This window comes from Chlamydotis macqueenii, chromosome 9 (assembly GCF_036417535.1).
Source record: "Chlamydotis macqueenii isolate bChlMac1 chromosome 9, bChlMac1.mat, whole genome shotgun sequence".
NCBI lineage: Eukaryota > Metazoa > Chordata > Aves > Otidiformes > Otididae > Chlamydotis > Chlamydotis macqueenii.
In genome coordinates, this window is record NC_141564.1 from 12,189,343 (window position 1) to 12,477,700 (window position 288,358).

A 288,358-nucleotide genomic window follows, 5' to 3' on the forward strand; every position below is an offset into this window, starting at 1 on the left:
TTAAGTGCTATTGAGAGACAAAGAAGACATTTTTTATTGAAATGTGCTTGCCAGAAATGCGGTGTGACTTAGATAATTTTTTTTCTGCAAACTCTCCTGAAATTGCTTTTATTTAGAAAAAGGGCAACGTGAAAATTGCACAAAACTTCTAAAAGAAATTGTCACTTAAAAGTATCTGATCTTTAAAAATGAATGCCAGTGCACTCAAAATCAAGGAAGTATTTTGCTGCAGCTGATGTTTCTTCAGCTATAGAAGGAAGTTTCATTGGTTTTGTGCTGTAATGGTGTCACCACTCACTGATATCTGTACTGGAAGCAGAGCACGGGGTGGTATATAAAGTAAAAGTTGTAGAAATGTTGCAAAAAAATAACACTGGAAAACTGTGGTATTTCATTATTCTGGGCTTCAGTCTGCTTGTCAGTCAGACTGAAGTAACAAAATATTTTGCTCAACTAACAATTTGATCATTTATCTTAACTCTAAGAACAGTTCATTATTATTTGTAGTTGTGCAGTCATTACAACTATAGAGTAAGTTAATAAAAATGACTGAGTGCTGAGTATTAATTTTTGGCTAACAAGTGGTAATGCTTGCTTCTGTGCTTCAGGGATTGTTTCTTCTTTAATGTAATTAGCATTTTTATGCTGAAGGAGGCATGTTCTTACTTAAGCCATAAATTATTAAGCAGCACTAAATAAAAAATCTGAAGTACTCATGTATGCATTTCTGTGTGTTTCTTCAGGCAATTAATTTTTAATTTAACAATGTCTTATATTGGCAGTAACTTCTAGCACAGTAAGGCTATTTTATCCATTTTATTGTCATTTAGTAAATCAACTCTAGGCTACATACACAAGCAAGTACTCTTCGAGCCAGGGTGTTGAATTGAATTATTTTCTATCTCTGTTTACTTTCCAGAAAATAAGCATAAAATGGTGTGATAAACCTGACTCAGAATAAATAATGTTAAAATGAGGAAGCAGAATGTATTGAAAGATTATTTAATAGAGTTCCTGAGCATCACTCTCGGAGCCAATATTATTTAATGTTCTCAGTAATAACTTTGGCACAAACAGCGTAATATTCTGTTGAAATTGACTAAAGATTCAAAGTTAGGTGGCATCGTCAACCCAGGAGATGGATTGCATTGCTGGGGAGAAAGTGTGGAATGATGTTGAGGGTGGGATTTTTTTGACACCTCCCCTGAAAGGGAGATTAAATTCCACAGTACAAAACATAAAATAATGCACTTGGGGAACAAACCAAAGACATTCCCCATTAGTCTAACTGCCCGTCCCTTCCCTTTGGGGGAAGAAGAAACAGTTTGAAGTCGATCTGGGTATGACTGTGAATTGCCAATGTGATGCAACTGAGGGAAAAAGAGAAATGTAGTTGCAGATTGAATCATTCAAGATTCTTCCAGTAGAACTAATGGAGTGTTAGACCTCCATGCAAAGCCATGTTACTCTATGGGGGCTTACAGACACTGTACTCTGTAGGGAGTTATATACTCTTGAATAAGAAGCATGAATTATTAGAGATGAGGACTGAATTTGACACTAATTTTTAACAATTTATATCACAGTGTTTGCAATTTCTTTTTTGCATATTAGATATGTTAGATGCTAATGGAGCACTATAATTTAATAATTAAATCCTTAGAATTCATACTTAGATGTGAGAAATAGAAATAAAAGTGACCTGGAGTGCTTTGAATAGTTTTTGGCATTTTCTTTGATTATTTTCCTTTCTGAAAATCACTTAGCATTTCATGATTTCAGAATATATAAAATGAGAAGTATAAAATCATAAATCATGTCACTTCTGAAAATTTGTACTTAAAAACAATTAGTCTATTCTTTATGTGTATTGGATGATAAATATACTTCATTCCTTTGCCTTTGAAAATAACTTACTAATATTAGTGTTAACATAGATAAATTTTGTTACATATATTTCTATAACATTATGTAATACATTTCCTTTTATTTAAAAAAGACTAGAAGTACTTATTTGAAATGCAAATATGTATTTTCTTATTATCTCAGAAAGCAGTGAAGCTATTCACTCTAAATATAAACAATTTTCAATATATAGTATTTTTAGGTATAAAAAACTGGAGTATTAAGCAGTGGAATAGTCACAAGTAGGGATTTACAGACATTAACATCCGCTATGCTATTTGAATGCTATGGAAATATACTGCAGAGTGCAAATAGAAATAATTGCACTTTAGTGGAAGAGATCCAGATAGAGTCTCTTAATACATACCAGTTCTGTGGTTTGTACAAAAGTTGTGTGCTGAGAAGTCCTTAAACATCATAACTTCTATATCAGTGAAAGTAGCTGCAGCCCACATTGACCTTATTCACCGTTCCTCAAGCCTTGTCATAGATAGCTTTCAGGGATGATTGAATTTTTTTTAGCTTGGTTTGGCAGTCGTGAAATGTAGGATTTAGAGAGCATGATGCATGTCCAGCAGAAGGGTGGACAAGGAGAAAGGTGAAAGTCTTCTAGAGACCAGACACATGTCCAGGCATATTCTACCTCAAAAAAAGGAAGGGGAGACTTGCTATGGCTTAGGATCTGTCCCACAACAAAGCCCCTTTCATGTCACTTAAGGCAGAAACCGTAATGTCCAGGTCTTTCCTGACGCTCTTGTGTAGTGCCACGCTATTTCTCTCTCTGTATAGGGATTAAATAGAGATTTTGTTTCTCTTTGTTTTTAATGCTCTTTTATTCATGATAGGCCCACCATGGATAGACATGTGACTTAATCTCCTAAATAGCAAACTGGAGCACTACTGGCATATAATTTTTTTTTTTTTTAACTATTGACCTATCTGACAAATATTTACATATTTATAAATGTACTGCTTTAATACATAGAATTTTTTCAAAGATTTTTACTCTCTAAGACCTTTGGGCATGTGTTTCTACTCTTGCATTTCCAGCTTGCTAAAGTGGAAATGTTTTAGTTTAAACCACATCATTTTGTAAATATTATGTGATCAGTGGATGGAAGGATGTGTTGTGTTCCCTTTGGACTTGCTGGAGATCTAGTCTATAAACTCAGTGAAAACTAGGATTTAATTAGCATTACCCTAAAGATGATATTTCCATGTGATCAGCTACATAATGTTCTGAAAATGCCTGCCTTTCCTCATCAGCGACAAACAGGACATCCATACTGGTTCAGTGAACCAATTAATTAATTTTCCTAGTTTACCATACAATGGGTAAAATCATAGGAAATGGTTTAAATATATCTTGCCTTGTTGTACTTAGAGATTTGGTACAAAAACTTCTGTTGGTGGAATGGAATTGGGAGTTGACTCCAAATGTGTTTGTATTATTGTTACTATTTTGTTAAAGGGACTCTGGATAAACCATTATGCAATAAATGCCAAATGTTTGTCATGGTCTATGAGAGATTATTTAATGAGATCATAGGGGATAAATACTACTGATTGAAGGAACATGGCTTTATCATTCCTAATACAGAAAAAAATTTAGGAAGTTAATTTTTTCCTAACTATCTTAGTTGGCTTAAGGGCCTACTTTCCTTGCAAACATTGGCATGCTGAATACTAGTATCTCAGATTTCATCTATTACCAGTCCTGTAATCTGTGAGTTCAGGAAAGCTTACTTAAAATAAAAATATAAACTGTTTTTAAATGTTTGTTGAGAAGCTTTGATTCTATGAAATATATAAAATATTTTAAATGGCTCTTAAATTATTACATTCTTGACAATCCTGTATAGTGTTCAGTACTCGATAAAATATGCTATTTCTCTATGGCTCAAAAGTTTTTAATGATTTCTAGCAAATGAAAAGCCTCAATTGTAGTTTGAAATATATATATTTTTTAAAAAATACAGTTGGCTTTTAATCTAGAGGTAAAAGGATCAGCAAAACTGATAGGCATTTATTTTATTAGTATTTTTCAATATTGTCAATTCTATGTCCAGTATTATCAAGCTGAAGAACTAAATCATAAGAATACTGTTTTACCTCTGTCTTGTTCCTCTCAATGACTGTTTACAAAATATTAATAAAAAAGCAATATTATGAGTAGGACATCATAAAGAACTGAAGTTTTTTGTTACCTCAGAAACATGCAGCAAATTAGCTTAATTCCAAATACAATATGTGCTTAGTGAGGCCAATATGTAGTGAAAGAGTGTTTTCCAACATCTGCAAAGCTTCTTTCTGCCAACTACGATCCAACTCTAAACCACAACTCTTTAGCAGAAATCTGAAAATACTCTTGAAGCATATGGTTGTTGAAGTATGAGAGCATGGGCCATCTGGTCATCTTATGTTTGTTTGGCATGCTTGGATTGGTTTGTCAAGGGTCTTGGAACTGGTTCCAAAGGATTATTAAGCAAGACAAAACCAGAAGATTTCTGTAGAGCAGTGAAGTGAAAGGTCTTGGGCCCCTGTTGTGGATGGAGTGATGCACTTTACTCGTAAGGGAGAAGCAACAATATATTTTATTAATATAAAATAGTGAGTTGACAAAGTTTGATAGTAAATGTGACAATGATTTAACAAGATTTGATGGCAAGATACACTGGATTATTGATCATCTAAGGAACCTGAAGGTGCACAAGTCCATGGGTCCTGATGAGATCCATCCGCGGGTCCTGAGGGAACTGGCAGATGAAGTTGCCAAGCCACTGGCCATCATATTTGAGAAGTCGTGGTGGTCTGGTGAGGTCCCCGATGACTGGAAGAGAGGGAACATAACCCCAATTTTTAAAAAGGGGGAATAAGGAAGACCCAGGTAACTACAGGCTGGTCAGCCTCACCTCTGTGCCTGGCAAGGTCATGGAGCAGATTCTCTTGGAAACCATGCTAAGGCACATGGAGAGCAAGGAGGTGGTTGGTGACAGCCAACATGGCTTCACCAAGGGCAGATCGTGCCTGACCAATTTGGTGGCCTTCTATGACAGGGTGACGGCATCGGTGGACAAGGGACGAGCAACTGACATCATCTACCTGGACTTGTGCAAAGCTTTTGACACTGTCCCGCACGACATCCTTCTCTCTAAACTAGAGAGACATGGGTTTGATGGACGGACCACTCGGTGGATAAGGAGTTGGCTGGATGGCCGCACTCAGAGAGTGGTGGTCAACGGCTTGATGTCCAGGTGGAGACCGGTCACGAGTGGCGTCCCTCAGGGGTCCGTGCTGAGGGAACAGGCCCATCCCTGTTCAACATCTTTGTCGGCGACATGGACAGTGGGATAGAGTGCACCCTCAGCAAGTACTGTGTCCAGTTCTGGAGCCCCCAGCACAAGAAGGACATGGACCAGTTGGAGAAGGTCCAGAGGAGGGCCACGAAGATGATAAAAGGGCTGGAGCACCTCTCTTATGAGGACAGGCTGAGAGAGTTGGGGCTGTTCAGCCTGCAGAAGAGGAGGCTCCGGGGAGACCTGATAGCGGTCTTCCAGTACCTCAAGGGGGCCTACAAGAAAGATGGGGAAAGGCTGTTTAGTAGGGCCTGTTGAGATAGGACAAGAGGTAATGGTTTTAAAATACAGGGGGGTAGATTTAGATTAGAAATTAGGAAAAAAATTTTTACGATGCGGGTTATAGAACACTGGAACAGGTTGCCCAGAAAGGTGGTGGAGGCCCCATCTCTGGAAGCGTTCAAGGGCAGGCTGGATGAGGCTCTGAGCAACCTGACCTAGTCAGGGATGTCCCTGCTCCTTGCAGGGGGGTTGGACTAGATGACCTTTGAAGGTCCCTTCCAACCCTAACCATTCTATGATTCTATGATTTACTGTATAGGGGACAGGTTCAGACAAAACTATCAGGGAAGTTCAGAAAGGACACCCTTGCTTTCTAAACTCCTTCTCAGAGAGGAGTCTAGGTGCATCTGGATCCAATCCTAGTCCCAGACTTGGCCAACGGTTTATGTCTGAAGGATTATATGTGCATAATCAATCCTTTATATCACTTAGCTAAGATTTCAAAGTTTCAGTGCTCTTCTTCCCAATTCACTTACCGAGTATCTGACATGATAAGGATTCTCTCAGCCTCAAGGAATAATCTTGAGAGATGTCCCTACCCAAGGGGATATCCCGATGTGCAGCTTGCTGCTGTGCAGTAGAGCTCAAAGGGCTCTTGGATTGCTCACTATTTATGGAGTAAGGTAATTGACACATGGTCATATTTACATAATAATTGCAGATGTTATCTTTTTAGTAATTTGTTTTAAGTTGGACGTTGACCAGCACTGTGTTTAGATGGGTGCATCGCCATAAATTAGCCCTTGGTTATTGTGTTGTCTGTCTCCTCCAAATCCACGTTGAGCCAGATGCAGCCATCACAACCAGGTGCAGCCATCACTACAGCACTGGTGGTTGTTGCTTTAGCAGGGTTATGGGAGAAAGGTCAGGTTGAGGTACGGGTGTAAAGCACACTGTCATAGCCCTTTTTGGTGTATCTTTAGTATTAAGCTGTAATGTAAAAAATATATGTACCAAATATGGTTACTGTCTCCTGCTGTATAGATTCAGAACCATATCCTCCTTTTTGTTTCCTCTAATGTTCCTCAAACAGGCCTAACCTGCAGGATGTGCCTATGGACATGTGTTGATGTTCCTGGTTGTGGTAGTCATGCTCACATAGCTGTAGCCTTCCTGGCACAGACATAGGCAGAAAACTACAGCATGGATTCTGAGTGAGACAGCATGCATGCCTGTTGCATCACCTCCAACCCTACCTCCAAATTTTGTGGCCTGTTTTACGTAACCATGAAGTTTTCCCCTACTGTGGGTGCCCAGTGACAATTTCATTTCTGCAGCAGTGGTACTCAACTTTTTTATGGTGGAAGCATTTAAAAAGTGAAGAAACAAATATCTATTTGTCTGCCTCAGGTACATGAAATTCTGTCTCTTGGCATTTAACGGGAGATTTAAAATCTCCAACATTTTTTTTTTTTAACTGTAATGAGAGGAAGTTTAGGCTTACCGTTGTCTTTCTTTCTTTTTGTTCCTTAGTTTTTCTTGTATGGAAGGGAGGGGAGTTTGGTATTTTAGATACTGTACAATAGATCTCTTACAGAAAAATGTTTTTCTTCCCATGCTTTACTGAAAGTTTTAGTGCTGTAACAAATTGTACACGGTATTACCTCTCATTGAAGTCTTAGTGGAGAAAGCTATCTTAAAAGGGAACATGTAACTGTCAAGATCCGTGCAATCATCCACATTTTCTGGTATTTACTAAACTGGAAAGTTGATCAACAAGCAGAAAATTGCTTAGAACATTAATGAGAACGGTAGAAATATGCTGCATTTGCATGGAAATTTTAAAATACTTTCCAGTCAAAGATCTGTCACCAGTACACAAGCAGTGATGTATAATTAATCAAATTAATCAGGAAAACACTATGCATATTGATCTGTGTCAGTAATACAATTGTGCTTTTTAAAAACTGGCTAACAGGAAATATGGTGCTAAAAATTGTATACATCATCATTGAGTACTGTTATTGAGTATTTTATATAAAATCTTGTGTGTGTGCCTTTTTCTTGCATAATTGGTTCCCTTTCTGACAAGAATATGTTCTACCAAATCGGGGAGCTGAAGGGGTCAGAGAAATTTTCAGGCCATTCTTTCTCTGACTGATATTTGAGAACCAAGTAGACCCTGTGGTGGCTCTTGTGAACATAATTACATATGTATCTGAAAACTAATAGACATAGTTCTATGCACATTTGATGATTTCTTGAAAAAAAAGACTGAACAACTTTTAAAACTGAATTATTTTAATATCCGCGTGATCCGAAGGAACAAAGGAAGACAGACATTTAAGAATGTTAGATTATTTTATTTTTATTATTTTAGACAATCCTCATATTGTAGTGCATTCTCAACATAAAGCCATTCACTGATGTTTTTCGCATAAAAAAAGCACAAGATTTTCATTCCTTTCTAGCTTTTTTCAAATCGCATTACCCACAGCGTAATGAGTGGTGGGGGAGAAGCCAATGGCTGTTTCCTTGATTTGTAAGGAAAGAATGTGAGTTGTTATGAGAGTCTCTTGGGAAAGGTTTACTGCATTCAACTGTTAAATAGAATCACTTCAGAAGTGTTGAGCTTTTAAAAAGTTTTTTAATTCTCACAATTTCAAGTTGTATTTCATTGTTTAGTTTCATACTATATGTTTTTTTGCTTTTTATTTTATTTTAGAAGAGGAATATGGTATATTGTAGTGGAAATAATAATTAATTTTTATTTCTGTTTCTACTGCTGATGTAACTAATACAGTTTCTGATAAGCCACTATTTAGAAGTTCTTGCATTACATTAGCTGATTACAAGTAAGGACTGCTGATTTTTTGGTACTGTTGATGTTAAAACAAGACTTTGATATACTGCGTTTTCTGAGGAAATGATTTTTTTGCAGGAAATTCAACTGAATGTAAGTATAAGAACACATTTCTAATTCCTGAAAATACGTATTTAATTGAATTCTGAATTTAATTTTTTCTGTAGTATTTAAAATACTTATTTTAAATCTCATTGATTTCAAATTAAAAATGCAACACTGCTGCTTCTTTATGGTATCACAATTTAGTGTAGTGAGCCTGAGATTCGTGGGTGCTACAACATTTTTATTCATCAAGTTAGTAGCAACAAATATAAGGTAAGATATATTTTTTTTAATGTTATGTTAGAACTAATGCTTCATAACAACTAGCTGTCACAGTGTGGGAACATCTTAAATTCCCAGCCTAACAGCTAGTATATGAAAACTAATTTATAATCTAACTAAAAAAAAAATAGGAGATCTTTGATTGGGCAAAGATGTCTGAAGTGAATAGCCTTTCCTGTGATTACAACCAGTCCTTGAAAATGACTTGACAAACTGTGAAGACCTTTTAAATCATGTTGGAAGTGAACAGAATAGTTTGTTGGGCATGAAGTCCTAGTTATATTTGTGAAAGTTCAGTTCTGCAAGATTTCTTCTCTTCAGTCCTGCTAAAGGCCATACTTGCTAATACGTGGCTAAAGCAAAGAGAGATAAAATTGCATACAAATTATTTTCTTTCCTCTTTCATCTCATCTTATTGTCTGTGCCTTTTTCATAAGTGAACGCTAACCACAACAGCAAACACTGAGGAATGCAAATTACAATGGTGCTTTATGTGATGCCCTATCCCCATTCTCTGTGTTCAGATCTAAACTGCTAAACCTTTAGAGGTTTATATTTAAAGCATTTCCTCAAACAATACAAACATCATAATATTTTATTGTATATTTAACTGCTTTTCAAAGGAATACATAAGAATTATTGAAATGAGATTATAATAGCAAAAACCTGTGTGTTTAAATACTACTTTCTTGGCTCTTCCTTTTGGGTTTTCACTGAATATAGATATTTTTTTCTTTTTCTATAATTTCAGTTTATAACTACAATTTATCCCCTGGAGTTGTGTGGTGCTGATCGGTCAAGTGTCTTAGCCCCCAAGCATGTTGTCAGCATTAACCTTGCACCTATGATAACTTAAGAAAGTCCTGTTTGTAGGTCTGCTTTCTGTCATGATGCTGTACTGCCGTAGGCTAACAGCTGCACTTAGCTAAGGCACGGACCTGAAATCCTCTTTACTGAGTCCAGAGGGGTAAAACAAACCCCTCTTTTGGGGGATTTAATTTGCCCATCTATTCCCCCATGAAAATTCCTGGTAGCTTGTATTTCCTTGCTTCAAGGAAGACAATCTCCACTTGTCCATGCGGAAAAATCAGTTCTCTCCTTCCCCTCTGACTTGACGGTTTCTCAGGGCTGTGGCTCCTCTGTTATCCCGTGCTGTATTAGCCATCCACGGATGAGCAACCTCCTAACTTTTTGCTGTTGCTGATGTCCGTACAGGGTAGCCAGCTGCCTACCCCGCTACTTTTGCTCTCTTCTATATATCTAATAAAAAAATTAATTAAAGGATGCTTCTAGAAGCAGTAGAAATGTAACTACTTTTAGAAGACAACCTTACTGCCTTTGATAATGTTTCTCCCTCTCTTGGCAGTGAGCTTTAATATTGATAGTACTAGCTAATTTATGGCTCACCCTTCTGGCTAAAAATGGTTTAAGCTCAAGGCTAATGGGCAGTGATAATGCCCAAGTTCTGCTGAAATGTGAAGCTGCTACTTACATACCTTGAGGTGTAGTGCCACCACCTAACGACACTGGAATGAGAGGGCAACTAGTTTCCTTGAAAAGCTTTGAAGCATCCTAGAAATTGGAAGTGTTGCATATATAATATTCTATTTGCTCTTGTTTTCTTGTACCTTTCTATGTAGTAATTAAAAGTTTGAGGGAGCAGGGAGTTGCCAGAGTAATGAGTACAGATTATTTGATTCTTGTTCATGCTCAAGGTCTGCTCTCATATTGCAGGTGGTTTCTCATTTAGTTATCCACGCCACAAAGTATTATTATTTTTTTTTTCTTTAAAAAGGAGGAACTAAATTGCAGAAAATAACCATTTAAGTTCCATTAGTGACATTAGATGAGGTGCACTATGCTGCCTGTGATTACTTTTTAAAATATAAATGTCTTAAAAGCAGGAACATCTATAACCAGAAAATTAAGACTGAAGATGGGTATTATTTGAAGTGGTTTAAGTGTTTAAAAAGAAAAAAAAACCCAAACCATAGAGTAAATAGATAAATTGTTACTGCGTGGCCAACTCCCTCAGTGGGCAAAATCTTCCCTATTTTAAATGTTAGGCCACAGGAATGTCTTAAAATATACGGGAGAAGAAAAACAAAGGCCATGGAAAATATGTACTTTTCTCCTTCATTTTATAATGTATCTTGAAAGATACTGGAACTCAGCTCTTATAGCACAGCATCATATTATAAATAGATTGCAGTACAATTCTTTTTAAAAGAAGCTTCATATGCTTGAAAATCAATAGGTTGTTTGGAAAGATACTATTACTAAGAAACAGAAAATAAGTTAATTCACTTTACAGTAGCTTTTACCTGTACGTAACTGATTTAAGGACACTATCATTTTTCCAAGGCCTGTAAGTTGTATGTAGCAACAGGAAACTAAACACAAATGTAGTAAAAACGGGGTTTTTTAAAATTTTTTTTTCAATTTTTAGCTTGACAGATGTAAGACAATAGCAGCAAATTATTTGAATAGTAACAGCTCTGTTACTTTAATTCTGAGACAAGCAGAAAGTATGTTTTATAGAACTGTATACAAGGAGGTAAAAATTTAGCTATCAACATTGTTTTTATTATCAACATTTTTATATATATATTTTTTTTTTCTTTAGACTGACCCATAAAAGTACTGTTTTGAGTACCAGATCTTCATTTTAAATGGCTTAAAAAATTTTCCTATTCATCTATATAATACCATAAGTTTTATTCAGGAGTTTTTGGAATGATACTTAGTGCTTGCCTCCTAATCACGTGACTTGAGTCACTTCTTTTGTTTGAAATGTGTTATAATTTGAAAAAATATTATCCACTGGTTCTGTCAGCAACATTTAGAAATATGAAACTTAAAAGTAATCATTGAGAGCAAAATATTTCTCCTAACTAGTCTAATCCATGAAATGCAGAAGCTTCATGCAGATGTCCAGCTCTGTAAAACTGAGAACATCTCGAATTTCCCAAGTAATATATGCAATGGGTTTGATGATGTCTTTACTTTGATGAGGGTTATTTATTTATTTATTAATCCTTTTTCTTCTGTACAGTTCTGTTTTGAGTAGGTTTTGTAATATTTTAAGTGACAGGGAAAAGGAAGAGTTAGGTAAAGAAAATAGAGGAGAAATACTTAGGGAGAGACACTGTTCCATTTTCTATAGGCTGGTTACTGTAGAAAAAAATTTTCCTGGTAAATCAAAATCTGTAATTCAAGCTTGTAGTCTGACATCCAAGCATGGACTCTGAGAGAGGGAGAGGGAGAAGTTATGGCACAGATATTGCCTGGTTAATAGGTTGTAGGTTATCACTTGTTCAGTGACAAAAAAAACCCCATTGTTCTTAGCTTTAGATTCACCTAGACAGTTATCTATGAGAAACAAAAGTGGGTGAGAGATGTAATTAAATGTCCAAGTATCTTGGGAACAGCTGATGTGTCCTGAAACCTCAGCATGATTTGTTGCTGCTTCTTGCTTGTCAAGCTTATGAACTGAAAGCCAAGAAACCAATACGTGTCAATTGTTCAGTGAGGTGTGATATTGTAAACATTGTTATCTCTGCAGAGACTTAATAATATTAAAAGGATGTTTGATGCCTCTGGCATATAAATATAGAAATTAGAGATTATAAGGGTTGTCTTTACAAAGATTTCATCTGTGGTTGGGAGTTGTTTTTTTTTTTGTTTGATTGTGAGGTTTCTTTGGTCTAAATCGGCACTTCTCTTGGGAAATTAAAAAGATTAGTAAAGTTCCTTGAGAGAGAGAAGTGCTTCTGCATAGAAAGTACTTTAATCATTACAGTGACCTCCTTCCGTTGTGGGAGACTTAAGTTCAAGTCCCTTCTCACATAACTTAGACCTGGGATTTGCATATGGGGCCTTGAACTGCCTTTTCTAACTTCTGTCATTTTTCCACATATTGTTCCACTTGGAAATTCCTGGGTTTGAATGAAATCTTCAAAAGCTTTCATAAAAATAGTTCTTGTTTTCTGCTCGGCTTAATATTAAGAACTCCTTGGGTTGAGTGATGTGCATGTAAAATTCACCTATGTACTGAAATACACTTCCTCTGCAAACAAGCTCCTGTTGAGGAACAATAGCCAAAAATGGATTTTCTCTTTTGTAGCTAAGCTTCTCTGCATGATTCAAGCTGAGATGTTTGAATTTTGTTGCACATGACGTAATTAGTTTTCATGGTTTGTTGTATTGCTTTTTGATGCAAGTCTTAAAATAGATTTTATGACATAATATAGTAAAAGTTTGTGTATAGAATAGTAAAAGTTTTGCATTTAGAATATATTATTTTCTAAATGAGGTGCATTCAGAATATCATCACAATTATTTTCCCTGATATTGCTAAATCTAATAGAAAAGCCACATGAGAGAGACACTTAACATGATCTCTATCAGTTTGCTTCCCTGTTACAAAAATTAGTTATTAATAAGTATATAATAACCAAAACCAGTGTTAAAGTAATATATTGGAAAATTGTATTTAGAAACACATTCACTCAAAAATGAGTAGAAAATCATTAAAGTTTCACAGAAGACTTCTGTTCATCATCAAACAGAAATTACTTTTCTGACTATAATGATTAAACTATTACGAATTACAACTTTATATATGGTTTCTATTATGTGCAAAATTCACTGTGCACTCTTAAGAAAGATAAAGCATTGACCTGATAAGTGGATTGGGCACTACAGTTCCTCACTCACATGTGTGCTGAACCTACAACAGAATTTCCAAACTGAATAGGGAGGAGTACTGTCTGTCATCAGCCACTTAACATTCTCATGGAATGGTGTGTTAGTGTTGCAAACTGAGTCTGAGTCTAAGACTGGGTACGTTGTGTACTGCTGCATCTTGTGGGAAACAAAAATTTGGTTATCTAAACTCCACAAGGCTTTGGAGTTTTCTGGGGAGTTTTCTTTGGTTTTAGTTTTGCTTTGTATTTTTTTTTTTTTTGTCATTGATTTGTGTAGGTCAGTCATGATGTTATAACAAACTTAGGAGAAAGGCATTTGGTGCATAGTAAGACACTCCCTTGGGACTCTTTTGGATCAGAGCAGCGTAAATAAAAGGCAAGCTTCCTACAAACAAGATAGAAAAAATTGAGTCTATGGTTATTAGATTAATTATACACTGTGCATTTAAGGTGAATAGAGTTGTGTAAGAAGATAGATGTTAGGCTGGAATTGTAAAAAAATGATTGAAAAAAATTGGACAGTTCCTCTTTTTGATAGGGCAGAATGTACATGTTTATAATTGTTTGGTCTGAAAAAATATGCCTTTTTTTGGGCTAATAGACCTCTGTTTCTATTCTGGTTTTATTTATGCTGATAGCTCTCCTTTTCAGGGCTGTAGCAGTTTTCATACTGAGGTTTTCTCATTTGTGTTTGGAAGGTGCATCAGACTCCTGGATGGCTTTTTAAGTTGGCAAGTTGCAAATCAGGATCTAAAGCAGGACTAGTCCATCCATTCTGGATTTAATTTCAAATGTTGTTAGATTTGTGTTAGATTACTGACTTATAGAGAGAATTTGGAAAAGGATATGCCTGTCTTCATGGGAGGGGGGACCTAAAACAAAACATGCTCATGGAGTATGTGTGTGTGCATGTGTGCATAAAGCCTATTCAGTTGTTAGCACATGCCTCATTTCGGAAAATGAGATACAAAAGACTCTTCGTAATACTATCTTCCTGCTTGTGTCAGTTTAGGCACTGCTTGGGAAAGAAAGAAAGGAAGATGATGGCCCTAAGTAGGCTATCATCATCTACTCAGCTTTTGAGGCACCAAAAACTGCTATTGGAAATGTTTATTTGCTTCCAAGAATTCATCAGCAGAACTTCATTTGCTGCATATATCTACACACACTGCATGAAATCAGAATATGACCTTGAGAAATTGTTTTGGAGACCTGCAGAATAAACGTTGATTCTAATTTGCTTGCCTTGTTTGTTTCCAAGAAGTGCGCATCAACTAACAGGTTAGCAAGTATATGCCTAAAACTGGATTTTTGTTTTTCAGTTGCTGAATATTACCCAGCTTATGCTGCTGTAATTATGCATTCAATTACTTACATTTTTATTTCTGTTTCTTGTACCATAACTTTTTATTGTGCTGCCTGTTATAATTTACTACTTCTCATAGAACAATTTAAAAATACATTGCATGTCTTATAAATCAAGATTTGGTGAAGACATATTTTTGTTTGAATTCTCAACTGTGTTTTGGACAGGACTTTATGAATTAAATAGTAAATAGAGTGAACATGGATAACTTTACACAGTTAATTTCCTGTTGTCTTAATACATTACAGGATTATTTTAATAATACTTGAATGCACTCAAGACAAACCAATGAATACATACTAAAAGTGAATAAAACATTTGCTAGAATTAAAGGGAGATAAGGACAATCTTCCTTGGAAAAAATGTTGTTGCTACTGATGGAGGATATCTACATATATTAGGAGATGGTCTGTTAGCTGATTTCATCTTTCACAATCTATGAATGACTGTGGAAAAATTCTGTATGCATAAAACTGGAACTTGATCTATATTCAAGCAAACTCCCCAGTTAATCTACCATATTAATTATGCTGCTGTTATTCCACAGCAGTTCCACTGAAGTGCGTAAAGCTTGCAGATTTACTAAGGTACAGCAGAGCATACATTTTATCTATATAATATTTTTCACAAAAATAAACTCTCTCCAGGTCCAGAAAATCCATGTGAGTTTTGTTAACCTTGAACCAACTGTGAATAAAAGCAAGTGCTATTGTTTCTGGTACTTCTGTCCATAAACAGAAACAATGCTACATAATCTAGCTTTTTTATTATTATTTTGCGATGTTTATTATATTTGCCTCCAGAGAAATTTATTGTATGTGAGTCATAAATTGCAATTTATATATTTAGTATAGCTTGTAGGATAAAGCTGAAGAAAACCAGCATAGGGGAGGGGAGAGTGGAAGGCTCTTGTATTGGTGTGTCCAACTTGCAGACAGGAGACAATGACACTGTTACACCTCCTGTGACATTGAGTTGGGTACCTGCGCAGTGTTTCAGGCTCCGTAAAATCTTGTTGCTGAAGAGCACTTCCACCAAGAAGGACGGATCTTCCAATCTCTAATTCTGCTACTAGATATGTTGCTTCCAGAGCGTACAGCAGAGTCAGAGAGGAGATCCTGGTAAGAGCAAGGTTTCCTTTGGTGAAGGAAAGTGGGATTCATTTACATGTTCCCCATTTTACATACTTTTGGTAGCCATTAACACTATGCAAATTGGTAGGCAGGTGTAAAGTCTGAATTTGTTCATCTCTTCATTCAGTAGGATTTGGAAACGCAAGTGTATAAATCTTGAATTGATGGCTAGGTGCTTGGTAGCCTGAGTGTAAAGAATATCGTGTTTGCTTTCTGAGTAGAATAGTTTACATCCAGGCTAGCTGCTGTCTTTAACACATGTTTTCATCTGTGCCACTCTGCAGCACAAAACATCCTTTCAGTTACTAACACTTTTCCCCTAGTGTTATGGATGACTGATTGTGCTCACTATATGTGGAAAAGTGCAGACCATCTTGAGTAAAGATTGAGAGTCTACATTTGTGCACATAAAGTGGAGCTTTTTTAGCCAGCAGCCAGTGCTATTCCTGGAATTAAAAGAGTAGTGTTTGAAGAGGTTTAATTCTGCCGACTTCAGATGCTATCTAATTTGAATTAAATCAATAAACTGAATATTAAATCGCTTTAATAAAGATGATGAGTCTGGTTAAAGCTGCGGTCACTCTGGGTCACACCAGAACAGATTACATTTAGCTTCCATTAAATAAAAACTGGATTTAAAATTTTTAGCAATTACTGTGGGAGGGAGTATCTAGCCATGGATGGATAAATAAGGGAAATATGATTTTGCATGTACTATTCTGGAGTGAAATTGAGTGATGTTGAATTAGTATTGAACTCAAGGACACATTTTTTATTGAAGGTTTCTGGAGGATTATTTTGGAAACAAGGAAGGGAGGAAATTTCCTCCTGGGGGAATTGTGAGCTAGAAGTGAAGAGAAGCATGTACAAACTAAAGACGGAAACCAGGTTTTTGCACACTACATAATTATCTTTACTAAATCCTTACAACAAATTACTCTGGGTTTTATGATTCTCCTGGGATCTAACCTATAGATAATGCAGCTTTTTGCAATAGATAAATTGAAAGGCTAGTAGTAACTTAAACATTAAAATATTAAAGAAAACAATTCCTCTGTTGTACCTATTTTTATTTTACACTTGATTAATAATTTAAACCTTTTAATTTAGTTTTACGTTTCAATGTGCAATAGAATTTAAAGAGGAAAAATGTTGAACCCTCTCTCAAGGAAAATCTGTCATTTTTGGCCAAATGACAGGGGTTTTGGTCCTATGTTAAGTCTAGGAATTAGCTGGAATTTACAACAGATGCGAAGGCTGGTAGTTTGATCATTTGGGAAATAATTAATTGACATTTGTATGACTATATTTCAACTAAATCAAAACTGCTCTTTCAGGCTGTCTGGTCTGCAAACTTGGCATGACGTTGATGCATCATGTTGTATTTGTTTCCCTTTGGAAACTTTTTTTTTTTTTGCAATTAACAAGCTTTTGAAATCACTTTTCTCCCAGAAATAGTGGAGCTTCAGTGAGCATGGTCTACAGTCATGTGGGGAAAGTAAATGTAGAACTTCTGTTTCCTAAGTGGAAAGAGTTTTCAAAAGAAAACTTCACAAAGTTTCCAACAGTTTCTAACTTTTGGATAGACAAAGATATTTGAATTATCTACTTGTTAGAACTGATGCTTATTTATATAAAATGCATGTTTATGTGAAGTAATCGCAGAATTCTTATTGATTCTTTGAATGGCTAAATATTATACTCCGTTGGAGTGTAGGTGGTCAGTAATGCTGCTTGCTTTGTGAAATGTCTGGGGTTGATTGTCATGTATATCAAATCTTTTAGTGATTACAAAAAAGACTGAGACAACAAAGAAAGGAAAGGGAGTCTTTCTGCACAGCAGCAGTTGTGCCATAAGTCTCCTAGAAGGCCTTGCTAAGCATTTTTTTTTCTCCTTTTAAATGGACGATGACATTCTTCTGAGACTGAAATTAAGACCAGATGGGCATTCTCATCAGCTCTTTTCTAGAGTAAAGAAATATGTAGTCCATGCAATTATTGAATTACACTTTTCTTCCTTATTTTTAGGCAGTTTCAATGGGTTGAAAGCTCTATTAATCTCTAGCTTACATACTTCTTCCTTTTCCCATGGATGAAATCTGACAATTATTATTTATTTTAAATTTGATTTCCTTAGCTTTGTGTGTGTGGTTTTGGTTTTTGGGGTTTTTGTTTTGTTTTGGTTTTGGTTTTTTAATGTTGAAAGAACCATGGATCTGTTGTACAGCTTGTAAAATCTCCTGGGGTGCTCCACGCACCACTCAGCTCACAGAAGGCATCCCTATGACATGAAAGTGCCACTGAAGGCTTCAGAGAAGCGTTTTGCTTAACAGCAGCTTTCTTCCAGATGTGTAGCACACAAGTCTCAATGTGCTGCTTGTTATGACCATGTCAGGAGTAGATGAAGAGTGGTAGAATTGGATGGGTGTAAAACTTCTTGATTATAGAACAAGAGCCAGTGAGTAAGAGAATTTAATACAATCTCCCATCTTCTGGCCTGTTTTTCTTCTCAGTCATCGAAAACCCACCCTCCTACACTGGTTTAGTATGTTGAGGCAATTATTAACAGTGCACTTAGAGGGAATATCTCAAACTTCTGACCACTAAATGTTTTTATTAGAAAATAATAACACAGCATTTTTCATAGACAGCATGGGTCAAGTTTAGTTTTCATTTTCCTTTCTAGTGCTTATTTCTTTTTAATTCCCAAAATGTTTTATTACCAAGAACTGTGACTTTTCTTCATATGTCACCTGCGTGTTCTATCAAAGAACCTACCAGTCTTTTCTGAAGCTCGTCTTGCCTTGGAGTTAGACTAATATGAACAATGAAAGTGGACAAATGTTTCTTCAAACTCAAATCATAATTCTGATAGTGATAGCCCTTGTTTTGACAGCTGAAAAATTAACCTAAAGCAGGAGAGATCTGAGAGATTCACGCTGCCTAACAGTGGCTGAGCTGACTTGGGCTACTGGGATGTAGCTGGCGTGGAATTGATGTGCTGGAGCTTGGCAGGTTGTAAACAAAATTGTATTTTTGGTGTTTAAGAGTTGATAGCTATTAAGAATACTTGGATTCTCTTTAAACGCAGGATTATAGGAGTATTTTAAGGTTTGTTTGTTTTTTTTTTTTTTTTTATACAGTGTATACTTGGCCTATCTGGAGAGAGGTGAGTGAGTTCTGTAGTAGTGTAACCGAAAGTATCAGATAACAGACTTGTGCAGTATTATGGGTTTGATATAGAAGCTTGATCCCAGTCTCAAGTTTTATCCCAGGCTCAGTTTGTTTTCTGATATGTTCAGACTGCAAAGTAAGTAAGAGCTCCAGCTAAGCAAAACACTTGCAGTGAGCTAACATCATCTTTCTTCTGGCCTGAGGTTTTGGGACCGCAGCTTTTGTGAGCCTCAAACTGTGTTCTCTAAAAGCACAGAAATTTCAGCTAAAGTTTTTCAGCAAACTTCTTAAATCACCTCTTTGCCTGCAGAGCTCTGTTTATCCTCTGGTGCTCTCTGACTGCAGTTCTGTGGCTGGGTGGGCTGCAACTTCTGAGCTTTCAAAGAGCACTGGGTAACTGTCTGGAGACATTGCTTGATATAGTCTAAAAACCTCCTTCTAAAACATTTTGTAGGGAGGTGGAATCAGGAGGTGGACCAATATTTCAGAGATGCCATCTGGGATACAAACACAGCCCACAATAGCAAATCTTGTACATATTGATTCCAACTGAAAAGACTGAAATATCAACAGCCCAACACTGTGCAGCTAGGAACCATCAGTTAAAAACAAGTGCAAAAGGTTCTGCTTGTGAGCTGAAATCAGAGCACTGGATAACTGTCTGCTTTAAATTTTCCAGTAAGATTTTAGATTTCTTCAGTGCAGTATATTCTCGGCGCTAGTGAGCAAAACTCATTTTTATTTGTGGTTTACTGAATCATGAAGCAAGAAGTATTTGTCTTTGTGTTTTATTTAGTGGCAAAAGTGTTGGGGGTTTTTTGGGGGTTTTTTTTGGGTGGTTTTTTTTTTGTTTGGTTTTTTTTTGTCCTTGGAGTAGTTTGTAAGAATATTGATGTGGAATGAGAGATATGTGAAAGACAGTATGTTCAAAATAATTGTGCTCACTTGAAGAACTTAAATTATTATAATCAGCTGGCAGGCAAAATTTAATTTGGGAGATAACCGTATATAATTAAAATACAGTACTAGTGGGGATTAACCTCTTCATATATCATTACTTGTATAGGATTTAGTAAATTAGCAGGTAAAAATGTAGTGCTGTGCCTTTCCCTCTGAAATGAAAATTGGACCTACTTTTTTGTTTAAAAAAGTATTTTCCTTGCATCCTAAAAAAAGCTAGTCATGAAAGAAAATGAAAAACAGCTTTGATCCAAAGAAGATTTTTTTTAAAATTTAGCAAATTCTTATAAATACTGAAATCTTTATTAATACTTGCAAAAGAAAGAAAATACCTGTTTGAACAGAAGTGGCTTTTGCTTTTGTTTAAAATGAGAAAATACTAGAATGTTATATCAGGAAAAAAGTCTAAAGAAAAGAGATAGTTAAAAGTTTTTAATCAGTTGTCAAAGAAAAGCTCTACGTTATTTGGTTAGTAGCTTCAATAAATTTTGGATGGAAAACACAGGCATTTGAACAAGATACATTTTGAATGCAGCATCACATACAGATCGTGTCACTTTTGCTAGAAATATGGCTGTAATTTTTGTAAGTGGCATAGTTTACTTGCAGGAGGGGAAAAAAAGCAAGTTCATTAAGAAGGGCCATCTTGTCACAGATGACATTAATTAGCTCTGACACAGTTTCCAGAAGAGCAGTAAGAAAGGGTAGCTCACAAAATTAGAGCATGCACTGGACTTAATTATTTCCTTTCTGGTGTTTGGTGTTGTCAGTTCCTCAAATTAGAGCAGATCCCTGGCTTGTGCTGAGTCCTGCCTCTTTCCTTTCAGCCAGCAGCCACCAGTGCCTTAGCGTCCTCCCCCGGCACATTTACTTGAGAACTGCCTCTGTGTATTGGGCTCTTCCAATGCAGAGATTTGAAGGAAAGAATTTAGTTGATTGTTCGTCTTAGTGTCTGATCCGTGTCAAGTGTGTGGGAAGTCTTTGTTAAGGTGGGGGGTGGGGGGGGCATGTTTCAAAGTAGGGCAGAGTAACCACAACCTCTGTTGTAACGGGCACTATGAAGCTGATTGGGGTGGGCTGAGTAGGGTGAGGACATCTGGCATGTGTTGGGGCAGTGTGGCCTGTGCTGCTCCTACGTTTGTCCTGGGAAACTGATGTTTGAAACAGCACTTATTTTAACAAACTACTTGTGTATGTAGTAATAAGAAATCCCCAAATATATTTGAAATGACAAATTTCTTACCCTTCCACTACAGTGTCTTTCTGTGCTCATTATTGCTATAGGTCACAGTATCCTTAATGTTTTGTTAATTAAATTTGAAATTTATAACAATAATTACAAAACTGTGTTTTGAATAGCCACTAACAACAGAATATGTCTGCACAAATCTCTAGACCTGTCAACATCAGGTTCCTTTAATGTGACCTCAGTCTTTGGCAGTTGTTTCTAGACAAGAACAGTGGAATGGGATTCTGAGTATCTGAGCTCTGCTCTAGACCCTGCCACTGGCAATAAGTTACCTTGGATAGACCATTTTAGGCATTATATAAATGCAAAGTTTTTCAGCAGCATCAACAAAAACTTAGAGGAGCTTTTAAAAGGCTAAGTTGAGACTAAACAAAGTTGGAAGAACCAAGTGAAAAGATAAAGCAGCAAATATAAAGCAAGGTGACAGCTTTTTTTTTTTTTTTTTTTTTAATGAGCAACAGGGATTTATTTCTCTTTGATACAGTACTTGAACAAGTTGTTAGGGGAAGGAGAATTTCACATTAGCTTTACCTTATTACTGTATTCTAAAAAAAAAAAGAAGTTTGAACAGGACACTAACATCAGATCACATTTGGAACATGCTTCCTGATAATTTTGTAGGTGAAGATGATAATCTGTAACAAAGGCAAATAAAAAATCCTTGAAATTTGGTATATGAATTTAAGGCTTTGCCAGTTATTAAAGAAACCAAAAGCAAACTTTGTGACTCAAGCAGCATCTAGGTAAAGGACAGATAAGTCATGAAATAAATAATCCAGACTTTGAAGTTCTAAGATTTCCATTTCCCCTCTAAACATCTCGCATGTCTTAAGAAAGATGTGCTCTGCTGTGGTCTTTGGGAAGATAATGCAGCTGAATGTTCATATCTGGTGGGGGAAAGGTGTGTCTGAACTGTCATTTATAAGCAGCTTCATGAAGATGACAAATCTTTGAATCTTAAGCTTTGTTTGTCTCTGTCCTGTCTGTAAACTCTGATCATGAGGTTGTTCCAGCCTGCATAGGAGTTTATGGAAGTTGATAACAAAGTGTATTAGTAACGGGAAAGTTGGAAATGCAAAGTATTTTAGAATATTTTTCTATATATAATCAAGTTGTGATACACTGATTACTCTATTGAAGAATGTTTGCTTTTATTGTTGTTTTCTTTCTATTGTTCCTCCTGTAATTTCTTAAAGCTGCTTAAATCTCCCTTAGAGCTATAAACACGTAAAAATCTGGCTGCAAACTGGTGCAGTTCAGTAAGAACTAGGCTGTGCCTGGTAGTTCCCTTGTGATGTGGGGTTCTTTATATGTTGTTATCTTGTGGTACAGGCTATGTCTTCCTTGCCTTATAATAACAAAAGCAGCTGATCAATGGTTAATAATTAAACCTTTAATATAATTCCTTGCAAATTAGGTCTAACTTTATTGAAATTTTATGTGGAAGTTTATAGTGATTTGATGTATTCCAATGATCTGGAATAAATGTTTTTCTAAAATTACTTCTCTAAGTTATATTAGTGAAAAAAAAAAGTGCTATTTAAAAGACTTTTGGTTTATATAGCTATATGCTTGTAATTATGAAAGAAATATTTATCACATCCACAGAATAACATTTACCAACTTATCTAGATGACGTTTTTAAAAAATGCATCCTTACAATACAAAAATTACCTGCATTAGTCTAATAGTATTTAAAATTAGCCAATACATTAGAGACTGTTTAAGTAGGTAGGTGCAGTTTAATGTCAAACTTTTGACTGGAGCATTTAAATTTAAATGCAATCCATGAAGCGATAAATACATCGCTAATTAGCATTAATGTAACATGATTACAAAATAAACATTTGATTAGTACATTTAAATTTCAGTGTAATAAACTGCTGAACTAATTAGTAAATAAAGTGCTGTTAAAGCCAACCTTTAGATGAGACATTTGCGTTGTGTGGAGGGAAGATGTTTATAGTTAAAGCACAAAACAAACCCCTGTCCTTACAAGTGGATAGGGAAGTTGAATAGTTTAGTAAATAAACAAACCCTTTGAAAATAACTCTTCAGCCCTCACTTGCATTTTCTTTTGATGAAAGTTTAGTAACAGACTCAGAGGACACATGGCGTCATAAATGTTGCAGACAAATGTTGAAGTCAAAGAGCATGAGCAGCTGCCCCAGATCCCTACCTGTCACCTGAGTGATCAGAGAGAGAGATAAACATAAAATTCCTACCTGATTAATTAGCTGATCATCTGAGTCTGCTGTTCAGTGTGGTTTTGGGGAAACCTTTTGCTATGAACAAAAAGGAGACTTAGTGAAAAGTACTAGCTCAACACCAACATTGAAGTCCATGATGGTGATTCTTCCAGTGGTAAGTCTTTGAGAGACTTAGCAATTTGAAGTCTGAAGAACAACAGTGAGCCTGCTGGCTTAGAAAAGTGATGTTAAAGCATGGACTTGAAGTCTCAAAAGGCACACGTTATCCTTGGAAAATCAACGTGGATGTAGCACTGTTCTAAGTTTTGCCTAGATGTGTTGCAGCCAATGAGTTACATGTTTTTTATTTTCCATTTCAGATACGGCCTCTTGTTAGGTTTGCAGTTTCATATGGGAGCTGTCTGAGATTACACAGCAGGACAGTCCCAGCTCTGTAAGAAATATCCAAATACTGATTATCTAGTGAAAGGAAAATGAAAAATTGATGCCAGAGAAAGAATGAGTATTAGTGCAAACACTTTCTCTGGGTACTGAGTGAAAAATAAGCCATGTTACCGAATCCAGTGCCTTTGACTTAATACCCAAGTCACCAAAGGACACATATAAAATGTTTGTCATAAACTTTTTAATTTTAATCTAGTTTTTCTCCAAGATTCAGGCTTTAGGTCATAGGTTTGGAGAATGGTAAAGTTTTCTTTCTATTTGAAAGTTCTCTTAAGACAATACAGAGACATTTTATGTGAAGACCCTGAACTAGTCTTGCTTTGCTATTGCAGATAGAAGTAGTTGCTTTAAAAATAATCACAATTATTATTACTGTGTTCTGTACAAGAACATAGTATTTTCTGAGCACTTAACATACTTTGTTCTAAAGCATAAGCTTCACAGAGCAACTCCAGGACTGAGCAGACAAAGCCATTTTGCACTTCTTCAGCCCTACACTGAGTGTCTGCTCAAAACGCTTCAGGAACAGCCCATATATCTTTCAGTACACAAAAAGCTTTATTGGAAAGCTCTCTTACTATTTGTAAAGCTTGCTTTATTTATTTTGGCATAAAAGGCATTCAGAAACTGTAAAAGAAACATTTGCTGTACTCATTGTTTTCTCACTAGATCTGAGAACAGAATGCATTTCACTTCCTTGTTATGAGGCAAAGTTCTCTGAGCCTTTTATTTTTGCAATAAGATTTTAATCATTTAACTACACCAACTAATTTAATAGAAGGAGAGAGCAATTCTTCCAAACAGTTTATCTGGGTTCCCAGTGTCATTTGCTGTATAAAGTGTAGCTGTAAATAAATTAAAGCTCTTCTCAATGGAAAGCCAGTCCCAGGGGACATCATCTTTGTTGCTATGAAATATGGTCTGTTCTATAGTCACTTAAAAGCTGTAGCAGGGAATATATAATTAGTCGTTATCAAGGATGTTGTCAGCAGGATTGTTTTTCAGTCTAGGAACTTCTGGGATAGCTGTGCTTATTTACATAGCATAGGAGTAAAACTTGTGGATATAAGGTTTTACATGTTATTTCTAATAGGGTTTATAATAGCTGCATAGATTCCCATGTGTTTTGAAAATGAAGACTCTCATAAGAAGAAAAATATTAATCTTTGAATAGTAATTTTCACTTTTCATATATTTGGAATTGATGGTACTTCAAATGTACATTAAGTGGAGCTTACAGCCTGTGGCTAATACAATCGGCAGTGTCCAACAGTTCACTTCTACTCTGTGAAATGCTCTTCTGTAGGTGCAATTTTCCTACTCGTTCTTCAGACCAGTGCTAAGCATCCTGTGAGTGAATCACACTGTACTACTGCCCTCTTCCTTATCCAGTCCTATTTTCAGTAAAATAATTCAAATATTTCTTTTCCTTCATCTGTAATTCCCCCACAATTTGGAAACATCACAATTATTAATTCAGTGGCACTGTTAAGTAAACTGACTCGGTGGAAATGGCATACCTGTTCCAGTAACATGTTACTGGAACACTTGTATCCTATCTACTCTTTGGTTATTGAGTTGGACTTCTCTCATGACAGTGAGATTTTGGATGGGCACGTGGCCTTCTGTGGTTTTCGAGAATAGTTCTCTATGTGTGCAGTGGAGACTTCGTTTTTCTGAGATTTCAAGGCTATAGTAGACCACAAAGGTATCACCGCCATCCTATCTGCTACTAGATCAGAATGGAGATGGTGGGGAAATAAACAGAGTTCCTAGTAATGTTTGTAAAGCCTCTCTCCAGGAAAGGTTTTGGTGTTTGCATGCTATTGCATCTGAAAAGCTGAAAAATTTAATTTAATAATTATTCTGATGTGCTCAAGATTCCTTGGCAGGTAAAAATCTAATTCTTGTGGATTGGGTAGAAGCAAAATCTAAAATATGTGCCTTTCCAGAACTGTGTTTTCTTTTCCTAGTTTTTATGTTGGAGACACAAAATCAACACTAAGTGTTGCTATGAATACCACTCTCCCTTGCCCTCCTCATGGTGGTAATTTCTGAACTATTCTTTAACTTTCCAGTATGGTAAACTATCTAGAGCTTGTAATTTCAGCTGTAAAAACAAAGATAACATAGAGAGGAAATATTTGAAGAACAAAATGGGATCCTTGCAATAGGTACAAACATAATAGCTATTGCACCCATTGGTTAAAACCAAAGTATTTAAAAATCAGCCCCCTTTTATGGGATTAATAAAGCTGATGTTGAGTGACTCACAGTACAGATGACTTCTGAAATGCTGGCATTTGCTTGTGATCAAAGACTGATTTAGTCACCTTTGCTGCAGTCATAGAGAGTTTTAGCATTATGACAGTAATAGAGGCCGGATCATGTGTGGATTAATAAGAAAAACTCCTTATTTCAAAGTTCTTAAAGGAAACAGAGGAAAAACAATTGGGGCCTTCTAGTGCAGGCAACAATTTTAATTTCATTTTTCATTACATGGCAATAATCATAAGCTTTAATATTGTTAAGGAAAATAAATGTTTTTTGTACAAGATCAGATTCTAATTCCCATTAGTAAGGTTTGCAGTGGCTGCAAATACAGCTCTTGAGAGGAACCATTTCAGCTGAATTCTCATTTTAAAATGTAAATGTTCTAAATTGCAAAAACATATTTAAGCGCAGTGTAAGGAAAGCAGGAGAGCAAAAAAAAATGATGTAAATTCAATGTATATAGTGAAGTTGATTTATGTTCACAGTTTGGGATTTCTTGTTCTTCTAACTTAGCAAAAAGCATTCATGTGCTTGTTACTGAATGTGTTCAGTATTGAATTATCATTTCTTTGGGCACACTTACAATATACATTTTTAAAACAACTTTTTAAGTTCAAGAAAATGTATTTGCATGGTACTTAAAAATATGTAGCTATGCTCATGATTAATCCTAAGGCTATATTTTACAGAAGGGATCCATATGCTTTGAGCATTCAGTAGCCTGTAGTTTTATTAAAAAAAAAAATAAAATGAAGTAACACACCTCACAACAATTACAACAAGCCTATCAGAAATCAAATGTAGCATTTTATTAATAAGTTTCTATTTATGGTGTTCAACTAGAAAACAGAAGTTATTGATAATTTAAGCAGGTGGAATAATGTGAAATACTGTAGGTTATCACAAAAGTCTATGTGCTGTTAATGAAATTAAGCAAAGTAATTAAATCACATAGATTAATGAAAAATATTTTATAAAATTATTTTATAAGTAAGGAATTTTCATTGGTATCACTGTATCAGTTTTTTTGACATGTCTTTTCTTAAAATATGTTGGTAAATATAGGTGTGAGAATATACATGCAAAAAAAGGAAAGCTTGCATGCAAAATTCTGACAGGAACCATCTTTTATCAACAACAGTAGAACACAACTAATGACAAAGAGTCTTAGTATTTTAAGCACGTAAAATGAAGTTTACCATGTTCAAGCATCATTGTGACTTAAAATGTTACTAGTAAAAGTTCAATTTAATTTGAAATGGTTCTTTGCTTGATACCTTCATTGATGAGAAAGTCACTCCACCTCACTGAAGCCAATGAAAAAAGATCCTGATTTCAGCAAGGCCAGGTTTCCTCCCTTTGTACATACGGTGTGTAACGTTCAGACTCTCTTCATGTAATACAACTTTTGCAAGTAGAAGTTCTACATTTTTAAAACTGAAGCAGTGATAATGTATTAAATGTGTTCCTTGTGACAAAAAAAAAAGTGTTGGATGACTGATGTTCAAGGGTGTGCACTTGGATCACATCCTATGACTTATCATTTTTTATATGACTCTAATTTATCTATTGCTAATCTAACCGTGGCAACTAATTTTGCAGATATTTAATTTATGTGTACCTTATACCCCTGCTATATTAGAACAGAGGTGTTTCATTAACATTTCCTGCTCGGTGCAGCCAGTCTAGACAACTCAAGCAGGTTTCCATAGGGTGAACTCTTACACTTTTAAAATATTACAGTCGTTAATTTGCATAGTAAGTCCTGGGTTGATATTTTAGGTTGCTTTTCCTTTGTCAGTTTTTGAACAGTTTGAGGCCAGTGGATACTGGCAAGTTAAATTAAAAACAAACTTTGGTTGTCTGTTGGGCCCTCTATGAGGGAGCATTACTTTGCCTGGTATATCTGCAGTGGTACTTGGTGAAAGTAGTTTTGATCCTGCACACAGGAAGATTATTCTTTCTGTACTTACTAGTATTTTGATGTTCTTCTGAACATTATCTTTGGTTAATGAAGTAAGAATCACTGGGCAAATTTAGAGACCACATTTAAATACTGAAGAGGTCCCTCTTATGGTTAGCATTGAGGTAGTGAAGAAGGTCCTGGGCATCAGAGGTTCATGTGAACAGGGTAGAGGGAACATGCAAGAAATAAGAGGATTAACACATTTCTTCACAGTGTTTCTCCATATAACTGTGGATGGGCAATTTCTAGAACACGTATAGCTGGAGAAGGACACTGTGACTCAGTTGTGTGGTTTCATAAATCAAGCCAACAGGTGCTTGAGATGATGGCAGCAAGTTTGTGCTGCTTTTAGCAACATGTCTGCCTTTGTGTTGAACATTTATAAAATGTTCCTCCATCAATATTTGAATTATTCACATCAAGTAATTGTCTCCAGAGTAGCCACAAGAGAAGTACATGCCTAAGCTAGAAATGGAGTCTAAGCTGCAGCTTAGATGTTGATTTTATTTTATTTTATTTTTTTTACCACCTCTGCTGTTTTGCTGATGGTATCCAAAGGCTGCATTTGACATTCCTGCAGCTCAAATGAAAATAACTGCAGCAGCTGATTTATTTAGCATTCAGTAAACTGCAACCAATTATGCTTAGAATCTGAGTGGTTATTTAGGTACTAATTAGAAGCCTCTTAGATTATAACATTTGCATGTATTAGTGCAGGTAAAATGGCTGCAGCTTCAGCTCTGTGTTGTTGCCATTAGTTTTGCCTGAGACAGTTTGAAATAATTAGATTAAAATTCAGTAGTTAAGAAAAAACAAATACAAACTAGTGGTCAAAGTTTCAAGTTATTTATGACAGAACCGCACATAGTAAAACTTGAATAGTCTTCAGCACTTACTAGCTGAGCTGAAGTTTCACTATTTTACACTTTTATTACTAAATGGATCATGATAACAATTCTTCCGTAAGAGGAGGTTTGTAACTAGAGTAATGAGTTGAATTATTTAGTTGTTATTTTTGTACTCTGGTCTGCTTTTAAAAATTTTTCCTCAAAGCTCTTCTGAAGCCTCCATTAGAGCTATTTACATGTTATAATTTATATCTTGCTATTGAAGTAAGTAACTTATATTTGGCAATACTCAGATTTATGTATCACTTGAATGGAGTATTGATTCTTGTATCTCTTTATTTTTATAGCCTAGTTTTTTAGGACATGACAATGGATGCAACACAATTTTCTGTAGTTAAATGCAGACTAAATAGAATTTCATATTGGGAATTGTTCTTGGATTTTAAGAAATAGATGAATAGTAGTACATTTTTTGCATATTAAATAGCCAGCAAATTGAATCAAGATAGATAAAAATCCAAGTTATTATTTTCAGCTATATACCCATAGATAAATTAATGCTGCTGCCTTTGTTGTATAATAGTTTGAATTATTTATAAATTTGTTAGGGTTGCATAAATTTTCATAATTTGAGGATTTATGTTCATATTCTAGTGTTCTCAAAAGTAGTGTCTCTTAAATTGGCTAATGTTTCTCAAAGTGAAAATGTGTCTATATTCTTAAGCTAGAGCTTCTGCTATTTAAGAAGAATATTAGTTGAGGGAAAATAAAATTAATTTTGGCATAACTAAAAGTAAAAAGGAATATAAGGATGAGTAAATTTAGGGAAGAAAAAAGTCATGTTATTTTTTCTTTGCAAATCAAAGTTTGCAAACATGCAGTCTCTGCATGTTTATCAAATAATGCATCTTATTTTTGCTCTTGCTGTGGACCTGACACCTGTAGCACTGACAAAGTGGTGTACGGGCTTATTAAATATAAATTCAGATAAAAGCTAGATGGTGGTACAGCATATCAAACAAAATAGATAGGATTGAAGGCAAAGCATGGCCCCTTTGAAAATATGTAAGAATAAGCTGGTCATATCCTCGGATACTTTCAAACCAAACTCCTTCCCTTTTTTTGCTTAGATATCCTACATTTCTTTTTATTGTGTATCAGTCTTTTTGTTGATTATTTTTTGGCCTACCTGTCATGTCTTGATTTGACTTACATGGAAAGCTAGTGGCAACACTTTTAATGACAACATGTTTTTAAGACAAACTTGTTAATTATATCTCTTCAAGAGATGCCACTTCATTAAGAAGCTGATTTTTCTTTTTTTCCTATCGAGGTGAATGATGTGGCCTCAGAGGAGGTCCCTGGCAAACACAGGTTGTTTCCAAGACCAATCTATACTAGTTGGTAAGGTCCAAAGCTGAAATTCAAATGGTCTTTCACTCTTGTTTTCCTTCGCATTTAAAATAAAAAAGCAAGCTCCCTGTTCTTCCTTTGATTGGACTGGAGATCTTGACTGGTTGTTCTGTACCAGTTTGTCACATAGAATACCTATTTGTGTTGGTTCTGCACAGGGACTGAGAGTGAAATATTCAGCAGAGCTCTGCAGTTCCGTGGAAAGGGGAGTTTTCTCCTGGGAACAGAATTAGAGAAGGAAATCACAGCCAGGAGTACTGAGAACTTGATGTTTATGGAAATTCTACATACTAAGAAAACTAGTACTTAGTAACACAATATACCCACTTGGCTAATGGGTGGAGTTTTATAAAATAAAGGTATCATTGAAGGAGGAGTGTGTGCATGGAGGTGTTATGAACTGTCTGCTCGCACGCTGGTTTTGGGTCTGAGCTTGCTTCCGTTGGAGGATCCTCTCCAGTGTCGTTTGCTTTAGTTGAACAGACTGTATTAACACTGACACTCCTGAAGGCTACTCAGTTTTCCTCCAAGAAAAGATTAAAAGGAGAAAAATATAGTCTAGTCAAAGAAAAATATGAAAGAAAGAACACGTTGTATTAAAGATTGAGTACCACTTATGACCAATACTTATTAACTTGAGATTTTCTTAGTTTTTTTTTTTAATAATTTTTATTGATCCGTAAATTAATGTTATCACTAGCCTTTATATAACTGGTAGGATTGATAAAGTTTTAACGTGGGTTTTATATGATCCAAGTTTGGAGCAGCATGAGAAAGCTCATGTATGTGTAATCTTTGCTATATTTTCCATAGTATTACAACTTAATTCTTCTGGATGCCTGGGTCACTCTGCAATATTTCCAAGTACAGCTTTACCCAGTATGTTTTTTAATGACATACAAAAAAGTGAATAGAATTTTAAAAAGCAAGAAAGAAAGCCTTTAACAGTATATTATTAAGGTATGATTTTATTTGTGATGACCTTGATTTTGGAAGTAGATACTTCACGACATAGCTTTCTAGTCTGCTAAGTGATGCCTATATTTTCACAACAATGCTTTAATTTGGAACTCTTTTCGAAGGCGCTCTCTTGCTGTGCATTCTTCTTCTGCCTAAACAGTCTTACCTTGAGACAGTTATTGGCAGCAGTGCAAATTATCTGGCTCCTGTAATGATCCATTAGAAGAAGAGTATGAGAAACCAGTATAAATTAGCAATAAAAAATGCTAAAGCTATATATCACTGGCAACAATTTAGGAATAATATCTCTGCCTGAAGCAAATTCTGGTGATTCACTGGTAATTTGCTAGAAGCCTTTTAACTTGGTTCTCATTTGTAAAGTTAATGGTAGGTTATTTTGCTTTGTGATTGAAAGACCTGAAATCTTAGTTATTATTTAAGACTATTGATTTCTCCGAATGGAAATTTATCCATATATTAAAGATCTTCCTGTCATAAATCATAGAGGCAATAGTAAGAATATTGTTTCCACATGTTTTAAAATACTGCTCTTGTGCAGAAACTATATTTGCTTGGGCATGATGTTCACCTGCTGATTGTCACATTAAGAATGTTGTCAGTTTAGGCAGCTGCTTTTATGACAAAGGTAAGAGCCAGCATTTTTTTGCAGTGAAGAATAAGGGATCTGCTCTGATTCCAAGGGCTGCTGCAATTTCTGCAGTCGGGGCTAACAAAGGAGGCTGTTGCCTGAAACAGCAGGCTCCATGGGGCAGCAAAATGTGTACTCTGATGTTTTTTTCCTGTGCCCCAGCTATGGGGATCCAGCTTTCTAACTTCTGTGCTGCTGTTGAAGGGGACCTGAGAGTAGGAGGGAGATGGCTATAGCTGGGGGAGGGCTTCTCTCTACAGCCGCTGCCTCTTTTACTCTTCACTGGCCACCACAGAACCCAAAGGTCTAGGGCTGCTTTGGGGCTAATTACATCAGGATGGGGTTGTATCCTTCATTCCCATAGTCTGGCTGGAGCAATACAGTCCTAGCCCCATGCTTTAGCTTATACTCATCAAGAGCCTTGAGGTCACTCTGTGCTGTTCATGCTCCATGTCTTTGTGGAGGGTACAGAGGGGTACTGGTATCTATATAACTGGGCATCCCTTAGCACTGGGAGAACTGGCAGTCAGATATTTCCCCCTCCCCCCGCAATTCTAACAGGCATAATAATATTTAAAATTAAAATACTGTACTGCTTGTATGGGGAACATTCTGGATCTTCACACAACTCAAGTCTTATCAGAGGGACCATGGGATGTACGTTTTAACATAACTATAAATAATTATTTCATAGAAAGACAAAAAATTTAACAGGCAGGGAATAGTTTTTACATAAATATGTTAAATCTTTAGTATTAATCTAATGAGATCATGTTGAATACAACATAACAAGGATCTCTCTGTTTAATTTTAGGTAGGAATTTATGGCTTTGTACTGGGTTTTTTAATGCACTTCCACAAAGATATATCCTGTGTGTGGCTTCTTACATTTTGCTGCTGTTTGGTTGTGTGACGATGGAAATACACACAGATCGAGATGCCACTGTAAGGGTGGTGAGATTAAATCTTGGTCCACTGGAGGGGCTAGAGGGGAACAGAGGCTTCCTAAACAACAGCACAGTGACACTGGGTTGTGCCAGTGAGCTCTCTGCGAGAACTGTACAACTGGCTGGCTCCTGAATTTGCTTCTTTCCAAAGGCCACAGAAATAAAAAAATAAAACTGTTAGAGGCAAAATGCAAAGTTCAGTTTTCAAAGGTCAAATCTGCTATGCCAGCTGCTTTGTTTAATTCTGCCCATTACTCACAGAATAAAAGGAGTCATAGTTGATTACAGTGTGGTAGCATAATAAAGTTTATTTGTGGTACAAAAGAAGGCTCATAATACTTAACATTTGAAAAATGTATCTTCATGGCATTTGTCCTTTTCGTTGCCTATTTGAATTGCCTATGCTAGAGTTGTAGGGATGCACTTCCTTTTAGAGGTCACAAAAGTAGCCTCTACATGTGTTTTTCTTAAATAGTATTAAAGGCACATTGGGAATTGTATCAACTTCGTACTGAAATTCACGCTGAATTCTTTTTCCACAGGAAGTCAATAAGCTTATTTCTATGTGTGCAGCGTAATTCACCTAGAAGTACCTTGGTGAACTGAAGCATTTATGTAGTAGAAAAGAAACATTTTAGTAATGAGGCATGTTAAAGGAAATAGTATTTTGGGCTCCATTCCAGGTTATACACTGCTATATACTCAGAATAGTACCTAGCAGAATTTTTCCTCCTCTTACACTATGATAACTGACAGCGGAATTTGTCTCACTGGCATCCAGTTGAGTTGATGGAAAGGTGCCAACTGCTATGAGTTACACTTGTGTATCTTTACTCTTTATTTCCATATTTTGATTCTTGCCAGTAGAGTTAATATGCAGATACATTTGTTAATACTTTGGAGGAAATCCTGGCTTCAGCAAGGCTAAGACTTTACTCCTAAATGCGAGATGACATATAAGGAGGAAGATAGTTTGCCTTTGTTTTAAATGTTTTTGCTTTAATAGCTGTTTTTTATATTGCTCTAATTTCAGCCCATCCCTGTCAACATTATGAATGTGGAAAGTTTGTGCAACAGAACATATCGGTATTCAGACCTTATCTATCTTGGGATTAGAAAAATACTTTTTAGTGTTGATAGATCCTGAGATGCTATAATCTTAGTTGCTGTGAAAAATAAAGTCCTATGTAAGTACTAAAGCTGAATATTTAGATTACTATTAATATTAGGAATTGAGCATTAATTTATGTTCTCTGTCTTGGAGGATACTGCATATACTTTTGACACCTCAGTTCCTATAATGTATTTAGTCTGTGTGGCACAGGTTTCTGACAGATGTTTTGCTGAAGAAGGAAAAACAGTGGTGGGTTATTTGTTTTTAGGCTTTTTTAAAGGAAAAACATACAAATCTTTTTAGATAATTTGTATCTTACGTCAGCTACAATGAGCAACCTATGCTCATTTTATCATGGAAGATATAATTAGGAAACTAATTTGAAATGCAGCTAACAATGCAGCAATTTTTTCATCACTGTTAATTTTCAGATTGCAAAAAGGTCACATGGGTTTCTTTTTCATGTTTCCATCAGATGCATAGCATTCTCTTTACAGGCAAATTTCCTGGCATGTTTTCCATTCCAATTTGTCTTTTTGCAGCCCATTATTTAAAAACTTCTGCAAATACATAATCTCACTTTTTTTTTTCTTAGATAGGAAACATAGCCAATGGGTAGTCAGTTTAAATATGCAGATTTATGAGACAGTGCTGTCAGTGTCTATTGTTTCTTTTAAGTAAATCTTCCATTGTCAGATGATGTTTCTATAGCATAAAGGCAAAGTGTCACTTTCCCTCTAGATATCTAAGTTCATTTTCAGGAAACTTTACCAAATATAGGAAAGAGTTAAAATCTCTGAAGTAAATTTATAATAGCTTACCTTCATTTGTTGTAATATTTTTTTTTCTCTCAGTGAAAGTGGCTTCTTTGAGCATTTCACAGATGGTATCAGAAAAAAAATAGTGATTGTAAGGATCTGATCTGAGACTCCGAGGACGTGGTTTTTAATCCTGTTCATCATCTGTTTGCCATAGGCAAGTTACTTCACCTCCAGTTATGTCACCTGAGACTTTTAGGTCTGATTGCGATATAGATAATGTAGTAATAACGCCTGTACTGTTTTAATAGCAATAATGAAATACAGGTGATCTCTCAGCTCCCTCATCCATTGTGCATGTGACTGGTTCTGTGACAATGTTATGTTTCTACTTCTAAGTTTCACTGCTAATCTGAATCAAGAGCATATACCTCTAAATCAGTAGAAGATCCACTACTCTTTACAATTCTTAGTTCAATGGATTTTTGTTGGGAGTGGTTTTTTTTGGGTGGTGGGGTTGTTTTTGTTTGTTAGTTTTTTGTTTGGTTGGTTTTGTGTGGGGTTTTTTTTTGGGTTTTTTTTTGGTTTTTTTTTTTTTTGTCCTTGAATTTTCATAGCAGACTATAGCCTTATGGAGTTGCAGCTGGCCCCACTCCAGCACCCTGAAAGCTTTAATTGTGCATTTGGAGGGTCTGTATTCCTAAACAGATTATTTCAGCAGATGTCAGTGAAATAAATCTTTCTGAAATAAAAAGACAGTATTCATTTTGTTTCCTTCTTAAGTGAACTTATTTGTGAAAGGTAATGGAAAGAGAGCTAGAACTGGAGACTGAAATTTTTTGTATTTTAGACTGGATAAAATGTGTAGCAGCTGGATCAGACTGTTAGTCTTCTCCTCCAAGATGAACCTGGAGCATCTTGCAAGGCAGGGACGGGTATGCAGCTGATCCTCTTACCTGAGACTTGGCCTCTGCCCTGCTGAGCAAAGATACAAATCAGTAGCAGGAGAGCTGGAGCTTTCGTAACAGGGCATTATAGAGATACTGATATAAAGCCTGAACAGCTCGTGGCAACAACTTCTGTTCTCTACCTAGCTGACTTAAATTCAGACTGGCATCTGGTGCAAGGGTCTGTGCTCCAGTCAAACAGATGGTGTTGGGTGTTGCTTATACGTTACCCTGTAGCACACACGCTTGTAGCTGGGTGAAGAAATGTGTACATAAAATAATGCTGAATGACCTCTTGCCTGTCTCTGAACTGTGAAGCAGACTCAGGTACCCCTTTTGCTTCCTGTACAATTATAATAAAAATAAAACCTTCCCTACTCTCTGTGGCCATGTAGATGACTGTATTCACTGCCTATATTGTGAATAGTCTTTGTTTTCATCATTAAAAGATTAGCAAAATCTCATAAATAATTTATAAATTTTTTTTTTACAAAATTTGCATTAAAATATAAGGGTTTTTTTCAGTCAGTATTTGTCCCTGTGGGAGAATGGGGCGAAAACCCAGCAGTTTTAAGTTTTATAATGCTCAGGGATTTATTTCCAACCCTTTTGACCTCAGCCTCTATATCCTACCCTCTATTTGTATCCTCAGGTGAAGTGAGCACCTGGTAAAAGTCCCCTAATTTCTCCTCTTGCTAGAAAAGCCCTAACATTTTACTGTAGATCGATGCAGCTTTTGGGATACTCACATCTCCTCAGTGTGAATCCAAGTTTCTCGGAACATGAGAATCTAGAGGACTGTCAAAGGGAAGCAGTCCCCTCTTAATGGAAAAATATTGGGACTCCCAGTAAAAATACCAGTCTGAGAGTCTATAATGACTTATGCATGTGATAAAACTTAACCATATGAAATATCCTGCTGTATCCTCTTAAGAGTAACCCTTTGCATAATTAAAACTTAGAACATTTTCTTTTTTTTTTTCTCTTCTCTGAGAGGATAATTTAAGTTGTCTCACTGATTAAACTACTAATTTTGTCTTGTAAGAGCAACTGGTGATTGAGATGAAAAAAAAGACAGTTAGAAAATTATTATTGATCTCATTTTTCATATTAGAGGTTTCCAGGCTCTCTCAGTGCAGCCACACACAACTAGTATTCACTTAACTGCAGAGGATAAAGAGGCAGAGAGAGAGAGAGAGAGGGAGAACTTCATGGTGTTTCTAACACTGACGAAGAAAGATTCTCTTACATCTGCTTTAGCAGGTTCTTAGGTTTCCCTGGCCAATCCTCCTTTCTACTTTTGCCACCACCAATCTGTCTCCATGAATTGTGTTAAGGGTTGCACAGCTGTTGGTGTGGCTGAGCACCATCTGAGCCATTGGACCCTTTGCATATGGGCTCCAGAGCAAGGGGCTGAAGCAGGAAGCTCCTTTTAAGAACAAAGAGATAAACTGACTATTGTTTATGAAAACCCAACTCAGCAAACAGGTGATGTGAACTGCGACAAGAGTGCGGTACTTTCTCCAGCACTGGGGTGACTTTTTTTATTATTTCTCTTCAAAATATTGCTATAATGTAGCTGCTGAATTAGGTCTCTATATTTAATAAAATATTTTGCTAGAATTTTTTTACTACAGCGAACATATTTTAAATGGTCAACTGTCTTTCTATAAAGTAGTTTTTGTACAGATATTGACAAAGATTTGTAAGTAAAGAAAATCCTTAGAAGTAGTGTTGCATTTCATAAGATTTGAGGGAATGTTTCTTTTTGAGTGCAGCTACTTTTCCGTGCCTGCCTCCCAATTTGCACAAATAATTGACAGCTCATTAACAACTCAGTAGGAGCTCTGAAAACCAACTGAGAAAAACAACTCCAGTGCCACCGGGAAACAACGTAGCTGCTCGTCAGTTTCGCTGATAGTCTCCAACCAGATTTAAAATGAGGTTAGAAAACAACCTAAGTAATAAATTATCCAGGAAGGGAAGATGATGCTTGCATAGACGACAACTGTAAAATTTCCCCGGGCTGTGTGGGGTTTGCAGTGCGTGAATGCCCAGTGCTTCCCCTCTGCGCTTGCTCGCGGGGCCCTGTGCTGGGAGAGGGCCTGTGGTCCTTCCGCAGCTGCACTTCTGCTCTGGCCCCGCTGAGGCAGGGGGAAGACACCTCTCTGTGCTAAACATTTGCTATGCCTTCTCTTGGATTTTACTCCAAATTTTGCCAAATTAGTTAACACTATTGTTTTTACCTGGGTATTGGAGCTGCATGATAAAGACTTTTTGTGTGTGTGTGGTTTGGTTTGTTTTTTGTTTTTTGTTTTTTTAATTGAGTACTGGACTTGGGGAAGACTTCTTGTATGTATTGAAAAGTGATGTCCCATACTGGTGTTAAAACCAGTATCAGTAGAGCCCGCAGCCAGCTCTGTTCCCAAGTCCACTGGCTTCTCTTCTTATGTAACAGTTCCTTTTGGGGGGGGGGGGAAGAAAAAAAAAAAAATCCTTCATTCCTCTGAGAAATAGCCCAGATCTCCATCTCAGACCCTGCAACATCTGCCCCCATCCCCACACCAGCACACACTGCAGCTCTTGGCACCCAGAACAGCAATAACTTGTGCCAGTTTTGCATGAGGAGAAAGGGAATTGCATCCTGCTTTTTCCTTCCTCTTTGTCTTACATGTGCAGTTCTGTTTGGTGATGTTACATGCGTATCGGAGATTTAGGTTTGTTGCTAGAAAAATGAGAAACTATTTTGTCCGGAAAGAAAAAGTATTGGGGTAACTTTCTGAAAACAAATTATGATCTTTGCCTAAAGAACCAAATAAGTATTTCATATGTGGCCTCATGGCAACATTCCCACAATTGTTTGATCTGATCAATAGACGGATAAAATTCAAAAACATCAAGAGAAAATTCAACACAGTGCTTTCTAATCTGGTAAAAAGCCTCTGGAGCCTGTAGCTCCAGAGTACACTGGTGAGGCAAATGCATGGACAGAAATTTTAAATTGGAGAAAGGTATTCCTTTTTCTTTCAGTTTTCAAAATGTTCTAGCAATTAAATGCTGTTCTTGAAGTAATTTATTTCCTTGGGAATCAAATTGAGATTGCAGCAGCATGTGTTTTTAGCCATGGTAAATGGATAAAACTGTAGTTAATGATTTTATCAATATTTTATGGCCTTGTTCTTTAATGTGTAATTGGTGATCCACAAGGCACTAAGTAAAGCCATTCCCATAAGTAAATATTTTGATAAATCCAAAAGGCAATGGGCTATGCAGAATGAAAAGAAATACTACTTGGAAACATAACCATTTGACAGCATTTCTTCTCTTGGAGTATTAGTATTGCTCGCTTTTGTGTGGTATTTCTAATAATGAAAAGAAATTCAGAGGAAACAGAAGTAGCTGGGAAAAGGCTGCTTTGCATGTTAAAGTGTTTTTTGAGAGAAAGGCATAGGTAGAATGCTTTTTCTAGAATACAGCAATGTGATTCAGGAAGTGATTAAAACAATATAACACTACTGCAGTAATGTCACATAAGTTTTAAACTAGTGTCGAGGGCTTTAAACTAGTGTTGCTGGGGGAGGGGGAGCACAGTTCAGCCCACTGCGGTCAGCATGGCACCAGTGCCAGCACCGAGGGTCCAGAAGCTGAGGAGGGATCACAGATAAGTGCAAATAAACCTAAACTGCGGTGCAATAGCACCCCTGTAGCTCCAGCCAGCAAGTCAGCTTTGTCGGGGGCCCAGCTGAAGTGTCTCTATACCAATGCACGCAGCATGGGGAATAAACAGGAAGAGCTGGAGATGCTTGCACACGAGCAGGGCTACGACCTCGTTGGCATCACGGAGACGTGGTGGGATGACACATACGACTGGAGCGTCAACATGGAGGGGTATAGGCTTTTTAGAAAAGACAGGAAGGGGAGACGAGGAGGGGGTGTCGCTCTCTACGTCAGCAACCGGCTGGAGTGTGTGGAGCTCCGCCTGGGAATGGAGGAGGAGCTGACAGAGAGCTTATGGGTCAAGATTAGAGGATGGGGATGGACAGGGGACGTCACGGTAGGGGTCTGTTACAGGCCGCCTGGCCAGGAGGATAGAGCGGACGAAGTGCTCTATAGGCAGATAGGAGCAGCCTCACGGTCACAGGCCCTGGTCCTCATGGGGAACTTCAACCACCCTGACATCTGTTGGAGAGACAACACGGCAGGGCACAGGCAGTCCAGGAGGTTCCTGGAATGTGTGGATGACAACTTCCTCCTGCAGGCGATAGAGGAGCCGACAAGGAGGGGTGCCATGCTCGACCTTGTGCTCACCAACAGGGAGGGGCTGGTCGGGGATGTGAAACTAAAGGACAGCCTTGGCTGCAGCGACCATGACACGGTGGAGTTCAAGATCCACGGGGCAGCAAGGAAAATACACAGCAAGCTCTCTGCCCTAGACTTCAGGAAGGCGGACTTCGGCCTCTTCAGGGACCTGATGGGCCAAGTGCCATGGGAGGCGGCCCTGGAGGGAAGAGGGGCCCAGGAAAGTTGGTCCATATTCAAGCAGCACCTCCTCCAAGCTCAGCAGAAGTGCATCCCGATGAAAAACAAGTCGGGCAAAAAGGCCAGGAGGCCGGCGTGGATGAGCAAGGAGCTCCTGGACCAACTGAAAGTGAAAAAGGAAGCCTATAGAGGGTGGAAGTGGGGACAGGTAGCCTGGGAGGACTACAAAGAGGCTGCGCGAGTGGCCAGGGATAAGGTAAGGAAGGCCAAAGCCCTGGCAGAACTGAATCTGGCCAGGGATATAAAATGTAACAGGAAGAGCTTTTATAGGTACGTAGGGGACAAAAGAAAGTCCAGGGTAAATGTAGGCCCCCTCCAGAAGGGAACTGGTGTCCTGGTTACCCAGGACATGGAGAAGGCTGAGGTTCTCAATGACTTTTTTGCCTCAGTCTTCACCGACAAGAGTTCCTGTCCCACCGCCCAAGCTGTAGAAGGTGCAAGCAGGGACTGCGAGAATGAAGAACTGCCCATTGTACTCGAAGAGCAGGTTCGGGATCATCTGAGGAACCTGAAGGTGCACAAGTCCATGGGTCCTGATGAGATCCATCCGCGGGTCCTGAGGGAACTGGCGGATGAAGTTGCCAAGCCACTGGCTATCGTATTTGAGAAGTCGTGGCGGTCTGGTGAGGTCCCCGATGACTGGAAGAGGGGGAACATAACCCCAATTTTTAAAAAGGGGAATAAGGAAGACCCAGGTAACTACAGGCCGGTCAGCCTCACCTCTGTGCCTGGCAAGGTCATGGAGCAGATTCTCCTGGAAACCATGCTAAGGCACATGGAGAGCAAGGAGGTGGTTGGTGACAGCCAACATGGCTTCACCAAGGGCAGATCGTGCCTGACCAATGTGGTGGCCTTCTATGACGGGGTGACGGCATCGGTGGACAAGGGACGAGCAACTGACATCATCTACCTGGACTTGTGCAAAGCTTTTGACACTGTCCCACACGACATCCTTCTCTCTAAACTAAAGAGACATGGGTTTGATGGACGGACCACTCGGTGGATAAGGAGTTGGCTGGATGGCCGCACTCAGAGAGTGGTGGTCAATGGCTCGATGTCCAGGTGGAGACCGGTCACGAGTGGCGTCCCTCAGGGGTCCGTGCTGGGCCCGGCCCTGTTCAACATCTTTGTCAGCGACATGGACAGTGGGATAGAGTGCACCCTCAGCAAGTTCGCCGACGACACCAAGTTGTGTGGTGCCGTCGACACGCTGGAAGGGAGGGATGCCATCCAGAGGGACCTTGACAGGCTGGAGAGGTGGGCCCGTGCCAACCTCATGAAGTTCAACCAGGCCAAGTGCAAGGTCCTGCACCTGGGTCATGGCAATCCCAGGCACAAATACAGGCTGGGCGGGGAATGGATTGAGAGCAGCCCTGAGGAGAAGGACTTGGGAGTGCTGGTGGATGAGAAGCTTAACATGAGCAGGCAATGCGCCCTTGCGGCCCAGAAGGCCAACCGCATCCCGGGCTGCATCAAGAGAAGCGTGGCCAGCAGGTCGAGGGAGGTGATTCTCCCCCTCTACTCTGCCCTGGTGAGACCCCACCTGGAGTACTGTGTCCAGTTCTGGAGCCCCCAGCACAAGAAGGACATGGACCAGTTGGAGAAGGTCCAGAGGAGGGCCACGAAGATGATAAAAGGGCTGGAGCACCTCTCTTATGAGGACAGGCTGAGAGAGTTGGGGCTGTTCAGCCTGCAGAGGAGGAGGCTCTGAGGAGACCTGATAGCGGTCTTCCAGTACCTCAAGGGGGCCTAAAAGAAAGATGGGGAAAGGCTGTTTAGTAGGGCCTGTTGCGATAGGACGAGAGGTAATGGTTTTAAAATAGAGGGGGGTAGATTTAGATTAGAAATTAGGAAAAAATTTTTTACGATGTGGGTTATAGAACACTGGAACAGGTTGCCCAGAAAGGTGGTGGAGGCCCCATCTCTGGAAGCGTTCAAGGCCAGGCTGGATGAGGCTCTGAGCAACCTGACCTAGTCAGGGATGTCCCTGCTCCTTGCAGGGGGGTTGGACTAGATGACCTTTGAAGGTCCCTTCCAACCCTAACCATTCTATGATTCTATGATTCTAAGTTGGGTAGTGTTCCAGTATACATGTCTCTGTTGCGACTGGTGGTGGAGTATACAACCCCCTGCACAAACATCCTCCGAAATTACCAACATTGTTTACTACCTGATGATAACAGGATAATATACCGAAAGTCAAATGCATGTCATGCTGATCTTGGAAAAGAAGGTAGGTGCAGCCCACAGACCAACTTCGTTCCCTGCAGTAGAGATGCTCTCTTAAGGCTAGTGTTGCAGATAAAGCTCTGGCATAGACTCCCAGTGTTGCCTCTCTCTATTTTGATGAGTGAGTAAACAAAGAATTTGCTGTCAGTAAAGTAGTCTTGAATTTCTTATTTGCAGATTTTTTTTCTAAGTAAAACCCAAACAGATCTTTACACAATTCTGGGTTTTTTTTTTTTTGCAGGGAAGTCAGGGCCTGTTTTGGTTTCTTCACTTTGTATTCTACACTCTTGTCTCTGCTGTTCACTGGGCAAATAGCAGTTTCTTTGTTATTTTTGGTTTTCAGTCTTGCATTATTCACGAACTTCTGTTTTGAATCCCAAAAGACAGAAAAACTTCATCATGCATTCAAATCCACACATATATTATAAGAATATCCACTGGTGATGAGCGTCATTGGCAGCTTTCACAAGCTAATATTAATTATGTACATAACTAAAAAGCACCATGACTGGGAATCATCATTTCTAATAAAAACACTGACTTCTAGTCATGGATCATTTTATCCCTCCTTGGGGCTATAAATCACTCATGTCTCTAAGATATATGCTTTTTCTTTTTTTCCTTTTTTTCTTTATAGAAAGCTGCTGCTGGGAACGTGCTTGTGGGGTGAAGGGAAGAGATGTCTTGCTTTGCCTTTTTGTCTGAACATCTTGGTTGTCTGCAGTGAGCTGTCAGGGCAGGTTATATGCCTAGGGGCTAGCACAGAAGAGTAAATGTTGATACTGAGTACAAGGAACAAGGCAAAGTCGAGCGGAGATTCTGTGCAGTTGCTGTGCTCCACTGTCTCATAGTAAAACTTTTACTTAGGGGAGAGTTATATCTTTAGTATTCAAGGCTGTGTGATATCCCTTTTTTTTCTGCTCTTAGGTCTGCAGGACAGAAAAAGGCTTGCTTTTTTTGGTGCATAAAATTTCCAAAGCAAGAGGTTCTGTTAGTATTTCCCAAAGGTGGCCTGGTGCAGGATTAACCACCTAGTGACTGAGAGCTTGCTGTACTGTGCGGCATTTCCAGTCAGCAAAACTTTTCCCTTGTTCTTGTGATCCTGAACTTTATAATGTATTTTATTTCATAAGGTGACCTCATTGAATTAATCAGTTGTGGAGGAAACTTTGACAATGTGTAGTGAGAGAAACAGAAATTCTAATTTCCCTCCAGAATATCAATCAATCCTTTTTCTGTATATTTCTTATCTATTATTTATTTCCTTGCTTTCCTATGAATTTTTAGGTTTGCCGTATGGAAAAGTTTCTAAGTATTCTTAATCTTGTCAAAATATGGGAATAGTAAGAATCCTGTTTACTTTTTATTTACAAAACCTTTGGGTAAATGTTTCAGAAATGCTCTTGTGTGCAAATTAAAATCAAAAGCAATACTAGGGGCCAGTGGTGTGCAAAGTGATGTAGATGCTGGTCACAAATGCTGTATGGATCTTAACTAAGAACATCTGAGGCCTGATTCAGGACTGACACTCAACCCATGTAGTATGGAGATGGTGATCCTCTTCACTACACATTAGTAAATTAGTAAATGAAAATTGTTGGGCAGCTGAGGGAACGGGACCTGGAATACCATGTAACCTGTCCTGGATTCTACCTGGTTGGATTTGTGATACCTATATTTCCTTTTGTACTGACCAAATCAAAATATTTAATTTAAACCAAAATGATATTTAATGCAACTTCCTTAAAACATTTTCTTTATGATAGGTTGAGCTGATACATAAATCCTTCTTTGTTTCAGCCACCAAGCCGAAAACTTGCCACCTTATTTTGGGTATTCTTTTTTCCTACTTCTCACTGATAGCAAGGTCACTTCTGTCTACTTTTGTGTTTGCCATCTCTTGTAGTCTCCTTGGCATTTGAATCTGGTAATACTTTGGAATTAGGAGATGTATATGAACAGAAGAAGCCAGGTAAAGAAAATGTGTCAAGATTACATCTCCTGCTTGAAAGCGGTTGTCAATATTACGGTGTGTTTGAGAGGAGTTGAGATTTCCTGTGGAAGCAGCTGCTACATTTATACAGAATTTCTGAAATACTGAAGAAATGTCAACTTGTCCTGCAGGCTATTTTTTTGAAGACATTACTTAATTCTTCCAGTAGTACACACAAAATTGAGAGATATGTAGATCCCAGTGCAAAGACTGGCAGATGACAGCGAAACCATATAGATTTACCTGCTTACATCTGAAAAGAGCGTGGCCACGTTTGTGTGGTTCAGCACCTCCAACACAAAGATTTTGGGGTTACTTATAGACTTCTTATACTCTGTTCAAAAAGTAGGCATTTGAGAGCTACTAGTCAGATTTCAAAATAGCTTCTTGTTAATGTAGAGATAATGGATCTCATGGTTTGTTTGTTTTTAAAAATATATTTGTTTTCCTTTTTTACTTCCCTTTTCTCAGAGTTTAGTGCCTGTTTGGGGTATGTCAGTGCAAAGAAAACAGCAACAGATGAAACATGGTGTTTTTAAAACAATGATTTTGCTGTGAGTGACAAACACTTTGAACAGCAGTGTGTAAAGACAGAGTAAAACTTTTCTAAGTTTATTTTCTAAAAATCAGAGGTAACAAGTCACTCTTCTTAGTTGCCTTTTCAAGGCTGGAAGTTTCCATTTACTGTCTGAAACTTTTTCTTAAAATAATTTTGAGATTTCCAAGTCCTCTTATGCAATATTTACTGATATGTTGTATGATTAGAGAAGCTGACTATTAACTTGGCATTCGCTAGGTGTGAAGATGCTACATCAGGTCCACAGTTTTGTTTTAGCTTCCAGAAAGGTTAACACACTTATATATTAATATAAATATGCCTTGCATTGCAGCATTTTTTTCAAGCTGTCGGCACACATTAATTGACTTTGATCCAAGCAATTGAAAGAGTGGTGTAATGAACATTTCATTCCACAAATATATTCCCTATTACAAGCCAAGCTGAGAGTTTATGAAAATGTTCTCCGTTTAAACATCAGGCCTTTGAAATAAATTGAGGCAGTTTTAATTATTATTAAAAAAATAAATGTAAAAACTTTCTGAGTTTATAAGCCTTAGGGTGGCTTAATTAAAACCAAAGAGAAATTAAAATTATCAGCATTTAGGGCAACAGGAAAAGAAATGATAGGTAGGAACTTTCAGGCTATAATAAGAAAAGAAATAGCTTTAAGTCACTTGGTAATTGTAGAGTAAAACTCTCATGTGCTGGCTCAAGTTATTAACTGACCCAAATATTTCTGAAGCATTTAGGTCTTAACCTAAAATAAAGCCTTTAAGTATGGATAGTTCTACAATAAAGTAACTTTACATCAGTTAGTTATCATGTTAATGAAAATAAACTACTGATAATTTACCATAAGCTCTTATCACTGTTGTCCTTAAAATTGTAGATTAAACTACTTTTAGATTACAAACCAATTCCATAATTCAAATTCAGACTATTTTCAGTCTTACTGACTGGTGCAAATCTGTTTTCTATCAGTCTGTAACATTCCTGGCAACAAGCAGGACCCACTTCAGTACGAGCTGTTGTAACTATTGTCCATGTCAGTCCATTAGCTCAGGAAGATCACTTCAGTTTCCAGAGCCCTGAGAATCAAAGGCTTTTCACTGATGTGGGATGGTTTGTGTATAATCACTTCTGATGCTAGATGCCTCATGTGATTCTGCAAAAATTAATGCATCTTCTTAAATCAGGAGTTCACAGTGCTGTTTGTATTTTTTTTTTAACTTGTTTTTGCAAACATTTGTGTAGGGGGTGTTCTGCAGCACAGTGGCTCTACATCAGGAGTTGGAGTGGTGTCAAAGGGAGCCAAACACTCCAGGGGGGACAGAGGCTTTTGATGAAGTTTTTTGAGGACATAATTGATGTCTTTTGCTGCTGAGGCATTTGCCTTCCTGGAGTCCTTGTAGTGTCACAGTCTGTGTGTACATTTGCCTGGTTTTAGATGCCAAAGTTGAAGCTATCATTAGACTATACTTCTTTTATTGACAACAAGGTCCATGCTAAACTTCTGCAATATCTACCTAGACTTGAACATTATGATCCATTATTTTGTCATGTCTTTTACACTATTTTTGAGATTGGATCAAAGCTTAATTAGTTAATTATTATGCTGATACTTAGAGGCTAGTAAAAACTAGATTTTAGTTACTAAGTTGTATTATTAGCATCAGGTAAGAAGAAAAGAACAAAACTTTCTTTGGTTTAACTATGTCATCTTGATTCTTATGATCAGAATACAAATTTGGTACAGCTGCATGTACTAAAAGAAAAGACAAACAGCGGTAGGAAATCCAGGCACATCATATTATGGCATCAAGATATTATTCAGAGTTGATAATCCCAAGGCTTTTAAAAACATGATATCAGATGACAGACTGCAGTTCATTATTGGATCTGTTGTTTGAGTTAACACCTTCGTAATAAGTCATTTCTGTAATAAATCTGTGGCCAATAGAAAATAATTGTCTGCTGCAGCTGACAAGTCAGTATACAATACTTACTTAATATTGCATGATGAAATTTTTCTAATGTAATTGTTATCAGTTGGAACTCTCTGAGAACTTAATTACATGTTTCCACCTACCTTTTCTCTTTCTATCTACCTTAAGAAACGATGATTTGATCTCTTACTTTTCACAATAAGGAAGACTTATCTCAAATGTCTAGATAATGTGATAAAAATTCTCTTCCTTCTTATTGTTACAAAACTAAAAGTGGCAATGTAGAGAGAACTACTCCTGAAAGCTTCACATGCAATTTGCTTTGCCTTTTCAGACTATGCTGTGTTAATTAGATGTAACAAAAGATAATCTGTTGCATATATTTATCCTAAGTTTAAAATTATGTTGCATGAGAGATGAACGAACACTGCTGTCTGTTTTTACACTAAACCATGAGAAAAAATTCAACTTGAAGTTATTCAGGGACAAGGTCAGAGTAGAATGAAAAATCAGATTTTTCTTCTCTTACAAACTTATTTTCTGCGGTTGTCTCGTGATAATGGTGCAGTGATATCCAGCAAAATTTCTCTGGGTGGTGTTTGTGGTAGGTCAGAGATAGGTGACTATAGGTGATAACACACAGTTTTAGATTCAAGCAAACCTTTTTAGGGAGTGGAGATGGGCAAGAAACTGCAAGAAGCAAGTCTGGCCATTGGGATAACGATGCTCAGGGGCTCTGTACCACACAGACTGCCCTGACATAGTACCTGTAGAATGGGACTAAGCATTCAAAATCTTCCTAAAAAAGAATGTCTTCCAGAGCAGTCTTGATCTGGGATGAGTGCAAAAGTGTTTTTCAGCCACTTCTTTCTTCTGGGTTGTGAATTTTGTGCTTCTCTGGGTACTGCCTGCAATCACAGGCTGCAGGTCCCTGAGGAACTGTGCCATGCTCTGCTCCTTTCTGGCTTTTAATTTCTCAGAGACCAGTTGGGGTTTATTATTGTTATTTTCTCTAATCTATATTTATTCTTGCATGGTTGTTGCCATTGTTTGGTTGGTTGGTTTTGTTTTTCTTTTTTAGCTTCTTAAATGGTTTTATAGACCAGGAACAGAAGTGCTTTATTTATCCACAGGAAAAAAAAAATATTACAATAGTATTTTTACCTGCACTCTCCCTCAGTAATACCTCATTTCTAAGCTGGGGAAAAAAGGCAGTTTAGATGCTGTTACCATTTTGTTGAGCCTTCACTAAGGGTGCAGACTGTGGTCTGGATTTTCTTGCTTGTCATGTGTACTCAGTGGTAACCCACAGGTTTTTTATTACCCCCAGGCATTCCAGGCTTATTTAGACAACTGCACAGCTGTGTATTTTCTTGGGGATTACTATTTAAGCCCTATTCTGAGCATTAGTTAGATTATAAACTATAAATTCAGAGGTGGCAGGTTTATGTATTTTTCATAAGGGATATGATGTGGTTGGTAGGTACCGGGAGTTTCACAGGAATTAATCTACTGCACAATAGCAGGGCTGATTGTTTGAATCATCCCTGTACATTCAGTTTAGATTCAGGCCTGTTACAGTACCATGCTTACTGCTTTAAATGCTCAGTATTTGTAGCCTTCACGTATGAAATATTCACATATTTTGAGGACTGTTTAAAAAATATGTATATTTGAAATGCAAGTGCTTTTGCATGAATGAACTTGCCTGTCTGTATCTGGATTAGCAAACGCTTCAATTCTGGTATGTATAAGTTTGTATCTCACGTGGTATGCTTTCTGTTGTTACCTCTAAAGAGCAATTTGATCAAAATGCACGTGTGTCCAAACCTAAAAAGAATATCTGTCCTGTTGGTTAATTTACATAAAGCTATAACCAACATGTTCAGCAAAACACTTGAAATGGAGCCTCTCTGGTTTCAGGAAACCTGTCTGTTCTGTGCAGTTCTAACAATTGAAATACTGAATAATATACTATAATTTTAATTTTTAGAACAAAAAATGAATACTGCAGAAGTGTGGTAAAATTACTGAAGCTTGGTTTTTTTTTCTCTTAATAACAAAAGATCTTTTTCCTTTCAAAAAAGAATTTTATTTTCAGAAATGTAAAGTGAGCACTAAACTTGTGTTTAACTAACAAAGAATATTAATACAGTGACAGCAAAAATCCTAAAAACGTTTGTGTTAATGCCAAGAGAGAACATATTGCTACCTTAGTCAACCAGGCCCTGTAGTTTTGAGTTGCCCCAATGTTTGTACATTGTCCTGTCACAGTGGTATTAACATTGCCAAGTCCTGTAGGGCAGAGTGATAATATCGCATTTTACAGCCAAGGAAAGGCTTTTAATGGTAGTCCACTGTCATGGTTAGAGATTTTCAGATATGCCAGTGTTGGGAGCTTGATGTGGACCTGTGCACGAGCATGGTGCAAGAGAGGGAGGAGAGACCAGTTTGCATGGATAATGCAGCCCAGCTGCAATAGTGCAGTGCTGGAGGAGCAGTATTCAATCCTGGCCATGGGCACTGGCATAGCCATGCTGCCATCCTCTGGTGCAGTGCTGCAGTGGGCACCTCTGGGTGGTGGTGATACACCAGAGATAAATCTCCAGTCAAACAAGACCTGTGCTTTTTCCTCTCTCTGATTCAGAAAATGCTCAGGTTTTGTTGTCTCAGGTGTACGCTTGCATCTCTGGGGTGCTTCAGTGAGCTGGCATGTGAACAAATTCACTGAGATCCCCTGTCAGCTGAGTAAATAACAATAGAAATATTGTTTAAATAGTTCATTTCATATCTTGTGAAATTTGTCAAATTTTGATCTCCATCTTTTGGGTCTTTATCTCATCCCCTGTATGAATGGGATAAAGGAAGAATGGTCTGATGAGTCCTCACATAATCTTTCCATTTGATAACAGAAAGAAAAAGCATCTCAAAGGAAACTTTTTCTCTTAAAGAGAATCACTTGTGTTTTGCATAAGCCTTTGAATGTTCCAGCTTGTTTAATCATGTGAATGCAAGTCTCAGCTGCTGAGCTTTTGTTGTCTGCCCATAGCTGGTGCCTTGCTTACTTAATTGCTGTGAACATCTTCAGTTTGATGACAAGATATGTAATGAGGCATCCGGCTATCTGTGCATCTGTGTACACAGAAGACTCGAGAAGGGAACAAACAATACTACATCTTAATATATGACTTATAATTAGTCTAGTTATATATGTTTATCTGAGTATTTTCAAAATTTTTTTCTTAGTATCATATACTCATTCTCCTTTTTATCTGAATTTAAAATACATCTCCACCTTGCACAGGGTATATTAAATACTAATGCATTGTGTAAACTGAGATATGTGAAAATGTCATGATAATAACAATTTTTACTTGACAAACTCTCAATTGTCACACTTCTTTCTTCAATGTAGGGTACCTCTTCCTTGTATCTCTTAAAAATGCAGTCTTCACATATCTTGCTATTTGGTAAGAAGTTATGCTGTTAACAACAAACTAGCAATTAGTATTTTCTTGAAGTTTCATACCCTGAGAGAGGGGGGAGAGAGGGTTTGTAGTTTTTCTGCCTAAAATTACTGTATATAGCAAAGTGTCCAGTGAAATAGTATCACCACACATTTTATAAAAGATTCTTTTGTGAAAATGTGTTTTAAAACACTTTGCATAGAAGAGTCTGAGTATTTCCATCTCCAAATTCTTCTTGCTCTGGAATGATAGATGGAAGAGAAACATGTAGTGAGAAGATCTTAATTCTTTTCCTCCTTAGGCTTGACAAGTCATGTCAGAGATGTGCCATATGTAGTTTTAAGCTAACAATTTTAATCTATTTGATGAGAATGAAGTGCCTACTTATCTTTGAGAGTATTAGCTTTAATATCTTTGAATATTGGCTCCTGTTTTGTAAAGTGGTGACAATGAATTCCCTCCCTCCCTCCTCAAGAGCATAAATGCTTGACGAAAGCTGTTACTGTCTGCTAGGGCAGAACCTGACTGGACATCATTGCAGGCTTCTGTGCACTTTCATATTGCAAAAAATAATAATGATTTTAACTTAAATTATTGGTGGTTTTTTTTTCTGTTTCGCATGCACTAGTTACACCTTTATAAAAGGAAAATACACTTTTTTTTAGTCTACTGACAAAAAGTAATTAAATGAGTGTTAGATGCTAATTTTCCTCCTTTCATTTATTGCAGGATCAAAAATTATCTTTCTAAAAACCAATTTCAAAATAGTCGTCATTTTTATTCCTATCACTTGTTACCTAGAGTCTGTCAGTTTTACATTCCAGAAATAGTTTATTTCTTTTATCTTTTCTTTTTTAGTGTTGTGTCCTTGTGAAGAAATAAAATATCTTGCATAATATAAAGCTCTGTGCAATATGAACTAGAATTTATTAGCTTACAACAAAACTCTCTTTCTTCTGGGTTGGGTTACTGCAGCTGCTATAACTCTTAAAGGCAAAATTATAAAAAAAAAAGGAAGAAAACAGAAGACCTTAATCAGTCTTATCACTACCAGAGTAGTAAAAGAGTTTAATCGCCTTGGTTGGCTGCATCACTAATAAGTACAGTTTCATTAGAAGTTCCATGGGCTGTTTAATTACAACTGGAACCTTGCATCTCTCCCTCTTCTAAAAGACTGAATTTCCTTGGTGAAAAACATATGGCAGACCCAAGGCTGCTTTGTTTGGAAAACCTCAGGACGTCAGAGAGCCCAAATCACGTCTCTGCCACTCTGATCTGGTAAACATTTTGTACTGCGTATGGCAAAAAAAAATTATCTGCCTGTTTTGATGGGCAGGAGGTTTTACTGCACAGTTTGAAATAAGAGTTCCAGATTTGGAAAACAGTTTTTGATTAAGGGAGGAATTAATGCCTTCCTTAAAAGTTAGGGTTGTTTTTTTTTTTTTTTTTTCTTGCCTTGCACTTATCTTGAGAATGTCAGAATTCCGCAGGTCTACAGACTTAAAATAATTCTTGGCTTTTGTCTTCCAACTCTGTTTGGATAAAGGAGAAAAAAAGATTTTAAAAAGGTATAACTTATCAAACTGAATAGATATATAGCCCCAAAATAAAACTGAAAATAAAAGTTAATACATTAGAAAGGAGATCTGAGCATACAGGGAATATGAGAGCAGAACAATTCAATCATTCAGAAACCAGTTTATCATTAGAGAGAGATAAGGAGACTAATTAAAATTTGAATCCTTTTTGATCCTATCTTAAAATACTTATTTTCTCCCCCAAGTAAGGTTATCTTACTTTTTTTTTTCTTCCCTATGACTAAGTGGACTTATAAAATTGGTGTGGGACTTATTTAAAATTATAACATTAGATACAGGGTGCTTGGCATAGCTGCATTTACCAGGAAAACAGTGATATAAGCAAGATTTCAACAATCTGATTGTCACAAAATCTTTAAGCAAATAAAGTTTGTACTGCTGTTACTCCAGTTGTTTTTCCCTGTTTACTTGCCTGCCATCATCAGCAAGTATTTAAATCTGCTTTGAGTAGTAGCGTCCGAAACTGAGAAATTTAGCGAACATGGTTTTGTGCATTATCAGGAATTTTGGCAAAGAGGATTGAGAACCTTAAAACTGTCTCTGTTTAACTGCTGTATGCAGTGGCCTTCTATCTGTTATAGTCCTCTTCCCACCCTAGCAAAACCTGCATGCTACCGAAAGACTTAGGACATGGATATACCACAAGTCTGGCATGCCAGGGCATGTGTTAAATATGTCCATTGCCATTAAAAACTCATATTCTCCTGTTTGTCCACAGCCTGCTCCTCCCTGTGCAGCCCAGGATATGAGTCAGGTCTCGGATGCTGGCGATGACCGTAGCCATGAGGCCACCACAGGCTGCGCTTCTCTGTGTTGCAATACAGATGTCTTTGAGTCTGTTACATTTTTCTCAACAGCTAGCTGTAACCCCTGAGGGCTACTTCACTCATCTGTGTACTAAGATTCAAATTCATAAGCCTTTGAAGTCGATAGATCATTTTCTTTTATGTTATGTTAAAAGGGCTGTGTGGAACACCCAGTGATAATATATTGAAAAGACAATTAACAATGAGGTTAATGACAGTGATACATCTGAGCTGTGATTCAACCTGGTAAAATAATTAGTACTTTCAGAAATACACAGGATCTTTTTTTTTTTTAACACAATAATTCAATACATAATTGTCCAGTTCTGAACCCGCCAGGACACAGAACTGGTGGAACAACTGTAGAAGGGGCCACAAAGATGATCAGAGGGCTGGAGCACCTCTCTTATGAGGACAGGCTGACAGAGTTGGGGCTGTTCAGCCCGGAGAAGAGAAGGCTCCAGGGAGACCTTATAGTGGCCTTCCAGTACCTAAAGGGGGCTGATAAGAAAGACAAGGAGAAACTCTTCAGCAGGGCCTGCTGTGATAGGACAAGGAGTAATGGTTTTGAAATAGAAAGAAGCAGATTAAGACTGGACATAAGGAAAAAATTTTTATAATGAGGATGCTGGAACACTGGCACAGGTTGCCCAGAGAGGTGGTGGATGCCCCATCCCTGGAAATGTTCAAGGCCAGGCTGGATGAGGCTCTGAGCAACCTGATCTAGTCGGGAATGTCCCCGCTCCTTGCAGGGAGGTTCCACTAGGTGGCCTTTCAAGGTCCCTTCCAACCCTAACTGTTCTGTGATTCTACGATAACTGTTTTATTGGAGTCTTGTGAGCCTCTATCATTAAGGCTAAGATTTTGCTATTTTAAAGTTTTATATATGAATTCCCCACTCAGAACTACACAACACTGCCAGTGGTGCTTTCATTTCTATGATTCATAAGGAACACAGCTACAGCGATGCTTCAGATTGATTCCAGGAGGATATTTGTATTTCCTTTTGTTCCATGTATCATAAGCAACACAACAGAAGACATAACTGTTAATGCTGCTTTTACAGCTATTTGAACATCATCTTAACACTGTACTCCTCAGCTCAATTGTTGCCAAAACAGGAAAAATCTGTTGCTGCTTTGGTGGTTGAGGCATCATGGCAAAGAGTGTTCAGTGGAATTAGTGCTCATGAACAGATTTTTTTTTTCTTTCTGTCACTGCAAGACATATTTGTAGCTGTAACTGAGGATGTTCTTAGTAACCATTTCTATTGTCAGTATCTCTTATACCCTTTCATTGAAATTAAATCTGCACCTCTAGGCTCTAAGAGAATTTTGGTGAATTTGTCTTTGTTTAGTGAGAAGTGTAAATTATATTTGAGAAACAATACAACTAGTGTCCAATTTGTGGTATGAATGTGGTCTGAACTCTATTCTGGTGAGGAAAGACATTTAGAAGCAAAGGCAGCTGGCACTCAGTAGAAAGTTCTATGAGAAATGAAGATATTATCCATATATCATACCAAAAAAAGTGCAGGAAGTTAATTTTCCAAGCAAAAATGCGTTTAGGTATATAACACTTCAGTATGATGAATAATATTAGATTCATCCAAGCATGACTTTTCATTTAAGGAATGTTACATGTTCACTGTGAGTGTAACTTCGAGTTGTTGTGACATTAATAGTGACATGTTTAATAGATAAGAGGTGCATCATTTGTGACAGTTTCATTGTAGCTGAACTTTTGAAGAATTCACTTCTCCTTTCTTACACATGTTCAACCTCCCAGGCTGTACAGTCTGTGTTTCTCAAGATGTTTTGTGTTAGATCACCCGACGAAGTGCATTAAAACATGAGTTATCTCAGATACAAGAGACAGCCTAGAGATTAAAGTGCAAGACTATATATATATTTTTTTTTTTTTTTCCTCCCCTAAGAAGTCTTGTCTCCTGATTACACCATGCAATAGAATACTCATTTCTCAGCTCATGCGGTAGATGCAAGTGATAAACTAATAGCCCAGCAGTAATTTACTGCATTGAACACTATCTCCCTATTAAATGTGAAGGATTTGTTTTCTGTTATCTTCTGTAGAAACAGGATGCTGATCCTTGTGTTGTCTTGGATTGTAAACTTTAAAAACATAGCCATACTTTTTTTGTTGTTGTTGACATTGAGGTGAGTTGCAGTGTCCAAAAGTCAATTACTATTTTTTTCTTTTGGGTCACAGCCTGCATATAATAAATACATTGTCTGGTACTTCTGAGGTTTTTATTTCAATGCATGGAGGACTGTCATGTACTCCTTAGGATGTGAGTCACTTTCAGTGTAAACACTCCCAAGTAAAGAAGGTATCACCTCTGTATTTAGATACCTTGAGAATTTGTTTTTAAGTGTGATCATTCTGCTCTGAAACAGATTCTGTTTGAAGTTTTACCCTTTCTGCTCTCACAGAAATGCTAATACTTCACTTTATTGTCTTTCAGATAACAAAGGTAGGATGGTATCTGTGGATTCTGTATTTTCAGCCCCCCAAAAAAATCAGTGAATTTGCGCTATCTAGCATAAGGCTTTAGAGAACAGGCTTTGTGTTTTGGAACACGTTTCCCCATCTTTCCTGGGTTTGTCTGTGCAGCGTTTTCTACACAAACATTTCACCTTGTGAGGCTATGCTTCCAGTTTGCAGAAATGCCATGATTCTGTTGCAACTTGTTTCCTCTCTCTCTGCACCCATGGGGAAAAAGAGAAACCCCACAAGCATGGCTCATATTCAAACGAGCAACTTGAACTCCATAAAGAGGTCCTAAATTCTCATGTCTACTGCTGCCTTGACGTGTTTTGATGACCTCTGCAGCAGAGGAAAGGAGGCTGGATAGCATACGTAGCACTACAAGGAAGTTTGTGTAGAACTTCCCCAATTTCTGCATTAAGCATAGAGGGACAAACATTGTCTCTTCCTGATGTTCCCATTTATTCTGTTCTATATCTGCTGCAATCACGGTGCAATCACAACAGAATGGTTATCCAACATATCCCTTTCAAAGGCTTTTACAGTTCTCCCTCTGCTACATTTGGCCATAACCAAAGCAGTGCTTTTTTTTCAGGTTGATATCATGATTGGGAATACTCCTGGCTTAAAATGATGCTAATGCAGACACTAGGGATCTTCCTGTGTGAACGAAAGCTTCCAAATGTCTCTCCTACAAGTTCTTCATTGTACCATTTGAAAGGACTATGTGATTACATTTTCACATCACAGTATTTCTTATTATATCTTCTTTATCATCTTGATATACTTACAAAGATACTTTTTCTTTAAGCAAGTTGCTGGCAGGTCTGTTCAATTAACCACCAGGAATGTTTTTTATTTAAAAAACCCAGTTATTTCTGGAGTGAAGGGAGTATGTGGTTGAAGTGAATCCTCCTTATTATTCAAACGTATTGATAATTTTTTTCTCAGCATATGTGTAATGCACAGGCTGTTCTTTTCAAGTGCTGTATACAATACCTGTCATGCTCGCTTGCTTAACCTCAAGACAGAAAGAAATGACAAAAGCTGTGCTGTTGAGTAAGAATAATCTCAGTTGCATAATTTCTCCTCTAATGTCTCTTTTATGATAGTGTGAAGGGGTTTGCTGATTTTTTTTTTTGGTTTTGTTTTTGTTTGGGGTTTTTTTTATTTTTGCATTTTACTTTAAGTCCAGAAGATTCCCAGGCCTTATCAAACACTTGTATCATGTAGCTGTTATGTTATAAAGCTTAATCTGACTTGATTGACAGTTGGACAATCATAGCAGGGAGACATATCCTTTGTTTGGGAGAACGTGCTTATTTTTTCTCAATGTTTTCTTTCTGTAAAACTTTAAGTGTTTTGTTGTTGCTGGTGGAGGTTTTTTTTTATACAGGAGTTCTGTAGCACCAAAGCAGTGATACAGTATGGATGTTCCAGGACATCCTGTCCTCACTGGTGGTGGCTCTACCTGAGCTGAGGAGCAGGTGGGTCTGCCTGTGAGCACTGCATTCTGTTCTGATTGAAACCCTGCTTGAAATGACCGTGGGCTGCTGCCCAGCTTGAGTTTTCTCTCCAAGGAGACCCTAGTGTGGTGTCAATACCTCCTTGTGAGCACAGACAGCGAGAGAGGAAAAAAACCAAGTCTTGTGCTGTAGAGCTTTCGGTGTTATAGAAAGGATTTGGGCACAGAATGCCCTCAGGCTGTTCCCTGAGTCTGGTAAAATAGACTCAAACGTCTACTTGAGTTTATGATTTTTATCTCTTTGTAGGGTCAGAATCAAGGTGAGCTAGACCTTAGACTGCTTGTAGTGAAAAGGAAAGGTGCAGATTTCAGGCAAAGGTAGCAGAAGGTAACAAACTACTCCAGGACCATATTGCCTGTGTGGTTCCATAGAAACCTGGAAGAAAAGAATGAATGTGTTTCTCTGAGAGCCATAGAAAACAATACCCTCAGGTGATAGAAACTGGTTTCCCATCAAAAAAGCTTGTGAGAATGAGTCAAGCACTGTTTGACAGGAAGATTACTTTACTTTTTTAAGGCAGTTCTGTGCAGAAGCAGATGGCTCAGTGCACTCCTGAAGTTTGCCTTGTGCAAGTGAGAAGGCCTAAATATGGCCTGAACTGTTGCTACCATTAAGCTTCACAGATAATCCTTCCTACCTCTTGCAAACACTTCTGTCAAAGTTAGCTCAGCATCTTTCCTTCAGTGTACATGAGGACACTACTGAACTGTACTGAGAAGCAGAGCATTTTACATAACGCAGAACACAGCAATTTTGTTTGTTTTCCTATTAAAGTGACTCTATATGACAATGTGCAAAGTACATGCAGATGGCAAGAACGGTTATGTTATCAAGTTTGTTTCCTCTGCAGATGCCTACAGAAAAATAATTCTAGCTCCTCATCTATGAGTATAAATAAACGATGAAACAAAATAGCTTTTCCCTCAACCAGTCGAATAGACTACTTCAAAGTTTTTTTCCTCATGGTACTGTTATACGTGGTTAAATGGGGCAAGGAGTCTTCTGAGGATCACTGTATTTCTCAGTCATATACTTTTCAAATTGCATCATCTATTTGCCCCCCAATTTTTTTTTATACTAATTGGATGTTCTATTACCTTCATTGTTAGAAAATTATTCACATAGCCTGTAATCCATTGGAGATACCCAAAATAAGATGATTAATGAAGGGAGGCTTTATTTCACTGCACATCTGTGTCTAACTGTGGGTTCTTAGGACACTTGGCCTTGCTGGAACCAGCTAGCAAACCTTGTTTGTTTGCAGTTTTCCAGATGTTCTGGGGTTTGCACAGCTGAGAATGCTTGGTCTGTACTGAAAGAAACTGAAAAGCCCAGAAGCAAGAAGCCTTCCAAGTTAGTTAAAAAAAAAAAAAAAAAAAAAACAAACCACAACAAAAAAAACCCTTAACCCCTTCCCATCAAATGTAAGAGGTTCAGCTGTGATCTGAGTTTTCTTTCTAGAGAAAACTTTCTTTTTTACACCCCTTTAAATAGTTAAAGAAATTTCACTTTCGTGATGGTGTAAGTACAGTCATATTGGAGAATTTTCAAAAAGAGAAAGCAGATACAGGTCTAGAACAGAGTTAAAACTATGGAACATTTTAGTTGCAGAAAGAAAAAGAAGAGAAAAAGTTCAAACAAGTATGTAAGTGGTATCTGTGAATTCTTTATTCTGAATCTTTTTTCTTCTTGAAAATAAAGCATTATTTCTTGCATTTTTGAATGTTTCAGGAGTCAGTACTGTTGTGTAGGTTTTGTTCTGAGAGAATTGCGTTTTATTAGTGTTGTTTTCACATTCATGGTGTCACAGCTGGAAAATTGTGGAAAAAAAATGAAAGTATAGAATAAAAAAATAAAGTAGTACAAAAGATCTACAAGAAAATGAAACCTTTTTTCCATTTTTGTGGTGTTGCAATAAATAATACATAAACTAAACTTCTGAATTTTCATCTGTACTGCTCTCATTGCTTTTACCTCCAACATATAAAATGTTCATTTTCTTTATATTCAAGCTGATACTTACCAGGGTTGGTTTTTTGTGTGGCAGAGAAACATTTCTTTTACATTCTTTTCATACAGACTAGCACTGAAGAATTAATGGCTAATTTTTATTTCTTTTGAGATACTGAATGGGAGAGATGAAAATGTTCATCTTCTGTGATGAGATTCGAGTGGGTTTCTGTAAATATCTGCAGGTATTTTCCCCAAGTAATTAACAAACCAAAAATATTTAATTTACTTAAGACATGATGAAGGTGAAATCTCTTTGCCTGATATAGATATTTTAAAAATATCAAATGCATTATGAATGAATCAGAAAACTGTTTCTTAAGAAATAACACTCATACAATTTTTAAAATAATTCAGTTAATCCAGGAGCTTCCACTGAATTCCTTACTGCTATATTGCTGGCACCACTTCAGCACATTTTATTTTTGACATTTGTCTTTGACCTTTTATGCCAGTTTAAATGCTTGAGATAAGATCTTTCCAGTCAGCTGATGCAATAAAAAAAATAAAGATATGGCATGTTGTCACCTTGTCAAGCACTGGAGCCAGTTCTCAGAGGTCAAGTCATTAGTTTCTGGCTTCAGGTGGAAAACTCTCCCTCTGGTTGTTGGCTGCCAGTGGAGGAGCAAGAGATCTCTGAGGTGTGAGGGGAGGTATGTGACACACGTGTACTGCTGCTCTGGCAACAGAGGAAGAATATGGATAACTTTGTGCACTGGGGAAACTTCCTTGACAAAGTTTTTGGTTTTGTCTTTTTTTTTTTTTAGCAAGTTTTATACTAGATTTCATGATTGCTTTCCAGTTTAATCCTCAAGTGGGCTGTGTGGTAGGGCATCCTGTGCTGCTGGACAGTGTAATCTCTCTGCAGAGAGAACCCTATAATGAACCTTCTTGCTATGAGCAGTGGACTTAAGTCCTTTAGAGCGAAAGAGGATTTAGGTATGATATAGCATGTGCTGTTCAAATGCACACATAAAGTGTGTTATAGATACCTGTCTGTGCCATAGACACTGACCGACAGTAATGCAAAAAGCAGCATCAGAGGTTATGTGTTTTGATTCTGACATCTCTTAGCCCTCAACAGTAATATTAAATACTTTTTTTTTGTTGTTCTTCCAGAACTTTTAACTGCTGCAAAATTTAAATTCTGATTTTGCACTTGTTCTGATAGTTATACATACCTGAAATATATTTAAGTAGTGTAAATCAAGTGAATCTCATTGGAGAAAATCTATCTCTGAAATATGAATCCTACAAGTTGAAAACTGCAAGATAGAGAATCCAAGATGGCTGGTACAAAGCAGACCTTTTATTTTCTCATACACAGATACTTTTCAGAAGCAGGAGTTCCAATAATAGTTAAAACCACCAGTGGTAATAACTTGAAAAGCTTTTCATGGTAATGCATTTCTTGGCAATTACACATCATGCCCTGTACATCAGTAAGGCTGTGTTAGTTCAATCTCCTAGAGGGAGAAAATTGCTGTTCAAACAGCCATCAGCGAGTATAAATAAGGAATATCAGTGTTCAGTCTTTAATAGGAATTAAATAAAGATTTTTGAGTTTGGGGCAAAGTGGAATTGTGAGACTGCTTCCAGGGATTGTGTTTTCATTTATAACAAGTCGCTCACAGGAAGAGGTACTAAATTTAGTTGAACAAGGGCCATTTCTTCCGAATACACAAATATGCACCCAAACCTGGTGTATCACTCCACTGCAGTAGGGACCAGTGTATATTTTCCATCATTTTTCATGAAAGTATAAGCTGACCACTTGCTACTAAGGACTGTTTTAAATACCACTTTTGATCTACTGAGTAACCCTGCACTCTGTAACACTTGAGTGGGTTTTTGCAATTGCTTTGGATTTAGCTAATTTGTTTTTCGTTGAATCATAGAATGGTTTGGGTTGGAAGGGAGCTTTAAAGGTCTCGATTCAAGTGCTAAGTCGTTTATGAAGTGAAACTCCTAGATTTGCCCCACCCTAGGCTACTTTTCTGCCTATGTGAAAAGCTACATGGCTTTTTATAGAGATCATAAAAATATTCTGTCCAGTTCTGTCTTGAGATCACTACTGATATGTTCTACTCACTTTGTATCATCCGTATTTTCATATCCTATCACATGGAAAGATGAGGTTGAGTTATATTGATATTCGTAAGCAGTCAAATTGTTCTTAGCCCTAAATACAGCAACTTTGATTATACTGTAAGAGGTTTTAAGTGGACAAATCCTGTATTCTGTGTTTTTGATGGAATTTTTCTTTTTCATTTCCTAGGCATTAAGGTGAAATCCCATACTACTGATACAATTAGAAGCCTCCTGAGGCCCATTCCAGCCTGTGTTAATCTAAGTGATTTCTAAGGCCTATGTGTATAAACAAACATCCATAATTTTACTGATGTCATTGAAATTGTCCTAAGCGGAAAAAAAAAAATTAAAAAAAGCCTCACATGCCAAAAAAACCAACCCTGATGTGTTTAAATGGCCATTCCATTTAGTATGAGTTTTGAGTTTTCTGTTTAAAAGAAATGTAGAATGTAGCTACAGATTTTTATTTTTATTTTATTTTATTTTTTTAAGCAACAAATCAAGCTGATAATGTTTTTCTAGATTCTTCACTTGCTTGTCAGGTTAGACTCCTAGGTTTCATAAAGAACCCACAATTTAACAGGATTTTATTTCATTATTTTCTGCAACTGATGCTAAAGGATAGAGAATTGTAGATATATTATTTCAGAGGTATTCCTGTACTTTTCTGTTGTGATTTATTGGTATTTAGACATTTGATATATTCTAATATTCAAGGACTATTTTTGCCTAGCTTTAGTAAAGAGAAAGGGAATTACAGCAGAGTAATTTTGACAAATAGAATTTAAAATGCAAATTAATAAACAGCAAAATAATTGAATTTACTACAAGCTGTATATTGTAGAGGAAAACAAATTCATCCAAGGTTAAGTAAAAAAAAAAAAATCTACTGTAATGCAAAATACTTATTTCTTGTTCAAATTAGAAAATTAATCTTAATGAGGAATCAAAACTTCCAAAAGATCTATAGATGTAAATGGGTAAAATAAGATAATATGAAGTAGAAATGGTTGAAGAACTGCTTGTTATATGAACTTGTGGTAATATGCATGAAATCAACGTTTTGCCCTGTAAGACAATTCTTCTGTAATAGGATAAGTGGACTTCTAAAATTATCTTGTTCAATCTCTTGGTCAAAGTGGCTATTTCTCTTGGAAAAATAAACAGTTTGGTATATGTTCAGAAATGGAACAGTTGAAAATACTTGGAAGAACTCTATACCTGTGGATATATCCTTCCTAAAGAAGGTTTCATTTAAACTATTTTCTAGTTCATATTTTCTTCGTCAGCAGAATCCTCTGAAATGCACCTTGTCTCTCTGGACTATTCTGCTATAATTCACCGCCTCTTGCTTGTTTGCCTAGAATGAGATGGGTTTTACACGTTTGTTTCCAAGCATGGGCAGTCAGTGCAGCTGCACCAGGCTCCCAGCTGGCTGGGTAACTGTTCTTCAGTGACCTTGGTTGGAGCTGCCCTGAGGAGTGGTGCAGATGGGCAATTGTGGCCCGGCCTTCTTTTGGGGATGGGTAAAGGGAGTCCCTAGTTACGGTATGACCTACAATATTGAGAATTGCTTTCTCAGTTGAGACACAGTGACGCTTCTATGTAGATGTATGAGGAGAGAGTGCCAGCTGTCTAGGGCAATAAGAGATTTCCAAAATAATTTGATGTGGCATCATTTTAGAGGCTAAGGACCTTCTGCCATAAGTGATACTTTTTCTGTGCAATCCTAGATATGCAGTTTGATAAATAGATGAAAATAAAGAACTTTGAGAGCATTAGTCAGCTTGGGACTTAGAAACAACAACACATAAGAGGGAGGAAGGAGACTTAGGATATTTACTATAATGGCTGAGCCTCTCTTAAGGTAACTGTTATTAGTGTATTTTAGTTGCTAGTCTTAATTGCTTGAAAATATCTTGGTGTCATGTACTGAGTATTGCACTGTATTTAATCTCTCCCTTGCTTCATTTTTCTCTTTAAAAGATATCTGTTTTTATAAAATAGTGTAATTTGCAAGTTGCTACTGAGGTGGGAGGTATAGTCAAGTGGTGAAGGTATTGTTTATGTATTAACTGTGTAATAGTGTGACATCTTGGTATGATGTATATTTGACTTAAATCTATGTTTAAATATATATTAAATAGCTTGTGTAAGTCTAAGTAAAATACAGCTAGAAAAAAACCTTTTTTTTTTCTTAAAGAAAAACAAATTAAAACCTCCGGTTGAAATTATGAATATTTGAATTGATGAATCTCTTAAATTTTTTTCCCTATTCACTGTTATATTTTTTTTTTTGGGCAGGGGACACGCAGAGAATACTGCAAAGCAATGATAATTACTTGAGATTAAAAACTAAATCAGAGAATTGAAACAAAGGCTGACTTACCAGATCGAACCCACCAACCTTGATTGTAGAAAACAATGTAGTCCTCTGTCTTTGTCTTACAGCTCACTTTTCTTTCAAGCAGATTAGACAATTCCTTCTTGTGGCCTTTGAATTCTAATCACAGTCTTCCATTTCTCTCTTTTCATGTGCTTTTTCTGAGAAAAATGACTATGAATGATCTGACTTACCCCAGCCCTTGGCTTGTCTTCTGTTCCCCTCTCACAACGCTGCCTTTTTATCTCTTGACATTGGATGTAGAAGTTTCTTTTCTCCACTGTGTTTGATCTTATCTTCACCAATACCCCAGTGACCTTCACTTAATTAATCTCCAGATCTCTCTTGTGCCCCTGACTTTCCCGCCCTTAATGTTCTCCCAAAGATCTTTGCTTTTGTTTTGCCACCCACAGTGAAATGAGACTGCTGGGCAGTAAAACTTTGTGGCCCATGGGTACCCAAAATTCATCTTCTCTTATCACTAAGCTCATCCGACGTGCCCATTACCACTGTTGTTTGGAGACAGTGAAGTCAGCTCCTGCCTCTTGTTATCGTCAGCCCTTCAAAAGAGAATATCTGATTACAGAGCTTCATGAAGATTTGATTGGTTTTCTGACTGCTTTTCTCTTTTTACATATGGTCTGTGGTAGACTTGTCACAGAGCAGAAGGTCCGCTACTGTCCTTACCTGAGTTGTTGGCAGACCTACTCTTTTACGTGTTTGTCTCCATCTGTCCAAATGCAATCAGGCAATCAGTTCACATTCAGGATAAAAAAAAAAAAAAAAAAAAAAAAAGAGTTCTTATTCTTTGCCTTCAGATTTTCATTATTTTATTTTTCAGTTGTTAAGAAAAACTGTCTTCTATTGGCCATTTAGGCCACATTATGTATATCACCCTTCCTCTTCTCTGACTTTCTCCAACACTGCACCTGTTCCTTCCATGTGTTGTATCTATCTATTGCATTCATCCTTTGAATGTGAAAAATACTAAATGCTTCGCTTGTATTCACTTTCAGCAGCACTTTCAGCTACAAAGATCTTTCTCCTCGTTTGTTCCAGCCAGTCCTTTCAGCCCTTCTCTGTAGAAATATTTCCTTCTAATAAACAAGCTGCATCTCCACAGTGTAGCTACATGCACTCTCAGTTCCTTTTGCAATATCAATCCACGTTTCCAATTAGACCAGGATATTAGCCTTCATTCCTTGTTAAAACTATCAAATACACATTTTTCCTTTTGTCATGTTTCCTTAGGCTCTTGAAATATTAATATGCGAAAATACCTCATTAACTCCTTTCAGATACTAGTGTAAAACCACTTTTTTTTTTTTTCACTGTCTTGATTAAAATAACTTTGACAGTGTTAAATGTGGAATTGTGCTAAGGTGGCTTCTTGTCACTAGTTTTTGTCTTTGCTTTTGCCTTTTTCATTTAGTTTCTCTTAAACTTAGTCTGAAAGTGTTCAGGACCAGACCTCCCTTTTTTGTTAACTGATTCACAGCAGTTGTTTCCTTTGTGGTTTTGCACTTGGAAAGCACATACTTGCTAGGAGAGAATTTTTTCCAGTCATCTCACAAGATCACCATTGTGTGTGTGTGTGTATGCTTTCCCCCACTCCCTCGGCTCTTTCCTCGTATGGGAGAGCTTAGCTTTCACATGTGCACTTCTCATTAAGGCCTTGACTGTTCCCATGAGAAGTTCAGAATCTTTCTATTTTTGCTAGATTAAAAATCTAGACAGATGCAATTAGAAAGCAGATGATAATAAAATGTTTGATGTCAAAGCCTTTGAAATTGTTTTAATTCCAGCCGTCCTTAAATTCAGTTTATTCCTTTTTTCTAAAGTGCTTTTTCTTGAAATAAGGATACTTTCTTGTCACTGTAAGGCAGATATGCAGACGTTGAACATAATGTGTTTATCTTTCTCTGAGTTTCACTAGGCTGTCAGTTTTTTTTTTAAAAAAAATCAAATTTGAAGTCCATAATTTCTCAGAGGTCTTTAATTTTGTTTTTAACAGAGTCTACTCAATTTCTAATTTCCATTATTATTTCCCTCTGGTGATGCCTCCACAGACCTACAAAAGCAGAAAATTAGAGTTGGGTTGAACATGGGAGATCTCCAGGGTCTTCGGAAAAATAAGCATGACTTTTTCCAACATCCACAAACAAACAGTAACACTAACATTGTTTAGGTATACTTAGGTATAGCTTCAAAATATTTGTGTGTGAAAGAAAATAGCTAAAAAAAAAAACCCAATATAAGCAGTTTAGATTAATCACAGTTCAGTTTTAATATCTGTGTGCTGTAAAATAAAATGTGCCAATTTTCTGCCATTTTTTAACTGTCATTTCTGGTGTGTTTTTTAAGAAGCTAGGACTGTGTATGATACCCTAGAAAGAAATTTATGGGGAATCTCTGAATAACTGCCTTGCTCTAGCTCATCTGAAGTGAATTTTTCTTTCTTCATGAGGGAAAATGTGCTGCTTGACCTTCAGTCAATAGGATTTGTAACCTTGGAATTGTGAAGAGTTCATTTCAGCACAAAGTTATATTGAAACACAGCCCATAAGATGAAGTTTCAGAATGTTGTTTTACCACAATGGTTTAAGAATCTACAGTATCTGTGCATTAATGTTATGAGGGAAAGAGAACACCCTAGTGAAATGATAACAAGAAATGCATTATTGCCTGGATCCAAAACTTCCACCTTCAGAAAGCTAATTTGGTTGCTCATTGGTCTTAAGACCCTCAATTCTGATGCTTCCCCAAAAGGATTTGTGAGGTACAGCCATGAGTGCGTAGATCCTAGCTGTGCTGAACACATAGGTACACCTAAGGCTCATTGTGCAACAGTTTGGACCCTATGCCTCCATTTTCATAAGTGTGCACTTTCAGCTATTGGATAAAAGAGGGAGAAGAATAATATCTGTATATCAGGCTTGTTTAAATATGGTTCCAGACTGTGGAAGGACGCTGTATTTTTGTGGCTTGAGCTTGGGCCAGAAATCAATGAAAGCATCAGAATTTCCTCCTAACGCTGTGGTAACTTCTCATTCAGAAGAGCTTCCTGTTCAATACATTGGTTTGTCGGAGATCTTATTGCTTAGCTTTATCCACCTCTGCTAACCTGGTACTATGCAATTCCCCCTGCTAATGTTCCCTGAGGTATTAACTGGCTTTCCTTTCAGGTAGGACACCTGGTAAATTCCACCCCATAGCTTACAGCTTATGCTTAGCTTAGACTTGATTCTATTTCAGAAAAGTTTCTGTGCCTCAAAGGTGTTTTTTCCCCTGCATGATGTCTGTTAGCCTAATGAAGATATAACCTCTGCCCCAAAATTTTCCCTTATATATATAAATATATATATATATTTCCCGTATATATGCTTAGAGTATCGTGACTATGGCAACATTCCTGCTAACTGTGCAGAGTTGCTGTGTTATGGAGTGTGTGGTTAAAAGGTGTGACTTCACCATAAAGCAAAGCATATATGAGTGCAGTACTTTAGCTGTAGCAGAGACTGTTATAAAAGACACAGTTTCAAGTCAGCCGCGAACAACCCAGTTCAGTGCTTTGCAGAACAGGTTTTCTACACTAACTCAACAATTTGGCCACATAGAAAGTCAGTGAAGGCCTTGCAGTGCCATATGAAGGAAAAGCTCTCCGAATATGCATATACAAATGCAGAGCTTGGAATGAAAGGGAAGACTGAGCAGCCCATGACCTAAATTACTTAAATATTTGTAAACAAATAATTCAGGTAGCGATAATTTTCTAAAAGCTTTGAGACCTGCAAGACCTCTCAGAATATCTCATGATCTAGACAAGAAGTGCTTATAGAAGTGCAATGTAAGTATGTGCATCTTGCCCAAGTTGTCTTAAATACGCTTGCCAAAAATAGACTGATGTTATCCACCTCTTGATTATGAAACTTACTTTTTATATACATATTGGGAATATATATTTGCATATGTGTTATATGATCCATAGAACAACATCTCAAGTACTGAGTATCTGAAATACTCATTTATATTTTTTTATTCCTGGTTTAAAATGCTGCTTCATTTCACCTTTCTCTCAAGATGTGACATTAATTCATTCTATAAAGGCCTGTCATATTGGTTTAATTTTAAATGGAGTGTATATAATTTCTTTCAAGGGGAAAAAAAAATTGTTACTTGTGAAAATTATCTTTAATGTAATTTGGCTAAACTGCAGATTGGATGAATGAACATATACATTAAAATTTAGTCTAAGTGTAAGATTTAATTTTGGATGATTTCATTGATCTAAGAGGATTTTATGTCTAATTTGACTTCTCTGGTGTTTTGACGTTGTTACCTGAGCTCTTAAAAAATATAAAAAATAGGCTGGACTTCTGATACCTCTTATAATTAAATTTCAGTGACATCCTCAATGTGCGGAGACTTAATACTGGCCCAAAACATGACTGCCTGAGGCCATGTCTTCACCAAATCAGTCTGTAGCCTTTTTCCCCTTTTTTTTTTTTTTTTTTTTTGGGGGGGGGCGCTCGGAGGACACAGCAGCAGCAAACAGACCTTTGCCCTCAAAGAATTTGGCATCAGGAGCTCTGGCTGCTGCCTAATGCTGCCTGAGCCATGCTAGCACCAGAGGCAGTCAAGTGTTTTGCCTTTCCTATTTGCACATTCCTATTTATATAGATTTGACCAGGGCTGAAATCTAAAAAACCAACATCTGTTATCACTTTCTGGTTTTGATTTTGAGCTCTACTTTTGAGAACAAAGTTTTGGATTATTTGGAGTTTTTTTGAAATATCTACATGCTTAGATGGAAACATACATCAAAACATTGGAGAAATATTTTTCTCTAATATTTTATGAGGTCATTAGTTTGCTTGTTTGTTTATTTTTGGTTTTTAAGATCTTGAGAGGCACAGTGGCCTAATTCAGAAAGATCAGGAAGAAGCAGTCACCAACCCAGAACCTCCTTTACCTTGCTCTTGCCATTGGGTGTATTACAGTGTGTCAGCATAAATGAGCAAAAGGGAAATCTTCACACCTTTTATGTTGGGATCGTAGCTGTGCTTTGGAATGTATTCCAAATTTCATGACCAGCCAACCTGAAATATTCCATGTGCACAAAATATATGAAATACTTGTGTAAAACCCTGTATTTTACTGGTCAGTTATCCATGAGCTTTCCTTACCTGGTGGGATTCGCTCTGTTACTGCCTATGTTGGAAAAAAGCAAAATCGTTGTCTTCATTAGTCTCATTAGCAAATGCTAAGCACTTGCCTAAAGGAAAAGGGAGCTTTTGAAAGGCACCCAAAAGAAAACAGAACGGCCACAACAGAGTTCAAACGAGCTAGCATGCTTTTAAAGCCACATGCTGGTGATACTGGTTGGTAGCACATATGGGATAGTAGCATAGCTATGGAGACTTTAAAGAGAACAGTATGTTTTCTAGTATGTTTATAATCAGTTCTGTAAGAAACAGCATGTTGTCTTGTCATAGTGTGGAGCAAGATTTCAGCTGCTTTTTAGGTAGATGCTGCTTTTTTTACACACAATGCCAGCAGAGTGAAATATGTCCTTTTCCAAAGGCTCAGATGAAATTCTGAAGTTTGTGTGAGAATCCTTTAACTGGCCAGTTAGTGACAGTTCAATCCAGAACCTCTTGCACTTTGACTGTTCAGGTATGAAATTTCTGGAATAGATGAAACTTTATTTTAAGTGTAGTCTAGCATTTTTCTCGTGCGGAATCTGTGGCAATGTAACAAGATGTGCTTGTATTTGAATAACAACTAGTCTAAAAAGCTTTTTCTTGAAATAAGGGCCAACTTTTCAATTAAGTTTTTCTTATATAGCTGTATTGGTTTTGGTTGGTTATTTTTTCTTTTAATGTAGTTGTACCTAGTCACGGCTGTATGAGTTCTGAGAAATGAGTGGTCAGGTATCTTGGTTTCTGGTGTGGTCTTACTCAGTAAAAGACATAATGGCTATTGTATAACTGTAAAAATCTAAATCCCTGGGCTGATTCTCAGAAAACTTTCAGGTATAGACCTATATAGATCTTTTCTTCATGAGGAGGAAATATAGTGTGATTTCTTTTTTCTCATTCCTAGAAGTCAGATAAAGTATGTTGAAATTGACTTGTACGTTATGCTTATGTTGTGATATATATGGCGGAAAAAGGGGGAAGAGTCATCTATCTCATTGCAAAATAATTTCTCTCTTGAGTGTATTTAGGAAAGAAAAAATAATTTCATTATATTACTTTTATTTTGCCTTTATTGGTTTAAGTCCTGAAGGTATGACCTCCATATTTATTCAAATACTGAGTACTCTTTATTGATTCGCAGATGTTATTCTGCTCTACTGCAATATTATTGCAGATGAAATGGAGAGGTGAAATTTTAATTCAGTGTTTCTCGATGCTGTGGGTTTGGATTTGCACATATATTTCAATGTGAATTTGTGGTTCAAATTTATTCCTTAATATGGTATTGAAATTATTATTTTAAAAGTGATAGGTGCAATGGGGTCTTTTTTGCTACCAACCTGATGGATATGAGATGTAATAGTTTAAGAGTAGAACCTAGTTATTTTCTTATGTATAGCCATACATTGAAAATCTTTTTAAAAATAGGTATGTTTTTTTTTTTTTTTCCAAAACACTGAAGGACATTAAACTAATGTTTGTGAGAGTTTTGGCTAAACAGATCAGTTTACTGAACTGAAGTTAAATCAACATCTGTCCACACAGAGGATTGCATTTATACTGATTTTAAAAATGATATCATGTAAACAGGTGATGGATTCAAATGCATGCATAAAATATAAATTCCTTGTTTGTTTATTCTTGTGTTACAAATCATGTTATGAATATGACACATTTACTGTTACTTAGGCAAAGCCTAATGGGAATTTTTTTGAAAAATTCTTTTTTTTTTTTTTTTTTTTTTCCGTGGTGGGTAGGTACACAAGAGATGGTACTGCCTTTTTTTTTTTTTTTTTTACAGTGTTGATACCTTTTAATGTGGCATCAGAGAGTGAATTTTAAATTAGATGTTTTCTTTGCCATCTACCCATGTATTTAGTGTATTATTTTTGAAAGAGAAAGTAAAATAAGGAACTATACAAAACAAAACAAGAATGTGAAAGTAATCAACTTAATTTTATTTTTTGAGAGTGTATCTATCTGTGATGATCATGTACATGGTTTTTAATGTAGAATAAGCTTAGGACTTTTTATTATTTCAGAGTAATAATGTTGCTTCTTGTAGCAAAATAAGTATATAAATTAATCAACTAACATAAGATAGGGTTACCCCATCACCCACGTATTATCGGCTATGGGTTGTTCTAAAATTAATTTTAAACAGGCTCTGTCACATGGTTTGTAAATTCAATGGTAAAATTATTGAGAACTGGGGAATTACTGAAGAAACAGTTTTAAAGAGAAGTGACTATCTCTTGCCCTTTTATTGACACTTAAAGTAGAAGAATCTTTTTGTGGTATTGATCTTCACTGGCTACTAAAAAAAAAAATGCCAAAGCCTTTATCTTATGGTTCAACTGCTGTGAGACACACTGTCTTCTTCTTTAGCCTCATATGTTGGAAGGGAGTTATGTATTGTGAAAAATGGCACTTGATGCAAAAAACTATTTGCTTGTTTTTTCATCTGGAGTATCAAGGTATCTAAGCTGGAACTGATGAGAAACTATTCTGATTAAGCAGATACTTTGCCAGGAAAACATTCATTAGTGAAACAAGCTTTCCTCAGGAGCGTATTTGTTTTGAAAATTTTTAGTGTCTCATCTCCATAGTGGAGTTAAGTTTTAATTCAAGGTGATGTCTGTCTTCATTAAACTTATGTTGAGAAGTAGTATCTGATGCTGCAAAATCTTTCAGTGCACCTCTTAGGTTAACTTATCAGGCTCATGAATATGGTCAAGTTGTGCTTTGCCATTGGGTGAATTAGATTTTTATCCAGCACAAATCCGAACTCCATAGGTAACATTCACGGATATGGTGAACGTTGATTCAGCACATGCTCCTTTCCTTATCTACCTACATGTGGCAAAGCAACTCCAATGGGACTTATTCAAACCTGGAAAACCAAAGGCATGAGTGTTACCACTCTTGTTTCAGATATTGAGTAATGGCAGCACAGGATTTCTTTTCAGGCATTAGGCATTTGATGTTTTAAGCCCAGAGTAGGTATTTTCCTGTGTAGAATTTGTAAGTGTGTTGGTTTCATGCAAATGCAGAGGGGGAAGATTTTTTTAAATATATAACAATGTTTTTCAACATGGGAAAATAATTTCCCATTCAACGTTATGTTCAGCTCCTGGTAGGACTGTGTGTGTTTGAGATTCTATTACAAAAGGTTTTTTTTATTTTTGGGGTTTTTTTTTTTTTTTTTTTGGTTTTGTGGGGTTTTTTTGGGTTTTTTTTGGTTTTTTTTTTGGTTTTTTGGTTTTTTTTTTTTTTTACATTGTGACCTTCAGTTTCTGAGAGATATATATATAAAAGAATATATAAATAAGTTATAGGTTTTGGTGCATCCATTTCTACATAAAGAACTTACATTGTTATATTTTGTGAATCAACATCAATGTAGAAGTTAGCCCTTTAAGATTGTCTGCTAATAGTACAAAGAAAAATTAATTTGGGTGAAATACTAGGTTGCTCTGCCAAATCTCATTTAAACACAATTAGGTTTTCTTTGTACTTCCATAAAATATCATAAACTTTTATATCTTCAAAGTTACGATCTTGCCCTCTCTACAGAGTTAATTAAACTTGTTGAATGGTATGCTCAATAACATGAGCATAAAAAAGAATAAGCAGCAATACCTGTCTAGTACTAACTCATCTTGAAATAAGTGGACATGTTTATAGCTTTATTTAGCAGACCTACTGTAATAAAAACACACATTTCAGATACCAGTAAAACTGGATAGTTGGTGGAATTTGAAAGAGGAGTAACAGAATTTAAAATTTGTCTAGCAGCAGCAGCTAGTGTAAATCTTTGATACATACATAAGTGTTGTAATCTTGTGGCTGACATTTGAATCCTTCTCTTATTCAGAACTAGATTTATCTTATTTGCAGCTGAATATATAAGTCCTATAACATTAACTTAGTATTATTAGCTAATATGATTCTTTGTCCATCTTCTTTCAAATAAGGAAGGACATCTAAAGATACTTTTCTCATAGCATGTAGAGAAACTGATGATGTCTCTAAAGAATACCTTCCATTGTCAACTGCCCAAATGCTTTGCTGGAGATGTGTCCTTATTCATGTCAAAAAGTTCATTAATAGTATTTAGTAGACAGCAATTCAATGGAGGCTGTTCCACACTGATCATAGTGAGACCTTTTCAGCAGCATGAAAAAGGAGGCAGCTTGTTTTGGACTGTGAGAACACTTGGGCAACTTAAATGTTGCCCGAAAGTTTGTCTCAATAAACAATCTCCACGGCAACTTCAGGAATCATCTAGACATGCAGAATGAAGCTGCATAGTTTCACATTGTCAAGGATATAGTTAACACATTACTGCATTTGCACTTCATCTTAAGCAAGTCTGCTCTTATAGTCCCAAACCCATACTTTTGATATCTTGGTGAAAAATGTTATTTATCAGACTTCTGAGGTTGCTTTCTTTAGGTCTCTGTATTGCTTTTGAAGACTCCAAATGGAAATATTGCCTCAGTCTGATTGTTTCTCATAAGACTTGTTGAAATAACACACAAAACTGTCTGGATGCCACAAGAAAACATCAACAGACTACAAGTTTTCTTTTCTGTGGCTGCTGTTACTCCTAGTACGTAAAATTGCACTGCTGAACTTTAAAAATAAGAATGGAGCTTAGTGAACAAGGGTATGCAAATATGGGTGTCTTCTCAAAGTACTTTGTTGAGTGACTCAGTTAAATCTATGAAATCATAAGCCTCTAAACTTTCCATTAAGACTGCTGAAGAAAATGCAAGCATATGCAAAGCCAATGCATTTTTACAAGAAATTTGTGATCATACAGGCTAACCATGTAATTACAAGTCATAAAAATGATTAATAGAATCAGAAAACTAGCTATTAAGAGATACCAGGTAAATTAAAACCAAAAAACCCTGAAACTTTTCCTTTGCAACTACTTTTGTTAAATCATAAGAAAATGATAAATTATTTTTATTTTTAGAAAGATGAAAAGCTTTTAATATATCTGAATTGTCATGTCAGGTCCAGTGCTTTCAGCAAGGCCCACTGCCTGCTACTGATGCAGAGTCTGGATGTGTTGGTGCTAAACGTTGGAGTTCTGCCTACAAAAAAGATGCCAAATTTAAAGTAATCTTTCAAGTTCAGTGACGAAGCTGATTTTACTTTGGATAAAATTAACATTTAAAAGAGAATAGTGATAGATTCTCAAATGAGTAAGTTCTGCCAAATGAATTACTTGTGTATTGGATGCCTGTATTTCAACAGGTATCATTATTATTTTAGATGAAGCAAACTATTAAGACAAATGTCAAAGAAACCCTTTAATGATGATGTATTAACATATATATTTTTCTTTAAAAATGTAAAAAATATAAACTAATGTAAATGACATTGGGAAAATGAAATGTCAACAGCAATCTGTAATTTGCTAGTGTGAAATCCAAGTACAGAAGCTACTTTCATGTACCATTGCAAATATCAGAAAGCATGCCACATTTTCAACACAGCAAACTGAATGAAAAATAATTCATACTGAGGATGCAACACCCTTCTCTCTTCTCCCCCCTGTATTTTGCTAGATTAGCGGTTCAAATGGAAAAATGCTTTTGGTGGCTTAAGGACCCCTGGAGATAGTACAGGAATCCAGAATTTGTGCTACAAGCTTTTTATCCTTTTTATCCCTTACATATTTTTCTCTCTGCATATAATAAACCATGCAATAATGCTTTAACCTATAAAACATCAAAACCTTTTGGGCTCTACTGTGTTCAGTTAACTGGGATTTACTTAATTCGGTAATGTGTCTGTCTTTTTTAAATGGTTATGTTTTCTTTCTCATCCTCAGTTAAAGCTAGATTTTTTTTGTACCTCTAAGAAGATTTGAAACAGGTTATGTCTGTTTCATGTCACATTATAACAAGTGGTCCTTTATCCTTATTACTAAATTACATATTCAAATAATATAGAGACAAAATTTTAATAGCCTATAATGTTTATATTTGCTTACATTTATTCCATTGTTAAAAATAATGAAAACAATATATTACACAAATGAAGTATCAGTGAAACAGAAGAGTATTCACTGTATTTAAATATTCCAGTGCACTATCCAGGACAGTGAATTCATTAAGCTGTATATTATGGCATACATAATATTATAAAACTAGAACTCCATTTCATAAACCTTAAAAATATCTTGGCCCATATAATTTTTAATTGATCAGTATGATCAAATAGGTCAAATTGAAGAAAGCCTAGACTTCAATGTTTTGGTTTAGCCGTGATATTGGATATAGACTACTAAATGTGAATTTCTCCTTGTTGAGATTATGAAGTACCTAGGATTGCTTCTCCAGATTTATTCACTGTCTGACTACTGAGCAAGTAAGGTTTTTTCTTTATTGTTCCTTCAGGAAGTCAGGAACCTCTTCTAATTTCTATTTCCTGAGTACCTTACTGTTTTGGTAGCCTATTTGTTGTATTGGAGTGTTTATGCAAATCCTAAAGCAAGTATCTGTCCTGTTTGTGATATTGTAAGTAAATTTAAGTTACCTAGAACTGAATTTACTTAGTTTTCTATTTGAACTGTTTTTAGAATATACCACTTTACTATAGTGCTGCAGTGTTACTTACTTTAGTGCCTTTTCTTGTAAAAGACTTATTCTTGCAAATTCTATAATCTGAAGTGTAGGTTTTCACGCTGGATCTGCACTGATACTGGAAATCTGTCAAAACAGTAAAGGTATTGGAAGACCTAGAATTAATCTCTGTTAAAATCTGATTTCGTCAGACAGTAGTAAAAATGCCAAAGTTCGTTGGATAGTGCTGTGCTGTGTTTATGTGCATTGTACTTGAATTATCCTTTGGACGTGGGTTGTTGTGGATAAGGTTAGCAGTACAAATGAGTCTCTTGTGTGACTGTAACAGGATGGTAAAAAGTGACCGTATTCTATGGAGAATATATATTAATATGTAATTGTTTTCACTTGGAATTTAATTAGTCTCAGATTATCCTTCTTGCTTTGTAGATATCATTTTGATTAGATAGAAGATTGATTTTGCATGGAATACTTCCTGGGTCCTAACAAAGTTATGCTCCAAGCACTATTGTCTGAAGTTTCAGGGAAAGTAGCATTCAGTTTTCCCATACTAATTGCAATGTCACATTCAAATGCTTAAATAAAATATAGCATTACTCATTTTCTGAGTATAATCGCAATGTCTTCAATTGTGTGTGAAGTAGAAAGGAATGGTCACAGCATTTAACTTTCCTCCATATTGGCTAAAAGTAATATACACAAATCATGGAAGAACAAAATTTTACTTGCCTTAAAAATGAACAAATGTAAACTTCCGCAGGATTCATTGTAAATCAAAGCAATAGAAACACAAGTGCATTGTACCTCATTCTTCTCCAAAATCACCTTATGACATCACAGGGAACTGTAGCACAGAGTGCATCCTGCAGCCATATCAGTAATCCCAGCTTTCCAACCTCAAATTGTGTTCACTTATAGCAGTTTTTTGAAAATAATTTTAAGCTCTTTTTTTTCCTCATTATAGTATTATAATGAGTATATTTCTTATTTCAGAATTGTTTTTTTTTTATTTTCTGACTTTCGTCTCACCTAATCAACAGAATTAACAAACCAAGCTGACAAACACAGTACAGACAGTAAAATGCAATTTTTTAAAATCAAATCAAATAGATAAATAACTCAATAGAAAAATAAGTTTTTGGTATGAATTAGGACTGGTTGTATCCTTACATCTTATTAGCTAAACTATCATATTTTATATTCACATGTGCACTCACAAAAGTAGAGATTAAGTAAGGTTGCAGATAGATGGGGATATTTTTTATTGACTCTACAAAAATTAGTAGAGTCCTCTAGTTCTCACCTATTTCTGTTCTATAGTTTCTGTCTGTCTGAAAATTTACTGTAAAGTAAATATCCAGGCTGTGAGAGACATGGAACTAGAGAAAAGAATTCACATTTTTGGAGAACTAGAGAATCTGAGTAAGTTTGTGCTGTGGTTTAATCCCAGATCACAACTAAGCATCACCTAGCCATCTGCTGAGTCCCTCTACTGGTGGGATGGGGAGAGAATTGGAAGGGTAAAAGTGAGAAAACTCCTGCGTTGAGATAAAGATAGTTTAATAGGTAAACCAAAAACTGCGCATGGAAGCAAGGCAAAACAAGGAATTAATTAATGACTACCCATTGGCAGACAGCTGTTCAGCCATTACCAGGAAAGCAGGGCTCCATAACATGTTATGGTTACTTGAGAAGAGAAAACAACATCACTCCAAAATTGCCCTCCTTCTTCCTCCAGCTTTATATGCTGAGTGTGATATCATATCCCTTTGGGCAGTTAGGGTCAGCTCCCAGCTCTGTCCCCTCCCAAATTCTTGCGCACCCCCAGCCTACTCGCTGGTGGGGTGGTGTGAGAACCAGAAAAGGCCTTGACTCTGTGTAAGCACTGCTTAGCAATAACTAAAACATCTTTGAATGTTTCCAGCTTTTTCCAGCACAAATCCAAAACATAGCCCCATACCAGCTACTGTGGTGAAAATTAACTCTGTCCCAGCCGAAACCAGTGCATTCAGAAAGTTACTCCTGATTAAGACTAGGGGATAACCACTGAGCCTGAGGATTGAGAGCTTTTGCACAGTAAAAGCAATTCTATTTCTGTAATGAATAAATAATTTAATGTCCTTCCTGCTACTTGTCTTTATGCAGGATAAGGTGTGTAACCCCAACTCTACTCACTTAGTCTTGCCTACAGCCTTTCACTCTCTTCTTGAGTTCTGTGTAGTGACAAAAAAGTGCAGATGCCAGATAGATAATACCATCCAGGTTATGGATACCAGATGTGTAATACCTGTATTATGCTATTGAATAAAGTTGCCATTGGAGATGTAAACAGATAAAAGAAATCTGAGTGCTTCTAAAAGGAACCAGTTTACAAAAACAGCCAGCATCTTGGAAATCTTCCACAAAAGATCCTGACTACTAAACTAGAATGATGTAATAGTCTCTGTTGCTTACAAGAGCTCTCACAATAGAAAAAACTAGAAAAATCAATGCACATTTCAGTATAGTCAAAGCTTTGAAATGTTTCATTTCACTGAACAGTGGTAGATTTTTATTTAAAGAAAGCAAGTGATTTCTCATGCCAGGACTAAATAAGTCTTGTTTGGTTGGTTTTATTTCACCAAAAAAAAAAAGAAAAAAAAAAAAGATTAAAAACCTTGAACTGGATAGTTTAATGCAGGTGCAGTGGTAGAAAGGAGCCACGAATCCGGGCTAGTGTTGTGTATGAGCACAGAATAGGTTTCACAGCTTCCAAGTGACTGAAGAGAGGGTAGACTCACAGGTAAATAATGATAATAAAATGTCAATGAATACCATAATAACTCTTAGTAAGGTTGTAAATGTAAAGTGTACAAATACTGCAGCGCATGTCAGCATGTTTCTACAACCTTAATGTGTATCAGCCAGGAGAGGATGTTGCAAATGGAAAGGTGGATGAAAAAGCAAATGATAAAGATTTGGTTTGGCATTTATTTAACTTTAATTTATTCATTATGGTTCTATTGCATCTTCTATTTGCATTCTTACTTATTAAAAAGAAGTTTTATATGTAAGCTCTCAAACAAAGCAGTTGCTTCCCCCGTGGAATCTCTGCTATGGACTACACACATTCATATTGTACATATCAATTTTATCCACTCGTAATCGAACTCTGTCAAAGTGTGTGCACTTGCAGGCTCGTGAGGCCAGAAGGATTGTCATTTTATTGTCTAAGGGGAAAAAAAAAAAAGGAAGAAACAAGAGACCTAGACCCCTCTGCAGAGTGAAATTTTCTGTTAAAACAAAAAAAACCTTTTTACTGTATTTTTTCCCTGTCACCCAACTAAGCACCTCTATGTTCATTAGAATATTTTTTTTTTTCTCAGAGCGGCAAGAAATGATGAGTCACTGCAAAGTTACCAAGCCATTGACCTTGGGTTTGTCAATGAGTGTCCCCATATTTGGGCTATTCTGTTCTGAGGGCTGCAGTCTGCAGTTCTGACATTTCCTGCATGGTGCAAGTAGTTATAGAAGGTCTGGAGGAATATCTGGTAGGGAGGAAATATGGCATTGAAATCTGAAAGGATTAAAAAATGTCGACTTTCATCTATGATGAGATGAACTATGCCAGAGACACTCTCAGAAATCTTGGAAATTCTGAAGGCTGTGGCCAATGTGTACAGGAAGATGTTAGAAAGAAATTCAGGGACCAGGATCAGCGAACTTGGAGAACTGAAATGGTTTAAGAGGAAAATAGCTGAGAACAATAAAAATTTTGCCAATAAATCTCAAACCTTCCTGACCACTTTATTCTCTCATTGGACATTTTATTGTGAAGCAGTTTTGAAGGTCAAATCTATAGTGATAATGCACCTACTGCAAGAGGCAAAGCACTATGATGCTTGTTTGTTTATTGGTAAGGAAAGCTTGTACATATAAATTGTAACCTCTGTCACTCAAGTGACGGAGTTTTACATCTTGTAAGTGCTCCATGGTCATGGTACATGAAAATATTGGGCACATGTGCCAAACAGTGTAAAAATACAAGAGAGATTTTTCAGTGCAGTTGCAGTATCGATGTGGGATTAAGGGAACAGGAGTAAGGATTTATGGAGCAGAGCTATAGATGGAAAGAGTTCTTTGCAGGCACCTTCTCGTGAAAAAGACACATTCATTTCAGCATTGAGGAGCTTTCTCCACTCAGGGAATAAGGAAGATATGTCCAGCAATGTTAGAGCAAAACACTGGGCAATAGTGGAGGCACTTTCATTATTATTAAAAAAAAAAAAAAAAAATTAACATAGGATTCTGAAGAAGCGTGGGTGCCACCAGGTGGATGGGCCAGCCTCCTCTGCAGAGCTCAGAGTCCAAACAGATACAACAGACTTTCCATCTGGGAGAAGGAACATTTGTTGTTCCTGCTTCACATGTAGGGAACTGAAGCACAGAGCGCTCTGATTTAGGAGATTAGCTGTGTTTGGGACGTGATTAAACACTGAAATCAGTGAACTCTGATTTCTCTGTTGTTTTTTTTTTCTTTGTACTAGATGGCAGATGAAAAATCCCATTCAAGTATCACAGCTAGAGAAGTGAGATAAAGAAATAGTTTTGGAAATGACTTGGTATAAGTCTCTGATGGCATGGGCAAGTTACAGAAATGGATGCTGATTTGAAAGACAGTTATGCAAATGCTTAAAAAATAAACACATTTTAAATTCCTTTACTCTTTCAACACTGGCATCAGGTCAGTTGTGAATTTGTGCAGCTCACAAAAGAAAATTAAGTTGTTATTTTAAAACTGAAGGCATGATATCCAGCATGCTGTCTCAGAGCTTTGACTATATGGTCACATTTCCTGTTTTTCTTCTGTAAATACTACAGTATTTGAATATAATATGTTATCTTAAAACCAAGAAACTATAAATTCTTCTAATATAAATTACATGATTGATTTATGTATTTCATATTACTTAAATACCTGTTATTCGAAGTGAAAACATGGCTATGTTTTTACAAAAGGTTTTGTGTAGTGTTTGAATGATGCAAATCATGATACTTCAGTGATCATATTCTTCATAGCAAAGTCCAAAATTGTTTTCAATACACGATTCATTAGAATATTACTAAAAGGAGGGAGAAATAGGCTTGCAAAATCAAACTTTAATTAGAGCATCTACGTCAATGTTAGGCATTTAAATAAATGTTCTTTGCCTGCAGGTGAATTATTACAGCTTGCAATGTATGGAACTTCGATTTTTTTTTTTTTTTTTTGATAACTGGTTAAGAGAAAAGCAAATATCCAAAATCACATGAGGTGCTTTTTTTTTGTAATAGGACAGTTTCTCCGTAATCCAAGACATTACATTCATTTTTTCCCAGCTGTTATTCAGCCAAAACAGAAAATCCATCCCACATTCTGTGTATGGAATATTAAACACTGTGTGAGAATGAGTGTCTCGTACGTGAGAAGAATGACCACTGTGGGTAGATGATTCTGAAATTTCACAAAGCAATTCATCAGACCGAGCTATGAGAAAATGTATTTTGGCATATATTGAAATAAACAGGAGTAGGAGCTAAATATTAAATACATTTAATGAAATGGTTTTCCTTCTTTTTTATGCATGATTTTTTTTCCCTGCTACTCAAACAGTTAGGTTTGAAGCTTCACTATTTTTAGTTTATTGCTCACTGTACCATCTCTTCTCTTTAAATTTGGCCAAGTTGTTTAATCCCTCAGGGGTCATGAAGATGAATTAATTAACACTGGTTATGCAGGTTGAAATATCAGTATAAAAGACACTGTAAAACTGAAGTTATACATATTACTATAAAATTACATAGGCTGTAACATGAAACTTTTATTGGACAGTATATTGTCCCACGAACTTCTCATTTTAGCTGTCACTAAGGAGTTGTTTTCAGTAGGTCATTATACACCAACATGTGTGAGCTCTGAGGAAAGCATAAAAGCACATCTTTGCAATTCAAATGAAGAGTAACCTATTTATAATTTCATTATTATTTTATTACTGTATGACTTCTGCTATTTGTAAATGTCAAATACAAAAAAAAAAGAGTGCTTCAATTTAACCTTCCCTGTCATAAAATAAAAGCTTTATTTCCACTGTCTTTAAGGAAGTACTTCATGTCTCAGAGTAAAATATATTAGACTTAGTTCAATAGAGAATAATTTTGATGTGAATGGAGATAGGGAAGGATGGTATTTTTCTTTTAAAGCTAATTTCATACACACAGAGCATACAAGCAGACAATATTTCCAACTGAGCTTAATCAGTCACTTCAAACATCCAATGGATCTTATTCTCCAGCTGTTCATTTTCTCCTATTCTCTTTTCATAGTCAGCAATTCATGCAATATAGACTGTGTAAAACTCTAGAGAACGAAAGCAGATTTCCGTATCTCAATCTATTATATACCCCCCATCATCATTATATATATATTTTTTTCTTTTGGTGGATCATTAAAACAATTAAAAAATTGAGGCAGTTCTTCCCATAGAGCCGTGAGTAACTCTGGAGACTTACTTGAACTCAATACAAATTCAGAATTAATTGAATTGACTAGATCATGGAAATGTGAAGGGTCTGTAGTAGGGAGACCATCCTTGATAACACAGGCTTAAAGAATGGTGCTGACTCCACTCTGCTAGCTGAGGTCAAACAGTGTCGTAGCAGTTTTTTAATGTTTACTCAACCCATTATTTAACTATTTAAGTCACCATTGAATTAAAACCATTGTATTTGGCATTCTTTTCCAGAGTAGTCATTCTGAGAAAATGAAATACTAGGAAAAAAAATAAAGCACATAACATTTCTTTAAGAAAACAATCTCTTGGGTTTTTTTTTCAGCTCAGCTATGCACTGAAACCTTGACGATTTTATCAGTTTGGTAGAAATCAGCAGAGGGCAACACATGCCATCCTCTCTAGGTGTTGATGTGAGATGCAAGCTGGAATTAGCGGATCGGAAAGTGATGTAGTAAAAGAGTATTTGCCTCCTATCTAGGTTACTGTGTGGAAATATTTCACTTGTTAAGATAGTTCTATTGCCAACAGGGTTTTCCAGACTTTTCAGGCCTGAATTCAGCAGCAGTACTTGCAGGGAATTAGTGCCTCCTCCTGACAGCTCCTGTTAGTTAGGGAAGGGGATCCCACATTGCTCCTTGCAGCTGTGACTGCACTCAGTTAGAAAGAGTTTTATCCGTTCCTGCAGTCTGCTTTTCCATTTCCTAAATAATATTTTATTCTTTTCACAAGTATGTTTAAACATTTCCGTAGGGAAAAACAGTCCCGTTAAGGGTATATTTGGCCCTAGATACATTAAGCAAGAGTTCAGGTGAGGATATTTGGTAGTTTTAAAAGGGCTTCTCACGATTTCAGCTGGTTCTTGTTATTTCTGACTACACTTGATAAAAACTGTTTACTGAAGATCTTCTCAAACTAGAGAGAAATGTTTTCTATCAGAGTGTGCTAACTGGATGAAACTGAACTGTTTTGAGGGATCATGTTGATTTTAATATTTTTTTTTCATGAAGCATTACTGAAACATATTAGATAACTTTTTCATTGTCAGTTCGAGCATTTCATTGTATAACTGGAGGAAAAGAAAAAAAAAAAGAGGGGTTTTCAGCTTGTCAAAATAAAGCTTATTGTCAAGGCCACTTGTGTATACCCAGAAAAAAGTTGCTTGTAATTTTATTTTTTGTAAAAAGTTTCAGCCTATTCTTCCACTTGGGGAGGAGCGGAAGTCAAAATAAGGAAATTTAGCATCAAATTGGAATACTGAATTTTTATCAATGTGTTGACTGCATTTATCCCATCAGGTATTTCAGCATTTCATTGCCAGATGAGTAGAATCCACTTCACTGAACTATTCCAAAGTTACTACAAATAGCTCGCTTCTGGTCAGGTAATCTGAGCAGCTGATAACCTCAAGCTTTTCCGTAGACTCCTAAATGTGTTGTAAGCCTAAATTTACTGTAGTGAGAACTTATCTGTGAAAGAGTAATTTTTTTTTTTTTTTTGTATTTCCACGAAGGTGTCACTCACAAGACATTTGTTGGAGAAATATTTCACAGTTGATAATGAAATTTTAAGAAGGCTTACCTGGACATAAAACATTATCTACTAGGAAAGTATGTCTAAAACCTGATTAAGTAGTTTTGGGGTGTTTTTTTGGTTTTACTTTTTTCTTGGAGTACTTGTTGTTAATAAGATAAAAAATGCAGAGGAAAGTAGCTTTTAGAGGGGGGTTGAATCTTGAAATAATAGACATTAATTGGTTAATTTTTTTTCTCCCAGTATACAGTGCTAAGCTCCATATAACTTAAAATGGATTTTTGTATTTTCTACTTTTTATGTACTTCAGTATACTACAGGGTTGCCATGATAGTTGTGTAAAAGTCAATTGCAGGCTATTTAGTATTCATCAGCATTGCCCAGTCTGCCAGCTCAACTCCTAACTGAAAATGAAAGCTAGAATTGTCCTGTGTAATCAATTATGTTTTCAAGATTTATTTTTGGATGCGAGTTATACTGCACAGGGGGTTGGAGGTAATAATATAATCTGACTTCAATAATCTTAAATAGGGAGCAAAGTTGTCAGTGTTTAATTCTCTTAAAGGCAGCAGTCTGCTGGAATAACAGAAACAGTTCTTTTGCTAGTTCTGGAGCCATGACATACTTTTGATTTTACGTTTTTTGCGTGCTGCGTTTCTCTAACTGATGCTTGCTTACAGCTGCAACAGGAGCAGTAAATAACCATCTGACTAGAAATGGCTTATTGTTTTGAGCAGCCAGGCTCCGGCAGGTACTAAGGACCGGCTCAGTCATTTGTATTGAGCTGAACCAGCAGTCCTGGAAGAATCACCACAAGGCTGTTTATTAGTTACTTTCCTAACTAGTTCTGAATGCTAAACATGAATTTCTAGTAAGCTGTTAATGTACTGACATTTGTTTTAATCTACTACCATAACAAGTAATGCAAATTGTATATGAAGTATATGAACTTCCTATGTTAAGAAGTTGTTCTAAAACATCATAGAACATATCTGAATGTGGCACGTGGTTTCATTTCAGTATAATCTGATCTCAGTGTAATGACCCTCTTGGCTGTACTAGTGTGAGGGGCCTTGATATAAGCAAGAGTTACGTCGTGTGTTTGAATCTACTTTGTTTTAATCATTATTGTCCATTTCACTAACTATAGATATATAGATGGAGAGAAGGAAAAAGAGAAGAACGGAGTTAGTTTTGTAATAATTTGCTTTTAATGCATATCCATTATATTAGGGAAGTGACTTCCTAGATGAAAGGAACTATGTGAAAGATCCCATGTGTGGTTATATTTCTTAGCTGAAATGGAAGATAAACTCTTGATACAAAATTCATCTAAATCAATTTGGACCTTTCGTTAAACTTCTGTTGGCACTGCATCAGGTCCTGGAAGAAGCTCTGGAGTATAGAGTTGGAAGCTATTCTAGTGGAAATAAATGATAATTAGTCAAACCACTTACAATACTATGAATTATGCTGACACCAGTAACTATTTTTCCAAAATTTATTATGCTTCTAGTTTATGTCACTGTAAGTCTTCAGTAAGAATGCTTTTTTTTTCTGAGAATATCCCATTCTGTATTCCAAACATCTTTATTTCTCACCACAAACTGTGAATCAATCTTTAGTGATTCAAATCAGATATATTTGCTAGTTATTGATGGATCGTATTTTAGAATTTTTAATAGAAGACTATTTAATGACAAATAATATCTGAGAAGTTTTTGGTTTGTTTTTTTTTTTTTTAAGAAGGAAAGACTTTAGATACTGTCATCTATGCTACTTTCTATCAGGTACCCCCAGCAGCTATTATTTCTTATCAAATAAGGCAGGCATGTGAAGCAAACTGATTGTTTGTCATGTTGCCCACAAAAAAAAAAAAGCATTGCTGCCTAAATCTCCCACTTTGCATTAATCCTTTTCAATGTGTATATATAATTTAATGAAAAAGCTTTGCCTCAAGGGCTTTGACACTGCATTTTGGATGCAAAATACAAAGCAAACAACAGAACCAGCTGATATGCTATTAGAACTTTCCATTGATGACTAAATCTGATTCTAGTTAGCTTATAGGTTGGTGCTCAACATTTTTTAAACTCAGCTTGTGATTTTGTAAGAGCATTGACCTCTAGAGCTCAGAAGGACCTCCAGAACTAGATTAAAACTTATTTAGTTTTTCTCTGTCTAAATATCTTCGTGCAAACTCGTGTTCATCTTACATATGAATACTCCCATTGATTTTTAGTAGACTTGCTTACATGAGTAGGTTCAGCACAGTGACCTTGCCTGTACAAGGCTTAGGAAACAAAGTGAAGAAAAAAATGAGTGTGCATATGTAACGCAATATGATTCTGATTTACTGAAAGACTGAAGTATTTTTTTTTGTCACTTGCATTCTAGAAGCACATCTAAATTTTAGAGAAATGTATCAGTGTATACTTAATAAAATAGAAAGCTCAAATTTCTTTTTCCTGAAATGCTGTTGACATCAGTCATGCCACTCAAGATGGCTTTCTCAGTAACTGTTCAATTATAGTACATATAAAAGAACATTGGGCTGTCCTGTAAAGAAACAGGACAAATTAGTGTTTAATGGCATACTGAATGTCTAAGTTTTCTTTTCAGGTTAAATATTTTAAAACAATGGGTAGCAATCTCCTTAGCACAAAAACAGTAGAGGTGTGGTTACTATCATAACAGGATGAAGGAAAGAAAAAAATTAAAATAGAATATATAGAGAGAGAGATAGAAGAGGCTGAGATGCAAGACATCTCATTTTCTGCAGATAATGAAATCTTTCAGAGAAACTTGAGTAATTCCTTAACTATAAAACTGTTTAATGAAGAGAAAATCTGGCTATGCATAGATGAAGGACCAAAGTAGCAGATAATGTAACTTTTTGTCCTGTAACATTATTAAAGGTGGATGTAGCTGTGTAATTAGTTTATTTTTGAAACATAGTTGACATAACTAATTGGCTTCAGGTTTCTTTGATATGTTAATGACAGCTCTGAAGAAGACCCTGTAGAAATCAAGTAGTGGAACTCTATATGTTTAGACAGAGCCCTGGTATTGTCTCTAGTGGAGAAAAAGCATGCAAAGCAATCTCAGTCTTGAGCTGATAGGAATATGCTTATAATGAGAAAAACCTATGAGCAAGGCAGTATAGTACAGTATATTCAGTGTATAATATCTGTGTCTAGACAGTTCGTGAGAACACAGACCCCTTTTTGGACCCCTGTGTGAATGAATTAGAATGTTAGTATAGAAATGGAAGTTAAACATGCTACTGACTTTCTTCCAAAGTCTAGGTATTATCACCATATTAACAGCATATATTCAAGAATAGTTTTGTTCCCAGTCAAGTTTAACAGAATTATTCTGTAAGCCTCAGTTTGCTGAAGAAGTTACTCCTCACACCTTATTTTCAAAATTGTTCAAGCTTATAATGACTTCTGTAAAATTATGTATTACATTACTTTTCTCTGTTTCAGAGGAAAGGAGAAGGCACATTGTTAGAGATACTGTTATGTACCTGCTCAGAAAATAAATAATCCGTAGTCTTTTTACTTTATGTGAAAATTCTCTGTGTAGTAGAAAAGATTTTACCTTAAGCGAGGCAAGAGAAAGATGTTAGATACTCCACCCCTGGAAACATTCAAGGCTGGGTTGGATAAGGCTCTGAGCAACCTGATCTGGTTGGAGATGTCCCTGCTCCTTGCAAGAGAGTTAGACTAAGATGGCTTTTAAAGGTCCCTTCCAACCCAAACTATTCTATGATTCTATGGTATTCCTACAAAAAGAAATGTTAAAACCCCTTGAATCCAGTATTATATGAAGTCTACTTCAGTGTTACAGGTCTTGAAATATTTTTATTGGAGAGAAAAATAACTGGTAGGTGGAGAGAGGAAATAGCAATACCACTATTTTAAAAAGGTATATTTTGCAACATCTATATTCTGGCAAATATTAATTTATTAAAAGTCAGCTTGCTCCTTAAGAGATCAATTCTGAAGTAAAATTCTTTAACTTTTTCAGAAGTTAGAGAATTCTAGAGACAGTTGATGTCAAGTTTCCAATTAATTTCAGATTGCATGTGTTTCTTTCAGAATGTATTTCTGGTAATTTCCAAAAAAAAAAAAAAAAAACAACTTTGTTAAAATAATTTCTTTTTCACATGTACTTCAGAAAAATCTATTTTTCTACCACTTCTAGACTTTGCCTCTGTTCTTATTTTTCTTTAAATATTATTTCTGCATATGACATGCAAAGCCTGAAATTCCATTAAAAATGGACAAGAGCTGTAGTCTCTGGAATAGCTTTTTTTAAAAGGCAATCGTGTTCCAGCTTTTTGAATCACTGCAGCAAAAAGGAGAAACCACCACTCTTTCCATGCTGAGCTGTTGAGAACAGGGCATCTTACCATTTGAAGAGTTTGTAAGGTTATCCATGAAAGATTCTTAAATTTGAAATTTACTTCCTTTTTGGCTCATTAAAGTCTCAATTTAGTGACCATGAGATCTTCTTTGTCTTCAAAAGCTTCCCTCAAAAGAGCGAGTCTCACATTTTTCTTGGTTCAGACATTCACATAATTTGTATTTACATTAATTGTCATTTATGAGAAGTGGGAATGCAGTGGCAGTGAATGTAGGGCAGTTGTGCTGTCATGGCGATTTGTTTCTGGGTGTCTGTATTTTCCATGTTATCTGTAACTGAGCGAGATAAAGATTGTCTTTTTTAAATGTCAAGAATAAATGAGCACAAAATAGAATACATGCTGATATGAATTATTAAAATAATTTCAGATCTGTGCTATTGAAGTCAAAAGGATTTTAAAATAAATGGCCAAGCCTGTATATCAATATTTAATTGTTAGGTGGTACTTCTAGAAGTGAGTCTAAAAGTTCCTGGCTGACCTGCAAGAATTCAGAGACATCAAGGATGTCAGTGATCAGGCTCTGTATATGGCTCTGAGTTTGTAATAAGGCACCTAAACTAAGTACTGTACTTTTCAAAGGTATTTTATATGTAAAACTATGAAGTTGCTCATAGTTAACTTTGTAATATAGATTTGGCAATTTCACTTTTTCAATCTAAGATTATTAATAAGGATGGGTTTGGTTCATTGTTCCAAAAGATTGGAAAAAAAAAAGTTTTAGAAAAAGTAAAATTTAAAAAGTGTATGTCAGTAAAGTTAATTATCTCCAAACATATTATTTCAATATTAGACTATAGAAATAATATTTTAGAATATATTAACTGTCCCAGTGCCTTAGTACCGTGAAAGAATAATGTAAGTTCTGTTCGACTGCAACTTTTAGGGTCTGTCTGCATTTTTCCCCTAGATGAGGCTACACCCATTTTTTTTCTGTTATAAATTATGAAGCTGACCCAAAGTCTGAGCAGAACATCAGCATTTTACAAACAAAGATGCTACATTTACACTGATTTTTAAATATAGCTCCTTGATTTTGATGCTTTTACTCGTGCTCCACACTAATGAAGGATTCAAGCCATATCCATTTCCATTTGTAAAATGGCTTAAGTGATAAAATATAAATGGCAGGTGTGTTGTCTTTATGGCTCTTTTAAGGAAGGCCCCACAATGACTTGCATAGAATTTACCTGTTCAGTTAATGTGGCTCCTTAGTGCCTAACAGACACGGTAAATAGTGTAAGTTGGTGAGATAATGTGTGTGCTGGGTTTAGGACCTCAGCTGGATTGTTGTTGTGAAGCAGGAAGTGCTAGTTATCCTGAAAGATGAAAGGAAGCATACATAGGGGTTCCAGCTGTGTATAAAATTCAGATTCAAATAGATTCCACAGCAATTGATCCAGTCTTTCTGGCCTTGAAACTGGGGGAGAACAAAGTGTTTGCTTTCAATTATACAACATTGCTGGATAGCCATACACGGGTTGGATAATTGGTTGTTTAATCTATCCTTTAACATTTGGTAATAAACAGGCTTTTTTCTTTCACTATAGATCCCGTTCACAGAAGACAAGGAGATCCAAGGATGGTATCTTTAAGTTAGGTAACATCCATAAGTTCTCAGAACAGATTGCTCATTACACTTATTTTCTTTCTGACTGTTAAAAGTATTTATTGTCCATTGTTGTTCTGATTGCCAGGCCCTTGAATGCCTTTTAGTACAGGTGTGTTGTTATGATTGTAATCTGTAAGTTGATTTCCAAAACTGAAATGCAAATTTTCTAAGAGACAGCTTGGAACAAGTGCTTATTTCATTTCCACACGAGCTGCTGTAGCAATATAAATTTTACTAAGTAAGGAAGTGGATAGTGGATCTGTAATGATCTGCATTGAACCATAGTGGATCCACCATTGCTATCGTACCTATGGGACAATGGGTGGGCAAGACTGGGGACCGCACGGTTGACTCTGTAGTCAACAGCCATCTAATAAACTGCAAATATGTAAAAGGACTCCAAATGTTACTTCTGGGTCAGCACTGCAATAATAATCACAGAGCAACTTGACCTCTTTTCTTGCCACTGTCAGGATAATTTGTCTTGAGAATCAGAATGAGAATTTGTATTTCAAACAGGGCTGCTCATGTCCAAGTCATAACCATGCAGATTAATCTGTCTTGAAACAAGCAAAACAATCTGTTCTGTAATCTCAAAAAATCACCCATTTCTGGCCTAAATTCTTTTTAAGATAATCCTCCAAATATATATGAAGCAGTTAACATTATGTAAGCTTCAAATAATAGACAATTAAGTTTTACATAAGCTTCAAATTGGGTAATTGCTGCATTTTACATATGTTGTCTCTAAATCTCACCTTGGTGTTCTATGGCAAAATTAAAAATACTATTCCTGATTTGGAACAGTCAAATGATTCTTGGCTTTGGAAGAGAACCCAAGAAGATAGACAGGAGATGAATTTGCAGGCACTAGGGAGAGAGAAAAGCTCTAAGTACTTTTGACTCCTCTCTGACATGAACAGAGAATAAACAATAGGAGCTAGTAGGGAACACGTATGCCTCAAGGCTGCCTGCGAGTAGGCATGCCTAGTGAACTTGCTTTATATGTGCAGTCCCATTTTTAAAATAAACAACCAAGCAATAATTTTCCTTTTTTCTCTTATTGGTGAGTTCTCAGTTACAACAGAATTTTTTTTTTTTTTTTTTTTTTTTAAAACCTTGGTTATCTTACATTTGTTTTTCTTGGCTATAGGATACAGACCAGGGAAATCCTACTCCTTTGGATAGCTCAGGTCACTAGAATTGCTCTGGCTTTGGGCCTTTTGTTATCTTGTTCTTCTGTGCTAGCCTTAAGTATGCATTTTTTTCTTGAGGCTGTATTCTCTTTATACATGTAATACCATTGTGTAACCCAGATCCAGGGATGTGTGAAGTTTTTCCTTATTTGTACTACCCAATATACTGCAGCTACCTTCTGCTCTTCCTTGTTTTGGAAAAAAAAATCAAGAGCAGTGCTGTGCTTTATAGAAACATAGATTGGAAAACACCCTTAAGATCACAAGAGTCCAACTGTTAGCCTAACACTGCCAACTCCATCACTAAACCACTTCCCTAAGTGTCACATCTACATCTTTTAAATATCTCTAGGGATGATGACTCCACTGCTTCCCTGGGCAGCCTCTTACAAGGTCTGACAACTCTTTTGGTGAAGAATTTTTTCCTAATATCCCATCTAAACCTCCCTTGGTGCAACTTGAGGTTGTGTCCTCTTGTCCTATCACTAGTTACTTGGAAGAATAGACCAACGCCCACCTTGCTACAACCTCATTTCAGGTAGTTGTAGAGAGCGATAAGGTCTCCCCTGGGCTTCCTTTTCTCCAGGCTAAACAACCCTGGTTCCCTCAGTCGCTCCTCATTAGACTTGTGCTCTAGACCCTTCACCAGCTTTGTTGTTCTTCCTTGGACAGGCTCAAGCACTTCAATGTCTGTCTTGTAGTGAGGGGCCCAAAAATGAACACAGTATTTGAGCCATTTTTGTTTGCAGAAATCAACTACATAACGAGCACCATACCAGTAACTTGGATGCATGTTTTGTCAGGTACCTGCTTTTTCAGTAGGGAGAGGGTACAGTGCAAGTTCCTTCTGTCATTTGTAATTCTATAGAAGATTTTCCCAAAGTCTTGAACTTTCTACTGTCAGCTTATAATGGTCTTCCAAGTTCCAAAGAATCTCGGCTAATATCAGCTCAAAATTGGGCAATTTGCTGCTAAATCCCTATCGAGGTTCTTATGGCAAGCTGATTGTTGGGACACTTTTTTTTTCCTCCTTCTTATTAACATCCAGCAATAGTTATTAGAGAAGAAATATTTCTAGAGCTGTATTTTATTTTGACTCTAACCTTCATTTGCAGATATATTAAATCTTCCTAGCTGAAGTAGTGTATCTGTGTGTCTATGTATATAGTACTTTCATTTAAAACATTAAATAAAGTTCTTCCTGTGGGGGAGCAATTCGATGGTTGACGTATCATGGGCTTTGAAAAGTGGCACTTAGATAAGTGCTGCCGTAGGTAAATTTTTTCATGCCTCATCCTGTATCAAATTCTAAATGCTGACAAAATAGATACTTTTGACAATTTTATAAGTGCAATAAATTCTAATATTTACAATGGCATTGCTTGATAGATAAATACTATAAATGCTAAACATTTTTAATACTTGCACTTCATCCTAAGAAAATTTTGCTGAATGAGAAAATGGGATAAATTACTGTGACTCTTGGTCTCCTTTTTTTTCTGATGACTGGGCCAGTAAATAAGAGTTCTGTGGTGCTTTACCATGTTTTTTGACACTCATGTGCATGTTATGGCTATACTTTCCTCTTTAGAAACATTTGCAGAAGATTACATTTAAGTAAAATGAGCTTTTGATAACAACTGAGGTTCAAACTGTTCTCCAGGGAGCACAAATCCAGAGGTGCTTCACATGAATATCTGCTGGGTGGATGTGAAGAAACTCTATGGTGTATTGACCTCGCACCAGTTAGCTGGGAAAGTGATTCAGTCAGCTTCAGTGGACTTCAGGTTAAGCCAGCTGGGTGCAGGTGTTGAATGCTTGCTGTGGTGTGGTGCTGTGTCTGAGCTAATAAGCTCTGTCAGCATGACTGGGGAGGTTTTGTAGCTATGAGCTCCACGCATGCAGTGAACTTGGTGAAGTAGCCCTGGGGTAGTCCCCAAACTGTTGACACTTCACAGTGTAAACCTTCCAAGTTACCTTTGCGCTGCTCACTGGTTGCCTTTGCTCTGCTCATGTATGAGTTCTTAGTTAAACTTCAGGAATGCACTCTTGCCACTCTTGCTGCCATTCTAGTAAGCAATGAATGCAAAAATATTTCCTTCCAATGATGAAGAACTTAACAAGAGAGGAAAACAAGCAGTGGAAGTAAAACACATGTTAGTAGCTTCCTCAAAGAGGTCCTTAAAGACTCTTGACACGTTTAATATATTGACAGATATTAAAGAATGTATCTTCAAAAGTAAGGAGTGCCTTCCTTAATTTCTGTAATGCCAGTTTTTATCCGTCCATCAGAAAGGGCATGCATTTTAGAGACAGACTAGGAAATTCTGATACTTAGATGATGGCAAATTCCCAGCTTTTGATAAAGCTGTCAGTTTTCTACTTCAGGGATCTAGAAATATTTTCAATGGGCAAGATAGCAAAGATCATTTTATGCTTGCTTTTTGCCAAAGGCTCAGTGTTCCTAAACCAACTGCAGAGTGCACGTTCTCTGCAGGACACTATTGAATGTAGGCGGTAATTAAGTTGCATATTTAAAACAGTGTGCTGAAGCTAAAAGAAGTTTGGACTCCACTCACAGAAAGACGTGCAATACCAGATCCCAAAACAAAACATCTGTCAAATGAAAGTGGTATAGTTCTTTACTGAAATATTTCTTTTGTTTCTTTGTTCTTTTTATTTGCAGATTTATATATAATCCTCTATTGTTCACTGCCTGTACAATCCTCTGTAGCAAGCTATCCATTTTTGTAGCAAATAGCAGTAGCTTCTTCCTAGATAATGAGAAATGTTTAAATAATATAATACTATACAACAAACACACCTTTGCACGAACCAGTTCGTTCACAAGCTGGCTGGCACCTTAATGAGGAATATTACTAATGCATTAGCGTGAGCTGCATCTAACTTTGCAATTCAAACCTACGGAAAGCCATTCTGGATTTTCTCATCTGCTGTTCTGTCTTAAACTGCAGAATTAGACCAAACACTTCTCTGCAAGATGCAGGAAAATGTTTGGTGAAGTTAAGATAGCTATACTTCATCAGTGGAGAAACACTGATAATCCATAAAGTAGATGGAAGAGAATGTCTATGTGACATAATGGCATCATGTGTTGGATACACCCACACCACATTCAAACTGGTTCATCCTTCATTGAAGAATGCTTTATTATGTAGACTATAAACATTATAGTCTGTTTCTGTACATTTGTAATTAGCCAGAATAAAGCATTTTGCTGCCCTTGGGGAGTGAGATAGCTCCAGCACACCCACCTGGCACTGCACTGCATTGTAGAAATACCATGGCGTTTTCAGCATGTGCACTGCCATGTGACCCTGGAATTAATTGCATTAGAAGACAGCAACAAACAGAAGAATTATGAGAGTGCACATCAGAGATGGGATAATTATATTGCAGAATATCAATTAAATTAAAAACAAAAATAATCCAGAAGTTATTTCATTGTTGTCATCACTTCTCTCCTACCTTGTACCATGATGATGAATTGGAAAAGGGGGAAATGTCCAGAAATTTCTAAGTCTCAAACTGTGGCTACGGTCCCCTTGATATTCCTTCTGTCTTTTCTAAGAAGATTTGGCCTATGAGGAAATAGAATTTGTTTCCTGCTTTCACAATTTTGGGTTCCCCTGGTAGTGGCATCTGTTTGAAATAATATTTTCTGGTTTGGGGTGGAGGGTTGACAGTTTTCTCAGCTAGGCCATATGTACAGTTTGTGATAATTTAGACTTTGTCCATTTTGTTGATCTCAACTACCTGACATAAGTAACTGTCTTATAAATGTTTTGCTCAATGACCCCTTTATCCTCCATTGTGTTTCTCAGATGGTAATTTAGGAACTGAAGAAATGGGATTATGGAGAAGGTGGCAAACTTGGTCAGGAAATGCTCCCTTTGCTGCAGCAAGAGTGCCTAGAATACTGTTCTTTGCAAAGATTCATCACAAAGTACAAAAAGAGAATAGCATAAGTCAAACAAGCAGGAGGTGATGTTAGAAAGCTGCAGTGCTTTGACAGGCAAATACGGTTATAGGACAAAGGGAAAAAAAGTCAAGAAACCATCAGGAAGAGGTAAAGAACTGATGTTAATCCAAAAGCATTAGCGGTGCATAGCACTCCCCAGGAGTCACTGGGCTTAGGCAGAAGGAAATTTGCATTTTACAAACAAGCTGATATCACTCTAAAATGAATTATTAATTTTGGTTTTCTTCCATTTCAGAGTTATATGGAAATAAGATAATATTCAGAAGCATCTTGCAGCTGAGAAATTTCAGTAGCTCTGTATTATTGTATGGTTTGAGGTTTGTAGTTTTTTTTCCCTTAAGAGAATTTTGAGTTTTGGATAACTAATGAACACCTATAAATTGACATAGTATGTCAAAATTCAAGCATGGGGGCAGGTAGGAACTGTGGACTATGAATATTACTGTTATGGAGGAAATACTGCACATTCTTAGCATTGCCTTATCTATTTGTGGTGAAGGAATTAGGCTTGCATCTTCTCCTGAGGACACTGGAGAAAGGTCTGTATGCCCATTCCAGCCACAGGTGAATGCCTAAGGTACTTCACTATAGGATCACAAACCTTCCCATGCTCTTTCTGTTGCAGTGAATCCTTAATTCTTATCTGCAGAGTGAAATAAATGCAACAGGCAAAAATGAGAGTGCCCAGTCAGACCAGAATATTAAAAAGCATAATTTTTGCATTGCTTTCTACAAACTGTATTGGATTATAATGAGCCATGAAATATGAATCTGAGTTTGCGTTATCCAAAGTTCTTGGTTATTCACCTCTCAGAGTGTGGTAATGATCACAAAAGCTTTTCTTCACTTTAGGAATCTTCTGCAAAGCACGTCATATATTCTGGTGGCCTGTAGTGTGACAAGGTGGGGTGTAAACGGAGAAGGGAATTCTGGCCCTCTGTTTTTGCAACGTTCCTACTTAAGTATTAGTTTAGAGGTCTTCAGATTACTAGCATCTATTGAGAGAATTCTGCCAAAGGAATAAGAAGCACACAGCTGGATTAATACTCCTTATAGGAAGTTTCAAGATAGCCATGACATTTCTCTATTAATATAGAAGCAAGTGGACTCATAAGCATTCCAGTAAAAGTGTAATTTTGCACCATCAGCCATGCCTGCAGTGCCACTGCCTGTGGTATTGAACAAATTCTTTGCTTCTTTCTCTTCCTATGAAATGCACTGCCTAACAGTTTGCAAATGTGCTTCAGGGGTACACTACCTCTGCGTAGACATACAGACTGAAATAGCTTGAGATTTGCATAAAAAATGGCAGAACTCATTCCTCAATATTACTGCTCCTTTTAAAACAGGCTTTAGTGTTAAAGGAACTATTTCTGTCGATTATCATGGTGAACTGGGCATGTGACAGCCTTTACAGAAATGGAGCCACTGAGTTTATAGAACAAAATCATGTGGCATATTTAGTTTGAAATATCCAAAGAGCCTATTTCTTGCTTAAAAAATACTCAAATAAAAGACCAACCACAAGAGTGTTGAAAGTAGCTGTGTAGTTTTTTGGGAAGACTATCAGCTTGTCAAATCCATTATTTTCCATTTCCCATGTCCTCTTAATCTTGGTGACTTTTCTTCTGTGTTCTTTTTAATTGCCTTCAAGTTCACTGAATTTTGTCTCTCTAAAGACCATAGGATATGCATTTTCCTATGCTACATTTTGTTTTGTATGAAAGCTATACTTCAGAAACCTTTACAGAGAACAAAAAAAATCCCACCAGTATGCATCTCAGCAGCTGAAACAAAAGTAATTCCTTGTTGTCCATTTTTCCATCTGGATTTTATTTGTAAAGTGTTTGGTGAGAAAATGTTATTTTCCAAACCTTAAAATAATGAGGCATTTTTATGCATTTTTTGTCCATCTTAGAAAAAAAAGAAAAAGAGCATGGCTTTGCCCTAGGTTTTTTGATTATACTCTCTTGGAGTAGGGAATCCTGGTTTCTAGTCCCTAGGCAGAAGTATAATCATAGAACTAATTATACCTTCAGTATGATCTATTTTGTAGTTTATAGAAAACAGTTAGGTCATTATACTTCTTAGAGGTTTACCAGCTACAGAAGCATTTGTAGGTTAATTGATTAATATTTAGCATTCCTTATTATCCTTATTATCTTCTGAACAGGAATTAAATTAGTTGGAATAGAAGGAATTCCATTCCTTAGCCCTAAAGGATGAACTGGTACAGGCCAGGGTGATGGGGCTCAGGCATGGTGAGTCTGCACCTCTCTCCAGGGAGGCTTTCTTCAGTTGTATTCTGCTCTTTACTGACTGACTTTTGAGAGCATCTATTCTATACTCTCAGTTAAACAGCAGAAGTTAAACTACTTTGTAGATAAATAAACCTCTAACTGAAATTCCTCATTGTAACTCAGTATGAACTCTAAACTCAAAGCAAGCACTGAGGCTCAAGAGTGAATTATGCATGTGGTGGGATGATCAAGGGAGCAGGGTTTTAATAACACACATAGCACACTTAACTCTTTTTTTTGGGGGGGGGGGATTTGTATAGGAAATAAACTTTTCTGTATTTACTGCCCTTCCACCCCACAATAAAATGCAAAGTGGATGCAATGAAAGACTTCCACTTAGCTCATTCATAATGCAACTTTTTATTAACGAGTAAGTGCTGAAGCACAGCTTTACCATAAGGCAGTGTTTTTCTGGCACCAAGCTCCTGTTCATGCAGAGATTTTCACATACCTACCCCCTGTATACTTGTGTGGCTTGATCATAAATGCATTCTCATATCAGTCTAACAAGTGCTACTCACAGTTTATTTTGAAAAGTATATTCCTTCAGGTAAACAAACAAAAAGCAATATCCAACCTAGTTTATTTTGTACCAGCTCGCTTCAAGTCCAAGTATATTCAAACTTAGCTTTAGAGAAATAGGACTCTTTTCCTTGAATACTTGTAGCCTATCAGAAAGACAGACAGTGAAAAAATAAGACTGGAGACCTATTAATAGCTTCTGAAAATCTGTGGCTAAAGGAAGTATGACGAGAATATTGGTTTTCTTCCCTTTTATTTTTTTAATGAAACAGAACAGCATTCTTATAGTGACATTGATGAAGTCACCTGTCAGTGAGAATTTGAAATATATTCAGAATGAGATGCCTGTTGAGAACTTTGTCTACAGCAATTATAGGGAACAAAATGTTTTAACTAATATTGGCAGATTCCTAAGTTCTTTTTGTTCTCTCAAAGAAAAAAAAAAAAACGGTCCTATTCCATTAGAATTGGCTTTTAATGTATTATGCAGAAAAAGAAGTCACAGAATTAAAGAGATTAAGAGAGTACTATTCAGAGAAAAATATGAGCAGCTGAAAGGATAGAACTAAAATGTTGGAATCCTCAGGTAGACACAAAGAGTATCATGTGTTAGAGTTTGCCTGAGTTCTCAGCTAAAGCACTCTTAACATCAATTCAAGTTACTCCTACTGAAGCTGTAGCAGAACAGTTTAGGCCTTTCTCTGTAAATATTTTAATTTTTCTACTGGCTGTAGATTTCATCTCACTGGCAAAGCTGCCGTTTACCTCAGAAAGGCAGGAATTGAATTCTGTTTGTGTTTCCCTGAAGATGTATGTTGGATGTCTAAAACCAGCTTTGGAGAGAAGTAGGTCTAATTTCCAGTAGCTGGTCATTTTGGCTGTCTACTTATCTTCTTCTCTGACAAAGGAAAATCTACCCATTGTTTTAATTACATACTTTCATTTCCAACTTCAGTCTTATGTGATATAAAACTTCAAAGTTTATTTTCCTCCACCCTAAGATAAAAGTCTATACTTTCCATTAGAGCTTAGTTTCTCTAGAATTAATTATTCTATTAAATTCTTTTTATTCCCTTTTTTACAAACACAGCAGAATATTTTCTTCAGAAATTTTAAGTAATGAGCTGTGCAGAACAAAAAGAATCATAGAACTCTTTGTAAAAGTAAATGTCTTCTAGAAAGCGCTGCATAGAATCCATATTGTCTAGATGTCTGCCACCTCCTTTTCTGCAGCACTGGAACAGGTTAAAGGATTTGACTTAGTGGGCAGATCTTTATGGATTTCATAGTGACACAAGAATTCTGAGGATATGTAATTTCTTAATCTGCATTTTCGTTACCTTTACATATTTTTGGTGGATGCAATAATAAATCATAAAGCAGTGTTTTGTGTGTCATGAAGTACAGCTGCTAATGACAGAAGAGAAGGATCTATCTTTTAAAAGACCCTTTTCTTGAAAATTCTTGGAAACCAAAACAATGTGTTTGCAGAGAGATACTATTTATAGTTTGGTTGGCTTAGGTACTGCCAATGCAACAATGTGGAATGTGAAATCTAACTAAAATTAGTTAGATAAGAAACTTAAGTAAGCTATTTTAATTCCTGAGCTCTCCAAATTAGCTATTTTTTCAAGGTGATGTGCATACTTCCAACTGAACAATATTTACGGCATGGTCCTTTTTTATCAGTAGAAAGAGGTGATGACTTCTCAATTTGAGTATTATTTGTGTTAATGTGACATTTTCATGTGAAAGAGTTTTCAAAACATGGGGTGTGCATACTCCCAGGTTAATTCAGAAACACAGTGAGAGAGCAGCCATGTGCTTGCATTTTAAATGTAGTTTGGATTGACTGTAGTTGAATCAAATACATACAAGATAGTATTGCAAATCAGTGGAATAGCAGGAAAATGTCATTTGACTTAATATTTTGTAATTTCATTTATTTAGTATCAAGACGCATCTAAAAATACATATACTGGCATTTGGAAAAATAGTCTGGTTTTTGCTAAAGAATACTGTTTGTCAGGAGCTCAGTTTTGATCCTGCTCTGGAAAATATTCGATTGAAATTGAACAGTTTGTACAGTAAAGCAGCATTTGGTATGAGTAAACATACCATAATATGTGCATTTAAAAACTCTACAGGATAGTTTAGATGGTAATTGCCTTACTTGTATAAATTGAAAAGTAGCATAGTCTGTGATAACAGACAACTTTAGTTCACATACATTTTTGAAGTAAATGTAGTCTTTCCTGTTGAAGTCTCAAGTATTAAGATTTGTTATGCATTTGACATGCTGTTCACAAGGTACTGCTTAGTTCTGAAAAGGATGAAAGAGCTTCAGCTCCCACTCACACTCATACTGCCCGCATTCAAATTCTTGTTGGTTAGCATCAAATCAGTCATATGAAGAGCAAACTGCTATCAACCTCTAGCTGTCACAAAAACAAGTAAGCAAATGACCTGTAACTATAAAGACTAAAAAGTGCTATGCATAATAATATTTCCTATCATGTTTGGCAGGAAGTGAATAACCCCAACAGGTATTTCTAAGCCCACCGGATCACAGCATGCAGGTGACAAATGCCAGCAAAAATGAGACACTCTAATATTTTTCTCCCTAACTTGGGAGAATATAGCTGTATTTACCTAAGTTCTGCATTCTGACTTTTCTGTGTGAGCTTGAATAAATTTCCAAATTTTAATATTGTCAAAATTTATTATACGTTTTCCAAAATCGTAGTCCTCTTGCAACTTAATTAAAGTTTCTATTTGCCCTTAAAATAGATGGAGCAATTAAATTTCATTCTTTGCTTCTGATTTCTACAGCACTTGCATTTTTCTCAAATAAATATTTTTTTTTGCGTATTTCCTTGCTACAAAACAGCTCAATTTGAAGCTAAAATACTTAGTTTTGCTTGGTATTCAAGTGATGTAAATGTTTAATCAAATATTATGCTGAATAACGAATAACCTTTGTGTGGTGATAAGTGTTAATTTACTACACAAATCTATCTTGAAAGTGTTTGAGTAAGCAAAAATTCTAATTGCAAATAAGTGCAAATTTTGAATAGTCACTTTGTTTCCTCAGTGAGCTGATACCAAGCTTACATCCAGCACCATGTATTTCCCACCTCCATTCCAAAACATAATGTAAAGAATATTAATTACAACCCTTCTGTGTTTGATTCTATAAATTCCTGTTTACATTAGCATTGTGTGGAAAGAAACGAGCAACAAAAACACATTAATCTGGGAGGAATTAACCCTAATTTAAACCATTCTTAGGCTTTGGAGGAGATTTTTTTAAGGTTTTTCATTGGTTTCACCTGGTGGTCTTGCTGTCGAATTTTCAGTATTGAAGATATTTTACAATATCTACATATTTGAGAGATCTTTAGAGAAATTTAAAAAGTAACTGTCTTAGCAAACAGAATTGTTTGTCTTAATACATTTAGGAACAAGCAAAATTGTCGCCTTTAAAAAAATGCAGAAATCTCTATAAGCAAAAGTTTCTAACATTTCTGTGCTTGATCTTTCACTAGTCTAATTCTTCTGGGTCACTTCAGTTGTATCTGGTTTGTACCAGCAGAAGAGTAATAAACTTTATAACCATCCAGCAAAATCAAACTAAGAGGCCTATAATTAAGTGATTACCAATAAGTAACATTGTTGGTGATAAACCAATTTGACTGTGTGTGGTGCTACCTTAGTGGCAAATATGTTGTCACATATCAGCAGTTGTTTAAAGGACAGGCAATGATTTCAAGCTAGCAATTTTCTCACCTAAGCATACTGTGTTCTATATTTTGGTAGCTGGTAACAGTGTCAAGTGCACTATTTATATCTGTGTGTATGTTAGGACAACCTGTAAGATTCTTCACAGCTAAAGAACAGTTACCCATGGATGAGAGCTTTGTAGAAGAATGTAACCTGTTTTATACCTAACAGTTTCTGTAATGGCATTTTTAGTTATAATAGCTGTGGAGGGGATTCATGTTTCTTTGAATGTATGAGAAACCAGTATACAATGAACAGCTTAGGTTGTATTTTTGAGTGTTATGGTGCAGCTCTGTCCTCATTGTTCATCTGTCCTGCTGTGAGTTAGTAATTACATTACTTAAGTATCAAGCAGAAATTTTCATCTATACTGTTTCTCCGTCACTAAGTTGTGTATCATGCATATCTCTCTACTCTTCACAGAAGCTGCCATTTATTCTTTTCAGTGGATAAAGAACGGACTCAGATTTTATTATATCTATATGTCTTAATCTCTATTTTTAAGTCAATTCCATAGAGGTGGACTGTTAAATTGTCACACGCTGTCAAAAGCACAATGGGATAGCATGATAACAAACAAATGTTAGAAATATTCTAATGTTTATGTGGTCAATTTTTTTTAAAGATTGCAGTTGCCATTAATTTTTACCACAATTTCTATGTAAGATGTTTTGCATGATACTCAGTTCTATTCAAATCATTTGCCAGGGTGAAATGGTAGAATATTGGAATCATATTAAGAATATAGCTTTTTTTTTTTTTACTCACCTTATTTTTTTTGTGCTACTGAGCACATAGTGTCTTTTTAATTAGAAAGCAAACTTTTGGCAAAGGAAGTTTCTTCAGCATATTGAAATATTTATATGCAAACAAAGATAATTCTATGGCAATTTAAAATCTTCTATTTACAACTCTTCCGTCATAAGAACCCAAGCAGATTCAATGTCATGAGGTCAGTCACATAGTGTGAAGGTATTTGTCATTATGACTAGATTTACTGATTTTTTTTCTGATCAGAACATAAGTAGTATAAAATGTATTCCTAAGGCTGCATTCCTAAGAAATAAATCATACTAGTAAAGTAAGTAGGGCTGTTGTTAATGTCATTTAATGATGAAATCATTCACGTACTTTAAAAACAACAAAGAATGCTGATGTAGTATCACTTAGATTTTTTTTTTTAGCCTGAGTTGTCATAGCAACCATAGGAATAATGAAATCATATTTTAATTAATAATCTCCTTGTAATTTTGATTCAAACAATTGCTTGTCATAAATACAAAGTATGCCAATGTGCATATTAAATGCAGAGGACATTAATAAATATACTAGTCACTAGAATTTTAGTGTGCTTGTAGGGAGGATAAGTTCAGATTCAGCACATATAGTAATCTGTTTCAATCTTAGAATCATAGGATCTTGCATATTACTGAAATACGACAGGAAAAGTAAAAATAAATCTTTTTCAGTAAGTATTCTAGAAAAAGCTGGGAAAACTGAGAAATATGTCTTTGCATCTATTGAAATCAGCACATAGTAAGATGGTAACAATACATGCTACATTTGTTTGGAGGACTGCAGAAATATTGCCACTCATTTAAGAAAGAGGTGCTGATTTCATGGGTAGTGAATTTAGGAGTAACTGCTGTATAATCAGAATCAGAGACCATGAAGCATGTTAACTGGAAAATTGCATGCGTTCCTAAGAACTAAATATCCAGTTAGGTTGGCTGGCATTTGGAGATGTCTAAAAACAGTTGAACATTGAATCTTGCCACCCTATAGTTTAGAGAACTATTTGGTTGAAAACCAAAACTATTTATGGAAGGAAATAATTAAGAATCAGTTTTGAATTGACTGAACTCAACTTCTTCCTCAGTCCCTTTCAGTAAGCCTCTGGGTGTTAACACGTTACTCTCTAAAGTTTGGTACCAGCAGAATTAAGAATGCAAAGCCATTGTTGCGCTGCTCTTCCACTTATGCAGCTGTAGATACCCGTCTTGTTTTACCTGAAATAAAATGATGGAGTAATTAAACAATAGAAAATTAAAATTATTTTTCTAAGAGGTAAGGCTTTTTTCTTTTTTTTTTTTATGAGATGTGAGGATTTTTTTTACCTATGCTAAACTGAATCTGAAAATTTTAAACAATTTCAAATATAAACATAAATCAGATTGTTTATGTTTATTGTGGGATAGTTAGAAGTCAAGTGCTGGAATAAACACATTGGAAAGTTACTTGAAGCTGGCCATTTGTCACAAATAACGTTCGCTTCTACTGGAAAAACATCTGAGGAGGAGGAAGGTTACACTAGAAATCTTGTAACCACCACTACTACTCATGCAGTCTCAGAAAGCAACACACGTAGCAGAAATCACATTCATAATAAAGCATAAATTATAAAGGCTTAAAATGTCATTGCTAAATCAGTTTCCTGAATGCTATTCAGAAATGTGTACTTTGGTGATTACAACCTGCATTCCTGCCAGTCAATACATACATAACTCTTTGCATGTCTTTAACCTGTTTGATCTTCACAGTGTTTGAAATTTCTGGGATTTCTAGCTTCTTATAGCTTGCAGTAATTTATGGAAGGGGAGCGGAATAAACATTTCAAGTATCATAGATTTATTCAATGTGATGGAGCAATAATCTCCTGTCTTCAAGTAATTTTGATAAACACATCCAACCTGCTCACCTTCCAACCAGTACAAAGTATTGGCTAAAGGTTTTTACCAGACTGTGTTTCTCTGTTTTATATAATAGGACTTTCTTGGTTGATACAGTGTCAAAATGTAGCCACATATTCCAGTATAACCATTTTACCACATCTGCTTTTAATTATTCACATAGGATTCATGCTCAAGGAGGAAATTGAGAAAGAATATTTGTATATAGTTCAAACTAGACTGAAATATGAAATTAGTGGCTGGATAGTCATTGGGTTCTTTAGTTGAGTCTCTCTGTCACACTGAATGATGTTGTAATGATGGATACAAGTATTTCAAACTGACCTGGTTATGACACTTCATACTATGCAATTCCAATGTGATATAATTCAATATCCTATGCACAATGCATTAGCTGCTTAATTAATTGTGCTAATGACATTGTCCAGCATTTTACACTTAGGGACAGAAGATTAGGTTGAAGCAACATTCAGTCTAAAATCTATCAATGTAAAATTTCAGTAAGATTATCCCATGATACTATCTGCAATAGGAGCAGATGAACTATAACTATCTATTGCAGACTATAATAAATTCACTCAATTGAAAACAGCATTTTAAAGAATTTTTTTTTTTGTTAGATAATCAGAGTTTCCTGCTTCCTGACTATACTATTATTTAGGGTAGAAATGCTCTTTGTTTTTTTGTTGTTGAGTTAGAACACATTTTAGAGTCACAGAAAAAAAAACATTTAAAAAAGGACAATAAAACTAATCAGAAATATCAGGGAAGTATCTTGCCATATGCTATACTTAACCTGCATATCCTCTAGTTGTGGAATTGAACGTGAAAAGCATTTTGTAATTTCCAATGGTGAAGGTCAAAAAAAATTAGGAGAAAGAAAAAAAAAAAACCCAAAGCAAAGAACAAAATTAGTTCTGGGACAGAATAACAGAATATATTACTTTTGTTATAACCATAAAAACTTCTCTCCTTTCCTTCCACTGTCTGAAGGTTCGTTATTGTGGTATGGCTGTGGTATACCACCACATTTTCTTAAGTAATTCAAGAAAAAAAAGAATCTATTTAGATTACAGTCCTTTGCAGTTAACACACACTATTCCATGAAAAACTGTGACTGCTTTGTTTTCTTTGTATTTATATTCTACTTAACATGTGAAAAAACCTACAAGTAGAACTTTACATTGAACTTCATGTTCTGTATTTCTATTCTTTCCAGATATGGAATTTTAATGATCAAAATTTTCATAAATATTTGCAACATTGCAGCAAAATAGGAGCTACTAGGATTTGAACAATCTTGAAAATATGGCTATTTTCTTCAGATGTCTACAACAAGCCCTAAAACTTTATTTTGATTGTTTCAAGGGAGATGTAAGGCCAAGCTGTTATCTCCAACAGAAAACTTAAAGAATTCCCAAGTGAAATATTCCTGGTGAAATAAAAGGTTAAATACAGGCTAACCTCCTTTTATTTAACAAGAGAGACTGAGGGAAGTATTCAGAAAAATGCTGAACAGGTGTTAAGGATATTTCATCCTCTGATGTTAAATGATAACGCAAACTGGATGAAAAATGTAGTATGGAGCTAGTGAATGGATTGCAGATGCATGTTTGTAGAAGGTGCAGAAAAGTCTTCCAGTAAATATTAAGCAGAATTTTTATGGCAAATTTTGTGCTAGTGCCTACAAAAAGCAATGTGTACTAGTTATTTAACTATATGATTAATAATTAAAATAAGTAGTGGATTAGCAATTGCATCAAGAATGTAAGAGTGCCTGCATATATGTATGGATGTCTATTAAAAATATTCTCTAAATTATAAGAAGATTTTAACGTAATTTAGAAAATGTTTAATGGTGATGCAGAAGAAAAAAAATTTTCTGTATCATGTTTTTTTCTCTCACTCAAAACATTGGCTTTCATGTAGACCAAGATTTTTACATTTTTGTGCTACCCTTATGCCACCAGGATAAAAGCAGTATCCTTAGCGATCTCCAGTAAGTAAATAAACTCTAGGGAAGCTGGTATTAGTGTGTTACGATTGTTTGATTGCTTGCTGTTACAACAGCTGACATTTTCTCTTTTGAGTAGCTCATGGTGGAAAAAAAAAAGCTATATAGAATTTTATCCTGAGATTTTCAGCATGTGAATGACAAGTAAAACTGCACAAAATTGACCTTTTTTTTTGTGTTGTGTAATCTTTCAAAATATGACCACGAAAGTTATATGCAATTCTGTAGGTAATGACACAAGAATTTGTTATTTCTTGTATTTTGTAGAATTCAGTTTTTCAGGGTGTGTTCCCTGAAACTGGCTTTTCTTTTGTAGCTTTTTATTTTCCCCTTTTTTTTTTTAACTTTTTTTTCCTTTTTTTTTTTTTTTTTTGTCATTTAAGCAAAGGCTTTTGTTTAAGTGTTGTCTTAACTTTCTTACAGGGAAGAACTTCTGTGCAGTCAAGCAGATCAGTGTCTAAGATTGTTATACAGTGTTTAGTGTGATATTTTTAAAGATGCAAGGCAGACCTTTATGCCATACTAATGGCATTCATTTTACTTTTGGTTTCATTTATGATTTCTTCATTAAATGTAAAATTTCCTGCTACACAGTGTTTGGACTTTTTCATTCTCCAGTCAATGTCTTTTTTCACTGTAGTTGCAATGTACTTCAGCAGTGAAACGCAAAAGCTTGCAGTGTTCCTGGTACATTATAGTTTTTTGACAATCTTATGACCATGTTTAATATCATTCACAAGTAGTTCTACTCTCTCTAGGATGTCTTTTTTACCATATCTTCCCTACAAGACTCATGCTTAGCTTGTTCAAGTTGAGCATGTAACCATTTCTTCTAATTTTTGCCCAATGACAAGGTCTAGATTTGCTTGATGTTTTAATCAGAAATTACATGCTATTCATCATGTCAGAGCAGTCAATCAGATAAACGTAGAAATGATCCACCATGGTCTTTATTTCAGTCCCTCTAATAAAAACAATTTATTCAAATAAAAAACTATGAAGAAAACAATATGTTGTAAATATTTCATAGTTAAGGGAAAGGCAATGTGTTTACTCTAACTTGGGTATTATTAAGCTTTTGTACCATGTAAAAGCCATCTACAAGACTTATGTAAAATGGGAGTCTGCTATTCTGTAGACTTTTTACCACCCTCCTGTGCCTTTGCTTTTCTAATAAAGTTAGTACCAATGGGAAGTCATTTAAATTTTAATTTTAAGAAAATGTTTTTACACCTACAGCTCTTTTAAGTCAATATGAAATATTTCAGCTACTGAATTCTGTGCACAATTGACCATCCGAGTGATAGAAGGCTATAACTTATATCAAGGAAGGCAAATAACTTTACTGTCTAATCACCTTTAGCTGTTATTAGATTGACCAGAAAAGCAAGTTTGTAGGCATCTTGTGCCATGCCTACAGAAAAGTAAGCCATAGCTCTGTGATTATCTTATAAATAACTTTTACATATTTAATGTGATCTAATTTATGGTAAATGCATGAATTGTCCCACAGCTGTGACATTACTAAGTATAATTTCATTTACAACATTTAACCAAGAGTTATATGTTTCCCCAGAAACCACATATAGATTTGAATTTTATTGTAAAATAGTTGACATTTGAAACTTCATTTTTGAATGTCACATTCAGACAGTTTGGTGAAGGATAATTGTGATATGCTTCATATTTTCAATTTTGTCATCATCAATGCTGTTTATTTTATTATTTAGATGTATCCTTGGAATGGGTAAGTAATACATATTAGAATATGTTCTAAAGATGTGACACATTTTTACAATTGAAAGGGAGAAATACACAAATAGATTAAAAGATTAACAGCTGCAACAGAATAAGACAAGCAACATCTTGCTTCAGAAAAAAACACAGAGGACAGGAGACAACTCAGTCTGGGAGTTTACAATGTGGCTTCTTGTCCTTTAAAAATAAAAATCAAGCTGAAAAGAATTCTGACAGGAAATAGGAGTTTATATTTTGAATTGAGGCTATTCAGGTGTAGGACCTTTCCTCATAAAGACAAATACAAAGAATAGCTAGTGAACTTTCAAGTAGTTATGTAAAGGTTCTTCTGTGATATTTTTTACATTACTACAGCACAATATATTTTTGGCTAAGCAACATACCCTGCAGTGACTAAAATTTTCAGTTCTTTTTATCATCTCCTCTACACCTGATGTGCAAACACAAAAGATTGGTCCTCAATAGGGTATAAAAGCCATTGCTGCATTCGTAAAGTTGAGTATAATCTAAAAATAAAAATAGGGGAAACCTCGCCTCTTCTGCTTTTCTGACAATGTATTTTTATGTAAAAAAAAAAAACAAATTAAGTAAGCTAAAGCAACTGAAATACTAATGTACATTTCTGAAAGATGAGGCTCTTGGCAGAGATAAATTTCTAAATTAAAACAATTTTGATAACACTGAAGTTCTGTGGTGGTTTTTTTTTCCCTTTAGAATGATTTTTCACTAAAAATTCATAGTCTTAATATGGTGCCTAGAACTGGTTAAATCTTTTTTATGAAGTATTCTTTTTCTAAGTCCAGATGTTGCATAGAAATGTGTTAATATTAGTGATGGGTTAATTGGGGAAAAATGAAACTGTAGTTTCTCCCTTGTGTTGCCACAGTAGCAGTGTTGGGGTTTTCGTTTCAATATTACCATGTTCATGGTTTTTTTATTTATTATTTATTATTTCTTATTTCAATGGTACTAAGTTGAAATCTGTGGAGGAAAAACATAACTGAAAAACTTCTAGAATGTAATTCAACTATTTTTTTTAAATTGTTGGAATTTCCCAATGTCGTAGTTCAGCCCCAGTTGGGCGCCAAAATAACTGTCGTAGTTCAGCCCCAACTCTCTCACTCCCCCCACTCTCCGAGAGAATAGGAGGAGATTTGACAAACAAAAAAAAACCAAACACGCGGGTTGAGATTAAACAAAAAGTAAATTTAACAGTAATGACAAGAAAACAATAGAGTGATGGAACACAAATACAGTATAATAGCTCACAACAGATCTCTACATCCAGTCTCTTCCAACTAGGAGAGCCTCCCTTCAGCACCCTCCTCACTTATATACTGAGCATGATGTCAGATGGGATGGAATAGCCCTTTGGCTAATTTGGGTAAATTAACCCCAGCTGTTAGCTAATTAGTTAACTATCCCAGCCATAGGGGCTACCAGCTTCAGTTCTCCACCCAGCTCAGGTAAATATTAACTCTATCCTGGCCAGAACCAGGACACCCAAGTATATATTTTCCTATAATATTTGTTTAAAAAAATATCTTGTTCAGCAGAGCCAAACATCATTAGGGTGAGATCATAATTTGAAGGAAGAATTCTCCTTACCTTTCATGTGTCCCTGTAATCATTGTTAGTTATTACTAACAGTGACAGCTGGCCAACTGACCTGATACTTAGATACTGGGCTTAAACATTTACCTACTAAAGTCAATGAAGTAGTGTCAGCTCACATTTTCTAGGGATTTAGCACTATACATTTCATTTAAAGAGGTACATCGGCAATTGAAGAGAGAACTTAATTCTGTAAATATTATGCATTAAAAAGTTAATGGGTTAAAGGAATATTTACTGATAGATATTTAAGTAATATATCTTTAAGTCATGTGTTGAATGTTATCATGCTGCACTTCTAGTTAAAGGGTCGAGAATCAAGTCTGAAAGGTTTCTAGTTATATCAAGTAATGTTAAATAAGGGATTAATTTTTCAAAATATATTGCTTGAAAGAGAGGGAGAAATGAAGAGTAGTTTATAGCAGGACTTTGTATCTTCTTCTCTGTTCCTAAAATGATTTTGTTTGACAATGGTTGATGGACAACCATTGCAAAATATTGTTTGGGAATGCCTTCACGTTTTCAAATAAACATATTTATCCATGCTTTATGAATACCCTTACCAGTACAAATGTTGCATACAACACTTGCAGAAATGTTTGTAAATTATTAGCAAATACTGTAAAATATTACAGGAAGGCTAATTTGAAGTCACAAATGTTCACACTGAAAATCTGATGCTGAGACTGACTTCAAGTATCAAACCTTTGCAGTGAATTTTCTCTGAATAAGCTAAGTACTGTTGCATTATTTAATCATGAAGATTCAAAGGGAATCTCATCATATGGAATATGTAAAAGTATTTTATGTTATATGAAATCATCTTAACTTTTACTGTTTAAGAGACAACTACCAAAAATTATTATATGCATTTTAAGGGTCCATCATAAAAAATATTGAAATAATTTAATTTTATAAAGTTGGAGATCATGGCCATTATGTCTAGTGATAATCTGCATTAAGAGAAAATCATCAACTTATTGGTAATTTAGAGGTTTTTAATGTGAATTAATCTTTCTTCTCTGAACAAATAGGAATATGAGGAAGTATTCTTTCTTTCCAATCAGAAAATTTTGGAATATATAAGCCCAGATGTAACCAAATAATTACAACCATAATATTTTGATTAAATACTGAAACTCTTATGGCTTTGATGTTGCATAAATACCTGTGGTTGATAACTGGAGGTATAGAAGCCTGATTTGATCCGAGTTCTGCTACGTGACATTTCTAAGTTACAGAATTAACAATTTCCTTCACTATTCCATTTAGGGAGTAAAAGAAAGATATGAACAGTAGACCGCACCAAGCTGGAAGGACAGCAATGTGTGAGTAGAAATCTTTTCATCTATTCAAGTTTCATTTTTGTGTAATATTCATCTATGATGAGGGCATGTAGTGTGTATGAAAAATGAAGTGGATTTGTTAAATACATAAACCAAGAAACACTTTTTCCGTGGTTCTTTGTTTTCAGTTCTACAAATCTCGTCTTGTTACATTCGATATTTTCTGTGGGATAGCACAATAGACTAGATGATTTTGTTTATGAAATTCTTTCTTCAGAATGAATTATTGTTTCAAATTCAAGCTATTTAGGGAATAGTTGTACAAAGACATCGATCGCTGAATTTGACTGTATAGCCCTGAAGTCTAACACCTGAAATGCTGTCTACAATTTCTGCTGCCATAGAAGTCATACATAAGAGACAGTTGTGTAAATGGGGACCATTCCAAGGTAACCCACAGAAAATGTTGAATAAAGAAGAGAGTTCATATCTAGCTATTTGACTTTTCTGTGCTCGAGAGAGAAAAAGGTAATTTATAGGCAGCATATATTGCTTGTTGCTCATATTTTGTAATTTACTTCAAAGGCATGTGTGACTACTTTCTTGTGAGTGACTGCAAAATAAATAATAGTTCGTTGTGTGATTTTACTGGAAACATAGGCATTTAATTAAATTTTAACATATTGTGGTCTCTCACTTTAATATATGGTACATTAATTTTCTATGACAATGGCATGCTGTGCTGATGGATTTCTCAGTCTGCTAAATGAATTAAATTAGGGACTTTCCAGGCAGTTTGTTTCGGTTTTGTTTTTTTTTTTTTCCTATATACAATGGCATTAACATTCTTTTTGGGAAGACAGTTATCAAAACTTGATATTTCATTACATGTTTGAACTTTCGTTGTAATATTATTCAGTTCTGTCACTGTACTAATGATTGCCTGTTGTACACCACCTTTGTTAGTGATAGTACCACACCCTTACTCAATGACAGTTGGGCTTTATTATGAAAGAGGAACTCTTTAAGAAACTGGAAGTCATAAATATTTATCCATCATGTCATTAATTGTTACCATCCTCTGTAATGTTAAAAAAATTATCTAGTCTTATTTAGCTTTATATGGGATTTTTTATTATTATTCTGGAGGAGGTGTAGTTGTTTGTGCAGGGTTGTTTTGAGTCTAATTTTTGTGACCTGATGATAAGGAAAATGAGTTGCAAACCCTCTTTTTTCTTTCTACTTGTGGGTCAGTGATTAGTATGAACTAGAAGATTTTTCTTTCTTATTAATTGCTGAAGCAGGAATTGATGGGACATCCCTCTCGCATGTTCATGTCAGGAAACTGTTACCTGAGCATCTGATGATTATGCCGATGTGTTAGTATTAGTGAATATAGTTGTCCTTTTCTAGATTCTCTACAGCATACAGAAGTAGTCTGTCCCTAAGAGTTTGTCTGATGTAAAAATATTAGAGACAACAGATAAGAAAGGAGTAGAGAAATGAAGAAATTGTGTGTTGGTATTGCTATACTGATATAATAAGCATTCTAACAGACAGATTTTCAGTATTGTCACTGTGCCTTCACTTCATTTTTGGTTCACTTACAGTGACCTCTCAGTGAAGGAAATTTTTTCAAACTCATTTTCATTGACTTTGGTGAGGAATTCCTTCAAAGGGTAAGGTGCCATGCTGAAGAAAACATTAACATACTTCTGACTTTGTTTTCAAGAGCATACTGGAATTCAGACTAGGCTTTTCAGATCTTAATGAAACATGAGTATGATGTGAAGAATGTCTGAAGACAAAGATGGAGGTGTGGAGGGAAGCAAAGAGACAAGAGATATCATTAAACCTCTGGTCTTTGCAGGATAATTCTGCAGAATTCACTGTTGTGTACTGGAAAATGCAGTTGAAATATTGCGTGTATCTAGTCAAGAATAAAGGATATTATAGGAGTAAAACATGGGATAATATCCCGGGCAAACATTTGAGGTGTAAGGGATTGAACTAGAGAGACATATCTACAGCATGGCTTTATCTGGGCAGGGTGTGAAGATCAGAGAAGTTTTTGACATAGATCCTACCGATGTGGAAAGAAAGGAGGAAGATGAGCCTTTTTAGAGAGCTGCAATATATTAATTTTAGGGCCATACATGCAGTGTTTCTGATCTGTTACTTTTCAGAGATTTTTCGTATTTCACTGCAATTCACTCTCCAAGGGCAAAATGTGCATAGTGGGGAATGCAAGTAAAAGATCTTATGGGGAAAAGAGAGGTTCCGTTCTTGCTTCATAGCATTATGAATTTCTGTGGCTGTGTGCAATATGTTGTGATATGAGATTACTTCTGAAAGGGTAGCGTTATGCAACACGAGAGGCTTTTACACTCTTCTCATTACTTCAAATGTACCGCACTTTGTGACTGCATTGTTTCCCTTTTGATACTTTACAAAGGATATTGAAAGGGATATTCAAATACTGTAGATTGATAAGAAGCATTTTCAGGGTGTAAAATTAGGGTGGCAATAGATAACCTTTAAGTAGAAAGCACTTAGCATAAATGATGGTTTATTGGTGGTGGGGTTTTTTTGTAGGCTTTTTTTTATTTTTATTTTTTTGGTCGGGTATTTTAATGCATAACTTATGACATTTTTGTCAAGCTAGTTTTGATTTTTCAGCTATGATATGAAACTTGACTGAATTCTGCTGTATGTTCACATTTGAAATCTTCGGAAACAGTTGACTTAACATATGCTTAACAAACATAGCTTTTACACCCAATTTCTCTCTCTTGTAATATGGTGGAACAATTCAGTACTCCTGCTTTCGGGCACTCCATGGTCCCGAAGGGCATCGCGCTCAAATGGGTGATCAAGAATTAACAACTGAAACCACCTCTCATCTAGAAGGAAGTGTTGTTGCAAATGGTGGATTATTTGGCTGTGTATATGGTGATTGTCATGATGACAACTTAGTTGTATCTCAACCAGAATTTGCAATAGTACCCAAGCTACTCAAACTACCACTTATGTCAAGTGTTCCTCATCTGATTGGAATTATTTTTACTATAATAAAAGCACTGAGTTTACTTGGCCTGGGTTACAGTGCTCCAAATTATCTGGCTGTGTAACATGTACATTTGCTACTTGTGTTGATTTATTAGAAAGTATAGGTTATTCAGAAAAGCAAGGTGTCAAATCCTACTTTATTGCCTAGCTTTATTATGCTCACACTAAAAGGATTCTCTCATGTCTGAAAACATTGTGGGTGTTTACTTTCCAGAAGCGCAAGATACATGCTGAATAGGTTTGTTCTTTATCAGAACTTATTTTTTCTCTGCTTTGTTCCTGCATCGTTTAACAAGGGTGTTTCTCAGTACGCTCTTGCAGCAGAGGTGACAGAGGTTGTGCTGGGTTGTGATGCAGCACAGCAGGCTAACCTAAGCAAACCTTTAATACAAGCCATGGTGACTAAAACTTGCTTCAATTTTCTTATCGCTGGGAGGGTTACTTAGAAGAGGGCTCTTTACTGTGGCAAGTGGCAACATCAGGAAGTGTAAATAACAAGAATGTGTTTGGTTTGACCAAGAGTTGAAGTTTTGCCTTCCTAATGCAGTATGCAAAGTGCATTAACATGCTGAAGACTCTGATTCCCTTAGCAAGTGTATTTGCAGCTGTTTCTTAACACTGCAAGAATGCGCTGTGCAAGGATGACTGGTTTGAGACTGCCTGCCTGGCAAAGTATCTTACGTGCAATATATCTTAATCTAGTCATTCTGCCTCCGAAATGAAAAGAAAATTTACTTCAAGGAGCTAAAAAAAAAAAAAAAAAATCTAAAATCTTTTCCATTCTTTGACTCTAATATAATAATTACATTCACACTTTGCATTTATGAGTCCTTTAAAAAGGCTCGATAATTATTTTTGCTTTTCAGACCTATCAAATCCTGAATATGATTTGTGTAATCTACTGAAGTTCTTTCCACTTGTTTTAAAATCCTCATCCTAGCACAGCTGACCTGGTTAAAATATGTACTAACTCACATTTTGTGGTTAACCAGGACAGAATTATAATAATGCCAGAATCTATTAAAATAAAAAAGCTATGTTTTTATTACTTAAAGGTCAATGAAGTCCTCTACAGTGACATCTGTGTAGTATTGTGTTTTCAATCTTTAGATTTTCGTATGAACAGATACTGACACATTACGTATTGAAATTCATCATGAATATTGGGACAAGAGTATTAGAAAATAATGCAGGTTTGACATGTTTATCATGCACTAACATCTGCCTTCTGCAGTTTGACTGTTTTTTCCCTTCAGCAATGATTATTCCTTAATTTTTATCAGACAAAACAGTAGTAGCAGTAGTAGCAATTACGCTAAACTAACTTATGAGCTACTCATTATTTTAATATCACCAGAAATTAAATGCTTGAAAAGGCAACAGACTAAGGAGCTGAATCTCTCCATTTATTCATAGGACAGCTTCGGTAGAAACAGCATCTGAGCAGAGTTCCTGTGCTGTCTGGCAGCGTACAGCTCTGGGTGCCCAGGCCCTGAGGGCTGTAGTGGTCTGTAATAGCCCGGTGCAGCCCCCCCGGGGCCTCCCACTACCCTGCCTACGGCCAGAGATATCATCTCACTATCAAATTGCAGCTCTACTTAGGTCATGTTGGGAAGGAAAAGCCAAGGGCTTGCTTCTGCGGGAGTGTAGTAGCCTGGAGAATGTGTCCGAATACCTTGATCTTTGTTTCCCATGGAAAGCAAAATAGGGCCAGCAGTGTTTTGGTCCATGAGAGGTCCTTGGCCTTGCTGAGGATGCTGCATCTTTTCCCTCCCTCTGGGAGGTTTGTTTCCTGTTAAAGACTTTTCACTGAGGTATACTTTATAGACTTAAAAGCATCGTACAGGATCCATGGCTTATTGTGTTCAGTTGGGTTTTTTTTGTCCAGGATTACTTTGACCAGGACAGTACCTTATTATTATTAACAGCTTTTGAAAATGGGCATTTCATGTAATTTTCACAGATCATCTTGACATTACTGTAGTACACACCACACTGTACTTCCACAAATGACATACTGCCATCAGCAATGAATATGATAATCTTACCAATTCTAAGAATAAATATTCCAACCTTTGCAATTCTCTTTATATAACAAGTGTGTGACAGTCTGTTGATTTAAACAAAAGATAAATTTCATCCCACGTTGTCTCTTGATAGATAACTGACCATTACATCTCCTTGTTCTCTTTCATGGTTATTAACAACTTGAACATATTTCTTGTAATATCTCTCTAAATAATTCTAGGCTCAGAAGTTTGTTTCTTTTACAAATTAAGCTAGCCAAAAGTGATAACTTATTTCTCCATAACTAGAATCTGTTCCCTCTAGGGGCAATTTATCCTTGCAGCAGCTAACCTTTAGGCATTATTTCTGTTGGAAATTTACATTAATCATCTTTGTCAGTTTCCCTCTCAGTCTTTCTCTTCCTACAATCTTCTGCTGCAGTCAGAACATCCACCAAGTTTTCCAGATATTTATACTGCTGATTTTAGAGGAGGAAGGATTATCTGAGTCATTGTTTTGTTAAGATTTTATTGTTTAAACACCAATCATCAACAATTGCACAACAAAAACTCAGATTTGAGTTTACTTGTAGGGTAGGGAATGGCTGTTTTTTAAAGTCAATCTATACAACCAGTGTAGATATACATACATAATCACTATGGATTGTCCTTTAGGAGAGAAGGGCACAATAAATGAAAATTAGTTTGAAGAAAGATGGCAAAAAGTAGTCCTAACGTTTTTGAGTTTTCTTTGCACTGGTTAGAAGGGAAGAAGTCAGCTTGCCAGTTATGTCTTTCCCAAGCTTCTGTTGTGTTGACTATTAAACCTCAATGCTAGGGATTAGAGTAAGAGAGATGCACATTTCTAAAACATCCCTTTTTATTCTCCTCTGCTGTTCAAAATGTAGCTGTGGTTCCACAGTTAACCATGAGATGGATGGACTTTGAGGACAGACTGGCATAGCTGCCACCTTCTACTTTGCCAGAGTTAAAAGGGAACACTATGCAGAGAAACTCGTAGTAAGGGTGGGATTATACAGACTGCAAAGCTGACGTTCTAGATGTGGAGACATACCAGACTGGCACAGCTATTTAAGATGTATGGAGCTTCTTTTACATCAAACAATTAAGATGTTCCTTAGAGAATTTAGTGTTATGCTTGCAGCTATAACTCACACTGATAGAACAGTTGCAGTTCACGTGCTCAATGGAAATCCTTTACAGACTGTTTTAAATGTTATTGAACTAGGTGTTGCTGGAAGCTGCATTATTTCTTTTATATTGATTAAGAAATTTAATTAAATGGATTTTTTTTTATGGCTTCAAACATTCTAAATGATTCATACATTACATCTTTAACACGGCATCTCAACAAACATGTATTCTATTGTGTTAGAACTATAAAACAGTATTCTTGTTGTCTTGCTATGTGCCTTGTTCAAGAAAAGAGCATGTGAAAATTCACACAAGTGTCTGTGATATTTGGTTTGGGGTTTTTTGATGTTTCATATATTATTTCATCAAATTTTATTCTTCTAATACTGGTGACTGATTAACAACAAAAGATAATTTCCTGTGACTAGTCTATGCTGTAATTTAATGAAAAAAAAAGACAACAATGCTTGCGGCTCAGCATATATGCTTTAGTTTAGAAAATTTATCCAGTATCCTATGGGAAACCAGTGAATTTGACATGGATTAGCTATAAGACAACTGCTTAGGGTCCGTCTTATTTCCATGCAGATTCCAATATAAATGTATTGAGACATTTTAAAAACATATATACAAACTTTTTTATATATTTATATATATATATATATATATAAATAGCAAAACTTTACAGAGCAGAATTACCTCTGATATTAATGATTGGGGAAGAAGACAGAAATAGAGCTCTGAGATTTTAAGGTGACATGAATGCCTATAAATGTCTATCAGTAATGGCTTAATCTGTCTGTAAAAACCTTCAGTTTAAGAAATTCTGCAAACTCTGTAGACGCTATATTCCATTACTTATCTCTGTGTACTTTGAGAAGGCTTTTCCTGATGTGTCTTGTACCTTTCTTGCTGCAACTTAAACCTTGTTGCTATTTTTCTTAACAGTGGTAGAGATCTCATTTACCACTTCTATTCTGCTGAAGAGATATTTGAAGACTCTTATCCTGTGTCCCTTCAATCTTCACATTACTAGACTAAAATGATGATACCTTGTAATACTTCCTCTGCCTTCTTACTCACTCTATAATAGAAAATTTTTCCCATAATTACACAAACTACCAGTTCTACATTCTACAGTGTCTTAGAGTGATTTGTATACCTGATCAATATCATCAGTTGATAGATGTTAGATTTAGTGTATAGTCCTCATTTATTATATTGAGTTTTCCTTTTTTTTTTTTTATTTTCCTCCTGACATTTCAGCTGTATGAAGGGCAACTTCTTTAGTCTTTTATTAATGACATGAACTGTTTTCTCATTTGATTGTATTTGTTGCTGCATATTCTGGATTGTTTAATGCTAGAACCTGTTCTCTAATGACTTCTTAGGCTTCATTATCTAGCATTGGGTATTTTAATTCTGTATTGGCTAAACTTACATGATACTGACAAGCTCTTTCCTTCAGCTGGGACATATGAATGCTTCTTGTGGCCCATGCTTCTCAGAATAAAATGAACTTGACCTCAATTTTATTCACTTTCTCTCGTAATCCTCCCATTAATTTTTCCAATGCATCTATTTTTTATCCCTTTCCAAAATATTATTTTCCCTTAGAAATGTTTTCCATGATCGCAAAATCACTATGCTTTTCTTGATCTGGATTATTTTTTTTTTTTTTTGAGATCTTTATTTGGTTGATTTCTTCAAACAGAACAAAATATCTTCTATGTTCCCTAAAACCATTAAACCTGAAAACAGTGGCTTGTTCTATATGACTGTTTTCCTATAATTTTTGAACAGTGCCTCACTTCCAGTTGCTAGACCATATGAATAATTTCAATTTTGCAACCAGAATGTAAGCATTTCTGTACGAGTCCAGTCTAGGTGGAGAGGTATATTCTTTGCTAGTTGACTTATGACTATAGATCAGCATCTGAGAATAGCTCTTCATTTTTCTTCTGTCATGCTAATTCTTATGGTTTCTGAGTCCCTAGAAAATGAAAGGTAGAAATGCCACTCCTTTGAAGTGAATACACTCTGAATTAGTATTATATTGCTGTGTCTGTTTAAAAAAAAAAAACAGAGCATTACTCATGTACTGGTTTTGAAGGAGCTGAAAGTACTCTTTTAGTCTGATTATTTTTCCCCCTGTCCCTGATAAAATAGTCACTTTGGACAAGAGATTGGTATACTCTACACAATTTGCAGATTCAGACATTACTTTGTGTCTTTGAGAGGGTAATGACAAAGAAGTGCTTATAAATCTTGTGTTAATTTAAGATATTTAGTTTTCTGTCTCTTAGATGGATATACTTTGGCACTTTAATTAACTGCTTGTTAATTCTAGTCTTGCACGCTGCGCTGTGCAGAGGCTTTAAATAAGATATGTCTATACTGTAACTACATTAACTGGCATATTTTAGCAGTAAATAGATTCCAACTTTGTTGGAATCATTTGGCTTGTGATTCAAAACACAGAAGACATGGTTCAAGGGTTTCATGTACTGTAAATAAATGTAAAACAAGCTCCTTGCACAAAAATCCTACAAAGCAATCAGCACCGGGAAGGCTAAGAAGCTAAATGGTACTTGAAAGACTGTAATTAATATTAATTTCTTGCGTGCCAGAACAAGTGATTAAACTACTCCACCTCTTTTGCTTGATATGCAAATCTGGCTGAATGGCAACATTTTGTGATAAACACACTACTATAGCAGCCACTGGTGGAATTTTACATCTCCTGTGTAGCAAGAGGAGAAGAACTTAAAGAGTGTGCACAGTTAAAGAATTTGAGCCTGTCAGTGTTCTGCTTTCATTGATAGTAGGAAAGGAAAGAAAAGAGATTATAAATTTTTTGTGTGAATTGATTCAGGTAGAAAACTGACCTCCAGTACTCTCTTTGCCAGCATGTTTTTCCTCAAACACAGAAAACCAACACACAAAGCTTCTGGTAAGCATGACTGGACAGTTATCCAAGTGACTACTGAGAAATGTATGTTCCAGCCTTCTCTTAGCGTGTCTCCAAAATGCTGCTCTTATTGTACTCTTACAAAAGCTGCTCTCCTCAAGTGACTCTTGGTCACTTTTCTCCTCTGTCCCTTCTGGCAAGCTCCATTGTTCTTCCATCAGTACTGGAAGAAAGTCAGGTCACACTAGTTTACTGCCCGCTGAGGAGTTCATTCTCTGAATATTCAGATTGCTGTAGAACTAGCTCAAATTCAGAATTTTTTCACAGTCAGAATCTCTGCTTCCATGTTCAAAGTCAAGACTGACACTTTAGTCCAGATCTTTCTAGATCAAGGCTTTGTAAGATACTTCTTCCTCTCCTCTTGAGTTTCTTATTTGGCCAGCTGATTTTCTCCTGGTTTCAAATTCAGAATCATTGGAGAGGAAGACACGATCACTTTACACATTGCAGTCCTGATTCAAACACTGATCCAAGGGTACAAACTTCTATAATGGTATTTTTTTCCAACTGTGAGAATGACACAGAAACAAAGTGCATTTTAGTTAAACTAAATTTTATTTTTAAATAGAATAAAATTTCTAATTAGACATACATACTGACTAATAAGATTTATTTGTAATGAAACATAAATAGGTGAAGCAGTTGTAGAACTTGATAATGACTGTGCATACTCTGTCAATTTTTAAGTGTCAACATTGCAATAAATTTAACAAGATTAATACAATTTATTTAACTTTCAAGGTAGCTGAGAAATTGTGTTCTGTGCTGACACGAAGCTCTTAATTTTCTTGACAGCTTTTTGAATTCATTTGTTATTTCAGTTACATCCTTACACTTCAGTCTTTGGTTTAAGTCTTTATAACTTCTACTGGATATTACAAAAGATTACCAGAGCCTTAGCTTTGATGGTCTGCATATGACAATGAAATATATGTCAATGGAATGCAATGTCAGTACTTCTGAAGTTGTCAATTTAACTGATACTTTAACTAGCTTAAAGGAAAACTTTTCCAACACAGCAGAGAATCAAGAAGATGGCAAATCACCTATATTTTTGAATTATCCATTTTATTCGCAGAACAATGCTTTATATCTAAAAGCTGGAACTGGCAGAAGTAGTCAACATTCTCTCAATAACTTTTTTGTTGTTGTTGCCAATATTAATGAATTGAGGGATGTTTCTGCATCTTCCATGTTATTCCCAGAAACAAGGCACTCAGCTCATTCTCACTCTACTAGAAGGTTAGGTTTGTGTACTCTCTGATAATGACAGTTTTTCAGACCTATTTTGACTCAAAGGGACATTTGTACAATACTGTCTTCTATGGATTAATAGAGTAGAAAAAGCAGAATTTCTGTTCTAGGCAGTTCTACTGGTGCATTGGCAAGCCTATAGCGAAATTAATAGTTACAATTTTGAATACATGGGAGAGGAACTTTTGACTAGAAGGTTTCAACTCCAAAAACATAATTTTCCATTTTGTTGTTGTTATCATTTCAAGAGGATTTGGATGCTGTATAGTTGATTTGGACCCTGACTTGCAGTATGATGGCCCTGGTTTAGGCTCCCCTGTGAAGATGTGCCTTGACCCTTTGATTAAGCTTCCTACATGTAACACTTAAATGGGCAAAGTTTCATTCCCACCCATCCCAGTTGATGGGACAACTTTTAAAATTTTCTCTTCATTGTCTTTATTTATAATTATGTTTTCCTTGCTTTAATATAACTGAGTGTGATGAAGCCCATCTGACCTATCTACATATGTGTTTTGGACATCATTGTTTCCTTTGTTTCAAGGGATTCTTTTTTTCTTTTTTGTTTTGTGTTGGGTATTTTTGAGCCTTGTGGTATATCCATAATGATAGGGATAACTGGTTGATTTTCCTGGTGCAATACAGAGTAAAACAAATAGAAATTAAACAAAACAACAAGAAAAGCACAGGCAGTGAGAGTCTGGCTTTTATGTTTACGTATAGAGCTCTGATGCCATCTGTGTCTTTTGAATAACATTGTAAGGCAAAATTCTGGAAAAAAAAGTATTTGATTTTAATTTTTTTTTTTTTAACAGCAAAGCCTCAGGTGCTGGAATTGTTAACACTGTCCTAGTGATATAACAACCTTCCCCATATTAAAACAGAAAAAAAAACCCTCGAGCCCGTAAAATAATAAATTGGCAATAACTGGTGAGATTGGTTCCCAGTTTTTATTTCATTCCTAGTAGTTGTGTATTGCGGGATTGATCAGCATGCAGTTTTCTGAAGATGTTGAAAAATACAAGGACAAACCAGTGTGTGTATTTTGCTTTACCTTTTACAGATTCCCTATTTGTTATTCTAGGGAAACTTTTCAATGAAAACTAGAAAGCTCTGCTTAGGTGCCTGTGAAAGCACTGAATTGAATCTGTTTGCCTTCATGCTTAGTTCTTACTTAATTTTCTTCCTTTGGCTTGAAGTGTTGTAACAGCTGTGCCATGTGTTGGTATTCCTAAAAAGGGGATGATCAGACTGACTGGATAGAAGTGAGAGGATTCCCTAGCACTTGCTTTGCCTTTTCCAGTCACAGCAATCAAAATTTCAATTAGTTTTGTTGCTGATGCTGCATAGTTTTATCCACGTTTTAGCAATCTGCTGGATTTGCAATGTCAGGATCCAATGTGGTTCAGAAACAGAGAAGAGGATGTTTCAAATGCAGTTAGATGTTCTTTTTCCACCAATCCAAAAAAAAAATGATCCAGAGCAAACTTGAGGACTGAATCCTTGCTTGAGTTCCTAAGAGGTCTGGTGCTGGTTCAAATCAGATGCTGGTTTACATTTAGTGATGTGTTGACAGATTAGAAGTGTATCATGAATTTATACTTTTAAGCTAGGAGGAATGTACTACACCACCAACTTTGAACAATGTGTGTTCTTGGGTTTGGGTTTTGGGGATTTTTTTTTTTTTTTCCTCCTGTGAATCTACCTGGAATACAGATCTCACAACAGCAGATGGAAAATGAGTGATGATTGAGTTCTAAGTAAGAATGTAGCTGCCTTACCAGTGAGTGTAAAGAAGATGTAAGTTCTGCACAGATTTTTATAAGAATTGTTCTTTCCCCTTCCATTTTTCTTTCACATCACTCTATTGCCTGATTTGAAAGAAGTGGCATTTCTAACAGAATCCTTGTGGAAGGCAGATTGCTTCTATCATCCTGACCAAACTTTTTATATAAGCTGTTGAAAAATACTGGCCAGGATTTTATTTTTGCTTTTCTGTCTAGCTTTTTAAACAATAACCTATACCATCTGGCAACAGAAATTCTCCAGCATATTTCAATAATCATATGAGGGTTTTTGCATTTCTTCTGATATCATGAGCACTTAAGTTAACTAACACAATTAATAACTTTTTCCATTAATATTCAAAGGCATTTCTTTATTTCTTACAAGAGTTTTTAACCTCAAATTTTTACTAGAAAGATACCAAGCAGAACACTTGATATGCAAATGTGAAATTTTAGTTGTTAATATGCAATTGGCTGTTATGTTAAATTCTTGGTTTCTTCCTGGTGTCAGGTTTCTTCCTGCTTGATAGATGGTATGATCCCTCTGCTTTGGGTGTAATTCCCATTTTAAAAACAACCTATTGTCCCAAAAACGCTTAACTGATGGATAACTCTTTTCCTCTTAACATTTTTCTGTGCTATTGGTAGACTACAGCTTTTTTTTTTTTGTCCTCAGCAATGTAATACGGGACCTTCTACGTAGGGTGGGTTTTTTTGGTGGGTTTTGTTGCTTTGTAGGTTTTTTTGTGTTATCCCCATTTCTCTGCCTGACCATGCATTCAGCTGTCCCAGTTTCTGTAAGACTGATTTTCCTGAAAAGCTTTCTGCAAATTATAATGTCTAATATTTTCTTCTCTCTGATTGTCCCCAAGAGATTTCTTCTTTGTTCATGCCATTCACATCAGTTTTCCTCCTTTTATTTTTGTTTATTTGAGACTGTTTAAATTATAGCCTTATCATCTCATTTCTGGCTTTGAACGTAAGGGTTGGAATATCTGTTGTTGGTGATAGTATTAAAATCTCCACAGAGACAAAGAAATTGCCTTTTTCCTTTGCACGTTGATAGATGCACAATAACCCTTCTCCTGTGCACAATGATAGATGGTAAAAGCATGTCACAACTTTTTTATCCAAGAAGTGTTGAATCTGTTATGAATCTTTATTAACTTGGTGAAGAAAGTGTGTATGTTGAATATAGTTTAACTTCACTCTCAACTGCTTTTGGGGGTTATTATTATGTAGAGGTATTATCAAAGGATGGGAATGGAAGGACTAGAAGTAGAGATTGCACTTAGCTTTTGTATCAGTTTATGTATTTATTCTTGTAGATTCTTATATATATGTTTGTAACTGCACAAATAGTGACATAACATCTGAAGTACAGGTGTGTAGCCCTTTTTAAATAAATCTTTATTTTGGAATTCTTACTCCTAGCATACAAAGGAGAAAATAATACTCTTATAAAGGTGTCTTTTACATTGCATTGACACAGATGCATTCACAGTAAAGGCTTTTATTTTTTCATCAGCTTTGAGTAAGAAAAAAAAAGTCATATATAAAATCGTTAATTTAAAAAAAAAAAATCTGAGAGGCTAATCCCATAAAAGCCTCATATGAAGTTGCATGCTTACAGAGGTATTTGCAATTTTACAACAGAGAGAAGAAATGATAAAAATCTGGAATGGCACACTTCAATTTCAGAATATTTGCAACAATTTTTTTCAATTTTGGTATTTTTTCAATATTTTAAATCAACATTTCCATGATTTGAAAACTCATTTCATGTAAACAAAAGTGTGAAATCACTACTTTGTTTTCTGTTTTTACAAATATTTTATATTTGATATCATAGATCCTTTTTCTTTCAAACCTTATTGGAAATAAAATTAACTCTAGTTTTACAGTTTATAATATGTCAGTAAATTTTTAGAGAACTCTTAAATTTTGAAAGAGGACTCCCTGCTTTCAGTATTTTTAACAATCCTACTTGGCAATTACTAGTGCAATATGAACAGTTTAATTCTGGCTTGAGAGAATACTTCCCTGGGAAATTTTATTTAGTGTAATAGACTCATGATATTTGGACAAGAATAACATGAATAGAGTTTCATTTTTGTATCCAAGCTAAGACAGACTGAATTTGATGTGTTCATTTATTTTATTATTACTAGTATTCTCTTTTGGTTTTTGCCAAGGCCTAAGATTAACTGACCATCTGTCTATTTTACTACAAAGCAGTATCTGCTACTCATTATTGGCAGTTAATTTTGTGGCAGAAATTCAGAGAATGTGGTCTGGTGTTCTGATTTATTCAGTGACATTCACAGAAATCTAGCAAATCAGATCAGAGAATTAAAGGATACTTAGCAGGAGTTAAGTGTCATGAAAAATATTCACATCTGCCACTATTTATAAATATGAAAATGGTATGCTTCCGTGTCATAGCACTTGGCCAGATTTACTCTGAATAGCTTAAACTTTTACTAGATATTTTCAGCAGGAAGATATAGCATCATTGGGCACAATTGTAGTATTTTTATGCCTGTGTGAATAATCTTGTGTCTGTGCAGTGCACTAAGGATATGAAGAGATTCTACTCCAATGCATTACATACTATAGTCTTATATTAATTTCTACAGTATGTCATAAAGTCATAAATATGTCATAAAATATTACATAAAAGTGTGTTTAGAAGCAAAAGGATAAGTGGAAATAATCAACCGTTCTCTGTTTAACTTCCCCAATCTGACAAGTTATTTAAATTCTTCCTTTTCCCTGCAAGTTTTCTGGAACATTTATAGATGGAAAAACACACCCATTCCAATACAGAATCCACCATTTGAATTTTACTACTATTGCAGTTTATGCAACTTTTTTAGATCTTCCAATTTTTCTGTTTTCATTTTTGTTGCTATACTTAGATAAGCTGTAGATGTCCTTATCAGGGCAATTTTCATCCTAATTCTTGATCAGTTAAGATTATGATCTTATGTTCAACAAAGTTCTTCACAAAGGTGCTGCCAGTAATTGGTTGTTGATCCGTCTTTTATGTGTTAGGTGTCCAACCTTTTTGCCATTACTTTGGAGTTAGAAGTAAACTCAGAGCTAGTGTAAAACAACTGAGCTTCTTCCTGCCTGGCACAGATATTTTTGCAATGTGTAATTCTTCTTCAGGTAAATGACGAAGGGTTGCCTATGCTGTTCCTTTGTGTTAACCAGCATGCCAAACTGTAAAACTGGAGCTCCCTATTTCTAATGAAACAGCATCTTTAGAGCACTGAAAGTATGTTGTGACGCAGAATATGGTGTGTATTTAATACCTGTGTTAATTTTAAATATAATAACATAAAGACTAGAAGCATTTATGTAGAATCATAGACTCATAGAATGGTTGGAGTTGGAAGGGACCTTCAAAGGTCATCTAGTCCAACCCCCCTGCAAGGAGCAGGGACATCACCGACTAGATCAGGTTGCTCAGGGATGTCCCTGAGCTCCACTTAATTTTTTCTTGAGGAGACTCTCATTTTCTGAACAAGACACAATTTTGGCTGCTAATTAAGTAGTTTATTCTCTTAATGTAGAGGGATATGCTTTCAAGTTGCTTACATGGTTGTTCTTAGTGTTAGCATTCTTCTCTGAGGTGTAAACCACTTAGCGCTAATATCCAAAGCTGTCGTGGTTAGACTGCTTTCCGTACACTCATGCTAGAATCGTAGAGCTTGGATAAATGCTTTGAACTGACAGAGTAGCAGATGGATCCTAATCCTGCAAATTTTGGGAAAGCATTGTTGCTTGGGACAACTAGGACACTTACTGTACATTGGCAGAGGGTTGCTCTGTGACACCTTCGTGCTTTACTTATTTTCATAATAGGTTTTTATTGTTTTCCTGTGCCTAAAAGGTAATCAGAAATACTTTGAGTACCTTTTCTGTAGTGTTTGGACAGTTCACTGAGCTTTTCTGTACATACTGCAGAAGAACAGCATACAAAATATGCAAAACCATGCTAAAGTAGCTATGTTGCCTTTTGGATGTGTTTCTGCATGTGCTGTGTAGACATAAAGGCTTGCTCAAGGATCTCTACTGTGTTTCTGTGTTGTACTGTATGCGTAGCCCACTGTCTTGCTTTGTCCAAAAGTTATTATACAGCATCTTAGATTTGTCAATAATTGAGCTTCTTAATTATACATAAAAGCTCATTTTACAAAGCTTATTGGCATCAGCAGAAATTGTTTGCAGAATTAAAGTTTATTCCAAACTTGATTATATAAGTGTACAAATAAGAAATTAAAGCATATCATCAGAAAAGCAAATATAATCAGGAAATTAAATAAAAAAAGATTTACATATCCCTGATAGAAAACCAGCTGTTCTGTTTCCATTTAGAAAACTGCTTTAAATCCAAAAGAAGATAATTTTATTATGAGGAAGTATTAATATGTACAAGGAATGATAATTTAGTTTCTATTTTTTTGAATGTCTTATTGCCTCACTGAAAGAGACAACTGATACATGTATAGAGAACACCTATCAACTTGGTTTGTTTCCCTTTCCAGTTAAAATTAGAACCATTGCATGAGAGAGAAAATGGAGAGACATGTTCAAAAGTCACAAATTAGTGAATGGTTTAGGAGGAAAAGCTTCCTGGGTTATTTTTGGGTTTTTTTTTCATCCAAATCTACAGTGCCAACATTATGCTGATTGGTAGTTACTCTAATCTGATGGTGAGACATATTTATTTCTAGAGTGTATACAAAATATGCACTCAAAATCTTTAGAGATGCTCATGGTGGAACAAGGAGGTAGGGTGTGCAGGTAAGGAATCCTAGTTTTGGACATCTAGTTTTGTTGCAGCAGAAAGGCTGCACTCAGAAGCAAACACTTGTACCTAGCTAACATCTTTATATTGAGTCTCTCCTTCTCTGTAAAAAAAAAAGCTATTTCTATAAGAAGATTATAGCCCAATGTTAATGCTGAGAAGTGGACTTGACAGAAAATGTATTTTGAGACACTGAGTGTTAGATTGTATTACAAAATGATAAAACAATTTACTGACTATTTTTAGGGAGTAATTTTTAAATTAAAATTATTTTGATTTGAATGGATATTTGCAATGTGCACGTTTTAAATTAAAATACTTGTATATTCATTCATAAAAATTTAGTTGCAAAATCACCAACATTAACAACTTTTCAGTAATGTGTTTTAGTTTTTTCAAATTATTCCAAAGGAAGTTTCTAATCTACTAGGTAAGGTAGAAAAGTCTGGTTAGGAAGCAAAAAATATGTCTACTTGATTTATGTAATTAATTAAGTATTAATTTAAGCCCACCTCTTACAAACTTTTTTTTTTACATGGAATGACATTGAAAGGGCTCAAGTGCATACAGTTTTTGGAAGTTCGATGCACCATTTAATGAACTGTTTAAATGCAGAAAAATTTTCAGGTGGTGAAATGTGTATTGCAGAAGCTTAGTTTTGCTTGGAATACTTAGTGCTATCAGTACTTTTAAAGTGTTTTCATATAGAAATATTAGAATGGAAGGATGTAATTTATCCAATGTGTTTAATTTTCTTTACTCAAATAAATATACATTTTAGAATTTAAAATTTTAATTCAAAATTAATCATTTAAGATTAGTAATTCAATCAAATGAAGAACAGCAAAGCAATTTTTCTTCCTCTCTCACTACCAAGTTGAACTTTTCAGAGGTGTTGCAGAAGGAGTATGAAATGTTTTCTTTTCATTGACGTATAATAATGACTCTTTGCAAGTATTCTCAGACTCTAATCAAAACCTTCACATATGCTACACACTGTGAACAGTCCCTTTGAAGTTAATTGGGTTTCACCAATTTACTCCAGCAGAGAGTGAAACTCTGTTTACTGAATTTTAAATTAAATATAAACACATTAAAATATAAAACTGTACTTTAACTCCTGATAGTTCTATTATGCATGTTGTAGACTTTCTCAATTAAAACACATCCAATTAGATGTATTTAAAGATTAAATCACCCTCTGAGACATTGGATGTAGAAATGGATTAAAAACTAATTAAATGTATGTCTCTGGAGACCTAAATTACCTTCTCCTCTGCCTAAAATCAGATATATGTCTACAGAGACAGAGATCTGAAGGTTAGTGATAACCTCAGGGCTGTTGTTTTTTTTTATTTACTCTCAGATCGCCTTAGAGCTAGCCTCTTCCATCATACAAAATGTCACCTTCTTTTTGGCTTTTTAGAGACTGAAATATGGCTTCAGATACTCCTAACGCTTTTATTGTTATTAAAGTTAAATAACATGCATTTTAAACAGCTCTTTCCTAAGTAAGATGAGAAAAGTACAATTGAAATTTTCCAGAGGAAAGGAATTTATGCCAAGGCCTGACACTATAGCCAGAATAACCTTACCAATGAGCAAAATGAAAGCATCAGAACTGTCAGAAAAAGGAATTTCATTTTTGCAGATGCAATTATGGAAAGATGGGGAGAGGCTGTTTAGTAGGGCCTGTTGCGATAGGATGAGGGGTAATGGTTTTAAAATAGAGGGGGGTAGATTTAGATTAGAAATTAGGAAAAAATTTTTTACGATGCGAGTTATAGAACACTGGAACAGGTTGGTGGTGGAGGCCCCGTCTCTGGTAACGTTCAAGGCCAGGCTGGATGAGGCTCTGAGCAACCTGACCTAGTCAGGGATGTCCCTGCTCCTTGCAGGGGGGTTGGACTAGATGACCTTTGAAGGTCCCTTCCAACCCTAACCATTCTATGATTCTATGTCTGCTTGGGGGTGAGCAGCATTTGAATTGATTGAATGACTTTGCAGAGAAAACTTCATTACTCTGGGAACTAGTTTAAAATTGGACCAAAATTAAATTTATAGTATCTAATGGGCCACATCATATGAGATTTCAACTCGGTAGGAACTGGGAATTTAGTATTACTCAGGGATTAGTCCAAAGTCATCTTAACTTACCATATGTAACTTCTACTAGTGGAAGATGGCACACATTTATTGAGGATCACCGTTGTGTTTATACTCGGAGGATATGAATTGGTATAGTCAGAATTAAAAAGACCAAAATATTTTTTAAGTGATATTATAAAGTGAATCGCATGCAGTGAAGCATGCTACATGGTATAAAAGAAAGACCTGACTCAGCTGAAAGTGGCAAAACCTGAAAGTACTTTCAGTGTGCAGTGTAAAGTTCCCACCTGTTGGATACAGACCATGGGAGAGGCTGGAGAGGGGTACAGGCAGAATGGAGAGCAGCTGTCGTGGGATCTTCCAAAACTCCAACTGGAGGTGGCTTGTTCCAAACTTATGTTAAGTTCGGAGTAGTTTGATTACTTTTATGCCTGTGATCATGAGAAGCAGAGGGTGACTCAAGGAATCACGGACAATATATATCCAGGAGTGTAAGTTGTGATTTTCAGTGTCAGTGTATGTATTACTCTGAAATAAAATCTATGCAGATAAATTATACTTGGAATGGTGGCAGCACTTCAGTCTTTTTTTTCAGAAGGTATAAATACTTTGCTTACATTTTAAACAGTACCTGAAGTCCCCTTTGATCCCTGTAGGTCTAATCAGATTTTTTTATTTGTGCTATAGGAATGACAGTATTTCCCAAGTTCTGTGGCACAATCCTGAATTTAAGATCTTGATAAGAATACAGTCTAAAAATCACAGGAAATTGTCAAAGGGCAGTGTCACTGGAAAAGTTTGCATTTGATTGAAATACCAAAGATAATAAAGTGTATAAGAGAAAATAAGTGTATAAGCATACATTTGTCCCTAGGTTGCAATCACCTTTAGTGACAGCAGTGTTCCTGATGATGGTCTTGCCTGGCAATGGAATCCTAACTTCCAGATAGCTACTTAAATTGCCCTTGAGGCAAATATATTGATATGACATTCTTATTTAATTTCTGTACAAAATATCTCTAAAATAATTAATTGTTTTGTTACAATGTATATTCCTATCACAATGCTTTTTTTTTTTAACTCTTTCTAGCTCAAATACTTTACACTTTAGCTAGTTGTAAGGCACTTGCAGTAATTCCAGTGAAGTCTGCAAACCATTGATGTTTTTGTCTGGAGGGAGCAGTGATTGATACTGATGCTGAGGAAAGCAGGGGGTATTTCTTTATTAAGCTAATGTAGCTTGAGAGCTGGGAATGCAGCAGGGAATCTGCTTTGGAAGGAATGCATTCTGGTGAGAAGAATCTGCTGGCGTGTTGCTGGCACACAGCAAGATAGTGGGAGACGGAGTGAATGAGGAGGCTTTCCTGTGAGTCTCTAACAGTTCTGGCAAGTGTGTTTGGGAAGCTCCCACAAAGCAACATCTGCATCACTGAATTGGAATTGAGGAGTAGTGTCACCTCTTCACTGAAACTGCCTGAATGTTTCAGAGTCTAATTCCTGGATGTTGTAGTCTTCTCCTTCCCTTATAATTCAAAATGCTCTAGAAGCTTTGCAAATTCTATAGTCGTGCACACAACCCATGAACACCCCCAGCAAAGGACTTAAAATCCATACAGAAATTTTTTCCTCTGTACATAGGAGAATGCTTTCTTGAAAATTTCCTGAATGATCCTAAAGTGCACAGTGCCACATGACTAAAGTAATAGTTAATCAAGTTGTCTTTAATGGGTTAGAGTATTGTATATAATGGATTTCTGTGCTGTGTCAGACCTATCCTAATATTTACATGTTTATTATTCTCAAATTGTTATATTTACACATCCATGCAACTGTCCCTGTATGTTGGGGCTAATCTGAGAAGTAACAAGATGTTACTGTGCTTAATGTAGGGTCTTAAGGTACAAAATAAAGACATTAAAGACAGATTCTTGTTCTTCATGTGGTTAAATGTGATTCCTATTGTACTATAGTGTGGTTTTTAATCTTTTATGTAATACTTTAAGGGATCTGTTGAATAGAAACCGTAACACTATTAATTTAGTGTAACACTAAGCCTCGGGAGCAATTGCAGAATAACATTTAGTAATGGGTTTTATAACAAATTTATGGAGCTCCTTATGTGTGCTTTTCACTCTTCTTCAGAGCTAACATTATTATAGATTAGCACTCAGACGTTCTTCCTGATGATAAAATGGCTATGGCAGTCTGCATACACAGACTCCAAATCACTTAATCTAATGCTTGTTGAAGACAATAGAAAGATTTCATGGGTGTTGTATTAGATCCTGTACAAAATTGGCTTAAAAAGCTGATGTACCACTTGTCTGTATGCCTCTGTTCTTCAAGATGAAGTATGTATTCTTGAACATGAATTAGTATTTTATGAGTATTCTATCCCTCCACACAAACAAAAAGGCAAAGATTTAACAATGTGCCTAAAGTAAAGCTTTTACTGGGTGAAAGGAGCAGAGTGATGTATTTCAGTTATATTCCAAGAAGTTCACTGGGCAAGTGCTCATAAATCATTATTCCAAAAGGCAAGAGGAAAGACAATGTGCAATACAAAGTCTGACCAGTGCTGCTGAAAACAGTGGGTTAGGTGATCTCTGACTCAGGCGTTTTTTTTCTAATTCTCTTATAGCTGAGCAAAAGCTATTTCTGACTCCACAAGATATGCATGCATGCTCACTGAAATAATAAAGCAAGTGGATATTCAAGCTTCTACTCTGCAAATGATTCTGGGGACACGTTTATGCACAATGTTTTTCTTAAGTCTGTGAGATCAGGAATGAAAATGCAGAAGGCTTTTCTCTCTATATGTGCAACCACCACTTGCGGTGAGGATTTGAAAAAAAAAAAAAATACTTCAAGTTAAAAGACGGAACCAAAAATGCTAGTATGAGGGAATATTCAGTGGGAAGTTCAGTCAATTGATTATTTATTTTAAGTGGGCCAATCGCTCAGTAAAACGGTAGCAGGAAATTTGCTGCAACTTTTCCACTATGTTGCAGCTCTGAGTTAGTAATTTATGCATCAAAATTAAATTACACTTCCTGAAGCTAGTCTCTATCAGACTGTCTGAAACGGAGGAGATAAGAGAGAAAAAAAGTGCATCTCTTAACAAGTCTATCACAGGAATCCAGTATCATGAGTGAGCCACGTAGTACTTAATAGTTGTCTCCAGCTTTTTTTTTTTTTTTCTTCCTCATTGTGGTTATCACCAAATTTATAGCTAGACAGAAATGGCTGTTTCTTCTTCCAGCCTATCATCCCTAACAGTTCACTTTTATTCTCTGAAGTATAGTTTCTGCTGTTGCATTTTGTTTAGCACTAAAAGGTCTGTAGTGAGCTCATCTACCTCCTCCTCTACTTACTGCCTGGAGGATTGTGAATAGCAACCTCCTTAGACCTTGTGGTTTCTTTTCTGACTTCACTGCAGTGTTTGTGGCACCTGCAAACAGATTTTTCAGCTCTGACATAGTAAATTAGCATGCTCTGTGTTAGTGATGGAAACAGAAACAAAAAGGAGAGTAAATTAAGAGTTACTGCACTGTTGTTATTGCCCACAGGAAAAACTGTGATGGATAGTAGATGCTGCTTCTTATTTGTGGTTGTTTATAAATTCCTGTAAATGTTACCACTTGCAAACTGAGATACAGGGATAGCATTTAGCAGGCTTATGCAGCAGTACAAAGTCCATGCAGACATTTGAATATGACTTACTTTCAGTGTAATTTTTCAGAATAAGAGTAGCCAGTGGTAGTTTAACGTAAAACACAGAATTAGACTTGGCTCAGTGACCAGCACTTTGGATTTTGCTCTCCTAGTTCAAGGTTCAATTGCTCGTGTACAGAGAGCCATGCTCCTGTGCTTTGCTCCAACAAATCTGGAGTATGTTCATGTATTGCTGTTCCAATGGGAGGGTTGAAGAATGCCTCCATCCAAAATATAATCTATATATGTGTGTCTTATTGCCAGCTAGTAGGCTAGGTCCCAACCCTGAAAGCCTTCCAACTGGCCTGTTGCCTTTTCCTTGAAAAAGAAGGGCAATGGCCAAATGGCTTTGATGAGAGTTGGATGCTCATCTCCTCAGGGATGGAGAGGGTTCAGCTGGAGGCACATCCACACCTATTCATCCATGTGGTTTTTTGATGTGTCACTGCCACATCATCGAAGTCTGCAAAGTGTTACATGATTGAGATGCAGCTCATGTGGCTAAAGAGGTGGAAAACCTTTACTGTCAGTAGGGCAGTTGGTAGGGAGGAGAAAGGGATAATTTGAGTCTTGGTACAAAAATGAGAGTGATGATTCAGAAGAGCAGGGACATAGCATAAGCAAGAGAATATTGTGATTTCCCCGAGTTTAACTACAAAACACTATAAAACAATATGTTTACTTTTTCTTGTTTTCTGCAGCAAGACTAATGGAAAAAGTTTAAGCATTTCTAGATTACGTTACTTGCATCAAGAAACTGAAATGGTAATGATGTGTCTTTTCACAGTTATTTCACATAGCTCGTGTGTGTTAGCTGACAAGGGCATAAGTAAATTGTTTCTCTGTGGTGTTTCATTTTCTTGGCTGTTTGAAAGTCAGCTTAATTCTCAGTTTGTCTGCTTTATGCAGGCATGTATATCAGCAGGAAACTATTCACACTCATTTTCTCCCTTTCTGCCTGACACACTTCCATATGTGGACTCACATTTAACTAATATGCTCAGATAATTTAATGTACCCTGAAGCTGTATTGACTATATTATCAATTTTGTACTGTCATTTAGGGTTAGGCTTAGTTTTTGTGTATTGTCTTACATCCATCTGTCAGGGATAATGAAATACAATAAGGATATACTGTCTGATTTAGCAGAGATATTTTAAGAGGAAAAGTGTTAAGATATTTACACAATCTAATTATTTTACTGCTGTTCATTCTGATTTTTATTCTCTTAACCATTGACTGTCTTTCTTGATTTTATCTTTACTAAATGCTTTAATAAAATATTCATTTATGTTATTGTATTGCCACTGAATTTTGGTATTCATCTGCTAAGAGCTCTCTAACAAAAGAGCTGTTCCTTTCCTTTTTCATAAACATTAAGACCCTGTGTGGAAGTGGTAATGACTCCTGCTTTCCAAGATTGTGTACATTTATAGTAGATATAAGCCACTAAAACTATACTACTTGGCATATTTCTTTAACTGTGTTGTATTTTCTTGGGATTTGAGTCAAGATTAGATTTGTGGTATGCAGACACAGGGTCCTATTACCCAAAATGCTTAACTATCTGATTTCTTAAGTTAATATTTTTTCATAGGCATTAGTGTCAACATTTATTGCTGAAGTCAGTTGTTTCCAAGTCATCTGTCTTTGTTTTAAATCTTGAACTATTGAAAGTTTCGTGATATACCAAGTCTCCTTTTCACTTTTATACTACTCCTGGTATAGCTTCTGAGATGAAACTTCCCAGTTAAAATACCATGCATGCTCTGGATTATCAATGAAAACCAAGTAGAGGGAAATCTTGACTGCTGAAAGGTACGAAGTAAGAACATTTCGAAGCTGAAGTAGCAAGACTTGAATCTTGAAAGTAGGAAGGATAGAGTGGTCACTAACTGAACAAGCTTAAATGATGCGTGTTAGCAGTAGAAACAGAAAACTTCAGAAATAATTCTCTCTGAGACACACCACACAGCAAAATAGATACAGAAGAAGTAATTGTTTAGAAAGGATGAAGGGTCTGTGGTCTTCCTAGGCCAACAGGAAGAGTAAGGCAGTGAGGGAGGAATATGGCACTGAATGTGCACTTCTGCAGGCTGCTTTGCAGTTTGCCTTATTTAAGGAATGGATTATCCTTTAGATGCCAGCTAGCAGGTAGCAATCAATGGATGTCAGTTAATACTGCGTAAGCACAGAGAGGTTGCCAATCTGACACCTGCAACTTGCATCAACTGCAGCCCATAAGGATGTTTTCCTTTCTTCTAAACTTAATGTAAATGAACACTGTGTGACAAAGTAAAGAAATACAACTTCCCTTGCTAGAATCATCACATCTATTGTATTCCAATTAAAGTTAGAAGATTAAGCTTTTTACCTTTTAAAAATGTTCTCTACACCTCTGTTCTTTGTATTATGAGAATTATAGCTATGTGATTAATAGCTATACTTGTTATTTAACCAAATGTCAAGAAGCAGGTGAAAGTATTTGGGGAAAACACTGAAAGGTTACTTAGCACAAAAGAAAATGGAAAGGATGTGTTAAAGCTAGATTAGAGATTAAGGAGAATTTAGGTGTGTCAAATACTTTGGTTTTTTTTTTTATAAAATAGTCTGGTTTTTTATAAGGATGCTGATCTTGTGTTTGAGGCTACTAGTAGAGACCACATAGGAATCATAACAGAACTTTTTCTGTCCAAAGTGGGATCAAAATTTAGCTTACATTATGTACTGGGTCAGAAGGTCTGGATAATCTCTGCAGTAAAATAATGGCATGTGAAATCATAAATCCACAAGTCATAATTCTTAATGGATCTGTCAATGCCACTTTAATGACTGAAAAAAAAAAAAACCAAAAAACGTGCCCAATGTGGAAACAAAATAGAGTTGAATGAGAATGCTCCATGCTTAACATAAGTTTATGCTAAACATAAAGTAAAAGAGAAACAAAAGATACATTTTATCTCTATGTACATTGTCAGGTAAATTAAATGTACTCTTTTAATGATTCATTTAGAACAACAATAATAGGGTAATTGTTTTTTTTTTATATGACAGCAATATAGGAGACCTGATTTAACCATTTTTTATATAGTACCATATCTGATATAGTGTTAAGTATAAGAGAGTACTATTTATTTAAGGTGAATAAATAATAGAAGAACTGAAAGATGGATAAAGTGCTTGAAGGATACCATAAAATGTTGATTTGGAAGTGGGAGTCAGCGAGCTGGACAAAGGTTTCCAATTGTGTTTTTTGGAAAACAGCTCAAGAAGACATTGCCAGATTTGATTTTTGAAAACAGATTTTTGCCTATGATAATCTTAAACTAAGGACACCTTTTTAGGTGGTGTTGAGCAATTATACTGCAAGCCAGATTCTCATCCATTCATTCCTGGACCTGTTGAAAAAACAGGAATGAGATCTTTACTTAAAGTCATCTTAAGATTTTGATGTTGCAATGTTCAGAAACGACATGTTAAAAAGTCACTGTTTGCATTTCTCAATATAAATTACCAAATGTTTTGTGGCATTGGTTTAATGTGAAATATACTACAGCTTTTTTTTATGCCAAAATACTAATCAAATCTCTTGTTTATGTTCATTATCATGTAAGCCATTGTACAGCCACAAACTTTTTGCAGTAAATGTATTGGTTATGTAATTTCTGCAACTTCTTAGAGCAAAGAAAGCCTGTCTTCATTTTTGCTCATTATAATTACGAACAAAAGACTTTTTCACAGTATCTAGTCTGCTAATTAAAGATGATACTGAAGGATGGGCATCTGATAATGGAAACTGATTTGCATAAGCTGCCTGCTGGAATGAAAGAGCATCTTCCTTTGCAAATCCACTATAAATGAGCATAAGCTAAAAGATTAGGTTTAGATCTTCAAAGCTACCAAAAAAATTCGTGGCTTTGAAAACCTCAGCCATAATATGTACTGCTATAAATGAGACTAAAACAATTAAAATGCATAACAACATGGGGAGAAAAAATTAACATGTGTAAATAATTTAAAAAGAGGCTTTTCTTTGGAGAACTAGCTATATTAGTTTCATCATAATAGCTATTCCCTTGAATGCTACTGGGAGCTGCTGCATGGCAATAACTGCTCATCTGGACCCAAGAAATGCCTCTATACTCTGATTTGTAAGTATATCCTTTGGGAACATAAGAACCCTCCCACATAGGAAGGTGGAAAGATGTGACTGCCTGTGGTGAGAAAAATGTGTGTGTCTTAATTTCAGTTCCTACAATGAGAACATTTGGGAATCTGAAAGGCTCAGGAATAAATAGGAAATTTTCATTGTAGTTGTGTTTTAGAGTATAATCAGGAATAGCAATTGTTACTGAAAGCCTTCAAAATTGCATTGAATATCTTTGTAATGTTCTTATGTAATGGCAAATGAGATATTATTTAGATGCTCATGCTTATTTTGACTTTAATACAGCAGAAAAACTATCTTTAAATAATTCTGAGATAGGGAAGGAAATCTGTGGATCTTTGTCATACCCAGTAAGAAACAGAAACTACAATGTTGTGAACTTGCTGCAATTTAGTCAACCCCGTTTCCGTCTCTTAAGGAAGGGTAGTATCTTCTTACGTCCTCCTGCATTTCTACAGTAATGGATAAGAAGTAAACATTTTATGACTGCTCATATGCCTGAAGTTAGAGTTGACTGACACATTCTCAGTAAATACTTATTTAATTTAATCTGCTGCCATTCATTCATTCCTTCTAAAAACTCCTTAAAGAATGTTGCAACCCTGTCTCCCAGAAAATCTGATTATAGAAAGCTGCTACTGAATATTTTCAACTTTTTCCCCAATACTTTTCTTTCAGAAAGATTTCATATTGCTTTCCGTTCAAAGTAATTTTTTTCTGCATGACTCTTTAACATTATTTATTATGTGTTAGCAACAGGGTACCAGTGCACAACTCACCATATTTTTTTTTTTTTAATTCTTAAGATGTTTGGTAGTGTTGTTTTTTTTTTTTTTAATAGCTTCCTAAAGTGTGCTTGCAGGACACATTAATCTCTGTTTAGCGACTACTGAGTTTCTTTGGTTACAGACTGAAATCTAACCTGAAGGAGGCTGACTGTTTTTTCTTTTCTGTTTTGAAGTTTGGTTTTTTCTCCACATTTTTCTAAGCAGCAGGTAGAATAAAGGTGGGACAAAATGCTAGCTAGTAAGGAAAAATAGGTAAAAGCATGACATGGTATTGCCTTCTCATCCATTCTTCTCTGGACCTGCCAAATGTCATGCAAAACAGATGGCAGAGGCAGCACTGTGCACAGGAGAGCTTTTGATCTTGGGGGCAGACTTTCACAGCAAAATTATCCAATCACATCGTGAGCAGGCAAAATGCCATAGCGGCAGATGAGGAGGAGTGTGAGTAGCCATATATCATATCTGTTTGTTGAGCTGAGACTGTCCAAAGGGCTATAAGTTCAAATAAACAGCTTGCCTACATTTGCAACAAAGGGGCAAGGCAAGAAGGTGATTCAAAGTTAGGTATATTCTTCCCAGTTCTAATGCTACACGCTGATATTGGAAAAATGCTCTTTGATGTAACTTAAAGCAGCATAAAGATAAATCTGTTAGCAACCAGATTTTATGGTGGGTTGTGTCCCAAAATATAGGTCTGCTCTACTGTGTTGTCACACTACCTCTGATGTTCCCTTATGATGAAGCTGCAAGTAGGATATTTGAGACCACCACAATGCGAATATTCACTTTCAAAGTCTGTGTTTGTCAAGCTTCTGGCTTAATCTGTCAAGCTTTGTTGTTCCTTGTGCAACAACCAGCAAAATAAGGTCTAGTTTCATAATCAAGATCCTTAGACTCTATTTCAATGCTTTTTAGTTAGTAATGCACAGTGATATTTGACATTCTGTGGGCGCCTTATTTTCTATTGCTAGTTACGTTTTGTATTCCAGGCTTGTTGATAAGCATTTATGTTTGGTGTGCAATGGGAGTGGGTTTTTGTCTTTTGATAGTCCTATTCAAACAAGAGGGGAAACAAAATATATCTGCCTTATATGCCATGTATTTTTGTTTAATAAGACTTTCTCAGTGAAGAAAATGGAAAATTTAATGGCAATTTCCATAACAGTAGGGCTTTCAATCTCACTTTGGTTTTCCAACGTAGTATTAAATAGTTACATAAATGCTGTTCAGGAGCAAAGCACAAACAGATCCACATTGTCTTACAGTTTCTTCCTATGCAATGAAATTTGTTATGGTACTCTGTTCTAATATTTTCTCAAGTATGTCATTCTAAGTATAACATTATTGAAAAAGCTTAAAGATTTGAAAGATTAAGCCTGTGTGGTTCAGTAGAAATGTAATTTACCTCAACAGAAATTGCTATTAAGAAATCAGAGAGTTGAATAGAATATGCAAATATTGCTATAAGGTTTCAAAGCATTTTAACAAAGGATATAATTTTCAATGAAATTATGTCCAGAAGGGTAAATCAGAGATCAAAAATAATATACCTTGAAAATCTTATTCACCTGAGAAAACAGTTTTTACTTCCTTCAAAGACATGAATATGGTGTTATATAAGAACTCACAATAATTTTTGAGTAGCAATTTTACTATTAAATTTCATTATTTTATTATGAGTCTTAGCATCTTTACTTTTCAATTACCAGCTTTTAGAATCAGCTAATTATTTTCTTGATAGTTTTATTTTTCATAGAAAATAAATCACTCATGTTTAAAAAATATTTTAAAAATTTTAAAAATTATGCTAAACCGTAAAGAAAAAAACCTCTAGAATGAAAAAACAAAGGTAATCCCCTCTTCAAGTTTAACATGTAAAATAATAAATTTTAATGTCTTGAAATATATTATTTGAATATCTGGAGTGCTAAATACACTAGCTATGACAACTGCTATCAGAACTTGACAGCAAGGGAAAATATCAAACTACATTTACTTTTCCCTTTTTAAATTTTTTTTCCATTTTTTTTTTCTTTCTTTTCTTAACAAAAGAACAGATAAGTTCCTGAGTTTACGAAGTAGCCTGAGAATCCCTGGGAAGTAATGACACAGGAGTGTAGATCTGTTCAAAATTTTGCTTACACTTTTGTACAGTAGCAACTTAGTTTAATCTTTTGGAATCAATTGTCAAATTGCTCAGATAACCTATTTCTTTGCTTATTTTGTGAAGGATATAAATTATAGACAGTGATGCAACATATTTTTCTGAAGGTACTTTCTCCAGACTGTGCGTTTATTTTGTTTCTTTTGCATTTGTAGGCAGGGAGGTTTTTTATGAGGAAGTTTAATGCTGAGAATAATGAATAATAAGCACATATTTTTGTGTTTCTCTCCCCACTGTTTTTGAGAAGCTGCACTTCCGCCTTGCTCTAATTTCCCTGAACAGATGACTTCATGTAAAGTGGTCCAGGCAGGTTGTGAATATTTGTCCAATAACTTTGCTGAGTTTTAGTTAAAAACAAAAAACCAAGACCCTTGACAGTGAAGTTTCAGGAACATGTTTTATTATAACAAAGAAGAATTTTCCAATGGAAAGTCTTTATTTATTTCTAAACTGGTGAGTCTAGCGATACTGGGTCCTTTCCATTGCTTCCACTACTTTTTGTTAGCATGCTCTAAAAATTTCCGGTGTTATTGTAGAAGGTCATTTTCCCTTCCTTATCAGAAGCACATAGTAATCACCTTAGAATTTATTTGCCCTTTTACTAACAGTGGGCTTCTGTGGTTTTAACTATACTTTAATTTTGTATAGTTGTTGTGGTGTTGTGTTTTTTGGGTTTTAGTTTTTTGGTTGGTTTTTTTTTTTTTAATGCATGATCCTATGGATCAAGAGTTTTTTCTATCTGGTTTTCAAAACTTGGAAAACAACACTTTTTACAAACTATTAATCTTATATCACATGATCAGCACAGCAGTATACTCAAGCACGCCCTCTTGGTGCCATGTAAATGATTTCTGGAATTTGTGGTTAGATTTCATTCAGCTGTTAACAAGAAACTGAAACTGTAGAAGAGAGAAAAAGACATCGGTCAATAACCAGCTAAATAGTTGTTCTGTTTGTTTTTTTGTTTTGTTTTGTTTTTTTTTTTTAAATTCTCTTCTGTTTCTGCAAGGCAATTCAGCATGAAAACATTGTGGCAAGTTGATGTTAACATTTTAGATGTTAATAGTGTAAGGATAGGTCAAATCCTAAAATGCTTTGAAGCTACTTCTCCCCTGCCCTTCAAGTTCATTCCTGTGGTTGTTCTGAGTAGTAGAGAAGTTTCTCTGTCTCTTCATGTTCAGAGACAAATTCAGAGTTTAATTCAGCAAATTGTTTCTTGCTTATGCCTTTTCTTTTTCCTGGGAATCCATGATTACTGGGTCTAACAGTTTTTCTGAAGCTGCCACTCGGATCCCATTGTCTTAGCAGCAAAACTCAGCAGTAAAGGAAGTTTTGCAGGTTCCTCTCTGAATCTTTAGATTTCTCTTTCATGTTTCGACTGTTGCTTAATGATCTGTAGACCTCTTGCTGTGATTGTAAGTGCTCCACTTATCTGACCTTTCGACTGAGAATTTTATTGCTGACTTTTATTTTCTTTTTAAAGACTTGATCACTTTCAATGCAGTTTTTTCAAGACAACTCATCACTAGCCAAACTTTGCTGCCATTATACATAGGTAAAATAATAGGAGATTAGGCATACTCAGTACTTGGTATGTTTTAAAATCCTAGCCAAGAAATTTCTCCACACTGTTCTGTAATCAGGTCATCCTAATCTGTTTGTTCATCTCAAGAGTCCTTCACAGAAACTATTCTGTCAGCAAATGTGCTCAACTTTATCACCGGAGGTTAAAGTTCATGAGAAGGGATGAAGCCTTTACAATGGTCAACCTCCAAACTAAAATAATTCTGTTAGAAATAGATTTAAGATTTATATATTCTTAAGCCAGAAGCTGGATTAGAAGTGAGACCAGTCTGCAGGTAGTAATTAGCAATGTGGCTAATTATCAATTAGGCAGTGGTAAATGTGCCACAGCCATTTGTGTGTCTCCTCAAAAAAACTACCCATAGCAGACATTCATAAAAATGCATGAGGTTTTGTAACTGAAGGAGATTTTTGTGTCTGGCTAAGCAAAAATGGATGAGAGTAACCAAAAGCAGTGCTATATTGACAAGACCCAGGTCTAACTATTGGATTGAGCATCTGGACTCTCATGTCTTTTATCTTCCTTGAAGTGTCGTCAATTTATCCTTGAATAGCAAAAATATTGTAGCATATCTTCAATGGTTATTCACAAAACGGTGAGGAAAGGGCAAGAGAGATTGCCCTGTGCATGTTTTTCCTCAATTTGGTTTTGACCTAGACTGGAAAGCCTGCTACTGTTGCATATATTTCTGGTCTTTATGCAGCAAATAGTAAAAGTTAGCCTATGTATTCTCCTACAGACTCTGGGGAACGCACTGTGTTGTCAGCTACAGACTTTCAGTTTAAATGGATAATGATCTGGATTTGGAGCGTGGGAGCTTTCTCTGTCAACACTTGAAAGCATTTCACAGAATCACAGAATTATTATCAAGATTGGAAAAGACCTAAAAGATCATCCAGTCCAACCATCACCAATACTTCTCAGCTAAATCATATCCCTCAACACAACATCCAAACGTTTCTTGAACACCCCCATGGTCGGTGACTCCACCACCTCCCTGGGCAGTGCATTCCAGTGCCTGACTACCCTTTCCGAGAAGTAATATTTCCTAATGTCCAGCCTGAATCTCCCCTGGCGCAGCTTGAAACCATTGCCTCTAGTTCTATCACTGTCTACATGAGAGAAAAGGCCGACCCCTAGCTCACTACAACCTCCCTTCAGGAAGTTATAGAGAGCTATAAGGTCTCCCCTGAGCCTCCTCTTCTCCAGACTGAACAATCCCAGCTCCCTCAGCCGCTCCTCATAAGGCCTCTGCTCCAGACCCCTCAGCAGCTTCGTAGCCCTCCTCTGAACGCGTTCCAGGGCCTCAATGTCTTTCTTGCAGTGAGGGGCCCAAAACTGAACACAGTACTCGAGGTGCGGCCTCACCAGTGCCGAGTACAGGGGGACAATTACCTCCCTGTTCCTGCTAGTAACACTGTTTTTGATGCAAGCCAGGATGCCGTTGGCCTTCTTGGCCACCCGGGCACACTGTCGGCTCATGCTCAGCCGAGCATCAATCAGTACCCCCAGGTCCGTTTCCTCCACACAGTCCTCCAGCCACTCCGCCCCAAGCCTATAGCGCTGCCTGGGGTTGTTGTGGCCGAAGTGCAGGACTCAGCATTTGGTCTTGCTGAACCTCATCCCATTGGCTTCAGCCCAGCTCTCCAGCCTGTCCAGATCCCTCTGGAGGGCCTCGCTACCCCCAGGCAGATCCACACTCCCAGCCAATTTGGTGTCATCTGCGAACTTACTGAGGGTGCACTCAATGCCCTCATCCAGATCATCAATAAAGTTATTGAAGAGGACAGGCCCCAGCACCGACCCCTGGGGAGCACCACTTGTGACCGGTAGCCAGCTGGATTTAACTCCATTCACCACCACTCTCTGAGCCCGGCCCTCCAGCCAGCTCCTTACCCAGCCAAGAGTGTACCCATCCAAGCCATGGGCTGCCAGCTTCTGCAGGAGAATACTGTGGGAGACAGTGTCAAAGGCTTTGCTGAAGTCTAGGTAGACCACATCAACAACCTTTCCCTCATCCAGCAGATGGGTCACTTGATCATAAAAGGAGATCAGGTTGGTCAAACAGGACCTGCCCTTCATGAACCCATGCTGGCTAGGCCTGATCCCCCGGCCATCCCGCACATGCCGCGTGATCTCCCTCAAGACTATCTGTTCCATAACCTTCCCTGTAACCGAGGTCAGGCTAACAGGCCTGTAGTTCCCCGGATCCTCCTTACAACCTTTCTTGTAAATGGGAGTCACGTTGGCAATCCTCCCGTCTTCCGGGACCTCACTAGTCAACAAGGAGCGCTGATAGATGATGGAAAGCGGCTTGGCTATCACCTCCGCCAGTTCCCTCAGCACTCTTGGGTGGATCTCATCCAGCCCCATGGACTTGTGGCAGTCCAGTTGGAGTAGTAAGTCTCTGACCGTTTCTTCCAGAATCACAGGGGGGTTAGCGTGCTCCCCAGCCGAGACTACCAGGTCAGAGAGAGGAGTACCCTGAGGATAACTGGTCTGACCTTTAAAGACAGACATAAAGAAGGCATTCAGAACCTCCGCCTTTTCCTTATCCTCAGTGGTCACATTCCCAGCCTCATCCAGCAAAGAGTGGATATTCTCCTTTGTCCTCCTCTTACTGTTAATGTATTTATAAAAGAGTTTCTTATTCCTTTTCACCCCAGTGGCCAGGTTAAATTCAAGCTGGGCTTTTGCCTTTCTGATTCTCAGGTTTGGTACCAGTGCACGTGCACTACTGTTAGCTATAAACATTCATTGCAGTAAAACTCATTTTGAATTATTAGGTGATGAGTATTCTCTTTTGTTTTGCTGTAAATTGAGATCTTATTTTTCTTTTCTCCTATAGATTTCATATGAATTTTTTAGATACCGTTTGTAAGTATGCAATGTGTAGTACAATAAATGAAATCTCTTTTTTGTGGGCAATATAATGGCAATTCCTTGGTTGTCTGGAGTGGGCCAGCAAAGTATTCTGATTCTGGAGAAAGCAGCTAAATGTCTCCGCTTGATCTTGGTTGATGATGAATCATGAAGGCTATCCCAATGCATTTTAAGGATGAATGCTTAAAAATCTAGAAGTCTTCAGAGTATTCAGATACAGGTTCCTTTTTCTCAGTCTCTGTGGAGCATGTCAAGTGTGCTGAATTAGACAAAGGAAAAAATTCTGACAGGCAAAGAGTATAAAAATGCAGTGAATAGGGTTTTTTTTTTGCTAAAATAGGTAAAGATTCTTGGTCACTTCATCTGCAAACAGCAGCACTGAGATATAATAAGCTAAAGAAGTGAAGTGGCAGTATTACTAGCAATGAAAAAGTATTTCATTATTTACTTGTTAAAGGTAAAATAGACTGCAGGTTTATGTCAGGGGAGGGAGTAACAATGCAAAAAATTATTTTTTTCTTAATTTTTAAAGCAGTAATGCAAGAGTAAAGATACAGCAATTGCCTCTTGCAAAAAAAAAAAAAGGGAGAAAATAGAGATTTTTGATAACTTTAATACAGTCTTTGAAACTTTTCTGGGAGAATGCAATGGAAAGGCATCTCTACCTCACTCATTTAAAAAAATACATATATTTTAATATTCATAGTTCTAAAAGGCTTTAATGTTGACTCACTTGAAGAAAGGAATTAATACAAAATTCATGAAAAGATGAGGTTTTTGTATCCAAAGTCTTTTCATTTAGATCAAGTATATGCAAAGCAAACAGGAAAGGGAATGGCTGTATTCAGTTTTATACAGTTTTGATTAATCCAAAAGGTTGTTTTTTTTTTTTTCCTACTGCCTTCTATGGGAGTGAGAGGCTGCACAGAAGTGAGAAATGACACCACTAGAGTTTACATGTAAGTCCACACTTAAGAAACTTGGCAAGCTTAAAGAGAAATGCTTACCTGAGTACTCTACTGAAAGAGACCTTTAGTTCCCATCCCCAAGATCAATATGTGCTCTGGTCACTTAACTAATGCTCTGAAACCCTACTGCAAATGGAAATTGATTACAACAGCTGTAACTGATTCGGCTTTCCCTGTGTATTCAAGACATCTTTTTTTGGGTGTATTTTTTTTCTGGTGAGATAATGTAGGTCAATGTTTTAGTTAATTCGCAATGCGTGTAAGGTCTGAAGCTCAGTGTAGAAGAGTACAGGAATCTGCAACCTCATTTAGTTGTGAATCCTTTAAAATGCCAGTTTTGGAAGGAGATTATGAAGATTAAGTAATAGAAAATAAATAGGAAAAATATATGTTGGTATTATTCACCACTTAAGTACACACACTAAATACGTATGTTTAAATACAAAATTGTGTTATTAAAAGTAACAGGTCCACATATACAGTGAATTTGAATGCAAATTGTGATATTTCGATAGCGTAATTTTGCAGGTGTAATTCATTCCCAGTAGGTATTCTGACAGAATCTTAGGTACCAATGTCACACTGAATCATCTGTATTAGCAGTAGGTGATGTTCTTGCCCAGGTGCATTGGTGCCAAGAACACTTCTCCCTTCCCACCCTGCTGAAGTCCTGCTTTCCTGACCTTGTCTTTCCTTCACTTCTGCTGTCATTTTACCTCCAAGGACCTGCTTCTTGGAGCAGCAAAATTAAATTGTTTTGAAGACTTGAATCACCTTAGATTGGATCAAAATGGCCTAATTTAACTCTGTGTAGAGGAAGATTGACTTTTCTATATTATAGCACTATTTTATCTTAAAGTTATTTGTTTTACTTTTGCTGATATTACAAGTTACTGATTGAAGCTCAGTGATTCTCAAGCCAATCTTGGGACTGTCTAATTTTTTTCCCCTCTTGTCCATATTTCAGACTTCTAGCATTTTATTTAGCTATATTGAAAATACAAAGTTTGTTCTCGGATTTCCAAGTTTTATTTCATGCTCAGTTGTCAATATTTCTTTATTTTTCTGTTGGTTTAGGACTGTCTTGCTGATTAAAGAGCAGTTCTTTTCATAATTTGTCTCCCAAATTTGTTACATTTTCAGTGCATTAACCGATAACATACGTACATTGTGAATATTATTTGGAAAAAAAAATACATCTGACTAGCTGCCCAGATAAAAATAAAGTAGTATGCTTTGATTGCATTTATGCCATTTTTCAAAAATATATATAATGACTAAGGGATTTTTTTTTTTTCAGAAAAATGAAATGTCATATACATATTAGGAAATTTTGAACTTGTTAATGTATGCAAAGCAGAAACTTTATTCTAAAAATTATACTCTACTTGTCATTGAAAAGATGGTAAGCCTCATTATTTGTAAATAATATATGATGGATAAACATTTTCATAACAAATTTGAACTCCATGAACTGTGAATGGGGCTCAGCCTGAGCACTAGTGGCAGAAATACACAGGTATAATACTAAATAATTCAGGATAGTGTGGAAAAATAAGAGTTTTCTCATGGGGAAACTGTGAATAGAACAAAATACTGTATTCAACAATTAGATAACTTGCTAGAAATACTTTCAGTTAGTTTTAGTGCTAGGTCAAGTTTGATTCGCACATATGTGACTTAATGGAATAGCTCAGGTGCTTAATATTAAGCATAAGATTAAGTGCTTCACTGGATCAAGAACCTGTTTGATAGCACCTTGTCCTTTGGGCTAAGCTAATTCATTTTCTGGCTGATTACAGGGGCCTATAAAGAGTGGGAAATTGCTTTGCACTGGCATTTTCTCTCTGTGATAGCGATGTGTGCATCTTTTGAAGGTTATCTGCCCAGGATTCATCATCTGTGGCGTAGTGAAATTCTCCTCCCCATATTTCTTTCATGAACCACGATTTATACATTTTTTGCTCTGTTCAAAGCTGAATAGAAGCAGCAGTTTTCTGTCTCATTTTCTTGAGTTCTTGAGATTACTTTTCAAGCTGGGACATGTTTTGAGGGATTTCCACCAAATCAGCTGTTACATAGGGGTTGTGTGAGTTTGCTGGAACTTTTGTTGTTAGTGGCATAATTACAATGGGTTTATCTTTGAAACCTATTAGTTGTGGAGATGCAATGAGTTAATTTCTTTATCATCTTATTGAGTACTTGTAAAAGACATTATTGTTGAAGTCTCATATCTGAAAGGGCTTTACTTATTGGACTCAAGAAACTTCACCATTATCATCTTTGTCTCGGGCTGTGCCTGGCTGCTTAACGGGCTGAGGAAAGGAAGGGTGAAGGGACACCACCACCCAAGATCCCCTCTGATGCTAAGTTTTTCTGATACATTAAATACTGACACAGGTTCTGTTCAGTTCCTTGGTACAGCAGCCCTTTCCAAGAACATACCAAATGATTTTGCAAAGCATGCTGCTGCCCTTGCAGAGGGGGTGTCAGGACCCAGAGACTTTTTGGTCTATACTCTAACCTGTGCCTAGAGATAAAAAAGTTTCTCCTCTGGTGTCTTGGAGGAGTCATGAGCTGGACAGAAAGGGAATTATTTTGAGAAAGGAGCTTCATTTCTAAACGTCCTTTCAGGAGGTTTATCTGTATGCATGTTGGCTTTCACATTTTATGAACGGTGATTGAGAGACTCATAATTCACCATTAACCTCTAGGCACAAGACCAGTTCAAATTAAGGAAGCCTGTGAGAAAAGGCTTGTATTCAGCCCAGTTATTTGCATTTGGACACTATCACGACTGTCAATTGGTGGCCTGTCTTTGTAATTAGGAAAAATCAGATGTATACATCTGGCTTAAGATATTTATTTTTCTTAGAGGGAGGAATTGTCCTACAAGGGGAATAAATGGTCTGCAGAAGGATGAGAAAGCAGCTGGAGGAGTGGGTTTTTTTTCCTCCAGCTGGCCTGCTTGCTGGAGAGCAAGAATGAGTTTACTAGTTCCAGTCTGAGTAGCTCTTTGAAAGAAGCAGACAAACGTAGGAGTTTAGTACGTGGTGCAGAGAGCCTAATGCTTGAAAACCTTTATTTTCTGCAGATTGTGTTGAAGAACAGTTCAACTTCAGTCCTCTGAAACTATATCTGAATCCTAAATGGCACCACATTTGAGGTCCACCATCTCAAGTGATTTAAATCTTTTACAGTATTAGCTTTCTGGCATTTGTGTCAAAATGTGAATAATTATGTATTGCCAAGAACATGACCCTGTTTATATGCAGGGAGAACTGTATGTTTGGATTTCCATCCAATCTACATGAGACTTTTCATTTTCAAATATTAAGAACAGATTATTCTTAATTCTACCGTCTTGCACAGCTTTGTAAACTTCCAAGTTTTCTTATAGGAGAAAAATACATCTTGAGTTTTAGATTCTCATTTTGCCTGTTATGCCTTTCATTCTCTGCTGACAAAATCAGTCAAATATGCTAGACAGCACCAGCTGTCTCCTAAGGATCTAAAACTATTTCGCAGTGCTCAGTAGGAGATCAACTGCAGACCAAGAATAATAGGAAATATATTATTTATGGCTCCATTCCTTCTGAGCTGGCAGCTCCAGAATTCTGGGAGGTATAAACTGTATTGAGTTTTCCATGTTTCAATGTAAATTGCAACATGTTCTTACTAAACATTGTGGAAGTTCTGAAAATATTTCTGTTATTTGATCATCTCCATCTTTTTCTCTTTCTCTTTTCTTCCTCTTCTTTTGCTATCTTCTAAATAGGTTATTTATTCTATTCTGCAAAAACTCAAGTTAATAAGTGTTTTTTCTACCTACTATCCACTTTATGATTCTCCCCATTCCTGTCCTCAATTTAAAAAAAAAATAAATAAATAAATTAAAAAGCCATAAAAGTTTCACACTGTGAAGACCTGATATGTCCCTAGGACAATCCTTACAAAACTGCTGAATTAATTTTTCCATGAGCAAGTGTACTTGACCAGATCTGCTCATGATGGCCATGTGATACAGCACTCTTCGCAGACATACTGACTGGAGGAATGTGTGCACAAAAATATTTTGACTTGTAATATCACATATGTCATAAATATAGAACAAAAGAAAACCTCCATAGCTGTCTGCAGTATTGATTTCACTTGTTCAATTCAACCTAAGCTGCTTAGTCTTTTATAATGAACAGAGTAATCTCACTGGCAGCACAGTTGCCCTCCTTGTGAAAGGCCACTGAGGAGCCTGCATACAGCTTCAGGCATATTCAAGCCTTGTTTTACTTTTAAAAATAGCAACAAGACAGAGTTTCTAGCTCCTGCATGTTCAGACTGAATAGATTGCTCCATGCACCTGTAATGACATGCCCTTTAACCTGACGGGTGGCGTGATTTGTTTGAACACGTTGGCGAAGGGTCAGGTTATATTGTGGGAGAAGAGCTGAAGCCATTTCTGACATAATTCCAGTGTGAGACATTTCAGGAAGAACGTTTTCTGTCAACAATTCGATCAATTTCTACACTTGTGTAAGGAATGCACATTTGGTTTTCTGGTTTTAATTAGCATTCCAGTGATCTTGATGGGCTTATTACGCAGTTCTCCTTTACATCTCACAAATGACATGTTTGTGAAACAAGCTGCTGCTTTTCTGTGCTGTGCAAGAGGAAAAAAGGCTTTATCTGCCACACACAGAGCGCTGCTTCTCATCCTCTTTAAAAATCTTTTTGGAGTATGGCAGTCAAAGAGTAGAGCTGATACGCAAGAAAGGTCTCTAGCCACTCAGTTTTTGAGCTATACGTTCTGGTTTTTTAGAATGATGACATGACTAGTCTGACCTTTTAAATATAGAAGCGTATTTCTGGTCTGTGGAGGTAGTCCTCAAAATACAAATTTTATGTCGGTATTTTTTCTCACTCTCTTTTTTTTTTTCTTCCTTGTTCTCCTTTCACTTTTATTTTGTCCTTGGCCTGATCTGTGTCCTTTCTTTCTGCTGAGTTACATTATCTTGCTTATGTTTTTTGTCTTTTACTAACTGCCCGATATTATCTCCCTCTATACAGAGAACAATTTGACGTGTTTTACTTCAAAAGCAAGTGCTATTTGACCAAACTTCAGTATGTTAATAAAAAGCAGAGAAAAGAAAGAACTCCTTCTTTCTAATCGATATGATTAATCCTGACTATAGTCTGGCTTTTAAACCATAGTAATAAAGCTATAGTGTTTAATGATTGTGTCCAAATTAGCAATACTGTGATTTTTTTTCTAAATCTTTTTAGCTATCCTGGTATTACCTGTATAATACAACACAAGAACATCCATATACTGGCTTAGATTGTGCTATGTGATTAAATAGTAAAATATAGATCTCGTATATGTGACATCATTCTGCATCTTTATTAATCTTTCTATATTGGAGTAGTATTATTTATTCATTAGAAATTAAAAAGGACAAATGTGTCTTTCACTGCCTGATGCAATAAAAGGATAAAATATTTTTTCATTATTAATGTATTCATTATATGCATTTTTAATGACTTACATCAATAATAATGGATAAAACTGAGCTTAGATAAAGCTGTGGAAAATGCATCTTGATTCTATTTTATATAGATAAACAATTTCAAGCATTGCAAAGAGTTCTGTAGGACTCTTTTGTAATATTCTGTCGAAAGTGAATTCTGCATTTGCATGATTTAGAGTACACATAGTGTTAAGAACTGGTACTGGTGCTGTAAGCCATATTTTAATAATGGTGTCATTTGAATTATATGTTCCTGTGTTATTGATCTGAAGTACCATGGCTAAATGCCCTTTCTCTTCCAGCATATCTATACTACTTTAGTCTGCTTCCTCAGCTACAATACTAGACGCCTTTTGTTTGTCTAAAGTCTGTGTATTCCAGTGGTAGTTGAGAAAGAGGACTCTCTGGGCTTTTTGGTTTTATTTAATATTTACAGCTGTATGCACATTCAAATACATGTAGATGTCAATCTATATACGGTGTTTATGCGATTATCAAGATTCTACTTCACATTATGTATCGTCTTAAAATCTTTTCAACTATGGGATAATCAATTAAACGTATTTCAGGATAACTACTTTGGATTTAGATAGGTCAATAGGACACAGGCCAGTATTTGTTTTATGCAAATGAAATTTCTACAGGGTGTTAAAATTTCAGTGAAGTATAGTTCCTTCAAAAAAACAGTCAACTTCAGAAATAAACTAATTTCATATTCAACAGCTATAGCTTCCATCAGTTGTTTCTGCCACAAAGGAGATGAGAAAGACATATGAGAGATTAGTGTCATATTCAGATTAAAAGATCTCTGCAAAAAAAAAAGTATATAAACACTAAATAACTAAAGCTGCTTTCCTGTAAGCAATATAAGCCAATCAGATATGGACAATCCTCTTCAGGAGTATCGTGTCAACTTCTTGTGCCTCCCTTCTGACTAGGATTACTTGACAGGAAAAAAAAAACCAAGTTTGTCAGTGTGATGCAATCACATTTCACTGGGATAAAAAGTAAGTCTTGAAGAATATCATAATAAGGGTAAAATATTTTTGTTTTGTTTTTGTTTTTTTTTTTCTTTTTGTGAAGAGATAATTAAACATTTTCATTTCACTGGAAATATTTCTATTCTGTAAGTTTTTCCACTCCTCCATTGGTCAAAAATTCCAAACATCTCTATCTTCAATGAAATAGAAAAGTCAAGAAATGTTGATATTGTAACACTGAAATGTTTTTCCTGAGCTTTTAATGTAATATTTTCTTTCCCCTATGAAAAACATTGAAAAATATAGATATCCTTTTATTCTGAAATGAAATGCTTTGTTCCATTTGACACCAAGCAGCAAACCTCTTCATTTTCGTTGTCCTGTTACTGGTTCCTGTTGGTTCATGTGCCTGTTTTATCACAAATGTGAAGATATTTGACTGAAGTACACCTATCCCAGCCTGCCAATAGTTTGGAAGAAATGCACAATTTGCCATTGTGCCCTAAATGAAGATCAAACTTGTAGGCATCTGAGTTACTGGCAGATTAATGTCACACTGGTGCACAAAAAAAAACCCCACCAAACAAACAAACACAAAAGAAAACCCAAAAAAAAACTACCTTGAAAAAAAACTTGATTTCAACAAAGCATTTTTATTTGGGTTGATTCAGCGTTAAATTCTTCATCTCTTCTCATGGTTTAGAGTTTTGGAAATTTTTAAGAAACAACATAGTTGAATATTGAAAGATAATTCCTCTGTCTTGTAGTTTTTTCCTGTCTCTTATTTGGCACCTCTAGAGATAAAATGGAAGACAGAAGCATTCTCTGGATAACATTTTCAATTGATTTTTTTTTTTATCATGGCTTTACTTAGGAACAGTTTTCTGTCCCAATGCATTAACACATTTAAGATCTCACAGGGCAGAAAATCATTGGATTAAATCTTAATTCCACTGAAGTCAGTGAGAGTTTTTTCCCCTCTTTTACTTTTGTGGGACGAGGAATTTGCGCCTTTAGCACCTATGCAGAGTAAGAATCAATTATCTTGTTGGAAGGCCAGGAAAGAGACATTTGCCTCTGTCCTCCTCTTTCTCAAGCTCGCTTCAGTCAGAAGTTGCTCTTTTTCTCTCATACAACGTTATGTAAAAGTAATTTTAATCTTTGTTTTGAGAATGGTGTTCATACTGACCATGGAATGAGTATATTGCCTTGGTTTCAGATATATTCTTCCACCTGAAAAATTGTAATACACTCTTAATCTACTTTTTCTTATGAAAGGACGTCTTTCCCAGGGCATGCTATCATCACAGATTTTCTAGATGCATGCCATTGCACTAAAACAAAAATGCTGACACCTACTGCTAATTTTCAAGGCTAATTTTTAGATAAAAAGCAAAGAAAGAAGCATGAAACAACTTCATTTTTGAAAGTTCTTTTAAAGTTTCTACATGAAAAAAAAAGTTTTGATTGTCAAAAAAGCTTAGATAACCTGTGCCTGGAGGTGTATGACCTGAGGGGATATTTTTTCGCCAGTATATGTCTTACTATGAGCATTAAATACTTTGGAGGAACAATCTCTATAGGTCATAACTTTTTTTTTAAATAATTAAATATGAAACTTGATATTTTTTCTGTATTGTGACCCATTTTTGTTTCTCACATTATTTTTCCTTGTTTTTAATTTTACAGAATTTTTGATAAATATTTTTGAAAATTTTTTAGTATTTTTTCGTTCACGGAAACTTTTTTAAAATAAAATCAATATTGGTGATAAAAAAAAATGTTCCCTAACTTGCATAATCAGTGTAAAATGCATATCCTTAAAGATCTATGTTACTGAGCTCCACCTCTCTGAAGTACCACCTCATCATATACCCTGTTAAGGAGTTCACACTGGGGAAAAAAAAAATGGATAAAACCACTTTTAGGGAATAAGTATATTTTTAATAGGCTGATTTTTAAAAGTAGAAAAGCCCTGTTTCTAGCCTTGGTTAGCCATCTGGATTTAAGTCATGGAAATTTTTCACATTACCATTGCTATCCCACTTACAAATAGTAAGAGGGCCAAAGAATAATCAGAAGCAGAGGGCATCATCTGTAGTAAAAAGAAAATATTTTGATTGTACTACAGAGGCATTGATGCAGATTGTTGTTATCAGGAAATCACATAAAGTCCACCCTTCCACAAAGGATTGTTTACAGGGCTAAAAACATAAAGGATTTTCAGTAAATTGCAGCTGTTGTTGTTTAGCACTTTATTGACTCTTGCTTCTTGTGTATCAGTGTGGAAGTTCTGTGGATTTGCGACATGCCAGTGTTTTCTGAAAGAGGAAGGCCATCAAACTTGCCCACAGATGGATGTGTGTTCAGTTCCTAGGATGAGACAGGCAACAGACAAAAGCAACATAACAATGCTATAAACTAAACTCAGCTGTTTCAAGCAGTTTCCTTTTGTCCTTAAATGAAGGGATTCTTTAACAGAAAGTGACAGAGAACATATGGATAAATGTCTAAGTATTTTGTGTTCAATGAAACACATTTCCTATGTATCTTATAAAAGAAAATCAAGCTACAAATAGATAGGCACCATAACAGGAGGGTGAGTGTGTGTGTGTTGGGGGATTCTTACAACAGATTTTGGACTATTTATAGCTGAAAAAAATTTGTATGTGGAGACAGACTTCATCAGTTATAGATTATTACCTAAACAAGCTGGAATAATGTAACCTCAGAATTACTGTAGTTCTCTGCAATGATATTGTTCTTAGTACTATTGGAAATATTTACAGTCCTAAAGTACTTGCGGTATCACCAAGGACTCTCCTGTCTAAGGTATATCTTGTCCAATATCCCACTGAAGTACTAACTAATCCTCTGGTTCCTAAACTTTTCTCACTCTTCTCAGTATAGAAATAGACTACAAATCATATTCAGAAATAGCAATGTGAGCCTTACCAAGAGAAATTTTTTAATATATCTAGTTATGTTAAGTACGGATGTCATGGGAAGGGCAGGGATGGACACAGGACCAAGAAAGAAATGGAGTCAGAAAGGCAGAGGGGATATTACACTTCTGATTGCTTATTTTACTTTTCAGCTGAACATCCTGCTTAAAAATCCACTGCAGCTGTAAGTGTCTATGAAATTACTTCAGTAAGCTTTAACGCTGTAGTATGCTTCATTTGCTGGCAAGCATCCAAGCTATGTATTTACATATTCTGTAAAAATAGAGATGATTATGTCCTTTAGCACAACCTAGAAAGGGAGGTCATTGTTGTTGCTTTAAAAAAAGCAGTTGAAAGACTGAAAGGAAAATGGTCCTTAGCCGTATAAAATTTAAACTATTAAGTCCTGCAGTAGTAATTCAAGTAACTCTATTATGTGCATCAAGCTTCCTGATAGGCTATATTAGTGGAAATACTTTTCTCGTCAAAACCATATTCAGTTATAGCAGAAGCAATCGAGAAAAGAAAGCTTTCTGTAAAATCTGCATAGGAGCTGCCAATTTTATAGGAGCTCCCATTTTTTAGGAATGGGAAACATAGTGACTAAATAAAATAAAGCTAGTTGAGGTGCCTGAAACAGAAAATGTCCTTTTAGATTATGACTTTAGACAATAATTACCTCAGATACACTGCTAAAAGAAGACATACAGGCATAAAGATGGAACATATCATAATCATCATGTTTTGTAAAGGACTAGTTTAATGGAAGAAAAGTATAGCATGAGAGAGAATAACATTCACTTTCAAAAACCATTAGTGCCAAATTGATCAAAATTATTAAAGATAGATTAAAATCCAGGAAGAAGTTCTGTTTTCGTAATGAGCTCACTTATGATCTCTACTGCACATTTCTGTTACGATTTTTCTGTCTACTCTTGGTCCAAGAATCCCAAAGACACTACCATACACTAGAGAGGCACAGAATAACAGTAATAATTAAAACCCTGTAACAGAGCTTTCTAATGTGTATGCCTATCCATGGCTGTGGAAGAAAAAAGAAAAAAAAAGTGCCGTTGTGACAGACGTTATTTTATAGATTTTGGATTTTGTCTTATTTTTTAATACTGCCTCTCAAAAAGTGACAGAGCGGTGACTGTGCTACAACGTATGTTGCAAATGCTATTGTTTCTTGCTTTAGAAAGTAGAAATACTAGAAAATATGGAAGATAATTTACGATTCTCACAATAAAAGACAAAGGGCAGTGCATGTCCTTATGTGCAGAAGTTTCTCTTCCCACTGTGTCTTTCCCAGATTTCAAGGGAACCTCAGTCTGGCAGGGTTTTTTTTTTGAGGAAGTTGGCTGTGTTGTAGGAAGGATTGCACATTCTGATCACTACCATTTTTCCACAAACCCGATTTCAGGTTTTGAACATGGTATTTTAAAAGATCAAATTTCAAATGTAGAAGCCATTGCCTGACAGCCACTCTGAAAGTCATCTTCCTAGCATTTTCTTTCATGGTAATAGAAGTGGGATTTGAGAGATGAGAGCTTGTTAAAGAGGAGGAGGAGATGTTGAAGAAATGAAGGTAAGTAAGAAATAAGAAAATCCAACAGTGGTTTGTCCATGAAAAGGCAATAGAGAATAGGGCATGATGGACAATTGAAAAAACTTCAAAAATATTGTGGGCACCTAAAACATATTTTTGTTGATAGATCCCTATAAAGGAAGTGATAAATAGCACCTTACTTTCTGAATAATTTTTATCTTCATTTATTTTCTCTTCAGTGACAGGAGAAGGGTGATAGAATTTGAACTTATTTACCCATATCACATGTTTATATTAATCTGTAATTTCTTGTCTATTACTTGAAAGTATCTGAAGTTTATATGAAACCTTTTACTTATGGAAGGCTAAAAAGAAAATAATTGGACTATTGAGAGGGCTAATTGAGCATTTTGCTGTCTTCTGACAGAAAAACAAACTGATGTTTTTCTGGAATAACATGGTGCCATAGGCCTATAGGAATGTAGTGCTGCACCTTTTCACTTTCTAGTGTGTTTTTTTTTCTGTTTATTGGAGTAAGAAGAATAATTAACTTTAGCATATATTAGTTTTAGCTTGACAAATGTATCATTTCAGGAAATAACATTTCTATATGTAATGCCTTTAGTGGTGCTGGAAAAGTCAGATTTTGTTGAAAATAAACTTCTGGTACCTGTAAGATTAATGCTTGAAAACATTGAGACTATAATGATTATGTTATATATGAATGTCGTAAGTGTAAATTTATTCAATAAAGATCATTCAGAGTGGATTGTAGAGTACATGAACTATGAATAAAGGCATACAAAGGACTATATAAATTGGATTTTCTAGGATAGAACACACTTGAGAACAGTGGTTTCAATGGTATAAGACCTTTATATCCTTGATCCATCTTATTCTTGCCAAGACAAAAAAAGAGCAAAATGGTCAGAATTTTTCTTTATGATGATAATAGTGTTACACTTGGATGTTTTTGTCTCTGTAAGAATGTAGTATCTGCTATAACAACTTTAATAACCGTCATATGATTGAGAGATCTAATTCCAGACGCACAGTAAGTTTTGTTTAACTGCAAACAATCTGCAGAGCTTAACACCTCGGCTGGATGTTCCTTCTGGAAGTCCCATGTGCCAGCTAGTGGCTGTTTGGGCAGCAGAAGGTTTCTGAGTTCAGCAGAACATTTCCTTTGACCACTTACCAACAAAAGCCACTCAATTGTTTGTTATGTCTTTGAGCAGAGAATCATGTTCTGGCAACAAGAAGGAAATTATGAAAGTTAGTCGTGATGTCCTTAAGTAATATAGTACATAAATTCTGAACACATTAAATTATCATGGACAATGTTTTCCATGGATGAGTAATTAAAGCAGTTAAAAGCAAGGTCCGAATTCAGATGTGCAATGATGTGTGTTAGAGGAAAAATGCACTGTAGCACGCTTGGGGAGAGTTTGAGATTTACATTTGCATTTCTTACCCAGCGTATTGCTTAGTAGCAAACAACATCTCCAAGAATATTAAGAAAACTGTGATTATGAGCCTTGAATCCCACAAATTGAGATTGCTATGTTGTATTTTAAAAGCATGCCCAAACTTGCTTGATTCTCATCCTTTTCTTTACTTCATCTATATATATTTTCTTGGGTTTTGCCCTGCAAAATAGAATCTGAGTCCTCTTGCAGTTCATATCATGGGTGAGAGGTGTAATATATCTACAGATTTTCTCCTCCTTTTTTAGCCATTGATGCAAATGCTTTGTTTTTTATTCAGTAAAGTTTGAAGAAACTTAATATCCTCTTTTATACTCTATCTTCAGCATGCAGATTCTTGTAACTTTGACCACAATAGCGGCTCAAAAATATGATTCTTTGTCTGCTAAACAAAAAAAAAAAAAAGAATAAAAGAAATCTTTAATTTCATTACTGCTTTTTCATGAACTACTTCAATCTCCGTATATGTGCTTCATCAAATTCCATTCCCAGATTGCTAAACAGAATGTCTTTCTGTATCTATTCTTTCAGGCTGATGACCTGTTCTTTTGAATATTTTCCCTTGATTGCATTATTCTTTCATTGTGTAGTCTCTGCTTCCAGTGCTCTATTGATCTTATTTGTATGTGTCCCTATTTCTTCCTATATCTGTACCTGAGTAGTGCACTGTACCTCGTCTTCACATTTTCTTTGAGTAGTTTTTAAGTGGTTTTCATTTTTAATTTTTCTTCCCCTTCACCCACCAGGTCTCTATTATCTAGGCATGTATCTTTTGCTGCATTCACATGTAATCCTCTATTTGCATTGTTTCATCCTGGTTAGGATGTAAACAGCTCAGGTCAATTACTTATCAATGCTGCATCAGGTACATTTTTAAGCACTATGGTAGCAGTGAAGAAGCAACAATTATATCCTGTATGATGTCAAGTGGTTTAGGACATTTCAGTTTTATGATGACGAACAAGGATAGCAATTTCTATGTTTCTTGGCATTACAGCAACTGTCAATACATGGAAAGAGTATCTCCATGAGTTTCACCAAATAGATCTATAAACCATAATGATGGTGGTAACTGAGAAAAGATAAAAACTTAGTAGCTTTGGAATGGAGCCATTCATAAATACATACAAATGGTCTATTTCTGCTCAGATAAAAAAAAAAGCACCATTCTGCAGTGCTATCAGTCAAATTAATATACCCCAAAAGTATAAACGTGTGACAAGCTGTGAGAGCTTTTGATTCTCTTCTTAGAAACTGTTTATGTAGTGTCCAAGATGTTATTGAAGACATAGACTTCAGTAATGTTACAGAAAAGTTCTTAGTCCCCTTCAAATCTGAAAGCTGAACTGAAAATATTTCTCTGCTGAAATATTAAACCAAATTTGTTCTTACTGTTTCTATCATACTGGAAGAATATGATAAGAATATAGGTCATCTTAAGTCAGTGACTTTACGTACTCACTTCTGATAATAATTTTATCCAAGTGGAGTCACATTGATTTATTAAAGGGTAGATCTGAATCCTTTCTGTGACTACCTTCAGTGAAGGCAAAGTTCATAGTCTTTTAATGATTAAAAGTTTGTTTCTGTTTTCTGTTCAGTGGTGTAGATTAGGAGAAAGTGGAAGCATAGCAAGGCATGAATGAGATGGAGAGTTTGTTTCCTAATTCACGTAGATTGCACCAGAGGAGATTCTCAAAAAAAAAAACTTCTCCTTATGTATATGAGATTATTACTTTGCATATAATAGGATCTGTTCTGTTTTTCTGCTGCACTAGGAGGGCTGTGCCAGAATGTATACAGCTACTCCGTTTACACCACAGGCAGGACTGGAATTATTGGAAGTTTCTATCTTTGTGAAAAGCTCTTGAGGAACTCAGCCTTCTGCAGATTGCAGGGATGTGTGTCAAAGGATCAAGATGTGTAACTTGGAGGTATTTAAAACTTGACAGGACAAAGCCCTGAGAAACCTGATTTCCATTGAAGAGAGGATTTGCCTAAACTACCTTTTGTGCTCCTTCAAACTTAAATTATTCTATGATTCAATTGCATTTATTTTAAAAACAAAAGAAGCTCCTGTCATCATATGTATTCAGTTCAGGAGCTTCCAACTAAACGTTTCTACCAGTTGGTAACTCATATTTACATTTTCACTTCAGGAAAATGCTCCAATTTCTAAAAAATATTTCCCCTCCAACTAAAAAGTCAGTCAAATACACACTTTGTGTGTAATGATACAACTACTCTGTTGCAGACAGTCTGTAGTGTGTACAGGAAGGGTCTGAATGGGAAGATGTGAATGTTCCTGGAACTATCAATTCCCAGGGACGCGCTGATGGAGTAGCTGGTTGGAAGCAGATATCTAGTGATCAGAAAGGAGGGACAGAGATCAATGATGGAAACAAAAGAACAGCAGAGTACCTTTCACTGTCACAGCAGTAAAAACAAATGTTGTTTATTACTGGGGACAGGCAGAAAAGAAACCAGTAGTAGTTGACATGAACTATCCAACTTTTTACTGGTTTTGACTTTTAGGTGTAATGTTTGAGAGGATGTAGAAAGTGCACCAAATCAGGGTCCAATCATAGTTATCTCAGATGAGAATTCTGTTTAGAAACAACAGTAGTTAATTTAGTAGCCTCTAGAGCCAGAGTTCATGTGAAATAACAATTCAGTTATGTTTTAATTTGTCATGCTCTAGCACAGGTTACATTACATTGTTTCAGAGGCTGTCATCCAGTTTGTTCAGTCAGAAGGAATTTTAAACGTGTGTATATTCCTTAGTTCATCTGCATGAGACTACCTCTGGAAAACCAAAAAGTAGTGATGAATGAAGCTGTCCTAAATCAGTTTTCTGTACTTGTTCCTGTCATGTTCCTGTTGAAAAGCTGCTAGCAATAAGTGGAACGTAGTTTGCTGTGGTAGCTATTCTCTGGCTAATATCTAATTTTTGCATTCTATGCAATGACTATGGTGTCATCATTTTATTTTGTGTAGTTTGGTGTGCCCGTAGCAGTACAAAAGACCCCAAACTATATCTCACATGATTTTGCATTTTGTAATTATGCTATCTTGATCTAGTTCTTCAGTGAAAAGGCACAGGGTAGACAGCACAGGGAGAAAAACATAATAACTCACAGCAGGAGAAAAATTGTGGGTACTTTTAATGTTTCCTGCCTTTTTTTTTTTTAGTGGACGTTCAGGAATGCCGGTATGGTAAGCAGACTCCTGTGATCAGAGAAAGTTAAACACATCGCTATTTATGAAAAATTACAGAATATTAATACTAACCACCCTCCTGCATAGTTAGCTGCCCTGCTTGGCTGCAAATTTGACTGTGTATCAGCCTTTGGGAGTTGGTTTCCTTTGAAATCACAACAGAAGTAGTAGTTCTCACTTTTCTGGGATAATTCTTTGCCAGAAGTAGGCTCCATTTGTGTGTTGTGGGTGTGCTCATTGAGTAGGGCTGTAGCTGTGGGACCAGAGGAGACAGGATAGGTGCCCCGTACAGAGGCTGCCTAGCCCTGTTCTGCCCCAGTTTACAGAATGCCCTTGGCAGTGGCTTTGCTCCAGTGGCCAGAAAGCAGCCCCCACTGTAAGTACCGTATTTCATGTGTAAATGAGCGTGAAGTTTTCCCATTGCTGCAGGGTTATTCAGGTGTGTCTGCGCTCAGGATGAGATTCCGGTGCAGCAATTTGTAACAAAAATGCATCACTGCTGCATTCAGCTTCTGAAGCTAGTGCAAAAGATGTTCCTTAGTTCATTAGCATCTGCAGTGAGAAAATATTAGATCAGTGCTTTTTGACCTTCAGTTTTAATCGGTTTCTGGATGGAACTCAAGATATTGATCATATCATATAATTTGGTATGTTTTGGAGTCAGCATACCACATGATTTTCCTCTCTGATTGCTGCATATTAGCCACAGCTGAGGTTTGCAAAGACAGTTGTCTGGAACTTCTGTAGGGAAAAGGAAAGATAGGGAGCCAGTTTCTGCATAGTATTGCTGCAAAAGAATTGGGGTTTGGAAGTTGTCCTTCAATCCCGGGTCTGTGATGAGTTGTTATAAAGAATAACAAGCAAGAGGTGTGGGATTTAGCAATTCCTTGACCGTAATTGAAAAAGCATCATCCTATTCATTTTGCTATTACAGCTTACTACAGCATGCACTGAGATGGATAATTTACATTAGGCTGTGATTTTAACTTATGGACAGGATTCCAAGAGACTTTCTTGGTGGATGGTTTTTCCCCTAATTTTTGTTGCTGTTTTCCCCTTAAAATATGGTATTAGTTCATTACATATTCACTTCAGTAGACTTGTCTCTGGTATTAGCAGAGCAGGAATTTCAGTTATCTACTATTTTCCTGTTAATGTAGCATCATTTCCACTATATTTTTGTTTAGTTACATCTATGTTGGTGCCTTGCTTTCCTCCTATGCTTTTAAAACTGTGTCTTAAAACATTGAAAGTAATTACCTTTTTGTAATCAGAGAACATAGCAATTAAAACATCCAGCATATATTTTTCTTTTCATATATTTATTTTGAAGGCTTTTACTTGTGTATTTATTAGGTAGCTGGTCTTATAAATAATTAATATTTTAGAACAAATATTGATTTATAGATGGATTTGGGGACAAATCTGACAGTAAATAGGACTCTGGAGTTCATTCTTTATTTGTGCACAGATTACACTATGTCCAGAATGTGGCTCTTTGGGACAGTAGTGCCATTCATTGAAAGGTGCTATTGAAGTAGATGAGTTAGTTGAATAACTAGGTTCATAATAATCCTGTTTCTAAAATTACTTGTCATAGTATCATCATCAAAGATCTGTCCCAAAGGTCAAATTTTCCCAGTTGGTATTTGAATTTATTTTACTAGCTCCTTCTCTTTGAAATACATGTTCATATCGTTTAATGTGATATAATAACATTACCAGAGAGCTAATGTATCCAGAAAGCTAGCAGTTAGTCTACACATAATTCTTCCTATTTAAAACGTAACAATAAGAAACAAAAAAAAATCAAAAATACCTGAAGTATTTTTAAAATTCCAATTTTTAATGGATTCCAATTTTTCTAATTTTTAATGTGCTCCTGTTGTTTTTGAAATTATGTAGTATTCTTTAAAGCCCCAAATGTATAATTTAATTGTCTAGAAAGAAAGAGACATGTTTTTCTAGTAGATTAGTGGGTATCAAGCGTGTTTTCTATCTTTTTTCTTTTCATATGTCAGGAAACTCTGGGTTATTTGTAATGATTTGTTCTTCAGAAAGATTGCACATAATTATTTTTTTTCCTAGCGTTCTCTGCATATTATAGCATACTTAATATATAATAGGAAACACTAAGGATAATGCATTGGCCACAGGAAAATAAGGTGCTATATTAAATGAGGACTTGGTAATGAACTGGAAAATTAAGAATTTAGACTATACATCGTTCCTTCTGCTATGACCCCAAATATACACACCTTTTGGGAAATCACAAAGACTGAAATAAGAGCCAAAAAAGAATTTAAAATGTCCTTGTGTCACAGCTAATCAAACCAGCATTTTTTTTATGCTACTATATTTTATTGATGCCTCCACAGAGATATTAGAAATACGTCACGTTTTTAACATTAAGATTAGGTTTTATTTGGTAGATTCAAGGTTGACCTTCTGTTCTGTATTTAATCATGACAATAAGTAGTTATTTCCTTCACCAGAGTGTTCATTAACAATTAAAAAAGCTACAGCTGCATTCTAAGGAAGGGACATGCAGGTTATTGTAGCGTTCTTATGGCCTGCAGATTTTCTCCTCTGGGGTCTTATTTTGAACTTCCTGTTGACCTCCAAATCCTATTGGTGTTTTTGAAAGCTTCGTGGAAGGGAAAAAGATAGCATCAGGCCTTTTGTGAAACATTATGTGTTTCCTAATGCTGAGAGCTAGAATTTAGGTTGTAATTACATAGCTGTCTTTTCTGCAACAGAGTATTGAAAGCATATTAAACTACCAGTTCTGTGCACATTAAGTGCTGTTCCATAGTTTAAAGCTGCAGCATTTAGAATTCATTCATTACTTTCAGTTTTTCTTTGCCAATGATACAACCTTTCAGAAGTAGCCTCTTTTCACGGCTTTTGTGCTTTAAAAGAAAGTTTACTAACAGAGAATTGGATTTTCAACACGATCAATAAAACTAAGACTAGACTACACATGGATCATGTAATTTACTCCTCTTTACTCAACTGTTTTCTCACTCTTTAAAAGTGCCATGAGTAGAATAAAACACCCAACCAGGAAAAGTGAGTGTAAGCATCTCCTGTATTAGCTGTAGATGGTAGGAACTGTCTGTGATGGAATTTCACAATATTACTGAAATCTGGAATGGTAATTTTCTGCAGCTAATTCTTTTAGAGAGGAACCTTCTTTTTGGTGCACAAAACTGTTGTTTAGAAAATTAAGGGTCTGGTGTTAAGATACATATATGAAAAGTGAGAGTCCTGGATTCAAATAAATTTTTACTACTGAGGCAGAACTGAAATGTGAATCTTTCTCCACTTCATATTTCAGTGCCATGTGACCACTCTGCTACTTTCACATATGGCCGCTTGGCTACACTGGGAAAACGTTTCTATTCTATATAAATGTTGAAATACTGACTGTCAAAACAGGAGTGCCACCTTCCCCAAGTGACTACCTGTGAAAGTAGAAAGCCTTGCTTTGGAAAGAAAGGATTTTAGCCTTATATATCTTGGGCTCTTATATCCAAGGTAAAAATAAAAATAAGTATTTAATCCTTTCGGTTTATAATTCTGCATAATTCAGGATAAAATGTAGCTCATCCTGACATCATGGAGTTAAGAAAAATGTTGCCTTTGGAAAGTATTACCTGGAGGCAGGGGGTGAGATGCTATTTTTAGGGGAAAACTTTTTCTTTTCTTTCTTTCTTTTTTTTTTTTTTAATGACAATCTCTGTGTAAATTCAAAAAGCAAAAACTGATGCATGGACATAAAACCTTCACTGTAGCGTATCAGGAGGTAAGGACAGAACAGTTAGAAACAGGATTTGTAAAGAGACCTCTTGCAATTGGGCACAATGTATGCAGGCTATTAGACTTTGCTCTACATAGACAAAAATTGGCCTTAGCTTCTCTTCTGCACAGTCCTGTCCCTTTCTTGGCCTAGAACTGCACAACCAAACCTTGCACATTGTTCTTTGCATGTGGCTATGTGATGCTTGTACAACCAAGGCAGCATACGTACAGCATGTGCAGCATATGCGCTATAGCAGAAGCTATTTTGATGCTATGGTTTATAGCTTCACAAACTGGTGTACTTTTATAGGACCTTTTCAGTTTAGGGATATGAAAGCATTTGACTGTTGTTTAACTGAACCTCATGAGCTAATTTGAAATAAGCATTGTTTTCTCTGTTTTCTCCAAAATGACAAGTTTGGCTGTGGTTTCACACCTAGTGGCACTGAACTTGATTAGGATTTTTCCTTTTCTTGGCTTCCCCCAGCCCCGCCAACTCCAGTGAAATCAGTTCCTTATTTTGATTCACTACAATAAGGGCTCTGGCAGCTGTGTCAGCATTACACCAGGTGGTAGTGCAGGAATTCAGATGCCTTCTGTAACTGGGGGCAGCAGGGTGCTTAAGCTGTTACCAAAGAAATTGTGTGAAGCAGCTTTTGAAATGTGGTGGTGTTACTGGTTCGCTCAAAATCGCATTGAAATTGGTCACAGATACTGATAGGAAGAGCATAGCTGTCCTAAGTCCTTGCATTACTGACAAGACTAATCTGCAGCAGGAAGGAATATTGCATATGGTGTGAAGGAACATCTTGTCTAGAATTTCCATTTCCTCCTTTGTTTCCATCTGTTTGTGAAGTAAGTTGTTTTGGATTTCTTTTGTCTTGTTAAATGCCAAGTTTATTTTGCGGAAACCAGCAGGGACATATTTGCAACTAATTGCTCAAATTATTTCTGAAAGGTAAGGAGTTTAGTGAAAGTTAGGAAGAGAGATGGACAGACAATTTTTAAAAGTTAGTATTTCTTTCTAATGCTTAGACATGTGAAGGAAGACTTGGTAAAGCTGTAGGAATGAGATTGAATAGTACTATTAATTACCACTGCATTTTTTTTTTCTGAATTGCTTTTGGTTTTCACATGAGCAAATTGTGACTTTTCCTTTTTTTTTAGGAAAGCAGAAATAAAATATTTATTGCAGCACTGAAAGGTAATTCTGTGTTTGGGGCAGCCAAAGTTTGAAGCTGCTTTCCTGCTGCATACACCCACACCCTTAAACAGAAGACATAAAGCAAAGCCTAAAAAGACAGAATTTTTCTGGAATGACTTAGGGGCTGACACTGAAGTAAAATCAGGAAAAACACGTTCTAGAAAAGAAAAAAAAAAACCTGCACTACCAAACCCTTTTGCAGCTGGATGAAGAGAATAGGATTAGAAGTCCAAATTGGAGGAAGGCTGGTCACAGCGAGGAAGCAGCTGGCTGCCTGCAACTCTGCATATGATTTAGTGAAATAGTGGATCATAAACGGGAGCTAATAACGTTGTACTGGTAACTGTACAGAGTTACAGTTGTGCAGAGCAAAAACCCGTCAGGTTGTAATGGATGAATTGGAAAAGCATGTACGAGACACAGTATTTAACACTGCACATTGTTCTTAAGGGAAGCCCAGAGGAGAGCACGGAGAAGGCTTAGAGAAACGTGACCTGGGGAAAAGGAAGGGCTGAGTAACTGGGAGATGAAAGCTTCAGATGTGACCGGTTTTTGTGTCTATGGTGGGTAGGCAGAGAGGAAAACTTTTACCTTGTGGTAAGGAAAGGCATTAGGAGAAACTGTTTAAAAATTAAGCACTAGCCTGGATTGCATGTGAGGTTTATTAAATCCTCACTGTTGGAGGTTTTTAATAACAGGTCTGAGCAGGAATTCATAAAATATGGTCTATGTAGCCCTGATGCTGTGTGACCACATCCTGAGGAGTACAGGTCTGAGCTGCTGGGTGGATTTCTCTACATAGGAAGGGGCAGGTGCTGACCAGGACTGTGTCCTTTTGCGTGGAAGTAGGTGACCAGCAGTGCATAACTGCCTGCAAGTACATGTGGAAAACAGAGGCAAACAGTAAACAAAGATAGCTGGACTGGAGAGATACCTGTCTCAAATAACAGTTACTGTTGCTGATCCTGTCCTTGAACAAAGGGATGAGTTACATCAGCTATTGAGGGGCCTTTTAACTCTGTTTTAACGAGGATTCTGTGAGTAAATTTTTTATTTTGCTTTAAATGGTGTAGAATTGTAAATATATTATAATAAAGTAACTATTGAACAATTACTCTATCACAGTTGTATGTCTTCCCCAGATGCTAATGTGGTAACTTTCTAACCAATAACAAAACCAGAAAGGGAAAAGTACAGAAGAAATTGTATAGAACACAATGAAAGACAAGAGTATGAGGTTATTTCTATTATTTTTTGTTTATTTGGAAACACTTCCATCTCCAGATAAATTGACATGTGGCAATGTCTGCAGTAAGATTATCACTTGTGCAAACAGTTCTGCTTTATTCTGTTGCTAAGCTATTGTGATGGGAGATAGTTTTTGTGTGGGAGAAGTCTCACTCTTAGAATTGAGTGTAATTATTTACTTACCTTTTAGTCAGATAATGCTCCAAGAGTTCATACTTGTTTGCTAAAACAGTAATTTGAGTTGTCACCTTGATTCTAACCTATTAGTTAGTATTTCTAATATTTGGAATGATTTTCCATGTGTGACTTCTAACAAGAAAAAAACTGTCAGTACAAATATTCCTTAGCCTTGCATGCCTTACTCAGGAAAGCATCAAATACCTTTTAATATTGGAAAATAACCAGAAAGTTCAGAGTCCTTTTCTTCTTTCATGTCCACCACCCTCAAATGATACACCAAATATTAACATTAATAACTGATTATTGGAAAGAAAAAGGAAAAATAATTCTCAAAACCACGGTCTCTTAATCAGATGTATATAAAACACTGTATTCGAGTCCTGACTAAATGATTTAGGTGTCAGAACTGGAAGATATCAGTACATCTGGAATTTGGCCTCATCTTTTACAGGTCAGCCACAGGATTTATTCTACTTGCTGCTGCGTTATCATGTTGAACATGTTGTACTCGCAAAATATTGGCAAGCTTTGCCTTTGAGAAGCCCCTCTGGAATTTATGCAAACAACTTTCGGTGGTTTATGGCTCATTTCACTGGGATGGCAAAAATAATTCTGCTGACCCAGAATAATTATTGAGAGACGCTAAAAAACGAAGCATTTGAGACTTGTGCTGATACAATTTTATGTGCTGATACAATTTTACATCCTTTTAACATTATCAAAACCATGTGTTTTTTTTCAAGGCTGATTCTCTGAATGTTGTGCCTTTGAAAAAAAATAAGTCTCAGTAATAGTACTAATAATAATTGGTTCCTGAGGTGTCTGGTTTTTGTGTTTCTTATACCAAAGTGATTTCACTTAATGCCTGGCAAATACAAGATCTTTTCTACTGCCTCCCACTGAGCCTGCCAGCCTGTATAATCAGCCTCCAAGTAGGTCTAGCATCACATGGAAACATCTTTCCCAAATAGTGTTTGACAGAGAATTGTGTCATGCAGAGTTTACCAGTCCCTTAAGGGATGAGATATTCCAGTGTTTACCAAGCCAACCTGACGTTACTTTTTCCTCAAACACACTTTAATAATGAAGTAAAATCAAGTTCATTGTAATCAAATTCTAAGTAAACAAGTTATTTTGTGTTTGGAAACTGGTGCTATGAAAAGAAACAGCAATAGCTACCTGCTGCTTTGGCTTAACTTCAAGACATTTTCTTTGGACTATGAACTCAACTACCAGGATGATCTGCTCAGGTGTCAGATCCGATTCTCAGCAGATGTGCCTCTTTTAGGCATTCTCTTTCCAGGAAAAAAACTGCTGTTTGGAAGCAAAGTCTTCCTCTATCTATTCCCTGTCTCCCTGGGGATCTCTAGGGAATGAAGGTTACTCTGATTCTTAATAATTAAATACAGCAAGAAAGTAAGATTTAACCTGTCTACTAATGAATTATCACTGTTGCACTGGTAGCACTTGATGTGCAAAGGTCCTTTAAATGTCCTGATGACAGAACTAAAAAAACCTTCATGTTCAGCTGTCCAATGTTAAGCCAGTTGTACAATGCATGTTTTACTCTGCCCAAGTAGTAACCATTCAGATTTACTGCATAAGTCCTCATCAACTTGCCATCTGTTATAGCTTGAGAACTATGTAAAACATGTTTACCTTAGTGAAAACATTCATTGCTAACCGTGGAATGAGATGTGATGACAGTGACAAACACTGGGGAAGGGTTGTGTGGGGATTTTCTATAATTACAAAACTTAAAATGTGCTACTCAGATTGTTTAATATAACAAAAAAAACTTGTCCTTAGTAAGCTAATTTCTTCCTTCTCAGTCTAATAATACTTTCTAAAAAAAAAAAACATCTAGGGAAGAATTTTGTCCTTGCTGGACATATCAGACAATGTCAGAAATATTCTTGTGACTGTTTTCTGTAATTGATACCTCAGTGTGGCAAAGATGTATAGTCTAACTATTAGTTTATCTTTGGCTTTAAGAACTGTTTCAACAACAAAGACCTGATTCACTAAGTCTTCAGGTTATAGTTTTGAAATCTAATGAGTTACAAAAATGTTATGCCTTGTGCTTTAGTTGTCTGATAAACCCATAATATAGAAAGTACATTTTAATTTAAACTACAATTTAATCTGGATCTATTCAACCACATCATGAATATTCTTATTAGCATCCTGGATTTCACTCAAGCTGGGAAGTATAGTCATAATCTTTGCATCTGTCAATAGACAGAAAAAGAGGGAAAGCTCTAGCTTTAGTCTTTTTCCATTGCTTTGTTCTGGGGTTTTATTGTCTGGGATTCTCTGATGGGGACAGGTAATTTCTTAATGACAACGAATCAACTACTGCTTTTATTTGGTCAGTACATCAAGCAGATGCAGAAGGAGGAGGATATAGAACAAAAGATTCAAATTCAAAGTCTTAGCTGCAAAAAATAATTTAAGAATTTTCTTGTACTGGAAGAAATATAATAGCTTAATACATAGTAGCAGCACCAATGGGTACAGGGAAATCATAGCCATATGTCTGCAAGACAATGGTATATTTTCATATACTAACAGAGTAATTTTTAACCACAAGTATTTAGAATACAATTGAATGTCACTGCAATGCTTAGATGTCTTACGACAAAGTATTTACTGCAGTGGCTGAATTCTCTGAAAGTGTGACCTTCATTCTCTTTCATGCCTGAAAGGAATAAACTATATTTTAAAAAATGTAAATATATCTGAGTACATGAGTATTTAGATACACACATTTATTTATATGAGTATATACTTTCTGGTATTCCTAACACTGAATTGAGAACTTGTTAACATAATGGCAACCACTGTTGTCATCTTTAATGCAAGTTAGAAAAGATTGTATGTAACTCATTGAACGCAAGCAATCATGCACCTGTTGATGAGCCATACAAGCACATTTTAAGTACCCATCTCACATGGGAGAAGAGCTGATAGACAGGAAAGCTTTGAAAATTTTAAAGATATAGGGGAAAAAAATTGTCTCCGTGGTATTGATATTGCAATATTAAGTTACAGGTAAACCCTATACCAAGCATAGCCCCACCTCTTCCTTCTCTGTCCCTCTGTGCCTTCATTCACCTTACAAACTAATTCTGTTGCCTGCTATTCCTGGTTGTTCCAAGCTTTCAATTATGTGTTGTAATTGAAAACTATCAGTTGCTTGCCTCCCTACACATGTCTGTATTTCCTCATCCCCTGTTTTTCAGTCTGAGTTCACCAGAGGTAACTGCACATGGGCAGGCTGGACAAGGCTGCTTAAATATGTGTTGCAGGGAGCAGCAGAGATTGGGAACTTCTAGTGTGAAATATTAAATATATCTTGCTGGACATAAACATGAATTACTGACATGATGGATTACAGTAGTGTAGACTTAGTGGTTACTTTAAAGCAATCAGGGATAGAAATATACCTTACCTTCAAGGGACAGACTTGCCTGGGAATATGTTTTATGTAAAAGAAGGAAAAAAGAGGAGACGTTTCTACCTTTTTAGCCTCCGACTGAAAATCAGATAATTAAGTAAGTATTGTATTCAGATGCTTTCCTATTTTATCTCTTAGTGATAGTCTTTGTTTTAGAAAAATCCAGGCTAAAATCTTTTCAAGACATCTATTTTCAAGCAGTTATTTACTCGTGTTTCCAATTATACTGCATATTCAGATTTGACTGGGCAAGAAGGGGGAAAAAGGATGGATGGCAACTAGCCAAAATGAAATGTGCTTTCTAATTACATAATGCTAGGAATGAAAATGATCTGTTATGTTGTGACTTTAAGTCTTCATTTCAGTTCCAATAAACCTTGCATAAAAATCCCCTTATTCTGAAAGAGATTTGTTATAGCAGCACAGCGTAGCAGAACAGTTTATTTTAAAGATAAAAAAAAACCTATCAGGACTCTGAGTCATGTTTCAACAAATCTCTAATTTCTTCAAGAAATGTATCTCTAGGGGAGAGCAAGCTCCTAAGGACTCAACAAAATTTAAGCAATAGTCACTTCTCCCTCATCCCTGCAGGAATGCAGGCTTTCTGTCTTTGGTGCTTGTGTTTTTTCAGTAATTTCCCTATAATATCTCAGTGCTTCATGACCTTGTGAACTTGATGTGTGTGGAGACTGTTACTGCTGTTGTGCAGAACGCTCTTCTTGCATTTAAAACAAGCTGATCTTCCGGGAATGATTCCAGGTGCCCAAAAGAAGTTTGTTAGACGTTCAGGTGCCTAGCTGTATACTTTAAACATCTGTCTTTCTACAGGGGCTATTTTCCCACAGTAAATTCGACATCCTGAAGAGGTTTATACTTCACAGAACCTAGTAACTGGGGAGTCTTTGTGGACATTAAGTCTTGATCTGGTAATGCAACCGAGGATCAGATATGTGAGGTAAAAGACAGAGGCAATCATACGTTAAGCGTAGGTTTAGTGGGCTCTTGGTTCTTAATCAATTTTTTGTTGTTATCTTCTAGCTTTTGGAACATTAAAAAAATGTATTAACCTATTTTTTGGTACTTTTTTCTCTAATGGATGTCCTATACACTGAACCTTTACAGTTTTGTGTCTTACCAATGGGGACACCAGCAGTGGCACCACCCTGTGGCACCTTCCAAACTACACACTCTTATTTGATACTCGAAGCTGTAGGAGAAAGTCCAGTGAAACTTCAGAGATAATTCTCTATTCCACAGTGATTTTGAAAAGTAATAATCCGTTTTCAGCAGATCACTGAAAGGTCTATCACTAACTCTTGGTCTAGTCTCTGCCGTGTTTCAAGTCATTTTCCTGAATCCACAATGAGCTTCTGGACAACATTCTACTGCAGAACTCAAGAAGACTCACAGCATCTGAAAAAATTAGGAAATATCTTGTTTTAAAAACCAAAATATTTTTCTAAGAGTAGCATCAGAAATAGCTGCTTTCTTGTCCAGTGTAACTTGGTGAGTGAAGAGCGTGCAGAACGTACACAGCACTGATGTACATAAAATGTATTTATAAGTGTCTTCTCTGGAACCCTTCTGGAAATCCTTCTGAAAAAGTGTTGAAGTCTATTTGGAGTTTAGGCTTGTGGTTTGCCCTGAAATGTGAATGTCTTTGAATAATGGATTGAAAATGCTAATTATCATACAGATTAACAATTGCAAGGCATTTTGATTCAGTGAGCCTGTCTGGATCTACATCTGCAAAAAAAAAAAAAATCCAAACGCTAGGGCAAAGGAAAAAATTAAGGTCGGTGGTTGAAGGAAGGAATGTACAAGGTCAGGCTTATTCCTTTTTAATTTATTTCTGTCATTCCAGACTCTGAATTCCCTAGAGCTTGTTTTATAAGCAGTATAAGGTTTTACATTTCTCAGTGTAGTAAGGGAATTTTTAGCCTTTCAAATAGCATCTCAATTACAAAATTAATTTAAAAAAACTTAGCTACTCTTTTAATAACAGTAGTGGATAGAATCCGTAATATTTCAGTTACATCTTAAAAAAGATGAGACGTTATAAAAGCAGGATACTTTCAGTTTTCTGAGGCTGATTTATACTGCAGGAAAGAAACATTTTGAAAGATTTGAAAAAGTTTACCTAAAGGCAATATTCTTCTAAATTTATAATCTTCTCAATAACTAAGCACCACTACACACATCTTTTTTTTTTTTCTAGTAGAAATTACTATCATCCAGTTTTGTAGTGTTAAATAGTACATGCTTATAATGAACTGTCTTTTGGCATGAAGAATATTTAAAACATCAAGAAAAACTGCTTTTGACAAAGAGATTATTTTGCCTTTCCAAACTACTATCACTGTGATCAGAGATTATTTTTCACACGTTTCTGTATAAATCACATGCACGCTTCCTTCCTCAGAATAAAACAAGCTTCACAAAAATCCTGCTATGCCACCCAGCACAGTCAACAGATTGGTTATATTATTTTCACAAGTGTTATCTAGCAGGAATGTATTTGAAGGACTAGATATGTTGCATATAGGAAATCTATTACAAAAACGCCCCCCCAAAAAAGCACATTTTGATAGACTATTGCAACTGCTTGCCATCGCATTTTTATCACAAGCAATTTGTAAAGAAGCAGTTGAGTTTAAATATGCTGTCTATTTCAGGAGCTAAATTTCCAACTCTATGTGAATGGTTTTACAGCTTGGTAAGGAAAATACGTATTTTGAATAAGAACTCTGTTCTGCGTGAGCTGTAGTCTGAACAACTGTGAACATTTCAAGGTGCATTAATTCCAAATTCTCTATTACTTCCCTTTCCTCATTAAAGACTTTGTCTTGCTTAAGAACCACACAGATATCTTGAAAAGCTTGAAAACCAAAGTCAGTGCATGAGAGAGAGTATTTTTGTTCCTGTTAAAATTTTCTTGCTAAGTAAATATTGATCAGATGCTGCAAAACCCCGCGGCTGAATTAAGGGCGTTTGAGAAGGAGGGAGGAAAAAACCCTGCCTCAGGCTACCGTAACATAAAACTGTGATGAGCAAAATGGACGTGCACTGTACTTTCAGCTGGGATACTGGTACAAAAAAGAGGAGTTTTGAACAAAGTCCTTTGAACCTATTAAATTCTCTCTGCTCCTTGTGGGGTTATTGATTAGGCCCACTGCAACTGCAGATGAAGTCTGCAGGGGAAGCAGATCTTCAGTCTGCCTCTTCAGATCTGCTGGCATTATTTGCTGTGGTAAGAGCCGTAGCTTCTCGGTGGTTGTGGTTGGAGAGATGTGCGACACCCCAGTGCCATGTTTTGTCTTAGCTCTCTTCTTCCACGTTTTGAAAATATTTAAAAGCTTGTCAAATCTATTGTCATGTCACGTAGAGATTTGCCACGTGAAAGAGATAGCTCAAAACTTGTATTGGAAACTATGCCAGGCTGGGATGGCTACCAGTGGCTTACAGAAAAGAGTGGTTAAATTATTGTTCCCCGTGAAGGAGGGCTGGGATCTGCCTGTTGCCACAGATCTTGGTGAAGGGAGATGGTTCTGGGATCACCAGCACGGAGGGAAGGAGCAGCCTTCCCCAGTTCATGGAAAGACTTCTGCTGTGTCTGACCTGCTGGATGGGAGTGGGCATGGCAGCCAGCCCAACTGGGCTGCCCGTGGCAGGTCAAGATCTGAACTGATTGGGAATAAAGAGAAAGAGTTGGGGCTGTGTGCATATGTAATATTTCCTTATATTAATCTCAAGAGATTTCTTGTGATGTCATCAGATATGAGAAGCATGATAATTAGTCTCTAAAACAGTAATTGTTTACAGGGCCACTTATTTATCCCCCCATTCATCTCAGCATAAGCACTTATAATCACAACTGCCTATATGCTATGAAACTTAGCCCAAAATATTTTTATATTTCTACATCAATTTAATTCTATCTGCTTCCATGGTACTTTTTCATGCTTCTGTGTGTACTTTTGGTCCTGTGACTTTTGTAAAGGACAGAATTTTCAGTTGCTGATGTTTGTACTGGAGGCTGAGGTTCTTCCACTGGAGGTCAAGCACAGATTCACTGTAGGTGGTCTCCAAATATCTTGGAAAGTTTTCAGGTTCATCAGCAAAGTCTGGGATTCATATTTCTAATGCAGGAACATGTTGGTATTCATTACCACTTTGGAACAGCTGAGGGCTAAAAGGAATATTTTCTACAACTTTTCCAAATAGATGTGGTTAAATTCAGAAGCTGATTATATAAATAAGTGCAAAATTAATCTACAACTTCATATTGAGTTACAGACAAGCAAATCAACTTTACTTAAACACAACAGCATGGATTTCAGGCATGTTATGTCTATCAATAAATTAATGTATTTTTAATTTTTTTATGATCTATATTGGTATCTCTATCTTTTTTTTATTCTTACTGATGCAGTTTTTTTTTTCAAAATAAGATATTCAATTATGTCTTTGAACAAACATGAAGTGTTCAGAATCTGATTTTTTTTTTTTTTTACCCCAATATTGTCTTTGAACATGCTAAGGAAAAAATGTATTACATTCTTATTGAGCTTAAAGGATGGATTTACTTCCCATTTCCTAATGTGTTTTGATTTTTAATTTGTTAATGCTGGACAAGCTGAAACCTATTATTTGCTGGTTAACTGTCTCTCTGTAACACAAATTGTATTAAAGACAGTTCAAAAGTTCATTAGCAAAATCCTGCTGATTTGCTCACTGCAAAAGACAGACTTTACCACAATACAAATGGAACTGCTTTAGCTGTTCAAGTCTACATCACAAAATAGTTACAACATCTAATGAGTAAACATATTTATACTGATGTCTGGGTAGTTATACACAATTCTCTATTGTCTGTGACTGTCTCTGTATCAAAATACATCTTTTTAAAGGCTTTAACTTAGCACTCTCCAGTGGGTTTTTTTACTTCAAGTTTCTCCTAATACCAGCAACTAATATGGCAGTTGTGAACAGGACAGGTTGTTCTGTAGGTGTCTAAGCTTTTACAGTTTTAAAATTACATTTTTTCTTATGCTAAATCTTTCCATATTTAACATAATTGCTTGATTTGCTGATAACATTTGAGTTATCTGGAAGTTTCAGTAATTCAGTGGCAACAGTAAGAGAAAGCCTATACTAAATACAATTTGCGAGTATACAAGTGAAAAAGAGGATACAGTGGATTCAAGAAGCTGTTTTTTATTATGTACAAACAACTGTTACCTATGAAAGTCTCTCAATTTTGTTCAGTCATGCCCTAAAAAAGAAGGCTTATTATGAAAGTAGAAAATTGTCACCTTCCACTCAAAATTGCTTGTGAGCTGTTTTTTTTTCTTGCGAACTTCCTTTGAAATTCCATTGCTTAGCCTTGGAAATCATCAGCAAGGATGATTTCCCAGGAATTTTAAGGGACGATGATTTGACTTTGTCATAACACATTCCAAGTTTGCATGTATTTGACATTTTTCAGATGTGTGGGATTTTCACATTTCAGTTTCTGAAATGTGTATTATTATTACTCACTGTGTTCTGAGAAATACAACTGGAGATAGCCACCCTCCTTGGATTTGATAATGAATTTTCATTATATTTCATGGTTCTTTACTGACACTTTAATCCAGTAATCATCTACATGGAAAAAAGAAACAAACACAAATATGTTTTTTTTTCCAGGAATTTCATCTGTCTGTCATCGTTATGCTAAACTAGCTTTGTTTTACAAGAAACACTCTTGCTATTGGGTTCATGCACTTCATAAATCCTGTGATCAATATCTAATAAATAAACAATGACACAGCATCAGATTAGCTTCAGAGAAGGATTAGTACTAGGCATAATGTCTGCTTGTAATTAGAAAAAAGAACCTGATCTAAAACTTGGAACTCATGGAAATTGGACATCAGATTGGTGACAATCTTAAACATCAGACCTGAATAATTCACAGAAATTAATAAATTGTTTTTTTCAAGAAAGATGAGGAATCAAAAAGTGAGCAAACATTGGATATCACACAAAATATTAAGAAATTCTTGAGAAATTCCTCCAAGGGCAAAAACATTCAGCTTATGTTGGTGATTCTGTAAGCATTTCCTGCGTACTACAAGTTTTGTACTAATTTGAATTTTGAAGTGGGTTTGAGCCATCTCATCTTCCTTAGCCTGCTTCTGTTGAAGAAGTGTGGAATCTTGTTTGGGAAATAAAGACAGGACAAGGAGCAATGATTTTAAAATAGGAGGAGGTAGATTTAGGCTAGATATAAGGAAGAAATTTTTTACACTGAGGGTGGTGGAACATTGGCACAGGTTGCTCAGAGAGGTGGTTGATGCCCCATCCCTGGAAACATTCAAGGGCGGAATGGACAGGGCTCTGAGCAACCTGATCTGGTTGGAAATGTCCCTGCTCCTTGCAGGGAGGCTAGACTAGGTGATCTTTAAAGTTCTCTTCCAACCCTAACCATTCTATGATTCTAAAACAAATAGATTAGGTATAGTCAAGATACATTTTTCCCTTTCATAATTACGAGAAACAAATATATTCTTAAATATCAAATATGTTCTTCCCTGATACGAGTTAAAAAATATGGGATATTTATAACTTCTCCAGTCAAGTATTATATGCACTCTAACTAAAATCCTGGAAGTGATAATCTACAAATGTCTTGCTACATTAGCTTTCTTCTCTTAAAGAAGATTTTTGTGGGTACCCTTGAACCAGCAGTCAGTAAGATTGCTGTTATTGACTGCATAGTGCTCATAGTGATCCTTAGGTTCTTTATTTTAAATACTATTTATACAGCACAATATACAAGTTGTTTTCAGTTATTATCTCATATGGAATGTGTACAGTAATCCCCAAGGCTGGTATCCATGTACATTTTTTATCACTTTGAGACTCAACATATCAGTCCTTTCTGATTGTCTTATTTTTAAGCTAAATTCAGCAAGAAATATTCCCTGAAGATCCAAATTGTTCAGAAAGGTATTGCTTTGTTATGACAACCAAGCATCCTTTTCCGCCCACATGGTCCTGTCTCATTTCACATCACTGCTTTTTTCTTTTTTGCCTATACTTCTTATTTTTGTAATATATAGTAAGGTTTAATCTCTAGTATAAACAGATCTTTATTTCTCTGCTCCCATTTCTTTACGTTATATGCATTGCCAACCCCTTCCTCCCATCTACAACAACAAAAATATTATCTCATAACTGTAAAAATTGTTTCAAGCAGAATAGCAGGGTTCAGTCCCTGGGTCAAAGAGTAACTTTCCTGTGAACATCACTTAGTCATCTGCCCACCTAAGTTTGCTTTCCACAGCCCAGCACCACAAAGGCATGCAGGAGACAACATTGGGTGTGCTAACTCGTAATCATGCACATCTTCATTACCCACCTTTTGCATTTTTCATAAAATTAGAAGAATCAGGTTGATTTTGACTCATAATTTGCAAACTGGGCTTGTAGCCACATGATTCAGTGTTTTCTCTAAGCTTCAGGGAAGATTCAACACTTGTTTACCATACTTGTGTTGGTTTTCAGAGAAACCATAGGTATTTTGGAGCTGGCTAGCATGATGACATTGTTGCAAATCTGCTGAGTTTCATAGCTTTAAATCACTATAACTGAAAGAGAAATCTAGGGATTAATATTTTCCTTTCTTCAGAAAAATATATCCTTATGGCTATACAGTGAACAGAACAAACTTATCATCACTGTGTACTGAGCCATGATACAGCAAGAATATCCTTAAGCTTTGAGAAATAGTTCTGGAAATGCATCACCAGATATTATATTAGAAAGCACACATTATAATATTCATTACAGTAGTAGAATGTGAACTGCATGTTATTGTAAAAGAAAATCCAATTTGCTGCCTACTGCCTTCAATTTGCTTTTGACAAGTACTCAATCTTTTGCTATATTTTACTTTCTACATTTATCTTCTTGGGCATGTTCTATAATGTTTGCCTAGGGCAAAACCAATAATCTTTTCATTTAATTTAGAGAAAAAGCTCATGTATTCTCTGTGCTTACTAGGTACAGCTATATGAAAACAAATCCCAGTTGTTAAAGATCCATTTGACAGTAAGAAATAGATTCTGACTTTTTAATTTAGGCATAAAACTGCAGAGGGCATATAAGGGATGCAGATTTACCGAGCTGTACCATTTATTTATGAGTAGTTGCAAGGGAGTGATCTGCAAAAACCCTGTGATGGATGAAGCTAAGAGGGTATAAAAAAAAAGTTGTGTTTGACCCTTGCAGAACAACTCTGGAAAGTATCAAGCTTATTTGGTTTGTTAAAAAGCTGAGAAATTGAGTTTATCTCAATTTCTGCAATGACTATTTCCTCAAAGTGGAATATAGTTTTAATTAAATTGAAGTTTACTACTTAGTAATTTAGGTCACTGCAAAGCATGGAAAAATGGGAGGGGAGAATTTCAGTAGTTTAACTAAATCTTAGCACTTATGCTGATCTCTGCTTGAAGAAATAGTGTGTGAGCAAGGGGAAACTAATGTCGCGAAAATTTGAATTGTTTCAGATCTGAGGTTTGGTTTGCTTTATGTTCCTTCTAAATAATCACCTGAATTTGTCCAATAGTCTTTGTCCATAAATGTCAAAAGAAGATATTTTGTCTTGCGCATGGTAAGTTGAAGAGAAAAATGCATCTCTAATTTTCATACTAGTTTTTCCTCAGACACCAGCTTTTTTTATAAGCTCTTCATTTTACATAACCCATAAATACCCCCAGTACCCTACTCCTCAAGACGTGTCCCAGATTTTAGAAAATAAAGATTGTAGAAATTTTTGCTGTATAGCTCACAGAATCAGGTAAGGTGAACACGCTGACCTGCAAAACTGTTTGGGTTTTTTTTTAGCCCAATTCCTCCACCTCCTTGCAGAAAATAAACACAAAAATAAAAGGATCTTAGTTTGTTCTCTACAGTGTGATTAAAACAGATGTCTCATTCCTTCTAACAGCATGCAGCAGTATCTTTCCTGTCCCCTCATATATAATGGGGAATAGCTGAAGGGAGCCGAAGTTAGATTCATTATTTTTTCCTAGGATAAGCATCAGGCTGTATACTAGCAGCTATACCATGGTCTTATGTATTAGGGGTTCCTTCTGATGATGAATGAATAATTCCAATTATTCCTTATCTTCTCAAACTTGAAGGAGGCAACAAAGCCTCGAGCAAAAACAACCACAGGCACGTGGTTTGTGGAACTGTTTTTGTAGAATCAAATACCGCCAGAGCCAATTTTATGCTACTCAGACCTCTGAGTTTACATTTTCAGTTGGCAAAGTATATCTTTAAAGGTTAGTAGTTTTGTTCCATAGCCAGAAATGTATTTTATTCTTCAGAACCGAATACTGCAATCCCTGGCTCAGTAAAATTCTCTTCAAATATAATCTGTCTGAGCTGGCTTGTAGGATACGACCATCTGGGAGCTAGTCTGCAAGATACCAGACTTTTGATTTACTTGATGTAAACGTCCAGTCTATTTTATGCACTTGTGAGCAGTTTTATTTTTCTCACTGAGGCATTCAGTCACTATGGAGATAGGTGTGATTTTAGAAACTGGGGAGTCACATATGGTCTTGGAGCTCTGCTCTCAGTCAGTACATTTGCAACCAAATGCAAGTATTTCTGCATGACCTGAAGGCTCTAAAGGATGAAATTTAGCCAGCAAGTACAGAATTGTGATTCTGAAAATTCCACCAACCTGCTACATTACCCTAGAGTTTCCCAGGGTTTTTTCTTTTTTTTTTTTTTTTGGCATAAGAGTTTCTTCAGACTCTTAGCATGTCATTTATTGGTGTGTCCAAAGCTGCCTCAGTTGTGGCAAAGCTGAATATCTTGTAACTGAAGCCTGACTTGGATTATCCAGAAAAAAAAAGATGCAGATTTTCTGTCATTTAAGTCCTTGAGAGGCTCAAAATTTAGGAGGCCTTTTAGAGCACATTTGCAGAATTAGGTACTGTGTCAGCACTGAAAATATTGATTGATGAGACCAGCCATTAATCTGAGGACAGAAGGCTCCAAACACTCCACACCACCTTCTTGCCCTCTTCTTTTCACACGTATCCTTACAAGAAAGCTCCCTTGGATGTGCTGGTGTGAGTGACTTTCTCATGTGACCCCAGTGATGGTGATGCTCCTGTGTGAAAAGGGGTAGATAATAAGGGTGCCAGAGCCAAGGCATGCTGCTTCAGTGCCTCTGCAGAGGGTACAGACTGTATCCCTTTGGTCTGACGAGAGCATTGAAGTCTAGACTTCTGCGTTTTCTGAAATTACTGTAATATTAAGATACTCTAAAAGAGCATGATTTCTTCCACTGCTTGGTGTTTTTAAGTTTGCTACTCTGTTTTGAAGTCTAAATTATTTCACTTTCCTAGAAATCAATCAATCAACTTTTTTGCACAAAGCTCTTATTTCTTAGCTAATCCAGAAATACACAAGAACTTCAAAACACACTCTGCTGATTTTGTCTTGTACGTCTTCAATTCTGCATCAGTCCTCCTCTCATCTGTTGACTTCCTTCTCTCTGTTGCAAGCTTTTTGCCACAGAGCCTCTCACAGTAATCAATAAGTTTTATACACAGCAATTGTGTTGGTAATTAAATAACAACTCTATTTCAAATCAATTTAAATCCATCTGACTTCCAGAAATGACAGTTGCTACAGTGTAAAACCAATGAATAAAACCCTTTTGAAAACTTAAATCAATCCCAACTTTATTTCGTCTTAATCTTTAGAAAGCAATTCCTGCAAATGTCAATGCTACCCTAATAGATTAGGTGATGATATCTCTGTATGTTAGCTTCAGAGATACATTTGTATCAGATCAATTAAATGACCGTAATTGTTGCTTTTCTGCACATCACAGATAGAAGCAGTTTTCTGGCGTGGTGCTTGAGATAAGGCATGTATTTACGGTAGTGCTTAAGTATTACTATTGGCATAGCTGGATTTATCCTATTTATTGCAGATATACAGCAACTATTATAGGTTTATCAGCTAACAGCCAGTAATGCTGTATGGCTAAACAGAATGGATATTTTTGTATTATTGTGGAGACTATTTTTTTTTGTTGTTTTGTTTCCTCTAGGATCAGGGCTCAATTTGGACCTGTGCTGTACAAAGGCACAGGTAGAGGTAATCATTTTCCCTTAATCAAAGGCAGAGAGTGGAAAGAAATAATATTACAAGTTACAGAGCATATCGCTGGCATAACAGAAAACATCTCTACTGAGTCCCATCTGAGTAGCCCTATGCAGTAGGGCATCTGCAATGTACGAAATTGCTTTGTATCTTTTCTATGTCTGAGAGCCTGCTGTTATCAGGCTATGAACATCAAATATATGTTTCAGTTCACATATTCACAAGGAGGTTTGCAATAAAGAAACAGTAACGTATGCTCCTGGTTGATGTTTATTTAGCTATCCCTAGTCGTCTGCAATCCTGAACATAAAAGTAACTGTTACAAAATTATTAGGTTTTTTTATGTGTCTGGTGATAGCAGTCATCTTACCTATCCAATAGGTTTTGTATTGGTAATAAAGAAAGAACAGGAATTAGCAGGTGCCATTGCACCAGTATGTAGCCGGCTTCTTATCTGGCTCTGATGGCTCAGTTGATTTGCAGTCATTGAACAATAACAATCAAAATTACTAAAATTAGTAGAAAATACATAGTATTTGTACCTTGTTCTAAAACTGCAGCTGACGGAGACAGTTAATTAGTCTGAGGTTTACCCACAAGGCACTAGTTATGCCCTCAATTGAAACAATTATCTTGGGTTGTAATATGCTTTTAATAAGACTCAAAGTTCTTAAATTTAAAATTTTATTTCCAGATAGTATTGTAACTTGCCTGCACTTTTAGTGAGAATTGAAAACTGTCACAAATTACATTGCTTCCCAGGTAAAATTATATTTATGGTAGGGATTTGAACAACGGCTATCTAAAGGCTTATTCAGAATTTCTGGTGGGCTGAGCAGCTCTCTCAGCTCAAACTGCTGCCACTGAGTTAGCAGACAGTGTTGCAGGAGGACTGCGTTAAAATAATTGACAAAATAAGATTCACTGATGGTGCAAAAGTGTCCAGATAAATGCACCTAACTAATCCAGGTCGTATTGGCATAAAAGCCAACTGACTAAAAGCAGAGGAAAGTTAAGAAGGCGGTGAAAGGTAATTTGGCTGTGTCGTGGTATCTTTAATACAAAATGAGACATACGAAAATGAAAAAAAGGGCAATTGACTCCTAGAGATTATCAAAAATCTTTAGCATTAAAATCAACCAGGCTTAAGTGCTGAGTGCATTGAGACTTACTAGGAGTGAAGAAAGGAAGATGTTGTATAAGTACATTAGATGAAAAAGAGAACAATGAGTCAGGCTATCAATTAATGGGAAAGAAACACAGTAGATGCCAGAGAAGAAGCAGTCAAAGCCACCCTCCTTCTGTCTTTGCAAAAGGTTAACTGTGAACAGATACTTATGAGTCTAATATGACTTTAAGAAACAGCCAAAACAGATTTTTCAAGAACTAATAGTATCAAACTGATTCGATTTTCTTCTTTGGCAGAAAGCTTAGGCTGTAAGAAGAAGCAATCAATGTACTAGAAATTTGGATAAAGCTTAGTATCCTGTTCACTGATGTGTTCATAAGCAATTGAAGGAAACACAGACTGGAGGAAATGCTCCTAAAATTTAGTCAGTCAGTCAATTTGGGCAACTGTAATTGAACAGCAATTGCCTATAGGTCTTTCAAGTTTCTGGAACAGTCTTTGCATTCTAGCATATTTCCCTTTTTCCTTTTTCCACTTCTCTTTTTCTTTTTCTTTTGACAGTGGATGAAATAAGATGAAATAATTGTGGTTTAGGAATTACTTTCTTTTTTTTTATTTTCTTTGCCAGTGAGAAAAATTTTCCGAAGTTTGGAGATACTGAGCACATTGACTGAAGGTGTACAGTAAGATTGTGTTCTCTTTGTTCAATATCAAGGGAGAGAAGAAAACCAGGGTTTTCCTACATTAGTTTATGAGACCTTTGGGATTTGAGGGGTTTTTGGTTTTTTTTTGTTTGTTTGGGTTTGGTTTTTTTTTCAAATCTATTAAATTTATTACTCTTCTACTTAAAAATATGATGTAAAGAATTTTGTTTGGTTTTTTTTCCTGCACAGTTCTAACAGTTCTAAGAAGCAGACTAGAGGAGGCCAGATCAGTGGGGAAACTAAGTTGACATTGATTTGTTCTTTCAACAAAATGGGCTGAAGGGAAGCTGATGCACAACAAGAGAAGCAGGAGGACTCCTACTAATCTATTACACTCAAAATGTAAGTTCTCATGCAGAAACTTTCCCGTTGCATGATTTGTGCTAGTATTACTCTCAAAAACCATAACTGCTGAATAAAAAAGATTAACATGCCTATGACCACAAGTAAGCTTTTTGTTTTGTTATTTTTTAGTTTCTCCTCCTTGTGATTAATAATTTGTCAAAAGGCTTGAATTGTATACTCAGAATATTAAATATATTAGTAATTAGACCTCTGCAAAATAGAAATGTAAACAGAATACTCAATGAGCTTTCAGCTATACTCTAAAATACAAGGACCTTTTGAAGGAAGGAGGAACAAATTGATGTAGGACACAGGGAAAGGGAAATGCCTGTGCTCGGAGACTGAGCCCTGACAGAAACATGAGGTCTGCTTCTGACCTTTTCCTCACCAGACTCACAGCCTTCTCAAAAGCATGTGGGAAAGGCATGTTGTTTGGGGTATACAAACTGCATCTTCAGAGATGGAAAGTCCCCAGTTCAGGACAAAAAGAGAGAGAAGGAAGGCGGGGAGTCGGAAAACAAATGAGAAAGGCAAGGTTAGTTATATCAAAGTCTGTGGGCATGTACCAAAGCTGGTGTGTTTGCCATTTCCAGCTCCAAGATGGGCAGTGAATCCCCATGCTCGCTCACAGCGAAGGAATGGCCCGTTACAGAAGCATATTTTAAAAAAATATATAACATAGCATGTCTTGGAGAATAATTTTATAAAGTTTTTGTGGGACTGCAAGAAGTTTTAACTCAATAGGAAGTTCAGAAAATTGTTACCTTTTAATCTAGGCCAAAAACATGATTAGGTGTGCAGAAGAAATAATCTATGCCACTCTCAATTAAAATTACAGGAGATTTGATTTGTGTACATGATTCACAACCGTGATGATCTGCTCTACAAAGACAAGCCTTACAACACTGCATTATGATTCAAACTTAAGTTCTGTCCTGTGGACAGTGAAGGAGCACTGCTGGAAGATCTAGAAAAGTCCAATTCAGATTTTTTGAATGTTCTTAAAATTATACTAATAAATCATAATAAGCCATTTATTTCAGTATAACATGCTATCAGCAAGATCAAATTCTCTTTTCCCTTACTGGAGTGGAGTCATAATTCTTGGATCTTGACCTGTTGTGGTGTTCATAAATAGCAATTCGAGACCATCACCATAAACCTCCTTGGCAATGCAGTAAATTGCTGAGATGGAAACATAAAAGTAGATAATATTTTAAAGGTGAACAGTTGATAATCTCTAAATTGGTGCTTTTGATTGTTACTTTTAGATTTCAGGACTTGCTTTTGTATACAAGAAAGTAAAAAAGCTGTGGGTTTATTGTTACATCACGAGCCAAGAAAAATCCGTGGGGATAAAATGGAAGTGCTTTTTTCAGGGAGCCAGCCTATGTCTTAGTCACTGAAAATTCTGAGGGAATACTCTCAATATCATCGCTCATATTATTCTTGTGAAAGATGGTACAAATTCTTTCACTAAAATGTGATTGATGGTCTTCCAGTTGTTCATTAAACTTGTGAGTTTCAAGTGAAAATAATAAATTCTCTAAGTTGTAGTTTCCTTTTAAAATGCTAACTTAGGAATAATTCTACTAAGAGTCATAGAATCAATATTAGCATCAACTGATATTTAGGGGTTCTGTACATCAGTATTTTTCAACTTTTTATTTAACAAAGAGTTGTGAATCTTTTTAGGAAAAAGACAAAACCACACAAGAGGGCCAGTTTACTGCAGTGGTTTTCATTTATAACTGAAAATTAGGCTAGGCTTTGGATAATCAGTCTTGCTTTTATTTCCATCTTTTTAATTGGTCATTTGTTTCTGTGCATAGGAAGTTTTGTTCTTTCTCCTTTTTGTGTGTGTGTAGTAATTTTTTCACAGTCAACTTCTGATTTCCTATAGTTCCCGTGACCACAGGATATGACAAACAGTGCTAGCATGTTAGCTCCAGCATCTAGTTCTTCTCTACTTCAGATGAGAACTCTCAGCCTAGTTGTACATCAGTTAAGCAAAAAAACAGTAGCAACTATATTAAGATGGAACAGATGACCGATGCGACTGAGCCTCTCTTGGAGTTAGCTAAATAAACATTTCAGCCACTCATGTCTGTGTAGATTTTTTCTCTCTGTCCTATTGATTAGGTATTCAGTGGCTTTTTAAACTTATTTTATATTTAAATGAAAGAAATCACAGCTGATGCTTGGTGTCTTGGTCCGCACTTTTCTTTTCTGAATAATTGCCAGATTCAGGTTGGATTTGGACATTTTACTGAACTCCCTTGGCTGCAGAAAAGATGGGTGCTGGTTCAGATCCATGCAGTGAATAGCTTTTTCTTGGACATCTCCAGAGAGCTAAATCATGTCTTTTCATAATTTTTGCAGAAAATCCTGCAGTGCTGATTATTCTCCCAGTCTCTGGGAAAACAGCTGTAATATGCCAGCGTACTGTGAATTTCAAAGATGGCATGGAGTGCCCTCCCTCCTGCTGAGAGGCTCTCATAAAAGTAAGTTGATGTCAGTAAAATTACCCAGCATGCCTCTGTGACAAAGAACAGAGCAGACCAATTATGAACACCATGACGTCAAGTGTGTCATTGTATATCTATGTAGCTGGTATTGCTGCCATCAAGGGAAGATAGCAAGAATAAAACTTGGGAGAAAAAGCTTTTCCGTGTACTCCAGCCTTTCTGCCCACACTAGAAAAACAAAAACAAACAAGCAAAAAACGGTTAATGATACCCTTAAAGTGCAACATAACTTAAAATGCTGATGTTTCTTTCAAAGATTTGATTGATACTGCTGTCTCTGTGCTCCTTCCAGCACTAAAGAACTGGGTTCTGCTCCTGATCCTTGGTGGTCTTTTGTTTCAGCAGCTTAGATTGCCTCATTCTACTTCCCTTACACCTTTGTAAGAGCTAAAATTGATTTTATATGTATGTTGCATTATAAGACTGTTTAATATGCAGTATTACAAAAAGATATAAATTATATTCTGTGAACTTTAATAATATTCTCCATATTCATATTTTCATATGCAGGCACTGGTAATACATCTATCTGAGGCACAGTAGCAGGACTCTTGCAATATCAATATAATTGAATGCTGCCTTTACCACTAAATGGCAGAAATTAAGAAGTTACTGGAAAGAAATCGTGGAAAGTTTAGAGACTGACTTCCAATAGGATTTGAAAATGCTACTGAACTGCTTAGTAAAATGCCTGTTGAGTTCCTCCAAAAGTAACGTATGCTGAGACTTCCATACCTAACCTGCCAAATCGTTATAAATGTATCTTGAATTTCATTAGTTTCAATAAAGGGAAAATCTAAGTCCTGCATTCATATCCTCAGACAACAAGCAGGGATTGTTTTCTCTGGAAGATTAGTATAAGGCAGGTTTGTAGTTACTTTTGTATTTTTGATGCCTGATTTGGCTTTGAAAATAATCTGTATTTGAAATACTGTGTTATATCAGGCTACTGACTCTTCTACTTTCCTTGAGTTATCCTTCAACTTTTAAAGCTGCTGTCTTGTTCCCATCTCATCTGACTGAATTGTCATCAGCTCAATTTTGGTTCATTTCTACTTTCTAGTAAAGGATTTGATGTTCATGCTAAGTATATTTTGTATTCATGACCTAACTCAGTTTTAGGGTGTTTCACTTATCATCACCTAAAACACTCTGTTCATCCAGTTGGACTGAATCATTTTGTTCTCATTATTGAGAATTTTGAACTTCAGCTCTGTCTGAATTCTAGAGGATGATGTAGAGATGGAGAGTCATTTTGAGCTGTTACTGTGTCCTGTCTCAGTCTTGGACAGCACTAACTACAATCACAGGCATACTGAAAAAAAAAGGACTCAAGTGGTTTTCAGGCTATCACCAAATCCTTATGTGACTTTTAAGAACTATGAAAGGTAACTTTAAAAACTAATAAAAAGAATTAACTCTGTGTATTATGAGATCTCACTTTTATGGGAATTTTTTTTTATAATTGGTAAAATGAGAAAAGGGTTGAAATTCTTACCAAATACGCTGAATAAGAGACTTCAAATCATATCTAGGTCTAACAAGCATAATTGTCATCAGTTTGTGGTTTGCATAAACAACTTCACTGTGGTTTGTGACATATGGGTGGATGAAGATATTATTTTCTTAGGTGGTTAGGAATAAACAATTATTTTATCAATAAACTCTCAGTAATTCAATGTTATTCGTCAAAAAACCATCATTTTGAGAAAGCTGAACCAATGACATCTTTTTAACTTTGAATAATCCAGCATTTTTAGTCCTCTCATATATTCAAACTGTACAAAAGATGGAGATTTTTGCATATTATTAATAGTGTATTCATGGAAAAAAAATTCTCAGCCACTGATTGAAAGGTCATTTTGTTTTTATATATGTGTGTTAAGATTACAGTAAGACTAAGATTTATGCAATTTAAATTTTTTTATGCATTTAGTTGCTTTTAGTCTCCAAAAGAAAACACATGAAGACAGTTCCCTAACTGAATTTTGTCTGAAATGTCACTAAACTAACTAGTTCATTACAAAGTGAGGTTCTCTCTAGTGTTTAAGACTAAAATGTTGTGACGTCAGCATACAGTGCACTCTTGATATTTGAGTGTGAGGACAGTCTTAGTAAAATGAAGTCACATTGATGATAGATTTTAAAATGAATTTTAATTTTTCTTACATAATGTAATCTTATAAGGAGTTGCTATCTGAAGTGCAGTTTCATATGAATAAGATTGAATTAGCACCTGTAATAAACTCCATCAGTGAGTGACATAGCTTGGCCGTTTTCTTTTCAGAAGGCCTGAAGCCTAGTCTACAATTTTCCATTCTTTAGGGTGTTCTTCTACTGCTTACACTTTGTTTTTGACTGTTTTTACATCTCCTTGAAATTTTTCAATGTTAGAAAGAAATAATTGTTTATTTTGATCACAGGAAGAATAAATATTAGGAGAAAAGGTATGAAGAAGAACTAAGCACTGTTCTTTTGAAAGTTGAAAAGACAGGAAAAAAAGGAGCTGTATTTTAAAGTGTTCCATGTCATGTTGACACTTAAAAAAATATAGGAAATAGAAAATAATTTAATAAAATGTTTTAATGAGAATAATGTTTAATTTTAAAACTTATTAAATTCATCAAGTAGATATTTTCAGAATTTTTAGGTACATGGAATTTCTATTTGTGAAATGTTTTGCCACTGCTGAACTTGTATTTCTCATTTAAAGAAATGTTGACTAAATTTTTTTCACTCCAGTCTATGGCTTAATAGTTATAGATATAAATGTATTAGAAACATAGAATTGAAAAGAATTGTTTTAAAGACAAAAAAAAAGATGTCAGCTAGTATACATGTTTTTATTACTCAAGTAAAAACTTACTTATATTTTAATTCCTAAAAAATATTAGAAGTACTTGTATATGCAGTCAATATTGTTAATGTCGTTTGTGTTATACTGCCAAGATAAATTTATTTTTTTTTAGAATAAAATGTGTCAAATGACTATCCAGTAACATATCAACTGCAGGATACATTTACAGCACTGAAACTGGGTATTGTTGTAAAGTAGTAGGAAATATTTTGCATTGCTTTTTGCCGACTTACATATTATGAAGAAAACAAAAATATGGCATCACTGTGAAATCATCCCAGTCCATTTTAAGCAACATGCTTATGATGGACTTTTGCAGAAAGACTTTTTCGGTGAATTGCATTTAATTTAAAAATTATAACAATTACTTAAAGTCTACAATTTTGTTTTCTATAAAATCAGCCTGTTGCTAACTCAATGAGATAATATGTTGATTTTTATTAAGTCTCCTATCTCTTATGTTAAATGCAATGTAAGAAACTATACTCCTACTGCTAATTCTAGATTCTGATTTATATAGTGGAAAAAGGCATGTATTTCCATATTTCAACATATTCGTCAGTGATCTGGTAAATGCAATGAGCCGTGATGTGACAGCACTTACTGTTGTTAGTTATTTCAGGTAGAAAGGACAAAAATAATTACAGAAGGATTTTGTAAGATTGAGTGACTGTGCAGTAAAATGGTAGGTGAAATTCAGTGTAGATAAATTTAAAGTAATGCAGAATAAAGTACCTTGAGCTCTCTATATAAACGATATCTGGACTTAATTGTCAAGAGCAAGACCTTGGGATTGTTATAGATATTTCTGGTGAAAAGTATCAGCAAGGTGTTTGGTGAGAGTCCAGAGCAAATCACCTTTTTGGAATTGTTAAGGAAAGAATATAGAATAAACAAATTATTATGTCCCTGTAGAAACACATTCTTTATCCATACTGTGAACGTCGTGTGCTTTTCTGGTGTCTCAGCCATCTCAGAAGGGATGCACTGGAATTTAACAGCTTTAAAGAAGGGAAATAAAGGTGATTAAATGTCTTGCATATATTAAATGGCTAAATGGTCTGGGACTTTTTGTTGGAAAGGAGACAGTTTAGAGAGGAAATATTACATACATTTGTACTTTGTGTATAAATTTTTAGTTAGTCTGTAAATACATTTAATGTGACATCTGAAACTTTTGGTTTATTGTCTTTTACTGTCATTGTTTGTTTTCTTTATGGAAGCATACAATTAAGGGAAAGATAGTTGATGGCGTGATCTAACTTGAGGACTTCACATGGTATAGATTCTTCTTTAGCAGAAGTCAATGATAAAGCTTCCAGTGGGATTAGAGATTGAGATATATAAGTACACTTCTATGTGATACAGAAATTCATTTAAAATTTAGAATTAAATCCTGTTACTCATAGTCAGGCAACATTAGTATTTGCTTCAGAGGGACTGCTCATTTGAATAAGAACATTATCCATAATCAGCAGGTCCTTTCAAAGTTTGGATCAATGCCAGGCTAAAAGTTCTCCATTCTTATCTTTTGGAGCCAAAAGAAGGAATGAAAAGAGAGAAAAAATTACAATAGACATTCTTATCATCTGGTTTAATCAGGTAAGCACTTATCACTCCACTTTGTGGGAAAAGAAGAGAAAAACCTCACTTTTTAAAATCTTCTGTCCTTGCAAGTTAGACTGGCCTGTTGTATGACAGGCTCAAAAGATAACCTTCTCTTTTTGTTTTCTGAGTGAAAGGACACATGCATCTGCAAAGGGAAAAGCAGAGAGACAATCAAGGCTACATTTACTTTAAGAAACAGAGGGCAGACTGGTGGGAAGTGGACTGGTCTGAGAGAGAAGGAGCTTCTGTTACTCCGTTTTACTGATTCTCTAATTCATTGCATACTATGGAAGAGCATCAGGAGTACTCATGAGACAACATTGTGATCATTAAAGTGACGTAGTAGGGAGACCAGAATAGGTCTCCTTTTATTCCCAGAGTACCCGCAAAAAAGGGAGTGGAAGCAGAATCTATCCCAATATTTTCTGACCCTTTTCCAATATTCCTCCACTCTAAGATTTTTTTACCTTTTGCATAGGGAATGTATGTAAAAATGCATTCAAAATAAGTTTTATAAATTTAATATGCAGGTTTTTCATATACGTTAGTAAGAATGTTTTAGATTTTAGAGAGAAGATTAGTGTGGAAGTTAGAAATGGTGGCACAATTTGCCTTGCAGATTGTGTAGAGGCACTGCTGGTGGTAGGGAAGCCATAGCACCCTGAAGTGCATGCATGTGTGTCCCCACACTTACAGTGCCTAAACATATATTGTCTGGTTATTTGGAAGAGAATAGTTTATAGAGAATTGTAAAGAGAATTTTTCAAATAAATCCCTTTTCTTTGTCCTTTAAGCTATGCCAAAATACCAGACTACATTTTGACCTTATCTACTTGCGTTCATTTTGTTTTACTCTTCTGTGTAATTGAGGTGATAACCTCACCCCTAAATACCCCATACATTTCCATCTTTTCAATTTCCTCTCCTTTTTTCCATACCTCGGTTACAGAGGGTTGTGTGGCATAGTGTAATTTTAATTCCACTGTGCTTGGAACGACCTTAGAGCTAGCATTGCTGCGCAACTTTATAGCATTTTCCTTGCTGCAAATAAATGCTGCTTGGAAGGCTCCTTCAATCATACAGCATTATGGAAATAAAAACCTTTAGATCATAGAGTATTTTGCAAGGATTTAGTGAACTATTTGGCAGTTTGACTCCTGGGAAGCACAAGTGAAGCAGGCAAGAAAGCAGATCTATACCAAATGAAAGGATGGAAGAAATATTGGAAAGAAAAAGAGACTAGGAACCTCACCACTCTTGATACAACAGAGGAAAAAAAAATAATAGTTTCAAATACTGCTTTAGCTACCAAAATATTTGCTTAAATATTGTGTAGAGAAACAAGTCATTTTTAACACCTACAGCTGATCCAAGATTAAGTAGGTGTATTTTCTACTCTTTTACACTAGAAATTTCCTCCCTGAACTAATCACAAAGTAATTTCTTTTAACAGTCATTGCTTTTAAGCCCTTACAGTGTACTATAATCATTGAGTCTGTCTTTCAGTATATTGCAGACTAAGTACTTTTAGTATCAATGTTACAGCATCTACCTAGAAATTAAGAATTAAAAATTTCAAGTTGTGAAAACTCTATTCCTTTTGAGAAAATATTCTAAAAATTATTAACCCTTCCACTTCAAAATATGTGCCTTTTTCTAGATGGAACTTCAACTTCTAGGATTTTTCTCTCCATTTTTATATACTTTTTCAGATATCTCTCTCTCTCTCTTAAAAAAATTAACCAAATTACCATGAAAATAGATTATGATAATTGGATCTATTTTAAGTTCCCTATGCTGTGTCACCCCCTTCATTCCCTGCCCTCCATGCCCCAGATGATTATGTATTTTGGGAAATGAGTATTTAGACTTAAGTCAGATGAACCTCGTTGGTCCATCTTTCAAAATTCCTTAACAGAAAATAAGGCCAAAATAGACACACAGTTGCAGAGGAAACTTGAAAACTATCACCACAAATCAATTTGCTGGAAAAAGACTTTGCTGTTTTCACTTTATATCAATTTTTAAAATTGCATCCAAAATAAAGAATGAGGTGATTTTATTGGCTTCACACAAAAATTGAGGTGTTTATTTTCATCATGTTATGATGGATTTGTGTTGTTCCAATTTATATTTAAGAAAAGACAGTATGGCCTCTGATATTGTGCTTTAGTTGAATGGAAGTATTACTGATCATCTGAGAACAGCTTGAAATAGAACCCAGCTTGCAGCTGGAACACCTAGCTTGAAGCAATTAAGGTAGAATTGTATTTATAGAATTAAAACATTTAAGGGGAAGCAAATAATGATTCTTTTATGACGTTTCCTTGACTCCTAGTTCTACTTCTCCCCTTGCTTTATAAATTTCTGTGAAGTTCTGATCCCAGAAACCTCTTGAATGCAGGCTTTCAAAAGCACTGCATAGTACTAATCTTGGAGTTTCTTCCAAGTTATTTTTTTAAAAAATCCAGTCCTCTCTATCCATAACTGAATGGGAAAGAACAATGCACATGTATTAATTCTGTGTCTCAGAACAAGTTTTAGAAATTGACTTTTGAAAACCTGTAACCTTTTCTCTATTTTAAATGCTATTTCTTCCAGACTAAGTCAATTTGTAATTTTTAGCCTGAAAAGTTCTTTCCATGGCTGAATGAAAAAAAAAAACAGTTTCAGAGAAATTGGATATAAGTCATTGTTTCACGCTGAAGTAGTTCTCTCGCTCTTTGTCCTTGCTGGTGCTGAGGTTTGGGTTCTGCTTTTTCTTTTTCTTTTCCTTCTAAAGTCTCTCAAGGTTTTTCAATTACTTTGAGGTCAAAACTTTGGTTAATGCTGGGAAAAGCATGGAAATGTGTCACTACAAATGTTATCACTGGCTAAACAAGTGCTCTTTCTGTTACCACTTACTGACAGCTTGTGTGACAATATTTTTGTGTTGATGTTGGCTGATGGGAAGCTCAATGTGAGCCGGCAATGTGCACTTGCAGCCAAGAAAGCCAGCTGCATCTAAAGAAGCGTGGCCAGCAGGTCAAGGGAGGTGATTGTCCCCCTTTACTCCGCTTTTGTGAGACCCCACCTGCAGTACTGCATCTAGCTGTGGAGTCGCCAACATAAGAAGGATGTAGACCTATTGGATTGAGTGCAGAGGAGCACCATGAAGATGATCAGAGAGCTGGAACACCTCTCTTGTGAGGACAGGCTGAGAGAGTTGGGGCTGTTCAGCCTGGAGAAGAGGAGGCTCCAGGGAGACCTTATAGCAGCCTTCCAGTACCTACGGGGGCTTGTAGGAAAGATGGGGATAAACTTTTTAGCAGTGCCTGTTGTGATAGAACAAGGGGTAATGTCACTAAACTTCTACCTGGAAGAGGGTAGGTTTAGATTAGACATAAGAAAAAAATTCTGTACTGTGAGGGTGGTGTGGCACTGGAACAGGTTGCCCAGAGTTGTGGATGCTCCATCCCTGGAAGCATTCAAGGCCAGGTTGGACGGGGCTTTGAGTGACCTGGTCTAATGGAAGGTGTCCCTGCCCATGACAGGGAGGTTGGAAATGAATGATATTTTAGGTCCCTTCCAAGCCACAACATTCTATGATTCTATGATTTTTTTCTATTCATATTTTCTAGAAAACTTGTTTCCCAAAATATTTTTTCTTTTACTTGAAAAATGTTTCAAGCTTAATACATCCACGTGAATGTTTTCTGGCCTTTGTACTTGGAGCAATTCCATTTTGAGTATCTCCTACATCCTGCTCAGTTTAGAAGCCAGAAGTTGATGAAATGTCCTGGAATTTTGTCGGTTTGACTGCTTCAGCTGATAGTTTTCAAAGACATGACCTTTAATTTTCTTTTTGGATTCTTAGCAAATTGAGACTTTTATTAATCAAGTCTGTTAGCTCCTGACTGACTTTGTGGATATCAGTCCTTGCTGTATGAAATTTGATATAGCAAGAGCTTACTATTTTAAATCCAAATTTTGGAAATTACATGATTTAGTTATTTTCTGTCTTTATTGCACAGCCAACACTTTCCAAGCTCAAGTCATCCTAGCGCAGGCTGTTTGAAGCCCTGCTGAGAAAAAGGGACATTTTAGAAAGAAAACCGTTACAGCTGAGCACATGGTAGAAAATCACTGCCTTAAACTTTGCTGAATAGTGGGGAGATAAGCTGGAGATATTCCCTGAATTTTTAATTCCATTAACTGTATTTTAATTTTCACCGGGTAGTTGAGAATATAATCGATACGCACTTATGTCTTTGTAGGGAGATGCTCATCGCCTCTGTCTCTTTGATAAACACACACACTTATGCATAAATGTTCCTTTAACACACACAGGAACAAAAACAAGATCCCAAAAAGACAGTAAATGGGGTGAAGCGGAGGAGGAGGATGGCAGAATACTTCCTCCATTTTATCTAGTCCAAAAAGGGAAGAGCCTCACATGTGTAATGGAGTAACTGTTACTGGACCAATAAAAGTTATCTCTGTTTTTGCAGAGAAAAACTGAAATAACTGACACATCCTAATGATAGACCAGATTAGCCACCCTTGGCTCATTCTTGTTAATGAAGTAATCCCATTGCAATTATGTAAGAACTGCTTTTTTGGTTGGCTGAAGTCTTGGGAGTGGGAGCGAGGGGAAATGCCTTTTCTGGAATCATACGTTTGCTTGCTCAAGTTATATACGCTTGCAAAAACCTTTGAGTGCCTAATTGTTTCCTCCTTGTTGAATCACTGTTGATTTGAGAAGTTTCCTATATTCCACAAAAAAATTTATTCTTTTCAATTACTCATTTAAAACATTTTCAGGGATCATTTTATGTGATCACCAAATGTCTGGTCTCCAGAAGGTTTATAAATCTCTGTGAGGCTCTCAGTCTTTTCAGAGGTATAATTGTAGATGAGCCCATCTGTTCCCTTTTCATTTCCATCTTCCATGTTTATCTGCCCTTCTTATGTTTGGCAGTATTGGATGGCAGAGGGGATCAGCAATTGGTTGAAAGATGGTAATGCTTGATATTGTCAAGTCCAAAGAAAATAGAGCAAATTTTGAAACTTTAAAAATATGTTGTAATAAATATGTAAATTACTTCAAATTTGGAGTTTGTGAACAAAAATGGTGAAAAGCTACAAACCCAAATTAAGTCACAGAGCTAAATTCCTATATAATTTGTTATAAGGATAATATGTGGTTTTTTCAAGACAACTGAATATTATGGGTCACTGTTGGACATCAATAGTAGCACAATTACTGTGTTTGTAAACCAGTGAAGAACAAGAGTTATTCTCAGAAGAACTCTTGGAAAATTTCAAAAGCCTGGAAAATGTCTTCCTAATATCTTGAAGCAGGTCTGCCACAATGTTTGTGTAAGTAGTAAACAAGGTAGGTCCCCTACATATATCAGTGCATAAAGTTAAATTGGTTCATACATTTTAAGCTCAGAATAAGAGGGGTGGAGTTTTTCTAAAAGCTCTTCAACTGAATTCCTAGGTCTGATGAAAAAAACTACTAAGAGAAAAGACAAAGTAGTTGGTGACAAACCTCTTGACTTCCCCTTTGAGGACTGATCTGGCATGGGTTGAATGTTCTTTGGTGTGGTTTTGTTCAATTATCAGCAACGAGAGGACCTCACTGATTGTACAAAGGATTTCACTGATGTTGTGTGGGCTACCTTAGAGATGGGGTAGTGATGCTTTTCTGCTGAAGCTGTTGCAATAGCCACTGCTGCAGTGTAAAGAGGGGACAGGAAGGTGATAGCAACCTTGCCTGCCCAGAAGACAGAGGGGTAGAGGTTAACAAGTTTGGAATAGGAACAAGCCTTTTTTTCTCAGGTGAGAGAACAGTTGGGAACCACTTCTCCAGATGTTGCGGACTGGTTTAGCAACCCAGAAAAACTCCAGCATCCTGCCTTAAATTTCCAGCACTCAAACAGTGGGGCCAAGGAATTTGCAGAAATCTGTTTTTTTTTTTTTAATTTCAGCTGAGGATCCCTCACATAACTCAAATAAGCTGTATCAGAAAATTTTATTCAGATTACCCTGAAAATAGACTTGTCATACAGGATGTAGCCCATAAATTTACTCACTTTGTACATAACATGTAAAAAGTACATACATTTATGTACAGTTGGTGCAGGTTATGTGTAAAACCAGCAGTTTTGATGACCTTTCAGTTTTGATGATCAAACTACTTATGAATGACAGAACATTTAGTGCATTATTAGCCATCTGATAAAATGTTTGTACCTCGTGCTCTTTGTGCCAAATATTTTAATTTTTTTTTTGGGGGGTGAGACTTTTTCTAACTTTGCAGTCTTTAAGATTGTTATAAAATATAATGTAATAATATTATATAATATATAATATAGCTGTTCGTGGAACACAGACTTTGGAGAAATTCTGTATAAGTAGTCTAGAGTAGAAAATCCTTCTCTCAGATGATAATAGTCGGGGAGTTTGTTTTTCTTTTTGATGTCTTCTGACATCAGCTGTTCCCAGCTGCAAGGGGAGGCAGATCAGCAGATGGAATGCAGGAGACACAGTCCATGACGCGATTCATCACTTGAATGTTGTAACCTTTGTAAAGAAATGTTTGCCTATATTTTTATACTGCCAAAAATAAAAAGGCAATTTTCATTATTCTGTAATTTTTTACATTGGGGATGGATACTGTATTAGTATTACAGTTGGATGTGTGTCAGTTGGATACTGTATTAGTATTATCCCTGTTTTACAAGCTAGAACAGGGTGCACAGAGATTAACCTCCATGTCCAGTTACATTAGAGTTGAGTTACTTCTGTGAGGCTATAGCAAAAGTTGGTATTATGGTAAGCTTCCCAGGTGTTAGGGTAACATCCCAGGCTAATGTCAGGCCCATTTTAGGCTCATCTTGGACTAATAGTCCTGTTCTCCTTTTTTAGTGAGGAACAGGGACAACTGCCTGCCTCAGGCAGTGATTTGTTGTGTAGGAAACATATGCAATTTTTTCATCATTCAGGTTTGTTATACAGATTCATCATTCAGTTTGGGAAACTTCAAGCCACGTTTCTGGAAGGGCATGCTGTTAAAAATGTCGCTTTCTATTTGCTTTCCAAATATCCGCTCCTTGGCCAACATTGGGACCAGAGTACTAGACTAAAGGTATCTTTTATCTGACCCAGAAGAACTGTTCTTGTGTCCTTGTGCAATGATTGACTAAATCTAGCCAGGCAATCTGCTCTGCATTGCAATGCCCCAGCAGACGGGATGCTGCAGGGTATTACTGCATCAGTAAGCAAAGCTGTGTAGCTCTCCCCTTTCTCAAGGGCTGCAGCTCTCACAGAAGAGTTGATTAGAATGAATGGTCCTTTGAAGTACGTTTATAGGCATTTTCTTGCCTGCAGTATCTATCTATGTACACAGTTCTCAGCATCTTACAGTAATTAGGGTTTTTTTTTCCATTGCTTTTACTACCTACCCTCCTTTGTAGGTACAGAATTGAGATAAAAGATAACTGCTTGAGGGCAGGCAGATGAAGACTCTCCCATGAGTCAGAACCAAATCCAGTATTTCAGAGTCTTACTCTGATCATCCATCCACTTCTCTTAGAATGAATTGTCCTTCTCTCCCAGATAGCTGGAGACCCTCAATCTTGCAATTCTGCTTCTGTTCAACGTGCAGGTCTGCAAGTTTGTACATACAAATATAAAATATAAAATAATGTTAGTAAGAAAAAGACACCAAAAATAAACCTCCTCTTTTCAACATGTCTAGCTACTCCAGGAGTGACTTGCTATTCTGAAATACTAGTATTACAAACCTAATTTCATAAGGGTCTTATTTTCTCATGAGCAATTTCCAATTAATGCACAATATCACTGTACCATGCAGCATTTAACCTCTCATTAATTGCTACTAATGACATGTAACTGCATCAATAGCTTTCGATAATAAATTGAGTGATTTTTTTAACACATTTCCTGAAGTAGTTCTCTCCCACTTCTTTATCAAGGGTAGATAATAAAATACATGCGATGTTTTTAATTTATGACCTTTTCATTTTTGGAGCTGGCTGATTAGTTGAAGGCAGTGTTCTTGAGCATAGCGTATTAGAGTGATTTCTGCTTTATACAGACATACTTTGTAGAGCACCTGTCTCATCGTCTCTTTGTCTTTCTGTAACAATGACTTTGTGAATTTTGGTTTTGTTAGAAGACAGATTGAGGCTGTTATATCTATTGTTAATTTGTTGGGTCTCAAGATAAGAAATATTAATTAGTTTGGCAAGGCCCCTTGTTTTTCTGTCATATGGTAGAGTAAAAATTGTGTCAGAGCCTCTTTCTAATAGAATGAGAGATTATTGGAAATGATTATCACATGCAAAGAGGATGTCTAAAGTGAAAGGGTCTCAGTTTCTTCTATAAGGCAACACCAAATACAGAGTTGAAATCCAGATAATTACCTCTGTTTCTGAGAAAATCAAATGGACTGAGAAAGTGCTTGGAATTAGACTGAAATATAGTCTTTTTACAGTTAACAAGATAAGATTTAAACATTTTTTTTAAATTGTAGCTGTTTTTTCCATTAAAATTATTTGTTCTACATTAACAGATAATAGACATGTCACTTCATTGACATTTTCCACATTTCTGTTTAATGAAAATCCAGCTGTGAAGTTTCAGACTCCTGAAAGCTACCGTAATGGGCAACATTTAAGTAAACGAGCCCTGCTACTCCATCAGTGATCAGTCTGCTGTAGGCCCTTGTACTTTGGCAGTCTGCAGGGGAATAGAATGAGAAATGGAATAAAATGCATGATTTTCTACTGCAAAAGCTTAGGGGTTTATAAGTTTGTCAGGAGGGAAGTTACCATGCAGAATGCAGGTCTGTCAGTTCTGGTCCTCTCCACTGGAGGACAGTCTGCCATAACGTCCTGCTCCCCGAACTGGCAGCGGTACTGGGCTGGAAGGAATTTGCCTAGTGTTCCCTCAAGGGAGGGGAAGGCAAGATTACTATTCCTATAACAAAGCTCTGAAGTTTAGGCCAGAGACATTATAGGCGTATCTAGGGTTTTCCACAAAGGCAAAGTGAGTGCCTTCTCTAGCCTTACCGCTTTTCCATGATACCTGGAGATGGAAAATATCAGTAAATGTAAGAGTCTGGCCATAAAGTCCAGGAAAGCAAAACATCTCTGTAGGATTTGGGCAGATTTATACAGAGACTATCCAGGGCTTGGCTGGCTGGTAAAGTACTGAGAAATGAAAATTCGCCTTTTTGCTAGGACTGTAAGGAAGCCTGAGGGAACAGAGAAGCAACTGAAAGCAGAGGTATGTGGCTAAATACACTGTAAAAAGCCTGCTGTATCTTCCTCAAGGTCCTTATTCAACTCCAACCAATAAGAAAGAAATTTACAGGCTTTATAAATTTGGATAGATCACAAGGATATCACAATTTCCTGCCTGGTGGTGCTTGCTTCAGTTGTCAACTGAGATGCAATTCTCCTTACAGATTCCAGTTGATTATTGTCCCTGTCCTGCAGTACTGGACACGGTCTTGTACCCAAGAGTCTGCTGAGTATGGAAAGTCTATTTCTCTCAGTTTTCTTTTTTTTTTTTTTTTTGCATTTTGGCTGTGTGTAAAAAATAGCATTCATTTGAACATTTCATCCTTATCAAAAAATTTGCATTGAAGTCATTTCTTTTCCTGCAGGATATGGACACTTAGTTCAAATCTTCAACACTTGGTTTCAAATCTTAATGCAAATTTTCTCTCTGACCTCGAGTAAATCACACATAATCTCAGGCCTCATTTCCTTGCCTGCAAGATGAGCATAGTTAGTGCTGCTCTGCTTGATAGACAAGAACTGTAGAGACTGAAAGGTATTTTGGTAAAGAAAAACCATGGGTATACATATACTCACCCCTATTCACAGCCTAATGAACAGGAGGATGCATATAAACTCTCTCTGTCTGCCTTATGCAGTAGGCAAACATGGATTTAGAACCTACAGAGCAGATTTATCTTTTTAAATACCCATCTAAGTATCTCTGAAACGTACTCACTCTTTTTAACACTATAGCAGATAAAGAAAAAAAATCTGTTAGTGCTGCTTCTACAATCTAGACAAATTTTTAAAATATATTTCATGTAAGAAACATTTGTTAAAGCTGGCCTAAAAAATTAATTATTAGACGAATGTATGATAAGTAAGGAGGAGAGGTCCAGCAGATGAGTCCCAAGGAACTAAAGTTCACATTTGGTAATGTAAGGTAAATGCTTGAGTGGTTTCATTTTATCCTACTTCTGCAAACAGGGATTTATTGTTCTTTCCTTGCTTCTCTTTGTCAATGACAAGTAAAGAGTTGAGAGAGTAAAATTTATCTTAAGAACTTCAATTCAGTAGAAAATTACACCTCAAGGTAAAGAGAGACCACTAAATTCTTTGCAATCAGACACTTTTTTTTTTTATTCTATCATCATTCAACATTGCTTGCTCAGAAACTCTATGTGAAAAAAAAAAAAAAAAGCAAACCTACATTGAAAATTGATTTATCTTTTAAAGGAGAAAAGGGTTTTCAGTAGTTGAAAGGATGTAATTTTCTGCTTTGGATCTTTCATTAATATGGTCAGATTTCATACTACATACTGTCTTGACAGCATGTTCTTGATGTTCCTAGAAATCGCTACAGTTTACAAACACTATTTTTTATTAGTACATTCCAGTTTCACAAAATACACTTGGCTGACTATGGGACAGCATGGGCACTAGCTACAAAATACTGATTTCCTCTGTCATCTATTATCAGTTGGCATGTCAGATGTTCCCTAGCCATGTGTTTGAGGGAAGAATTTTGGGGATGCCTAAAGCTTCTGTTTACTGGACTTAGAGAATTATGAGACTTATTTTACTCTCTCTTATTAGATAAGTTTATGATGTTTGATAGACATGAAAGGCATCTATGGTCCCTGTTGTCCCACAGATGCATCACCATTAGTCCATACCAAAACACATTCATGTAATATGTTAGATGTTTCTCAGAAGGGAATATGTTATTTTATTTCAGGATTTTCATGTGTTTCTAGATACGTGGAAGGAGGAGTTCATTTAGAATTACTACTGAATTACAAAAATTTTCACAGCTTCTGTCAAAAAAATGGTTGAAATATCAACATGGAATTTCTTTTCCAGAACACATTGATTTTTCCACTGAACTGTGATTGGTTTTATTTGGCTTTGTTTTGGGCTGCATTGTAATATACAGAGTAGATTGTTACGTGGCAGTATAAGGGGAAGTATTTGCATTTTTGACAGTGACTAGGGCTAAAAGTCTGTGTTAATCATAACAGCAGTTGTACCATTTGACATTGAAGGCCAAAACCTCTGGTTTATTTGCATGAGCAGTCAGTTTTTGAAGTTAGCATGAGCATTGCTGTGAAAAGGCAAGTACTGTGTCACCTGAAGCTAGCAAGCAAAGATATAATACCTAGAAATACATAACAGAAATAAAAAAAAAATGTACTACTTTAGAAAACTTTGCTATATATAAATTATAAGCCTCCATACCACTATTGTAGCAATTGTAATGCAGTACGACCAGCAGAAAAAAGACACAGTGGTGGTCACAACTTTTGAGTCAGAAATAATCAGTGTCAGTAGCTCTGCCAAAAAGAAATTCAGGATAGAATCAGTCTCAAGGGACAATGTACCCTAAATGGTTTCCTTCTGTCTCTGTCTGCTCAAAAATTTGTGTTTATGTCTTCATATTGTCATGTGAATCAATCTTATCCATATTTTAGATTATATATATACATATACATGTTTCATAATGAAGTGTCTTGAAGTCATGGAGGAAAGTTAACAGTGTCTTCCAAATAGTTTTTCTTTCTCTGTAATTTACAGGAATCTCACAGTCTTACACACAAATATGCCGTAGAATCCTGTTTTCCATTAAGATAATGACAAAATATTCTTTATTTCAGCAGGAGCAGAATTGGTTTGCAAACCAAACTGTCTACTAGGTTTCAAAATTGCTGGCTATTTTTCTTCTCACACTTTTTTTCCTTCTCAGTTCCACTAAGCCTCATTTATTATAGTCTTACTATTTTAAGAAAATCCATTGTACCAACATGAACAGCATTATAGATCACTTTGATATCTTTAAAAATACTTTTGACAAGTATTATGTTAATCTTTGGAAGACATGATTTCTTCTAATGCATCCTAGAATTTGAGTTAGTTTTACCCCAAGACAGGCAAGTTTTACATGTTAGTCTGAAGCGTAGAGACGTTCTCTGTGTACTTTTGAGCTATCTATTAAAAATGTAAATATCAAGGGATTGTGGCCTATGGGGCACAACATAAAACAATCGGATGGGTAACTACCTTATTTATTTTGCCTATATTCAAAATACGTATTTTTCCTTTTTGGTACCAAATGAAAATGTTGATAAATTGATGTATTTGCTTACATAAGCCGTCCGTAAAATTGATAGTTTTCAGTTCATTGTTGATGCAGTGAGGTGTCTGAATACACTGAATGCTCCAAATGGGGCAAGACTTCCAAAACAAAAAAAAAGCCAAAATAAAATACTAAATCTGTATTCCAGTTAGACAGCTGTGCAAACTAAGGTTTTCTGAATTTCTTTCATTGTCACCCATAAATATTTGCATAACTCTTCTCAAGAAAACTTGGCAGAAATGTTAGGCCTGTTTCCAATTCTTTTCATTCCCAGCAGAAGCATGGAGAATGCATTTCCAGATGTAGAGTGCATGCACAGAAACAAAAAGATATCAACACTCTGATTAGTGATGGTAATTTCCAGCTTATGGCAAAGCCTTTACTTGAATCATCATAGGAGAATGCAACTGATGTAATAAATAAAATGGAATAAAACTATAAAATAAAGCAGAGTTATAATCTAAAGGTTGGAGAGCTAATATAGCTTCTAGCAGAGACAAGTTAGTTTTCATTGTGTATAAAGGATTACTGAACAAAATAGGCACTAATTAGATTTTTTGTGTGCTGTTTTTTGATGAAAGTTCATTTGAGTTCTGCAGTGATCTCACCTTGCTTGTCATATTGACAGAAATACCTAATGTACTACATGAAACAGGAAATACTTCTTTCTTAGCTTGATTATCGTAAGCTGTACCTATTGACATCTCATGTCAGGGAAAAAGTTAGCCACATTATAGTACTTTTTTTTTTTTTTTTTTTTTTTTTAACCTAAGAGTGTTTCAGATAACATCTTACATTTTAACTCTTTTGGTTAGCTTCCCAATATACAAAATGTCATTATGACAATTTGGGCTTATTAAAGAGAACATTTTGTTTCATTTGCAGTACCTCTGTTGTGACCTGTACAAACACCTTGGTGTTGGGGACAAAACATATTTTTGACAAATACTTTTTCTCTGCACTTTGCAACCAAAGCAATAGTAGATATGTCTTCCAAGAAAATAAACTTCCTCTCCTACTCAGATGAATACTGTGAGAATAACCTTCATCAGAGTCACTTGCTAGTGTGATCCTGCAACACTAAAAATGCCATCGTGCTGTATTTTTTATATTTTGGTGCTCTTTTCAAAAACTACCATAAGGAAAGGAGAGGTGTGATGCTAATGATTTGTGAGGAATTTCTGGAAGATCCTTACAGGTTGCTGGAAACTCAGAATGAAGGAAAATGTGGTCATCTGAGAATTTTCATTTTATTTGGCTCCAGTAGGGATACTATCTTCCACAATGATAGGAAAACTTTCCTAGAAACCCACTTTGAAAACGAAAAGCCAAATAATTCATATGCTCACAGTTATTTTTTTTTAAAAAAAAAAGAAGGAAAAACCTTCAAGTTTCTATACTGGTTTATATAGTAACAATTTTATAGTTCTTCTGAAAGACTTTTGTTCTTTATCAGTTAAACTCTGATGGCTTGGTCTTTGGGGAGTTGAGGTATATGTTGTAACTCTGATTTGAGCCTGATGAGTGCTTTTCTTAGTGTACTGTCCTATTTTTTTTTCCTCTTGGCATTTTCACCACTTTACTAGTATTTTGATGTATTTGAGTGCGTAAAATAAGTGGAAAACAAAGAAGGGTTATAAGTGTGTAACGAATATTGTCAGCTTTTCTTTGGAGAACTTTACAAGTACAGCTTTTAAATCCACTCCACTATTTCTGCTGGTTGCACGTTGCCTGACTTATTCCAGGTAAGTCTACACAAGAGTGGCAGATTTAGACAAATATCCTTCTCATCTAGCCCTAAAGGAAGCAGGTGGCACTGATGGGAACTAAAACCCACAGATAAATTACCTATATGCATGAAAGTGGCATGAAAGTGCAGCTACTCGGTGGCAAGTACTGAAATGCCAAGTAACTATAAATGCCAAACTAAAATCAGAAAAGGCAGGTCTCAATTCGAGATTTGTGCAAAACCAACTAGTAAGTGAGGCAGCGGCAACTGCCTACTTTCAATGCTCATATCTTAGCCTCTTTTTCAAAGAAGAAAATAACTTCATTGCTATACCATGAAGCCAGTTGTTTTATCCCTAAACATCTGTACTGTGTACCTTTTAATTCTGTTGTTTTCATTTATTATAAAAAGTATAGTTGGTCACAAAGAACCACCTGCATTGAAAAAAAATGACAGAGATTTGAAATGTGATTGTGTTTTGAGGGATGTAGTGACTCATCACACATTAGAAACAAGTTTTTGGGTTGGATGGGAGCTTGCTTTTAAGTCTTGATTGTATTAACTCATCTGAAAATGTTTAACTACCCTTTGAAGGGCTCAGCTTTGACATCATTTTCACATGCAGATGTACAGCAGGCATGTTGACTACATTGCTCTACGTTACTCTGGTGATAGTCCTGAGAGGACTGATAAGAAAGCAAGAAATTAGGGCAGAACTATCAAAGATGGAGAATTTTTATTTATCTTACTCTTCTTCAGAAAATGATTGTAGGATCTCACCATTTGAAGCTTTCCTGTGCAGTGGCCCAGCTAAAGGCAAAGGTCCAAATAACTGTGTATTAAAATCTTTGCTACCACTGTTTGAACCTAAATATTAATTTTAAAGTTCTCCATTTAAATTTGAATACCCTTTCCAGCTAGTTCAAGATGCTTGGCTTTGTGTCCAGTTTCTTCCAGAAGAAAGGCAATCTTAAGTGTGTGGAACACTGTGTACACAGGAGCAAAGTAATTCTGTGTTGCCTGAGAGCAGAGCCTAATTTCACTCTGCATCAGGACATCTGAAATAGGGGCATCTAAAATTGGTAACAATCTCAACCCATGGTGTAAGCGATAGGTTAAGAGATCTAATTTTTCAGATATTGTAAGTATCTTCAGCTTTCACAGAAAAACAGATACGTTTTTAAAATATGTAACTTGTACAGTTGTAGTGCGGATCTGCGTTCAAACCTGCAAGTGGTGCTTTATGTGTCGGCTTTCACCTTTTTTTTTGCATGCACAAAAAAGAAACTCAGCAAGAAGCTTATATGATCTTCATACATGTATTTAAAAAGGTACAGTGGCAAAACAGCCTGTAAGTAAATCCACAGAATAGTAGACATAAAAGAAACCATGCTTCAAAATAATCTTCATAACTGTATGTAGAACATTAGCTGTAGAACATAACTGTATGTAGGCATTCTTATATACACATAAAACACATAGAAGTCTTTATTTGAGTTTACTGGTCTCCCTTCTTTTTAAATATTAGCTTTATTTGTTTCTCTCCGTTACCAGTATGTTAGAGGTCAGTATCTCATCTCACATAGTGAGCATATCTACTCACTCCTGTGCAACATCAAAGACAGCTGACTTATTCTCAACATTTACATCTCCCAAATGATTGTGAGTTTTGAAAACATCTTGAAAGCTGGAGCAAAAAATACCCGAAACTTCCTGTCCCAACTCAGAAATGCGCCTAAGGCCACCACGGATGACATACTCTCTGTACGCACATTTTGTGCTGTAGGGATCTGATCACAGCCCAGTGGAAACGGTGGCTCTTTCTTTGGATTAGGATCAAATGCTTTTGACATTACTTTCCATTCCAGCAAGAAAGTGCTTGATGGTCTGAAAATTGTGGAATCTTGCCAATTGCAGACTAATGAATGTTGCAGCTATACTCTGTAATTAGGAAGCAGAAGATTGCAATTCCATTTTCTAAAAATTCTGCCAAAGTTATTTTTCTATTATTATAACAGAAGGAAGGGGTGGGTTGGCAAGCTTACTTGAAAATGTATTTACACTCTGGTTTTGAATAATGTAAATTTGTAATAGGCTTTATGCAGTAGAAAAATAACAAACAAAAGACACCAGTTTAGAGTGGAACTAAATAACTTGTTGTGTTATCAGATAGGAAAAAGCATAACCTATGTAAAAGCATAGCCTGTCTTGGATTTGGCATTTAATATCTCCGCATTGATTATAACTTCTATATAGTAGTGCTTCTGGTGCAACATCCTCAAAACGAAAAATCCTTGTTAGGAATAAAAATGTATCCTGAACTTAGTGTTATCTTAATATATACATCTACTGGAATTAAAAATTCTATACATCACTTGCTTTTCCAATGGTGAGAAGCTTTCTACATGCAAATTCATGTAAAAGTCAGTTTTCTGACTTTCTGACCTGATTGGTTGCTTTACCCTTTGCAGTGTTATCCTGTTGCTTCTATTGCCTCGTCAGAACCCTAGTGTTTTGCATGTGACAAAGACTCTGTATATTAATAACTTAATTATATCTCTTCCAACCTTCATTATTTTAATTACTGCAATCATGGTAGTATAGCACCTGCAATTGAGAGCAATCAGCTGTTCTTGGATTACAAAAATTAAGTGTTCATATGGAATATTAAGTAGTGTGAACCTTTGTAGAGGTCTATCAATAAGTGAGCTATAAGATGACCTACTCTGTTGCAGCCCTTTATACATTTCTTGAGAGAAAGAAACGGCTCGGAAAGAATCGCCATTGAGCAGCACTGTACAAAGTTAAATAAGGAATCTAGTCGTGTACATGTTTATATTAACCAAGTATGCTCTATGTAGCTCTAGGTTTGCCAGGAGGATTGGAAATAAAATGAGTGGAAGGAATTAATTTATAAATTGAGTGGTTGTATGAGCTCTTCCAAGTTTAATGATTTTCCTACGTATAATCTGAGAATGCAATGTAAAGGCATTTTTCATAGGAGAAACACCAAAATAACTGGATTAACAGTATCTGTTGAAGAGCTGGACATTTCCTACCTCAGAGACATTTCAGAATATGTGTTTGTCAGCTCACCAGTGAACTTGGCACTGAGATAGCCAGTTGCTTTTAAGAAACTGTATCAACTTAATTTAACATGCCAGAAGGACTCTGAAAAAGACCAAGTGAGCCTAAGAATGATCTATAATTCCTTGACTTATTTAAAAGAACTCAATTTTCTTCTAAGTGACTAAGTAATTGCTGAAGAATTTAGACAAACATTGGTGGCATGAGATACAGTTTCCTAGGAGAACTGAGATTAATATTGATCAGAATTATCTACCTCCATAAAAGTTCGAAGAAATGCCTGTTAGGAAACTAGCAGGGCAGACTGAGCCCCAGAGTTTATAATAGTTCAGTTCTAATGGCAAGTGTCCAAACATATTACAGTGGAATTTCTCTGCTTAGATGCTAGATATCTTCCTTTATGACAGAGAATTGGAACAGCAAAGCAGCTGTCAGTTTGAAATGAAATCAGCTTCCTATAACATATGCTTCATGACATGTGGAGAGTGGTACAGAAAATAAACATCATGGAGATTTTCCTGAATGAGAGAACATGCAATACAGAAAAACATACTGGTTAAATTGATTAATTTAAACATTGAAGCTAAAGTTTCTCGTAAAACTCTATTTCAGGCTTCTTACTCAAAATAATTTGAATGCCTTTTGAGGCTGCTACTAAACAAAGTAAAATTAATGTTCAATAAAGAAAATCAAATAGATTTTGTTTTGATATTTTTTAAAAAATGTTTCATGATGTAATTTTGCTATGATATTTGAAAATAATATTTAACTAAATTCAGTGTTTAAGGGGTCAGAAAATTTGAAAAAATATTAAAGTAAACTTTAAATGTGGTTTTTTTCACATTTGCATTTGGATAGGAAACAAAGCTAGCAGTTTTGTTCAGGTATATTTGAAACAGATTGTTTTCTCTTAGTGTGTTCCTCGCTACACCATGCATACTGCACCAAATAAGAAACCAGCTTGATTTACAAATCTTTACACAGAGCACTGTTCAGTGCTACACAGAATTGCTAGAGCTTAACCTAAAATTTCCCATTGTTTTAAATAATCCCACCCCTAAATTATAAACTAAGCCTATAAGACTATGATAATAAGTAAATTTAGAGTAAAGCTATTTTACTATTAAAAAAGTTCATTTTTGTTTTAGAGCAGTCATGGTAATAATCTTAATTGGTTAATAAAATTGACAGTTCTTGTTTCCAGCCAGATGATAAGTGTTCATTTCTAAGAGGTGTGCCATAGTAAAAGGATCTCTAATTTTTCCAAAGAGCACTTCTGATTTTCTTTTATGTAGATTTGTTGCTGCTGTCAAGTGAGCGTTATGAAACTGTGAAAGTATACAGTCAGGAAATATATATTTCTGCTAAAAGTTTTAAGCTACCTGTCATAATATTACAATTTTTTATATTATTTTCTTTAGCACAGAGTAAAATAATGTTGATCAATATCTTGTGTGACATTTATCTCTGCACTCTGTCAAAAGAGATTATCATAAGCATTGGCGAATAATATGGCAAAGAGGTAGCTGATTTCCTTATCTATTAAGTTTGCAGACCAAAACCTCCCATGATGTGAAAATCATCCCTTCCAGAACTATCACAACTTCTGTATTTGTTGTCTAGCCTCCAAACTTTGCTTTCACAAAGTACCTTTTTATTTTTTGCAAGTAAAATACTTTTTCTTAGGCCACTAGTTGGTTTCAAAGGAACCGCTCCTACCTAAACTCTTTAAGAAGATCTTGTCTAGAAATGTGTTTAAAACCAACCCCAAATCTAGTAATCTAAATTGTATTAACACCAATGGAAGATCCATGCATCAATTTAATTTTGCAGTACGTCGAGAACTGGTAACTGAATTCTGCATTGAGAGATAAGGGGAAAAATTCAGCTTCTGAAAGCATTATTCAGTATATAGATGAATGATACCCAGTTTTTCGGGTCTCTCATAAGTAATATGTATGATCTCAAAGTGCATAAAGAGACCAGTAATACACACACTGCAATACATTGCATTTTCAGAAATGTGTCATGTCAGCAAAATGAAACATACGATACAAGCAGCTTTTCGGTGGTGACGTTGCCTCGGCTGTGGCATGCGTTAGCAGAGAAACAGGAGAACAATGTGCTTTTTCACCATGGAGAAAGACTATGCCATTGTAGAAGTCTACAGTCTGCTCTCCTGTCTAGTCAATTCTGCTCTCTGTCAAACACAGAACTCTCAATAGTTAATCAAAACTGTTTAAAAAAAAAAAAAACAGTGCATGTTAAAGTTAATTAGCTATTTAAAGATTTCTGGTTTTATCATGACACGTATTTTTTAAAAGCAGACAAGAGAGGCAATAAATGTAAACATTGTTAGAATTTCATAAATTACCAGACTTTCTGTATTTTGTATCTCTGAGTTAAAGGAACCTGTATAAAATGTTTTTTCTAAATTAGAAGAATTTACGGAAGTTCAGATGCCAGAACTTTAGCTGGTGTAAACACAAAAATAGTGTGTCTGTACAACATCCATGAACATTTACAGTAGGTAAAGACTTGGTCAGTCAAATAATTTCCTTGTGAGCTAGTTTCACAGAGGTACATGTGCATAAAGCTTCTTCAAGGTGATTTCTTCCTTGATTTGTATTTAAGGATTTTCCCTATTCTGAATATTGAGACAAACTTTGTGCTTAATAGGAAAGGGTTAAACAAAGTAGGTCTTGTGTTGTTACCATGTGCTGTGCACATTACGTTGCTTCTTGGCTTCTTAGGCTGCTCCATTTTGCTAATTTTCAATACATTCAATTTGGGCTTTAATAGACTTTTTAAAAAGTGTATTTAAAAAAAAAAAAGACTCTATTTCTCGTTGTTAATTTCCTACCCTCTCTTTCAGTCAAACACAGGTTGTATCTGACTGATTGCTTTTTAATGTTTCTTGAAAGACCAGATGATATGGGCTCAGCAGGCTGAGGTCGAATGCTGGTAGCCAGGAGCCAGATAAGATCTCTTAATATAGCTGCTTCTTCCATTTACTGCATAATGAAAAAAACTCCTTAGGTTTTCTGCATCCTATTGTCAGATTTAAAATGAGAATAATTAAGTTTATGCAGTAAAAAATGCTCAAGAATATTATGATTAAAGTATCCTGTTCCAAATCCTGAGGTCCTGTAGATTTGTCAAGTTGACAAGTTGATTAGTCCCCATCATAGCTGTACAGAAGTAAGCATGCTATCACAATGCCATAAGATGGTGACACTTAAAGGGGTGAATTTTAACAGAATTGTAATGACAATGGTTATCTAAGAAAAAAAACATGTAGATGCCTGCAGCATAGAAAAGCAAACTCCAATATTAATTAATAAATGTAGCGTTAATAGAAAGAGTTTCTCTAACTTACTCACTTTCAAATTATAGATTGTTTACTTAGCATACTTCATTGCCAGTAAAACTTTCTTTTAAATAGAAGTTTATAAAGCAAATTATCCAACTGTGAAATTGGAAGCACAACTGTTTCAGCCCATCTGAATTTTTTTTAGAAGTTCCCCCACAGTAATCTGCACTCGTCTTTATAGAGCCTACAACTGAAAAGGATTATCTAGTCAGAATGCATCAGTATATAATAAATGTGCTTCATTTCTTGCACAGTCCTTAAAGCTGACAGCCAAAATGGATGTTTGTCTCAGCATTGGCACCACTGGTACTTTTGCAGAGGCTATTTCATGGTTCATTGGACCCTAAAGGACATTGTTTTTAAAGTCGTATTATCAAAAGGAATGAAGCATACCATCAGAATGCATATCAGCATGTATTATTAAACTTAAGGGCAATAGTATTGCTTAGTTGATATTGTAAGACTCTCTAGTTAGAATGTATTAAAACTAATCCTTATGCTTCTTGGCTTTTATAATTATTTTTTGTGTGTGTCTAACTAGTAAATACAAGTCATGAAAGGTACTTATATATATCTGGTAACTTTGAAAGAACAGCAAAGTGCTTTATAAACAAAGTAATTTCTCACCCTTTCTGTGCGTCTATAGAAAACCTACTATCACAGCTGCTGTTATACTAATGGGCTTACCATACAGTGCCATACTAATTAACTGTCAAAGTAGCACAGTTCTGAATCCCATTTTGCTGATTTATGGGGGGGAAGCTACATTCCTTTAAAAATATGCAGATTCACTGTTAGGGATATTACCATGAAGTAATCAGCTTTCTTGGAAAAAGCTGTTGAACCGCGTGATACAAATTTCTGAATCTCAAAAGCTGGGGTCTCATCAGAATATTCATTGGTCAAATCACAGCCATAGTAAGATTGTGTGGGCAGTGCCTAATTTGATACAGCTTGCAGTAGCGTTCATTGGGTTAGATGCTGCATGGTCCTGACAGCTTAACTGTCAGATAAATTGCTGCAGTTATAGCATATGAGCAAGCCCATAAGCTGATCATATTAATGCTACGAAAATATGACACCAAAAACTAATAACATTCTTTGAGGCATCTGGACAGAAGCAAAATCTAATCTTGTCTAAAAGATCTCCATTAGCGGTAATCATTCTGTAATATTATCAACATATTCTTGTCAAAGCAGATAGTACTGTGCAGTATTAGGAAAACTGATTAAACATGGCATGCTATTCTAAAATAAACCTTCAACTTTGAGAATCAGGGCCTGTTGATTATACTGGATTTGCTGGTTAAAACCCATGCAAGCCATTTTCAAAATAGCTTCTTCTGGTGGTTTACTCTCAGTAAGGGAGAAATATACAGTAGTAGAAAATAAATCAAGATGAGAAGTTAGGCCATATAGAATTTGGACAGCTCGAGGAAGTGGAAAAAAAAAATCTGATAAGTGTTGAGCCCTTAGTACAATAAATAGTACAATAATCTTTTATTGCCTCCCAGAAAAATGTAAGTTTATACATCCTTTTTTTTTTTGTGATAACTTGTGACCCAATTGCATAATCAACCAAAGTTCCTTCAAGGATGCACATTCATATAGCTGAAGAATACATACATCAAAAGCACATCAGGCTGTCTAATTCCTTGTTAAAAAAGGCCTCACTCTTTGAGGCAAGCCTTTGCAAGTGATGGGTGATTTGCTGCAAGTTTATGCTGTGAAACATGTGGTCCACGATGCTCTTATGTTCCTTGCAACCACAGAAATTAATGAACTTAAAAGGCAGAATAAATGTTGACAACAAGCTCATTTTTTTGCTTAATATTGTTACTGTGAGCCAGAAAATTTCCATACATGATGATCTAGAGCAATGCTGAAGAGCTGGAATTTAGTATTAAGAGAGCACATGAATAGTTCTCTCTTTCTAAATTATTTTCTAAACATTTTTATTTAACTAATTCTTCTTTCACATCTCCAGAGTACTGCAGAACCCAGTTACTCTGCCAGGGATGTGCATTCACCTGCGCAAGAAGCACACAGATTCATGTTTAAATTATAATTGGAAAATATTTCTCCAGTTGTGAACTGATTCTCCTTTTGGGTTTGTAAAAGGATCTGGACAGATCTGAGGAGCTTTAATCTGCAGCATCTCAGTTCCTTAAGGCTGAGAGGAGTGTGAACAGGTTGTAATTACAGCATGCAAGTGATTACATTGGCTGGAAAGTTACTAAGTACCTTCAACAGCTGGCAGCAGCTAAGTTTCTCCAGAGAAGGAGAATGAGAAAAAAAAAAAAAGGTGCAAGAGGTAAGGAAGGGGGCTCCTGCTTTCTTGCCTGGAGGAACTGAGCTGTGGCTGGTTGTGGTCCTTCTATAAACAGACATGAGATAAAACATGAAAGGAAGGCAAGGCATGGTGGGAAAGACTTTGAGGGAGACACAGGGGATTTTTTCTTGCAAAATGAGGAGTTGCAACCTGTTGGGTTGCATTTCAGAGATGAAACTAGATGGACCAATTAGTGCTGTTGTAGCTGGATGAGCGAAAATGCCGTCTCACACATGACAAAGGGATGGAGTTAGTGCAGAACCTTGTTTTCTTAGAAGTCTAAACATTGCTGTGAAGTGCTGCCAAAGAAGAAACATAATTTGCAGACTTTAAGTAGGCTGTGAAAGTTTGAAGACAAGGTGGAAACAGCAAGGTGTTCCTGCTTCTATGTAACATGAATTTATTAAGACCAATTTAGGGGTAGTTCTATTTGGGAACTTGACAGTAATTGCAGAGGAGTGGAGGAGGGCAAGGATGGTGGACAGAAAAGTAAGGAGATAGCAAAGCAGTACACCCAATGCAAAAGAATTTGAGAAAGTCCAAAAAAAAATAGTTTTGAATAAAATACTGGCCCAGAATGAAGAGTGTGGCTCCAAACTGCAAGGGAGATAATTTAGTTATTTTCTGTGATTCAAAGACAAAAGCAACAACTATCAGATAGACAAACAATCTGTTTTCAGCATGCTTTTTATATTTTCTTTCACTCAGCCATACTGAACTGAACATCAAACACTTTATTTTCCACTGATGAAAGTGCAGTTATTACACTGGGATAAAGTATTTCCCAGTATTTGTCCTTGTAAAGTGAAAAATAGACCTAAATGTTGGATTGTCTCAGAAAATTAAGTTTAGTTTCTACTGGCAGAACCTTGTCTAACAGGATGGGCATCTGTATCATGATGTTATAGTGTCCTCATGAGAGAGATGTGTTGTTTTTACAGCAGGAGAGCTACTTTCAAGGTGAAGGATGTTCAATGTTAAATCATAAATTCAACAAGCCTACTCTGTCACAAGAAACAAGTTCAATTTTACAGTAAAAATTGCACACTGAGTATCTGTGCTTCTACAATGGAGATGGGCTGGTGATAAATGAGATCAGGGCAATAGATGTCAGACCCTCTAAATTATATGGGCTAGGCTGAAAGTAGTACTAGACACACACACTATGGAGTAAAAGGAAATGAGAATGCACTCATTTATGTGAATATTTACATGCTAAGTATATTTTAATTTGTGTGTGTGAAATAGATGAAAATGCCTTTAATTTTCCCCACCTAGTGCCCTGACGTTGGAGGTTGTGGAGTTTGCTGACCAATGCTGGAAAATCCATCTGGCCCTTTTCTCCCCCTTTACAAGAAGAAGGAAGGCAGCTGCCACTCAGATGCCTCTGTGTCAGTCTGCCTCCCGCACTGATGCACTTGCAGGCAAGTCCTGGCTCAGGCTTCATCAGGAACCAGTTTTAACTTTTGAGTACAATGAAGGACTTTTTAAACATTTTTCCCTAATGATTTAGCCCTTAAAAGTTAACCTCATAGGGTACATCATTTAAACATTATTTGAAAGCAGAAATAATACTTCAGTAATACCTTACTAGAGCCCATAGCTCACTCTGTAATGAAATCTTAACTCCACTGACAGTCAAATTGAATGAACACAAAGGAACAAAGCTGCTCAAACACTGAAGACCAATTATTTCACTTTCTTTTTTTTTGTCTGTACCATGCAATAATTTCCCCTTATTAAGGCAGTATATTTCAGAGGAATTACAATTTATACACAATGAACAATGTCTTAAAATATTGCTGTTTCTTGGAGATTTTCAGCAAGAAAACTAATGGGTAAATCTTTCACTGGAAGTTGTAGAAGTAGAAATTAAACTGAAAAAGTGCTATGTGTCAAATATCACCATTTGTAGTAGGAAAATAATGATACTGGATTTGAGAGATATGCATTATAAGTACACAGGACCAAATTTATGTATTTCTTTGGAAATTTTAGCATAGAGATAAATTTGGTAAAATTTGTTCTCAGGCTTACTGCATTGTACTGTATGCTGGACTTTCGGTAATGATTCATGTGGTCTGATTTACAGCTATCTGGAGATGCATGGGGTTGCCAAAGATCTTAGGCAGTAATTGGTGCAGATGATGGGTGATTTTGGAGATAAAACTCTCTCAGGAGTGACTATGTCAGTGTGCTGCTGTTGTGAATCATCTCTAAAACCTTCTCCACTATGTGTGAAGGACATCCCCATCATTAAGGGGTTTGGTGGTTGGCTTAAGTCAATGTTGCTATGGTCAGCAGTTTTGCAGTGAACAACTCTGCTGGATTTCAGGAGACTGATATTTCAGGTAACTGTGACTCAAGTCCTTGCTTATAAATCTCCTTTCTCTAGAATTTATAAAACCTGCTTATTTGCGTTTTCTGTAAAGGTTGTTCTACGGGTTTTGAAAGTAAAGGAAAATCCCACCATCACTTTCTTCCCAGTAATTTCTTGTCCTGGTTCTGGCTACAATAGAGTTAATTTTCACAGGAAGCTGGGAGGGGACACAGCTGGGATAGCTTACCAATTAGCCAACAGCTGGGACAGTTTACCCAACATAGCCAAAGGGCCGTTCCATACCACATGCTACAGTGCAGGTGGCACTGAGGGGTGGGGATTGCTACCTGGGAGTGAGCCGGGCATCAGGATCCACTGTGAGCTATTGTACGGTGACTCACGTGCTCAGTATATTCTGTTACTATTATCGAGGTTTTTTTCCCCTTCTCTATTTTCTCTTCTTTTGCTGTTCTGTTAAACTGTTTTTATCCTAACCCACATGTTTTTCCTTTCTTTTTCTCCTGGTTCTCCTCCTCATCCCGCTGTGGGGGCAGGGAGAGGGGGGAGAGTGAGCAAGTGGCCGTGTGGTATTTTAGATGCTGAGTGGAGCTAAACCATGAGAGTTCTTTTTGTCGCCCAAGGTGGGGCATGAAGGGTTGAGGTAATGACAGATCTGACCAGAGTGGATTGAAACAAAATTTGTTATCTGCACTTACTATATTAGTTAAAGAGTTGCTGGTCACAATGTTGCTTTGGTTGGAGCCCACCTGCCAGGCATGGGCCAGAAGTGCCCATGGGATCAAAACCCTTGTAAGGCTAGATGCAAACCTCCAAGAAACATCTATTCAACCAGCAGAAAAGCTCTTAGAAATTGAATATTTTCAAGGGTCTGGTTTTTCTGACCGCATTATGTACTGTACACCTACATGGGACTTACCACACTGAGCAGTTCGGCATTTGCTTATTTCTAAAAAATGAAGTGATGTGGGGAAGTTTCATGCTTGATTTTAAGTACTTTGCTAGATTGAGCTGTTACACTGAGGTCTATGACGCTTCATTTGACTTGTTTCAGTAGTCACTGTTATGGCAATGGCCAAGGGGACTATTTCTGAAAAATATACCTAAACTCATACTGTGTTTGAAGGCAATAGAATAAGAATTTGTGTATATACCTCTCCGTAAAAACATATTTCCCCCTCTCTTGTAAAATACACTGTGTAGCATGCATGTCTCTGAAGCCCTGGAAAGACATTGGCTCCAGAAGAAGTTGAAACCAATTCCATAGTATGCTCCTAAATGTCTTAGGTTGAACTATGTGTCATGATTTTTATGTGGAAACTCAGATGGGGGGACTGGAGGCTACAGAGGCACTACTAAGAAGAAACAGATTGACTTTTAGGAGCAGAAATACCTCCAGAGCTGATTGGTGCAACAGGAACTGTTAGGTCCCACCATATGTGGAGGGGCAGGTCCAGAACATCTGTAATTCCCTCTCTCTGTCCCTGTTCGTACTGCTTCAGTTCAGAGCCAGGGCTGGGCTGGTTCCTCGCTGCAGTGTGCCCTCATTCCTACACTGCGTGCAGAGGGCTGGACTGTGCCGCTCTGCAGAGGGAGGTGGGTCCTGAGACCCCAGGCAAGGGGGAATGTGGGGAGCACCAAGGCTAAAGGCAGAAGTGGGCCATGGCCCATGCTGAGAGCAGCTGTGGAGTCATGGAGAGTTGTGGTGGGAGCCAGCCTGCAACTGGGAAAGAGCATCTTAATGAGGATACTGCAGAGCAACACAGAGACTTGGGAGAAATGGCCATGGGCTGGCTCTGTCTGTGTGTGCAAGCTTTTAGAACTGTGTAATATTTATTTAACAATGTTTATTTCTGTCTATCAAAAGAGATAAGGTTCAATTCAGACTAAAGGCATGCCTGGTGCCAGGATTTTGTGCAGGACTTTTTTTTTTTGTTTCCTTGAATATTAGAGTCTAATGTAGTTAGAAAAAAGTAAGAGTCTTGATTGTAACAAAAATAATTTTAGTAACTGTATCAACTGAGTGTAATTAAAATCTACATAGGTAAATAATATGCCACTCTAATTAAAGTGGGTTTTTTCCAGAGTACACTTTCTAAGGGTTTTTTTGTGGTTTTTCTTTTTTGTTTTTTTTTTGTTTTGTTTTTCTTTTTTTTTAAGATTAATTGAAAATATGTCACTCCACACAGAGAAAAGAATATAAAATAAATTTATTTTGTTTTACTTAAGCTTTAGCAGTTACCCAACATTCTTTATTATCTTTCATCCTGCAAAATTATTTTTAGAAAAGTTTATCTGCACCGTCTTCACTAATGCTCCAGATGTCTTACTTTGTTAATATTCATACCAGTAAGTCACCATTTCTTGATTAGTAAGTGATTGAACTAATTCAGTACATTTCTTTTTTTTAGTTAGAGTTCCATTTATAGGCCCTGTTCTCCATTAAAGTATTCAGGAGTCTGTATGTGAGGAGAGAGCGAGCAAGGGGAAAGGAAGAAGAGATATCACTCCTTGCAGAGCCTTAAGGTGGGGCGCGGGTGGGTTTGAATAGAGCTTATGGCAAGGTTAAGTGTTAGCTGTTGTAGGATTTACATCTGTGCACTGGAGATTATCATCATCGCCTGAGTATGCTGTAGGGTCCTTTACCTTATTGCAGGACACAAACCGTTAGGATCACATTGCTTACGTATCCCTGATCTCAGGAATTTAGTAAGAGCATGAAGTGTACAAGTGATTAAGGTTTTTGCCAGTGCATGAAGATCTGTTTCCTAAAAGCATTACATGAATGTGCTAGTAGATTTAACCATCCAAATAGTTTGGTTTTTTTTTTTCTGCCAAAAATAAAAATCTTGGAAGACTACAAAACAAATTAGTGGCTTGGTGGCATATTTTTTCCTCCATTCTGTTAAAAATTATTGACCAAGTAGTTTATAGATGACACATCGTAGGAGGAGGAAGACATACTTTGCAGAAATTCAAGGAATTATAGATGAGAAATGGAATGGTATATTAACTTCTTAATGTGCCTGTAAGTACAGGATTGCTGTCATGCATACAAGTTATGTGCTTTTTTATATTAATTAGTGAATCATACTCTGCTCTCTAGTTCTGATTTTCTGTTGAAAAGATTCTACTTAAATACTAGTTTGGATTGCTACAACATGAGATTTTTTTTTTTTAAAGGCTAGTAAATAATTTCTGTTTTCATTGGCTGAACCAAGGAAATAATAACTTTAAAGGCTCCAAGAGCATCAGATACTGCAGTGTTACAACTCTGGTATAGCACAGATGAAACAGGTTTATCAAATAGAGGGAACAAGAGATGATTGAGACACTTCAGATGCAGAGACCGGTAAGAGGCACCAAGCGATAAAGACGACTTCTTTGCTTATTTGCTTGTGCATCCCATGACCAGTCTAACTTGAACTGAGTGTGCAAAAGGAAGACCTTCCAACTTTGAGTGGAAAGCAGAGATGCTTAGATGTTTAATAAAGCAAAGCCTTCTAATTTGCAGAAGGAATTCACCTCCATTGCCTCTCTATATTTACTTTTATTTCAATTCACTAAATTGTGAAGGAAAAGGGAGTGATACACTGAAATTAAATTAAAGAATGAGGATCCTGAATACTGGGTGCCATGGGAGTCTGCACTGTCCATAGTAAATAAATGTCTGATCTCTATGGGGAACCCCTGAAATGAAGTCTTCCCCTTCCATTAATGCAAAAAAAAAAAAACCCACAACAAAAAAAAACCACCCTCATCCACTGCTCTGAAACTCATCGCTGGATTTTATCCTTGAATAGTCTAATTAGTGAGTGCAAAAGGACTTAAAAGATTGTCACAAAGGATAGTCTTATGTTAAAGTCCTTACTAATATAGGATGAAAGCTGACTGTCTTTTCTAGTCACACTGAATGACATGTGGTACCTGAGGACAGCCTTCCTGTGAGGAACAGGGAGATTCTGACTCCATGAGAATACACTGTATTCTTGCTGCAGTATTCTCTAGCAATGTTGTGCTGAGCAGCTTAGCTGGAAAACACCTCACATAAATAGCAATTTGTCATTAAAACTGAAGTAGCGAAAGCTAAGGTTAAATAAAAAGCATTTAGGCTCTTATCAAGATAGCCAAACATATTTTTCATGTTGGAAAAGCATGTTTAGACATTGAGTAACTGATGTATTTAGTTCTCTTAGTGTATTGTAAATGCAGATAAACTTGATAAGCAAAGACACATCTGCTGAATAGGAACGTGGTTTGTCATTTTTCTCCTGAGGTAATGACTACCTATTCACTCTCCCCTGCCTCGCCAGCATCTATAAGTCTTCTCCTGCATTCCTACGCGAAGTGACAGTGCAAGTTGTTCTACTTATTATTCTTGTATTGCCAACACTGCACCTGTCTTTTTTAATGATGTATGGCCTTACCTTAGTGGTGGTTAATCTAATGATGGACTAACTCCCTGGGGGCTACAGGCACTATTTTCTGTGTTTCTAGCTAGCAGCCAACATCACATGGTGATGAATGCTTTGGGCTTCCCCCACCCACCCCTGTTGTGGTTTAACCCCAGCCAGCAACTAAACACCACATAGCTGCTCACTCACTCCCCGTTAAGCAGGATGGAGAGGAAGAGAATTGGAAAGTGTAAAACTGAGAAAACACATAGGTTGAGATAAGAACAGTTTAATAATGGAAATAAAATAATAATAAATTGTAATGAAAAGGACAATAGTGAAGAGAGAGAAATAAAACCCAAGAAAGACAAGTGATGCAAATGAAAACAGTTGCTCACCACCAACTAATACCTAGCCAGTCCCTGAGCAGTGGCCCCCAGACAGCCTTCCTCTCACTCCAGTTTATTGCCGAGCATGATGTCATATGGTGTGGGATATCCCTTTGGTCAGTTGGGGTCAGCTGTCCCAGCTGTGTTCCCTCCCAGCTTCTTGTGCACCTCCAGCCTACTCGCTGGCAAGGCAGTATGAGAAGCAGAAAAGGCCTTGACTCTGTAAGCACTGCGCAACAGTAGCTAAAATATCCCTGTATTATCTACACTGTTTCCAGCACAAATACAAAACATAGGCCCATACCAGCTACTGTGAAGCAAATCAACTCTACCCCAGTCAAAACCAGCAAAGCCCGTCACCTATGCTGACTATGTGCACATTTATTGCACTGTGCAATTATAGCTATAGCTTCAAAAAGAACAATTCCCTGGCAAGACATCTTTGGTGTCTTATGTTCTTCATTCGCCAATTAGACAGTATTGAAAAGAGAATTAATTAATTCAGGAGAGCAAGAAATGCAGGAGTGGCTCCAGGATGAAAGCACCGAAGTTGCTCAAGTGAGAAGTGAAAACAAGCTCTATCCCTTAAATATCTCTGCAGATTCAGGTAAAAGCTCAGACCATCTTATTATATTTCAGCTAGTAACCTTCAGCAAGCTGAAACATCGTTTGACTGAAACCTGGCTAGGCAATTTCAAAAGAAACTCCATATAATTGGGAGGAAAGGTTTGGGTTTTTTTTTGGTTGGTTGTTTTTTTTTTCCTAAAATACTGATTAATGCATGTCCTGAAAGCTAACTAGGAGACAAACTTTGTCGTAAAGGATAAATAGTAAGTTTTGTGTAGGTTTCTCAGGAAAATGACTGACTTCTCTAGCAATATAAAACACACAGCTATACCTGGAAACTTAATTGGTAACTAAGTAATTATTATTACTACAAGTGATTCAAAATCATTTACAAACATGAAATCTATTGCTTATGCAAAGGAAAAACAGCAGTGATATTAAAGCATAATTTTGTAACACATGTTTATATTGCTATCATGAAAGATACTTGGACTTGAAGTTAGTGGTCATAGGGTGTCGCAGCAAACAGTCCCTAACATTCACCATCACACTGTGTACAACTTGTTATTTTTAATAAAGAGCTGCTACTCTGCACGCATCTCCTGCTGGCCCGCTCGCTTGCCCTGGCAAGTGTGTCACCTGTTGTATTATGGTCTTAGTGATTTCATCCAAGCACCGTTTTGATGTACTTTTCCTTTTTTGATGAATATTTTGCATTTTATGGCCAGTCTGTTCCTGATGATGCTTTAGTTTTCATTGTAAATACCTGCTGTTGGGAATGCAAAATAATACTGTCATTGTGCACTTACCAGCTTAGGAATCAGGACTCTACTAGTGCAGATATTAAATAAAAGTGTCTTGAGCCTTCTCTGAATCTGACAGGATCTAACATATTGTGTCCTAGTGCCCATTTTCCACAGAGTTCCAAACTCCCGTTGCAGTTATCTTATCACTTGCTCTTTGTAAGGGGAACCTCTGTGCATAAATATTCTAGGGAAAAAAAAAAGAAAAAAAAACCCCACAACAAAAGAGTAACCTGCTAGATTTACCTGAAAGGATACGCTGCCGCAAAAGGTTAGATGCAAAAAGACAGCAAAGGTTCCTGTAGGAGAGAATCACTGCAAATTAGGTGATGCTGTTTGCAGTTGTCTGTCTGAACTCAGAGAAAGCGTTTAAAGACATTTGGTATGTCTGTTTCTTAATGGTAGGGATGTGGACCACTTCAGCCTCTGAAATGCAAGAGAACTGACTGCATTAGTCCCCCAAGGAAAGCCAGCAGATAAGTTACGTTAATGAATTTATTTTAGGAGCATTCTTTTCCAAAACTCTCCTATAACCATAATTTATTGATGCTGATATTGATGCTTCAGCTTGTGGCAGTTATCCCACAGTAACTGTTTTGCTAGTACAATTCTATCAAGCAGAAGCAGATAATAAGAGTGACCAAAAGAGAAGAAAAATAGCTATTTGGGTATTTACTTAACACAATTTAGTTCTACAGAATGTGCAAGTCTCTCAATCGTAATGGTGAAATCTTAAAAAAAAAAAAAAGACCCTTGTAATACTGCTTTTGCAAATGTCATTTCATAAATTACATTGAAATCTCAGTCATACCCTAACTTATGCCAGAAAGCAGTTTATACAGTTCTGTTTGTGGCTCTATCTGTGAGATTTTTAAGATGCTTTTTTTGGAAGAACTGATGAATAGAAGATTTGAGATGAAACAGAATAGTACAGTGAGTCCATCCTGGTTCAATCCTCCTTCAGGGCTGTCTGGCTTAAGCAAGTAAGTGTCATCCTTTCATTAACTCACCATTTGTTGATCCTTCCTGGACTTGTTACAGTAGTATGTGTAGCTAACAAAAACATATTTTGTTGCTATACATATGGCAGAATTGTAATATTGTTTCCCACAAATAATTATATGTGGAAGCAGCTAATCATAAAAGTAAGATGTTATCCCAACCTGATTCATTCTGTTTGCAAAGTGAAGCTGAACAGAGTTGACTTAGTTGAAATTGATTTTGTTGTTATTTTGGCATTTCTTTATTTTGTATTTTTCTTTACTCAGTTTGTTGTTGTTTTGATTGGTTTTAGATAGAAATTGAATTGCTTTGATAACCCCTTTCCCTAGTTTTTTGGTAGAATTAGTTGCAGAAGTCTATTGAAAACTCATAACATTTGATCAACCCAAGACTGCATTTTCCAGAACTTAAACTATTTGACTCAGGACATTTGCTCTATATTAGTTACATTATCCTTTTGGCAGAATTTTCTGGTTTTGAATATGAGTTTAATGCTTTCCTTTATCTAATCTATTTCTGTTATAAACATTCTGTTCTGCAATAATTCAAGAAGTGTTCAAATTCTATTTCAAGTATTCCAACAGTATTGAATGCACAGGTATTTTGAAATGGAAATTTTAAAATTTTTGCATTTAAAATTGTTTATTTTTATATAATCTAAATAGTCTTATTGAAGTCATCCAGTGATCCAATTGCCTCACCAAGAGCTTTCAGGTGAAAATTTCCTTGCAGTTTGTAATGTGTGTGGACTTCGCAGAAATCTATTCATATATATTTTAAATAAAGATTACATTTGATAATTTCACAGTGAGTTCATGCACACTTTATAAATAGGGAAGATTAGATAGAAATAATAAAATTATTCATTACAAGATGCTCGGATTTAGCTATCGGTCTTTCCCGCTAACATTTTTTAAGTCAGGCCTATTTTAGTACCTCAGTTCTTTTTCATTGGATTTCTTGACTGTTTTCATGCTGTGCTGTTTCCCCTGTGATCCCAACTCCAAACTTGAAACTTCCAATGTGAAACGTTAAGCTGTAAATTATTCTGACCTTTTTTTTTAGGACAGAACAGGATTGGATTTAGATTAAGATTCATGGAATAAGTTCTATTTTAATTGAATCTTGTGCTAAGGGGTTTTTGTTTGCATAGATTAAATAAAGACTGCAACAATGGGGTTTAAATCCTCCAGAAATCTGCTGAAGACAGCAATATGCTGTGCAGTTTATTTCTAATTTAATGGCTTAGAAAACCACTTCAGTTCTCATTCTCTAACGGCCTGATGGAGGAGGTCAGGAAGAGACAAGACAGCATGAGGAACGTGTAGAAAGCTAAGCAAAGAGGGAGTGAGCAATTTCAATTCACAGTGTTACAGTGCTGATGTTTCCTATATTCCCATGACAAGCTTGGGCAAGGAATGTTGTAAAATCACATCCTTTTCAGGTTTACTATAGTTTATACTTCTCAAAGACCATTAGGATACTAAGTTCAGTCAGACAAGGCAGAAGTCCCAAAATAAATCATTTATTCCTCAGCATGGTACACAAAGAGTTCCCATAAAAGCTGAGAAAAGAAAGGCCACTGTGATATAATGGGATACAATGGAGAGGTGCCTATATATCTCTAAGGTGCACCCAGGTTTGCAGAGAACATTTTATCCCTTATCAGACAGCTACCAAACAAGATCATCCTTGTTTGTTCTTTTTTTTTTTTCCCTTGTCTATAATAATCCCTTGGACCTCCAACACGAGAAAAGTATTTTCTTCCTTCCTGAAGTAAACATCCAGAAATCAGTACTGATTTTTGCAGCTCTTCATAGGAGATGTAGTCTATCTCAATTTCCCTTAAAGAAACTAATGTCAGTAGCATGACTACTTAAACAAAATATTTTCTGCCTTGAACCTAAGTATTTGAGCTGTGTTGTAGACTACGTGGAAGAAATCTCCTGGGCACTCTTTAGTTTGAATATCTTCAAAAGGAACTGAGGCAATCTGAGTACAACCAATTGATCCTTAAAACTGGAATATCAGTGTTGTAGTGCTTCTCAGTGATACTAGCAATATGACCTTTACAGATTAATATATTCTTGTCTTTGCAAACAACCCTATTTATGGCTGACCCAATTACTTAAGAGCTCATTAATCTGAGATCTAGATGGTTAGACAGATAAGTTTAGAGTTGTCTTTAGAATCAGCTACTTATCTCTATTATTTTGGACAAATGTAATCAGACCTCCCGGGGATCGATATTCAGCTGATTTAGATTTACAATTAGAGTAGAGCTTCTGTTGGTGCGGGAGAAGGTAAATTATGAACAAAGCACGAGAATGAAAAGCCGAAGAGCATTTTCAATGCTTACTGCTGGAGTTGTCTCATTCTCTGAATTTCCCGCCTTGAAAACACAGGGAGAAAGCTGTTAAAGTAACAGTCATCTCTTCCCAGCCTTAAACCACCTTAAATCTAAACCTTAATAAATATTTCAGCTCAAAAAACAAGCACTTACCACACCCAAAAAAAAGACTGGAGGCAGTGCTGTGAAATCTGTGAGCCCCCAAGCTTTCCTTTATTGTCCCTCCTAAATCCACTCCAGAGAAATGGCCGCCACATCCTGGGCTGCCTTGCCCAAGGCCCAGCCCAGCCATATATTGGGCCTGAACCAACAACATCAAACTCTTCCAAAAAGCAGGATAAGGTGCTGCAGCCATACAGGGTAGCTGAAAATCTCTGCCTCACCGTTGCGGGGCAGTCCAGAAACATTGCTGTGTTTCCTGAATTACTCACCACCTTTTGTAACAGTAACCATTTCCTTAGGCATCGACATATATATTTTTTTTTGCATGGGAATAGCAGCTTTGATGGGAAAGAGACACTCCTCTCTGCTGACATTTTGTCAGAGCCATAAGCTTTCCTCTCTGGAAATGTGGACCAGTTTTTCATGCATTGTAAAGCCCTGCCCCAGCCCCAGGCTGGCAGGAGGCAGCTGGCTCCTACCTCTGCTGTGGTTGCAAAGAAGTTGAGTTCCAGTTGAGTCGACCCTCAGCTTCCCCTGGCTAACAATTCAAAGAATAAGCCTCACTGGATGTCTTGTCGTCCCAACTTACAGACCCAAGCCCTAACCCAAGCATGAGGATTAGCTGCATTTCTAAAGGGAGGGAGGAAACCTTCAATACCACAGCAGCGCAGGCAAGGACAGAGACCTCAAATGCCCCCCCTCCAGAATCCATTCTTCGACTCACCCTTTTGATTTTGTACTAAGAAAACCTTAGCCTTAACTCTCCCTATGTGTTTCTCCTGTAGTAGGAGATGACCGGTGGCCCAGAACAGACCAAGGGGTTGGCTCCAGAGAGACACAGCTCTGAGGACTGCTTGAAAATGCTAAGCACCCTGATGTTAAGGAAGATGTTAAATGGCTGATTATACTAAACTTTTACTGAAAAATAATCACTTACTGTTAGTTGACATCCATTTAAAGTGGCAAGATTCCTAAGATTATTCTCTACTGTTTTTCATATGGATCAGTTACATTTTAGATACATTATAGGGGGAAAAGAATTGAAAAGTGTTTTCTTGTGAAACTTTATAGTGAGGCATGAATTACTTTAATAATTCTTCATATAATTGTGTTTATATTAATTCTTAATGGTCTTTAAATTTCTAAACAATTTTAACTAGCTGAAAATGTGTACAGAGGAGAAAACCTCAAAAAAGCTGTGATGTAGATCCTCTCTATATTTTTTAGGCTGAATACATCAAAAGCAATATATGTTAGTTATATTTTTTAATGTTTCTAGATGTATTCAGTATCAGTTTCTCATGTAAGATCTAGACTAAACCTACTGGTTTGTTTAATCCCATGACCTCATTCACATTAAATGTAATGTCGCTGGTGACAGTTGCAACTGGGGTTAAAATCTGAATGCTGAGCCCAAGGGATGATCCAGTCAAAGTCTATGAGCAAATAAACTAAAAGGTACTCTAACAACATATGCACCCCACATCCCATCACAACAGGTCCTTGTAATGAGTGAGATTGTGCACAGAGCGCTTTGAAGTTTTTGCTAGAGTGATAACTGATTCTGTCAGATACCAGTAACTCCATTTGATGACCATAATGTTCCTACTTTGTCTTGATTCAGGACAGCATTTCTCCAGTGGCTAGAAAACATGACAAAGAATTGTAACAAGTAGCTGTTCAAAATACTTTTAAAAACTCAGTGCAGAGGTGATTAAAATAGTAAGCTAAAATATGAGAGAAATCAGTGTATATTTAACAATGCCTTTTTAAAAGCCAGCCTTATGTAATGCTGGGCTGTCACAAGCTCCTTATGAGCAGTGACATTTTAAGAAAAGCTACTGTCCATTTCTCTTGGAGAGGAAGAATTTTTCCATCTTATAATTTACCCTACAGAATGTTTGCTTTTCCTCTTGCCCTTTTCAATCAGGCTGGTATTAATAAAATAAGGGGAAACACTGAAAAATGCACAGTAGAAAAATGAGATAAGTTTGTTTTTACAAACTTTTACAAATGGCTAAAAAGCTTCCCTCATGAGGCATGGATCTTGATGGACAATTTCTCATGTTCGTTGCTGTGGTGCTGTGCTATGCAAGTAGATTTTTTTTTTTTTTTTTTTTTTTTTTTTACCTCAGTGCCTGGTGGAAGGCTAACAGTAATAGTTTAATTATGCATTAGAATCTGGATACAACTTCGTTTAATCATATATCTCCAGGAAAACTGACCATTCAACTCATAGATATTTGATACCCTGGCAGTACAACAAGCACCAGGGAAAGATATTTTACTCCTTATATTCCCCTAGATACTGTGCTGGAGAGGGATGAAGGCTCTCCCCTACAGTGACCAGTGATCTCTGCTTTTCTTTCCTCAAGGCTTTCCAGTGTATCACCTGAAATGTACTGCTGGAGATTGTCCCAACCTGATCTCATTGGCAACCACAGCTGTAACAAATATACAGGTAGAATGAACTGTACATGCTGATCCTGGGAGGACAGCAAGCCCTAAAACTCTGTTTAACCCTCCTGACCCTGCATGTCTGTCTCTATGCCTTCAGGCCTGTGCAGTCACACCAAAATGCTAAGAGCAAAATTATTTAGGGAAAGACACATGAAAGAAAGGAAAGAAAAGGGAAGCAAAGGAAAACAAACTGCGAAGACAAATAAACCTCAAAAATATGTTAAAAATTTTTCTCACATTAAAAAGTCATGTAAATGAAAACCCACCCTTTTCCCAAAATTAATTTCGATCAGTAGAACTACACAAGAAGTAAGTTATTATTCAGACTTTGAAATGCTGACTCACATCTGGCCCTCAGCAAAAATGTAAGTCTGTCAATAGCTTCTAGAACTCCTCTCAAGTAATCAATCACATAAAAGAAACTTTATATCTAGGAAATGTTTCTTGCATCTGACCATGTACTTTCCTATAGTTAAAAAAAAAAAAAAAAAAAGAGTTTTGAGTTAATAGTTAATAAAGGCAGCAATATAAATTATTTCAGTGTTCGACTAAAAATAGTTAGCTATTCCTTGAATTGTTTTAGCTTGAAAAATCCATTCCTTTTACTGTTTTAAATTTGCATGTCATTTGATGATGCCTTATTTTGCTTTACATCTAATACTGCTGGTGCTTACGCAACTGTTAAATGTTAAGAATGGCAATTAACACTTCTTTCCAATTATGAGTTAATACAATAAAGTCTCTATGTTATAAATTAGATATTATTTTAACAAAATCTATGACAGTTTTGTCTTTGGCCACATTAGCAGTTCAGCATGTTCCTACAGGAATATTGTGATGCACAGGTGACAAAGGCTCTGGAGGCAATCAGTAAGCGTGGCCCTGCTTGAGCAGGGTAGCTGGACAAGAAGACCTCCATAGGTCCGTTCCAACCTCAACCATTCTGTGATTCTATCAGGTGTGGGCTATGGAAAAAGGAAGTCTAATCAATGTTATCCAACGTTAATGACAAATAGATGACTGCAATTTTGAATCAAAATGTCCCCATTCAATTCACATTCTGAGAATGCCAAAAATGTTAGAGTTTAAGCAACATCCAGATACAGTGTGCTTGCAAAGTGTAGGGCTATTTGGAAAGACAGTAATATCATAAAATGTTTCATTCTGGAGGTAGCTTTGCACAAGTATAAATCATGTCATTTGACTTAATTATACAGAATCAGTGCTTACCGTTGTTATCTGATTATTAACCCCCACATGAGCTATTTACATCTCAGTCTTGAGTAATCAGCATAATGACTACCTGCCTGTTGTGGTAATAATTACTTTTAAAAGCCAGCAACAAAATAATGAAATTTCTAATATTCTTTTTAAGTCAGACATAATGAGCATGGAGTGTAATATTGGGTCTCAAATATAATGCAATTGAGATTAATTTTTAAGAGGCCTATTTTTTTTCACTTAGAGATATTTATTTTTTGTCCAGGGAAAGCTAAAAATGTTTAGGAGCAAAATAAACTAAGAGGTCTGATTATAATGCATAAGACTTCATGATATGCCAGAAGGGGAAGGGACTGCTTGCACCTCAGCCATGCTTATGCCCGTATAAACAGACACGCTTACCACTGCCAGCTACCCAGCAGATCCTCGTCGGTGTGAAGTGTCACCCCTCCATTTCTGTTGGTGGCACTGCAGCAGTTTGCGCCAACTAATGAATAGTATCAGGAGAAATATTTTAAAAAATCAATGAGCTTATTCATCACCAGATTTCCAGGTTTTTTCCAGGCTCCTAAAGTTATGGAGTCCAATATTTTTTCAAATGAGGAAGATACTTTCGGCTTAGTATCAAAATAGTATCATGTAGGGCTGATCCAGGTTGAGAAGTTATCTCCAAAGGGAAATGACAAAAGTTGGCTGACTGTGGGCACTGGAAATTAGATTCAATAATACTCTAAGAAATTTACTGCAAGGTATTAATACTGCAAATATGCTAGTGTACAACATATGGCCCTGATCTGAAAATACTGAAGTATGAGCTCGTTTTCACCTGAGTAGTCCTGTAGGACTAACATCTTAAATTCATCTGGGATTCTGCAGCTGGTGTACATTTTGGAAGATTACTTGTAAATGTTCATTTTGCCAGCCTATTAAACTACTGCTGTATTGCATTAATTTTCTGCCATTAATCCCAAATTAAGCATTTTTCACTACAATTTCATAGTATATTCTGAGCTCTTCTCAGTGTTGACATCCTGATGAACATATAATAGCCCATAGAAGACAAAGCCACTGACTGTATGAAACAGTTGCATTTAGAAGACCAGACCTTTAGAGATTTTTTTGTTTTGTTTTCTCTGAGCTTCCTCGATTTTGTTTAGAGTTAATTATCTGCTTTTCATCTGAAGACAATTCAAATCAACACCTTCGAGCCACATTAGGAATATATACTTATCTCTGTTCTTGACAATGAGGTGCCCTGATAGCCTATCCAAAGTATGCTGGCATTATTTGCTATATTCTTACACAGTAATCTTATATCTACATTGTTTTCTGTGCTGGGAGAACTCTTTCCTGGTTGTCTAACTTTGTGAACCAGTTTTTAAACCATACTCCATGTTTTTCTTTTAGTGTTTCAAACATCTCTGCATTGCTTAATTATATATATTTCTATTTAAAATCCCTCATTACTGTTGTTTAGATCAGGTTCACAAACTATGGTAGAAGACCCATGCTAATAATTTACAGGTATTTTCTCTGTGTCAAGGAAAAAAAAATCAAATGTAAATCATTGATTACATCATCTTTAATAAGATTGTAAAAAATCAAAATCTTCTTTGTTTCTTTAGAACATCATGAAGGATAGAAACTAGTGGGAAACTACTAAGCTGTCCGTGGATTAATTACAGAAACTTTAGTATTCTTATTTGATTTTGATTCTGACCCCTTTGAAACATTGATTGCTTGTGATCATTTTCCAACTCTCCTCTCAAACATCTCTTTCATCAGCTCTCTGAATGCCACACAGAGTGCTCAAAAAGTCCCATACCAATTCTCCCCTGAGGCTTTTCTCATCTGGTTTTGTTCTTTGTCTTTTTGTGTAATTGCATTTGTGTATGAAAGGTTACTACGTTTTATTTCTCTTCTGATAAACATTTAGGGATGGCTTTGTTTTCTAGTGCAGAATAGTATTGAAGGCCTCAGCTCTGCAGTAAATTGCATAATCAGTCCATGATAATTACAGGAGGGCTAGTGAGGCCCATCCAGAGGTTATTGCATGGTTGAAGCTAAAAGAAGAAAGAGATTTTATATATACGTTAAGCAATGTGCAGCACCAGCTTATTGTAGTCTTCTGATGCTTCAAATGCTCCTGTATATTTAACTTTACAGACACAAGTAATTAATTGACGGTAATGGAACTGCTTGTGTCAACTCCAGATTAACTGTTTGCTTATCCAGGAATTAAAGTTTATGTCCTCAGTTGCAGTACAGTTCCTTGGAGGAATGTTTTAAGTTGTTTTATTTCTCAGTGCAATGAAGGTTGCATAAGCCCTATATTTGAAGAACTATGTCTTTAAACAAAAGGGAACTCTGTCTTCTACTTTCAAAGGATACATGTTTTACAACCAGGATATTTTAAACCTTCTATTTTTTTTTTAATTTTTTTTTAAGCAAAGTAGAGATGCTTTTGCTCAGTAAAGAAAAAATACTGTTGTTTTGCTTTGCTGTAAGGATGGACTTAAAAGAGGTCACTCTGTGTGCTGCATGAATGCTTGGAGGAGAGACAATGCAAAGAGTAATAGCTTTTATTTCTTAACCCTATTTTTTAAAAATGAAATGTGAAAATGCTTGCAGAAAAGATTAAACTCCACCAAAGCTTCAGTAGATTGAAATGAAGATGAGTTTGATGTCTAAGATTATCATTAGAATTTTTTTTTCTTAAGTATAGCTCTGTCAGCTAAATATAGTTCAGATTTTTACATTTTTATAGACCATGTGAGTTCCCTGCAGGCACATTGTCTCTCTTCAGTGATTTATATAGTTTGAATTATAGGGGATGATAAGCGTTTGCTATTCAATAGTGTAGTTAATGCTCAGCCCCCCCGGGTAACAGAGCAGTGGAGCATTTACTACTCAGTGGTAGTTCTGCAACAATCAGCAGCAGTGTGTCTCTATCACAGTAAATTTACATTGGTACACTTCATCCGCAGGGAGCTAAACATTCACTCAACAGAGCCTAGGGAAAACACTTAGAATAGACGTTTTCCAGTCTTTTTGGGTGGCACAACGGGAGAAGTTTACTATTGTAACTGGATCAGAAACAGAAATCACAGATGGCACAACGTGAAAATTATCCAACTTTTATTTTCTCTCTTTTTTTCCCCTCCAGCGTAACAAAGAAATAAATACTTGGACTAGAAAGTTTTAGAAAGCTGAAAGTTGAAAAAGTTGCAGTATTGGCAGACCCACTGCAGTTCTCGTGCAGATGCCAGAGACTCTGGGAGAGCTCTGAGCCCTTCGCTCCCATGCTTAGGAGGAACCTCCTCTATCACGTAGGTGAGCTTACAGGCACCGTAGCTATATAACACTTCTGTTCCTGTGATCATGATGAGAAAATTGCAAGGGCTGCATCAGCCAAGCAGTAATAGCTTTTACTCTTGCAGGATATTTTTCTTCAGTAGGCTTGAAAGCATTTTATAAAGGAAGCCAATATCCTCTCCGTATGAAAAACGGTGAAATTAAAGCAGAAAGAGGCCCCAGGAGTTGGCCACAGTCCTTCAGCAAGACTGTGACAGAGTTAAAAATACAGCTAAGGTTTGCAGGGTGTCTTGCTTAATGCTTTAACTGTTGCAGTCAACACTGCCCTCTCTCTCTGAAATGCACCTGGAAGCCTCAGGCTGCAGTACAGCCTGCAGTGAGAGTAAGGACTGACAAAGTTAATTTTTCTCCTGTAAGATATAAAAGATGAGGCAGAGGAATCTACAGCAAGGCAAGATGAGCTTCAGCCTAGAAAACACAGTGGGAAAGTGTGAAGCAGGATTTCTGTGAAGTACTCCATCCCCACAGCCGCTGTTGTGATTGTGAGAAACGACGATTGCAGTGAACTGAAGAAGCGTAACTCTGCTTTGGTGACGGGGAATCTATACGTAATGACCATTAAGCCTACACTGCATTTTTAAGCCTGACTGGTCATACAGTAGAGACCCAGCAAGCACAAACACAGGCACACTTAAGTGCGCCTGAACAGGCTGTCTGCAAGAAGGCGTCAAGCCGAGAGGGCACGTCATGTTTCCAGAAGAGGCCTGTGTTATGCTTTGTGCCTGCCTGCCTGCCACAATGTGGAAACAACATAAGGACAGTGTGAAGAGCCTCGGAAAAGCTAATGTTGACAGGCAAGTGGAGAAGGTTTAGAAAAAAAAAGCATTATTTGTGTTAACGTCGTGGAGACAGAGCTGCTGACATCCCCTGGCAGCAGTGAGAATGTAACACTGCCCTGTGGTTGCGAATAATTAAAAAGCAGCTTGATGGCATTACAATTGGGATTGTTTTGGAATCAGCCTAAAAATTAGGACCTGCAAAACTTTCAAAGAACAGGAATCTGATTAATAATAGAGGAGGGGAAAATTTGAAAAATAAATGGCTGATTGTCTGAGAATCATGAGGAGATCCCAGATGAGGCTCTGCAGTTGGTTGCTCCAATGGGCGTGCATCTGCTCCTTGCAGGCAGCAGGCGTGAGCGTTATTCCCCTCACCCAGCCTGCATCTGACCTTAAAGCATGGACACTCTGATAGTAAAGTGAGGAGGACTACTTACGTAAATCCTGCAATCAACCCTATAGAACAGACAGATAAATCCTACCTAGTAAAACAGTATGGCCTGTTTGGTCACTGTAGTTCAGAAAATCAAAATTATATTCCAGTACTAGAAGGCATTCTGAATTTAAAACTGTGAAATAGAACAAGAAAAAAACTATGAATAAAATAAAAGAGAAAAAATGAAAAGGTCACACTTAGAGTCAAAGAGAAGATGAAGGGACACTAAACTAATATCAAACCAGCTTACTGTGAGGCAGAAGAATAATTTCAGCAGTTTCAGGGTTCAGATAACTGAGCCATTCCTTCACCTAAAGCTAAAGGCAGGTCTCTTGAGGACAGTGGTAGTAATATTTGAATAATTTCAGTAGTAATAGCAGAAGGAATTTGAGAATAATGAAGGATTCATTAAGCCAGGATTCAGAATCTCTGGTTTCAGAAATGAGAGGAACAGCTGTGGAAAATACAAAATTAATGTTATAAGTCTCTGCGCACATGTATGTAATACCAAAAAAAAATCTGTATCATTTTATCTCTGATAAAGCATTTACCTCTGCTGTTACCTCCATCCTCTTTCCTGCGCCACAGTATGCCTAAGGCAATAGGAGCTTGCTGAGGCACAACATGGAGTTACACAATGCGCGTAAAGGCGAAGGTGCCACGCAGAACATCTATTGTAAGTGATAGTGTGTATGATTGAAAGAACAGATATCTTCAACTGATAGGAAAAAAAAATTTCTTCAGACTTTGTGCAAGTGAGAGAGAAATCATTGATTCAGTCAGCACGGCACTGTACCAGACCGCTTTTATAGGCTCTTTCCAGAGCAAGATCACATATGGAAACAATTTTGGATAATGTGCTGTAAAATACATTCTAGGGAACAATCCCATGCTGGCAGAGATTGAACTAGACAGTTTATTAAAGCCTTCCATCCCTAATTTCTCTCTATCTGTGATTCTTAAACCTGTAGCCACATAATTTTATATTCTCTACAGCTTTTGAGTCATCCAGTATCTTCTGATTTACAGCTTGACCTGTGTACAACAAACTCCAGGCTGCTTAAGGAAGAAAGACACCCTAATCATGGCAGCAGGTTTCAGATATGACATTGCCAACTCCAGACTCTCATTTCATTTCATTTATTTATTTATTTTGTCTTTGGAATGAAATATACTGATAAGAAATATCTGTACTGGCCACCCTCCCCTAGGGCCTTTATTAAATCCTTGTATTAAGAAAGTGCAGAGCAGTAAAAGTGATATAAAAATATGAGGCAAGATACACAGAAATAAGATGAAAAAGGCTTGGCTGAGGCCATCCTCATTTCTTAAGTGTGAGCATTGGGAAGAGGGTGGTGTCTTGTCATCAAATGGGCTGAATGTTCTGCGTAGCTACCAAGGACTGCGGACACTGCAGAGGCTTTGATGGACAATGCGTATCTTTCAGAGGTCTGCAATATTTCACACGTTGTGGATCCAGAGAAGTCAACCTGTTTCTTCAGAGCACCTTTGAATTTTTCATCTGTATCAGGAACTGTTGTCAAGCTAGATCTTTGACAGGAAGTCTGATACCTGAAGCCTGAGCTTGGGAGTAGCTGTTATGGAAGAGAGATGTGTTTGTTCACATCTCACCTAACTGTAGACACCTAAATCTTAAAATGAGAAGAATCACCTTTTGAAGGTACCGTTCTCTCTGTTGGCTATTCTAGTCTTAGAAAGTGGAGACACAGCCACTTCCAGAGACCACATTATCCCAAGTGTCTGTCATAACAGGAATGACTTTAGATGACTGAGAGTAAACCTTATCCTTCATGATTCAGGAGATGAAGTCTGGTGAGATGAATTTCAACCAACAACTGGAATACTAGATTTTTCCTGGAAATACAATAGGTGTTTAGGAAGGCTGGAGTCTGTAACAAAGTTATGCTAGCTTTAAGACTTTAACAGCCTGCATTCTTACCAGTGCAAGCATGAGGAAAATCATAAACCCACTAGAAACATTTATAAAAACTTTCAAAAATATTTTTATCTGTGCAAGAATCCTGTTTGAGGAAGCTTCAACAAGAAGCTCTCAGTGAGACTGTTGACTGTTTTGTTAATGAACAGCACAATCAAAAGAACTCATGTAAAATATTAATAAGTGAACTAGTTAGAAGTGGAGATCTGTGTGATTATATGTCATACCAAAAGTACCAAGAGAAATGGTCCCTCCTCAAATTGTATTCATTATCATACTGAATGCTACACTTTCCAAATGATAGTATTAGTAAATGAAGAAGGACCTGAATTGCGTTTAATTAAAAATTCATACCCAGATGGAGGGAGGAGAGAAGAAGGGAGAATAAGAAACCAAGTAATGTATTCATTTGTAACAATTCTGAACATGATGTAATTTTCTTTTTTTTAGTGGGGATTTAAATAGTGTGGGGACTGATTATGAATCAGTAAATCATAATTAATTATAAATCACATTTCATTCCAGACATAATCTCATGTTTTGGAAGAGCTCTTGTTTGAATAACTAGAAGTTTTATTTTTGTATTCAAGACATGATTATGTCACCTAGGATTCTACTAGGAAGTCTGTTTCACTATGAATGTGTAAAACTCAGGCATGGCAGCATTGGTTCCTCATGAAGTGACTGGAAGTACCACCTGGGTTGATTTTTCTATCAGCAAAAGCTTACTAGGTCTTGTCTTAATAATACAGTTGAACCTGAAACAAGATAATTAAACATATCTATGATAGGTTTAATCCTGTTAAATACAGAACACCCAAATTCTGCTATAACAAAGCAACAAACAGTTTATTTTAAGTCTGGTTTTAGATCTGGAACATTCGTAAACATCATCATTGTGGGGGCTGACAGCAGTGACTGCCCAAACCAACCTCCCAGAGTTGTGTACACAATGGTGTGGGAATGGTCCACGTTCAGTGTCCTCTGGGTTTTGATCAGTTTGAGTTAAAATTCAGTATAAAAGATTAAATGTGTAGACCAGAAAGAAAGCTGGCTTATCCAGCCACTTAACAGCAGTGACAGAAATCTCAGTATAAGCAATACTCAGACTGAGGTGTGCTAAATAGAGATTGCATATTGAGTACTGATGCCAGCAATGTGTTTACGATGACTTTTGTGATACAATCAAAATAGGGAATAGAGATTTTGCATTAAAATGGGTTTGAAAATATTTTTAGAACTGTGTTTATTGCTAAACTTATCGTAGGAGTACATACAGCCTCAACTCCAGTGTTACTAGAGAAACTACAGTCTACTATGCTGAGGGAGCTCCAGCTGACACCAAGAGTAGGGGTTTAGTGGGAAAATAAAAGCTGCATGGTCTTACCTTTGTTTGATGTTCAAGTCTGGAACATCCAGAGGAGAAGTGGTCAAGCAGCTGAATTAGTAATGGAAAAACTTGATATAAGTGCATTTACCTTCAGCTGGACAAATATGCTATTGCCATGTGGAATGCTGCAGGCTCCAGAGGCATTCAATGCCTGGATGTGACCTGGTGAACTACTCTTATAATGTCTCAGGCAAGGACCAACATTATTTATTGAAATATTAATTCATATGTGTGACATTCACGTTATGTAGCAATGGCGAAGAGGGTCTGTGATTTGTATTTCTTTTTTTCCAGAGTAACAGATCAGAATTTGAAGCCATATCTCAGAAACAAGTACGAGTTGACTGATCAGGTAGCAAATGAAGAAGGCAATTGATTTGTACTTGCAAATTATGTCTTTACCTTGAACATAATGCAATGGTCTGACTGTGCTGTAGTCTTGACTTTGTTCAAGGTAATTTGATATTGATCAGCCTTCAGCTGATGTTACAACAATCAAACTGATCAAATGTAATGCTACACAGATGCAATGCACCACATTATAAAGGAAAAAAAGCAGACTGGCAAAAGCATATTTATCATGCTTAGTTTCTTTTTCCCCCTTCTGATGTATTTATCTTGAGGGGTTTTTTTTTAACATTTGAAAATGTCTGAGAAATATGTAATTATTTCAGACAGTCTGTGAACATTGTTTTTTCTTTTTCAATCCTCTTAAATTCAGTAATAACATAAACAATGAACTCAAAACAGACATTTCAAAAAGAGGCAATACCTGAAGTGTTTCTTTTGGATTCAGTTATTTACTCCAACCCATCTCTGAAATTCAGTAAGTTGTCTAAATTCAATGGAGACTTTTCTCCCTTACTTTAATGAAGAGGGTGTTTAGACCCTGCCAAAATTCTTCTAACTCCCTATGTTATAGTGCTAGCAACTGTGTCCATTTCCAGTGTACCAGTCTGTTTTTTCTGTCACTTACCAACTCTGTATACCATTTGCAGCCTGGCTTAGATGACCAGCTAAGGTGTGATATACACTTGCAAACATAATTCTACTGCTTCTGCTGTGACAGTAAGGTTGGTCCAAGGTGTATTGACATGTAGAAATTGTTTTTGGTCTTTTGACCAGTATAAGTTATGTTGATTTCTACAACCGGGCACGTTTTGAAAGGTATTTTACTTATTGAAAAGGCATGAGTGTCTTATCTACACTATCTTTTTTTTTTCTGCATCTCCAACAACTTAATTTTGATTTATTTTTCTTGAAAAGCAAAAAGCATTCAGTTGTCTTTAACTCGGAAATAGATTTTTCTCAAGAGTCATACAATTAAAACTTGGGTAGTGATTTACCTTAATACTGAAATGAATTTAGAATTATATGCTTCATCTTATGTTCAATATATAAGTAGAGGTAATCAGTGAGATTGCTTTAAATAGTCCATTTTCAGTGGGAATTGCAGCAGCTTTCAAAATTCATCAAGACATGAACACGTTACTCAGCCAAATAATCACCATAGTCTTTTTTAGACAATTAATGGCATTAAATCTTCACATATTAGATTCTGACTAGTTGAGTCTAGGGCAAACTTCTTATACAAAGATTATAAAACATGTTAATTAATAAATCCAAGAGTAAACTCATTAGCTTAAGTCAACATAGTAGATGCATGAAAACACGTTTTTCCCCTTAGGATGACAACAACTTCACAACTATAAACAGAGCTTGGGAAGATATGCTTAGGAGGCACTTTTTTCAGATGAGCTAATTAAGAATGTTCTGTTCATTTTTGTGTGTACCCAAGTGAACAGTACTGTTATTGACAGTTTGTTCAAGTAGTTAATTTTGATTTCAAAACAGTGATTCAAACTCAAGTTGGACACATTTTATTCAGTATAATTTTAGAAGATAATAAAAATGGGGAAAACTTCTGAAAGTAAGTCATATCACCTAAAGGAGGAATTCAGATGTCTTCTTTAAGTTAAAAGCATCGAGTTAGAAAAAGAAACCATGGCAGATTCATTAAGTCCTTAATGAAAGATTTAGAAATTGTGATATTCAGAATATTCTTGTCCACTATTCAGGAGTAAGAACTTAAGTCTTTTTTTCTGTACTGCATTTACATCTGCTGCAGCATCATGTTTTTTGTTATGAAATATCCTTGTACCCATCAAAACAAATCCCATTGGTTATGTTGGTATTTCATTTTGCCATGATGCTTAGCCACCTGACAAGAATTGATTGATATCAGCGAAATGAGCTCAGCAGTAATCTCTGCTGATGTATTCATCAGTTCAGGAGCTGAAAATACACCCGTGCAAACATTTCAGCTGAGAATGATTCTTTTTATTTTATTTTGTGAGCAATAATATTAACAATAAAGTAGTATAGCTGCAGATCTAGCCCTAAGCCTATAAAATTTTACAGCAGCCTTTTCCATTGTAACATTAAGGGTCAAACTGCCATTCTCGCAGGGCAAATACAACAATGCAGACTGCATGCCTCCTTACTCCCTCTATGAATGGGATAAGAATCAAATGAGCTTTTATAATTAGGAAAACATTTTTAGCCAAATTGCCAAAATACATTGTATGTAGATGCCTGTTGTGCATTATAGAGAGACAGAAATCAATGCACTTGATCACTCCAGGGAATGTGTCAAAAAGCTGTGTGGGAAGTTCTACCATGTGTAGTTATATTGATTTACTTTTGCTTAATATAACAACGTTAATTTATTCACTCTTGGTTTATTATCAAAATACATGGCAGTCAGACATACAGTGACTGCTTCTTGGAAAACACCATTGAAATTAGCCAGTTTTCCTAGTGGAAAAAAGAATGAAGTCTCATTATTTTGAATTCAGTATCCATAATTCTACTTAGCACTTTTTTTTTCCTATTGGGAAATAAAGCATTTTGACTGGCTTGAAGGCTTAGCATGCTTCCATGCACTTTTTATGACTTAATAATTAGAAACAAACTGCTTCATGATCTCTGTTACTTGATGCAAGTCTATTATTTTTTTACAGTCCATCTTGATTACAGGAAACAGAAATGTCTTGCTGGCAAGCCAGTAAAAATACTTTTGCAGTCATTTAGTAACTGTAGAAAATAGCTTGTCTAAATGAGGCTCTTGAAATTTAAGCAAAGAAATTTGGCTGTTTTTTTTTCCTGAGACAAGCCATTGTTGAGCAGTGTTGATGCTAATGAGATTCCTGTCTTGCTCCTTGTCCCTCTGTGTGTGAGTGTTTGTCTATATTGCCCTACTTTTGAACTGATTGACTAGTTTAAACTGAAGTCTCCCTGATTTATGTGCAAGTCATTACTACAAATTTTATGAAAATCGATAGCCAGGTAGAAGAAAGATATTTAGTGTACCTTCTCAAAGGTTCACTATGCTTTAGGGGAGGCAAAGTGGGGTTTTCTTCTATGCAATGTTGTCATTCACATATATACCAAATAACAAGGTTAGGTAAATTCCCTTGGATTCCAGCCAAGTTTCATGAACACTCCTTAGGAGAAAAAGCTTTCTCTTCCTACCTAGTTAAAATGTGAAATTTGTCGACTAGATGCTGTGTCCTGTTTTCCTGTGATTCACAAACCTAATAAAACAAAATGCCAGCCAGTGAAATGAAAATTGTAGTGCAATTGAGTCTTCAATGCATTAATAGCCAAGGAGTTGTGCAAAAAATCACCCAGGATCATGAAAAAGGAAAATAACATTATGGTGGTAAATCACATCCATATACGAGTAGTACTATTTCAACCTGATAAATGCTGCTTGAGCAAAACGACTTATTGCACAGAGAAGGAGGTTCTACATCACTTCATGTTGTACATTTTTCTTCTTTACTTAATTCAGCAGTTCTACTGAAGTGGGAATTTTGGTGTCACCATAGCATGTAAGCCTTAGCAGGAGGCTGGGACCCTAAATTTCTTTTTACTTCCAGCAATGTAAAACTGAAGTGATATGCCTAGAAAAAGTCAAATCAGAATAAACTTCCCGAACTGGGCAGTCTGCTTAAAAATTTAGTGTAATTGAAAGAGAGTGATGTAAATTATTATAGTTGTACTTGTCTAACCATAATGCTTGAGTACCACAAAAGTTTGGGATGTTTTCTTTTCAGACTCTTGTATATTTCTTGGGAAAGGGTTGAGCTAAACCAAAGGTGGCTTTGGGAAGAGGGTATCCAGCTGAGGAAGAAGAACTCAGAATCTTAATTTGTTGTTTCACTGGAAAAAAAAAAAAATCCACATTTAAAATAAAGATAAATATATAAACATTCTCACTTTTTTTTTTTTTCCCCCAAATAAAGAAGTGATTCCATACCATATGTGGAGAGCCCTAAGAATCAAGAGGTCAGCTGAACTTTCTAAAGCTGTGTACGTGTTTGTGAAAGAGCTACAAAGAAAGAGAGTGAACTTGTAGAAAATGAACCGAGTCTTGCTATGGGGTAGAGGTAGTAATGGGACTGGTAGCTGTCAGTCAGAGGATGGTGACAGGGCTTACATACAGGATGAGACACCAGATTTTTCTCAGCATTATCACAGCTGCTGTGCCCCTGTCCAGGTTTGTTAAGATACCAAGAGACTTCTCTGCTAGTTCTCATGGTGAAGAAAACAGTTATTCTCATGGTCAGCTACAAGGCCATTTAATGAAATGTTAGGTACTGAAGTAAAAAGTTAGGTCTCCATTTGGAGTTTTCTCTAAGCATTTTTTCATGTGCTAATTTCTTAATCAAAACATTCCTGTATTTCTACTGTGCTGAAATTAAATGTTAGAAGTTAATCCCTGCTCTTCAAACTTGTTTGTTTGGCAAATTTGAAATATATGTAGATATGGAAAGAAGTACCATAAAGTTGTTAGAGCTTGACACCAAATTAAAAAGAAGCAATTTGCTCATCTACACCACCTGACAGATTCTGACTTCATCCATTTTAAGGATAAAAATTGACAAAGAAAATTCATAAGTCACAATGCCAGGTAAGCTCAAAATAATGAAAAAAAAAAACCAAACAACTTTTTAAACAATAGAAAGAGAATTTGTTCTCAGTTGGATATTTTTATATTCCATGGCAGAATCTTGTTAAAGATCTGAGGAAAAGGATTCCTGGAAATCCTGGAATGTTCTGTGCATTATTGACATCCATTTTAAACCAATCTTAGGCTTCTTTTGAAGGGCTCTATGTTGAGGCTTGATTGCCTTTTAAAATTGCAGCTCTTTTACTGCTTTCTTCTTTACTCGTTCATCTGGAGATGCAGAGTCTGTGACAAAGAGCAGGTAAGGAGACAAAATGGGCAGTGACAAGGTAGGAGAACATAGACAAAGAAGGAGATATGCCGAAGTATTGCAGAAAGTTAGCACCTACTTCCTAGAGACTTTATCCTGCAACCAGAGCTCCTAACATTATTAATGTGTAAAGAGAATGTAGAAATATCTTCTCACATCTTTAAGAGTATAGGGCATATACTGTTTAGTTACCAAAAGTACTACTGCTAAGTGAGGGAACACTAACAAATATTTTTCTCTTTTAATGTGATGTTGTGGAGTTGGTTTTTTTTAACCTATGTAACAGTGCGTATCAAATAGTGAACAAAAAATGAACAAAAAATGAATGAGCCATTAGTTTATTTCAAAAAATAAAGATGAAGACTACCAAGAACTGTTGCACTTCAATGCACTTAGAGTTTCATCAGTGAAAATATATGGTCATTAGTAGATGTGCTACTAAACATTGTCTTAGGTCTGCTGTGAGATTGGAGAGGAATGGTTTTGCTGTTCCACCACAAATTCCTTGATCTGGTCCTTCTCTTCACTGTTTAATGTCATGGTTATTTGAATTTTATTTCAATAGCAGCACATTAATTTTATTTTACATTTCTTTTCATTATTATGGTGTGCAGGTTGCAGAATGCATGGTGACTGACTCAGCCTTAAGAGTTTGTGGGTTTTTTTCCTAAACAGGAGTGATCTGATATCCTCTCTTTCCTCCAGCCAGGGTGATTTGTGGTAGTCTGTAGTGACAGAAATTCAGCATCTTTGGCCATACGTAGGGCCTGAGATACAGCCCAGTGAAGCTAATAAAATATAACTGACTTGAGTGGTCATCAGGACCTCTGTACTGAACATAGTGCAGACCCATGACTGAAGTTTCCACGTCCTACTGTAAGGTAACTTGCTGTACAACTGGTAAAGCACATGCAAAATACTTGGTGGTCTTCTGCAAATGGTATGCTTTTACTTTCAATGCAGAAATGCTCCTTTTAATGTCTTTTTTTTTTTTTTTTTTTTTTTTTTTTTGAGAAGTAGCACTGACCTGTGAGAAAAGTCTCACTGGATAACCTCATTAAGTAGAGTTTGAGTAGTAAAAAAATTCACATCAAACCCATTCCTTTCCCTCTGAGGTCTTGAGAGAAAATCCAGTGAGGGGAATAGGTAGAATTTTATTATCAAAACCATTCAAGAGCACCATATAATTGTAAATAAAACATTAGCGAAGTAGTAGAAATATGGATTCGGGTTCCAGAATGTTAAAAAAAAAGCCCAAAACACTACAGAAACCTAACTTTTTAAACTATTTTTGTTAATCCCTACTAGAGGAAAACAAATTATGTTTGCTTTTACAGGTAATATTTAAAAACTACAGAGAAAATTTCATGCAGGAATAACAAACTGGACACCAAAGGAAACATTCCTGTTTTAGGAAGAGGTTCTTTCACTTAATCCACGAATGGAAAAAACATTTTATGTTATTTTTTACTGGAACACTATAATAATAGTTTTGAAGCTAGTTGGTTCAGAAGCTATTCCATGGTCTAGATTATTAAATGATAGAAGGTGTAATCAAGTAATTCAGCTAGCACCACACTTGGTAGAATGAGAAGTGTTTCTTTAGGCTCCAATTTATGGTTGTTTGTTTTGTTGTTTTACCCTCAGGAAAGAGCTTAAATGTTTAATTCTGCAGCTTTTCTGATATTACACAAAGCACGCAATAAAGCATAAGACAACTTTGCCTGGTTTATACTGGCATTTTTAATTAAATGTTTTTTTTCTTTTCATTGCAAAGTGAAATTTAAAACAAAAAAAAATTTATCAGCAGGAGATTTTAACTGCACAACATTCCTTTTCAGCTGGACACAAAAGCTGTCATTGGTTTCACTGGAAGAGGATCATGTCCTTTTTTATCTAAAGTGTGTTTTAATTTTTTTAGTTTTTCTGCCTGAATTTGTGGTCTAGTCCCTTAGCTAAGCCATTCCAGGTACTAATGAACTATCTTCAGAAATTGTTCTCAAGGGTTTGTGTTGTTTTATTCAAACCGATATGAGCCAAGAGCTGATTTGTTTGAGACCGGACTTCTACTGAATGTGAACCTTGTCCTCCAGATTTTCAAAAAGCTTCTTCCTGGTCATGAACTCTGCAGTTGTACCACCCATTAATGTAAAATGTTTGCATCATTATTTCTAGATGAATGATTCACTTGTTAAAAAGTAATTTAAAAAAAAAAAAAGCTTAAGGGCTTTAAGCAGAAAAGCAATAACCTGGATCCCTCTAGAGGCCATTTGTGTAATATTTGTTAGACAAAAAGAATTTAACTTCTCTCCCAATTCTCTGTCTACAAATAATTAAGTTTCTCTGTCTCATGTTATTGTTTATTATCTTGCCAGCATGCTTCTGTTGGGTGGTGAAAGCGGCACAATTATTGTACTTTCTCTCCCTTAAACCAATTCATGCTTAGGACTGAGTAATGCAGCAGGAGTTTCTGTATGCATTAATTCAGAGTCGTAAATTAATTCCTATATGTGTTTCCTTGGAGATTGTTTTTTAGAAAGCGAGTGTTTTATGTCAGACGCTAAGCAAGGCACCAGAAAGATAGGTTTCCATTTGCAGGAGTATTGCCAGGGAGCTAATTAAACAGGCCAGACAAAAGGGATGCTATTACTTTCCCATCTGTGTGTATTTTAAGCAAATGCCTGTGTGGGCCTGATTCTGATCTCAAGTATAGTGACATTACTCCTTACTCTGTGTGAAAAGTCAAGACTTAAACACCTGTAAAAGACAAGATAGGCCATTGTGATGGTGGAAAACTGCACACAATTGGCCAAAGTGTGAGTGGTTTGATTGGAAAGGAACCATGCTCAACACAGCAAGGGAAAGAACAGAGCTTTCTAAACTCTTCACATTGCTTCTGGGATAAAAACAATCAAAGCCCAAATTTAAGAGAGCGCCTAAGTTATGACTGAGTTAATGCCTGTTGAACACTGTCTACAATAAATATTCCACGTTAAATGCTTCCTGAGCCTGAGAACACTGCTATTGCAATGGCTCATTCAGGACAATCTGCTTAGTGGCGTGTATGCATTGACTTAAAGGATAGAGATAACGCTGGTTTATCAGCAGTCCCGGTGACACAGCTGACTGTGAATACAGTGTATGATGTACTAGCAATGTGTCACAGTCTGTCCTTCATTGATTGATTGAAAAACATTGCCACAAAAAAAAAAAAAAGCCAAAACAATTTAGATAGCTAATTGAAAAAAATCTGAATATTTCCACAGTGATCGTGGTAAAACTCATTGACTTACCTTTGCTGCTAGTTACGTATGCACTTTGTGTAATTTCACTTAGTAGTACATAAATAGTTTGATTAATGTCCTTTAAAATATTTTTGGTTCATCTCTGGTCCTTGTTCTGTTTCTCCTGAACATTTATCATTCTTATCTCCTTTCGGGCAAAGTGTTATATTCCTCTATCATTGTGTTATTCCACAGGATCCTCCTAGGTATTTGAAAATCAATTTTAATTGTTTAATTAAATGAATATGAAAAGTTATATGTTTTTATACTTACTTCTGGTGTAGAACAAAATAGGTTTTGATCATTCATTACATGCAAAATATTCTGTTGTACACCATGAAATGTAATTTAATCCACATGAGTGAACATTGATGAGGTGCTTTTGAGGAAGTGTTGGATAAAATTACTGGCCATATTCAACTTTGCAAAGGTGAAAAGAATAATGTTTTAATGAAAGATAAAGATCTAGGAGAATACTTATAAAGGTAATTTGCAAAACAATTTACAAAAAGCAAAATCTTTTTGTGCAGCATCATGCTGCCTTGGGAAAAATCTGTAACTTGCATATATCATGCACTACAATATGCCAAAACATAGGCAGATTATGCATAATCTAGATTAATTTTCTGGCCACAAAATGTCAATATACCAAACTATTAATAATCCGTGGTTCACAGAAACTACTGGTAGTGTCAAAATCTCATCCTTGCTTTTGTACTGGAGCTGCGACAGGAACTGTTGAGAACAGGGGAATGATCCAGTGAACTTTGTATCATTCTTCACTCTGCACTTAGGCAAAGTGACCATGTACTTGTTCACAGTAGATCAAGTGTGTCCTCACCAGGAGCCTTTTTGGTTTTTCCCCCAAACTTAAACTACTGGAGAGTTGGTATTCAGTTTTTCTTTGGCCCTTTTACAGCTTCCACATTATGTTCCAGTTCTGTTGGTTTATAAAACGAGAGGATGATGGCTAAAATCAAGCAAATTATAAATTATTTTCTTGCTTTTCTCTTTGACAACCAGCTGTTGTATTCATTCCCTTTGTCCCTTAAAAGAAAGGGGAGAATTTAATATTTTATTCTTATTTTATATTTTTTAAGAGATATATCCTGGTATTTTTAGTAAAAATGATGTGGTGTGCCATACCAGGCATGGGGGGGGGAGGGGGGAGGGCAGGGAAGGGAAGGGATGGTCTTCCTATATTTTTCACACTATAGGCTGATTGCCAGCTGACAGACATTTATAGTAGTGGTTCCTTAGAGCAGAACGTCAACTGAGTTGTGCCATGATCTACTTTGTGGTTTTATAAATGGTTTAAAGTGTAGAACAGTGAAGGATCTGCTTTCATGAGAACTGCTCTTACACAAATCAACCTCATTTCAAATTCGCCTTCTTTTCTACTCCAAGCTGTCTCAGTTAGGAAGGATTTTAAATGAAAACATATAACTTTCCAGACACATAAAGAGGAGCATGGAGAAAATTGTATTCAATCAAGATGAGATGTCAGGATTAGTTTTCCAACTTAAATTCTCAAATGAATCCTCAATGAAATCCAGACTGAACATAGCATTTGCTTGCTAATGCTAGAGGTATGCTTCTTTATGTACTTTATTAATGTTGGAGTCTCATTTATTTATGCTGGTATGTGGTTTACTTGGTATGTTACTCCATGTATACTGGCAATGTTCTGTCCTAATTATTGTGTATGTACATTGGGTAATGCTAAGTCAGTCAGCTTTCTGGAGGTAGCTCATTTTGTGCATAATGTGTACTCTGTAATGCTTGTGTTTGTTCCCTCAGGGCTCGCCAGTGTTCTTACTCCCCCACGGTCAAAATGGGTATTGCTATTCTATTCCTGCAAGAAGAACAAGACTATTTTGGCAGCAAAAATATGTTATTTTAGGTGTGTAGCTATGACTTATTAAGACAGAAAGAGGAAGATGCATTCTGTCCTTATACATCCTTGTGCACTTGGCAGGAAACCTGCTCTTTCCTCCAGTTGTGTTGAGGACAAGTTAAGCAGGGAGAATTCACCACGCTTTGGAGATGACTTCTGCTAATTTCATGGCTTCTAGCTGAAGTTGGAGGGGAAGTGAGATGGAATTTCTGAAAAGGTTTCAAACAGTTAACCCCCTTTTCTCAGTTATGAGAACCCCCTTTTTCTGAGGAATATAAATCAGTACATTAACAAAGCTATTCATGTTAGTAACTAAAAAGTCCAAGGAAGTAGCACATACATCCCTGGTGTATAGGTGGAGGCATAGACTGCAAGATGGATTCAATGAGTTGCACATGGTGAAGTTGGAAACCATATCCAGCTGTCTTGTGCCAAGTCCTACTCCATGAGGCCTCTTACTTTTGCTCCCTTTGAGATTAAAATATCAAACTCTTTAGGTAAGGGAAACTCAAAACAACAAAGTCAGAGGAAACGGGACTGAAATGGGCTTAAAAACTAGTGGCATATGGCTGTGACAATCTTTGTAAACTGCCTGGTGCTTCTAGGATTAGTTTTTAACTCTCCACAACTTTCTGACCTGCAACAAAGTATGTGGATTCCAGCTTCCAGCTGTGCCTCCCCTGTCCCTGAAGTCTCTTGAAGCTTCTTACCCTGAATTTGCTCAGCAGCTTTTGAGAAAAGATGCTGCCTCCTTTCTTCCTCCTTGACCCACTGATTTCTGAAAGGAATACAGCATGTAATGAAGAATGCAAAAATTAAATAGCCACAATCCTCCCCTTGCAGAGGCTGTTTTTCAAGTAAGGTAGAGAGGATCACTGCATCTAAAGAAAAAAAAAAATGCTCCCTAAACAAACAATGATAAGAACTCTCTATAGCTATAGGGAAAGTATGAAATGAAGGGGAAACGGTCTTCACAAGGCAGGAGTGGCTCATGCCATCTTTCCCCAGTGCTTTCACTCTGTAACTTACTTTGTTTCCCAGCCTCTGCCGAAACCAAAACTTATCTGTGCTTCCCCTGAGGTCTTCAAGGGGCTGATTGTTTTTCAGAGTACAAAGACCTACTTCATTTAGCTTTTAGGGGCTTTCCATGGTGCTGTGAAGTCACTTGTATATTCAAAAAAGTACACCTGTATACCTCTGCAGGATCAGATTGTCTTATTACTCCTAGAGCACAGTGAGACTGCAGATCACTCCCAGGCAAATCTGGCTTTTGTTGCATGTAAAAGTAAGATCTCCTGTAAACCATAGCTCTATTTAGAAGCATACTTAGGGAGGGTTGCCTCTTACAGAGCAAGGAAGGCAGTGAATCGCTTCAATCAATCAAAACACAAACAAACAAGCAAAAACCCTCTTCCCTGGAAGCCCACAGTATCAGTGCAATAAGCCTCAAGGCTTCAGTAACTTATACTTCTCTCAATTGTGTTTGACTTTGTTACAGGATTCGTTAGTTAACGCTAATGAGTGCTTGCCTACACACTCTTATCTTCATAACTAACACACCAGCACTTGTCTCAGAGCATTACAGTGACATTACATCAGCCTACATAGCTAACTGTGATTTATTAGACTGTGAAACAAAAGCTATGTGAAAATTAGTTAGAAAGGATACTGGAAGGAGAAAAAAAATCTCAGACTTATCTCTCATATTTCCTTAAGAGAAGATGCAGCCGTTCTGTCCAAATCAAGGTCCCTGTATATTCTTTGCTTTATATTCAGAAATACCATCTAGAGCAGGCTGGATTTTATGACTGTATGCTAAAATTCTCTGTCAATTTACATAAAGATTGAAGGAGGTGTCAAAACTCTTTAAACTCAAGGTAAGGACAAACTGGCAAACTGCATACCCCTAAGTCCAATTATGGAGAAGAGTAACATTAACTCCAACGGAATGCTGCAGGGACTGCAAACTGAAGAAATGCCGTAAATGCTCTGATGGATCGTTGCTTCTTTCTGCCCTGTTTTATATCAGAGTAGTACAGCTGAATTGAACGGGAAAGACGTGGTAATGTAGTCAGTACACATGTAACTTTCTAAGACAACTCCACCTTTGACTTGAGTCAGAGTGTTGGCAGCTTAAATTAAGTAAAGGGATTATTTTGTAGCTTTTTCTCCCACTGCTGCAATCAGACCTGGAGAGAGTCTCTCAAAAGAAACATCTGAATCACTGGAGCCATTCTGAGTCACTGTCGCTGCAGGAGAGACAGAAAGTGCTGTGATACAGAAAGCTGCTCCCTGGGTAATCAGGTGCTGAAAAGTGACTGATGCTGAAAGCCTTGATTGGCGTTAACATTCATTGCCAAAATACCTGCTCATAACGAGCTTCTAATTTTAAGACCTTATGTGAAGTACACACCTTCCAATAGCCCATTCCACAGGGCAAAGATATACCTGAAGAAAAGTTTAAAAAAAACAGAGATAAGACAGCAATGAACTATTTTGTCACTTCTCTCGTGTTGTTCTGTAAACAATAGACAAGTTGCTTAAATTCACTGTTTCGATAAGTATTTTGATGTTGAATCATTATTTTTGCAGGTTAGGCTATCAGATAGGACTGGTCTCTTGATGTGCTGCAATTGCTATCAAATAGAGAAAAATTAATTCTGAAGTATGGCTCTTTGTACCATAGGAACCACAGAGGTAAATGTATTTGGGGTCAACTTTGGTTACCTTTTCAATAATTTTCATGTAGGGGCTTTGGGTAGGGGTTTATTTCTGAATCCCTTTTGAAAACAAAAAAGCAAACCAAAGGATATAACAGGTTATATGAAAGTTAAAACACAAGGCAAAATGTAAAAGAGTTGAAGAGTTTCTCTAAGGTTTCCAAGAATATAGTGGAATTACACAGAGGAGGACTGGACTGACCTCAAATACGGTCAGGTAAAACTATTCATGAAGAGATATGATATTTCTACTTAAGAAAACTGAGCATGCACATTTGTAGAGTTCTGCAGTTTCTTCAATCAGTGGTTATGAAAAAAAAAACACATTAATAAATAGACAGTGTGAGATCTACTGATAAATTCAACAAAAGCAGTTTTGTATCTATTGCAGAGATAGGACCAAGCCTGACATTTAAATGAATGCCCATGGCAGTACATTGAGGAGAGTAGGTAGACAGCTACATCTATTGCTAGCTGTCTTTCAGCTTTCCTGTCTTTTAGAGCAGTGGGAGTTGGAAAAAAACAAGGAGAGATTTTCTTCTTTCAGAAGAGAGAGGACTTAACAAATGAGGTATTTTTGCCTAGTTAAAATTAGGGATGCCAGATATTTATTTATATTATCACCTTCCATTTTTATTTCCAGCTCTAGTGCAATACTTAAAGAGTAGTTGGGATAAGCAGTGTAAAACTTCAAGCAAAATAAAAGGTCATTCTGTGGAAACAAATATCAAAAATAGGTCAGTAGCATGTGCCATGAAGCCTCCTTTATGCTGTTCTGGTAGTGGTAAAGGTTGTTAAAGACACAGAAAGAATCCCAAAGGTTATCCCTTCAGAAAAGATGACACCATCACTTGATCAGCATTGCTCCATGCATAGCGTAGAAAGCAGGGTTGAGGTGCTGCAGCTCTGAATTACTTAAAAAAAAAAAAATAATGGAGCATGCAGAAAAAAAAAAAAGAGTGGCAGCCTTCAATCTGTTGAGGGTGAAGCTATCCCAAAAGGCTCCAGGGCCATGGGAGGACAGCCATGGCAGAAGGTGCCCTGTGCACCCCTGCAGAGGCAGTGCTGGCCCAGCTGCCTCCCGTGCCAGGGCCACGGGCTACAGTCCTGTGGCATTTGTGAGCCACCTCTGCCTGCAAGAGCTTTGCTGCTGACAGAGACATTTCCTTTGGGACTCTTATATTTGAATTAAAGCTTTTTGCACCTTTCATCTCATCTTGCAGAGCTGAAATGAATTCATAGTTAAGATTCTAAACTACCTAAAACACTGAAAAAAATCCATTCTCTTAAGCAACATTAGTGCATTTCTCTGGAGTGCTGATGTTGCCAGGGTGATCGTGCACAGAGTGGAGAGCAGGGAAACACTGGCTCTCTCTGTTTTGGGGCAGATGGTCTGCAAAACAGCTCTTGATGGATTTACCCCCTTCCAAAACAGATCTCGGTTTAGAGTTAATGGCTCTCTGACTTTCTGTAGCATCTGTGTCTGTGTCTTTCTTAACATGAGCTTTAGAAATTTCAGTCATTACAGACCTGAGGCTGCAAACCTGCTTAGATAGAAATCCACACCTGTTTTGCATTTTATTTCCCTCTATACTGAATAGGAAAATTAAAGGGCATATCTGAAGAGCTTTGGCTTCTCAGGAGAGGTGCTGCACAACTCCCAGCAAGACTGAAATCTGGATTCATGGGCAGCAACTGGTAATGTAAGAATACCTTTTACATGTGCTGTTCATTGATCTCTGTAGTACAGCCACAGAGACAGGAAAAACAACCCTTTTGTAGAAGTCCAGATCCACTGCACAACAGTTACCTCTGCGACTGGCATGTCATTTATCCAGAAATCCCATATACACTGCATGGAGAAGTGTCACTGAGTGAGATGGAAAGGCTAAAAACCCATTAGTCCCCTAGTAAATCTGCTTTGAAGACAGTAAGGGCTAATCTATTGAGCTCCGTACAATATTCCCCTGGGCAGACTGGATTTACAGTGTCTTCAACAAGTGCAAGTGCAGACTATCGCTGCTGCCTCGGGGGGTTCACTGGGGCTCAGCTCTGGTTGCTCCGTTTGCAGAGTGCTGGCATATTTTAATTTTTGGTTTCAGTTACAGCCAGAGGTTTTTCATTTGGGTTGTATTTATTTTTTTCTCAAAGCTTTAGTAACATTGAAATTTTAAGAGTGAATCACCCAAGTTGGATTTCTGCCCACTCTGTTTTCATTCAAGAATGACTAAATGATATTGACACTGTGAAACCTGAACTGTAACCTAAACAGAGCTCAATTTCAAGCATCAGAATAAATATCTCTGTCCATTGGAGCTTAACCTATGATCCTTTCCCTTGTGACACTCCAGTGTCAAACCCATCCTCTCTCCCACATTCACCAAAAAGCCTTTGAATCGTGTATTGCAAAGCACACCAGCGTTGTACATGGGTGTGAAGCAAGTCAAAGATGACAATGACTCTGCTAGAGACCTACTGACTTTAAAAACTGAGAATAACTCTGCTGATGGCAAAGGTACTGTACTGAATACAAGTTGGGCCCTGGGTCTAATGGTGCAAGGTAAGAGTTTGGCCATGGCCACTGACAGGACCCATGAACGGTGACGGCCGTGGGAACTGCCCTACTCACCCAGCCATGGACCTCCCCTGGCACAGGCTCAGCCTGAAGCTGCTGCTTTAAACAGTCCGTGCTAAACAAGTTGACCTCTGTTATGAGGAAGATCTGTCCTGTTGTTACAAGGAGACATCGGAGAAAAATGCTATGGGTTGCTCTGGGCTGGGGGTCCTGACTTGTCTTTTTATCGATGTTGCTGTTGCAAAAGCCATCTCTTTTTTGTACCACATAGATTTTCAGACTACAGTAGCAGCTATATGGCATGTTGTCACTCTCATTGCTGAGCAAAGGTTATTGCATCCAGTGGTAAATCAAGGGATGCATTACACTGGGAAAAATGTTGTTTTGCATAAACAACCTTCTTGAAGCCTCCCAAGTCAGTCTCCAGCTTGTTTCTGGAATAGAGCCGTGACGTGCTTCTCCTTATGGAAAAACCACATAAATAATAAATAATGAAGGAAAACTGGGAACAGGCTTACATAGGATTCAGATTTCTGATTCTGAGGCCTTTATCCAGTCAGGGGGGGAAATTCCTGGTCTTTTTTGAGCAGTGTGTAAAATGAAATTGAGAGATTGTTTACAGATAAAGAAAACACTCAAGAATGTGATGGGATGAGTGTAAAACTTTCAATACTGACTCTCTTTGCATACTCAGAAAGAGTAAATAGTCTATTTTTTAAGTTCTTTGCTTTATTACCCAGAAGGGATAATATTTTTTTCTGTGCTTTATGCTCTGTATAGGAAGATGGAAATTTATGTGGGATACATTTTTTTTCTCTCCCTATTTCTTCTTGGCTAATCTTTTTAATAAAATCTTTGTCCAAGAGCCAAATATAAATATGAAGCACTTGTTTCAGTGCTGATGGTTGAAGCTGCTAAACCAGTGGATGTCCCTAAGACAGACGCATGTCATATTCTGGTTTCAGTCTTTGGATACACAAGCTTTTTTTTCCACTCCCTCCAAAAGGGGTAGTTGGCCAATGGAAGAAGTTTTGTCTTGCAGCTGCTATACCTGCCAGTTCCTCATGTAGTAAAATTCTCATGTAGTATGATTCCAGTGGTGCTGTAAACTTCATCACTTCTGAAAGCATTTCTGCACATGCTGGACTGTAAAGTGACACTTGCCAGCTGGTTTCTGTGCTCAAGTACATCTGCTCTGCCTGTCCTTGTAACTTTTTCTGATTGAAAATGCTGTTGGTCCTGGTTCTCCCTCTTGCTTTCACCATTGATGTGTTGTAGTATCTCCTTACAAGTAAGATTAATTAGGCCCTTGTCAGTGTCACAGAAGTACTAACACAGTAGTCTCTGCACAATTAACGTGACTGTGATGGCAGCACAGAAGCATGAATTTTCTGTAATCTGCTCTGAAATTGCACCTAGTCACAGTGCTCTGGGTGAGTTAGGGGGGAATTTCACACTGTTTATTTATTGGATGGTACTCTTCAGTTTATGTAAAGAAAATATTTTGCCGCATAAGAATTGCTGGAAAAACATTACATGGGAGTTAATTCATTTGCAGGTATATTTAGGTTCTTAAAAATTTCAAGGTAAGTTTGTTCAAAATGACAAAATGTTTGAAATGCGTTTCCAAGTACCACAGGTCCTTGGAAATATCCTTTCACAGAACATAGCCTTCTAAATGTTTAATTTAACAGCTGATAATAGGATTCAGGCTCGTCAGGCTGAGAGCTTTCCGAAGTTTATTCAGCTTGTTTATCTAGATAGAGCAGGGACATAGCGTGTAATTGAATAAACAATGGTTTAATTAATTTTTCAGTTTTGCAGTACAGTTTATTTGTATGTGTGAATGATAACCTCTTTGACGGTTGCTGGTTTCGGATCATAAAGCAGTGTTTCACCAGGGGGACAAAAAATGGCTTTTGAGTCCCCATCTGTGTTTTACTTCTGAAGAAAGTACTGTAAATCTTGTATCTTTTTAATAGATAATACAGAAATATTATGGTGCTTGTTTGAAAGTTGAAATTTTATGGCCTTAAATTCTCTAACAGTAGTTTGTCTTTCACTTCAGCATGAACTAGACCCTTTCCTGGGGGAAGGCAGCCTGGGTGTCCAGACCCAGTTTGCACAGCACTTTCTTCAGCTCCCCATGATGTGGCCTTGTTGGCAGACCTGTACAGCTGTAGAAGTTGGTGCATGATTGCCTGAGTGTATGTGTAGATGCTAACAGGCACTGGTTCGGTTGGCAGGGTCAGATGAAGCACCATAGAAACACGGACAGCGTTGTTTGCTTTGTCCCTTCTGAAAATGTGGCTGGGAATGAGAAAGATGTCTGAGCATGCAGAATTTGGCCATTCCTACTTCTAACATGTAGTTTCAAGCTTTGAGGTTGTGCTTTTGGCTTGGTTTTTTGCTTGTTTGTTTGGATTCCTTCTACTGAAGCAAATAGAGCATTTGTAAACTTCAGATACGTTTTGAAAAACCACAATAAAATGAAAGAAAATCACGATAATTACAAAGACTGAGTAAAGGTCAAAGATAGAGTTGGTCAAAGTCATCACCCAAACTTGCTCTGTAGTTTTCCTGTGGTGCGTCACAGCTCCTCAGACTTACACTGGGCACTGCCAGTCCTGTTTGTTTGATTGCCTTTCTCTTAGTCTTTTTTTAGAAGTCCCGAGCACACAGCTGCATGAAGAAGTAATATACAGACAAACTTTAAGACTTCATATTAAACACAAGATTGGTTTGGTCCTCCAATAGGCTGAAGTAGTCAGACTGAGAGCTTAAAATCTCCATTTTTTTTTTTCTCAGACTTGTCTTACAGTGCCATTTTTAGGATCCTGGTATTTTTACCATTTTTAACTTCTTCTTTGACAACGATTCCAGGAAAAACGACAAGCATGAAATTACTGAGAAACTGCAGTTCCTGTACTGTTGACACGGGTGATGTGACTGGAGGATCATAGCAGTAATTCAGCAGCTAGTACAAAAAGATCTACTTAGGAATGTTCAGGCTTTGATACATTGGATTTTGGTTATGATTGAAGTGGCTTTTGGTTACACAATAAGCTTGTGACCAGATAACATTACCCTTTACATTTTTCAACTTCCTCGATAAAGAAATACAGTGAAGATCTAACTGCAAGGAGAATTTGTCTGAGTGTTTATTGAAATAAGAAAAGCATCAGCAAAGATTTTATCATTCTGATGAGACACATGATAGAAAGTCATTGGTTATATAAATTACCTCATCTAGTAGCATCTCAAGATGATGTGGATTGAAAACAAGAAATTCAGCATCTTTTGCAAGGAATTAGAATGATAATGAGCATAGAAATTCCCCAGCAAGTTTCAATCTCCAAGTAAAAATGTTTTCTGGCTTGTACCATTCCAAACAACAATCAACTAATACAGCAACTAATCACTCTCTGAGTAAGATCTATACAAGACAAAAGTAATGGAGGAGCCAGAAAACTTGGGAAAGAGTAAGCATAAGAAGACATCCACACAGACATGCAACAGCAGCCAAAAGCTGGGAAGGAGAGGGAAAGGTTGGCATAAAGCATAAAAGTCAGACTGAAGGCTCAGTAAGCAAGAGGTTAAAAGTGAAAACCAGATTCCCCACCTACCACATGGCTGATACTGAATGGGGAGGAGAAGATATTGAAGTGTTGGCTGGCTCTCTGGTGGGAAGGCTGTGTCCTCTCCACCCTACGTTCCCTGGAAAAGCCTCTGGTGTTTGCTGTAGACGGTTTTACTCATTTCTGGAACGTCCTTTGTGCTAATAGAGTTGTCTCTGGCCTGAAACAGTAAAAAGTTTCTTCTTAAAAAAAAAAAAATAAAAAAGACAAAACCAAGAAACAACAAAACCAACAACTAAAACCCACAATAACAGGATCTAGAAACAAAACCAAATAAATTTATAGTAGCAGACTGGCTGTTAACCTTTCCTGTACACAGATTGTTCTGATTTATTTTTGGAATATGGCACTGAGCTCTAGATGTATTCATGAATGCTGTGAGAAATTTACTTTCCCTTTATTACAGGACACAAGATCCCACAACTCTCTGATCTTCTTTCCTTTCACTTTCTACCTTAGTTTGACAGACTTTTTTCTCCTGGCTCCTCTGCTTTATATTTCTTGGCTTTTCAGAGAAGTATAACTTCTCTGTGCCAAACTCTTTTCACATAATTCAACTAAATCCATATGTCCAGTTCATACAATTGAACACAAATCTCTGACAGATGCTCTCTCAAAATCTGGCTATCACTTTAGCATTTTTCATTTCATGAAGTTTTTTAAGAGATTTTTGCACATGTAGCTTTAACTTTTGGCAATTGGAAATAAAAGCATCTTCTTTCCTGCTATAGATTTCAAACAGTTTCTTAAAGACTTTGTTCCCAGTTTTTGCGTTCAAAGCACAGTGACCTGGAAATTAGCTGTTCTGTTTTCCTAGTCCTTCCCATTTTCCAAAGAAAAGATAAAGATATGAAGACAAGTCTTTAAAAAGAATACTCCTGTAAGTATGGAAACTGCAGTATTTTGCCTAATGCTCCTTTATCCTGATCCAATTTCTTTGAAGCACAGTTTGGATCAGCAGCGTGCAGTGGTTGCAGATGTTGTTCTGTCTCTGTACTTGCTAAGTGACATGAGACTGCTGAGGAAGTGGAAGCAGTGGGTTGCATGTTGTGTTTGTCCATTGCATTTCAAAGCAGCTCATCTTCTGGAACAAAATTAGCTCTGCCACTTTTCTGCTTTTGGTTTAGACAGAAAAAAAGCACAACGGTATTTAAGCTTCTGCAACAGTCAAAGTCTATTCAATTTCCTTATCTGAAGACTGCTTTTTTGGTTTATATGCCTGTGAAATGAAGCTATATTTTCATGCATCCTTGTTCTGTGACCAAACTCAGTAAATGAAAAAGATCAAACACTAAAAAACAGGTACACGATGTACATCTACTGCACTGAGCCTGAAAAAAAAAAAACCAAGCCGTAAAAACTGTCTGAGTTACCAAAAGGAGTTATGAGGAAGTATGAGTGCTTCCAAAGATATTTAGAGAGAATATATGTTTATATAATAAATTAATTTCAAACAAAAGCGATTTATCTTGTCTGGAGATTCACATGTATGTAATGCAGTTTAATTAGAAAAACAAGAGTAAGATACTCAAGAATTCTTACCTATTTAAAAGCTGTACTAGGCACATTCTATTTTAGGACAAGATTTAATTGCATTCTGAGCAATGCACTGGCAGGACAGTCATTTTCTCACCAGCAGGTAACAGCAGCTCCAAAAAAAAATGTGCTTCTCCAATGTAGCTGTAGGAACTGTTGCTACTTAGAAACTAGCATAGTCATTAATCAAAACAAAAAGAACAAACTGTTATATAAAGCAATGATTTTGCCAGACAAGTACTTTGAGTCTGCCTAAAACAGTTGATCAGAACCTGCTACCCAGTTCTTGGTTTATTGTCTCCATAAAAACTTGGAAGGCTACGTGTCTGGTCTATTAATTTTTTTTTTTCCTGGCACAAATATAATGTTTTTCTTCAAGTGATTTTTGTTTTAAATCATTCTAGTTCTTGCAACATTTTTACCTTATTGGTGTCCAACTTACTACTGCAGTAGTTCAGAGACACACGTTGTCAGCTGTGATTGCATTGAAGATGCTGAAAAGGAGTGAATGCCAATGGGAAGCTTCACTGGGGGTGTTGTTATCAGTAGGTGTGTTGCTGGTAGTGACCATAGAAATGTTTAGGGTGATCTAAAGCAGTCTAAAGATAAGTAATAGAATGAAAGCAAGCAGAGGGACGTTTATGTCGATTCTTCGGCAAAAATAAACTTTGTGTTGTATCCTGTTAAATTACATTAAAGATCACTAGGGAACAGGTAGGTGCTTGGGGTCATTTTGAATTGGTTTAGATGAAGGAATTTGAGATTTTCTTTCAGGAAGCTGTTTTGGCAGGAAGAGGGACTCTTCTGATCCTAGATTAATCTCAAGGCTAATTGCAAATGTTAGGATTCCATGGGCGTACCTGAGCACTGCTAACTTTCTCAGTTTGAGTATCCAACTGCCTGCCGTGTACCTTTTCTAATTAACACTGGAAATCCCTGCCCACTGGTGATTATACCATTCTTCCAGAAAACATTAATAGAACCAGGAGGTATTTTAGAGACTAAGCCACTATCGTGCTGTCTTAGCAAGTATATAAATTAAATAGAACTTTCTTAAGCAGAGGCCTGTAAGTGGACTTTGAGCACCCAATTTTCTCCTAATTTACAGTAAGTGTAAGGGAGAGGGAATAATTTTGTGAGAAACCTGAGTTTGGATAAGAAGTTATTTGGTTAGAAATAGTTCAGTCATTAAACTATTTATTTTGTGTTTGTATTCCATTTCAGAGAGGGTGTGCAAAAAGGGAGTTCGGGAAATGATTGAGTGGAAAAATAAAGTGAAATTCAAATTTGGAGTTGTCAAGTGAGTGTGAGTAAATACAAATGCATTGAAAGCTGGCAAAATGAGGTGAGATAAAATGTTAATATTTATAAACTACATTTATCCTACATGGCCTAGTTATTGCTGCTTCTTCTATCCCTGTCATGGTCTATTTGATTTTGCTTATTCACCTTTGTTCTCTCATTATCCCTTTTCTGTAGGGATACGTTTTTAAATGATCCCTGATTTACTTGTAACTTCTGCTCCCGTAAATAGGTAAGGATTTGCAAAACCATGTCTTACTGTTCCTACTATTTCGTATTGTTACAGAGGCTGAAGTATTTTCTAATTTCAATTTCAATTACTTTTAGGCTAAAGCAGTGACTGAACACAGATTTCATCCTCCTGGTCCTCCCACAGGCAGTATGTCACTGGCATAAAGAGAATACTCTAAATTCCTTTATTGTACAGTGATCTTGGTATCCATTACAACAAAGGCATTATAATAAGTTTTTAAATATTAAAGAATACAAGAGTTTCATTGTATTTAATCTGCACAAATAGAGCATTAAAAAAAAAAAAAGATTTATAAGGCTTTTTCCTCATTTGCTTGATAAAACCACCAGAAACACACCCACACAAAAAAAAGTAGAGAGCTTGCTTGATCCAGTACGCATACCAAGATGCTTGGTAAGCTGCCGATGTTGTAAAACACAGTAATACTTTCCATGAGATTCTCCTGAATAGTACCTTGCATTATACCTTGGTTAGAGAGGAAATTTTTTTAATGCTGTTTGAAAAAGTGAGATGGCAATGAAACAAGTAATTTCTTTCAGGAAACTAGTAGACGTTTTGGACGTTACCTTACTTATATTATTTTAGAGCTTTCTTTTGATGAACCCATGCAAGTCACTTACCCATGCAAGTTTCCTTCTATAACTCTTAAAGGTTAGTTTATTTACTTTTATATTAATAAAAAGCAGCAGAGGGAAATTGTAGATGTGTTAACTTTACAATTCATACTTGCCTGGGTCATAAATAGTGCTATACTGAGTTGTTACTTAAAGCAAGTACATTTTTATATAAGCTTAGTCTTTGTTGAAATTGATGGGTAGAAAAACTGCCTCCACCTCTCCCTCTTTGCTGTCAACTTTGCTCAACATGCGGAAACCAATTGCCTGTAAGAGTCTCTTGGAAATCCCAATGGGATATGTATGAAGCAGCCAAGTGTCACTACCAGTCTCTGGCTGGTATAGCTTCTCAGATCCCACAGATGTGATTTAGGCAGCTCTGAACCTGCTTTTACACAACAGTTCTTGTAAGTAAGGCAAATTGCCCTTTTCTGATGCCTTGAATTCATAAAAGACACAATGTATATAAAGCCACATTGAGTCTTCTTAATACCTACTCAGCCTTAAGCTGAATACAGCTACAGTGAATAACTTGAAGTCTTTTCTGAATACTTTTAGATATTATTTTCTGATATATTGAGAAATAGTTTTTATTTACTATGATCAGTATAACCCAGATCTGTCTGCTCTTCTTCATTTCCTCTTACATGTTTTTAGCTTCAAATCTGCTCAAAAAATAACTTATTGTAGGAAAACGTGGTGAATGAAAATCATTCTGCCTTTGAACTGCACTTGACTTATCTGTAGTTTTCTCCGAGCTGTGACATTGACTTAAAATACTCCATGACCATTTGTTCATTAGTAAGAAATGAAAATAGTTTCTTATTCAAATAAACAAATGTAACAATACACTGCTACTGTCAATTCAGCAGCTTCCCAGCCCATTTTAATTTTAACAAAATGTGTTTTCTTGATGAGAACAGGCAGGAAAAAAACCACACAAATTAGTAAACAAACAAAAACCACATAAATTCCTCAGTGCTATTAGAGTTATGAGGCCAGCTTACAAAAGTGTTGGATGTGTTAACACACTGAAGATACGGAAGACAAAAGCACGTACTGTAAACACAGAGCTTCTTTACTCAAATCAGAATTCTGATAATAAATCCAAATGAATAGTGAGGTGTTTGATAGATCTAAACTAGTGTGTAATTATCTGTACCAAACAATGTAATGTGGTATTAACCTTTTGAAGAGTTTGATGGGAGCTCTGTGGAATAGCATTTAGTTCTGACTTCAGCAGGGTTCTCATGTGTTTCTTTGCAATGTCGGTGTTGTCTACTGATCTCCTTCTGGATCCTGACAAAATGATTTTCATAGGGGTTAAAAGGTTCCTGTGATGAAAATAGCATAATATTTAATTAAATGACATTGAAAGTATCATTTTTTTCTTACAGTGTTCCTCCTGTAATGTCCTTTCTTCAGTCACCTTGATTCCTTCTTAGTAGACACTTCAATCTAAGAAGCCACAGCATGCGGCTCCAGAGGCAGCAGTTTAAAGGGATAATTCGAGGAGCACTGAAAGAACCTGCAGTCAGTAAATATGGAGGTCCAACCTAGATACTTGTAGCCTGCCTATTTATTTGCATGTTGTAGACACTCTACATCTCCAGTCAGACTAAATTGTTTTATGTATTTTTTCCTTGGAAGAATCTTTTGAAGAAAAATCTATCTTTTCTGATTGTTTCCTATAAGCAGTCTATCATCTGAGATGCGATGGAAGGAAGGGGTGTAAAGCAAATGTGTACAATCACCATTTCCACTCTCCTGTGGGCTGAGGGTTGGTGTGAGATGGGCTTAGATGCTCAGCCCAGCCTTGCTGTTGCCGTGGTGGAGAAGCTGGCAGTGGCTATGCAAACTCAGACTTTGGAGGTGCTTGGAGAAGCATAGGTATTCCTGTGCATTATCAAATACTCATTGTTGATGGAGTTCCTATTTCTTCTCATTCTAAGAATTTCTGCCAGTCTAGGAAATAAGCTATATTTCATTGCAGTTTATATCTGGAATTTTTTTTCATGCCAATCTTTGAGTATACATTCTGTTGCACGCGCTGTTTTTCTTATTAGAGAAATTAACCTCTAGTAGTGAAAAATACTATAAACTGTAAAAATTAAAGAGGACACTAAAAATATAGTAATAAAAATGACATAAATCAGTTTAAAAATAACAATAGGTTTTCTAGCTGAGCTGTTTATTACCATTGATATTAAAATTTTATGGGAGAATAAAAATGTCAGTTATTTCTGTGCATCTGACCATCAAATTGCAAACTTGCACATTAGTTAGAATTATGAAATTCAGAGCACCCACTCATGTGTGAATGATTAAACCATCTAAAATTTCAAAATACTTGGAATTAATAATATAGAAAACAATATATTTCAAACAAGTCTATACACATTTAATATATCTCAATATAAGTAGGTTAAGACTGATCAACTATTAGATTACAATTTGTTGTCTTAAATAAGAAATCTCAATTGGCATCATTTATAGCAAGTATCTGAAAAGTGACATGAAATCATTGCTGGTAAAATTTGCCAATGGCAAAAATCCCCAATAAAGTAGCAATAAGTGAGGGTGCTCATCAGTCCTACAGCTTAGCTTGAGTGAGAAGCCATGCTTACTATAGCAGTGCAAATTATGGGCTCGGTGCAAGAGCCCCTGGGTAACAGACATTGGATTGTGCTCTGCAAGAGAGCGGGCTAGATGAACATAACACCACTTACTGGCTTTAAAACCTGTGAATAACTGGGTAGTGTTTAGTACAGTTAAAATGCCTTCTGTATACCAGATATCTGTAAGTTATTATGAAACTGTACTCTGTGGAGAAGAATGTTTGCTTTGCTTGGGTTTGTTATGTTTTGGTTTTTAGAGGTGTACAGGTGTATTGTTTATTGCTTCCAAGGTGTCCCTTTGAGAAAAAAAAAAAACACAAACCTAACAAACAAAAAAAAACCCAAACCAAAACAACTTCCTTATGCATTTTGCAAAAAGTTTGTTTTACAATCTGTGATCACAGGTGGCTTCTGGCCATCAGCTTTGTTTGCCACCATTCACATGATTGTACACTTTGATATATTTCCTTCTTGTCACTGTTAGTTTGATTATTTACACAAGTAGAAACCTTTAAGACTACTCAAGTTTGTTTTTTCAGTAGAAGTTTGCTAAGCTCAGCTATCTTTTGACGCACAGGGTCTCCTGTAAAATTTTGTTTTGGTCTTAAGTGTTGCAGTTTTAGCTGTCCTGAGTTTTTATGTGAGTCTGGGAATTTAAAAGCTTCCAAAACTTTGAAATACGTAAGGCTGGTTTTCACATCAAAATGATACAAAAGGAGGAGTTTCACATGGTTTCAACATGAAGCCGTAAATCAGAGCTGTTTATCCTAAGCCTGGTACCAAGGCAGCCATAACAATCTGAAACCTGTGATGTGATTCATACCATGTCCACTTATTTTTGAAACTAGGTAAGTTTTCAGTCATCTTCAATTTATGATATGCTTTCTGGAACTCTGATAATTAACCTCTGGCCTTGCTCTTGCTAAAACGCCCTATTGTTGCAGAACTCCCGTATGTGGTAATTCACCCTTCCCAAGATGTCTTTCCTTTGAAAGATGATGACGATGTTGTTGAGTCTTTATTCTTTGCTTCATGACATATTTAATGATAAATAGTTGCTACCTGAGATGCAGATTGTTTTATGGGACTAAGGTAAGTGATTACCAGCTCAGACTAAGTAATGCCTCTGTGACCTTAGGCAAAACACTTCAGTTCTCTATAAGCTAACTTCCTTATCTGTGAAATGAGAATAGCATCACTTCATTTATTGCCTAAAAAGAAAGCAACAATAAAACTTTTTCCTTCTAGCACTCTGACAGGCGTTACTGTACACAAGGAAATAAATAAATGAGTACTACATAGGACAAAGCAGTTACTCTGTACAAGTCCAAGACTGACTGTTTTATATCTAGACGCAAGTGTTTCAATCTTTGAGTACTTGTTTAGAGATTTTGAAGTTTGCCCACTATTACTTTAAGCAAATAAACCTGTTGTTTTTCTGTTCATCACGGAACCTGCCATGTGAAGAGTTACATTTTTGAATGCGTTGCGTTCGGTTTGCTTGGTGGAGGGAATAAAGATCTGAGTCCTTAAAGTCTATGGAGAGCTATTTGTCAATACGTGGTTTAACATGTCTTCAGGAAAACTGCAAAATCCACTACCTGTCCCTTTCCACCACAGTGAGAAATTCCACACCGATATCACCATGAATGGGCTGCAGCCATCTGTGTGCAGTGCTTGTTTCCTGAGGTGTGAGTCTGAGCCTAATATACATCACTTAACAGTGCTGTTATGATTTAACATCAGCATTTTAGTTATTGATATTTACAGCCTTCAGAAAACTGAGGGTTAGTAAAGACGCAATAGGCACAACCATTTTTTATGACTGTAAACAGAATGATAAGGGACATAGTGCCTAGGTTGTTTTTAATTTTTACTATTGTTGCCACTCTTGAGTAGTAAAAATATAAACCATTTCTAACTGCCTCACTTTAAGGTGTTGGATTAATTCTCCTTTCTCTTCCAAACTGTTCTAAAATGCAGTTCCTTCTTTTTCTCATGGCTTGTGACTTCAAAAGAAGATGTTTTTAATAGCATCATTTACTGTGGGATTAGGCTTCCTGGAACCCCCAGCTCATCTCAAGCTTTGTCTTGCAGGCTCACAGGAAAGTTCCTCCTCTCCCAGAGCAAGCTTCATCTCACATACAGGTAACTACTTTCTGCTAAGTCATTAATAAACAGTGTGTTATTGTGCTTTCACTCATTTGCAAATCACAAAAGACCAATTAATTTAACTCCCAATTTTTCCTGTAAAAGATGGTAATTGTTCAGAACATTACACATGTTTACATGGCTCTCCTAAACCTCACCATGCCTTCACGTTGTGCTGTCAGTGTAGTATCGAGACATGTAAGGCTTTTGCAATGTAGTTATAAAATAAGTATGCCTTGGTCTTTACATTTTTCTTTAAAAGAAAATCTGCTGAGACATAATTATCCTAGATAATATTTTTGTCATTTTTTATTCTGACTAGTTTCCAAATTTAAACATAATTTCAAAATATTATGCTTTACAGGAAGATTTTTGCACTGTGTTAACTAGAAGAATATGTGTTTGCCTAACAGAAGTACTGGTGCGCAAGGCCTCATCTACACGGGTGAGACCCTGGTGCAGACTATTAAGTTCTTTCCTTGTGCTTCCTGCACTTCAGTTTCCAGGGAAAATAAATCTGGGCCCACACAGCTCCAGCATTGCCTCTCTGGTTCCATTTCTGATCTGGATAATTAGGAGCCTGAGACTCACCGAAGCATACAGACCACCCTGAAAAAAACACATGGTTATCAGAATTTGGATTCTAATTAACAGGCACACTGATATAGTAGCATTTAAGGTTCAACTCTCTGTTTTTCTTTATAAATTGGTCTTCATTTGGGGGATTTGGTTTACATAAAACCCAGAAAAACACAAGCTTGCCATTGTGTGCTGTGTTATTGTCATGTAATGCCACCCATCATAGACAGAAACAATGATGGTATGATGTTTCTCTGTTTGGGTGCAATGATATTCAGTATGCTTTTTGGAGAGCTGTGTGGTCAAAGTCAGAGAAATCAGAGCTTTTCTTCTGACCTTTCTCATGTCCTTTGTAGAAATGTGACTCTTACATCTTTTTTTTAATTTTTTTAGGTACTAGAGTGGGAAAATGACTTCTAGGTCCGTAAGCTTTTCTTAAGACAGATAAAGGGATGTGGAATTTCCAGTATCAAGTTGCCAGTACCTTGAAAAACAAGAAATCATTTAAAAATGCACACAGTTTGGGTCTTTTATTTAAATTCAGATGTGCTGTAAGTAAATTTTTACTGCCCTGAAATCAGTGAAGTGGAACACTTTTATGAAAAGTTTCAGTGATGGCATTACCATTATCTAAAGAGATTACTTTATTTCAAGTATTTCCTCACCCCTTGTCACGGCTGTGGAGGCGCTCCTGCCCAAAAAAGAGAGGAGAGGGCTGGCGGCTGGAGCAGCTCTTGCCTCCTGCCCTGGGCTGCTTTTTCTTTCCTGGGCACTTCATAAATTCTTCACAGCTTGCAGGCAAAAAATGGCCTGCAGATTGTATGATGGCTACGATCATTAGATTTAGCTTTCTTTGTATAAAAGAAAGCATAATGCAGGGTTCAGTAAAAAGGCAACGGCTTTGCTTCTTATGCTTTGCTTTGTAAAATTTATAGTAATGTTCTGCCTTGGTCTGATCCATCTGCGTAGGTCTGATTTTGCCCATGACTGATCTGGATCACAGAATCGTAAAACTGTCTCTGCCCTTAGGTTGAGTTGGGAAAATCCTTATTATGTAGCAGATTTCCCTCCCTCTCCACTCAATATTTGTGCCAATAGGTGGGGAAGAGAAAATACCAGTATGTTTGGTACTTCATAGCTGGCTTGCATATTAGAAACTCACCTTTCAGCATGGTCTTTATGTGTGTTAAAGATTGAAAACTCTAACAGAAAAATGGTCGTATTTTACATGTATGTTTTGGGGCATGATACGCAGGTCCTTCACATTTTTTTACATTATCTGATGGAGTTGCAAAGGTGGGAGACAATAAACCCTATGAAAAACAGTGTCCTGTCCTATGTACTGAGGCACAACGAGGAAGAAGTATCAGAAGACAACACGAGAAAAATCTGAGTTGCATACACTTGCAAATCAGCAGTGTGACGTTTAACCAGCACTAAAAGCTGCTCACCTTAATAATGATGTCTTGAAAATGTTCAGTAATTAGGCATGATAGTCTTGTGATGCACTTCTTTCATAACATCGGTTAAATGCTAAGCATTTAACTCGAGCATGGTTTCAACAATTTTTTAGGAAAAATATGAACAGGAGTTAAACCCTCTAGCCTTTATGTGCTTCAGAGCTTCCTTTCTGCGTCAGTCTTGGGTAAGCTAAAATGCTTGAAAGACATTGAAATATACTATATTCACAGTATAGAATTTTTTCAAGTATTAATATTTATTAAAGGAAATTTACTACCTAACTGGAATACCAAATCTATTTAACAATGCAATACTGTGGCTTTATATCCTGTTCTCTGGAGCCTGCTAATGCTTCCTACCAATGATGCAGGAGCTAATTTCCTTATCAAACCCTGAAGCACAGACAAGCAATATCTAACTCGTATTTCTTACCATTATGATAAACATTATTGTTAAAACACATTATTTTCATATTGCTGAATGGCATAACATATGTCTGTACCTTGGGAGCAGACACAGATGACTAAAATCTGTCTTCTGTTTCTCTCCCCTCTCTCCTTCCACTCTCTCACAGTGCGCTCATATTAGTGCATATATTTACCAGGGTTGATATTTTACTGTTTTTAATCGTGAACCATATTGGTAGCTGTTTGTAGGCTCTGCAACAGCAGAACATGAAGGAGAGGAACTGCACAAACCCTCCCATGTCTCTTTGATACGGATGATTCCCATAACTTCAGAGGAGAGTAACCTCCAGTGTGTCCATTGTGAAGAAAACATGATGACTTCTTAAAGCACAGATACCAATTTCTCTGCTTCTGGAGTTCTCTAATGCTCAGATGATCAGATTTTGTTGCTGTGCAAACCCATTAACATTGGTATTTTTGCGGTTCAAGTAAGCGCAAAATGTCATTAAACCGTTTATACTAGTCCACTGATTGGTTAGTACACACAAAATTGCTATGGGCAGGTGGAGCTGTTGGCTGTGTAACAGGATGGGAGACTAATTCTTCCACCCCGTTACAATGTGGTTGAGACCTAATACCTGAAGTGGTTCACACCAAATCTTCTGAGCAATGACACAGACCTTGTATGAGCAAGCAGAAATGCCTTGATGAGTTTTTTATTACTAGTAGAAAATAGAAAGGAACAGACTATCCATTATATTACAAACAAGCAATTTATATATCTGTTGTGGGTTTTAGTGGCATTCTAATTAGCTTTTTGAGTATGCATTTTTTCTTGCTGTGGATGCTGAGGCTATGCAATGAGCATATATAGATCACTTTCTTAATGTGCTTTTCATCTATCATTTGCTGATGAATCCACTACTTTGCCCAAATATTTTGTCACAATATCCTAAATACACAGTTCCTGTTTTCTTTAGCAGGATGTACAGGGAGAAAGCCCATAGTGAAGACAATCCAATAAATATTGATATGTTACTCAATAAAAATAATTCAGTATCTCTACAGCACCAGTCTTGTAATCATAGGCAGATATAAAGAAGTAGTAAAAATTTAATTAAACCAGTTGTACTATTGTTATCCTTCAAACTCAAATGGAGCAGGGAAAGAGTAATATTAAAACCACTAAACTACATACTAGGAGTTTTAAAGACATCTATAATTTAGTGAAAAAAAAAATCAAGAAGAGTTTTAGGGTGAACTAAGTCAAGGTTCTAACATGAAGTTGCCTGAATTAGTTTGTCTATGAATAAAGGCATGTCTGGCCAGAGAAGAGACATGAAAAACAAATTACTTTGCACTATTGATATGCTCGGCTATATACATATGGGAGGCACCTGTAGCTGTTTTAGGGATACTCTGACTTTCAATAGGTCTAGAAATACAGGAGTGCAAAAGACCATTCAACTGGGTTTTGCCTCCACAGTCTATTTCTGTGCTGGGCTTAGGTTGAGCACCACAGAGATGTGAGCACAGCAGAGATGTAAGCCCAGAGCATACCAGAGAGCGGTATTTCTGATCACTCAGAACACTGAGTTCATAAAATATTCATAAAACCTCTACAATTTGAATTGGCCTTTCAAGTAATAAAAAAATACATCAAAGTCATGCAATAAATGAGGAGGTCCCTCTACTACACGTGATATAAAGCATAAGGATTCCTTTTAAATATTTGATTATTGAAAAGTAAATGAGGCTTTTTCTGATGCAACAATACAATTACAAGATTTCATTCAGTATGAAACAGTAACAAGAAAGATATTGTGTTATTGTTAATGGCTCTATTTCTACTATATAAACTAATGACCATGTTTGATCTTCCGTGATTTCTTCATGCCCCATTGTTTCCATCATTGTCAAAAGCCTACTTCTTCACTTTTCTTGTGAAATAATCTACATAATGCAAAGTGACTATCTACGGAGCACAGTGAGTATTCCACCAGCAAAGAAGAAAGGGCATCATTTGAAAAAAGCAGACATATAGCTACAAAAATAGATAGTTTTAGCAGAAAGCAGATTTTTTTTTTTTTTCGCTGCCAGTCAGGATTTAAACAAAGGAATGGTCCCACATTTGGTAGATAATTATGCTTCTCCAAGGGAAAACATAACACTGAGTGAAAAGACTTAAGTCTCCTTTTTCTCAGATTTTGTGCTTTGAACCTTTTCAGGTGCCTGTTTAATGAAAAAGCTAAAAAACCTGAACTGTAACAATTATTGTTCCAGGGATATAAGCAATGTTCCTGTCATCATTTTATGAGTTCATTTTTTTTTTCATTTTTCAGACCCCTGAACTAATTTTTGCTTTTGGTCCCCAGATAGCAGATACCAATGTAGGAGGACAACTGCCATCTTCCATATTGCTGGTGTACAAGTTTGGATAGACTTCTTTGAGGCATTGATATTGAATATTAAAATATTAGGGCTCGAATCCTATAATTTCCTCTAAATGTGAAAGCCTTTCTTAATTTTAATAGTATTGAGTGTCTACCTCAATGGAATTTTTACAGGATTTATTATTAGCCATATTTCCATAAGGAACCAAGAGAGAGTGATTTCATGAGAACCAAGATAATAAAAAAGGTTGGGTCTAGCCTGCTTAAATGCACTGTCCTGATGGATGCATTGTTCAGCAAAGTTATTTAAAGCCTTTTCTGTCTCTAAACGGGCTGAATTTTCAAACTGGAAGCAAAGTTAAAGTGCAGCTGCCTTTGCAACATGTTGACCTGTTGATGCAAGTGTCCAGCCACTCCTTACCTGAAGGCAGTAACTGCAGTTTGTCTGTTTTGCAGCACGTCGACGCACCCTCGTCTTCCCAAGGACAGCTTTCCAACCAAGAGCCCAGCCACAGTGAGACAGTGTTGGCTACCCTGGACCTTTGTTTGTGTGAAAGTAGGAAAATAAAGGAAGGTTTGTCTTAGGAAGCTATATAGCATATGTAGAGCGTTTCATTTCCAGTGGGATCAGAAAATGGACAGATTGCTCACCAGCTGGTCTGCAAAATATCTGCCTAGAGAGAAGCTGACTAAATTCTGCTATTCCTTTTTGAAACTAACCTTCCTTAAACAATGAAAATAGAAAACAAACCAAATAAGAACTAGTTTTAGTCAAAGAAGCAGCGTGAGAGATCAGCAAGAAGCTGACAGATCCCTAGAGGAAGGGGCATAGCCTCCTTTTCTCCTCTCATCAGGTACTTTCAGGAATATCTTGATCAATATCAGAGCTGTATGCAATATGTCAAAGAGATTACATTTCATAAGATATATTTTAAATTATACATTTCCACACACTGTATTAATATGAGATGCAATTTTATGTCATTTTAATACTTTAAAGTTAGCTTCTATTATTTGGATAGTAAGTAAATGAAGAGATGCACATTAAATCTGTATTTAATTAGATAGGACATGTTATCATTTACTGACTGACAGAATACATTAAATACAACCATTGCATAATACTTTTCTATCCTGAGATGATGCACAGCAGAACAGCAAAGTGGCACTTAATGCTGACTACCAAAATTCCATCATTTCAGTTTTCTTAAAAAATATAAAATTCAAATATTTTAGAAGATAGGTGTGCCATTGACAACATTTTCTCCTTTTTTTTTCTTTTTCTTCTTTTTTTCCTGGCTGAGAGTATTCACTAGATTCATCCAGCTTTCAAAAGCATTTGTTCTTTCTTTCAACACTATCATTTTGGACTTTCGTTAATACTACTTGAAATTAGCAAAAGAAAATCCTGCACAATTCTCCCATAACTGAGGCTTGGTGTTATAACTGTCACTTGAAACTATCTTTATGCCAAATGCATTATTATTATGCCACATACAAAAGCATCAGACGTAAGAACCAAAAAGTGAAGGAGTTTGCAGAAGGAAAGTTAGTGCGACTGGACCTTGACCCAGGGACATGTCTGCCTTCCAGGTATTTTGAGAACCTGCTACAGAATGAAATTGCTTTTTCACTTGTCAGCTCCCATGGAGCGTGGTCTAAATGCCTATGTGATTCATCAAAATCTCTGATAATTCTCTGAGACATCTAGTTATAGCCTCACTAATGCCACTGGTATTTTTTGTCGCACTCTGAGGAGGGGGGTTTGCAGGAGCAGCTCTCTTCCAGAGGCACAGCAGGAGGGTGCCTGCCGGGATTGCCTGGGCTGAGCCAGGTCCTCAGTCAGCCTTGCTCCTCCGTGCAAAATCAGAGCACTAGGATGGCTTTTCACTCCAGCAGTAGCACTGCTTTCAAAGCCCAGTCATTATGGCCGAATAACAGATGTTGCCTAAACCTTACGCTTTGCTGCTGTTGTATAGCTCCTGGTGATCAAAAAAAATAAGGACAGTAATTAGTTATGGTTTCCCTGTTGTTCTCAGGCTGCTTTTCCTCTCTGAAGTACTTTTCTAGCCCTTTCATTACAGCGGCATCTGAGCACCTCATTGGCTTTAATCTCTCGGCAGCTTAAAGCTGTATGCAGAGTCGCAGCTGCAGTAGTCCACCTCAAGCATCACCACAGCACACAGAGATCTTCAAAGTGGGTTAATGCAGATGCTGACAGCTCAAGAGCTCAGTGTGTGTTAATTCAACCACCTTCTTGGGTAAGCTTTGCACCCCATTTTGTGTCTGTAGTGCCATACTTGGACTGTGGTGGGTACCCACCACTGTTCTGGTAGACGTGGCCCTTCAGCTCACCGTAGCAACTTTTCTGATTGATTTGTGCAGCTGGACACGCTTAAAGTAATAACAAGTCCTGCATCCATACCGTATTAGCTGTAGCAGTGCTACAGGACATTTGGAAGACAAGACAAGTGTCCTGAGGCCTGACATTTCTCTAGGTCAAGAAAGAGGATGCTGACCAGTGCTATGGTAACTCCACATGCTTCTCTCTGTGTTTTCTTTTTTCTTTGTCTTGGTTGCTAATTCCCATTAGACAAAAAGCTTTCTATACCATGGTTTGTTATACACAGTTCACATAGAAAATGGTTGGTCAATATTAAAATATTTTTTATTTTACAGAATAGTCAAAATAAAACCAGATCTGTTCAATTCCTCTCCATCTCAGGTGATCTGATCTCCAGTAGCTCCTTCCACTTCTGTGTGCCTTTTTGATTTTGCCTCCTGGCAGACTCTAATGTTCAGGAAACCTTTATATCTTTATTTGTAGCTACCTTCTTGGCTTGTTATTTATGCTATGATAATGCCCCTTTCATGCTAAAACACTGCACTCCATTTGTCTTGATTTTATGTTAAAGGTTACGCTTACAAAGGCTGATAAAACACATGGAGCATTATTTGTATTTACTTATAAAGCTGCAGTATCCAGGACATCATCATCACTTCTATAAAGTATTATCCCGTAAAGATCATTTTGAAAGTGAATGTCATATCTCATTTTACTTTGACATGTAAATACATTTCAGCCTATCTATCTAAGCCTTTCCAGCACATCCATCACCAAAGAAATGTGCTGGTGCCAGTGAATCAAAAGCTATAGCAGCCTTTAACAAGTGGTGTGCTAATTAATGGCTCAAGCAGAAAGTTATAAAAGTGATTTTTCAAGACACTTCACTCAAAAGTGATTGAGAAGGAAATGCCTTTTTAAAATTTTTATGTAATGTCACACTAAATGAACCATAAAGAAACAATATAGACAATACATAGCTTGGAATTTATGAGAACATTTTACAACTATTAAAGACCACATTTACAGGTCTGGATTTTAAATGGCGCTGAGGGACCTTTGAAAGCGGATTTACCAGCAAGGTCATCTTTAAAAATGGAGAGAAAGAAAACCGGGTCCCAAACATCAGAGTCAGGAACGTAACAAAGCACAGAATTGCTAGACAAGAGAGGAATGCTAAGAAATCATTATACACATCATATTTATTCAAATCCAAGAGAAATGTTGGCTGCCAGTGACCAGCAAAATGAGAAATGGCATTTCAGCTGGCTTCAAAAAAAAATAAAGTCTTTTGGACCCATCATCCTCACTGGCTCCTTGAAACAGCTGCCGTCCACAGCTTAGCTGGTGTCATGTTACTGTATCCCAGAAGATGCAAATCTTGTCTCACGAGAAAACAGTTTTCAAAAAGTTATTTTTTTATGACATATTGAAAGAAATTCCTCATACATATTGAAACCATTTTACTTTCTTTCAAGCAGTTTCAGTTATATGATATACAGTATAGCACAAAAAGCAGTTCTAAAGAAAAAAAAACTAGAAGAAAAAAATCTAAAAAATTTTAAAAATGTTTACTTTTGCCAACATCCTTTCTCCCATCTTTTCATCAATAAATTCAATTTCTGTGAAATGAGTATTACTTTTACAAAGTAGTTTCACTTTGATAAGACAATGTATTGACTTCGGTTTGGACTTTCTAGCAATATTTCTCTCAAAACTTTTTTTCTAGCTGTAGAAACTTTACCTTTATTGTGTGAAAATAAAGGTCCTTGTTGCTTTAAGTGAGGCAGTTAGTTCCCCACCCCCTCCAAAAAGACTAATCTCAAATCATTTTTCAAAAGGAAGTACAAAAAAAAATCCAACTATTACTATATTTTCACAGGTAATTTAAGGCCAAGCTCTGATATTATCTGAAAAAAAAAATGGAAAACAAAAGTGTAGTGGCAGGAATACAACTTGTTAATTATCTTCTTGACTGTTTTTTCTGGTAGCTCTGGCCTCCTCCCAGCCATGTGGATTGTCACACTTAGTATGTGGCAATAATTTCAGCAGTGTAAACACACACTTGTCCTTGCCTGTCCCACAAATATTAGACCATGGTCTGTCGGGAGAGCCAGGGTTATTTGAGGAGCAACACATCACAATTGCACACTTGCAGGGGATGGGAAGGGTACTGGGAGAAAACACCGTTGTGTTAAATAATCTGGTAATCTGCATATGCAATAGTGATCATATATGAGCAGGGTCCCACTGTATACACAATGATCTTTTAGAGCTGTTTTGCACCTCTTGAGTCTTCATTTTAATTATTATTGCATGACTAGGAAGTTGTTTTGTTCTACATTTGAGTGAGGAGCTGAGACTGGGGAATGATTTCTGATTCTGGGATTGAAAATTCACAGCCTTGTTTTGCCTCCATCTGTGACGGGGCACCCTGTCAGCTGGTGACAGGTCTGGCCATGCTGGGGGTATTTCCTTGGGGTCTGCTCGGGCTGTGCTGCCCAGGGCAGAGAAGGACAGGGCAGGCAGCAGCTCTGTTCCTGTGTGGTGAGCTGTGAAGGCCCTGAGCACCTTGGTGTGACCATTGCCTTCAATGAACCATCGAAGGAAGGAGGAAAGCTTGCCAGATGTTCCCTCTCATCCTCGCTTGCACAGTGCTGGGCGGGGGTGAAGCAAAGGACAGATTTCTGGCTGCTAAGACAATTTGGTAGCTCTCTAAACATGTATACCCTTTACCTTTGAAAAAGGCATTATTAATGAAGGTTTTACAAAATAATATTAGCCTATTTCATATGCAATGAAGAGCACTGCTTCATTCAAAGCTACAGTAAATATATCCAGAACAGAGCGCAAAGGTAATTAGCAGTGATAATTGTTTGCCATCTTTTTCTTAGTCAGACATTTGCAAGCTCTGTAAACAAGTAGTGTAAAACACTAATAGATTATATATTTTTATATAACATTGAACTTGCCAACCATTTTTTACCTATCAGTTTTTAAATAAAACATTTTAGAGCTAGAATCATGTAAAATTTCAGCCTGGAGCAGACTTCACCGAAATTAATGAGCCATGAAAAAAAAGATTTAGCTTGGGAAGGCTGCTAAAACCCTTTTGGAGTTCTAGTCTGTACTAGCAGGCTATGATCAGTTAAAACAGATGCCTCAATTAATCCTTTCTTGGAAATTGAGAAAATAACCTATTTGGTTTCATTTTTAAAAAAATAGTCAGTTTTTCTACTGAGTCATAGCACCTTTGTGGCACTGAGAGGACGGGAATCTCTGCAAAGGCAAGGAGGTGACTTGCCTGCTGGGGAAATGCAGCCTCCAGTCTCCTGACCCCTTCTGCTCCCTGCTTCCCTCTCCGTGCCCCAGTATCCGAGTGTGCCAGGGTGGGAGGATGGTGGACCTGGGCCCAGAGGGAGCTTAGAAGCTCCCTGCAGTTCTTCCAAATCCTGGGACCTCTCTCCTTCCCATATAAATGATGCCGGAAAGTGTTTTGATGTGCAGTAGAGTCGAGTTCCTCCTCCCTCCCTCCCTCCCTAGTACTTTACCCCAGTGATCCATCAAGAGAGTTGTTCTGAGGTTCACCTAAATGCTACACCTCAAAAATGTCACTCCAACCTGTATTGTAACAGCCATGGAAGCTAAGGGAAAGTACTTAAATAAAGATACAAATATGCTTTTTTTTTTGATATGGTTAATAAATAGGATATTAAAGAGTAAAATGAAAAAGCAATCAATAGGGAAAGATTTTTTTTTCCCCTCCCCTAAGTCCCTCTAGCAAAGGCAGTCAGTCTTTTTTCATTATGAAAAAAAGGGAAAGTGTTTCAATTTTGCAAAAATGTTCCTGCTATGGAAAGGGATGTTCTCTGTGGATCCTATTGCAAACCAAAATGGTAGATACTTCATTTTTAAAATGGAATAAAGCAGATCATCAATAGTATAAAGCAGTGAAGTGACAAAAGCTAGCAGTGGCTCAAGATAATTGATTACTCTACTGCTGTCCTGGTTCTGGCCAGGACAGAGTTAATTTTCACCAGAGCTGGGAGAGGAGCTGGAGCTGATGGCCCCCATGGCTGGGGGACACAGCTGGGATAGGTTACTAATTACCCAACAGCTGGGATAGGTTACTCAAATTGGCTAAAGGGCTACTCAACACCACGTGACACCATCCTCAGTGTATAAAGTGGGGAGGAGGCTGGGGGAGGTTTTTGTTACTCTGGAGGGAGCTGAGCACTAGGATCAACTGTGAGCTATTGTACTGCAATTTATGTGCTTCAGTATTTTCTGTTATTGGGCCTTTTTGTTTGTTTGTTTTCCATCTATGTTCTCTTTTCTTCTGTTGATCTCTTAAACTTTTTTTTTTTAATCTCAACCCAAGAGTTTTGTCTTCTTTTCTTTACCAATTCTCCTCCCAGTGCCACTGGAGGATGGGGAGAGTGACTGAGAGACTGTGTAGCTTGGTCCTGAGCAGGGCTAAACTGCAACTGCTCATTTTGGCAGAGATCTTGTTATAAATCTGAATGCACTCGGATTAGTCTAATCTCCAGGAAAGAAATCTAGAAGGTAATCTTTCACTTCTAGGTTTCTCATGTGTGTGTATATAAATACTCACTTACATATTCATATGTATCTATGTATATGTAACATAAACACATATCTATGTACATCTATGTATGCACTTATATATATATATATATATATATATAAAAATACAGAAAAAAAAGAGAGAAAATTATTGCACTCAGTTATACTTTGGCCTAACCTTGGGTGCTTGTATAAATTGGAAAGGCCTGTAACCAATATGGATGAAGGCTCTGATGGAAGACTAAAAAGGCAAAAAAAAAAGAGAAAAAGAAGTAAAAGAACTATTTTGGCAGGTTGAACTAGTATAGTAAAATCTGTCATAAAGTTTTACTCAATTTTATGCTCGCAATTTTTTTTAATTTCAAATTTCCCTTTTTTCCAAGATAGATGTCTGGGAAAAACAGAAAACAAAAGGCTGTCACTACATTCACCATGCTGGACTCTAGTTCCAAATGTCACTTTTGCTCATACTGCCTGGTAAGATCATATGAGAAATGACATAGAAAGGTCACAGAACTGTCACTTCTGTCTTAAAATGAAATAGCCTCTCGTTTGCTGTGCGGCTTCACGATTTTCAGAACTTAATGTCAGTAAATGAGTGGCATGCAAATTGCATTCATAAATTCAGTCCATTTTGTATCTAGAAAACAGAAATGGAACTCGGCACCTTCTGGGTGTTTTCTTGATAGCAGACATTTAGAAAAATATCCAACTAGATGAAGAATTATTTATCAAACTAAACATGCTATCTATATGTAAACACCCCTACCTATTGCAGAGATTACTTTTATATCCCCATTTTTCTCCAGGCTTGGAGGCATATTGTTGCACTTGAAGTGCTGATAAAAAGGATTGGGTCCTGCTGACCACAGAACAGGAAATGCCAAGTAGATCAAAATCCACAGATTAAAGTGAAAATAATTGCTCAACTTGCTCCTGTAGCTTGTACATATTTTCTTGGCAGCACAATATCCAGATTAAACAGACAAATGTAATAGATAAATGTCTCTCTAGTTCAAAAAGAATGCTTTACACCATGGATGGCTATAAACATCAGCACTCCATCTTAGTGAGTGGAGGTTGTTATGAGATTAGGCATTAAACTTCCCTCATTACCTTTTTTTTAGAAATCATAGTAGCTGCTGTCTGTCAGCACCTAAATATCTATGATCATCTGGTCCACGGGAATACGTATCGAAAGGCACAGGTTAATGCGTAGTGTGGGAACTGGTGCAGCTCTTCAATACACGGGAAAGGAGAGCTCACGCTCTAGACTAGAGTAGTTTCCTGACCTGAGACAGAACTGAGCAAAGGCGAAGGGCTGAACAGTCACTGGATCCAGCTCCTGGTGCTGCAGGTGGGACCACTAATGACTTCAGCAAACTCCATCCCAAACTGAAGGAGACCTGCTGCCTCCCTGCTCCTGGCTCGCCATACAGCACTTACAGGCAGCTCACTCCCCCTCCTGGCTCCTGCGCAGCTACATACCCAAGCCTTATTTAAAATGTAGGCAATGCACAGTTATCACACTTGTGCCTAAAAGAAAGGAGTGGATTGGTCTGGCATCCTTGGTGTTGCTTTTCAAGCTCTTTTCCTTCTAAGTCTTCAGTTTTGTTTCCTTCCCCTTTTGTTTCGCTACTCCCCTGGCTGGGGAAGTTATCACGTAACTTTCTCTTCCACTCGTTTCGCCATCTCCTTCCATTCTTCAGTGTCATTGCTATATTTTATATTAGCAGCTGTGAGGTATCATCTCCCCCTTACACCCACATCTGAAAGAATTATTAAACTCCTTTTTATAGTCTTGCAACATTATGTGCCAGTTTTTTCAGTACTGTGGGGGTGGAATAGTAAGTTCTTCAGGATGAGTGCATTGAGGGCCTTGTATTCCGCTGCCTGCTCTGCTGTCACACTTCATAGCTAACACACTGTTGTGTCAGCTAGCCTAGCTTTACATCCATAAACTGCATTCACATTCTTACTGAAAACGTAACACACTCACACCCTGTAGAGGCCCTCTGCGTTGCCTTAAATCTCACCTTCTGTTTGGCTCTGCAAGGCTTTTATTCTGTTCTTCATTTCCTCTGCAAAGTCTTGCAACTTTCACCTTCTCACTTCCCCTTCTCTCTAGATTTCCCTTTCTCTTCCTAAATCACCAAGATTTAACTGTTGTTCCTAATAAATGTCTTTTTCCATTCTGCTTGCTGTCTGCTCTCTTACTGGAGAAGGTTATTTGTCTAATAATCTCTCAACTACTTATTTTCACATCTTAGTGAGATACAGATTTCAGACAGCTTTGGCCTTTATTTTAAAAATAACCTAACCTCTCCAACCCACCTGATTTTATTAACTATTTCTCTTCCATGCTAAAAGCTTGCCATTTTGAAATGAAAGTTTACTATTTATTCATTATATTTACACAAAATTAATGTGTGAGCTCTCAATTTACTCCACTTCTGCTGCCATCAGTTTCAAATGAATCCCTCATCAAAAGTCATGGCTGAATGAACACCACCTTTTGCTCTGGAAATGGTGAAGAAATCTTTCCCCTGTCACAGCCTGCAGTGACTGACACATCTTGGCAATACTTTTCTCCAGTCTGCATTTGGGAAGTTCAAGTATCTCATGATGATACAGATCCCAGTAGTATTTATCTCTCTAGTAATATCTGATTTTTATTTTTTTTAACTTTAGCCCTTTCCAGTCTGCTTGAGCAAAGGAGAGTAGTAACAGGCAAAGCATTTAGGCCAGATTCACTCTTCAACACCAACAGAAATTAACTTACAGTAATTCTTCAAAGTGCTTTGGCTCCAGATAAATTCTTGTAACTCCAGCTTTACCATCAGTCCCTGTCTTGGTCCCTACAATATCTGACTCATCCTGCAGCAGAAATTCTAATTCCTCTTTTACTCTCCTGAGGTTATTTAATCTTTCTTTACTGACCAAACGTTGCAGTTGTTCCTTTCTACTTAAACCTAATTGGATTACATAACAGCTAAGTAGATTCTGGTCTTTGCCGCTGAACAATAATACTTTTATACTAGCAGGAACCCTTTGTAGTATTTCATGCAGCTGGTGCGGCTATAGGCTGTGGCATTCTGAATATTTTCTGCATGAGTCTTGGAAAACCATTCTGTGTTTCAGATGTACAGAAGGTTTTTCTTGATCAAAGAAGATACAGTGACAGATTTTGCTAAATCAGATCTCCACTATATTCTTTCTGTTACTGCTCAAGTAAGGCAGATGAATGAGAGATGGGGATTCTTCTTATCAATAATTCCAAAATTTCTTGAATGGAAAAGGTTGGATTTTCAGTACTAGACCTTCCTGTGCTTGTGGGTGCAGGCAATTTTTTTTTTTTTTCAATAGCAGAAAGAGAAATGGAAAGAACACTTGGCTGCTCCTCTGTCTGTAAAAGTGATTTTCCTGTTGTTTCTATTCATTGGCTATTGAGTTGGAAATGTAAATTCTAGAATTTGGCAACTTACATCCATTGAAATTAGCAGCAAAACTTCCAGTCAGTTTAGCAGAGGCCAGACTTCCCCTCAAAAGCATGAGAGGGTCTTGCTTTCTAGCGCGGTTCGGTCCCCATTCTGCTCACTGAAGGAAGCAGTTACAGCCCAGCAGAAGGGAACTGATGTTTCCTATGTCTGCTGCCTGTCTGTGGAGTCAGGACAGTGAAAACTCAAGTATACAGTAGATATATGTAAGGATAGTTAAGACCATATCAGCATAAGCATCAGTAAAAACAGTTACAGTTCAGATGATGGAAGAGGCAGATTTACCAGGACCATGTCCAGCCATTCTGAAGTTACTCTGGGATGCAATAACTGAATTGTTTCTGTTTTATGACCTCTAGCTCAAAATCACCTTGGTACCTGAGGGCTGAAAGACAAAAAGTATTACAAATGTGTGTCATGGGAAAGCCATAGAATTACAAGCCAGTAAATCTGATGTCCATAACTTTAAAAAAATCATTAGAAAGCACAAGAAAAATGGAAATAGATAAACTAGAATATAGATGAGAGTCTTTATTCATTGTAGTTCTTTGAAAGAGACAAAAAGTGTGTGATAAAGGAGATACATTTGATATAATCTATTTGGCATTGCAAAAGGCTCTCAAAATCTTCCTCACCAAAAGGGAAGGATTAAAGAGCTGACAACAGAGAGTAGGAGTAAAGATTGAAGCTTCATTGAAGAAACAAAAAAAAACCCACCCCTCTGAGAGGGGCAACCGGTCATTGCAATGGCAGATAAAATTCCACAAAATAAATGTGAAATTATTCTATACATGAGGGAAAGAAAAATTATAACTTCACATATAACATGATGGGCTCTAAATTACTGCAAAATGCATCTTGCAGACTAATACATAATCAATGAGAACATCAGCTTAGAGAGCAGAAAAATAAGGCCAAATGTTTGGAACTGTTAAGAATAGGAAAAAGAAAAAAGATTACTTTCTCTGACAGGTCATTTCTGATTTTGTTTGGTCTGTCCTAGACACCTGCTTTTGGTCATTGCTAGAGACAGCATTCTAGGACTTTGATATTACTCAGTATAGCCATTTTTAATGCTTTTACCAACATGCCTTAGAGAATTAAACAATGTCTTCAGTAAGAAGTACAAAAATCAGACTTGCATAAATAATATAATAAGCCTAATTGCATCAGACTTGTTTTCATTTCCTATGAGTATATTTTTTCCAATCTATTTCATTTTTCTAATCCTAAATGGCAATGTTGTCTTTATTCCATCTTATATCCTCTATATTCATCTCTTCTTAAACGCTCCTAATATGTTCCTCAGAACCATGACTCTGACTAGGAAGGCCAAGGAACACTAAATCAACTGTACTGAACTTGTCTGAACATAATTTGACTGGTAGCTTGCCTTCGATATTATTTTGCTCCCTGTGAATCCTTTTGATTTTACCATAGAAATTTCCCTGGAGCAGCACTTACATTATGATGCTTTCCCTGAGATAGGTTAATTGCTATTCTTTTTAATTATTCTCTACTCAGCTTCAGAAGAGCTGTCAAAATACACCTTTATGGTAATATATTTCACAATAAGATTGGAATGAGGACTGGACCATTAAAATAGAAAGTAAAAAAAAAAAATTATTTGTAGGTAAGTTAGTTCTTCTTTTTAGCTACCTTGGCAGAAATTTGCTGACTATAATGCATTGCATACATCTTTTGCAAATATGCTAGGAACAGCTTATTGAGAGTGACAAATAATTAAAATAGAATTTGATGGGGGAAGGATGCAAGCATATAAAGACTCATAAAAATAATGAATTCTTTATTAGATGCAATTCATACAGAAAATTGGGCTCCTTCAAGTAGTGTTCTCCTTTTGATGTTCATATGCCAAGCTCAAAATGAAACAAATTGAAAAATTGATATAAAATTAGGTCCCAGCCTAGAAAATTTCTTCATCACTTTACTGCAGGTTGCCAAAGAACATTATCTGTATAATAAATCAGGGTCTACCTTGAGTCTTGCCAAGTTATTCTCTATCTTCCCTTGGCCTTTGAGGTGTATTTTTTTTCCTTTGGCTTATGCTATTCTTAGTGAGGCACTACTTTTCTGTTACTTATCTATTTCCCTCTGCACTTGAACAAACTAGTTTTACCTCGTTAAAGCCCATGTGCCTCAGGAGTCTTTGAGTGCACAGTTTCTTCTGAGGTGGGCACAGACATTCTCAGGATGAAGTTTCATTACTATTTGAGGCTGATCTAGACCTGTTGTGTTACCAATGACATCGTCTACCCCTCATTCCCACTCAGTCTTTTATTACTGAGCTCTTCCTTGTGCCCTGCCGGTGCTGATCTGGTCACAGAGATGAGTTGATTACACATAAAATATGTTTTAAAATTTTTTCTTAATTTTAATGGTGTTGTCTCTCCAGCATGGCTCACCAGGCAGGTGGAGGAAGGCAGCTGGTAGCCCATGGGAGGGGTAACAAGATCTGATTCAGGCTGCTTGAAAAGAGCAACCAGAGTCAGCACAGCTTTACTTGCCTTCAGGGCAGACCCTCAGCTCCACTGCTCTTCAGCTGCAACATTCAGCTCTTCTGTCCTCTGAGTCCTTCCCTCACTGTCCCACTGGATACTGACTGCTTTTTAAACATCAGATAATTTCATAGGTTTTTAAGGACAGAAGAGAGAATTTTACATTTTGCTTACTCCAGACCTTTAGGTTTGATACACATAAGCTATAGTTATCTCCAAAGTATTTGAGTTTATAATCTTAGATGTGGTTTAAGAGGTATACATAGCACTTACGGGTCCCATTTCTTCAGCAGAAATTGTAGCAATATCAGACTGCAAGTGTGTATGCGTCTGCTCAGCCTTGCATCTGTGACGGTGCCCTTTGGCCATGGTGTGGGAAGCCAGGGAATGTCACCCAGTCGCTGTGTCCTTAATCATGTCTGTGCAGACTTACATGCAAAGAACTTAGTATGATAATCAGATCATTTTTAGCCAGCCCATTTGGAGGATATTTTTAACAAAACTGTATGTAGTACTTACTATTCGTTGCTCAAAATAAGCATCTACTCTTAAACTATTAATGTTTTTATTGGGTTGTGAAATAAAAATTTATAGCTTTCTTGCTGCAATTGAATTTATTTTTTGGTGAAAATGTATAGGTTGGAGCCGAGCAGCCAGTAGTTTAATCTATGTACAGTTGTTGTGTAAAAAAAATTATTTTGTAAGTGTACAAGCTTTAGATATTTCCCTGAAAGTAAGTTAGTGAAGTATTGCAAGAAGAGCTTTTCTTCCTTGTATACTTGTGCCAAAACCAGTGAAACCTATTTCAAGTTAGACATAGGAAGCATTTGTTTTACTACTTGATTGGATGTTTCAGAATCAGACTCAAGACTACTCTTTGGATCTCTTTCTTTCTCTCTTTGCTCATAATCAAAACCATCCATCACGTAAGTTAAATAAATCTCAGCATTGTCAAGGAAACCACAGCCTTGTGTTGTATGTCCAACTTATAATTTCTGGATACCCACGAACATCTTTCGGTGGGTGAGGTAAATGCATGGGGGCTACTGTGTCTGCATGTTGTCTGGGTCTCCATGTCTAGTGCACAGCTTTCAATACTTTCTGCTGTGGGGCAATGTGATGGTTTTGCACAAATAAATTACCATCATTACCAAAAAGCTTTGATATGTCTGTAACTAGTCACAGCTATCTAACATAAAACACAATTCTGGCTTAAGTTGATCTTTTGGTAAGATGAAGTGAAATCAAACAGCTGTTCAACATGGCATATCTTTTTCAATGTGTAGCTTGTATTTTTCAAACCTATACAGCTAAATCAAAAGAGAGCAACCAGCACCTCCTGTGTGGCTGAGTTTGAAAATAGTATTTCCCTGAAAAAAAGTTAAAATGCCATTTACTTACATGATTACTATTCTGTTTGTTAAATGTAATTTAATACATTCAAGCTTTCCTAATATTTTCTCTTTAGGAGGATTTTAGGAGATTTTTGTTTTTGTTGTTCTCATATATCTCTCTCAGTACTCACTGTTGTTAGACTAGTAAGGTTTTGTAAGAGCTCAAACCCACTCAGAGAGAAAGCCTTTAGGCTTCAGAAAGAGCAGTGAGTGCTTGCAAATGTTCTTGTCTTGGTCTGATCCACTCTTTATGAGGATTAGATGTGAGCAAACACAGATAAGTGAGTTTGCCTTGCCTACCCCAGACTGTCTATTCCCAATTAGTAAGTTTAACTCAACAATATTGCTTTTCAACTTTCTCTTACTCTGAATCTAAAGCAGAGAACAATCCTTTTTAACAAAGTAATGCATTTATGAAACAGGGTTTACCATTCAGGGAGAAGATTAATTGCAAAGTGAATGTTACATTTCTCCACTCTCCACCTTCTTTCTTTAGCACAGTAGGATTTATTCTGGAATAGAAAAGCTACTACTTCTGTGCAATTTTTTGTGAACATTTTGTGGTTGTTCTAAGTCTGTTATTTGGGGGCCTCTTCTATGGAATTTAGCCATTCCAGTGACACTTTGTAATTTGCTTTGTTCAGGAAAGACTTTCAGTCACGCAAGTAGCATACAGGCAAAGAATCCAGAAGACCGAAATAAATGCTTTTCCAAACAGCGAGATGTTTATATAGAAGTCTTACCGAGAAGTGATGTAATTATGGGAGGAATCCAAATATCCTGTAAGGCTCTATTGGCCACATGCGGCTTTAGCAAATAATGCTTTGTGTTGTTTAGAATACCTACTCCAAAAACAAAAACACAACAAAACCCACATGAAAACTACAAACCTTTGTCCTGCAATTTTCTGAGCCTCTAAAATGTCACAGCTAAAATAAAATCAAAGGTAGAAAATGCTCTGAACCCTCAGAAAAAAAATATATTGTTTCTGTGCTTTTGTTGTCATATTTCAATCTGTTACTATAAAAATTTCACTCTAGGTCAATGCTTACTTATTTGTGTAATCGTACTGCCCGAGTGGCACAGGCAGAATAAGAGACAGGCATTGCATGTGCAAGAAGCATTGTGTGCAGACAGAAAAGGACAAGCCCAACGATAGATGTGGTAACCTAAGTGCCAACTAAATCCATATATTTAACTTTGTACTCTTAAAAAATATCAAAAATTAGATCTTTGCATAGGTGACAACTATATTGGTTCTGTTGCATCTCTATTAGCAGTAATGTTATATAACAGAGCACAATGCAGCCAAAGGATTCATTGCAATATTAGCAATAGTTAGGGCCTTGGAGGGTCAGGTTTTTTCCATCTGGTAATAGGAACCACTTCTCACTAAGAAATACCATCTTTACTTCCGTTTCAGGATATGTGATCCTCACATCTCTGATTTTTCTGTTCTGTATTTCCCGTGTCAAATTTACCATTTGCAGACTCCCACAGGACAGGAATGCTATGTGGGTGTTTAAGACCTACATCTTGTAGACACTGGGGGTATAATTGAGTGAAGGACTGTTACTTGGCTGGGACTGCAGTATGCAGTAGAATAGATACATACGACAATACATACAATAGATACGGCATTTCTAGTCCTTGCCAGCTTAACCAGAGCATTTTATTTTTACAAGAGATTGATCAATAAGGATTGAAGTGTGCAATGAAATATCAATACCTATAGGTAAGATGGTTTTCCACCTAGCCTGTTTTTTATGGCTACTGTAGATCACTTTTTCCTGTGTTCCTGAAGTAACTGTCCTCTAGCAACTCGTTACTCAGACATATAGTAGAAAATGGAAACTCACCCACAGTGATGACAGCTAAACGAAAATGAAGAATATTGTAAATTGCTACACATATTAACTTGAACAAAATAAATTATTCCTATACATGTCAGGGCATTTTCAAGCAGGTTTCACCATTATAGAAGAATAAATCCAGTAATTCTTTCTTGTAGTTGAAGAAATATCAAAGGAAAGTTGACCAGAGTACCCTCACCATATTTTGTATAAAAGTTGTGTCTTGATCAAGGCTACAGCATGCAGAAAAATACAGCAACTGTCAAAAAGGTTGAACTGTCATTGAAAATAAGGGAACAATACTCTGGATAGCACTTGAGAAGAAATCTCAGTTCCTGTATGTCACTGCTGTCACTCATCTTGCGGTTATGTGTATTTTTCTGAACTTGAATTTATGCTGGGTTTACTTTCTTCTGTAGGATTTGTCTGTGCTAGTAGTGTTGAATAAGCTCTTAGGTTTTCAGCCTTTTCCGATTGCCTGAGGAGGCAGGAACAGCAGTGCAATTTCCCTGCTCTGCACAAACACAGAAACTTTAACCATGGGAAATTTTGCAGAACTCAAGAACTTTTACTTCTCTTGCTGGAGCAGTGCATTGCTGTCACTAATTTTATAGCTGGAAATTTCGCAGGAGACAGAGGTGTAGTCAGTTCCAAGATTTTTCCACATAAAGGAGTTAATGACCATAAACACCCAAACATTTTTTTCCAGGACTGGGTGCATCCAATGTGTACTGTCCCATTTATATAACCTGTACAAAATCACTCCTGGCCGAGTTCATCGTTTTCCTGAGGAGGTCAGTGGACTTTATAACAGTGTCTTACTGCATCTCAGAAAATACTGACAGCAAGCCAAAAGGAGACGAAAATACCTGACTGGGAGAAGTGAGCTATAAGAAAACCACTCTACAGTTCAAGTTCTGTGATTGGTATTGGAAAAAAAAATCATGGATGCA